The sequence below is a fragment of the Saimiri boliviensis genome, chromosome 1 (assembly GCF_048565385.1).
Source record: "Saimiri boliviensis isolate mSaiBol1 chromosome 1, mSaiBol1.pri, whole genome shotgun sequence".
Taxonomy (NCBI): domain Eukaryota; kingdom Metazoa; phylum Chordata; class Mammalia; order Primates; family Cebidae; genus Saimiri; species Saimiri boliviensis.
Window position 1 is genome coordinate 115,211,365 of NC_133449.1, and position 206,163 is coordinate 115,417,527.

The following is a 206,163-nucleotide window of genomic DNA, read 5'->3' on the forward strand; positions in this document are numbered from 1 at the left end:
CCAGAAAAACTCTGGCTGGAGCTCACCAGGAACTAAAAGGTGGGAATCTATGTGCTGCAGTGCTCAATCCTAGCAGGCCCTAGTAAGAATTACCAGGAGAGTTGGTGGGGACAATTGACTTCCCAATGTCAGTGGCACAGAGTGACAAATTCATTAGCAGCTTGAGCAGAAGAACCCCATCCAGAGCCAAGGGAAGGCATTCAGCTCACTGAAGCAAGTGTGAGCCAAGGAGGCAGACAGACTTGGGTATGAGACCTGGCTCTGCCTCTAGTAGACTTGATTTTCCTCTCTGCTTGTCTCATCTCTGAAATGGTCACTGTCAAGGGCTTGGAAGGGTTCATCAAGATAGTGCTTGCAGCCTAGGCAACACGGCAAAATTCCGTCTCTACAAAACTGCGCGTTGTGGTGCATGCCTGTGGTCCAGCTACTCACTACTGCACTCCAGCCTCGATGACGGAGTCTCCAAAAAGTGCCTGCAAAACACTGAACACGGAGCTGGAAACCATGCTTAATAGGAAGGTTAGCTGCTACTGGTTACACAGAGCCCGTGTCTAAGGGGCTACCTGGAGCTCCAAGCAGGAGTCATGCAGGTGGATAAAAGAGAAAGAGGTGTTATGTGGAAGAAACGGGGGACCTGGGAGGGGAGCTGAACTTTCAGGGGTCTACTGGCTGGTATCATAAAATTGGGCCTCAGCCCAGAGAGGGGGGATGTGGTAGAAACAACAGGGTCAGAAGCAGCCCCACTTGGGGTCCTGAGGCCAGAGAGGCTTTCATAGACCTCCAGTGGCTGACCGAAACACCCGGGGGCCCCAAGGGGCAGATGGGTGGCTGGGACTGCTGTCCAGTTGTGGGGTAGGGATATGTGGTACTGGCTGCACCTGAGTGGAACCAACCAGAAACTGGTGTGGGCTTGCACATTCTATTCATCCACAAATATTTACTGAGTTTGTACAATGTGCCAGGTTCTATGCCAGTTTAACAGGTTATCACTGTTAGCTGGCAGTGATTTAACAGGTTATCATGTAGAATGCATGTCCCCATGCAGAAGTGACTACAGCAACTTAGCGGGCTTGCGGGGTGGATTTTCATCTTTACATTTCCTTTCTCAGATCAGTGAGCCTGTCAGGTCCCTGCTGACGACAGAGCTGACAAAGGGACGTCTGAAACTCGTTTATTACCCTGAGTATATAACGAATAGAACACAGTCACAGTATTTAAAAAAAAAAAAAACAAAAAAAACAAAAAAACCCCAGCAGGAATTAGATGCAGGCTACGACACGAAGTATACACCAAGGACACACGTTCCTTTCATCAGAGTGTGCAGCTAGTTACTTGGAAAAAGCCAGTTGTGATTGTAAAAATTTTATTCTCAATAACAATAATAATTCCACTAAAATTATACAAAGTACATTCAATACTTAAGAGTGGCAAGGGTGGGGAGGGGAGGAGAGGAAGCCGGTTTGGCCTGGAAGCATCAACAGTTGACTCCAACAAAGGAAGCCCAGCTGGGCTGGAGGAAGTTGGGGGTGGAGGTCCGGTTGTAAAAAATAAAAACGTGGATCTGGATTGGTAAAAAAAGGCCACCCACAAGGAAGCAGGGTGAGCATGCATGTTCCTGGGGGAGGGTGGGAGGCTCAGCCGACATGCTGCTGGGCCCTGGAGCTCAGGCGGGCTCTGAGTTGGTGGGGGGCAGGTTTTTATGCTTGAAATACTGCACAACTTGTTGCGGCAGCTCCGCCAGCACAGCTTTGGCCAAGGTCTCTTTTGCTGCCTGCAGGGTGGACGAGGGTGGAGGGGAAGAGAGAGAATAAGGGTTAATGACTGGAAGTTGTGAGTGGCACCATGCCTAGAGGGCTGTGACAGCAGGTGTCCATGGAGGACAGAATTAGGGCAGCAGGCCAGGGCTGTCTGCAAGTGGCGTCCCTCTTCTCAGTCCAGGCCTGAAATTCCCACTGATTGCAGTGTCTGCCTTTAGGTTAGGTGTAAATGTTACCTGGAACACTTGAGATGCTTGGGAGTAACAGGTTAGGATGGCTCTGTCCGTGGGATGCAGCTACGTATCTGACAAACATCTCCTGAGCACCTTCTTGGCAGGAATAAATGGGCCAAGTCTGGTTCAAATGACAGTCTGGTTCACTAGTGAATGGCCGGCCACAGGCCAGGCACGTGGAGGTGCTCGGTCACCGTTCTGTGCATGAAGGGCTGACTGATGCCCAGCGTTTGTCCTCAGGAAGAAGTAGAACCATTGCAGGCAAACCCAGAGGATGCCGGACAGAGAGGTGAGGGCCACTGGGTGCAAACCAGCGTCAGCAGTTCTTGCTGAGGCTGGCTGCCAGGATCTGAGTCACAGCACCCCTGAGGGGCCCACAGAGCTGAGGGAACTGAGGCCCCGAGAGGTCAGGGCTTGCCCACGACCACAGGGTGAGCCTCTGGTCAAATGCGGGTTAAGACCCTGGCCAGCAGTACAGGAGTGGCATCTGAGAGACTGCCCCCCTCTGGGACTCCTCATGGACCCAGGTGCCAGGGCAGTGACCCCAGCCTCCTTGTGGGCAGACCTGGGATCACCTGCAAATAAAGCCAAAGCCACCTCCAGGAACAAGGCAGGGGACACTACTCTCCCAGGAGGTTGACTTCCTCTCCCAGGCCTATAGGGAGAGGAGGTCAACCTAAGATGAGGGGGAGGTCTTGTTTTCCATCTACAAAATGAGGGAGCTGACTGGGGTATGATGACCAGGAAAGCCCCTCTCTCCTGCACTTTATGCCACATGAATCGCCCCAGCCTTTCATCAGACCCCACTAGAGGGCAGGTCTTCCAGGAAGCCCCCGCACCCTCCCCCTGCCAGGAGCCCCAGGCTAGATGCCTACGGCTTCATGTTCCACCGGCCTGTGGAAGCAAGTGCTCACACTATCACAAAGGCTGCCACCAGGGCAAGGCCTGGCACAGCACCTGGCACACAGCAGGCCCTCAGAAGTGCATAGTCAATGGAGTGGAGGAGTCTGGGACTGGGTCAGACAACCTGGAGACTCTCAAGTTTGATGATGAGCTATGGCGGCTGGGGTCCTGTAACCGCCCCTCCCAGCCCAGGCCCACACTCACGTTGCGGAACTCTCGAAAGGGCACGAACTGCACAATGTCTCGGGCCGCCTCCTCCCCAGTGTAGGAGCGCAGTGTACGGCTATCCCCATCCAGGAACTCCATGGCAGCGAAGTCGGCATTGCCCACACCCACAATGATGATGGACATGGGCAGCTTGGAAGCCTGCACCACCGCGTGCCGCGTCTCCTCCATGTCACTGATGACCCCGTCGGTGATGATGAGGAGGATGAAGTACTGCTGCGGGGACAGGGCCAACAGGGCACTCAACAAGGCCGAGGCCTTGGCACCCCTTCTCCCTCCCTCCTTCACGCCAAACCGTCTGAGTCCTGGAGGAAGGCAGTGCTTCTTACCCAGCTGCAGCCACATCCCAGACAACTCCCTATACATCCTGCTCTCAGCACCCGACCCCTGCAGGCCTCGTATACTCTAAACTCTGACCTGGTCACAGCAGGAAGCACAAACTGTTCCCTCTCCTGCTCTGTGTGTTACCTTAGGCTCCCCACTTGTGGCCTCTTGACAGCCCTGACTCTGGGCCTGGCCTTGTCGGTTGCTACACTGTGGCACTCTAGGCAACTGACTTGACTTGCAGTGCCTCAGTTTCTTCATCTGCAAAGTGGGAGTTGTTGTAGATAGCATGCCTGACATGTAGTGGTGCAGTCACCTGCATCCCGACAGGCCCATGGCTGGTGCAGGAGGGCTCATCTGGCTGACGGGCTCTGGGGCCAGCCTCCTGTCTCTGCTGCATCTGGGCATGGGCACCTGTGACCCCCCCCTCCATTCCCTATTCAACAAGGCAATCCGAGACACCCTGCAGGAGCTAAAGCAGGTCGTCTGGGCCAGGGCTTCCAGGAGCGTGGGACTCTGCTGGCAAATAAGTGGATTTGGGTCACATCCCAAACACAGCACTGAGCACCATCAAGTCATCAAGTCGCCCTGTGAAGACTGCTGCTTTGCAGCGGCCTTTCAGTTCTATGAACTGCACCCAGGAGGAGGTCTTGGTTTGGTACTACTGTGTCTTTCACGCGTCTCTAACATTTGCTAAGCTTTCCTATCAACAGAAAGGGAAGGCAGGAAGCCCAGAGCTGGAGGAGACAATGGTCTCCAGCTAGATTTTAATATCATTGTACAGTTTGTTGTGTTTATTTTTGTTACTCTCTATTTATGGCAAGTGATACTGCTTTTTTCATTTATGCTGGGATATAAAGTTTATTAATTAAGTAAAAAAAATACTGAATAATTAGTGTGGGAGATATATAAAGTACAAACTGTGAAGTGAGGCGGGGGTGTGCCTAACTGGTACGGGAAGACTCACGGACCATCTGAGGGTGGAAGGCCCAGGACTCCAAATTGGCCAAGAACTCTGTTTTTTTTCTTTTCTTTTTTAGACTGAGTCTCACTCTTGTCACCCAGGCTGGAGTGCAGTGGCACAACCTGGGCTCACCACAACCTCCGCCTCCCAGGTTCAAGTGATTCTCCTGCCTCAGCCTCCTGAGTATCTGGGATTACAGGCAACCACCACCATGCCCAACTAATTTTTGTATTTTTAGTAGAGATGGGGTTTCACCACGATGGCCAGGCTGATCTTGAACTCCTGACTTCAGGTGATCCACCCGCCTCGGCCTCCCAAAGTACTGGGATTGCAGAGGTCAGCCACCATGCCTGGCCAAGAACTCATTTTCAGCTAAGCTCTGTCCTTAGTACCCACTGACCCCTTTAGGGGAAGCTGTTGCCCCCCATCTATAACATTAACAGATCAGCTTTTGTGGTCCTCAGATTCTCTGTTTGGGGCTTCAGTCTGACCCTTTTGACTTCCAGAAGAGGAAACTGGGGCCTAGACTAGTCAAGCTCATGGAGCTAAGGAGGGTGGAACCAAGCTGGACCCCAGGTCAGACCTTGGCCATCTTCTTATCCAGCAAAGCTGCTTGTTCCCTGGGGAGGTTGCAGAGGCTACAAGCTCAACCCTCCAGGGTGACTTGCTCCCCTGTCTTCCCCACAACTACAGCCACAGAGGGAAGGAGCAGGATGACCTGACGTGGAGACACGGACCTCACTACCCTCGCCCTTAGCTCCAGGCAGTAGTGGTCTAGCTCCGGCACTGTGCCTTTAAGAGACCAATCCCTTGGCTGGGTTTACCTGTTGCCATGGAGATGGCGGCCTGAATCCCACAGTGGAGGGCTGCTGCCGCCAGCCCCCCATCCCTGGCTGTGAGGGGGGCCTCAGAAGCCCATCCAGACCTTATCCCTGACAGCCCACCATCGTTCCTGGGCTCCTTCCCTTAGGCAGCCCTCCAACCCCACCTCAATAATCAGAAATAGTCCAGGGCAATATTTCTGGGACACCTAAGCAGACAGGTATGAAGATACTAACAGGCCAGGCAATGAGGAAAGAAAAGAATGCCTGGCCTTGGTCTAATGGGCCTCACCTTTCAGCGGATGGGACCTGTCTCCAAGCCCATTCCAGCTCAGGCAGGCAGTGCCCCCTCCCTCGGTACATGGCCTTCCTGGCTCTCCCGTTTCCATCAGCCCCATACCTAGGAGATGTGTGGGGCTCAGGCCTGGACCTCCCTCTTAGCTTGCAGGCTTCCTCCCCAGGGAGCCTGGGGGCAGACAGGGCCAGGTTACTGCAGGACTGTGGGCACCAGTGGCCAGGGGAGGTGATACCACACAGTGACAGCACTACCCTGCCTGTCACCCTCACATTGACTCCCATGCTAGAGGAGTCGAGCTCAGAGAGGTGATGTGACTTGTTGAGGCCTCACAGCCGGGAACTGGCACAGTCCAGACTGAAACCCAGCCTGGCTGACTCCGAAGTGAGGCTCTTTCCATGATGTTCTCCTCCACCACCCACTGGCACAATTGGCCTGTCATTGTCTCCAACAGAGGGGCCTGGTAGGGAAAAGCTTTCCTCCCACCCAGCATGCCAGTGTCTGAGGACCTGAATATCCAGGATAGCAGCCCAGGGTGGGGCCCAGAGCCCTGGTACTGGACTTTAACCTGCACCCCTGTGTGCCAACCAGCAAGCCACCATGCCCACACCCAGGGTCCTGGCCTCACCAAGTGCCCAGCTGCGTCTGAGGTCAGCAGCCCAGACCTCAGCAGTAGAAATGAAGCTGATGAGTCCCGGGCTTCCTGCCCAGCCTAGACAAAGCCAGACTTGTTCAAGAGCCTCAAATGTCTATTATACAGCCCCATCCCCAGGACAGATCAAAGAGGTAGGGTCTGTAGATGGAGAAGATGGAGGGTGGAATCGGACGCAAGGGGTGGGAAGGGGCTCTGCAGGCTCTGGTGTTCCTGCAGATGGTCCTGGTCCACCCTGCCCCCAGCATTCCCACCTCCGGAAACAGCCCACCACTGTCAGACTGAATCCAAAATCCCAACTCCCAACACGGATAGAGCATCTCTTGCCTTTACTCCAAGGTTCATCAGGTTTCTCGGGCTGTAAACAACTGCTTTCCCTAATGCATTTAACGTGTGATTTGATTTGTAAGAAACTGACTTGACCACACAGTTCCAGGCAGAGTCTAGGGAAGCTGCACTCACTCCCTAGCTTATTTCAGGGAAGTTGGCTGCTGAGGAGTGGGAGCGGGTGGAATTCCTAGGGAGCTGGCTGCTTCCCAGTCCCCCCTCCACTGGGACCCCAGACACCAAGGCAACCAACCAGGAACGGGCCATGAATAGCAAGGTCCAGCTCTTAGGGGTCAAGGCAGGGGGAAAGATGAAGGGCCGAGATAGGAGTCCCCCCAAGGCCTGCTCAAACCTGCCTAAGACCTTCCAGTGGCTCCCCACCGCCCTCCAGAGAAAACCCAGATTCCTCGGTGAGGCTCCGCAGGAGGTGGCCTACCTTTCAGCCTCACCTCACCCCACCTCCTCCTCTTTCAACGCACTCCCTCCTTCCATTACACCCACACAGGAAACCTCCAGGCCTCTGCATGTGCCGTTCCCTCTGCCTGAGATACTCCATGCACGCACATCCTTTATGAGGCTAACTCAGGCATCCTCTAAGTTTCAACTCACATGTCACTTTCCCAAGAAGCCTTTCCTGAGCCCTCCATCTAGGTCAGATGCCACCCCTGTGAGCCTGTGCTCCCATCGCCCCAGGCCCTGTCCTCCTGCCTCCTGCTCTTAGCCTAGGGCTCCTTGCTTGACTGCGGGCTCTGGGAGGGCAGAGGCGCTGTCCCGCCCATCACAGTCTACCGCGCAGAAGTTGCTTGGTAAAGATGTGTTGAGTGAATGAATGGGAGAGTGCAGGCCTGCCTAGAGAGAGGCTTCCACCACCTGCTCTTAATTTCCTGTATGTGGGTGTGCATCGGTGCACATATGTCTGGGGATGGGGAGGGTGAAGCCACACCAAATATTCCTCCCCAAACTAAAAACGGCTGACAAAAGCATCAGGGGACAATTCACAAATGACTTCCTTTTTGCTTTGGGACTAACTGTGCTTGGCATTACCGAATTCTAGCCCAAGAGGTGTCCCCAAAAGATTCGGCCAGCAGGGAAGTACTTTATGTGTGCCAGGCACTATGCTGATCAATTTTTACACCTATCTCGTTCTAGAAGGCAGGGACTGTTGCCATTATCCTTGTCACACAGACGAAGGAACAAGTTCACAGAGTCTAAGCTATCTGCTCTGGGTCCCACACACTCAGGAAGTAGGGCAGCTGAGATGTGAACCTCCCAGAGCTTGGGGCTGAACCACCAGGCAGTCCACCTCCCCTCCACTGGCACACCCTGAGGCCAAGGATAAGGTAAGGCAGGAGGCAGAGAACGGCCTTATCTGTTCCTGGACATCAGAATGGGAGGGCCTGATACAGGCCCCTTGGCCCCACTCCTGCAGGTTAGAGATGCTCAGACATCCCCCGAGGTCACACAGCCTGGGTGGGTGACACAGCTTTTCCAGCAGAAGGGAGCCAGGAGGCTGCCTCCCCCAGGTCGGGAAGACCAAGTCGAGACAAAAGTGGCTGGGATGTCCAGAGAACAAGCACCAGGTGCTTCCGCCTCAAGTCCTTCTGCTTCTTTCCTCTGGGGAGCTCTCTGCAGCTGCTCCCCAGAACACACAAATGCCCTTCCTGGTGCCCAAACCCCCTCCAAACCTGGGTCCAGCAGACACAGACCCACCTCACCTGAGGACCCTGGCTCCTGCTCAGTCCTGACCCAACTCTGCAGGTGCAGTGGTGAAAGGGCGCCGCTGCTAACTCTGGGCGGCGTGCCCGCTCCCTGCCCCACATTTCTCCCCTTAAAAAACAAACAGGCAGGACTTTTTTTCCATCATTTTGAAAGCCTGCTCGGGCAGACAAAAGACTGGGTGGGACAGTGGGGCCTGCCATCTGAACAGGAGGGAGTGCAAGCTGAAGCCTGCCTCTCGCTCTGCCCTCTCCAGCCAGCTCTACCCCAGCAACCTGAGGAATTAAAAAAAAAAAAAAAAAAATCCCGCATGGTGGCTCATGCCTGTAATCCCAGCACTTGGGAGGCTGAGGCAGGAGGATCACCTAAGGACAGGAGTTTGAGACCAGCGTGACCAACATGGTGGAACCCTATCTCTACTAAAAATATAAAATTATTCAGGCGTGGTGGCGGGTGCCTGTAATTCCAGCTACTCTGGAGGCTGAGGCAGGAGAATCGCTTGAACCTGGGAGGCAGAGGTTGAGGTGAGCCAAGATGGTGCTACTTCACTCCAGCCTGGGCAACAAGAGCGAAACTCCATCTCAAAAAACAAAAACAGGAAATGGGTTCAGAGCAGGAAACATTCCACTCCATAAGAAGAAGCATGCCCCAGGCTCCGGGCTGCCAGGGTCAGGGCCGGGACGCCCCTTCTGGGACTCTGAGCTCCCGGAAGGACTCAGCTTGCTGTTCCCTCTGCCCTGGCCGCTCTTCCCTGAGCTCTTTGCTGGCCTGTCCTCCTCTGTCCTCCCAGTCTTTTTGGGTGCCAGGTGCTGAGTGATGTTATCTAACCCTGATACCACCGCCTCCTGATTGATCCTGTTAGTTTTCCCACTGTAAGGAGGAAACTGAGGTGACATGCCTTGCCAAGTCACACCGTGAGGAAAGGAGAGGGGCAGGATTCAAACCCTGGCACTCGCCACTCCAAGGCACCCATTTTTCCCACAGACCCTCTCCTACCTACTGAACCATCAGAACAGGCTCTGCCCTCCCCACTCCTATTGAAACCACCTTTGCAAAATTATAACTGAGGAAATTATGACAGGGAAAGAAATCAGACCTAACCGACTCCATCTTGCTTCTAACCCTTAAACTGTCTTTGTCCATTCCTGGGCATAGGCTGAACTAACTTTGGGAAGGGATTCAGTTCATGGTTTGACTCTGAAACAAAATTGGTAACAGCCCTTTCCCGAAAAGACCCCCTTCTTGCCTGGGGACCAGTATGTCTTTGCAGGACTAACAAATTAGCTATAAGATCAGAAATTCCAGCGCAGGGGTCATGCAGCCTCTGGCTCCAAGAGCTTGAACCTCCCCAGATCGCTCCTGAGGGTAACATCACTATCGTGAAACCTAAGATCAGTGCTGGAGATATTTTGTAGACCCTGCGTCAGCTGACACCACCCAGACCAGTAACGCTGGCTCAATCGGTTCTGCCATCAAACCCAGCAACAGGAGATAGCAAGAAAAACTCACTTCGACCCCCATGACTCCATCTCAAACCTGACCAATCAGCGCTCCCCACTTTCCAAGCTTCTACCCGCCAAATTATCTTGAAAAGCTCTGATACCCAAATGCTCAGGGAGACTGATTTGAGTAATAACAAAAGTCCAGTCTCCTGCAGAGTCGGCTCTGTGTGAATTATTCTCCACTTCAATTCCCCTGTCTTGATAAATCTGTTCTGTCTAGGCAGCAGGCAAGGTGAACCCACTGGGCGGTTATACTATCTTTTCCACCACCTCCTGGAAGCCAACTGCCACCTCCCTGGTGACCAGGTGCCTCCCTCCCCTAGCTGGTCCCAATGGTCCCCTTAGGCATAGGACCAGGTCCCTTTCCCTGGGGAAGGAGCCTCTGACTGAGCCTCGTACAGCTCACATCCCGCAGCCGGCACTGACTTCATCCATTCACAGGCACTGGACCAGGTGCAGAGAGAAGGATGTGAACTAGACGTTGCCAACCATCATCAGGGTCAGCTGGGGACAGGCAGAGAAGGCAAGACATCTGCTTCAGATAGGTGGTCAAGGAAGGCTGCTTGGGGGAGGGGGTCCCGAGGGAGGGCTCTGCAGGGTGCAGGAAGGCATGGGCAGGTCCTGGTGGAAATGGGGAGGCGGGCAAGGTGACCGTTGGTGACCCCATCACGGGCATCAGGGCCTGCCTGGGAGCCAGCCTGTAGCTGGGGGCAGGAGAAGGGAAGGAGACCAGGGTTGCAGGTGCCCGGGATGGCTGCTCACCATATATTCCAGATGCCAGGCAGCTGCCTTGGCAGCCTGAGGCCAGGCCAGTGAGGCTCTGTCCTTGTTACTGAGTTTAGGGCCAGGGCCAGACAGTTCTGCAGCCCTCAGTGTGAGGCAGGGGCTGCTCTGATTGGAACTCGGTGGCTCAGAAGGGTCAGTGTTAGGGCCTCAGGGATCCCCACCTCCAGTTTTCCATCCTGTTACTCTTACGGGAGTAACTAGTGCCCCGCCCTGGGGAGACATCTCCCATTGACCACAGCCCTGCTTCCTGCTCAGCACGAATGGATTTGCTTTCTGTCTGTGCTCCAGGAAGCCAGGACCAATCAAGTTGAGCTTGACCCAACCCTCTTCCAATACGTGAAGGTAAATTGAGGCCCAGAGAGAAGCAGGATGTCCACAAGGATTAAAAGCAAAGAGAAGGCAGAATATCCTGCTCCCTGGCCCAGAGGACGTGAATAGTTCCTGGCATGCCTGGCTTGCCGCTGCCTACTCACCGTGGCCGTCTGCTGCTGTGTGGCCTGGGCTGCAAACCGGGCCACGTGGTTGACGATGGGGGAGAAATTGGTGGGACCGTAGAAGCGGATGTGGGGCAGGCAAGCTGAGTACGCCCGGGCAATACCGTCCACACCTGCCTCGGGAGAAGAGTCTGGATCAGCCCAGTCTCCCTGACCCCACACTCACTCTCACCCCACTGTTGACGAAGCATCTACTTCATGCTTCCCCAAAATGTCCCTGCCATGGCTAGCATAGGCTTTGTGAGACTGGAAGCTGCCAGAGGGCAGGACCAGCAAGGTAAAAAGCCAAGAGCTCTGAATGTGAAGTCAGACCCACCTGAGGAGTTTGAATCCTGCCCTCTTTTTGGGATGGAGTCTCCCTCTGTCATCCAGGCTGGAGTACAGTGACAGGATCTCCCATCACTGCAACCTCCGCCTCCCAGGTTCAAGCAATTCTTCTGCCTCAGCCTCCCAAGTAGCTGGGACTACAGGCGTGTGCTACCACGCCCAGCTAATTTTTCGTATTTTTAGTAGAGACAGGGTTTCACCATGTTGGCTAGGCTGGTCTCAAACTCCTGACCTCAGGTGATCTGCCCACCTTGGCCTCCCAAAGTGCTGGGATTATAGGTGTGAGCCACTGCGCCTCACTTGAATCCTGCCTTTCTTAGCTGTGGGACCCGGGGCAAGTTGTTTAATCTGTTTGAGGCTACATCCTTGTCTGTCAATAGGACTGACAATCTACACTCTCTGGCAGTTGGGAGGCTGGGGGTCTCTCAGGCCTTCCCAGAGAAGAGGCTTTGTGAAGCTTGCGGTGATGCTTTGAGACCATGGGAAGCCATCTGGAGGTCCATTCTGGACATGCTATGGCTTCTGCTCAGGTCGGGGGATCGAGGCGTCTGCACAGTACCTGTACAGAGTCGCTGCTCTGTAAACAGCTGCTGTTATGAGCACACTGCCCTGTGGCCCTGCCCAGAAGGCCTCTGGCCAGGGATGAAATGGACCAACCACAATGTCTCTGGAGATCTCCCCTGGTCCGGAGCCAGCCAGGGTAGATCAGACAGCCTGGCCCAGCTTTGGGGATCCTCAGAGAAGGTAGATGCCACGTTGAAGCCAAGTCCTAGGCTGAAAGTTCTCATGATGGTAGAAACAGTCCTCTTCCACACCCACCTGCATCCCCTCTCCTTCTCTCAGTTTTCTTCCTCTCCCTCCCTCCATCCCTCCCTCCCTTCCTTCTTCCTCTCTTTTGTTATCTTTTCTATCTCTTTCCTTCCTTTCTCCTCCCCTCTCTTCCTCCATTTCTGTCCTTCTCTCCCTCCCTCCCTTCCTTCCTTCTTTCTCTTTTGAGACAGAGTCTCTCTCTGTCACCCAGGCTGGAGTGCAGTGGCGCAATCTCGCTCACTACAACCTCTGCTGCCCAGGTTCAAGTGATTCTCCTGTCTCGGTTTCCCGAGTAGCTGGGATTACAGGCACCTGCCACCGCAGCCAGCTAATTTGTGTAGTTTTAGTAGAGATAGGGTTTCACTATCTTGGGCAGGCTGGTCTTGAACTCCTGACCTCTGATCCACTCGCCTCGGCTTCCCAAAGTGCCGGGATTACAGGCATGAGCCACGGCACCCAGCCTCTAATAGTTTCTTGACTGTCCCTAGAAGGCCCAGAAATCCTCCTAGGCCCGGGGGTGGGGTGAACATAGACACACCCTCACTACCCAGCCCCTCTCTCTTACTGATCCCCTGCCAAGCAATTGGAGAGCAGGGCCGGCCTTCCCAGCAAGGGAGGAGTGGGAAGGAGGTGTGCCTGGTGCCACCCTCGCCTCCTCCTGGGTTCCACAGGGCTTCCTGTCAGTGGCTTCCTGTAGTTCTCACCCAACCACCCAGTAAAGTAAGAACAGCCGCTATCATCGTTATCCTGGAGCAGTTAAGGAGGCAAAGGCCCAAGAGGTACAGTGACCTTTCCAAGGTCCCACAGCTAGGAAGGGCAGCAGCTAGCCTTGAATCCAGGACTGTCCAACTCCAAACTGCAGCATTTACCCCTCTGTCACTCCAAGCAACACTGAGGGGGAGAGGATAGGAGAAAGAAATGAAAACCTGTCCTCTGCCCTCCCTCCACCCAGGGAGCTGGCCGGGCCTGCCACAAACCAAGGATACCTGCAGGTGGGTCTGACACTCACCTGAGCAGAAGGGGTTGGTGGGGTTGAAGTTGATGGCAAACTCATGGGAGACCTGAAACAGAGAAAACGCTGAGCTGCAGCCTCCTGCCCCCAAACCCGGGGCCCCAAATCCACTGCCAGGCCAAGGCTCCCTGAGAGCACCCGGCTCATAACCCCCACCCCTACCCTCATCGAGGCCACTGATACCCCCGACATCTACTTTCACCTCCACTGCTGGGTGTGACCCACAGAGAAGCCCAACCACCCTCTCTCATAGTGGAGGAAACAGAGACCCTGGCACATCACCTCAGGCTCTTCTGGGGACTGGGGCTGCCTATGCCCATCACTACTCTGAGTCCCGGGTGGAACAGGGATTTCCCTGTGGGCCAGGGTTCCAGGATGCTCCCTCATCACCGCTACTGCTGGGTGTGGGCTCCATTAGAGCACCACTTCTCTGGGCTTCAGAGGCTTTTCCTACCCTAACAGTAAGCAAAGGGGCTTGGAGGGGAGCCCACCTTGTGCCAAACTGGGGTGAGCTGACAGCCCGCTCAGAGCTGACCTGGCAATCAGGGGGTGTAACGGGGCTGCAAGGGGATCAGATTCAGATGGGGCTGTCACAAGACCCCTAGGGACTGATCCTGCTTCTCTGCCTCCAGGCCCAGCACCCAGCCCTGGAGGATCATCAGACTGACCCAGACACTCCAGTACATTGCTGCACCCATGACATCCGGCGGCGGCTGCTCGCATGGCTTTGGGGTAAGGGGGACTCATAACTGGCCCCATTCACGGCTGTGGGTGAGACTGCAGTAGGTGCAGAACCCAGGGTCTCAGGAGAGGCTGGAGAGCTCAGATGCGGGACAGCCCCTCTGCTCTTCCCTCCCCTGCAGCCCCACAGCCCCACATCCCCCTCAGTCCCCTTCTTACCACGTACCACATCCACGTTCAGTGCTGTGCAGGGGTCCTCTCACTCCCTCCTCACAGCACCCCAATGGAAGAGCAGCTGTTACCTTATGTCATCTTATGGATGACAAAACTGAGAAAAAGAGTGGACTGGAATTTTCCCGTATTTTCTGGAGGGCAGAAATGGTACTGGAACTGAGGTCAGGCTGCCCCCAGAGATCACACTAACCTCCGCAGGCGTTCCTCCGCCAGGAATTTTCAATGAGGAGGGCAAAGCGACCCCATCCCCTGTCCTCAGCTGCAGGAGGAAGGCTTTTGCCTGGACGCAGACAATCCCAGACAGACCCTTCAGCTCCAAGACACGATGACGGAGGGTGCTGAGAGGCTCTCCTAGATCCGGTGTCCCCATTTTACAAATAAGCAAACCGAGACCCAGAGAAGGGAAGCCAGGTGCCAGAGCCACACAGGAGAACAGGTGTCTGACCCAGTGCCCTGAAGCCTCTCCTGGGGTGGGAGTTGGCCTTACTCCTGGGGGAGAAGGCAAGGACCCAGCAGTGGGGTTCACTCCAGCCTCCCTGGCAGTCCTGGGGTGGGGAGGCAATCGGAGGACTCCTCCCTGTTTCAGGGAATGAGGCTTTCTGTTTGTTGTTTTTTTTTTTTTTTTTTTGCCGTCCGCTTTAGGTGCCCAACACAGAGCCCGTCCCCTGGTGTCCCTCTTGGGTCCTGTCCCTGTACAGGGCCCCTTTCACCCTGTCCCCAGTCTGGGCTCCAGGTTTGGGGGCTGGAGGTCTCTGTTGCCATGGAGACTTCCTGAGCCTTTTCAGAGATTACGAGAGGGTCTTGTATGGAGGGGCTGAGAGAAAACGGTTGCCAGGGAAACAGGCCTCCCTTGGGCCAATGACTTCTCAAAAAATCAGATTTGGGGAGATTTTAGAGACCACATGGGAAAGCCCCCTGCTGACAGGGGTGGAGGAAGGTTTTGGCTTCTCGGGCGCCCCACTCTTCGTCCCCACTCTGTCCCCCTCTTTATTTGGGGGCGGGCCTGGCCTCATGTTAAGGGGCCTGTGGGAGGTTGTCCATCCCTGCCAGAGGCCCCAGAGGTTGCCTCCTCTGGCAGCTCCATTTCATAGCTGGAAAGAATGAGGTTCTGAGAGGGCCAGGGAGTGCCCAGGTCACAAAGTGGGACCTGGGGACAAGTGTGCATACTGCCAGCAGCGGCAGCCCAGCCCCTCCCACCCTGGCTGCCCTGGTTTGCCTGAGAAACGTCATAAACAGGACAAGCTCCTGGAGGCCACAGAAGCTGATGAGGGTCCCCTGGGGACTGGCTGCCCGCCACAGGCCTTTGTCCGGGGATCCCTGTTGCCTTCTGACAGCCAATGGCCCTGTTCACCCAACCTGGCCTGGCTCAGCCCTGTGGTCAGGGAGCAACTTCAGGCTCCATTCTCTGCGGCCCTGGCTGAGGCAGGTGGGGGATGCAGGGGGTGGGGCATGGAGAAAGTCCCAGGGATCTCAGAGTGACTGTCCTCTTTGAGCATCAGTTTCCCCACCTGCAGAGTGTGCCACTCCCCTAGACCTTTGCACACACTGTGCCTTCTGCCCAGATCCTGTGACTCCGCTCACTTTGAAGGGCCAAGGCCTGATGCCATCTACAAAGGGAAACATGTTCTGAGCTCCTCAGCCACTCTCTGGGCTCATATGGGCCAGCCTCAGGTAGAAAACGAGCCTGGTAGCATGCTCCTTCTGGCTCCTTCCAGCTCCCTACCCTCAGAAAACCAACTCTTCTGTTTGCTCAGGCCACCGGGCTGGGTCCCACATTCACTGTGTCAACAAACAGCAGCATTGCGCACGGCCAGCCAGCTGCTGGGATGTGGGCAGAGGCAACCCGGCGTCTTCGCCAGGCAATCACAAACAAGTCACAGAGTTCTGTGAGGGCAGGGCTCTGGGCAGGAAGCAGGGCCCCACGTGAGCACGAGCATGAGCATGGCTCCCAAAGGGCAGGCCACTCGCCAAAACTCTAGGTGAAAATGGGTGGCAGAAGCCCAGGAGAGAGAGCAGCAGGCTGGGTGAAGGCCATGTGCGAAGGCCCTGAGGTAGGAGTGAATGAAGGAGCTTCAGGAGGCAGGAGGGAGGTGGGTCAGAATGAGAGAGAGGGTGCGGGGCCAGGAGGGGCCCGGCCTGGCGGCTCCCGTGGCAGGAGGATGCAGGACACAGCATCTGTCCTTTCCTAGCCTGGATGCAGCATCTTTCTTGGCACTGCCAGGCACTCTGGGCCTGGCCAAGCCCCGGCCTCCCCATCGTTGCCCTGTGACATTTACAAGGAGGCTTTTGCTCAAGAAAACATCTCATTCAGTTCTTTGAAAGCTGGCTGGTGTCCTAGCAACAGGCTCATGCTGGGCCTAACCGCACCAGCGCGCCCTGCCCCCCAAATGGCATCACTGTGGCCCAGCTTTGGTCCCATCTGAGGTGTGGCCTCACACCACAGGGAGCCAGGACACCCACCTCTCCTGCCCTGGCCCTCAGGCCACTCCCTGAAATTCTAGGTGAAAATCATCCTCCCCAGAGAGGACCAGAGAGGGCGGGAGGCAAAAGCTCATTCTGGAAACAGCATGCAGCACAGCAGGGCAGACAAGAAGGGGCACTGGGCTGGGCGCGGTGGCTTACACCTGTAATCCCAGCACCTTGGGAGCCAAGGTGGGCAGATCACAAGGTCATGAGATCGAGACCATCCTGGCCAACATGGTGAAACTCCGTCTCTATTAAAAATACAAAAATCAGCTGGGTGCAGTGGCTCAAGCCTGTAATCCCAGCACTTTGGGAGGCCAAGGCGGGTGAGGTCAAGAGATCGAGACCATCCTGGTCAACATGGTGAAACCCCATTTCTACTAAAAATACAAAAAATTAGCTGGGCATGGTGGTGCATGCCTGTAATCCCAGCTACTCAGGAGGCTGAGGCAGGAGAATTGCCTGAACCCAGGAGGCGGAGGTTGCAGTGAGCCAAGATCGCGCCATTGCACTCCAGCCTGGGTAACAAGAGTGAAACTCCATCTCAAAAAAAAAAAAAAAATACAAAAATCAGCTGGGCGTGGTGGTACATGCCTGTAGTCCCAGCTACTCTGGAGGCTGAGGCAGGAGGATTGTTTGAACCTGAGAGGCGGAGGTTGCAGTGAGCTGAGATCACAACACTGCACTCCAGCCTGGGTGACAGAGTGAGGCTCTGTCTCAAAAAAAAGAGAAGGGGCACTGGCCGAGACGCATGCGCAGACTTAGGAGCTCTCTGGACTCGCACCCCACAGGCTTCTCATGGGGAAGCAACAGACTGAGAGGAAACTTTAGAGTCCTGCCCAGTTGGTGAACATGGCCTTGGGCAAGTCACTTTGAGACTCCAAGCCTTGGTTTATTCCCCTGTAAATGGGACAGCATTCCCTGCCCCTGTCCTCGGCGACTCCCCAGCATTACGACTTCTGCCCTCATTGACATCTCCATCTCTGAGCCACCAAACCAACCCTCCCCTGGTGCCCGTGGTTCTATGAGGAGCCCCCGCCTCCTGCCCCAGGACTACCCACAACCATGCCTCAGGGACCCCTCCATTTACCTCCACCCTCTCCTGGCTCCTCCTCAGCCTTTAGACCTGCTCCACCTGCCCCTTCCCCTCCCCTACAGCCCGCTGACTTCCACACTGGCTGACGTCTCCATGCCCGTCCCCACGCGAACCGTTCCCTCCCCGTCTAGTCTCTGCCACAATGGTGTCGGCTGTGGTCAGTGAAGCGGATGGTCTCCTCAGCTTCACCTCACCAGGCCCAGGGGCAGCCTCCAACCCCACTCCCTCCTCCCCCAGCTCCGACTGCTTGGCTTCCTCAACGAGCAAAATGGGTTCACAACAGGGCCTCCCTCACTGGCTTTGGTGAGAATTAGTTGAAACTGGTAAAGCAGGCAGATGGTGTCCAGAACATTCTAAGGGCCCAATAAATGCTGCTACTTATGGATTTGCTTTCCGTGGGCTTCACGCTGCCCCCCTCCTTTGCTTCTTCCCACCGCTGCCCCTTCTGGCTCAGTCTCCTCTTCCTCTGCCTGGCTCTCTCATGCAGCTGTTTCTTTATTTCATTAATTAATTAATGTTTTTAAGAGACAGGGTCTCGCTCTGTCACCCAGGCTGAGTGCAGTGCACTCATGGCTCACTTGGCTCCAGGGATCTTCCTGACTCAACCTCCTGAGTAGCTGGGACTACAGGTGCATACCACCACCCCTGGCTAATTTTTGTATTTTTAGTAGAGATGGGGTTTCGCCATGTAGGCCAGGCTGGTCTCAAACTCTTGACCTCATGATCCACCTGCCTCAGCCTCCCAAAGTGCTGAGATTACAGGCATGAGCCACTGCACCCAGCCAACTTTTTAAATTTTGTAGAGACAGGGTCTCAATATGTTGCCCAGACTGGTCTTGAACTCCTGGCTTAAGCAATCCTCCTGTCTTGGCCTCCCAAAGCATGAAATTAAAGGGTGAGCCACTGCACCCTGCCTCATGTGGCTGTTTCTTGCTCACTCCGTCTCCCCAGCAATCTCACCCTCCCAGAGGTGGCAGCACAGGGCCTGGCCCAGGTGGCCAGGTCTCTCTCTGTGTCCCCAGAGCCTGAACCCATTGACCTATCATTCACCTTTTCTTTTCTTTTTTTTTTTTTTTTTGATACAGGTTCTCACTCTTTGCCCAAGCTGGAGTACAGTGGCACAATCTCGGCTCACTGCAATCTCTGCCTCCCAAGTTCAAGTGATTCTCCTACCTCAGCCTCCCAAGTAGCTGGGATTATGGGCATGCACTACCACACTGGGCTAATTTTTCTATTTTTAACAGAGACAGGGTTTCACTACATTGGCCAGGCTGATCTCAAACTCTCTGACCTCAAATGATCCCTCTGCCTTGGCCTCCCAAAGTGCTGGGATTGCATGCCTGAGCCACTGTGCCCAGCCAGTCATCCACCTTTCTCCTGGGACTCCCACCTCACCGTCTCCCCTGCCAAGTCGAGCGCCCCCCGCCATTCTCATCTCAGTAAGCAGCACCACCCCCAGCTCAGTGCCCAGTTGGAAATGTTGGTGACCTCTTCTGCCCATACTGACTTGGCCATGCAGATGGTCCTGGCCTCTGCCCTGAGTCTCCTTGCCTTTGCCCGTTCTCTCCACCCTCCATGCTGCCCACTCTCACCCTAGCCACTCCCCACTCAGCAGCCAGGGGAGGCCTTCAGAAATGCCAATCTGCTGATGAGCCAGCCCCTATGTGGCCCCTGCAGGGGTCCCGGTGGCCCTTTAATACCCACATGGAGGGTCTAGTCACCCACCTCTGCCAGCTCCTCCAGCTGACCCTGCAGCCTTCGCCCAGGCTGTCCGGTGGGGAAGCTGCCCCTGCCCACTGCCACCCCTAGGTGCTCTCCTACTTCCCTTTTCCCTCCTGGCATATAGCTTGCACCCTCCAGGAAGCCTGATGGTCCCAAGCTGGGTTGGGTTCCCTCCTCAGCTACCGCAGGCCCATGCTGACCCCACCTCCGCACCGACGACACTGCCTGTCTTCGGTGTTGCCAGATAGAATACAGGATGCCCAGTATAACTCAGAAACAGAAAACAAAAAACTTCACGTTCTCCCTTACACGAGGGAGCCAAAGAATGGGTGTGCACAGAACGGACACAGAGGGGAATAACAGACACTGGGACTCCACACGGAGGGCGGGTGGAGGGTGACAGAGGAAGTGCTACCTGCTGTATAAAACGTGCACTATTTGGGTGATAGGTACACTTAAAGTCCATATTTCACACAGTACATCCTCATAACACAACTGTCCTCATACCCCTAGATCCATACAAATACAAAATTTAATTTTCCAAAAAGGACCTTGAATTTCAGATAAACAATGGATGATTTAAGTGTAACTATGTCCCATGCAATATTCGGGACATACTTTGGCCGGGCGCGGTGGCTCCAGCCTGTAATCCCAGCACTTTGGGAGGCTGAGGCGGGTGGATCACGAGGTCGAGAGATCGAGACCATCCCGGTCAACACAGTGAAACCCCGTCTCTACTAAAAATACAAAAAAAAATTAGCTGGGCACGGTGGCGCATGCCTGTAATCCCAGCTACTCAGGAGGCTGAGGCAGGAGAATTGCCTGAACCCAGGAGGCGGAGGTTGCAGTGAGCCGAGATCGCGCCATTGCACTCCAGCCTGGGTAACAAGAGCGAAACTCTGTCTCAAAAAAAAAAAAAAAAAAAATTGTTTATCTGGGCTGGGCACAGTAGCTCATGCCTGTAATCCCAACATTTTGGGAGGCTGAGGTGGGCGGATCACCAGGTCAAGAGATGGAGACCATCCTGGCTAACATGGTGAAACCCATCTCTACTAAAAATACAAAAATTAGCTGAGTGTGGTGGCGCACGCCTGTAGTCCCAGCTGCTCAGGAGGCTAAGGCAGGAGAGTCACCTGAACCCAGGAGGCAGAGGTTACAGTGAGCCAAGATTGTGCCACTGCACTCCAGCCTGACGACAGAGCGAGACTTCATCTCAAAACAAACAAACCCATCTCTACTAAAAATACAAAAATTAGCTGGGTGTGGTGGCGCATGCCTTTAATCCCCGCTACTTGGGAGGCTGAGGCAGGAAAACTGTTTGAACCTGGGAGGCGGAGGTTGCTGTGAGCCGAGATCATGCCACTGCACTCCAGCCTGGGCAACAGAGCAAGACTCTATCTCAAAATAAATAAATAAATAAAAATAAAAATTGTTTACCTGAACCTAACTTAACTGGGTATCTTGCATTTTGATTTGCGATCTCTGGCGATCCTATCTGTCTTCCCCACTCCACGTGGGTCTCAGGAGCAGGGAACATAACTGTGCTGCCCCATTACAGCTTCAGTGCCTGCCGGAGGATCAGGCTTGAGAAATGAGCATGGCCTGGGGTGAACACAGGGAAGGCGGGGCAACAGAGCCCTGGCCCAAGACCTTTCCAGAGCAGATCCTAGAGAGGCTGTACACATAAACCCCAGCTCAACCAAAAGGAAATGGACTCCAGCTTCACTCACCTTCCAGTCTGGGGGTAACTGGGCCCCGAATCCCAGAGCTGGAAACATCTTATCACTAATCAGAGAGAGAAGAGAAACACACTGTGAGACACCAGAAGACGCTGCCGGACCCTCTGCCCAGGGCTGGGCCCGCTCTGCCTTGTATACTTCCAAGGAGGTGCTCACCACCTCTAGGAAGAGCTGTTAGGATCATCTACCTCATGAGCCCAACCCACCGCCGGGGACCTGGTGAACACGTGGCCTGACCACATCTATGCCTGTGGCAGATACAATGGTAATTCTTTTTTTTTTTTTTTTTTGAGACTGAGTCTTGCTCTATCACCAGGCTGGAGTCCAGTGGCACGATCTCAGATCACCGCAACCTCCGTCCCCCGGGTTCAAGCAATTCCACAGCCTCAGCCTCCTGAGTAGCTGGGACTACAGGCACGTACCACCATGCCCAGCTAAGTTTTTGTATTTTAGTAGAGATGGGGTTTTACCACATTGGCCAGGATGGTCTTAATCTTCTGACCTTGTGATCTCCTCACCTTGGCCTCCCAAAGTGCTAGGATTACTGGCGTGAGCCACGGCACCCGGCCTGTTTTTTTTTTTTTTTTTTTTTTTGAGACGGAGTTTCGCTCTTGTTGCCCAGGTTGGAGTGCAGTGGCAGATCTCGGCTCACGGCAACCTCTGCCTCCCAGGTTCAAGCGATTCTCCTACCTCAGCCTCCTGAGTAGCTGGGATTACAGGGGCCTGCCACCACCCCTGGCTAATTTTGTATTTTTAGTAGAGACAGAGTTTCTCCATGTTGATCAGGCTGGTCTTGAACTTCTGACCTCAGGTGATCCACCCGCCTCGGCCTCCCAAAGTGTTGGTATTACAGGCGTGAGCCACCGCGCCCAGCCCAACAATAGTACTTCTCACCAGTGGGCCTGGCCACAGCTTCTAGATCCTTCTCAAACTGAGACCCCAGCCAGCCACTAAACCAGGTCAAGATGGAAGTAGAATGAATTTACTGGCTGTCTCTCAACCTCCTGCTCATAGCTGGGGAAAAGTCTCCTAATATGAGAACCCTCCTGTGGCATTCAAGGTCATCATCCAGCCCCAGAACCTAGTCTCATCTCCTTCCGCCTGCTCCCCCCGACACCCCACTCCCTTAGCCCTGGCCAGTAGCCACTTGCCGTTCCCCAAACCCACAGGGTACCTTCGCCTTCCAAATTCAATATTGTTGTGCCCCCATCTTTCACATCTCTCTGTAATCTGTTTCCCCTAGCAAACTGCTACTCATCCTCTAAGGCCCAATGAAAATGGCCCCTTCTCTCTATAGATTTCTCTCTGATACCCTACAATGCCTCTCTTTTTGTGCTCCCATAGCTCCTGCTTCACATGTAAACTGGTCTCTCTGAAGTCCAATGATGTCTTCTTTGTCTTCCTCTTTAAGTGAGAACTTCCTGAGGACAGGGACCCTGTTCAGCAATTGATTAGCAATGTCTGTCATGAGTATGGGAATGGGTAATAACTGCACCTATGCCATTTGCTGTCCATTCCCAGATTTGATGATCTCTGGGTCCCTTCGGGCTTTGACACACTGAGCTTCCCAGGTAGGATGGAACCCTAGCTAACCTTCAGAGCCCCTCTCCAACCTTACCTGTCGTAGTCCTGAATGATCTGCCCAACAGCCCAGATGGCCGACAGATATTCGTTGGTGCCCATAGGGTTGATATAGTGCAAAGAGGAAGGGTCGAGGGGATTCCCGTTGGAGGCTGTGAAGTCTATTCCAACCTGCAGAGTGGAGGAAAAGGCTACCCAGTGTGGCCAGGGACCCCAGCACCCTATCCCACTCCCAGGGAATAGGAGAGGTAGATGGGACATGGGAAGCCCATTCATCTCCCAGCCCTCCCCACAATAGGATGGTCTGAAACCTAGAACCTGTCTGATTGTATCACTCCTCTGCTCTAATGCCATCTATGGCTCCCTATTGCCCAAGCATAAAGTCTATTGCCTAGATGGGATGACATAAGGCTAACTTACAGTCCCAGATTCCTTTTCTTCCTCGCTATCCTTACCCACACATTCATCCGTTCCCACGGGCAGGCATTTATTCACGAGCTTCCCTCTGCATGTCGAGCCAGGGCATCGTCTCTCCCCGTCTAACTCTGCTTCATCTTCCAGGCCTAACTCAGATGCTGCTGCTCCACTGCGACCTTCCCAGATACCTCACCCCCACCCCAAGCCATCTCCCCATCATCCCTCAGACCACCAAGGGACCTGAGACCTGGGGCTGCCTGGTAGAACAGTGCCCGTCTCCCCGATCAGCCAGGAGCTCATCACAGGTGAGGCACAAGCTCTGGAGGAGCTTGGCCCAGGGCTGGGAACAGCAGACAAGGCAGGTGCTTAACAGAGGCTCAGGGCTGATGGGTGGGCAGGGATTGGGGCTCTACCTGCTCTCTCGGCTCCAAGGAATCCCAGCCCAGTCCCTGGAGAAATAGCACAGAGGGGTGGGCAAGAGTGGCCCCTGCCCAGCAGAGAAGGGTTAGAAGTAGGACCCAGGGAAAGATTTGGCTACGTGGGAACTCAGTTGCTGTGGGGTAGGAGAGAAGGGGTCACCCATCCAAATCCTCGTGTGGCTAGAGGGTCACTCCCCCAGGTCAGGGGCAGCATGTCTTACTCCCCGAGTCTTAGTCTTCAAGGAACCCTTGCAGGGACACAGCCTAGAGCCTGGGAGCCTAGCACAAAGGAGGCAGTCAGTGTGTGTCTGCTGAATGAACAAACGCATGCAGGAAGAATAGGAGGGCCTGGACTCTCTGCAGGGGAGGGGACAGCTGTGGGCCGCAGGGTCAGAGGTCAGTAAGGCCAATCCTCTGATTCCATGGTGTCCTGCGATGCCCTCCATTCCCCATTGGGAATGGAGGTGATGGGGAGTGGTGAGACAACATGGGGAGGTTGGCAGAGCAGGGCAACCCAGCAGCTTCCTTCCTGCTGGGCCTGGGGCTCCCTTGGGGTAGGCAACCAAAGCCAGGATGAATGGCACAGAGTCTGGAGGGCAAAGACTCCAGGCCACAGGCAAGGTGACAGTTCATTCTTCCAATGAGAAACGATTGAGCACCTGCTATGTGCTGGGTACTGTGTGATACGCTGGGGCTGGAGTGGAAGCAAAATAAACAAAGTGCCCAAACTTAAAGCACTCACATTCCAGTGGGTGCGATGATCAGGGAGAAGTGACAAATGCAAAAGAGTCTCAGGGCCCAGAAGACAGGAAAATAGGGAGGGCCGGGCCCGGTGGCTCATACCTGTAATCCCAGCACTTTGGTAGGCCAAGGTGCGTAGATCGTTTGAGCCCAGGAGTTTAAGACCAGCCCGGGCAGCATGGCAAAAACCCATCTCTACCCAAAATGCAAAAATAAGCTGGGCTTGATGGCATACACATTTAATCCCAGCTACTCAGGAGGCTGAGGTGGGAGGATCAATTGAGCCCTGAAGGTAGAGTGTGCAGTGAGCTGAGATTGCACCACGACACTCTAGATAAAATGACAGAATGAAACGCTGTTTCAGAAAAAAAAGAAAAAAAGAAAAGGAAAGAAAGACAATCGGAAGATATGGCCGGGTGCCGGTGGTTCACGCCTGTAATCCCAGCACTTTGGAAGGCCGAGGTGGACAGATCACCAGGTCAAGAGATCAAGACCATCCTGGCCAACATGGTGAAATCCCATGTCTACTAAAAATGCAAACATTAGTTGGGCGTGGTGGTGCACGCGTGTAGTCCCAGCTACTCAGGAAGCTGAGGCAGGAGAATCACTTGAACCGGGGAGGCAGAGGTTGCAGTGAGCGGAAATTGTGCCACTGTATTCCAGCCTGGTGACAGAGCAGACTCAATCAGAAAGAGAGAGATATACAGAGAGAAGAAAGAAAGAAAGAGAGAGAAAGAGAGAGAAGAAAAAAAGAAAAAGAAAGGAAATGAAAGAAAGAAAGAAGGAAGGAAGGAGGGAAGGAAGGAAGAAAAGAGAGAGAGATAAAATAGGACAGAGGAACAGGAAGGCGTTGAGGGAGGGAGGGCTCCCTGGAAGGTGACCTCCGTTACCTCCTCAGGCCTGAAGAATGGCAGGGAGGCAGCCATGCGAAGGTTCTGGGGAAGAGTGTTTCAGACAGAGGGAACAGCAAATGCAGAAGGAACAGCAAATGCAAAGTTCTAAGATGGAGCTGAGCTTGGTGTGTTGGGCAAACAGAGGAACAGTGTGGTTAGAGCCCCATGAACGAGGAGGAAGGAGAATGCAGATGAGGGAGGCAGGGGCCAGATCGCTGCAGGCCTTGTGGCCAGTGAGGAGGAATTTGTATCTTTCCTCCAGACTGAGAGCTGTGGAGCCATGTTCTGACTTGTAGTTAAGCCCCAACTCAGGCCCATCCAGCAGGATCAGACATACAACTCATGCCCTCTCTACTGGGCCAGACATATCCCTTGCCCCAGGGAAGTCCTTCCTGAAGTCTATCCCAAGTCCCTCTGGCTGCAGCAGTGGCCTAAGTCCTCAGGGAAGACCCTCACTGGGATGGGGGTGCAGAGGGGGCCAGCGGGGAGAGCCTTACGGTGAACATGAGCTGGCAGCCTCCCAAGATGTAGTCTAGGAAGGAGTAGTCTCGGTTTATCTGGAAGAAAGTGGGTGAGTCAGTGGGTCCCCTTGACTTGGTCACACTCCCCATGGGGGAGTTGTTGCTCTATGTCTTGCAGCCTCAGTAGGAACAACGAGGTCAAAAAAAGCTGATGGGTCTGATCTAATTACAACAAAACCCAAATCGCTCTATAAAGAAGCCTTCAGTGCATTGGTTCCCAATGGGTGGGGGACTCACAGAGACCCCTGCACCCCCCAGATACACAGACACATATTGATTCCAGCCAGGGTCCCAGGGCCCAGCGTCAGTTACCTACAGAGAAGGTCAGTACTGTTAGGTACTAACAGTACTTATTAATCTACCTTTTTAACAAAGAGAAAGAGCAGGCCTCCAGTTCAAGGCCTTCCTCTATAAGTTGATCAAGCTGTTCAAAGACTGTCTTCGTTCTGATGGTCTTTGTCTCCTTTAGGCAAAGAAGCAGACATTTTAATTTTGGTGGAGTTCTAAGAATTCCTTTCTAAATAAATGTATTTAAGTTAAAAAAAAAAAAAAAAGAGAGAGAGAGAGAGAGAAAAGAAAGAAACAGGCCAGCTGCAGTGGCTCATGCCTGTAATCCCAGCAGTTTGGGAGGCTGAGGCGGGCAGATCACTTGAGGTCAGGAGTTCAAGACCAGCCTGGTCAACATGGTGAAACCTCATCTCTACTAAAAATACAAAAAGTAGCTGGACGTGCTGGTATGCATCTGTAATCCCAGCTACTCAGGAGGCTGAGGCAGAACTGCTTGAACCTGGAAGGCGGAGGTTGCAGTGAGCTAAAATTGCACCACTGCACAACAGCCTGGGCAACAGAGTGAGACTCCATCTCAAAAAACAAACAAACAGAAACAATAATGCAGGGAAGAAAGGCTGATTCAAAAAAATAAGTAAGGCAGGTGCCAGAAATTGTGAAAAGTGTTATGAATGTTGGAAATTTCAGAAACAAGGACCATCCATCGTGAGGCTGCAACTTGACAGCTTGATCTTTTACAGAGCACTTTCTGTCATGACATCACAAGCATGTGTGTAAACCTAGCCAGACGAGGCTCCAAATAAGGTTCGGGTCTGGAGTCCATCCACTGGTGAAGAGCAGTGCTGGGACTCCTGAGCTGTCAGGCCGGAGCCCAGGGCTCCTGCTCCCCTGTCCCACGCTGCCTTCCTTAATGTCCTGCCAGATCCAACAGTTATTTGGCCACCAGGTCTCCCGACCCCCGCCCACAGCCCAGCCACTGCTGATAGGTACTTCGTGAGCTCAGGTCCTGGGCAGCAGTACTCTGGGGTTGGGTCAGCCCAATAGGGACAGGTAACAAAATGGAGACCCACAGCCACAGTTCCAGAGGCCTCAGTGGTCCTGGCTATACCATGGGAATCACAGTGACACGGATGCCAGAGAGGACAGGGTGCCCCCATCCAATGTCCTCTGCCCCTTGCATGCCCACCATGGGCAGTGGCAGCTCGAAACGATGACTCTCCCACCAGGACAGGCCCTGGAAGGTCAGCTCATGCTTCCTCAGCCTCAGCAAAGAAATGCGATAGAAGACTAACCCTGGGTACGCTCTGCCTTGTTAATATCTCCATTCCACAGATGAGGAGACTGAGGCCCAGTGAGGTTAAGCTCAGAAGACCACAGGGCCAGGATGTGGCAGAGCTAGGATTTGAACCCAGGCCTCCCTGGCTCGAGACCCAGTGCTCTGTCTATCCCTTCTGTGTGGCCTTAGACCTGGCTCTGGGCCCGTGGTGTGCCGGCTCACCTTGCAAGATCTCAAGATGATGATGCCTGAGTTTTTATAGTTCTTCTTCTTCCTCTGCTTCTTGGGGTTGATGCAGTCGAACTCCAGCTGGGCAACCCAGGAGAAGAAAGAGACTCAGCTCAGGGCTTCTCTGGGGACAGATCCTTCCCATGGCCCTAGAATCCCTTCTATCATGGGGGCAGCATGCTTCCTCCAGGGAGCCTCCCGGGATGTCCACACCCAGAAATGGTAGCAAGATCAGCATCTGCCTCCCTCCTCCCCAAATAACGTACCCCCACCCCCATCCTGTCCAGCTGAGGGCCCAACATCATGGAATGACTTAAATGGACAGCTCCTGACTACTCACTGTGTGCTAGGCACTTCACCCGCATCATCTCATTTAATCTCCACCCAAATCCTCTGCCCCCATTGACAGATGGAGAAACTGAGTCTTACACTGAATGTCTTGCTCAAGATCATGCAGCCAGAAGGGGGGATCTGAGCCCCAGGCTGCCTGACCCAAGACCCTGCGTCCCTTCCCCAGCCCTGCTGAGGCCTCGGGGTTACCGTATACATGCCCATCTCACCGGGACGCCGTCTCGAGCCTCACACATCTGTGACACTGAGGTCTGGAACTCGCCAATGAAGTCATGGCCCCCGTCGTTGTCATAGTCATAGCACATGACCTGGGATGGGTTCACCATGGTCATCCCAAAGCTGTCCCCCAAGAGGTGCTCTCCAGCCCCTCTCAGCTCCCCAAGCAAACCCTCTGTCTTCTGTTTGGGTAGTGCCTCCCCTCGGCATCTGCCTAGCTGGCCTCAGTAGCTCCTGAACTGCCTCCTACAGGAAGTGTTCCGTGATTGCTGGGAATAGGAGAAAGCGTGTCTGCCCCAGTGACTGAGGCTGTAACCTCTAGTGCAGGAAATTCCACTCCTCACACACCTGGCAATTGGCTACCCATCTGTCTCAGGTTGTGACTGACTCAGCTTATGGCCTGGGGCCCTCTCTAGACATTTTTTTCTGAGGTGGACACAGAAATCACAGTTCTATATGCTGTCTAACTGTGCTGCCAGAACCCTCCTAGGAGGAAGACAGAGATTATTGTACCCATCCTAATGATGGGTAAACTGAAACCCTGAAAGAGAAGCACCTACCCAAAGGCTCACAGCAGCAGTAGCAGACCCGGTACTAGAACCCAAGATTCCTGGTACCCTACTTGGGAATCCCTGCCCTGACCTAGCTGTATCCCCAATCTCATCTGCTCTCAGACCCAGCCCCTAGGGACTAAGAGCTTTTAAATTTTTCTTTTTTTGATTATACTTTATAATTTTTTTTTTTTTTGAGACAGAGTCTTGCTCTGTTACCCAGGCTGGAGTGCAGTGGCTCAATCTGGGCTCACTACAACCTCTGCCTCCCGCGTTCAAGCGATTCTCCTGCCTCAGGCTCCTGAGTAGCTGGGATTACAGGCATGCGCCACCATGCTCAGCTAATTTTTGTATTTTTAGTAGAGAAGGGATTTTCTTTTTTTTTTTTTTTTTTGAGATGGAGTTTCGCTCTTGTTACCCAGGCTGGAGTGCAATGGCGCGATCTCGGCTCACCGCAACCTCCGCCTCCTGGGCTCAGGCAATTCTCCTACCTCAGCCTCCTGAGTAGCTGGGATTACAGGCACGCGCCACCACGCCCAGCTAGTTTTTTGTATTTTTTAGTAGAGACGGGGTTTCACCATGTTGACCAGGATGGTCTTGATCTCTCGACCTCGTGATCCACCCGCCTCGGCCTCCCAAAGTGCTGGGATTACAGGCTTGAGTCACCACGCCCGGCCGAGAAGGGATTTTCTCATGTTGGCCAGGCTGGTCTTGAACTCCTGACTTCCAGTGATCTGCCCACCTTGGCATTCCAAAGTGGTGAGATTATAGGCAGGAGACACTGTGCCTGGCCAGAGGACTGAGCGCTTTTAGAGAGACAGGTAATCACTGTCCTCACCATGCCACATTTGATCGTTTCCAAGGTGTTTTCCTAGCTAGCAGCTCCACAGCCCTCCGGGAAGGGCAAGGGAGTTTTAGAGAGGGGCTCAAAGGTGGAGGCCCTGCCCAGGTACTTCAGGACGTCAGACAGATGCAGGATGAAGACCAGGATGAAGATGGGGTTCTTTCCATTTGTAGGAGAAAGAGCTTTCACAAGGCATCCCAGGAGCCTCAAGTGGACAGGGAGGCTGGAGCTGGCAAGGTGGGGAACAGAGTCCCCAAGGCCCCCTCACCTGGATGGGCTTCTCCATGTCCCCATCACACAGGGACACGAAGGGCACTGTGAATGGCTTCCACACGGGGTCCAGTGTGTACTTGATCACCTGCGGGACAGAGAGGGGTATGGTGAGCTCAGGCCCTGGGCAGCAGTGCTCTGGGGTTGAGTCAGCCCAATGGGGACGGGTGACAAAATGGAGACCCACAGCCATACTTCCAGAGATGGAAGTGCACGTCCCTGTGGCCAGGAGGAAGCACATCCCTTCGGTGCCACTGTGGGTTTTCCTGCACACTGCGTGGCTGTGACCACACCACCCTTTCCAGAGCTATGGAGGGGCTGGACTGCAGGCCTACTGCCTAGAGACCCCTGGGCCCCCACGTACCCACCTCGGTCCTGTGGACCAGCATCCACTTGCCATCGTCTCCTGGCTTATAAAACTCCAGAAAGGGGTCTGACTTCCCAAAGAGGTCCTGGGAGAGGAGGGAGGATGCAGGTTAGAGAGGCCCAGCCCTGCCAGGTGCAGGCGGGATGGGGGTATGATCCTGCTGCCTCCCCAGCCGGGTGTCAGTGTGGGAGCTGTGGGCAGAGCCAGCCTGGTCCCCTACCCTCAGGCTCTGCAAGGCTCAGCAGCTGCAGCCCCCTGGGACCAAGAAGGTCCCCCAGCAGAAACCCCACCCTGAGGCTGTCAGAGCTTGTACTCAGAGACCCCTGAGACCTAGAGCATGTGTGAGTCAGAACTCCAGCATTTAGACGGGTCAGGACTTCAACAAGGTGACTGTTCCCAAGGTAGGGTGAAGCCCCCAGTGGGATGTGATTTAAATTTATTTTATTGGGAATGTGAAAAACTGAAACTATCTTGTACATGGCATAGAAATATCATGGCCTCTAAAAAATCATTTAAGCTTTAAAAAGAGCCACTTTTTCATATGACTCTATCTAAATCTATTATCAATCTATTATCTACCTATATCTATCTATCATGTATCTATTATGGATCTATATCCATTAGCTATTTGTCATCTATGTATCTATCATCTATCTATCTGGGGGGGGGGGGGGTCTCACTTATTGCCCAGGCTGGTCTCAAACTCCTGGCCTCAAGTGATCCTTCTGCTTCAGCTTCCCAAGTAGCTGGGATTACAGGTGTGAGACGCTGCACCTGGCAAGTATCGCTTTAAAGAGGTTATATTCAAGTGAGGGAGACAGAAAATAAAGTAAGTAAAGTGTGCTAGACAGCAGTAAGTGTTAAGGAGACAAGCGGGAGGGGGTGGGAAATCGAAGACCAATTTCAGCGAAGGCCTCACTGAGGAGGTGATGTGGGAGCAAAGGCTTGACGGAGCTGAGAGGGCGCTATGAGAAAATTCAAAGAAGAGAGCCTCCCAGGCAGAGGGAACAGCAAATGCGAAGCTCATGAGGGAAGAGAGGGCCTCGTTTAATTCACAGACAACAAGGGTCTTGATTGGGCTGAAACAGAGTGAAGTGAGGGGAGGAGGGGGGAGGTCAGGGAGTCAGTGCACTGGGGGACACACCAGGTAGGGCCCCATTGGGTAAGGACCCTGGAATGTACTTACACTAAGGGAGATGGGGATGCCCCGATGAGCAGGTTTCCAGCTGTACTTTGAATACCCCTAAGTAATGGGACACTCACTACCTCAGAGGTGAAGGAGTCCTAATCGGGAGTGGCCAGGAGGGCCGTGTGCTAGGCCAGTCCCTGGAATGTGATAGAGGTGGTGGCCTGAGGCCCTGGGATGAGGCCACACAGCCCTGGGGCTGGTGGGGAGCTGCTGTTCCCAATAGGAGCCCCTCCTCTGCCCGCCTCACCTTCTTGTCCAGCCTCCTGCCCGCCAGGCTCAGTGTGATGACGCGGTTGTCAGACAGCTCCTGGGCAGCGATCTGTAAGGCCGGGGACATGAGGGGCTCCTCAGACAGGGAGCCCCAGGGCTAGGAGAGGGAAGGGAGGGGCAGTGCCAGGTGACCTGGGACAAGTCTCTTGTCTTCCCCACACCTCAGTTTCCATCTTCTGGAAAATAGGGGAATACCCCATGTGGAGATGAGGATTCAGGAAGTGAATCTATGCAGCTCCACAGGGTCCACGGTGGGGTGGGGGGGGGGGGATGAAGCAGGGACCAGACTCTGGGCTGGTCTTGAGTCCTAGGGAGAGGTTGTGGGCCAGAGAGCAGCATGGCCAGCCTCCTCCTGCCCCTGCTGCAGACGCAGAGAGCACGGCTTCCTCAGAACACCAAGGTGTTAGCATTACAGCCACTCATTGTGAAGCTAGAGAAACTGAGGCCTGGGGAGAAACCGAGTCCCATCAGTTCACACTGGTCATCAGTCCTCCATGCATTCCCCATCAGCTGTAGTCCTCTGACCCCAGGCCAGCCACTGATGGCCTAGCTGGGTGACTTCGAAACTGCTGAGGTCCCTAGGGGGCTCTCTCCCTCCCTGCTGCCCACAGCAACACAAGTCGGGGCCTCCTCCTCTCAAGCCTCTAGGGCAGCCTTATCCAATGCAAGGCATCTGGCCCTCTGGACCCACTGACAGAGGCCAGCTGGGTTGCCCGTTCTTCCCTGCCGTCCTCCCGCTGGGACTTGCTCAACAACCCTATGGGGCAGGTCCTTTTATCATCACTTCCCAGGGGAGGAGACAGAGGCCTAGAATGGAACTGCCAGAAATGCTGGGGGTGACGGCATACCCAGCTGGGTGGGGGTCCACCGGGGATGGCTTCTAGGTGGAAGGGAGCTGCCTTGTAAAGGCATTCCTTCATTCCTTCATTCATTTAGAGATGGAGTCTCCCTCTCTCGCACAGGCTGCAGGACAGTAGCACGATCATAACCCACTGCAGCCTCAAACTCCTGGCCTTAAGGGACCCTCCCGCCTCAGCCTTCTGAGGAGTAGTACTCCAGCTGCAAGCCACGCACCTGGCCTGTGAAGGCATTTAGGTGGGGCAATTAGAGCGCCAAGAGGTGGGAGGAGGTTGTTTGGGAGGTAGCGTTCCATGGGGCAGGAACAGAGTGAATAAGAGCCTGGGGTATGTTCAGGATATGCTAAGAATTCGGTTTGCTTTGAACGCAGGGCATTTAAACTAAGGAGATTAAAAACCACCAAGGCAGGAGAGCCAAGCAGGGTCTGAGGGGTCCCTCACAGCCTTGAATGAAGGGTTGCACAGGCAGTGGGGAGCCATGTGAGGTTACAGGGCAGGGGAGTACCGCATGGGAACACACAAAGGCACAGCTTCTCCCACCAGCCTGGCTGGCTCCCCAGGCATCACACAGGCTCAGAAGCCAGCCAGACAACCCAGGGGACGATCTCACTAGCTCAGCTGCCCAAGGGAACTTCCTCTCTTGGCCTCAGGGGTGGTCCTGGCTTCTGGGAGCCTGTGAGGACTGAGCAGCCCCTCCCTGCGAAGGGCCTGCACATCGCAGAGGGAATGGCTGCGCACCACAGGAATCGTTGCGCATTGCAGGAATCATTGCACGTGGCACCACAAGCAGGGCACTGATGGGCAAGGCACTTCTCAACGACCCCCAGGGGAGGGCAGGCAGGGGCCGGCGCAGGGAAGGGGCTGCTGGCAGGGCTCTGGAGGCCTCACCAGCTTGTCAGCCCCCAGCGCATCATTTGTAGAGCCAGGAGCCGGTTGCTAAGAGACCTGTTGCTAAGTTGTAAGTTGGGCCTTTTTACTCCAAACAAAGCTGGTGATTATCTGCCAGGGAAGTGGCCCATTGATGGGGGAGGGTACAGGATGGGGGTGGAGGGGCTGCGGGGAGGGGGAGCCAGGAAGGGACTGGTACCGTAATCAAGCCCTTCCCAGCAGGCTTGTCATTCAGCAGCAGCAGAGGCCTAGTGATCTTCTTGCTGGAGACGATCTAGCGGAGAGAGGGGAAAGGTGATCAGGGAGGAAGTTGGGGAAGCCCTGGGAGGAAAAATCCTCCACAGGTGCTGCTCAGCAGGGCTGCCTTCTGCCCTGGGCTGGCTGGTGACCTGCCTGAGAGTCATTGTCACCCTGGGAGGTGGACAGCAGCCAATCTGGGCAGTGAGGAGGCTGAGGCCCAGAGAGGGTAAGAAACCTGTCAGGTCTCCCAGAGGGTAGGGAATCCTAGCAGTCGGACTCTCACTCCCCGGTTTACCCCTAGGAAAAGGCATTTTGGAGACAACTGTGGGAGATCAGCCCCCAGCTCTCTCCTCCAGAGGCATTCCACAGACCCCACTGCCTCAGGATATGATCTCTGATGGACTCTGATTCGATGTATTTTCATGTATTTTTCTTTTGAGACAGGTCTCCATCACAGGTCACTGCAGCCTCAATCTCCTGGGCTCAAGCAATCCCCCTATCTCAGCCTCCTGGCTAGCTGAGACAACAGGCATGTGCCACCACGCCTGGCTACCTTTTTTTTTTTGTAGAGACAAGGGCTCATTATGTTGCCCAGGCTGGTCTCAAACTCCAGGCTCCAGCCTCCCAAAGTGCTGGGATTAGAGGCATGAGCTATAGAGCCCAGCCAATTCTATGTATTTTTATTGGCTTGAATAGGTAATACATTCATACAGTGTTCAATAATCCAAACAACAGAGAGAGGCACATTGAAAAGTCGTCCTCCCTCCTGTGTCTGCCCACTGCACTCAGGGGCCGGCATGGTTCCTGCTTTCTGGATTAAGTGCAAGCCTGTCCTATGCAGCAGAGGACACACACCAGTCTCATCCAGTCCTGCTTCCGCGGGGCTGGTTCTTCTCCCCAGATCCATGCCCTGCCCTGCTCCACCTGCTCTGTGCCCTGGAGACTGTACCACCCAGCTCCTTTGTCCTCTGGCTCTCAGAGGTTCAGCCAGTGGGGGGATGGGCAGAGACAGAAGAGCAGGAGGAGTGAGAGGTGGGGCCCCAGTTTGATGGGAGCTTTTTCATTACTCTTCCTTCTGCCTCAGTTGCAGTCCAGAGGCCTCCCTCCATTGGCCACAGGTCTCACCAGGCCCTGGCAATGCCACTTCCTCACCCTGCCTTCCTTCCAGGCAGAGGTGGTCAGCTTCCCTCTGAGGCCAAGCCCTGGGTTGGTTTCCCCATCCCTTGTCAGTTTCCTGCCCTGTCCACAAGCACTTAAGCTCTCTTCTCAGTTACACCACAGGGGAGGGACCCTAACTTCTGTACCCTACTTATGCACAAAGTAGACGTCACGACCACGGCAGACCCTTGCTTTTTGCATGGTCACCATCTCCTGGAAGGCTCAGGGCATTTCAGTCTCTACTAGGACCCTTGAAAGCACTTTCCATTTCATTCCCTCATTACCCCAGTAGGCTGAGCAGAGTAGTCATTATAATCACCAAGGAAAATGTGGGGAAACTGAGGCTCAGAGAGGGGTGGGAGCTTGGGGAGCTTGCCTAAAGGCATGCAGCCGTAAGGAATGATTGAGACTTGTGTTAGAGGCGCCTAGCCCTGCTCGCTCCCTGCCTCCAGGAGCTTACTAAGGACTGAGATGGATGGGGAAATGTGGCCCAGAGAGGGAAAGGAAGTTGCTCAAGGTCACACAGTGAGTTGGTCACACAGTGAGTCTGCCACAAAGCGGGACTACTGTGGGCATCTTGGTTGCTGGTCGGATGTCCCTACCCCAGGAGGTCAAGACCACACCGGATTACTTCTAACAATCAGAATCTCTGGCCACCAGGGCCCGGGATCCTGTGATCCGGGGGCAGCCTGGATCTCCACACCTGCAACCTCTGCCTCTCAGGTTCCAGCAGTTCTCCTGCCTCAGCCTCCCGAGTGGCTGGGATTACAGGCAATCTGTTTGACTCCTTCAGATGGATGCTCTTCAGCCCACCCTCGAACCTGCCAAGGCTGTTGCCCCCACTCTGCATCTGCACTTTGGGAGCCACCCAGGAAGATGGGGCTAGGGACAGACAGCACAGGAGGAGACCTTCCGAGGGGCTGCCTTGTCTTTGGGCACTGCTCCCACCCCCCAGGAAGGCCCCGCTCACCGTGCCCAAGCTGCAGGAGAACTGGCCCAGGAAGTCATGCTCGTCTAGCTGCATACTGGATTTATCCTGGTCGAAGAGCGCGAACTTGAGCTTCTGTACTTCCTCAAAGTGGTAGTCAAGCACGAACTTCTTGGAGAAGGCGGGATTGAGATTGTTGATTGCAGTTTCTGTCCTGTCGTACTAGCAGAGGGGCAGGGAAATGGAAGTTGGAGTCAAGGCAGATGGTCCAAGCCCTCACAGCATGCTGGAAATCATTCTGCTAACTCGTACAATGCCTACTCTGTGCCAGGCTCTCAAGGTCGTGGTCAGTGACTCACTATTCCCAGCTCACAGACAAGGGTGCTGAAGCACAGAGAGGTGAAGTGACTTCCCCAAGGTGGGATGGCTTGTGGAGCAGGGCTGAGACTCGAAACTGAGGGCTGACTCTCCTACCCACACTCCTAATTCTTCGGCCCTGGCTCCATACCCAGGTGCCAGGGTAAGAGCTCAGGCCCTGTCCCTGCCGGGGTAAGAGATGGAGGACAAGTCCCTTTCCCCATCTGAGCCTCAGTTTCCACCTCTGTAAAGCGAAAGGATTTGACTATCTGTGGTTTTCAATTTTTATTTTGGAAAAAGCCCTTTTTCAAACCATGTTTTACATGGAAACTGACAGAGGAAATAGAAAGAAGGGAGGATTTTTGGGGGGAGGCGGGGTCGGGGCTCCGCAGGGAGGAGATTCCCCCAGGATTCTTGTATAGAATCCTGACACTGTGCAGCCCAACACCCTCACCTACTATGGATACCAAAGCCTGGCTGAGGACAGGGCCTTGTACTGTGGGTCAGCGGTGGCACTGGGACAGGAAACCCGCCTCTTGGCCTCTGGATGCTGAGGCCCCGAACCGCGGAGTCTGGGTGACAGTCTATTTTGGGGGCTAGGCTGTGTTGACTTTTCCTCCCACCCAGTCCATTTCCAAGGGCTGGAGCAGCAGGGACGGAAGAGGTCTTGGCCCTGGGCTATTTTGAGCCAGAGTGGCTGGCCTGGGTGGGGGCAGAGGTTGTCAGGGAGGGTGGGGGGTGTGCCATGAGTCAGGGGATGCCACTCCCTGAGGGGCACTCATGGGTTCTAGAGACCTGGCAGAGGGGAACTGTGCCCCAGACATGCCTGTCACAGGCCTGGGGCTCCCCCAGGAGTCCTCGGCTGGCCCCATGTCCCACCTCCCACTTCCAGTTGTACCATCAACACACTGGGTGACACAATAAAGTCCCTAGCTGCTCTGGGTCCCTCTGTCCCCCTCCATAAAGTGGGTCAGCAATCCCAAACCACTTTCTTGGCATCACAAGAAGGAGCCAACATCCGTGGGAACTCTTTGTAAACCACAGTAGGTTCAGGTGGACTCCCACCGTGGCCTACTTAAATATCCATTAGAAAGGCCACATGTATTTTGGGAAATCCACGTGCAGATAAAGCCATGTGGAAGGCTGGATACCAAACTGCTAACAGTGGTTCTCTATGATAGGTGGGTTCCCAACAATTCGGATTTTCTCCTTCAGGTTTATCTGGATTCTCTGCAGTCGCTCCAATAGTTTCCTTTTGTACAAGCAAAACAAGGTTTAAAACCTGAAGGTATTAACAGCTTCGGTTTCTCAACATCCTTCCTCAAGAGCTGCAACTCTTTGCAACCCTCAAGCCAGAGTCTGCCAGCTCAGAAGTCCTTGCCTGGGGCACCAATAACATCCCCAGATCTGGGGCCTTCCAGGGGAGTCAGTAGGAAAAAAATATATAATTTCACAGATGAGGAGACAGGTTCAGAAAGGGATAGCCACTTGCTTAAGGCCACACAGCAGGGAGTAGGATCACTAGGCCTTGGACCGGCTCCTAAAGCCTGAGCTCCCTGTTTCTCTGTTTCTTACTGACCATGTGTTCATTTAGAAACAATAGGGAAAAGTTATTTAAAAGTGGAAGCGAGCATTGTATAAAACTATAAAATTTTAACTATCTATAACAATTTTAAATAAAACAAGGCCGGGTGTGGTGGCTCATGCCTGTAATCCCAGCACTTTGGGAGGCTGAGGTGGGTGGACTGCTTGAGGTCAGGAGTTCAAGACCAGCCTGGCCAACATGACGAAACCCCATGTTGCTACTAAAAATACAAAAATTAGCTGGGCGTGGTGGTGCACGCCTGTAGTCCCAGCTACTCAGGAGGCTGAGGCAGGAGAATCGCTTGAGCCAGGGAGGCAGAGGTTGCAGTGAGCTGAGATCTTACCACTGCACTCCAGCCTTGGGGACACAGAGAGACGCCATCTCAAAAAACAAACAAACAAACAAACAAATAATCAATATAAATTATATAATTATAAATATAAATCTATGTATTTTAATTGTAATAATTTAAACACAAAGTAATATTTTAAATGTATTTAAAATAACATTTAAGAGTAACAATTGGCCAGGCGCGGTGGCTCAAGCTTGTAATCCCAGCACTTTGGGAGGCCAAGGCGAGTGGATCACGAGGTCAAGAGATCGAGACCATCCTGGTCAACATGGTGAAACCCCGTCTCTACTAAAAATACAAAAAATTAGCTGGGCATGGTGGCACGTGCCTGTAATCCCAGCTACTCAGGAGGCTGAGGCAGGAGAATTGCCTGAACCCGGGAGGCGGAGGTTGCGGTGAGCCGAGATCACGCCATTGCACTCCAGCCTGGGTAACAAGAGCGAAACTCCCTCTCAAAAAAAAAAAAAAAAAAGAGTAACAATTTACCAAGTAATCCCCTGCCACCAGCCCACACTCCAAGTACTACGACAGCCCCTGGATCCCAGTCCCGGGAGACTCCCTCTCCCCAGCAGCCTAGCTGCCCCCTTATCCACCACAGACACACAGAAGAGCCTCACCTCGATCCATCTGCCATTGTTCTCTGTAAAGAGGACACAGAAGGGGTCGGACTTGGAGGTAACATCCCGGTCCAGTAGGTTCTGGCCACTCACTGACAGCTCCACCTTGCACACGCAATACTGGGGGCCCGTGGGGGCTGCCCCCGCTGCTGGGGCACCCCCACTGGGTATGTAGGCCATGGGAGCCGGTGGTGGCTGCAGGAGTTCCTGGCAGTCTAGGGGAACAGGAGTGAGGGTCAGAGAGTGGACAGACACCTGCTATGCTGCCCCACCATAGGGAGGCCCCACCTGGCCTGTAAGAGGTGAGTGGAGAGATGAAAGGTGAGGTGAGGTGGGGGGAGGGGGTCGTCAAATAACAGGGGCAACGGCTTGGAGAAAGAAGAATGCAAGGAAATGCACGAAAAGGGGGTCTCAGCTGAGCACAGGGGCTCGCACCTATAATATCAGCACTTGGGGAGGTCAAGTGCCTCGAAGCCTGGGGTTCAACACCAGTCTGGCAACAAGGAGGATTTAAAATTTTTAAATTTAAAAATTTTAAAAATTTAAAAAAATTTTTAAAAATCAGCCAGGCCATCCTCCGGGCATGGTGGCTCACGCCTGTAATGTCAGCACTTTGAGAGGCCGAGGGGGAATCATAAGGTCAGAAGCTCAAGACCAGCCTGGCCAAGATAGTGAAACCCCGTCTCTATTAAAAATACAAAAATTAGCCAGGCACAGTGGCAGGTCCTGTAATTGCAGCTATTCATGAGGCTGAGGCAGGAGAATCGCTGAACCTGTGGGTGTGGAGGTTGCAGTGAGCTGACATCACGCCATTGTACTCCAGTCTGGGCAACAGAGTGAGACTCCGTCTCGAAAAAAAAAAAAAAAAAAAAGGCTGGGCGCAGTGGCTCACGCCTGTAATCCCAGCACTTTGAGAGGCCGAGGCGGGTGGATCACAAGGTCAAGAGATCAAGACCATTCTGGTCAACATGGTGAAACCCCGTCTCTACTAAAAATACAAAAAAAAAAAAAAAAAAAATTAGCTGGGCATGGTGGCGCACGCCTGTAGTCCCAGCTACTTGGGAGGCTGAGGCAGGAGAACTGCTTGAACCCAGGAGGCGGAGGTTGCGGTGAGCCGAGATCGTGCCATTGCACTCCAGCCTGGGTAACAAGAGTGAAACTCCATTTCAAAAAAAAAAAAAAAAAAATTTAGACAGGCATGGTGGTACATGCCCGTAGTCCCACTTACATGAGAGGCTGAGGCAGGAGGATTGCTTGAGGCCAGGAGTTTAAGGTTGCAGTGAGCTGTGATTGCACGTCACTGCACTCCAGCCTGGGTGACAGAGTGAGATCATCTCAAAAAAAAAGAAAAGACGAAAAGGAAAAGGAGTCTCTGTGCCTGGTTGGTGTGTTTAATTTGTCTGAGGTTTTTCTCTGCTGTGGTCAGTTTCACCTGGAAGGATGCACAGCTCCTGTGTTTCCCCTGCCACACAAATCACAGTGGACATGGGTGTCTCAGACACTCATTACACCAGGAAAACCTGGCCTTCTCCTGAGCAACTAACATGTTGGCATCATGTGACCTCAGTGGAGCTTTTAACTGCTCAGCCTTCCCTCATTCCTTTGGCCACTAGGAAGCTCACTTCTGGTGATGTCAAGAGGCCTTTGAAGCAGAGCAACTCCAACTTAAACAGGAGCTGGGTAAAATAAGGCTGAAACCTACTGGGCTGCATTCCTAGATGGTTAGGCATTCTGAGTCACAGGATGAGATACGAGGTCAGCGCAAGATATGGGTCATAAAGACCTTGCTGATAAAACAGGTTGCAATAAAGAAGCCAGCTAAAACCCACCAAAACCAAGATGGCCACAAATATGACCTCTGGTCATCCTCACTGCTACACTTCCACCAGCGCCACAATAGTTTGCAAACGCCAATGCAACATCAGGAAGTTACCCTATACGGTCTAAAACAGGAGAGGCAAGAATAGTCTGCCCTTGTGTAGCATATAATCAGGAAATAACCATAAACATGGCAACCAGCAGCCCTTGGGGCTGCTCTGTCTATGGAGTAGCCATTCTTTTATTCATTCATTCATTCGTTCGTTCACTTATTTATTTATTTTTGAGATGGAGTCTGGCTCTGTCCCCCAGGCTGCAGTGCAGTGGCACAATCTCAGCAACTGCAACCTCTGCCTCCTGGGTTCAAGTCATTCTTCTGCCTCAGCCTCCCCAGTAGGTGGGGCTACAGGCATGCACCACCATGCCCGGCTAATTTTTGTATTTTGAGTAGCAACATGGTGTCTCACCATGTTGGCCAGGCTGGTCTCAAATTTCTGACCTTGTGATCTGCCAACATCGGCCTCCCAAAGTGCTGGGATTACAGGTGTGAGCCCCCACCCTGGGCAGTTTCTGTATTTTTAGTAGAGATGAGGTTTTACCACTTTGACCAGGCTGGTCTTGAACTTCTGACATCAGGTGATCCACCCACCTCGGCCTCCCAAAGTGTTGGGATCACAGGCGTCAGCCACTGCATCTGGCTATTCCTTTACTTTCTTAATAAACTTGCTTTTACTTTATGAACTCGTCCTGAATAATTTCCTGCACAAGATCCAAGAACCCTCTCTTGGGGTCTGGATCAGGACCCCTGTTCTGCAACAGTAACATTAAAAATTCACCCTTGTTCATCGTCTATCACCTTCACCCTGTATCTCCGGCCCACACACAATGACTGGTGACCAGGATGCATCTAGTATATATTTGCTGAATGGAAAAAGGATGAGTGTATAACTGAACAAATGGACAAACCCTCCATATGCCTCAGATCCTGTCTGCATTGGTCCTTATCTTCAACATACAGTTTACCTTTCACTCATACACAGCCTCCCAAAACTCCGTGCCCTGGGCCTCATGTATCCTCCTCTGTCAAGGCTAACTGACGTGTGATCACTTGAAGGAATTCTGTTTTCCTTCGAGTGCAAGGCATTAGTGAGAGTGGAGCAACCCATCCCAAGAGGTGGAGGGGTGCCTAGATCACACCCATCGAAGGCCCAGCAGACAAGTCCTCTGGCTCTCTCTGCCTCAGTTTCCCATCTGCACAGGTTTAGGACACAGTCTCCTATGGTCAGGTCTCATTTCCACTGGCATGCGTGCATTTAACACTGGCCCTGTCATCCCAGTAGATGAACCTAGCCCCTAAACACTTACTTGACAATTCCCTAATACTTTGTCCTCTTGAGGCTAAGGGGTTTACTGACCCTGCACTTCTGCAATGAAGGGAGGTAAGTGGAGGTGGTGGGTGGGCTCCCTCCAGGAACACAAAACCAAGTCACCGTGCTTGTGAGCACCAACTGAGTATGTCACCTGCACAAGGTCTCTAATCTTCATTCAGTCTTATGAGGCAAGTATAGTAATATCACCCTCATTTTCCAGAGGGGGAAACTGAGGTTCTTTCACTCACTCTAGAGGGTGTACTGAGCATCTACTAGGTCCCAAGAATGGTGCCAGTGCTGGGGATGCTGCAGTAAGATCGCTCTTGGCTGGGTGTGGTAGCTCAGGCCTGTAATCCCAGCACTCTGGGAGGGACCGAGGTGGGTGGATCACTTGAAGTCAGGAGTTCAAGACCAGCCTGGCCAACATGGTGAAACCCCATCTCTACTAAAAGTACAAAAATTAGCCAGCATGGTGGCACACACCAGTAGTCCCAGCTACTTGGGAGGCTTAGGCAGGAGAATTGCTTGAACCCTGGAGATGGAGGCTGCTGTGACTCGAGATCACACCACTGCACTCCAGACTGGCCAACAGAGCGAGACACTGTCTCAAAAAAAGGAAAAAAAAAAAAAAAGAAGACTGCTCTGTCTTAGCCCCCTAAGAGCTCACAGTTCAGTCAGGCAGCAACACAGTGAGAGGGCAGGGAGAGCGCAGGACCTGCGGGAGCTGTGAGCCCTGAGAGGGCCTCTAAGTTTCATTCTGAGAGCAATGGGAAGTCTTGGAAGCAGAGAACTGACATGATCTGATTTGTGTTTTTAAACGCTTTCTTGGCCCCTTGTGAGGAGAAGGGGTTGTCAAGCTAAGGAAAGGTAGCGGAGAGACCAGCAAGGAGGCAGCTGCTGTCCTCCAGGCAGGAAGGACCAAGTCACCGTCACTAGGTTGGGTCCACTCCTCCTCCCTTTCACCCAGGCCACAGCACACTCCGGAGCACCAGCCTCTTGCCAGGCAGATGCAGTCCTCTGCAAGCCCCGGTCTGCAGGAGGCCAGGGGAGAGTGGGGCTGGAAACAGAGACCTCCCAGCTTCCCCTCCAGATCTAGAGCTCCCCAGACACACCTCACAGAGGAAAAATCTGGACAATGATGAAGCTGGTCCTCAGCCCCCTCCCTCCCAGCCTTTGTCCCTAGAACCTTGTTATAATCACACGAGCTCAGAGTGTCAGGGCCGCACTACAATTTGCCTGTGGGATTTATTCCTGTCGTGTAAAAATCAGTTCCCATGGGAGGAGCCGGTGAACTGCGTTCACTCTTACTGTGTGCAGCTGGGCAGCTATGCCAAGCGGGGGTGGGGTAGGGAAGGGGGCAGACAGGGATGTCCAAAACCTTGCTGTGTGGCTGAGAGCGCCTGCCCATGCCTGTACCTGCCTGAGGCAGGACAATCACCCCCATTTTAGAGATGAGGACACTGAGGCCCAGACGGTAGAAGTCACTTGCTTGAGGTTTAGGGCCAGGAAAAGGCAGAGACAGGGTGTGAATCAGGTCTCCAGACTCCCAGGCCAATGCTTGGCCTTTTGCCAGGGTGAGGAGATTTCTGGACATTGCGGGACTTAGGCAGGGATAGCTAGGACATCGGCCAGGCCAGTGGAGCCTGAGGCTAAGAGGGCAGGTTTCGATCAGGGCTGGGGAAGCCAAGGGTATTCCCCCATTTGAACACACACCCAGGGTGGGCCCCAGAGTATCCAAGGTCACCAGTTCCTCTGGGTCACCCTGTCCACACCCCTGCATCTCCCACCATCGCTAGCGAGGTGGATTCTAGCTCACTTACCCTCTTCCCACTTCACAGGCTCCCTCTGTCACATATAAGATCCCACCTGGGCCACCATCCCCTGCTGCCCAATCAGACACTTCTGTTCTCATCCTGAGGGTGTCAGGCACACACGCGCAGATTCGCGTGCTTCCTTGTCCATTTACACACGTGTGGTCACATATACAAACATGTACACACATGTACCCAGACTGACAAATACAACGACAGATGCTCACATGAACACTCTGGGGTCACCTCCTTGTGTCCCCATCACTACCCTGCCCCCCATCTGCCTGCCTCGTCCAAGCCCCATTATCTTGCCTTGGTTATTCTGACAGCCTCCTACCCTTGCCTCCCTCCAGCCTAACTGACAGGGTGGGCAGGAGGGACAGGTCATGGGCCGGGAGGGCTGGGCCAGGAGCCCCTAGCTCTCTGCAACTCCACCTGGATCAGCTCAGGCCCCCTGCTAGAGTAAGCCACGGGTGGGTAGGGAGGGAGCTCCTTCCCCAGCCAGGAGGAGTCCTCCATCTCCAACTCACCCTCTGGCTGGAAGCTTCTGGATATCCGAAAAGGGGAGCACATGATGTCTGGAGTTGGGGCAGGCCAGGGGAAGAGTGGGTCCCTCTGTGCCAGCCCAGCAGCAGCCAGGCAGACTGGACCCTTAGGCCTGACGCAATGGAAAAAGAAACTACAGCTTAGGCTGGGCTGGGCCCCCTCCCCTCCTACCCCAGCAGGAGGGCAGGCAGAGAAGGTGTCATTAAGGGAGGGCTGGGCCTGCCATTCACGGAAACACCCCTGGGGCAGCCCCCACCCCACAGGTAATTTGAGGTTTCAGGCTGGGGGATGGGATGGGATGGGGAGTCAGGGCCTGCTCAAGGCATGGTCCTGACTCCTGGCACAGATGGGCATAGCCCTTCTGGGGAGACCAGGCCCCCCAGGCAAAGAGCTTGGAGAGCGAGTTTAGGAAACTACTGGTCCCTTTGACAGATGGGTCAACCGAGGCAGAGAGAAGACAGGGCCTAGGAATTCCCAAGCATTGATTCATTGGTTCATTCAACAAATACTCACTCCCTAAGCGCCCTGGGGCTGTGCAGTTAATAAAACACACAGGAGCCAGTGGTGGCTCCCACCTGTAATCTCAGTACTTTGGGAGGCTGAGGTGGAAGAATGGCTTGAACCCAGGAGTTTGACACTGCAGTGAGCTGTGGTTGCCACTGCATTCCAACCTAGAGCAAAACCCCGTCTTAAAAGAAAAAAAAGGACACATAGGGTTCAGCCTCCACAGGGTCCACTGGCCCCAGCGAGGAGGCATCTTGCCCTTAGGCAGGATAGGCTTGGACACTCTAGTGCTGAATCACAGGCCTAGAAGATCACGGTTCTAGCCAGAAAACTAGGATAGGAACTCATCGTCCTCATCCCCTCTTATCTTCACCTCCTATGTCCCACCAGGGCTGCTGATTTTGCCTTCCAGCTGCATTCAGCGTCCATCCCATCTCCCCTCTTCCACTATGTCAGCCCAACCCAGGTCACATCACCCTATGCCCAGCCACATCCTGACCCATAACAGGTACCTCTGATGCAAGCTCAGCTGTACTCTCTTTTTTTTTGAGACAGAATCTCACTCTGTTACCCAGGCTGGAGTGCGATGGTGCGATCTCAGCTCACTGCTACCTTTGTCTCCTGGATTCAAGCAATTCTCCTGCCTCAGCTTCCTGAGTAGCTGGGATTATAGGCGCAAGCCACCATGCCCAGCTAATTTTTGTATTTTTAGTAGAGATGGGTTTTCACCATGTTGGTCAGGCCATTATCAAACTCCTGCCCTCAAGATCCACCCCCCTCGGCCTCCCAAAGTGCTGGGTGCCCAGCTGCACTCTCTCCCACACCAGAGCCAGAGGGAGTCTTTAAACATAGAAGTCAGATGTTGCCATGGCTCTACCTAAAAATCTTCCCGTGCCCTCCTCATCCAGGTCACACAAACCCCAAATCCCACCCAGGCTGACACGACCCTGCCTGACCTGTCCCCACTTCTTGCTACCGTTCCCCGCATTCGCTCCCTCTGCCCCAGCTGCACTGGCCTCCCTCTGCTCAGCAAATATGTCAGTCTCTCTCCTGCCTCAGGGCCTTAGCACTTGCTGTTCCGTTTTCTTCAGGAGTGCCTTTCTTCACAGGCAAGGTCTTAGTTGTCAGCTTAATGTCACATCCTCAGAGGCCTTCCCTGATCACCCAGGCTGACGTAATCCATCTCCGCTCCATGCTGCTTCCTTCACAGATCGCTGCAACGTACAACTGTTTTACATATTTGTCTAGGTACCTGTGTCTGTCCGTCTGCCCCCGTCCCTCAGGGGGACATCGCCACTGTTTCCCCAGCACCTACAGCTGTATCTGCACATGTGAGCACCTAATCAATGAGGGAGGCGGGGGCTCGCCAGGCGGGCTCCATCATCATAGCCACCTCCCCCTGCATACATCACCTGAGAGAATCACAGGCGGCTACTCAAACCCTGGGCTCCAAGAGGCCAGCAGGAGAGGGACTGTGCCCTACTTCACAGGGGTGGAAACTCAGACCCAAAAGAGGTAGTGGTTTTTCTTAGCCAGGGAAGGATGGTGACCAGGCCCAGAGCCAAGGCTGCCATCACTCCATCCTTCCCACCTTGGCTCTGCCGTTTAACTGCTGTGTGATCTCTGGCAAGATCCTTCAGCTCCCTATGTCTGTTTCTCCCTCTGTAGAATGGGGACAATAAGAATGCCTTCTGGTCAGGCGCAGTGGCTCACACCTGTAATCCGGGCATTTGGGGAGGCCAAGGCGGATGTATCACCTGAGGTCAGGAGTTCGAGACCAGCCATGGACAACATGGTGAAACCCCGTCTCTACTAAAAACACAAAAATTAGCTGGTGTGTGCGCTCGTAATCCCAGCTACTCGGGAGGCTGAGGCAGGAGAATCACTTGAAGCCAAGAGACGGAGGTTGCTGTGAGCCGAGATCATGCCATTGCACTCCAGCCTGGGCGACAGAGCAAGACTCCATCTCAAAACAAAAGCAAAAACAAAAGACCCAAGAAGAGTGCTCTCCTAGGTGCTGTGAGGGTTCAGCGAGGTAAAGCACTTGGAACAATAACAGGTAGCTTTTGCTATGATCAGTGATTCTTTTTGCCTCCCAAGTAGCTAGGATTACAGGTACATGCCACCACGCCCAGCTAATTTTCTGTATCTTTAGTAGAGATGGGGTTTCACCACGCTGGCCAGGCTGGTCTCAAACTCCTGACCTCATGATCCACCCACCTCGGCCACCTAAAGTGTGGATTACAGGCGTAAGCCACTGCACCCATTCTGTGGGGTCTGAATCCCCAGAGATTCTTAATGTCTGAGGGGAGGGGCAAGCAGATAAAAACTTGGGGGATGTGTAAAGTTAACAGTTTACATACACAGGGCAAGAGGTTAAAACTGATTGAGAGGGCCGGGCACAGTGGCTCATGCCTATAATCCCAGCACTTTGGGAGGGCGAGGCAGGTGGATCATCTGAGGTTGGGAGTTCAAGACTAGCCTGGCCAACAAGGTGAAACCCCATCTCTGCTAAAAATACAAAAATTAGCCAGGTGTGGTGGTGAGAACCCGTAATCCCAGCTACTTGGGAGGCTGAGGCAAGAGAATCACTTGAACCTGGGAAATGGAGGTTCCAGTGAGCTGAGATCATGCCACTACACTCCAGCCTGGGCAATAGAGTGAGACCCTGTCTCAAGAAACAAATAAATAAATAAATAAAAACAAAAAACTGATTAAGAAACATGGCTCTAGGTTCTCCCTCCAGGCTGGTGGACACAACCCAGGGCAGCCCAGGGAGGCCATTGTAGCGACGGGGGACTAGGGAGAGAATTACGGGCTTGGATACACAACCCTCAAGGTCTTCACGGTGGAGCCCACTCCTCGGTGCTGTGGCTTCTGGGACCCTCAGGGCCTCCAAGTCCTTCTGTACCCAGCAAATCCTGGTCAGTGGGGTATCATCTCTAATGGCAGAGGCTCCTGAGGTGGCTCGGAGCTGTCATCGCTGCACGTGTGTTTTCCAGATGGGTCACCTATGCATCTCCCTGGAGCCTGCTAGAAATGCAGCACCCACCAGCGCAGTGGCTCACACCTGCCATCCCCACACTTTGGGAGGGGGAGGCAGGTAGAACTTGAGCTCAGGGATTCAAGCCCAGGCTGGGCAACATGGTGAGACCCTGTCTCTACACAAAATGCCAAAAAAAAAAAAAAACCCCAAAACAAACAAACAAACAAAACTAGCTGGGCATGGTAGCATGTGCCTGTAGTCCCAGGTACTTGGGAAGCTGACGTGGGGAGAATCACCCGAGCCCAGGAAGTGGAGGCTACAGTGAACCATGATCATGCCACTGCACTCCAGCCTAGGTAACAGAGTGAGATCCTGTCTCTAAATAAATAAATAAACAAATAAATAAATAAATAAAAAGAAATGCAACACCCTGAACCCACCCAGACCTGCTCTAGCAGAAGCCCTGGAGTGGCGCCCGTAGGCTTGTGTTTTAACACGCTCTCCTGGGGGTTCTGATGTGGGTTATGTACACACAAATCACAGGTTAGCTGAGTAAGTGGGGCGTCTTGTTCAAAGGCTGATTCTCATTTAGCAAGTCTGGGGAGGGGCCTAAGATTCTGTGTTTCTAACAAGCTACAGATGATGCTGGGGCCACCTCCCTGGAACCACACTTTGAGGCATGAGGCCACAGATCAGAGGTTGCAATGTGGCCACCCTATGGCTGACCACATCCCAGGGATGGCTCTAGTGTAGCATGGATTTGGCATAATGAGGCAGGTGTCACACCTGATCTCCATATAAGCCCTGCTGGCTTCACACACTGAGCTCCCAGCTGGGTCTCTGTAGACCTCTGGGTTTGCAACCTCCAATCTAGATGGGAATGCTCTGTTAACCAGAACCCTTAGCTAACCAGATGCCCATTCCCTACAGGCCCTGATGGCTACTAAGTTTACTGAACTTTTGAGGGGTTGGAATGTGTCTTGAATGCATCCATGTCTAAATTGCCTCCTTCATCCCATTTCCCTGATGAGAAGATCCAGGAAGACAAACGGCAACCATACTGGTCAGGGTTTTCTGGAGAAACAGAACCAATAGGATATCTACGTATGCAGAGAGAGAAATGTATTTTAAAGAATTAGCTCATGGCCTGGTGTGGTGGCTCACGCCTGTAATCCCAGCACTTTGGGAGGTCAAGGCTGGTGGATCACCTGAGGTAGGGAGTTCAAGACCAGCCTGATCAACATGGAAAAACCCTGTCTCTACTAAAAATACAAAATTAGCTGGGCGTGGTGGCGCATGCCTGTAACCCCAGCTACTCGGGAGGCTGAAGCAGAAGAATCGCTTGAACCTGGGAGGCGGAGTTTGCAGTGAGCCAAGATCGCGCCATTACACTCCAACCTGGGCAACAAGAGTAAAACTCTGTCTCAAAAAAAAAAAAAAAAAAAAGAATTAGCTCATGAGATTGTCGGGGCTGGAAAGTCTGAAATCTGTAGGGCACACTGGAAGACTGGAAACCCAGGCAGGGTTTCTATGCAGTCTCAAGGCTGAATTCCATCTTTGAGAAACCTTAGGCTTTGCCCTGAAGGCTTTCGATCAATTGGATGAAGGCCACACATATCTACTGATTTCATGTTAATTGCATCTAAAAAATACCTTTATTTGACCAAACAACTGGTCACCAAAGCCTTGCCAAGTTGACACATACAATTAACCATGACAGCAATCTTTAGTTCCTAGGAGATCTGTCATGGGGCTGGAAAACGGGGTGTTAGGGCAGGAGCTCTGGGCTAGCCCTTCTTAAGTGTGGGAGCTCAGAGAGCCCACCCCGACCCCAACAGCTGCAAGTGAGAGTGCAGGTACATGTGGCCATGATGATGGGCAGATAACTAAAATAAAATGAGAATAATTATGCCTGCTGCAGGTCCTGGAAATTTTGTAGCTTCACAACATCCCTGAATGAGGTGTTATCATCGTTACTCCCATTCTCCAGATGAGCAAACCGAGGCTTGGAGGTTGAATCATTTACCCACATGCTTCTGGTCCTCTGGCTCCCAGCCCAATACCACTCTCCCTCCTGGGCCTCCGCTAATGTGACTCTGGACAACTCATTTGGTCTTCCTGTGTCTCAGTTTAGTTTTCTTATCCAACACATGGAAATTACAAAATGCTTGACACACTGCAGGTACCGGCTCAAAATGAGAAAAACCTCTCCATGGCTCCCGGCTGTTCTCAAGACAACATCCAGGTCCCCTGACGAGGCTCTCAAAGTCCTCTCACTCATACCATTGGCTCGAGCTCTGCTGTTCGCCACAGAGTTCCAGCTACTATTTTTCGTATCTCCCTGATTTTGCAAGTGCTGTTCCATCTGCCTGGAATGCCTTCCACCTTCATAGCGCTTTCTTTCTTCAAACTCAGCTCAGTAAACCAAATGCAGCTGGGCACAGTGGCTCATGCCTGTAATCCCAGCGCTTTAGGAGGCTGAGGTGGGCAAATCACTTGAGGTCAGGAGTTTGAGACCAGCCCAGCCAACATGGTGAAACCCCGTCTCCATGAAAAATACAAAAATTAGGCCAGGCATGGTGGCTCATGCCTGTAATCCCAGCACTTTAGGAGGTTGAAGCAGGCAGATCACGAGGTCAAGAGATCGAGACCATCCTGGCCAACATCGTGAAACCCCATCTCTACTAAAATACAAAAATTAGCTGGGCGTGGTACATGTACCTGCAGTCCCAGCTACTTGGGAGGCTGAGGCAGGAGAATCACTTGAAGCCGGTAGGTGGAGGTTGCAGTGAGCCAAGATTGCGCCTGCACTACAGCCTGGCTACAGGGTAAGACTCAGTCTCAACAAAACAAAACAAAACAAAAACACACACACAAAAAAAAACCCCACAAAAATTAGTCAGGCATGGTGGATGCCTGTAATCCCAGCTACTCAGCAGGCTAAGGCAAGAGAATCACTTGGGGTGGGGAGGAGACGAAGATGGGTTTGTGGAGGGGGAAGACAGGTTTGGGGAGGGACAGAGGTTGTAGTGAGCTGAGATCACGCCACTGCACTCCAGCCAGGGCGACAGAGTGAAACTCTATCTCAGGAAAAAAAAAAAAAAAATGCACTATGCACCCATCTCCACCCACAGGACGGCAAAAATTTAAAAGGCTTATAATACCACGTGTTGACAACAATGTGGAGCAACCAGAACACTCACAGGTTGCCAGAGGGAGTGGAAATTGGAGCAACCACTCAGGAGAAATATTAATGCCCTAAGTAAACACTCACAGTACTCACCGAAAGATACACGCAGGAATGTTCATGGCAGTGCTAATCGTAATAGCCCCAAATTGGAACTCCCCACCCAAACCCTTATCATCGGAAGAAGGGACACGACTGGTGAATGAACGCACAGTGGACAACACACAGCCAGCTTGAAGGAAGAAGTCGGTAGCAATAACACAGATGGGTCTCACACATGCTGTGTGAAGGGGGCCGGACAGAAAGGAGTATGTCATCCTATACGCTTTCACTTAGGTGACTTTAAACATGGACAAAACAAATGTATGCTGCTGGAAGTCAGGATAGCGGTAGGACAGGTGGATGGGTGTTACTGATGGGGGCTTCCGTGCTGGTCTGTTTCTGATCTGGGTTCTGATGACATAGATGAGTCGGTCTCTGAACAGTCATTGATTGGTCCGTGTAGAATGTCTGCTGTATTTTGTATGTTATGCTTCAATGTGGTTTAAAAAAAACAACAACCAAGAATCCAGGGACTCTTTTATAAAGCCCTTCCCGATTCCCTGGTCCTTTAGAGGGAATCACTTACAATATCATCCTATTGTAACCATTGGCTTAGGAAGCGTCACCCTCACTGGAGCTTAAAGACGGAACCAAACTCTATTTTCATCTCGTTGTTCCCAACACCCACAGGCACAGAATGGAAGCCTGACACGTTTGTTGAAAGTGAGGAAGAGTGAAAAGGTGAGAGGAAGAGAGACCATGGCATCTTGGAATTGTAGAAGCCCAGGACTAGCGATTCACAGAATTCCAGAATTTGGGAATTCTGGGGTTTCAGAGGCATGAGTTCTTTGAGTCTCAGAGCTGAAAGACTTTAGCGTTTATCTGGCCCCACTTTCCAGGCACACAGGAACCCTGGCCACAGGCTTGCCACCCCAGCATCCTGCATCCTGGTTCCAGTGGGCAGGGTCCAGCCACAAGCTTATTTTCTGGGGTCCTTGCCACTTGCCCATCGCCACTGCATCAGCTCCTGCCAGGCGACAGGCAGCCCCCGGGGAGCAGGCTGGCACTCTCAACCAGGTGGGGGCGGCACCTTGACACAAATCACTTCACCGCGGCGATGGCACCGGCTGCTGCGCTCCAAAGACACCACACTCCGACAGGCAGCCAGGCCATTTCGGGGATAAATATAGATGCAGACAGCACAGCGAGAAGGCTGCAGCAGGGGTTGGCCCTGAGGCCCCCCTGGGGACCCCCAGCTTCTACCAGATCACATTCAGAGGGAGGCCATTCTCTGTGGCGTCCACCTAATCGCTAAGCTCTGGCTCTCAGGGGAGGGGGCTTCCCTTGGGACCCCCCTACCAGGCCCCAGGTTCAGCTCAGCGTGCACTGGAAGGTTCCTGTCACTTATAGGGGCTGGCCCAGCAGGCTGGGAGGCAGCCTCCACTGTACTCTCCATGAGTCCAGGGACTGGGCTCTGTCCTTTCCTGACACTCTTCCCTCCTGGGTCTCAGCTCCTTCCCCTCCAGCCTCCCAGGAAGCTCCGTGTGGGGATGGGCATGGAGTACTCTGGCTTTCGGGAGACTCTGAGTTCTTAGCGGACATTGAGAGTGGGTCTGGCCAGGCTCCGAGGGCAGGAGACTCCCATAGAGGAGGGAATGGGGAAAGCTGTGTATCTGAGAGAAGGTGGACTTGCCTAGGACTGAAAGACTTGGAGCTGGGGAGGTGATGTCCCCTTGGGTGGGACCATTGCCTGCTGCCATTGCCTGCCCACCTAAGGGACTGAGGTGCGCTGGGGAAAGTCGCCCATTCTCTATGCGACCTGGGCCACGTCCCCTAACCTCTCTAGCCTCACGTTCTTCATACAGGAAATGGAGCTCCTGATAACTAGAGTTCTCACCACTACTTTCTTCTTTATGCTCTTAAGGTAGCAGTGAAAGCCTTATAAACTGAAGAGGCTTATGCACAGATGTCATTCCTCTTTCACCTGTGACTCTGGGTCTCCATCTTCCAGGAAGGCTTCCCTCACCACGCAGCCATCCCTGTGGTCATTCGACAGATGTTTCTTTTTTTTTTTTTTTTTTTTTTTTTGATTTCTTTTTTTCAACAGATGTTTCTTAAGCAGCTCCTCTGGACCAGGGACTTTGCTGTGTTCTGGAGGTGCAACCATGATCAAGACACACTCAATTTCTGGGCGTGGAAGTTCGGGATGGAGCTGGGGGGACAGAGACGTGAGCAAATGACAAAGGCAGGAAATCTCAGAGAGTGGAAAATGCCATAAAGGGAATAAAATAGGGTGAAGTGATTGTGATGGGGTGGGCAGAGGAGGCCAAATTTGAGCTGGGATGTCAATAGATCAGAAGCTCCAGGAGAGCAAGGCATTGGTCTCTCTCATTCGTGGCTGTATCCCAGCCATAGCTGGTGCCCAGCAGGTATTCAGTGAACTTTTTTCTTTTTGAGATGAAGTCTCACTCTGTCACCCAGGCTGGAGTGCAGTGGTGCGGCCTCAGCTCAGTGCAACCTCCGCCTCCCGGGTTCAAGCGATTCTCCTGCCTCAGCCTCCTGAGTAGCTGGCATTACAGGTGCCCACCACCACACCCAGCTAGTTTTCGTATTTTTAGTACAGACAGGGTTACACCGTGTTGGCCATGGCTGTCTCAAACTCCTGACCTCGTGATCCACCCGCCTCAGCCTCCAAAAATTCTGGGATTACAAGCATGAGCCACCTCGCCTGGCCTCTCAGTGAATATTTTTGAATAAATGAATGACTGGGCTCCTGAACCACAGGGCCTTTGCACATGCTGTTTCCTCTCCCAGTTTCCCAGCATGTGCAAAGGCCCTGTGGTGGGGACATGCCTAGCAGTTCAGGAGCCCATTCTCCCTGCAACTAAGCTGTCTCCCTCCAGGCTTTTGTCTCATCCGGAGCTGAGGGTATGTGACCTGCCCAATGTGCCCTGGCTGTCCCCTCTCCAAGACACAGGAGGGAGTATGCCCAGCTCCCAGAAGACGACTCTTCTAATTAACCCCTCTCTCCTCTGGTTGGGCCCCAACAGTCTTTTTTTTTTTGTTTTTGAGACAGGGTCTCATCTCACTGTGTCACCCAGGCTGGGGTACAGTGGCACAGTCAGGGCTCACTGCAGCCTCGAACTCCTGAGCTCAAGCAATCCTCCCACCTCAGCCTCCCAAGTAGCTGGGACTACAGGCATGCATCACTATACCCAGCTAATTTTGTTTATTTTTTATTTTTTGTAAAGACGGGTTTTTGCCATGTTGTCCAGGCTGGTCTTAAACTCCCGGGTTCAAGTGGTCTGCCTACCCTGACCTCCCAAAGTGCTCAGATTACAGGTGTGAGCCACCATGCCGGGCCCTCCCATCAGTCTTTCAGAGACATGCCCCTGGTACCCCAACCTGAGAAAAGTGTATCGTAAGAGCGCAGTGAATGCTGGGAGCTGAGCTTCCGGGTTTGTTTCAAACTCCGGTTTGCCAAGGACTAGCTGAGCAGCACACACTGGATGGCTTAGATTTTCTCATAGCTCTGTAGACTGCAAGTTTGAAATCTAGCTGTCAGCAAGGCCATGCTCTCCTCAGCACTCAGCATGATGAGACAGGGATCCCTCCAGAGACTCAAGAGGGCAAGCTTATAATTCTCCCAGATCCATCACTCAGCATCACAGACTCATTCAACAGGAGGCTACAAGGAGGGGCAGGTGCAGTCATTCCTCACACAAGGATTTCCTGAGCACCTACTATGTGCTAGGCACTGTTCTAAGTGCAGGGACGTGGCCCTAAGCAAGATGAACAGTTTGATCTTGGCTTTTTGTGGATCTGACACCATTTGGGGAGGAAGGCAGATAAGCTGGTGCACCAATGAGTAAAGAAGATGATTTTTTTTTTTTTTTTTTTTTGAGACGGAGTTTCGCTCTTGTTACCCAGGCTGGAGTGCAATGGCGCGATCTCGGCTCACTGCAACCTCCGCCTCCTGGGTTCAGGCAATTCTCCTGCCTCAGCCTCCTGAGTAGCTGGGATTACAGGCACGCGCCACCATGCCTAGCTAATTTTTTGTATTTTTAGTAGAGACGGGGTTTCACCATGTTGGCCAGGATGGTCTCGATCTCTTGACATCGTGATCCACCCGTCTCAGCCTCCCAAAGTGCTGGGATTACAGGCTTGAGCCACCACGCTTGGCCCCAAGAAGATGATTTTTTAAGAGTGGCAAATGCCTCAAGAAAAATACAACCAGGAGATGCAGCAGCGAGGAGGGATGGTGACACAATCTCACTACAGTCTGATCACAGACCTCAGAGCAGGTGTGGCCAGGACAAGTAAAGAAATGTTCTATGGGCGGGCACAGTGGCTCACACCTGTAATCCCAATACTTTGGGAGACCAAGGTGGGTGGATCACCTGAGGTCAGGAGTTCAAGACCAGCCTGACCAACATAGCAAAACCCCATCTCTACTAGAAATACAAAAATTACCTGGGTGCGTGCCTTCGATCCCAGTTGCTTGGGAGGCTGAGGCACGAGAATCGCCTGAACCTAGGAGATGGAGATTGCAGTGAGCTGAGATTGCACCAGTACACTCCACAACAGAGCAAGATCCTGTCTTAAAAGAAATAAAAAACTAAATAAAAAGAAATGTTCCAGGATGTGGAACAGCAGTCTTCTTGACTATCCCACAAAAGTGGGAACTGAGGCCAGGATCAGACCTACCACCTCTCCTGGTCTTCTTTCATTCACCCCAGGCCCCTGCCCTTAGAACAGCCCAGAAGTCCTGACAGGAGGGGGAGGAGCAAGCTGGCCCGAGACAATCCCAGAAGGAAACCTGGATGCAGTCACACATCAGGCTTCCTAATATTCCCATGGCACTGACAGCTAGGAGTCACCAGGCACTTACCACGTACCAGTAAGTGCTGGCACCTGAGTCCTTGCAATCTAATTTAATCCTGCCTTTACAGAAATACGCAACTACCTGAAAAGAATATGAAGGTATATAGATACAGAAACTGAGGGCAGGAGGACCGGGTGGGGGACTGTCCTTACTGTTAGAAACTGCGGTACCATTCTCAGCCCTCTTCTTCCCTTATGCCCCACTTTTCAATTCTCATGACATTCCAGGGGAGGGAGTGTCCCTTGGAACACCACCAGAGACACAACACTTGCCACTCATGAAGTGCTCCCTACTTGCAAAACATCTGCTCCCCGTTCCCCAGTTCCAGCCTCCCAGCTGCCCTGTAAGCTGGGTCATGTCACAGTTTGCCTCATTTTACAGACAGAAAAAACCCAAGTCTAAGGGGTGACAAGGCATGCAGACAGGAAATGACAGCCGAGAGAAGAACCCAAGCGTTCATCGATCTTCCTCCCCGTTCTTTCCATGGAGGAACCTGCCTGGATGACCCCTCCCAATCCAGCTGGCTGTCACCTACCTGGGCTGGTCCTAGAGCTCACAGGGACCTATGCCAGGGGGAATGCCATAAAACCGTGCCTTCACGCTCATGCTCATTGTCCAGGAGGCAGGCCCTGGAACATTAACCCATTTCACAGATGATGACCCAAGGGGCAGAGGGTGTGGGCCAAGTTCCCTGCTGGTCCTAGGTGGAGTTCAGACCCAGGTCTCCCAGGCCTCCCCATCAGGGCCGTCCACAGGCAGGCTGGAGCTGCCAGGGATTAAAATCTGCGCTCGCTGTCTGTTTCCAGAAAACCGTGGGCTCCCTACAGTCTCTGAAGCTGTGCATGCCCAAGGGGCAGAAACAGCCCCCCACCCTTTGATGACAGCGCACACTCCTAAGGGAGCAAAAACTAAGGGTAGATAAAACAAAGGGCTGCCCAGCTCATTCTCCCAGACCCCTTGTCCCTTCCCCCAGTACATATGGGGCAGGGGATTCAGATGCAAGATGAACTCCCTATTGGCTGCCAGAGCCAGCAACATCTGTGACCGTGGGCAAACCACAGCCCACTTTGAAGCAGCCCCTTGCTCACAGGAGAGCTTCTCCGACTGAGGGACGAAAGGAGGCAAGGCTGGGGGATGGGGTGGGAAGAGCAGGGAAGAGGGGAGTAAGACCCCGCTATTTTCAGAGGAGCATCGCTGTGGGACCCGGGGAATAAAAGAGGGCCTTGCTCGCCCGCTCTCTCCATGCCCCCCGCCACACCCCCTTAAAACACACAGGTGCCAGACAGCTTTTTCGCAAAAACTAGTTTGCAAACACACTCCGACTTCTGGGAAGCTGCCCAGCTCCACTCCCCCTCTGCGCTCCCCGTTCCGGGGCTGGTAGCTGGCCCTCCGGCAGCTGCCTGGGGCAAGGGGTGGGAAGTGAGGGATGGGAGGAGCGCAGAGGGGTGCGGAGAGGGGCCCGCACCCGCCTAGAACCAGCGCGACCTCACGCCTTCAGCAGTTGCCACAGCGGCGGGACTCCGCCTCCCGGACGCCCTCCGGGCACCTCCGGGCGGGTGGGACGGTCCCCAAAGCAGCTGGGCTCCGACCCGGAGGGCACCCTCCTCCCCGGGGACCCCGCCTGCCCTTCCCCCGCAGTCCGGGCGTCGACGGGGCGCCCCCGCGTGGCCGGGTCGGAGCTGAGTCACCGAAGCGCCGGAGTCCGGGTTCGCGCCGGCGGCGGGGGCTGGGGCGCCGCAGCCCCCGGGGGCGGAACCCGGCTTCCTTGGGACCCTCCGCTGGCGCCAGGAGCCCGTCTTCAAAGCCGAACTTGGGCACTGCCCCGCCCGCCCGGGCCCCACTCACCGCGGGTCCCGCGGACGCCACCGCCCTCACCGCACGGCTGCCGCTGCCCGCGCTCCGGGCCGCCCGAGCATGCCCGGGCGCGGCTTCTGCTCGGCCTGGCCCGCGGGCGCGGGACGGGCTCAGGGCGCTGCCCTCGCGACCACGGCCCGCTCGCGTGCGCTCCCAGCCGCTCCGGGTCGGGTCCTCCTCCCGGGCTGGGCGGGCGGCGGCGGCGGCGGCGGCTCGGGCTCCTCCCTCCGGCCGAGCGGGGGAGTGGGGAGGGAAGCAGGAGGCGAGGCGGGCGCTTCCTGGAGGGGCGCGCGCTCTCCCACGGGCGGAGCGGGGGCGCTGTCCCGCCCGCTGTCCGCCCCTCCCAGCCCGCGCCCGGCGCGCCCCGGCACTCCCGGCGCCTGGCACCTAGGGGCCCGGACCCTAGGGTCCGAGGGTTCCAGGCTGGGACTCAGGTGGCTGAGGATCGCAACGCCGCGGCTTCGCGCCCTCCCCAGGCCTGCTTCGCCCAAGCCTCCTGCACCTCCGACTTCCGAGCGCTGTGCGCTCAGGGCCGACGACGCGGGAACAGAGGGGAGGGCTCAGTCCGGGCCTGCGGGGCCCCAGCGCCGCCTGGACCCCCAGCGCCCATGGAGCGGCGCTGCGCCCTCGGGGCAACACCCAAGGCTGGGTTCTGGGATGTATTGGGCAAGATTCGGACTGCAGTGTTTTCTTCCCGCGCCCCCCCACCTTTTTTTTTTCGATAGCAAAAGAGCTCGGCATTTTCTTGCCGCCAGAGATTGGAAACATGGCATGTTTCTATGACACACGGTGAGATAGAGACGGATGCGAACGGGGCCTGGGGCTACTCATCCGTGCGGAAAATTAGGCAAGTCTTTAAGGCCTTGGAGCCCAGGCCTCCTTTTCCCTAGAAGAGGCACCAATTCTTAGGACACTTGTCTGTCGCGGGGCGCTCAAGCCTCCGGCCACTCCGCCGTTTTCTGTGCTCTCTGGGCAGGTTCACCACCTGGCATCAGAAGATTGAGCCTCAAGTAACCAGATTGTGGGGGCTGTCCGGGGCTGTCCGGGGGTCTCAAGGCCATGTTCACAGCCCTTGGCCCTGGGACTCAAGGACTGGGCAGCTGAGGGTTAACACCTAGTGCTTCCATTGTGGATTTTCAATTCCAGGCAGGTGAGGGTTAATGTGGGAGCCTCAGGCAGCAGCCAGTGAGCCTCCCTCCACATCTGAGTCACTGGCACTTTGCAGCCTTAGAGGGGCAGAGACTAAACAGCCCGGGGGCTCTGAGCTTTGTTCTCTGCCTGTTTGTCATCCATCTATCCTTCCTTTCTCCAAGCTGTCCTCACCTTTCTTCCACCGAAGCCATCAAAGTCCTCTGCCCAACTCTGGAGCAAACCAACCTATCAACCCAACTCCAGCCCCACTTCCTCCAGGAAGCCTTTCCTGATTGTTCTGGCCCCAGAATCAGTCTTTTCTCCTTCCAGCAGCAGGAGAGCCAGGCCGTGGGATGGGCAGTGGTGAACCAAAGTCTCTCTCAAGGTTGGTCACCTGCTGGGGCCAAGGCCAGGATGAAGGCAATCGTATCACCACATGAAATGTGAAAAGGTTGGAGGTGGGGTGGCACAGAAGACCCAGCTCAGCCGTGGGAGTCAGCGAGGTTTCCTTGAAGGGACTTGAAGGATGAGATAGTTGGGCCTGTTGGGGAAGATGCTGGATCCCTAGCCAAGGGGGCAGGGTGCTAAGGCCAGGGGTCACAGCAATTCCACTCCCAGCTATCTACCCAGGAGAAATGAAAACGTATGGCCACACAAAACTTGTACACAAATGTGTGTGGCAGCATGATTCATAATAGCCAAAAAGTGGAAACCACCCAAATGTCCATCCACTGATGAATGAAGAAACAAAATGTGGTATATCCACACGATGGAATATTATTCAGCCATAGAAAGGTATGAAGTACTGGCCAGTCGTGGTGGCTCACACCAGTAATCCCAGCACTTTGGGAGCCCAAGGTGGGCGATCACTTGAGGTCAGGAGTTCGAGACCAGCCTGGCCAATATGGCAAAACCCCATCTCTACTAGAAATACAAAAAGTAGCGGGATGTGATGGCACACACCTATAATCCCAGCTGCTCGGAAGGCAGAAGAATGGCTTGAGCCCAAGAGGTGGAGGTTGCAGTGAGCCAAGATGGCACCACTGCACTCCAGCCTGGGTGACAGAGGGAGATTTTGTCTCAAAAGAAAGAAAGAAAGGTGCGAAGTATTGATACATGCTGCAATATGGACAAACTTGGAAAATATTATGCCTAGTGAAAGAAGCCAGTCTCAAAAGACCAATAGTATATGGCTCCATTTAGACGAAATGTCCAGAATACACAAATCCACAGAGAGACAAAGCAGATTTGTGGTTGTCTCAGCCTGAAAGTGGAGAATGAAGAGTGATTGCTATTGGCACAGGGTTTCTTTGGCTGATGATAAAAAATGTTCTAAAGTTAGATTCTAGGCAGAGTGCAGTCCTGCCTGTAATCCCAGCACTTTGGGAGGCTAAGGCAGACAGATCACCTGAGGGAAGGCGTTCGATACTAGCCTGAGTGATATAGTGAGACCCCACCATCTCTACCAAAAAAAAAAAAAAAAGTTGGCCAGGTGTGGGGGTACATGCCTGTAGTCCCAGTTACTCAGGAGGCTGAGGTGGGAGGATTGCTTGGGAGGTTGAGGCTGTGGTGAGCCATGCTCTCACCACTGTATTCCAACCAGGAGCCACCGTTTCAGGCCCTCCTCTGTTTCAGGCCCTCGCCTTGGGAGTCACATAATGTCACCTCTGTTGTGGTCACAGAGGAGTGTCACCGTTACATAGTAGGAAGAGCATGTGGGTGGAAGATTTTGTGATGGTTGTTTTTAGAAAATATCATCTGCCACAGGGGGTTGATATGGAAACACATCAGGATTCTTGAGGGACCCCTCAAGGATCTCCTGATTAGAGGCAGGTGTGGCTGACTCCAAGGTCAAACCTCAGGCATGGACTCATGGCCAGGAGTTTGAATTCCAGCCACTCAGGGGCTGCCTGGGTGAAATCACTCAATCCTTTGGGCCTCGCTTTCCTTCTCTGTAAAACAGGATAGATTTAGTATTTACTTTCTGGGATGGTTGTGAGAATTCAATGAGGCAGAATTCAGTGAGACTATAATGTGCCAGGCAAGTGTTGACACCAGTGCTAGTGTGTCATTGCTATTTTTTTAAGTTCTGGGGTTGTGGTCACTCTGATGCAGGGATGGTCCCTTTCTATGATCAGGATACCCAGACCTGTCCAGTCCCCACAGACACCTCCCTCAGCTCTGACTCTGTGCTGGAGTATATGTGTGTGTGGGGGGGGGCATGTGGAGGACTAAGGGTCCCATGAGGACCACTGATGCCTCTGGCCTCAGGCTCCTAACCCGGGGGACCCCAGTTGGCCTTTGTTCCCTGGGGAAAGCTCCTTGGCTGTTACCTCCTTCCCAGGGCAAAGGTCTCTTTCTGGGCAGCTAGGGCAGCGTTGGGGTGTGTGTGGGATGAGCCACCAGGTGTGGCTTCCAAGGGCCAAGGGGAGGGTGCTTCACTTGGGTGATTGGGAGGCAGGGCGAAGACCAGCAGTCCCTAGAACTTCCTGAGCCTTGCCCGGGATGGGATGATCTTTACCAAACCAGCCACTGAACAGTCTTTCCTGGAAGCTCTGGATGTGCCCGGAGCGCATGTCCTACTCTAGCGGGGGCCACAGGTCCTCAGGCCTAGCCTTGACCATGAAGGGTAGGGTTGGGGGCAGATGCAGAGCCCAGGATGGGTGCACCAGGCCCTCCTGTCTTACTGAGGGCCCCTCTCTCTCCAGGTAACACACAGACCCACAGGCCAGTTAACTCTCCAGTCCAAGACCACCTCAAGGTCACGCCTTCCTTTTGCTCCAGAGTTAGAGTCTGAGCCCCACTGAATACTCACTGTGTGACCTTGGGCAAGTCATGTTCTCTCTCTGTGTCTCTGTTTCCTCATTTGTAAAGTAGAGAAGATTGTTGCTGTGATTGTTGGGCCTAGAGTACATCACAGATGGTGATGCTCTTTGGAAATAACCAGGCAGGGCAGGTGGCTGAGGATCCAGAACTCTCCCCAAGGGAGCGTAGAAATGAGCCATAAGGTCATCTTTGCAGCTGCAGAACGTAGGTCCTCGTGTTATTTCGCTCATCTCCTTACTATACAGATGAGAAAACTGGGGTAGCACCTGCGGGTGTCACAGGGAGTCACAGAGACCTGGGTTTGATTCCTGGTGCTACCAGTTACCAGCTTTGTACCTTTGGGAAAGTTAAGAAAATCTCTGGATGTAGTGTCCTTATCTGCGGAGGGAAGGCCATGGGATCCTCTGGACAAAATTAAGGGTTACAAAAGTGCAGGGCTTGCCTAGCCTCTCCAAGAGATGGCATAGGCCAGACCAGGGAGTCTCCACTGCGGCCGCACACTACAATCACTCAGGGAGTTTTGTTTTTGTTTGTTTTTTGAGATGGAGTTTTGCTCTTGTTACCCAGACTGGAGTGCAATGGCACAATCTCAGCTCACTGCAGCCTCTGCTTGAACCCGAGTTCAAGCGATTCTCCTGCCTCAGCCTCCCGAGTAGCTGAGATTACAGGCACCTGCCACCACAATCAGCTAATTTTTTTATATTTTTAGTACCGACAGGGTTTCGCCATGTTGGTCAGGCTGGTCTTGAACTCCTGACCTCATGATCCGCCCGCCTCGGCTTCCGAAAGTGCTGGGATTACAAGCGTGAGCCACCGCACCCGGCCAGGGAGCTTTCTAAATACTCTTTTTTTCCCCCCAAAGACAGGGTCTCACTCTGTCCTTCAGGCTCGAGTGCAGTGGCATGATCTTGGCCCACTGCAGCCTCCACTTCCCGGGTTTGAGTGATCCTCCCACCTCAGCACCCCACCCCCCTCCCCATGCCCCGAGTAGCTGGGACTACAGGTGCATACCAGCACACCCAGCTAATTTTTGTGTGTTTTTTGTGGACAAGTTTTCACCATTTTGCCCAGGCTGGTCTCAAACTCCTGAGCTCAAGTGATCCTCCTGCCTCAGCCTCCCAAAGTGCTGGGATTATAGGTGTGAGCCACTGCATTCAGCCCAAATAGTCCTTTGAAAACTAGTGATTTTTTTAAAGCTCCCAGGTGATTTAAATGTGCAATCAGGGTTGCAATACACTGGTCTACAGTCATGCTAAGTTAGTATGGCCCAGCAACATGGCCATCACTTCGGGGCTTCTTAGAAATGCAGAATCCCAGGCCCTGCCCCAGACTTGCTGAACGAGAATCTGCATGGTGACAAGATCCTGATACCCTTGCAGTTTCTGTAACTGCAGTTTTACAGCTTGGGAGCTACTGGCTGGACAGGTGTGTGTGTTTAGGGCAAGGATAGAGGAGGCAATCTGGCAGTACTTGAGGCATGTGAAAGAGGCGAAGGGAGAGTCTGTGACTCCCATCAGAAAGATGGACAGACATTTGGCCGCGCGCGGTGGCTCAAGCCTGTAATCTCAGCACTTTGGGAGGCCAAGGCAGGTGAATCATGAGGTCAGGAGATCAAGACCATTCTGGCTAACACGGTGAAACCCTGTCTCTACTAAAAATACAAAAAATTAACTGAGTGTAGTGGCACTCACCTGTAGTCTCAGCTACTCAGGAGGCTGAGGCAGGAGAATTGCTTGAACCTGGGAGGCAGAGATTGTAATGAGCCCAAATCTCGCCACTGCACTCCCGGCCTGGGTGACAGAGCGAGACTCCATCTCAAAAAAAGAAAAAGTCAAGGCCTCCAAGCAGGCATGTGGCAAGAGAGGAAGTTGCTTAATAAAATGAACAAGGTGATTTCACACCAACTTGATGGAGGCCCAGCCAGCCCTGCAGTGCCGACAATACTGTGGCTGATTTCAGGGAAGCCGCTGAAAGTTTCTTGGAGTGTAGAATTTGAGCAGACATGAAGGGGGAAAAAGGAGAAGAGAGAAGTAAAATGGCTAAGCAAATGAAAATCGTGTCCTTGAGCTCCGGGGTCCCCTGTCCCCCATGGCCAGGTGCCACTGGTTGGTACCCTCTGCTCCTTCCTCAGCCTCAACTCCCCTGCCAAACCATTTCCAGGCTTTGAGGGACTCGTCCTTCATTCTTGGACTAGGAGAGGAGGCAATGCAAACCCTCTGGTGTGAAGGTGACCTTGGGCACACTGAAGGCCAAGGTCAACTTGGCATCAAGTCTCAGGAAGGGGAGATAGAATTTTGGGCCCAGGGTTGCCTGGTAAACTTCTGGCATTCTCTTCCTGACTACTTTCTCCCCCATGACCAGGCCGATGGGGCCATTTGGTGCTAGGTGTGCCCTGACCCTGGACCAGTAAGAGTGGCCCTGTGTGACGTGCACGTGCTTGGCACTCAGCCGGAGGACTTTCTCCTTGTGCTTGGCATGGGGCCGGGAACAACCTGGAGGGCTGCAAAGGTCAAGGCCAACCCATCCAGGTGAGCCAGCCCACTGGTAGGCTGGGACATCCCAAGCTACCAGGCCAGGTGGGAACAGGCTCTAGCATCACCTAATTTCCTTCTGAGTCCTCTGGTGAAGGAAGTTGTCTCAGGAATCGCCAGTGGGCTAGCCTGCCCTCCAGTGGTGCTCAGCTGCAACTGCACCCTCCAGACCTGGTTTTTCACAAGGGGTGGGAGGCTCCCCGTAAGATCAACTTGTTATACCTACAGAAGGGAGAGAATGCTGATCTGTCATTTTGGGCATCTCTTCACCTCATATGAGCTATAAAGAGAGGAGAACTCTCTTTTTAAAGCATTCAGCTATAAAAAGAGAGGAGAGCTAGGATGTAACAAGTACTTCTTTTTTTTTCCAGGAACTTTGCTCATCTTGCTCTCCTGACCTCTCCAACAGTCTGTGTGTGTGTGTGTGTGTGTGTGTGCGCGTGCACGCGTGTGGTGTGTGTGTGATATGTGTGTGTGGTATGTGTGGTGTGTGTGTGTGATGTGTGTGTGTGTGGTGTGTGGTGTGTGTGTGGTGTGTGTGTGGTGTATGTGGTGTGTGTGTGTGTGTGGTGTGCGTGTGTGGTGTGTGTGCATGTGTGGTGTGCGTGTGGTGTGTGTGTGGTGTGTGCATGTGGTGTGTGTGTGCATGTGATGTGTGTATGTGTGGTGTGTGTGTGTGTTGTGGGGTGGCTACTAACCCGCATACCTCAAAGACAAGTAGCAAAGGGTCAAGTCGCATTCTATTCCATGCCTGTCTGACTTCCCAAGCCACGTTCCTCTGGTACAACATACCCGTGCAAACTCTCTAGGTCAGGGTCAGGGAGCAGCAGAAAGTGGGGGCAGGTGGGGTGTCAAGACAATGGGGAGTGGTGGGGACTGCAGCAAGCTGAGGGATGTGAGCACAGCTGAAAGGCAGAGTCATGCGATGCTTTAGTGGGAGTGCTGGATTAGCACTTCAAAGCAACCAGAATCGGAATTTTTATGTAAAGTTCCCAATTTTAAATAGACAGTGAATTCAGAAAGTAGTTTCAATGTTATGCAAGTCAAACAAAAAATGTTTTCTAACATGCTGAGCTTCTATAACGCCCTCACGTTGCAGGTGAGGGCTGGAGAGAGGAGGAAACTTGCCCATTACCACGTGACTAGAGACAAGGTCTGAGCTGGGAACCCCTGTCTCCAGACTCCCAGGCCAGTGCTCCCTCAGCACACCTCTCTGTTGTCTGAGACCCCAGGGCAGGGGGTGAACCACTTCTGACTTAGTGGGGTAGCAGGAAACATCGGACTCAGGCTACAGTGGAAGACCATCACGTTTATTGATCAAACTTGGCTTTGAGTGTGACAGAGCCATTCTTGGTTCTTCTCGGAAGTAACAAAAACACTGTGTAACATGTGGAGTGCCTGCTCACCTGAATCACACCAAGGTAGCAGCTGGAGCCAGTAGCCTAGCCTATGGTCTTGGCAGTGGACCCCACCCAGTACCATTAGACCTGGCTTTGTCCCGTACACAGGACAGACTGGGCTTGTCCACTCCCAAGGCCAGGCTGGCCCTACCTCCACCTGGGCCCCAACTCCTTGGAAGTTGGTATGTAAGTAAGGGAGGGGTCAAGTTTACAGATGGGTAGACTGAGGATTGAGGCAGGAGGGGACTTTATGGCTGAGTCCCGGCTTGTCCCAGAGCCCTGGCCCTTGGGTCCCTGGACTGGTCAGTGCATGGACACTCTCCCCTCCCAGCTCGGGTGGAAGACTTTTCCTGGCTTAGCTGCTCCATACATGCAATCTATAAATATGTATTTGCTTTAAAAATTAATAAATTAGATCTTGGGCCAGCCTGAGGTCATTTGGCCAGCCATGAGTCCTGTGACATGGACATTTGTCATGTGTCATATGTGGACCAACAATCATGTATCCTGCCACGTGGGATGCCAGGACCCATGCCATTGTGTCACACTGTCAGTTTCATGTCATGCCACATGTCAAGGGGTCACACTGCCGCATCTAACCTGATGTGTCACGCATTGTCATGACACCCTCACTGTGTGCCACGTGTCCCCTATGATCACACATCACACGTAATGCAGGGAACTCCTTTGGCCAGACCTGGCTCCTGGTTCCCAAAAAAGTTCTCCCTGAGGACTGCAGCAGGACACGCGCGTCCTTCCTCCTGGGTGGAGGGCAAAGCACCTGCCGAGGCTCTTTTTTCCTGAGTCATTTATCCCAGTGGGCAAAGGGTGGATCGCTTGGGAGCATCACTTGGCTGGATTCCAAAGGTCTTGAGGGGGCCATCAGGTACCCCAAGGGGCCTGGGGCTGGTTGTCAAAGAAGGCAAAGTCCAGCCTGGGCTCCTGGCTCTGCAGGCACTGGGCCATGTTGCAGGGAATGTGGTTATTCCAGAGGCTGCAGGGCACAGAGACAGGCACTGATTCATCCTCCCGCCTCTGCCCTCTGTCCCATCTGTAGATTGGGAAGCTGAGGCCCCGAAAGGTAGAACTGTGCCCAGAGTTACCTGGCAGAGGAAGGTGTTAGACCAGCATGGGCTGACCTAGGGAGAGGGTATCCCCCACAGTTGCCTCCTGAGTTCCCCAACTCAGCCTTCCTCCCTGGGAGGTAGTGATGCCAGCTAAGGCCACACTCACAGGACACATTTGTGCAAATAAGGAAAAGGCCCTCTTTCTTCAAGATGTTTTACTGCCATCTGTCTGAAATTGTCATAATATACTGATTTTGGTCGAACAAGGTGCTTTGCTCTCATTTGCTAGAAATCTAGCAGGTTGATGACGTGAATGGTGCCCCTTAGGTACAATGGCCTTGTGCAGTGCACAACCTATACAACTGTATGTGAGGGCTCTGATTATAGGTACCATTTTAAGTGCTTACTATATGCCAGGCATTGGGTTCAGTGCTTTATATGCTCATGTAGTCCTTACAACTCTCTGAGGTAGATACTATCAGTATCCTCATTTCATAGACGAGAAAACTGGGGTTCAGAGAGGTTGAATTACTGCCACAAAGTTACACAGATGGCAAGTGGCAGAGCTGGGATTTGATCCAAGTCCACTTGTTGCCAAACTCTTGGTGGAGGGGTCCAAGTCTCTTTTGATAATCCCCAACCCAGGCCCTGCCGCCTCCTCCAGGAATCCCATTACATCTAGGGATTGGTATGGCCTCCCGCCCACCATCCCTGCCCCTGCAGGCTTCTGTTACCGGATGACTTGGACGCTAGACCCCTGGGCCAGCCCTTCAGCCAGAAGCCATGCCCCGCGAGCTGTGATCTGATTCTTCTCCAGGCTTCCCAGTGGACAGTGAGGGGAGGGGAAGAGAAACAGCCATGAGAATGGTGTGAGGGTTTCCTAGGCCCCCTCCCCGGGCCAAGGTCAGGGATACACAGTCTCCCACACTACCTTCTCAGAGAACCCAAAAGACAACAGGGGATTTGGGGTGGGTACAGCAGGAGGGCTGGAGGCTAGAACCCAGGGGAAACTAAGCCTGGCAGGGGCTTGCAACAGATCAGAGTGTGCAACTCAAGGAAGGCCTTTCTGGGAGGCAGAGGACTGACCCAGCGGCTTCTTAGTGTTCCCGGGATGTAGGTCCCCCTTCAGCCCACCCCATTCCTCCCCTGGCCCCTCATACTCCACTCTCTTCAGCCGGCCCATCCGCGGCAGAACCTGGGCCAGCTCCGCAGCTGCCTCATCCCCTAGGAGATTCCAGGACAGCCTGCAGGGAAGGGGTCCCAAGGTCAGTGGCAGGAGAGCGGGGAGGTTGAAGGGTGGAGATAAGGCAGTGAGTGGGGAGGAGGGGGGGCCAATCCTGGGGATGAGGGTTTGCAAGAGAAGCTTCCTGACAGGGTGCTTGTGTATCCTCCCCTGAAGATGGCAGGGTGCGGGTTACCTTCCTCTCCGCTCCCCTCCCAGTTAAGTTTGGATCATGACGTTGTTCATACGATGTTGCCATTTTTGCCACATACATGCACCTCCTGTATTTATGGTGCATCATATTTTTCTTTAACTTGGTCCCCTCTTTTTTTTTTTTTTTTTTTTTTTTTTTTTGAGATAGAGTAATTACTCTGTCTCCCAGGCTGGAGCGCAGTGACGTGATCTCGGCTCACTGCAACCTCTACCTCCCTGGTTCAAGCAATTCCTCTGCCTCAGCCTCTGGAGTAGCTGGGATTATAGGCATGTGCCACCATGCCCAGCTAATTGGGTTTTTTTTTTTTTTTGTATTTTTAGTAGAGATATGTTTTCACCATGTTGGCCAGTCTGGTCTCAAACTCCTGACCTCAGGCAATCCACCTGCCTTGGTCTCCCAAAGTATTGGGATTACAGGTGTGAGCCACCACGCCAGGCCTGCCCCGCTCTTTTTTCTTACTTTAAAAAATTAATCTTGGCTGGGTGCGGTGACTCATGCCTGTAATCCCAGCACTTTGGGAGGCCAAGGTAGGCAGATCACAGGGTCAGGAGTTGGAGATCATCCTGACCGACATGGTGAAACCCTGTCTCTACTAAAAATACAAAAATTAGCTGGGTGTGATGGTGAGCGTTTGTGATCCCTGCTACTCGAGATGCTGAGGCAGGAGAATCGCTTGAACCCAGGAGGCAGAGGTTGCAGTGAGCTGAGATTGCGCCACTATACTCCAGCCTGGGCAACACAGAGAGACTCTATCAAAAAAAAAAAAAAAAAAAAAAACTTAAAAGGAAGCATTTATTACTACTATCAATGGAAAACTTGTGTAACAGACCCCAAATAGAAGGTAGTTACAAAAACAAATATAGTACAAACAATGGTATTAACTTCTAGCTGGAACATATGCCTTCCTAAGATGTTGGGTCTGTGATACGCCCCTATTGGTTAAAAAGGGAGAATCCAGAGTTAGGTGGTAAAGATGAGGCTGGGTGCAAGTGGTTCATGCCTGTAATCCCAGCACTTTGGGAGGCTGAGACGGGCAGATAATGAGGTCAGGAGATCGAGACCATCTGGCCAACATGGTGAAACCCCGTCTCTACTAAAATACAAAAAAATCAGTCGGGCATGGTGGTGCGAACCTGTAGTCCCAGCTGCTCAGGAAGCTGAGGCAGGGGAATTGCTTGAACCTGGGAGGCAGAGATTGCAGTGAGCCAAGATCGCGCCACTATACTCTCTAGCCTGGCAACAGAGTGAGACTTCATCTCAAAAAAAATAATAATAATAAAATAAATAAATAAGAGTTAGCATTGATCTGAGACTTTCTCTTTGGTGTAATGAGAAAGGTCAAGACCTTTAGAATGCAAACTAAAGTCATCTTGTAATCATGCGTGTCCTGTTCTTTTTTTTTTTTTTTGAGACGGTGTTTCGCTCTTGTTACCCAGGCTGGAGTGCAATGGCGCGATCTCGGCTCACCGCAACCTCCACCTCCTGGGTTCAGGCAATTCTCCTGTCTCAGCCTCCTGAGTAGCTGGGATTACAGGCACGTGCCACCATGCCCAGCTAATTTTTGTATTTTTAGTAGAGACGGGGTTTCACCATGTTGACCAGGATGGTCTCGATCTCTTGACCTCGTGATCCACCTGCCTCAGCCTCCCAAAGTGCTGGGATTACAGGCTTGAGCCACCGCGCCCGGACTGCGTGTCCTGTTCTTTAGGAAACAGCTTTGTCCTCCACATCATGGTTAGGGTCCCAGGCTGGTCCTAGAATTCTAGTTCACTCATGAGGCAGCACTGCAAGGCCCCAAGGTCTGGGGATTCTGATTGCTAAGAGACAGCCCTGCACAGCCAGCCAGCAGGTCTGGGGGCAGCTTTCTTCTGGCTTAGCCATTGTTCAGCACCAGCAGTGGCTCATCAACGGAGATTTCATCAATCAGGCAAGGTGGTCTATCCAGTTGCCTCCCAAAAGGAAGACTGAACCAAAAACCCTGAGAGACCAGCTGGCCCACCTCCCCTCCCACCACTCACCAAATGGGGTTAAAGGCAGGAGAAGCTAAAGTGTTTTACCCAACATCACCCGCAGCTCCAGTGTTAAAACGTCCTTGAGAGGATGCCTGAGCAAGAATGATCTTCCCCATTTACAAACGGGAGGACAGAGAGGATGGGAGCAGCTCCAGGCCACACAGCAGGCTGGAGCCAGCCCCCCCCCGCCCCCCCCACCCCCACTGTCCCTTTTCCCAGCTCAGCTCAGGGCTCTTCCAATCACTCACAAGATTACTTCCAGGGCAGGGCAGAGTGTGAAGCTGGGGGTGAGGAGCTTGGCTGTCTGGTTGTCAATCTTACAGGAAACCAGGCTGCGGACGGAGACGGGTGAGGGATGGGAGGGGAAGGCGTTTGAGTCAGGGGATCTGGCAGGTCCTGTCTCCCACAGTCAGCACAGGAGGGAGGGTCTGGGATGAGCTAGGAGTTGTAGGAAAGGCTTCCTTTCTTGACCCAGGCCCCCACCATCCCTGGGGCTTCTATCACTTAAAGGCCTCCCCAGATATTAGGCTCAGTCAGAGAAGAGCTGCCTTCAGCCTACCATGGGTCCCCCAGGCAGGCAGGGGATGCTACTTACTCTATCCGTCTGAGCAGTGGGAGCCCCTTACAGAAATGCAGGACCCCTTCGGCCAGGTTATTTTCTGCCAAGCTGCAGGGTAGGGGAGACGTTTGTGAGAGGAACCCCCAGACTGTCGCCCTGGGGGGACAGGACTGTCCCCCTGCGTGGACAGGGTAGCCCCTACTTACCTGATCTCTTCCACATGGGGGGATCCATCCAGGGCCTGGACCAGGCTCAGGGCCCCATTTGGGCCCAGATGGCTGGACGGCAGGCTGGGGAAAGAGGAGGGGGTGAGCCTGCGGGGACTGGGGACCCTTCCGGAGCCCCCCACCCTCAGCCTCGTCTCAGGCTGCAGCACCAGCCTGTAGACAGACTGTGGCTAATTCTCCATCTACATGGGACTTGGGTGGATATCAGGAACCCTGGCTTTGGGGTCTGAGATCTCAAATTCAACATCCAGGGCCTTTGTGTATGAGGAAGGAAAATTTTCCACACCTCTCCTGGCCTTCATTCCCTTGCCTAGAAAAATGAGCACATAAAAGTCTCAGCACTGGCTGGGCATGGTGGCTCACACCTATAATCCCAGCACTTTGGGAGGTTGCGGTGGGTGATCACCTGAGGTCAGGAGTTCGAGACCAGTCTGACCAGCATGATGAAGCCCTGTCTCTACTAAAAATACAAAAATTAGGCGGGCATGGTGGCACATGTTATAATCTCAGCTACTTGAAGCTGAGGCATGAGAATTGCTTGAACCTGGGAGGTAGAGGTTGCAGTGAGCCGAGATTGCACCACTGCACTCTAGCCTGGGTGACAGAGAGAGACGCCATCTCAAAAAATATATATATATAATAAAATAAAGTCCCATCCCCCTGGGGCTGCCAATGAGGCTCTGATGAGGCCATGGACTTGAGCTGAGAAGTGCCGCGGCCATGCTGCTTGGCCCTGTGCTCCCGTAAAGCCTCTGCTAGCATTTCTCATTCAGCCTCAGGGACTGTCTCACAGGGCACACTGAGCTGGGATCGTTGTACTCCTTTTGCACGTGAAGAAACCGAGGCTGAGAAGAGGCTGGGGTCTAGCCAAGGGCAGGCAGGGGCCCATGGCAGAGCCAGGACTAGGCTGGGCCTCCTGATTGCTCTGCTGCAGGCATCAGAGGCAGGGGAGGAACAGGCAGGAAGGTGGGTAGCCAGCCCTTAGACATGCCACAGCTTGACCTGGGGCAGGGCAGCTCAACTGATGGGGGCCTGGACCCCCACTGCTCCCTGGGACCCTCCTCCCCACCAGCCCAGCATGGCGTGGGCAGGGGGCAACTCACTGCAGGACTCTCAGGTGCTGGGGCAGCTCCCGAGCCAGCTCCAGGGCTGTGCGATCCCCCAGGTCATTGCAGCCAAGCCTGGAAAAGGAAAGGAATGAGCATTGAGTGCTGGGCCGGCCCACTCAGGACCCCTGCCCTGCCCTGTGCCCACTGCGGGAGAGGAGGCCAAGTGGGCCTGGGGGGCACAGAGGGCAGAGGCCTCCTGGGCAGACACTCACATCAGCTCCTCCAGGCGCCTGCAAAGAGCAAGAGACTCCGCCAGCTTCACTCCTCCGGCTGGGCTGATGCTATTCACTGAGAGGCTGTGGGAGCGGGGGCAGCCATCAGGTCCTCTGACGCTCCCTCTCCCTGACACCCCAGCACATCTGCTGGGGCTGCCACTCCTGCTTCAGGGGGCCTAAGAGACAACCCTCCCCACACCACACACCTACCCAGACAATGGGGTAGAAAGGCCCAGAGAAGAGCAGGGACTGGGGTGGTTTAAGGTCCCACAGTGAGGGCCAGGAGGTCACCCAGCCCTCATGCCCAGACACTGAGGCTGGCGCAGGGGAGATTTTAGCATGCTGGTCTGAGCTAGGGGCCAGTGTCTCCTAGGACCATGGTGTGACCCCTGTTGCCCTCCTGCGTAGGGCTGGCCACTTACTCTATCTTCCTGAGCTCTGGCAGCCCCGGCAGGATGGTAGCTAAGTACCGGACACCGGCGTCTCCAATCTGGTTGTGGCTCAAGCTTGGGGAAGAGAACACTTCATCAGCCTTCTACCATCTCTTCTTGCCCACACCCCACTCCCAGAACAGAAGGGGAGGCTGAAGTCCCAGGAAGGACCTCAGCTCACACTGAGAGTTGAGTGACAGCTCCTAACTCTTGGCTTCTGTTTAGGATGTTCTCCCTGTTATCCGACCTAAATCCCTCTTGGGGCGATTGACACTCTTACATTCTGTCTTTGGGTCTCCCAAGATTCTAGGCCCTGGGTTGGTCACACAGTGTAGAAGTGGGTGAAGGGGATGAGATGAAGAAGCTAAGGGCGTGCTCCGGTAGCCCCTTGCCTTTGACATCTTTCCCTGCCAAAATTGTCCTGGGTCTGGGGGCAGGATGGGCAACTCACTCCAGCTCCTCCAGGCTGGTGGCAGCTCTGAGAGCCTTAGAAAGGTGGCGGCAATCGACATCACCAATACTGTTCCTGTTCAGTCTGGAAAAGCAGGGAATAGACCAAGAGGCTTTCAGGAGCTTAAAGGCCTTTGCAGGTGCTGTGGTAAGAACTCTACAGTTTGTAAAGCCTTTACACACCCAGGAACTCATATGCTAGTTACAAAACTTCTGGGGATCATGGCAGGTTGCGGGTAGTGAGCAAGGTGGGAATTATTGTCCCCAATGTCCAGGTGAGAAAACTGAGACCCAGCAGTTGAGCTGTGACTGGCCAGAGAGTTAGGGACATACAGGTTGGGTGGAAATGAACCCAGAGCCCCCCGGCCAAGGAGCAGTCTCTAGATCTCTTTGGCAAGCTTCACCTTGGCCTCTGTGTCAGGGGTCTCCAGGCCGGCCTGGCTGAATGCCAATTTCACATGGCGTTCCCTGATTCACCCAAATCAGTTCTTGGGGTGTATCGCTTCTCATCTATGCAAATGATAGGCTTTTCCCTAACCCAGGGTATTGTCTTTGCTGAGCCCTAACCTTGCTATGCCTGGCTGGGAAAAAGCAACAAAACAGCTGAGGCAAATGGTCTCAGCCCCTTGGGAAGTATTTGTCTGCAGGTTGTTTTTACTTTCTTTTATTTTGCAAATTAAATTGTAATGGGACCTGGCATGGTGGCTCACACCTGTAATCCCAGCACTTTGGGAGTCTAGGCAGGCAGATCAGCTGAGGTCAGGGGTTCAAGACCAGCCTGGCCAACATGGTGAAACCTCATCTTTATTTAAAAAAAAAAATACAAAAATTAGCTGGGCGTGGTAGTACATGCCTGTAATCCCAGATACTTGGGTGGCTGGGGCATTAGAAGACAAGAACAGTGGGCACTCACCTAGGAGGGCAAAGGGATGGGCCTGGGAGGGAGCCACAAAGGATCCTCAGGGAGGTGCCCTCAGCGCTCCCCCGATGTGTTCCCAACTGAGTGGGAAGTTTGTCCTCCGACTCATTCCCATGGGGCCACTGGGTCACTCACCGGAGGCTCTGCAGGAGGGTCATGTGGCTTAGTCCGCGAGTAAGCAAGGCCAAGGTGGAGCCATTTAGCAGAAGGTGACTGAGGCTGGAGAAGAGGAGGTCAGGTGAACTTGGCATCCAGGGGTGGAGCACCGTCTAGTCCGGGGGTCTGAGGCCTCTGTGCTTAGCAAGTGTAGGGACCCCAAGACAGCCACTTCTATCCACACAGTGTAAACATTCTACAAAACGAGCTGCACTGACAGGTCCAAATGCTGTTTCTTGGCATGAATCGCTGAGGTCAGGCAGGCAGCTGTTCTATGTTCTGAACCACACCGGACTCAATCTAATGATCAGTAATAGTGGTGGTCCCATACTGGGCATAAAATGTGGGCCAAACTCAGGGCTTGGGCGATCTGGAAGGGTGGGTTTATTATCATCTCCATTTTGCAGGTGAGGAACACCGAGGCTCAGTGAGTTAGAGAACTTGCTTAAGGTCATACACAAAGTGGCTGCTTCAGGAGCAGAACCCAAAGCTACAGAACTCCCATTCCTGAGCCCCAGCCATATGTGACCCAGGCGACTGTACTTCTAAAGGCCCCCAGCCTAGGCAGGAGAGGAGAATCACAACAATGGCTAGCACTTGTAGAGTCTGCACTCTGCACCAGGCTCCAAGAACGTAACACATATTATCTCATTTAATCCTCACAACAACCCTAGCTGGGGGGATTGCTGTTATCCTCAAAGTTAAGATGAGTAGGCCACAGCACAGAGAGGCTGAGAGGCTGCGTGTACAAGTTCGCACATTAAGAGGCAGAAACGGCCGGGCGTGGTGGCTCATGCCTGTAATCCCAGAACTTTATGAGGCCAAGGCGGGTGGATCACCTGAGGTCAGGGGTTCGAGACCACCAGCCTGGCCAACAAGGTGAAACCCCATCTCTACTAAAAATACAAAAATTAGCAGGGCGTAGTGGTGCATGCCTGTAATCCCAGCCACTCGGGAGGCTGAGGCAGGAGAATCACTTGAACCTGGGAGATGGAGGTTGCAGTGAGCTGAGATCAGGTGACAAGAGCGAGACTCTGTCTCAAAATAATAATAATAATAATAATAATAATAATAATAATAAGGCAGATGGAAGAGATGGTCAACTGTCCTGGTTGGCTGAGAACTGAAGGGTTTTCCTGGATGTGGGACCTTTGGGCACTAAAATGGGGAAACCTCCAAGCAAACTGGAAGCATTGGTTACCCTACCCAGAGTTGAACCCAGGCAGGGAGGCTCCTAACTAGGGTCCATGCCCCTACCTGCTCCATCACAGGTAGACAGCTGGAAGAAGCTGTCTGGATTTGAGGGTAACTGCCCGTGGGGAGACACACTTGGAAATGACAGATCTGAGATGGGCAGAGACCTCTGGGCATTGAGGATCCATCCCCTTCCTTTGGACAGGGAAGATTCATAATGCCCACTTTACAGATAGGGAAACTGAGGCAGCAGAAGGCAAGGAGCAGCACTAGGTGCCTGGGATATCAGGAGAAAGAAAAAGACCCCAGCCAGGCTGTGAGTGTCGAGGGGGCATGGATGAATCTGTCCTGTCCCTCATGGTACCATGAGCTCCTGGCCCTGGCCCACGGCCCCACTCAATACGTATTTGTCAAATGCATGAATGAGCCAATGAATGACCTCATTGGGGCTCCAATCCCTTGAATAAAAGCTTCGAGAAGGCTGAGCTGAGGTGCAGGCACATGCAGAGTGGGCAGAGAAACAGACCAGCGAGACAACAGGAGGGCCCTGTGGTCAGTGGTCTCCGTAACCCCTCTTCTCCCTTTACCTGATCCTCTCCCCAGGAGAAGCAAAGAGGGACAAGTGGAAGAATTTCAATGTTAAGGGGCAAAAAGTCAAAAGGATACTTTCAAGCTGAATTCAAAACATATATGGAAAAAAAGGTCTGGAGAAAAATTCACAAACTGTTCAAGGGAAGTTTCCTCAGGGGGTGTCATCTCCAGGGCATTTCACGTTCTTTGTTCCATATTTTATAATGATTGAACTTTTTGTAGCCAGTGAGTATTTTTGGTAATCAGAAAAAGTTAAGAGAGGAAAAGCAGAAAATATCCTGTTAAATTTTCTGTCCAGACACTGTTTAAACAGGAATCCGTGCGGGACAGGGACCGCCTTTTAGACTGAGACTGTTTCTGGCATTTCTAAGAATTTGGTGACTTCAGATTATGGGGGAAGAGTAGTAAAAGCTGCCAGTTACCAAGGAAACCACTGTAGACAAACGGTAGTGGACAGCTGTAGATTTTTTTCTGCCCAGAGTTTGTTTTCTCTTCAGTTACTCGCACCCTGAAATACCACCCACCCCTCTAAGTCCAGAAAATAGGGTGGGCATGTGCCCAGATCTGGCCAATGAGAACAGTTAGTGCTCAAAGCCACAGTGATTGCTTTAGGGTGGGTCAGGTGACCCAAGCTAGTTCAGTGAGACTCAGCCTAGGACCTTTTGCTGTAACCACAGGAAGAAAGGTGCTCCCTTTCCACTAAGCTGGGAGACAGTCTGCAGGTGCAGGGATGGCCTGCCTGAGAAGGAAGCCAAGGTGGCCAGAGAAAGAGCAAGGGCCAGAGTGAAGTATGTGAGAGAGAAGCCTGATAAATACAAAAAACCCCTGGATCCAACCATGCCTGAAGTCAGAAGCCTCATAATTTTCCGTAACATAAGCCAATCCATTTCTATCTTGGATCGCCTTGAGTTGTGTGTTGTTTCTTGTGACGAAGGTTCTTGCTGGCATTCAGCCAGAATAGAAAGTAAAAGGTCATGGAAGGGCATTCAGCTCATCTGGGTCCATCCAGAAACAAGGCAGTTTGTGTTCACAAAACAAACAAAGGTTCCTAGGCATGCGACTCACTGACCATGTGGCAATCAGCACCATCACCTCTCACTCAACCCAGTTCCCCATTAACCACCATCACCATCACTCACCCCTTCCCCATTAACCATTATCACCATCACTCACCCCTTCCCCATTAACCACCAACACCACCACTCACCCCTTCCCCGTTAACCATTATCACCATCACTCACCCCTTCCCCATTAACCACCAACACCACCACTCACCCCATCCCCATTAACCACCATCACCACTCACTCATTAGCCACCCTTCCCCATTAACCACCCCCACCACTCACTCATTAGCCACCCTTTCCCCATTAACCATCAGCACTCACTCACCCCTTCCCCAATTACCACCATCACCATCACTCACCCCTTCCCCATTAACCATTATCACCATCACTCACCCCTTCCCCAATAACCACCATCACTCACCCCTTCCCCATTAACCATTATCACATCACTCACCCCTTTTCCATTAACCACCACCACCACTCACCCCTTCCCCATTAACCATTATCACCATCACTCACCCCTTCCCCATTAACCACCACCACCACCACTCACTCACCCCTTCCCCATTAACCACCATCACCACTCACTCATTAGCCATGCCCACCACTTACTCCAGCCTCTTTAGCGTCCGTTTTTCCTCAAGGGCCCTCATCAGCACCTTGGTGCCCGTCTCATCGAATTCAGTGTTAGACCACCTGCAGAAGAGCAAGCAGAGGCACGGGTTAGACGAACCTGCCCAGTTCCGGTGCCAGCTGTCCTATCAGCTCCCTTCTCCAGCTCTGTCTCCTGGGAGGCCGACTCTGCATCTGCAGACCCTGGGCCACCCTCGCTGTCCAGGCTCCACTTGGGTATTCCTGGACGCAGGCTCAGGCTCTGGGCATATGCTAGTCACAGCTGGCCTAGCTGAGAAAAGATGCCCTGGATGAGGGCTGCAGCAAGGAAGCTGGGGGCCCAGGGACACACACATACACACACACACACACACACACACACCCCTACACACCCACATCCTCCTGTTCTTCAGCCCCCTCCGTGGCCTGCCACAGCCAGCCCAGCAGAGCAAGGCTCATAGCCCAGAGCGGAACAGCCATGCCCATAACCCCTCTGAGAGTCAGTGGGAAATTCAGACCAAAACCATGGTTCGCATCCTTTCCCAGGCCACAGCCAGAACCGCTGGACTTCATCAGGGGAAGGGTCATTGATTGAAGTCCCATTGCCTGCTCTCCCAGAGGCCCTGCTGTCTCCTCCACCCTTCACCCTCAGCTGGGTCACTTGTCCTGGATCCCTTCAATCTGCAACTCACTCCAGCTCCTCCAAGTGGTGGCAGCGGCCCAGACCAGATGCCAGGTGGGCAAGGCCCGCGGTGCTCACACGGCTGGAGGTCAGCCTGGCGGGAGTCAAAGGGCAGCAGGTCAGGTAGGAGCCCTGGGTTTGGGGAGCGTTCAATGCTGGTGGCAGAGGGCAAGGATGTGAAGTAGGGATGTGGTTCCTGGGGGCAGTGGGAGGGACGTTCCTCCCTTCATAAATCTCTTCCACCATGAACTCATTAAGCCAACATAGGGCTTGGACTAGTTCAGTATTTCCCAAACCACAGTCATTCAAGTATCAACTTCACAACTTAAGCCAGAATTAGGTATCACTGTAAAGTCTAGCTAGTTACTGTCATTTATCACAAACGCTGCATCTTTAAAGCAAATACTGGGGAAGTGTCAAAGATCTATCTGTCCTAAAGAGTTTCTTCTTTTTAAAAAATTTATTTTTTGTAGAGATGGGAGTGGGGTCTTGGTGTGTTGCTCAGGCTGGTCTCGAACTTCTGGGCTCAAGTGATTCTTCCTCCTCGGCCTCCCAGACTGCTGGGAGCTGGGATTACAAGCTTGAGCCACTGTGTCCAGCCCAAGAGTTTCTTCTTAGTCTAATTCGTTCGATGGAAAGAAAATTGAAAGTTAGAAAAGCTACATTTTGCAACTATCAAACTGATTCGTTGATTCACTTGAATCAGTGATTTATTAACAGCTGCCGAAATTCACAGATGAGAGTTTGAGGAAGACCAGGATATTTACATAATCTTAAAGTATCTTTAAGTTACTTTAAGTAACTGATAGTAATTTTCCAAGTGGAGAGACCTGGCAGATGCACTGTCACAGGTGATCACAGTTAATATCACCAGCCAGGACCCCAGGACATGGACACATCATGTGCCCTGATGGAAGGCACGAGAACACAGCACCGCTTGTGGGATATTCCTGCACAAAGGGCAGACTCTAACTCTATTTTTGTTTTTGAGATGAAGTCTTGCTCTGTCGCCAGGCTCACTGCAACCTCTGCCTTCCAGGTTCAAGCGATTCTCCTGCCTCAGCCTCCTGAGTAGCTGGGACTACAGGTGTGTGCCACCAAGTCCAGCTGATTATTTTATTTTATTTTTTTTAGTAGAGGCGAGGTTTCACTATGTTGGCCAGGATGGTCTAGATCTCTTGACCTTGTGATCCGCCCACCTCGGTCTCCCAAAGTGCTGGCGTAAGCCACTGCGCCCAGCCCGACAGACTCTAAGTGTGAGGAAGCATCAAACAAACCCAAGTAGAAGGACATTCTATAAAATACCTGGCCTATAAATGTCAGAGACAACGCTATGAAAGACAAAGAAGGGCCGAGGAGACCTGTTCCAGGTTGAAGAAGGCTAAAGAGAGATGACACTAAATGACACGTGTGATTCTGGATTGGATCCACAACTGGGAAAAAAGTGCAAGAAGCAACATTATTGGGACAACGGATGGCATTAGAGTGTAAACTGTAGTTGATATAATAGTAGTGTATCAATGTTGCATTTCCTGGATTTTATAATTTGACCGGATCATGGAAGAGAATGTCCTTGTTTTTAGGAAATTCTCTGAAATATTAAGGGGTAAAGGGACATGGTTACAACTTACTTCTAAATGGTTCAGAAAAGGAGAGAAGGAGAGAGGGAAAGAAAAGGGAGGTGGGGAAGAAGGAGGGAGGGAACAAATGAGCAAATGTGGAAAAATGTTGGCAAAAACTGAATTTGTTCTCTTTTTTTTTGAGACATAGCCTTTGAATGTTATGTTCATGGGGTTACTTATGGCGAAAGGGCTATGAGAGATGATGAAGTTCCCTGAGCAGACCCTTGCTCCCCTCTCTAGGAGAGAAGGAAGAAGCAGGGCAGGCTGTGGCTGGTAATAGCACAGCAAACAGCTTTACATGCTCCAGTTCCTGTAATCCTCCTAGTCCCACGAACAGCTGTAATTAGACTTTATTTATTTTTTTGAGATGGAGTCTTGTACTGTGTCACCCGGGCTGGAGTGCAATGTCGAAATCTCTGCTCATTGTGACCTCAGCCCCCTGGGTTCAAGCAATGCTCCTGCCTCAGCCTCCTGAGTAGCTGAGATTACAGGCATTTGCCACCACATCCAGCTAATTCTTGTGTTTTTAGTAGAGATGGGGTTTCACCATTTTGGCCAGGCTGGTCTTGAACTCTTGACCTCATGATCTACCTGCCTCAGCCTCCCAAAGTGCTGGGATTACAGGGGTGAGCCACTGAGCCCGGCCTATTAGATTCTTTTTTAAGAGCAGAAGGTTGAGGCCAGAGAGATACAGTAATGGGCTCCAACCAGTAAGTGACTGAGTTGGGATCTGAACATAGGTGAGTGGGATGCTAAAACCTTTGCTAATAGCCACTCTGTGTCATTGTGTTATTTCTGGTTGAAGAGCCATGATGTGTGTTACTGCGTCTGGGAGCTGCCAAGCAACCAACGTCAACTTGCTCTGTCACCCAGGCTGGAGTGCAGTGGTACAATTTTTGCTCACTGCAACCTCAGCTTCCTGGGTTCAAGCAATTCTTGTGCCTCAGCCTCCCAATTAGCTGGGATTACAGTCGCATGCCACCACACCCAGCTAAGTTTTTATATTTTAGTAGAGATGGGCTTTCACCACGTTGCCCAGGGTGGTCCTGAGTTCCTAAGCTCAGGCAATCTGCCTACCTCCGCCTCCCGAAGTGCTAGGATTAACGGTGTGAGCCACCACGCCCAGCACAAAGGGTGTGTTTGGGTAAATGGCACACAGCAGTTCCCAGTCTTCTGAAACTTTGTGCTAGCTCACAGTTATTTTAAAAGAAAAGCGATGAAAGAGCGTCAAAAAGGGAATAACTTTTCCTTTTTTTTTTTTTTTTTTTTTTTTTTTGCCACGTGGCTCAGTGTTCCTAAGGTCATGATTACAACTGGGTACTGTTAAAAGTCATCTCCAGGGCCACCTGTGGCTTCTGTCCACAGGGTGAGGCACCAAGTCCTCTGAGCCCAGGGCTGGGAAAAACAGGAGGTGTTGGGCAGAGCACAGCTGCAAAGGGGCTGAGTGGAGGTCTTGTCTGCATACCGAAATTTCTTCAGCTCAGAGAGGGACAGCAGGAGACTCCGCAGCAGCAGGGAGCTGGCATCATCGTCCTCGCAGAGGTTAACCTGAGACAAGCTGAAAGGCCCAAGGATATTCCAGAGAATTTCAGGCTGGACACACCTCAGGGGTCATCACATGCAGAAGCGGGTGCCAAGAAATGAGATGGGGCCACCCAAGACCTCCCCTGAGCCACCCTGGGACTCTCCCTTCCCTCAATTGGCCAAGTGTGATTCTCTCCTGCACAGAGAAGTGAGAATGCCAGGGTCACTCGTGGCCTGGAGTAGGCACCAGAGAACTCAGGGCCCCACACAGAGTTTTCGGGTGCTGACCTGAGCTGCTGCAGCCTGGCACATGTCTCCATCAGCTGCCTCACAAGAAGGCTGTGGTGGGTCCCAAGGCCACAGTGAGCCAACCTGGACGCAAACGGGGAGATGACAGTTTCTGAACATCTAGTCCAGTATGGGGGATTCAGTCTCCGCCTGCAAGGAGCTTACGGTGCAGGGGTAAATAAATGCCGATCAAACGAAGTCCTGCAGTTTGCTATTCATTTATGAGAAGCGCTAGGAGTCCAGATGGGGCACCTGGTTGTTCACTGCACGAGGGCACCCCTCTGAGGTGGTGAGGTGAGGCTGAGACCCTCCCATGCTCTATTCCCCAGCATGTACACATGCGAGCCGCATCCACTCAAAAGGGTGACATTTCAATTTCCAAAACTGTGCCATATGGATTAGAGGTGCTGTGAATCCAGTTATCTATAAGAGTGGATAATGGAAGTGTTTGGCTAAGTCTTGGGGTCCGGGGGGCCTCCCTGAGGTGGTGGCATTGAAGCTGAGACCTGAGGGATGAGGAGGAGTTAGGCAGGTGAAGAAGGTAGGCGGGAAGAGGACATTCTGGGCAGAGGGCACAGCCTGTGCAAAGGTAAGCAAGGTGGTGTTCTAGGCACTGAAAGCTTGTGGGGGTGACGAGCTGAGACTGGGGCTTGGGGTGGGGCTGGAGCGCCTCAGAAGTGGGTTGGTCAGACCTCTGTAGCTGTGTAAAGACTTCAGACCTCTAAAGACTCTGGGTAGGGTGGTGAATATTGGTCAGAAGCAGCCCCGCCCCCTCCCCAACACCAGCCCCTGCCTTGGGTCCCCCGGTGCCGGGTCCCACCTGAGGGCCACAGCTTCTGGATTCTCTTCCTGGCGAGGAAACTCCAGCTGGACACGGAGCTGCTGCTGGGTCTCGGAGATGCTGGGGAGGGAGTGGCAGCCAACCTGAAGCCAGGCAGCCTTCCCCGGAGGGCCCAGTTGGCACCTGGGCTGCCTGGCTCCGACTCTGAGCTCTGGGACCCTTTGCCTGGGTCCCCTTCTCGCCTCCCACGGCCCAGATTAGGATGGGAAAGTAGGTGTTTCCCTGAGTCGCATACAATACCCCAAATCGTGCCTTTTCGGCAATTTTTTTTTTAAAAGAGACAGAGTCTTGCTCTGTACCCTAGGCTGGAGTGCAGTGGCCGGCACCATCACTGCTCGCTGCAGCCTTGAACTCTTTGCTTCAGCGATCCTCCTGCCTCGGCCTCCCGAAGTGCTGGGATTACAGGCGAGAGCCACCACGCCTGGGCCCTTTTCAAGAACTTAAAGTTAATAAATTGATGAGGCTTTTCAGACCATGACAGAAAGCCATTAGAGGGATCCCAGGGAAGTTCCAGAATGTTCTGAGGGAGGGGCTCAAGGACCACAGCGTGGTGCAAGGGTGGGGTAGGGGCTGTGTCTGGAGTCCGCATCTGCACTCTGAGCTCACTGTCTTTACTTGAATGCTTTGTTCATGGGGGTGCTTATGTGGAGAGGGCTGTATGAGATGAAGTCCCTGAGCATCCCCTTGCTCACTCCTGGAGGAGAGAAGGAAGAAGCAGGGCAGGCCGTGTGCCTGGTGACCGCACAACAGTCATCTTCACATGCTCCAGTTCTTGTAATCCTCCTAGTTCCAGGAAGGGCTGTAATTAGACTCTTTTTTTTTTTTTTTTTTCCCCGAGGTGGAGTTTTGCACTATCACCCAGGCTGGAGTGCAGTGGTGTAATCTTGGCTCACTACAACCTCGGACCCTCAGGTTTAAGCGATTCTCCTGCCTCAGCCTCCCGAGTAGCTGGGATTACAGGTACTTGCCAGCACACCCAGCTAATTTTTGTATTTTTAGTAGGGACAGGGTTTCGCCATCTTGGCCAGGCTGGTCTTGAACTCTTGACCTTATGATCCACCTGCCTCAGCCTCCCAAAGTGCTGGGATTACAGGTGTGAACCACTGTGCACAGCCTATAATTAGACTCTCTTAAAAGAGCAGGAGATTGAGGCCAGAGAGACACAGTAATGGGCTCCAACCACTAAGTGACTGAGCTGGGATCTGAAAATAGGTGAGCGGGATGCTAAAATCTTTGCTATTAGCCACTCTGTGTCATTGTGTTATTTCTGGTTGAAGAGCCATGATGTGTGTTACTGCGTCTAGGAGCCACTTCCAAGCAACCTGCGTGGACTCCCAGCCACGTCTGCCTGGATCCACTAGCCTTTTGTCCTGAATCTGGGGATGTCTTCCGGTGACACTGTCCCAGCAATTGTGTATCCCCTCACATATACCCCCGGAGCTCCTGCTATTCTGGGGTCACGGAGAATTAGCTGGGACACAGCTATTACCCCACAGGATGAGGGAAGGCCAAGGAAAGTCCCAATGCTCATGAAAGATGAAGAATTCCAAGAGGGCCTCTTCTGTGGACTCACCTTATTTCAGTGACATTGCCTGAGGCCTGGGCGCAGACTTCTAATAGGGAGAGTACTCCAGCTTGGTCCACCCATGGCTCCTGCACCCTGCCACAGAAGGGGACACAGATAAAGTCCTCCAGGGTGAATAGCAGACAATCAGCAGACATGTGGGGGTGCGGGGAAAGTGTCAAGGGGGTTCTAGAGGCCTTTTTTTCCCCTTAGTTTTAAAACTATAAAATTATACAACTAGGCATCAGCTTAGAAAAGGAAATTAGCATCACCTTTATTCCAACAACTATTATGACAATCCAAACAGAAAATATTATTTTTAATGATATTTTTATTTTTTATTTAATTTATTTATTTTTGAGAAGGAGTTTTGCTTTTGTTGTCCAGGCTGGAGTGTAATGGCAGGATCTCAGCGACTGCAACCTCCGCCTCCTGGATTCAAGCAATTCTCCTGCCTCAGCCTCCCAAGTAGCTGAGATTACAGGCATGCGCCGCCATGCCCAGCTAAATAACAGGGTTTCCCCATATTGGCCAGGCTGGTCCCAAACTTCTGACCTCAAGTGATCCACCTGCCTCGGCCTCCCAGAGTGCTGTGATTATAGGCGTGAGCCACTGCACTGGGCCACTGATATTTTTAGATTTAAGAAAAGATCCACAAAATGCTACATCACGACGGCAAGGAAACCAAACTGTATGTAAAACATGGTCCCATTTTTTTTTTTTTAAGACAGAGTCTGGCTTTGTTGCCAGGCTGGAGTGCAGGGGCGCCATCTTGGCTCACTGCAACCTCTGCCTCCCAGGTTCAAGTGATTCTCCTGCTACTCAGCCTCCTGAGTAGCTGGGACTACAGGTGCGCACCACTACACCAGCTAATTTTGTATTTTTAGTTGAGACAGGTGTTACCATGTTGGTCAGGATCGTCTTGAACTCCTGAGACTGCCTGCCTTGGCCTCCCCAGATACTGGAATTATAGGCCCAATTTTGTATTTTAAAAAAAGGAAAGTATGGGTAGAAAAAAGTATGGAAAGAAGGAGGGAGATAGAGGTATGTGGAAAACATAGGAAAATATATGAAATGTTTATGGCGGTTGCTTAGATGACAGGATTCTCATGAGTGATTTTTATTTTATTCTTTAATTTTCTGAGCTTTCTACAATGCATGTGCATTAATTTGGAAGCAGGAAAAAGAGAATTCAAATATGACTGCTTTAAAGTTATGTTGAATTTTTAAAGGAATATTTTCTTTATGTATTTCTGAATTTTCTGCACATTTCTACAATGAGTAAATATTTTTTATTTTTATTTTTTGTAGACATGGGGTTTTGCCATGTTGTTCAGGCTTGTGTTGAACTCCTGAGCTCAAACCATCTGCCCACCTCAGCCTCCCAAAGTGCTGGGATTACAGGCATGGGCCACCTCACCTGGTCAATATTATTTTTAGACTAAGAAAAGTTTTATGTAAAAATGTTATTTTGGGGCCAGCGCAGAGGCTTACACTTGTAATCCCAGCACTTTGGGAGGCCAATGCAGGTGGTGAGGATTTTGAGACCAGCCTGGCCAACATGGCGAAACCCTGTCTCTACGAAAAATACAAAAATCAGCTGGGCATGGCAGCGTGTGCCTATAGTCCCAGCTACTTGGGAGGCTAAGGCAGGAGAATCACTTGAACCTGGGAGGTAGAGGTTGCAGTGAGCCAAGACCGTGCCATTGCGCTCCAGCCTGGCAACAGAGCAAGACTCCATCTAAAAAAATAAAAAGTTATTTTGGATGATCTAGCAATTCTGGATATATAACCAAAATGAAAGCTGGGACTTTCTGGCTTGGTGTGGGGGCTCACACCTAGCACTTTGGGAGGCCAAAGTGGGTGGATCACTTGAGCTCAGAAGGTTGAGACCATCCTGAGCAGAACAGTGAGAACTTGTCTCTATTGTTTCTGAAATAAAATAATATTTAAAAAAGAAAGTGGGGACTGTCAATTGGACACTTGAATGGATGACCCAAGTGTCCATTGATGGATGAGTGGATACACAAAATTTGGTCTATCCATACAATGAAGTATTATGCAGCCTTAAAAAGGAAGAAGTCAAGTGCAGTGGCTCACAGCTGTAATCCCAGCACTTTGGGAGGCTGAGACAGGTGGATCACCTGAGGTTAGGAGTTCAAGACCAGCCTGGCCAACATGGTGAAACCCCATCTCTACTAAAAATACCAAAAAAAAAAAAAAAAAAAAAAATTAGCCGGGTGTGGTGGCAGGTGCCTGTAATCCCAGCTACTTGGGAGGCTGAGGCAGGAGAATCGCTTGATTCTGGAAGGTGGAGGTTGCAGTCAGCTGAGATGTCACCACTGCACTCCAGTCTGGGCAGCAAGAGTGAGACTTGTCTAAAAAAAAAAAGTCTGACACACTGACACACACTACAACATGAATTAACCAGAGGATATTATGCCAAGTGAAATGAGCCAGTCACGAAAAGACAAATACAGACAAATACAAATGAATCTACTCACATAAACTATTCAGAGCAGTCCAATTCATAGAGACAGAAAAGCAGAATGGTGGTTGCAGGGGCTGGGGGCGCGGGGGTTGGGTGTTGTTTCATGGGGACAGAGGTTCAGTTTTGCAAGATGGAAAGAGTTCTGGAGATTGGCCATGCAAAAAAGTGGATGTACTTAACACTCCTACACTTAGAAATGATTAAGATGGTAAATTTTGTTGTGTGTGTTTGTGTGTGTGTGTGTGTGTGTGTGTGTGTGTGTGTGTTTTGAGACAGAGTTTCATTCTTGTTTCCCAGGCTGGAGTGAAGTGGCACAATCTCGGCTCACCACGACCTCAGGCCCTCCGGGTTCAGGTGATTTTCCTGCCTCAGCTTCCGGAGTAGCTGGGATTACAGACATGTGCCACCATGCCTGGCTAAATTATGTGTATAATTATTACAATTTTTTACAGGTTATTTTGGGGAACGGCCACTCCTTAGGTGCTTTGTCACAGGGTACAATAAGAAGTGCACAGCACTGTCTGTGACAGAAGTGTTTTTGGCACAAGTATGAAGCTGAATGTCATTGAGCCTTTTGATCTAACCTCCAGTTTACAGTAAAGTCAGGGGTTAGAGGAAAACGCACTGTGACATCATCAGGAAGCCTCCAGAGTCAGGAGAAGGACAGTCTGCAGTACACGCAGTTGCTGATTTTGTCAACAGACACTGACATGAAACAGAAAACTGTGGTGGGAGGGGGCAGCGTGCCACAGGATAGAAGAGTCATAAGACCATTGCCACCTGGTGCAAATTTGAACCAGATGTGACCAGATCCTGGATCCCAAAGCCAGCTGTCCCATCTGGGGGATGAAGGTGACATTTTAGATTAGACTAGGTAGCACCGGACACTAAGGAATGGCTGATTTTCTTAGCTGTCCCAATGGAACTGTGATTACAGAGAAAATGTCCTTTTTTTCTTCTTTCTGAGACTGAGTTTCACTCTTGTTGCCCAGGCTGGAGTGTAATGGCATGACCTCGGCTCACTGTAACCTCCACCTCCCAGGTTCAAGTGATTCTCCTACCTCAGCCTCCTGAGTAGTTGGGATTACAGGCACATGCCACCACACCCAACTAGTTTTTGTAGTTTTGGTAGAAATGGGGTTTCACCATGTTGTCCAGGCTGGTCTCAAACTCCTGACCTCAGGTGATACACACACCTCAGCCTCCCAAAGTTCTGGGATTATAGGTGCGAGCCACTGAGCCAGGCTGAAAATGTCCTTATTTTTTGGAGATTCATGGGGAAATATTTAGGAGTGATGTATTATAAGGTCTATCACTTACTTAAAACCATTTTAGCTGAAATTAAAATAAAAACGAAGTAAATATGAAAAATTATGAACAACTGTCAAACTTAGGTGCTGGGAATAGGAGATTTAAACAATTATTTTCTCTACTTTGGTATCTTCTTTTTCTGAGTGTTTTAAAATGATCATGGTCAACAGACAGACATGAACTTTGTTTCGGGTTATTTTTGTCTTCAGTTCAGGATCCTCTGGAACTTCCTTTCCCCCCGCCCCCACTTAAATCCCAAAGCACAGGCCTCCAGCCTTGGGAAGGTCAGTTTCTCTGTGTGCCTTGTGGAGTCTCTGGCACAGATGGACAGGGTTTGCTCAGGGTCCAGGTGGCAGGGTTGTGGATACAGGAAATGGCTGGGGCCATGATCCTGGGGGACTCTTACTCCAGTGCCCACCCCTGCTCCCATTCATACCATAGCCCCTCCCGGAGGCAGAGGGGAAGGAGGTACCTGAGGCTGAACAGCCCTGCTGGTCGCTGCACCAAGCTCAGGAGGGTGGTCAGCTGCTCTTGGCCCAGGCAGCACTGGGTCAGCCTGGGGACAGAGGTCAGTCACTGGGGTGGCTCTGGCAGGGTGCCCCCACCCCTCTGCTGTCCCCATGGGCTGGGTGGGTCACTCACATGAGCTCTGTAAGCTGCAAGGACTGGCTCAGGCCGACAGCCAGCCTGAACACGTGCTCTGGACGGAAGCTGCACTCACTCAGCCTGAGGGCAGAAAGCCAGGGCAGAGCCTGGGTGAGGCCTGTAGGCACTGCCACCCAGCTTCATCCCAACCTCCCTGAGGGCCTATTGGGGAAGCCCCCGACACCCAAGGGCAAAGGCCTGGATCAGACTCTGAGAATCCAAAGATGCAGCTCCTACCCCAGGAGCTTCCTGTCTCTTTGGAGAAAAACCTCCCGCACCCCCTGTAAAAAAGTATCAGGAGTCTCACTTTAGGCCGGGTGCTGTGCCAGCCTCTGGGTGCACGTGTACACATGGCACAGGGGAGTTAGTGTGTCGGGTGTGTGTGTGGTGTGTGTGTAGTGTATGTTATATGTTGTGTGTGCTGTGTGGCGTGTGTGTGTGTTGTGTGTGGTATGTGGGGGGTGTGCATGGTGTATATGTGGTACGTGGGGTTGGTGTGTGTGGTGTATGTTATACGTTGTGTGTGCTCTGTGGCATGTGTGTGTTGTGTGTGGTGTGTGGGGGGTGTGCATGGTGTATATGTGGTACGTGGGGTTGGTGTGTGTGGTGTGTGTGTGTGGTGTGTGTGGTGTATGTTATACGTTGTGTGTGCTCTGTGGCATGTGTGTGTTGTGTGTGGTGTGTGGGGGGTGTGCATGGTGTATATGTGGTACGTGGGGTTGGTGTGTGTGGTGTGTGGTGTATGTTGTACGTTGTGTGTGCTGTGTGGCATGTGTGTGTTGTGTGTGGTGTGGGGGTGGTGTGCATGGTGTATATGTGGTATGTGGGGTTGGTGTGTGTGGTGTGTGTGTGGTGTGGGGGGTGGGAAAAGACGTGGGGGAAGGTGACAGTTGGATCAGACTGTGAGGGAGAAGACGCTAGGGATTTTGAACTTCACCTGGGGGGCAATGGGGAGCCACTGAAGGACATAGAGTGGAGAGAGGCACAGTCAGATGTGTGTTGTGAAGATCCCTCCGGGGGCAGCGGGGTGAGGGGAGGGGAGGATGCCTGACGAGAGTCAGGGGACCAGTCTGAAGGCCCTGTTCACAGCTGAAGTAAGACATGTACAGGAAGTGGCCCAAGGCAGTGGCGGTGAGGCTCAGAGAGTTCAGGGCTGCCAAGGGTAATGAGAATATCACAATAATAACAATAGTGACAGCCGACAGCACTGCTATCGGCCAGACCTTCTCCCAGCACTTGCTACTTAACTCACGTAATCCTCACAATCACCCTAAGGGGCAGGTTGTGCTGTTATCCCTATTTCACTTGTCCAGGGCCACACAGCTGGTAAGTGGCAGAGCAGGGATTTATTTGCAGGTGGCTTCAAAATCTTAACCATGACACTCAGAAGCATCAAGACCTGTAGTCAGGACATGGCTAAGAGGCACAAGTCCAATGCCAAGGCCCTGGCTGATCTGGAGTGCCGAGGCACTGGGGGCAGATCTGGGAAATAGACCCAGGCAGGGAGCTTGAAGCTGCTGTCTAAAGGAGGAGAGGGCCCAGGGAGAGGGGACCATGGAGGCTGCCACCAATCAGCTTCCTCTCCCCTCTCCCTCCCCTGTCCCATCACCCCGCAGGGATTACCTGAGCGTCTTCCCAGCCTGGTCCTCTTTGGAGAAGTGAATCTGGAAGCTCTGCTCAGAGCCCAGGCTGCAGAGAGAAGGGCCTGGGAAGTGCGGTGCCCAGATGTGCCAGCCTCCTAGGCACCCAGGGCACCCATGGGACACAGAGAGGAAAGCGGGGCTGCACCCACAGGGACAAGGGAGGGTGGAGGCCTCAGAACCAGAGGAGATCCCCAAACTCATTCTGTGAGCATGGCGATACCTGGCCTTCCCACCCCGTGGCCTCTGTGGTCCCCGTGGCACCCGGGCATCAAGGGATGGAAATTATGATCCCATGCTCAGGAAACCTGAGATTCAGAGAGAGGCAGAGGTTGCCCCAAGTCACCCAGATGGAGGGCCACAAAGTGTGGGTGCCTTGCTTCTCCCATCATCAGCCAGGGATACCAACATCCCCTTACTTCACCGAGGCCTCCCGGACACGTGGGCAGGAGGACAGGGTCTCTACCAGGCACAGGGCACTTTCCTGAGAGGCGTTGTTGTGACTCAGACTAGAAAAGAAACAGGGCTGAAGATGGGGGTGGAGGCGGGGCCTCCATGGAACCCTGCCCAGCCCCCTCTGCCTCCCCTCCAGCTGTCATTTCCAGGAACAGAGGCCTCCATGTCTAAGCATCTATTCTCCAGATGGATGCACTGAGGCCCAGAAGGACACCATCCCCACACAGGCAGAACTGGCACCAGACCCTGAATCTGTGAGCACTGCACTCGCCCTGTGGTCTGGGGCAGGGCACTGATGAGGCTGGGCTGGCAGCTCTAGCCCCACCTGGGTCCAGGAATCCTGGGCACAAAGTGCAGTTGCTTAGCAGCAAGTGGTGTCCTGGCTCTGGCTGCCCCAGGTCACTGGGGAGATGAAGCAAGCATGTGGATGACTTCCTAAGGCCCCTCGCCAGCTGCAGGGACATCTCCAAATTTATGTCCCATAGATTGGGTCAGAGGAACTTCAGGGACAGGATGGACCAGGAGACAGGCAGCTGCAATCTCATATCAGCTGGTTGGGGATGGAATGTTGCTTCCTTGCCCCGGGGTCAGCTTGGCTGTATGAATACGCCAAGGGACAGCTCCATCCCACCATGAGTCATAGCCTGTCTTGGGTGTTTGGTGGAGGCTCTGCCCATGGTGGGTGTGAGGGACAGAGGAAGGGACCCAAGGCCGGGGGAGTGAAGGCAAGGGAAGAATCACCCCTTGCCCTTTGTAGTCCTTGTTCTCTGGGGCTCTGGGGAAATGCCCTCAGAAGGAGCCCCCTTGTGGTCTTGGCCCAGGGAAACCTTCCTCCTTGCTCTCTGTCCTTCAGGCTGCTTTCCACTTACTCAAGTGAACCGGAGATGGGCACCTGCGGCAGACATTCCAGAACGGATCTGATCCCACCGTCACCCAGCTGGTTTACTGAGAGGCTGTAGGGAGTAAGGAGCAGTGGCGGTGGTCAGAGGTACCTCCTCAGCTTGAGACGCTCCTCAGTCACCAGAAGCTTGCATCCACTGTCACTGATACTGAATCCCATGCCAGGGTCACGAGAGCCACCACCATCACCACCACCACCAGTATCACCACCATCACCACCACCATAAGTATTACCACCATCAGTATCACCACCATCACCACCACTACCGGTATCACCATTATCACCACAATCAGTATCACCACCATCAGTATCACCACCATCACTTCCACCAGCATCACCACCATCACCACCACCATCAGTATCACCACCATCACCAGTATCACCACCAGCATCACTACCATCACCACCACTCTTTCATTATAACCACAACTCTACACCACCAAGCCCACCACCACCACCACCATTGCTTCCATCACCACTAGAATGACCATGAACTCCTGCTTTCCCCGCTACCATCCCCTCACCAGCACCACAGTAAACCTGTCCTCATTGTCCCCTTCCATATTGGGTGACCACTCCTAGCTCATGTGCCTCCAGCAGGCCTTCAGGGTTAAAGAAAAACCAGTTCGCCTTTACCATGCCCTTGGCCTGCATGATTTGCGATCCACAGTTTTCGAATGAGAAGAAATTCAGGAAAAAAAAAAAATGTTTGGAGGATGCATTGACCCCATAGATTCCTTGTTTTAATCTGGGAATGCAATATCAATTTTGGAAACTTCACCTGATTAGTTTCTTAATTCCTTCATTGCAGCATTCTGTTGTTTTATTTATTTATTTACTTTCATTTATTTATTTATGTTGAGATGGAGTCTTGCTCTTGTTGCCCAGGCTGGAGTGCAATGGCACAATCTCAGCTAACTGCAACCTCCGCCTCCCGGGTTCAAGTAATTCTCCTGTCTCAGCCTCTCAAGTAGCTGAGATTACAGGCATGTGGCACCAAGCCTGGCTAATTTTGTATTTTGAGTAGAGATGGAGTTTCACCATGTTGATCAGACTGGTCTCGAACTCCTAACCTCAGGTGATCCACCTGCCTCGGCCTCCCAAAGTGCTGGGATTGCAGGAGTGGGCCACCATGCCAGGCTAGTTTTAGCTACAGTTTAGAAATAATATAACTACTGGAACATGTTATTTTTCTCCTGTGTCTTTGACTTTTTTTTTTTTTTTTTTTTCTTTTGGAGATGGAGTTTCTCTCTGTCACCCAGTCTGGAGTGCAATGATGCAATCTCGGCTCACTGCACCTCCCGGGTTCAAGCAAATCTGCTTCAGCCTCCCAAGTAGCTGGGATTACAGGCATGTGCCACCACACCCGGCTAATTTTGTATTTTTAGTAGAGATGAGGTTTCTCCATGTTGGTCAGGCTGGTCTTGAACTCCCGACCTCAGGTGATCCTCCCACCTCAATCTCCCAAAGTGCTGGGATTACAGGTGTGAGCCAACGCACCTGGCCTGACATTTTTTATGTTTGTTAATTTCATCTTTTCCTAAGAAACGTCATTTAAAAATTGGTTTGTCTTTTGAAGCCACTTAATAAAATAGTCTTTAAAATAGGAAAAATCTCCCTCTACAATGAAAAACAGTAACACTCAAAGACATATTTCTTATTCATATCTCTTTAAAATACATCCCAAGGGCAGTGGCTCAGGCCTATAATCTCAGCCACTTGGGAGGCTGAGGCAGAAGGATCACTTGAGCTCAGAAGTTTGAGACCAACCTGGGCAACATGGCAAGACTTCATCTCTTACAAAAACTGAACTATTAGCAAGCCGTGTTGGTGTGTGCCTGAAGTCCCAGCTACTCCAGAGGCTGAGGTGGGAGGATCGATTGAGTCCAGGAGTTGGAGGCTGCAGTGAGCTATGATCACACCACTGCACTCCAGCCTGGGCAACAGAGTGAGACCCCAGGTCTTTAAAAAAATCCATTATTTCATCAGCCACATTTTTCTTCTCAGCCACATCACAACAGAAATGTAAATTGTATGACATTTTTGGTGGACAGCTCTCTCTATTTCCGACTGGTTCTACGCTGGATTCCTGATGTTTGTGATCAGGGACTGCATTTTACTAGCTGTGTGATCTTGGGCAAGTTCTCTCTTGCACTGAGACACTCTGTCTCAGTTCCCTCATCTGTAAAATGGGAACAATACTAGTGTCCAGGGATACTGGAAAGATAAAAAGAACACGTCAAGCATTTAGAACAGTGGAGAAAATGCTCAATAGGTGTTAGCCATTATTATTCCACCCATGCAGGGGCTGACTATTGGAGTACCCAAGACAGGCCATGTGGACACCACATCTCAATACAAGATGATGCAAGACCCCATCCTGGCTGGCTCTGCGTCCCTCCTCAGGTGGAACCATTTGGTACTTCTAACCACCTACTGGGCCAACAATGAATCTTTCGTTTTAGCCCCCAGCTGCCTGCAGAGCTTGCACACACTTGAGGCTGAGGGCTGCCCAAGTCAGGGGGGCACACCATGGAACTGGCTCCACCATGGCAGGAGTGGGGCAGGAGAGAGAAAATGGATTCAGGATATGTGACCCAAAGTCCCAATCATCCCTAACAGCTGGTCCTGAGAGGTGTAGGCGGGCACACATGGATACTCACACCCCCTCCAGTGCCCCCCAGGCATGCATCCATGCTCTTCTCCTTCCTCCTTCCCCTCCTCCCTCAACTTACTCCACCTGGCTGAGGTCCTCACACTTGCTCAGCAACCAGCACAGTGACTCCACCTGCTCCTGGCTGAGGCTGCAGCCCGTGAACCTGCTGGGCAGAGGTAGAGGGACAAGCAGGGAATGGGGCGTTTGGCCACTCAGACCACCTCTACCCTGGCTAGTCCCAGGCACAGCCTCTGAGCTCCAGGTGGGTCTCGCCTCAAGCTTGGACCCTCTGGAAGTGTCCAGAGTCCCCTGCTCCCTCCCTCACAGTAGATCCCCTTGGACCTGTGTTTCTTCATGCTGGGTGAAACAAGCCCCCTCTGCAGTATTGCTCCAGGGGAATGTTTTGTGGTAGGCAGTCTGCATGCTGCTCTGACCACCCAGGAGGCAGATCTACTGGTCCCCAACATCAACTAGCTGCCTGGACACGGTTCAATGGGGCTTACCCACAGCACACGCCTTCCTGCTCCTCGTTAGATCTGAAGTGTAGGGATGCGTGGTGCAGAGACCTGGAGCAGACAGCACCTGGGTCAGCCAGCTGCAGCTGCAGCCTCAGGATGCCCCCGCAGAGCCAGCACCCCTCCTCCAGAAGCCCAGCCTCTAGTTGAGTCCTACTGTCTTCATCCTACCCCTCATACCCACCAGGCTCCAGGCGCAACCCTTCAGGACTAGTCCTGGCTGTCCCAGGGGAATGCCCACCTGAGATCCACCTTTTTAACCCGAGGGCACAGGCTGAAGATGTCGGCCAGCAGGAAGGGGCTTCTTGGGGACAGTCCCGTCTGGCTCAGCCTGAAAAGGAAAGGGGAGCGATCTCAGCAAGATGAGTGGACAAGGAACCTGACTGGGTTGGAGGGTGAGGAAAGGGAGGGTGGGGAGGGCTGGGAGCTCAGCAAGGCAACAGGGAAGCAGGCAGGGGCTCAAGAGGCACAAATAGGGCTGAGGGTCAGGCAGATTTCGATTTGAGTCCCTGTTCTGCTTACTGGCTGTGTGACTTTGGACAAGTCACTTCACCTCTCTGAGCGTGTTTCCTTATCTGGAAATCTCGAGGTATATGCAGGTGCACTGCCAGGCATGGGATCCATGTTTGCTGTTATTATTACTATTGTTTTTATCTGCAAGCACAGATTTCACAGGTGACTCCTTGCTCACAGAGAGTGGGAAGCTCCAGGCCCTTCAGACACAGTTTTTAAACCTTAGCGCTATTGAGATATGGGGTCCAATAACTTCTTGTTGGGAGCTGCCCTGTGCCCTGTAGGATGTTTAGAATCATCCCAGATCTCTATTCATTTGATGCCAGTAGCAGCACCCCCACCCACAGTCATGACCACCAAAAATATCTCCAAACATTTCCAAATGTCCCCCAAGTGTGAAGATCACACCCCCAGTTGCAGACCACTGCCTTAGAGGAAGTGAGATGGGTTCACTTTGCTCTCAGAGGCAGCCTCAGCACCTTCAATTGCCTTGGTAACCCCCCATCAGCTGGTCTGTAAATTTCACTCTGAAGATCCACCCTGAGTCCACCCACTTCCACCCCACCCCAGCAGTGATCGGCCGCCAGCATCCTTCACCCTGCTGCACACATCTCTTCCCACTCTCATTCCCACTCGTATCTCCCAATCCCTTCTCTACCCAGCACTCAGACTGAGCTTTTGAAAATCCAAATTAGGGCCAGGCACGGTGGCTCGCACCTGTCATCTCAGCCCTTCGGGAGGCTGAGGTGGGTGGATCACTTGAGGTCAGGAGTTCGAGACCAGCCTCGTCAATGTGGTGGAACTCCATCTCTACTAAAAACACAAAAATTAGCCAGGCATGATGGTGCAGGCCTGTAATCCCAGCTACTTGGGAGGCTGAGGCGCGAGAATTGGTTGAACCTGGGAGGCAGAGGTTGTAGTAAGCCAGAATCACACCACTGCACTCCAGCCGGGGTGACAGAGCAAGACCCTGTCTGCCTGCCCCCACAAAAAAAAAGAAAACCTAACTCATTCCTCTCCCTTTCATGTTCCTAGGAACAAAAGTCTAAACTTCTTCCCACGGGCTCCAGGCCCTGTGTGACCCAACCCCAGCCCATCTCTCTCTTCTTGTTCTCCTAAGACTCTCCCTGCCAGGCACTGTTCTCTGGCTACACTGGCTTCCGTGCTTTTCCTGGAGTCCACCAAGCTTAATCATGCCTCAGGGCCTCACACATGCCGTTCCCTCTGCCTGGAATGCAGCTCCCCGCTCTCCACAAAGTGGGCTGTTTCTCTTCCCTTAGGTCCCAGCTCAGCATCCCTCCTCAGAGATATTCTCTGACGTTTCTGCCATCATCTAAATCATCTCTCCAGCCACTCTTCACCACATCCCCGAGAAAATTCCCTTATCACTGACTAAGTTCATCTTATTTGCTTTTACTTTACTTATTTTTCAGCTTGCTACCGTAAGATGAGCTCCAAGAAGGTAAGGACATAGTCAAGTTTTTCTGCTGCGTCTCCAGCACCTCACAGTGCCTGGCTAACAGTAGGTGCATAAGCACTACACGTTGAACTCTACGAAGTTTAAACCCTAACAAGGGGTCAGGCTGGCCACCCACTCCAAAGGCAGACGGGGAGTCAGGGTGAAGCTGTGTGATTTAGGCAAAGGGAAGTTCCTCTCTGGTCTGAGGTTTCTAACCTGTTCAATTTTAACCTGCATTTTTTTTTTTTTTTTTTTTTTTTTTTTGAGACAGACAGAGTCTTGCTCTGACACCCAGGCTGAAGTGCAGTGGCATGATCTCAGCTCACTGCAAACTCTGCCTCTGGGGATCAAACAGTTCTCCTGTCTCAGCCTCCCAAGTAGCTGGGATTACGGGCGTCCACCACCATGGCTGGCTCGTTTTTGTATTTTTAGTAGAGATAGAGTTTCACCATATTGGTCAGGCTGGTCTTGAACTCTTGACGTCTGGTGATCTGCCTGCCTCAGGCTACCAAAGTTCTGGGATTACAGGTGTGAGCTACCTCACCCGGCCTAAATCCTTTTAAAATTCTAACCAGTCTGAGATGAAATTAGAAAATAGCTTTAATTCTTTGAGGTATGCTGCTTAAATTCCCCTTTTGCAGGGTTTGATGGTGATCTTTAAAAGGTAGTGTATGACGGCCAGGCACAGTGGCTCACACCTGTCATCCCAGCATTCTGGGAGACCAAGGCGGGCGGATCATGAGGTCAAGAGATCGAGACCATCCTGGCCAACATGTTGAAACCACATCTCTACTAAAAATACAAAAAGTAGCTGGGCATGGTGGCGAGCACCTGTAGTCCTAGCTACTTGGGAAGCTGAAGCAGGAGAATCACTTGAACCCAGGAGGTGGAAGTGGCAGTGAGCTGAGATTGTGCCACTGCATTCCAGCCTGGTGATAGCAAGATTCTGTCTCAAAAGAAAAGTAGTGTGTGGCAAACATGGGACCTACATCTGTACAGCCTCTTTCTATGGGGGGGATGATCTTCCTGTGGGTGGGGAGACATAGGACAGCTCACTTGTCACAGGCTTCCATTTTCTAAAGGTGATTTTAGAACACTTATTTGAGTCCCAACCCTGGGGGACTGGGTGGGGCATATTAATCCGATTTGTCAGATGACGAAACTGAGATGCAGAGGAGGCAAACGATGCCCCCTTAGTTGAACAAAGTATTAGGGTGGAGCTGGAAGCAGATTTGAGTCCCCGTTGTGCCAGGTAAAATGCTAAAACAACCTAAGGAAAGAATGGGGTGGGTAGAGGGCGCTAGAAGGGGGAAAGGAGGGAGGTTGAGGGGTTCGAGGGCAGGCACAGCTTTGCAATGAAGGAGCCTTAGGGACACAGGCACATGGAACCGGGAAACAGGCAACTCGTCTTACTGCAGCAGGCTCAGCTGGGGGAGTCGGGGCAGGCAGTGCAGCAGAGTCTCCAGGCTCTGGTCACTCAGGACCTCACAGGACAATCTGTGAAACAAAGCATGTGAATGATGTGGGGGAAACCTTCCAGGAAAGCAGGGAACACGGCCTCACAGCCAGAGTCTTCTGGAGATGGGACCTAACCAGGGTCACCTGAAATATTCCCTCCCAGCATGGGGTCCATGGGTTATCCGTGGGGCAGGAAGAGGAGGAAGGTCTTGTAAGTTTGGAAAATACGGGCTGAAGCCCAGTTAAATGATTCTGTTTGCTGCATGACTCCTCTGAGCCTTTGATATGCTGCTGTGCATTATGAATTTCCAAGGAACTACTGTAGACGTTTCCCCAAACTAAATAGACTAGCAGAATTAATTTTTGAGGGCCATAAAAGTGAGTGTTTTGCAAAACACGTTTGTTAAGAAAAGAATGCAGCCTGTATTTGGTGGCTCACGCCTGTAATCCCAGAACATTGGGAGGCCGAGGAGGCAGGCAGATCATGAGATCAGGAGATCGAGACCATCCTGGCTAACACAGTGAAGCCCGTCTCTACTAAAATTACAAAAAAAAATTAGCCAGCCATGTTGTCGGGTGCCTGTAGTCCCAGCTACTTGGGAGGCTGAGGCAGGAGAATAGCTTGAATCTGGGAGGCAGAGGTTGCAGTGAGCCAAGGTCGCACCACTGCATTCCAGCCTGAGCGACAGAGTGACTCCGTCTCGAAAAAAAAAAAAAAAAAATTAGCCAGGCATGGTGGTGTGCACCTGTAGTCCTCGCTTCAGGAGGCTGAGACTTGGGAATCACTTGAATCTGGGAGGCAGAGGTTGCAGTGAACCAAGATCACACCACTGTGCTCCAGCCTGGGTGACAGAGCAAGTCTTAACCCAGAGGAGTGAATATGATGGTGGAAATTCGGCATACAACAAGTCAGCAAAGGAGACAGGGACTGGCTCGGGCATCTAATTTCCCATCAACACCAAACCAACCAGCTCATCGTTGTCCAGATAATTAGTCAGAACCCAGTGCATGTAGGAGACACTTCAGACAACCACTTTACTGTCTCTGCTCTAAATGGAAGACCAGGGCAACTCAAGACTTTGAGTGCCCTGGGGCTTACATGCAGCCCCTTCCCGACCCCGCAGACCTCTACTATGTTCTTTTGCCTTTGCCACCTTCCCCTTCCTCTCTTTCTGTTCCTTTGTCCTCTGCAGGCTGCCCTCTCCCTTCTTGGGGGCCTCCAAGAGCCTGGCCCATTTGGGCAGCTTTCTTCTCTGGCTGGTTGGAGGGAGGAATGGAGTGCAGGAACCCCACATAATTGGCCCAGTGAGCTGGGGGGTGGGGTAGGACGGGAGGAGCTGTCTGTGGTCCTGGGGCTGGAAGCCTCATGGTGGAATCTCTGCCAGGGCCCAGGCCACAGGCAGGCCCAACTCTCCCCTTTCTGCCCCAGGGACTGGGCATGGGCCCCGGAGGCAAGTCAAGACCAGGGTCTTTATTGAGGGGTGGTCTTTCCAGAAACACATCCTGCATAGCGTCCCACCAGACCCCAAATACACCATGGGCTCTGAATGGCAGAGGAGGTGCTTACTCCTCCCTTTTTTTTTCTAAAGAAATGGAATTTTCACCCTTGACCACATCAAGGGTGGCACACCCAATATGTACACAGGCAAAGTAGACCCGCAGTGCTTGAATTCAGGGAGTGGGGATGGAGCCCCACTATCTATCTTCCCTGGCTTCCTCAGTGGAACCGCAGGACACAGTTGGCTAATCACTGGACTTCAGCATTGAGTACCTTGATGACTATTTATAACAATAATCCTGCAAATGGTCACAGTACTCTCCAGTTGGCAAAGTGCTCTCATATTCACGATTGCATTCTCTCCAACCACAGGTGAGGGAGGGGGCCCTAAAACCCCTACCTGTGCTCAGACCACCCAGCACTGCCAGTGGGCTTTTCATAGGAAGCTTCCCCTGCAGATGGCCAGCCCTGGCCGGCAGTGCCTGCATCCTAGTCTCCTTGCGTTCCCAGGATCTGGCCCAGTGCTTGGTATATAATAGGTACTTAACAGTCCAATCACGTAAGAGTGCTGTTTGTAGCATTGGCTGCAGTGTTACACAAAACAAAACACCTAGAAGCAGTTTGGATCTTAATCTAGACCAAGCTTGTCCAACCCACACAGCCTGAGCATGCTGCCCAGGATGGCTTTGAATACTACCCAACAAAAATTCATAAACTTTCTTAAAATGCTATGAGATTTTTTTTTTTTTAGCACATTGGCTATTGCTCGTGTTAATGTATTTTATGTGTGGCCCAAGCTTCCGATGTGGCCCAGGAAAGCCAAAAGATTGGGCACCCCGATCTAGATTCTAGAAGTGGGTGATGGAGTAACTCAGCACATCCCACACTATGGCAATTTAGTATTAAAAGGCATTGGCCAAACACGGTGGCTCACGCCTGTAATGCCACAGCACTTTGGGAGGCCAAGGCCGGTGGATTACAAGGTCAGGAGTTTGAGACCAGCCTGGCCAATATAGTGAAACCACATCTCTACTAAAAATACAAAAAATTAGCTGGGCATGGTGGTGCACGCCTGTAGTCCCAGCTGCTGGGGAGGCTGAGTCAGGAGAATCACTTGAACCCAGGAGGTGGAGGTTGTGGTGAGCCGACACTGCACTCCAGCCTGAGCGACAAAGTGAGACTCTGTCTCAAAAAACAAGACAGCAGTATACACTCCGTAAAAACAGATAAGAGGCAGCCAGGGACCACTGACATTGGATGACTTTAAGGAATTATCATTAATAGTGTAGGTCTGGGCCAGGCTCAGTGGCTCGTCCCTGTAATCCCAGCACTTTGGGAGGCTGAGGCGGGTGGATCACTTGAGGTCAGGAGTTCTGGGCCAGGCGTTATGGTGGGCATTTGTAATCCTAGCTACTCAGGAGGCTGAGGCAGGAGAATCACTTGAACCCAGGAAGCAGAGGTGGCAGAGAGCCAAGATCTCACCATTGCATTCCAGCCTGGGCAATAAGAGTGAAACTCTGTCTCAAAAAAAAAAAAAAAAAATTATAATAATGTAGGTCTGATAATGGTTTTGTGGTTATGTGTTTGAACCTGGAGGAGGACATGGGAAGGCCACACCCCAGGGGGGGAATCAAACCAGATTATCTGGTTGGAAGGGCTGGAAGGGCATTTGAGATGGGGGCTGGAAAGCAAGAAAAAAGACGGAAGCAAAATGGCAAGCACAGATGCTGTGAAAACACAGGGCATGGAACTGTAGAAGACACCTCTTTTATGACTGCAAACAGGTAGAAACTGAATATGCAACTAGGCAAGGAGTAGACTGTGCTGTGGACACATGACAACATTGATTTGATGAGAGAAGAGGTTGTTTAGGTGAGGCAGATTTTGTCTCGGATTTCTTTATTATAAGGTAATTACTGTACTAGGATCGCCACAATGACAACAAAAGGAAAGGCTGACCATCCTCTGTGCAGATGAGGAAACTGAGGCCTGGGGAGTTGAAGCCCTTTTGAGCCAAGAGTCCTGATTCCAGGCCCAGTGTCTGGTCACAGACCAGGGTGTTCTGGGGTGAGTAAGGTGGTAACCCCACAGGGAGAGGGGGTGCCTTGAGGAAGGGCTTTCAGAAGTGCTAAGCTTCAGCCATGGAGGCAGGTCCCAGTGGGTGCCCGGCTGAGGCCCCAGGGGTGGGGTCAGAGGTGGACAGGGCTCCCAGGTGCCCTGAGCTGAGTGGATGGTGCAGGTAAAATCTTCCCCAGCCCAGCACAGCATCTCCCAGTGGGAGACCCAGTAGGAGACATGCGCTGCCTAAGGCCGGGGGCTGCTGAGAGACAGCCAAGTTTCTGCCAAAGACCAAGGGACTCTCATGGGGCAGGGCTGGCCGGGGGCTGTTGGGAAAAGACGGAGAAAGACTCACCTGGCTTCTAACCAAGAAGCCCCCTCCCAGGTCACTGGGCAGATGCCCACATGGTGCCCTCTGGGGCTATGTCCTTGTTACTTACTGGAGTTCCAGTGGTCCTGGGCATGCCTCCAGGGTGGCACAGAGGTGGGTGAGGGTCTGGGGCTCCAGAGGACACTCACTGAGGCTGCAAAGGGGTGATGGGCAAGGCAGGGAATCGGAGAAGGCCCAGGGTCCCTGGCTAGCCCCGGGGGTGCTCTCCTACCCCCAGCATCCTTCACTCTGAGTGGGAGGCGGCAGGCCCATTCCCCTGCAGGGCACTCGCTACGCTTCCAGGTCTCCCCTGCAGCCCCCATTCCTCCTGCCCTGACGGCAGCACTGCAGGACCCTGAGTGCCCAGCTGCCCTTGTTGTTGACTCTCCAACTCCTCTCCAACACCCCCTCAGAGCCCAGGCCACCATCCTTACTCACCTTGACCATTGAACACCCTCTGGGCTTCCCACTCTTGCCTCCCTGCAATCCCTCTCCACCCCACAAGTGTCTCACATTTTAACACTGCAAATCTCACCAGGCCCTTCCCCGTTACCCTCAGGGGCTCCCCACTGCCCTGGGACTAAAAGTGGAATTGAAATATCCTCCCCAGGGCCTCACTTGCCTCCACTTTCCTGGAGGCCCGGAGAGAGATGGGGCCCAGTCAGGGTCTCACAGCCCCTCATGGCAGAGCTTGTAGATGGGGAATACATTTGCGGGGAGACAGGCCAACCCCTTTCTTTCTAGAAAGTGGGTGCTCCCCAGAGCAGATGGAAACCCCAGGCAGGGAGTGGCTGGGCTGCCCTGTTGGCTTCAGAGAACTGTGGAATCTTCTCTCCAAGGGGAATGAGGGGCATGGGCCAGCTGAGGTGCCCCTCAGGGGCCAGAGCCCCCCCGTAACCCTCACACCCCTTTCTTTTCCTCTTCTCTTAAACTCCCTCTCTTCCCTCTATCCCAATCCCCAGCCCTAGCCCCGTGCTGGCTCTGCCACCTCTGCCACCTCTGCCACCTCACCCCATTGTGGTTACCCCCAAACAAGAAGTGCTGGGACAGTACCAGAGGCTCCTGGGGATGCAGCGCCGACGGAACCCCAAGAACTCAGCTGCAGCTGGAAGGTCTGGCAAAGGTTCACTGGTCCATATACCCCTAGGACAGGGATCATTTAGAAAGTTCAGGTCACACCCTGAGATTCCCAGCCCAGCCCATATGAGCCCTAGGAGGGGGATCATTTAGAAAGGAAACTTCAGATCACCCACATTGGACTCCCAGACTTGGAAAGTCAGGGCTGGAAGGCATCTTAGAGACTATGAAGTCACTAGATCCTAGGTCAGTCCCTCATTGTTCAGGTGAGGAAACTGAGGCTCAGGGAAGGGAAGCTCGAGTTAGAAAAGCCGGCAGCTTGTCCCTGTCCAGGTGGGCAGGCAGGAGGGTCCAGGACAGAGCCTCTCTGACCACTGCTTGGCATCACATGACTTCTGTCTCCCTGTACATCAGTTCTTTGAGCTTCAAGAACCCGGGGGGTTCCCCAGAAACAGAGATTCTATCCTGGGAAGCAAGACCACCCAGCCTTGATCCACCCCTGACTCCTGACAGCCCACCTGTATGACAACGCCTTTCCTTGACACATTAGCTGTGGATTCTCTCTGCTCAGCCAGCTGTACTGAGGCCCGCCCTGTCCACTGCCACAGCTCCCAAGCGGGGCCAAGAGGCCCGGTCCCATTAGAGGGCAGCCGGGAACATCATGAAGAGCTAAACTAGTATTGGGTGTTTACCTCGGAGACTTGGAACTTTTTTTTCAGAGAACAAGGGGCCCTGCCTTCAGAGCGTGAAAGGGCAGTGACATGTATGAAGGGGTGAGCCTACAAAATTCCCCAAAAGGCAGAGCACAAACGAAACGTTCTCCGGTCTCCTCCCGTACAGCAGCAATCTGCAGTCACCTGTCTGCTCTGGTACCTCCTCCAACCAAATCCCTCCCTCCCATTTGCATTGCCTCCTTCCAAGGGGAAAACAGGGCAGTTGATTACTGACAATTTACATGGGGGCAGTGGTTACTGCAGTGGTGATTACACCTAGTGTGTTGGACCAGGGTGGTTTAACCAAGGGCTGAGTGATCAGTATGGGTCTGGGGGTGGGTGGAAACCAGAGCAGGAGGGGATTCCCCAACCCCAAGCATTCCCTTCTTACCTGCCTGTCTTGTCCCCTCTCAGGAGGATGCGCTGCCTCTCAAAGCTGGAAGCAGAGAGGAGGCAGCAGTTTGAAAATGGGCAACTTCCTTGGCAGTGGCAAGAACCCAGACTGGCCAGGGCAAGGAGGGCCTGGGGTGGGCTGCTTTCTCAGCAAACAAGGAATAGATTACACAACAATTACATGCACCAAGTCACGTGCAAAGCACACTACCGACATTTCTCATTTGATTCTCACAATAAAACAATGAGTTAAGAAATTCTGCTTTGTTGTTGTATTTAAGACAGGGTCTCGCTCTGTCACCCAGGCTGGAGTGCAGTGGCGCAGTCATGGCTCGCTGAAGCCCCAGCCTACCCGGGCTCAATTGATCCTATTGCCTCAGCCTCCTAACTAGATGGGACCACAGGCATGCCCCGCCATGACTGGCTAATTTTGTGTTTTTTGTAGAAATGGAATTTTGCCATGTTGACTAGGCTGGTCTCAAACTCTGGGGCTCAAATGATCCTCCTGCCTTAGCCTCCCAAAGTGCTGGAATTATAGATGTGAGCCATTGTGCCTGGGATTTTTTTTTACCACCCAGGCTGGAGCGCAATCGTGTGATCACAAGTCACTGGAACCTTGATCTCCTGGGCCTAAGCAATCGTCCCACCTCAGCCTCCCAAGTAGGTGCATGCCATCATGCTTGGCTAATTTTTAAAGTTTCTGTAGAAATGGGGGGTCTAAATATGTTGTCCAGGCTGGTCTTGAACTCCTAGGCTCAAGTGATCCTCCTGCCTTGGCCTCCCAAATGCTGGAATTACAGGCGTGAGCCATTGTGCCAGGCCAGTAATTCTTCTTTTTATTATTTTTTTGAGACGGAGTTTCGCTCTTGTTACCCACGCTGGAGTGCAATGGCGTGATCTTGGCTCACTGCAACCTCTGCCTCCTGGGTTCAGGCAATTCTCCTGCCTCAGCCTCCTGAGTAGCTGGGATTACAGGCACGCGCCACCATGCCCAGCTAATTTTTTGTATTTTTAGTAGAGATGGGGTTTCACCATGTTGACCAGGATGGTCTCGATCTCTTGACCTCGTGATCCACCCGCCTCAGCCTCCCAAAGTGCTGGGATTACAGGCGTGAGCCACCGCGCCCAGCTCCAGGCCAGTAATTATTCTTATCTCCATTTTACAGATGAGGAAACTGAGGCTTGGAGAGGCTCCTGGACCTGCTCTGAGCTGTGCAGCAGGTATGTAACTGAGCCTGGTCCATCGGCTCTGGCACTTCCCATTCTTGGGGGTCCTCAGGGAAGGGAGGCAGACCTCCCCAAAAACTATGGATGTTGTGCCCTGAGTGCCTGAGGTTGCTTGGCTGGCTGGTGTCTCCCTTTCTATATTCTCATCAGCTCCCAAAATTAAGACAGATCCCTGAGTCCCCAGTGGCTGCTAGGAAGTTTGCAGTTTCCTTGTTTTTTGAGATGGAGTCTTACTCTGTCATCCAGGCTGATGTGCAGTGGCACGATCTCAGCTCACTGCAATCTCTGTCTCCTGGGTTCAAGCGATTCTCCTGCCTCCTGAGTAGCTGGGACTACAGGGGCCCACCACCATGCCTGACTAAATGTTTTGTATTTTTACTAGAAACAGGGTTCACCATGTTGGTCAGACTGGGTTCGAACTCCTGATCTCAAGTGATCCGCCCACCTCGGCCTCCCAAAATGCTGGGATTACAGGCATGAGCCACCAAGCATGGCCCCTAATTTTCTTAAAAGTCTCTGAGGACAATCCAAAGAACGAGTGAGGCAGAGTCAATGAACTCTCTAATGGTGAATTTGGAGAAATTTGAGCATCCTTGAGGCCACACTCATTCATTCATTCCATCATTCCTTCACTCAGTGGACACCCATCACATGCTCTCTGGATCGGGTAGCCCAAGGTGCTGAGGATGATAGGTCGTTGTGAACTTGATGAATAAAGGGCCAATGTGGGAGTGGATGGCCTGTGGGATGGGGGACGGGGCAGGGCTGGGGGCGGAGAGGCATGCTCACCTGATGTCCAAGTGGAAGACCCACTGCAGAGTGGAGAAGCACCGAGTCAAACCCAACACAGCATCCAGGGACAAACCGTTCTCACTGAGGCTGGAGATCACAGGAATGGTACAGTGGAGGTCACTGAGGACCCAACACATCCTCTTTGTGGTCAGGGCACAGGGCAGGGGAGGGATCCCTGGTTCCAGATGACAGAACCCACTGAACCCTAGATGGTCAGAGAGTACCCCTTACAAGTCCTCAGGGTGCACATGGGGAAACAGAGGCCCAGAGAGAAGCAAAGTCTCGCCAAGGTTATGAGACAGGTTGGTGACAGAGCTGAGATGGGAATCCAGTGGCTCCCTCGGTCTGTGATGGATCTGAGAAGTGCTTTCTGGCCGGAGCTGGGCCTCCATTTGCCCACCTGATAAGGGAGGGGCAGCACCCAGTACAAAGTGAAAGTGTGGGATCTCTTGTTCAGAAAGCAGGAACAAAGTGTCTCCTTTCTTTCAGGGTCTCCCTAACAACTTGTCCTTGTTTTCTATTTACTCTTTAGTGCTGCACTTCCTTCCTAGGAGGCCACTGGTAGGGCGAGCGCGGACCCTCACAAGCACCAGGTCACCCATGAGTCCACACTAATAAGAAGGTCATATGAGGACATGAAAAGCCTCCAGTCTTCCCATAATTTGCCTGCAATGGTGAGGCCTTCCTTCCCTCCCAGGTGCAGGCCCTGAACAGGAATAAAGGCAACGCCCTTCCTTGCCAGCATTGCACCCAAAGAGGGTTGGAGGGTGGGGCATAGGCCACAGCACTCATTCAGAGACTGCAGCCACCAGCAGAGGCCACGCCTGCAGTTTATGTGTTTACTGACTGGGAACCAGGGACTCAGAGAGGGGATGTAACTTGCCAAAGTCACACGGCAGAGTGTGTGTCATAGAGCCAGCCTGGAATATAAGACCTGTGACCTCTCCCTGGGGCTCCTCTGGCTTTGACCCAGAAAAGCTTGGAAGGAGGGAGCGCTTTGTGAGCCAAAACACCAGTGGTATTTAGGGATCAAGAACTCTGGTCTGGGCCTGGCGCCGTGGCTCAAGCCTGTAATCCCAATACTTTGGGAGGCTGAGGTAGGCGGATCACGAGGTCGAGAGATCAAGATCATCCTGGCCAACATGGTGCAACCCCGTCTCTACTAAAAATACAAACATTAGCTGGATGTAGTGGCATTCGCCTATAGTCCCAGCTACTTGGGAGGCTGAGGCAGGAGAATTGCTTGAACCTGGGAGGCAGAGGTTGCAGTGAGCCGAGATCGCGCCACTGCACTCCAGCCTGGGTGACAGAGCAAAACTCCACCCCTCCACCAAAAAAAAAAAAAAAAAAAAAAAAAAAGTTGCAGGCAAACTTTAGGGATTCCTCCCACAGCCTCTCTGCTAGGTACTCAGGGCTCCTTGGCAGCCCTGGCCACCCTCCTTGAGCGTCCTCGCTGTACAAACCCTCCCTCCCTACCCGGCGCATACCCCAGCTAACAGCTGCAGCCCCTCCCACACCCCAGGGCCAGAATAACGGCTGCCAGCCGTTAATTAGTCATACTTCGCACCCACACCTGCCCTCCCCAGGGTGGCCGGGGCCCTTAGAGAGCCTGTGCAGAGCTGCAGAGACCGATTCCAGAAGTGAAACCCTGAATCACAAGTGGAATTATTGAGTCACAGACTCTAAGAATCACCTAACAGCCTTCAGCGAGCACTTCCATTGTGTTGGGGGCGATTTTCATGCATTTTCTGATTTAATCTTTACAATAACCCCAGGAAGGAGGGGAATGGGACAGAGAACGCTCCCCCAGCCCCAGCCTCAGAGGCTCTGCCTAGCAGGCTACTCACTTCAAGGACTGCAGAGCTCCCAGCTCCGGGAGCAGCTGAGCCAGCCGGGCTGCACCTTCATCCCCTAGAGCATTGCCTGAGAAGCTGGAGGTGGGGAGAAGGGAGGAGAAAGCATCAGTAGTGGGGACTCGGTTGCTGGCAGCATGGTCCCTGCATTCCAGTTACTCAACTTCCTGAAGCTGGACGCAGCCCCGGCCTGCCAGGTCAGATCTCAGCAGATCTTTTGTGGGCAGTTGGGATCTCCCCAGGGGTCTTATTCTGAGGTTCACGGACCTCCAGGGGACCAGGGGTGAGCCTCCAAGTGTGTCAGACATGGGGGATCTGTATTTTGGGCGGAAGAGTCACAACTTTCACCAGATTCTCCAAGGGGTTTTTGACTTCAGTAGAGAAAGAACAGTTGATCTAAATCTTAAAAACCAAAGCCAGGCCGGGCACGGTGGCTCACACCTGTAATCCCAGCACTTCGGGAAGCCAAGGTGGGTGAATCACCTGAAGTCAGGAGTCCGAGACCAGCCTGGCCAACACGGCGAAACTCTGTCTCTACTAAAAATACAAAAATTCGCCGAGTGTGGTGGCGGGTGCCTGTAATCCCAGCTACTTGGGAGGCTAAGGCAGGAGAATCGCTTGAACCCGGGAGGCGGAGGTTGCAGTGAGCAGAGATCGAGCCACTGCACTCCAGCCTGGGTGATAAGAGTGAAACTCCATCTTAAAAAAAAAAAAAAAGCAAAAGAAAACCCAAACACCAAACACTAACTCACCCTAATTGGCCCCACCCACCCACGTTCCAAGGTACAAACCACTCACTCGAGGTGGAGGTGACCAAGGTGGCAGCTTCCTCCCAGAGCCTTGCAGAGCTGCTCCAGGTGCTTTGCTTGGAGGCCACAATGTGTCAGCCTGCCCAGGGGCAAAACCACAGCCTGCAGTGCCTGCCCCGCTGAGCAGAGGTGGGAAGGAGCTGCTTTCCCACCCACCAGACACAGAGGCAGAGAGGAGGGACTGGGATGCATCTGGCACCCAGACAGACAGACAAAGAGGGACCAACACATACCACACCCATAGGATGTCACACATAGGCAGAGAGTGAGCAGAGACACAGACGGAAGGAAAGCAAGATCCAGAGAGACATAGAGAGCATCAGAGGAGGACAGATAAACAGAAATAAATACAAGACGAGAGAGGCAAGAAATGAGAGACAGAGGCAGAGGGACAGAGGGAGACTGGGACAGACACAGACCAGGAGAGAAGGCGAGAAGAGTGCTGATGGGAGCCCCCAGGCCCCGGGATCGTGAGAGAAGGAGCCCAGTGCTCCTCGTCATCTCTTTTCAGAGTCCCCACAACCTCTCAGCTGCGGGGGGTCAGGGAGCTAAGGGAATTGGGGTCCCCTGGGCTTGGGAAGGTGGTTGAGGGGGCTGCATTGTAAGCCCTGTCCAGTGTGGGCTGAGCAGGAGAGTTAGGAGACAGGAAAGCCAGGCCATGACCCCTGGACACAGAGGATCAGGTGTCCTCCAGGGAGCATGTGGGGCCTGGGCACAGGTTCCGGAGCAGGCTCTGAGCAGGGGAAGGGAGGGGACTGGAATCACACATGGGGCTGGAGGCCATCACTGTACCTCATCCTTCGGGAGCTCAGAGGCAGCTCAGAGGGCATCTGGAGCATGAGGCTGTCAAGAGATGCAGCCCTGGAAGGACATCGCCAAGGCCAGGCTGAGCAAAGCCTGTGTCCGCCATCTCCAGAGTCCATCCTCAGCCTGGCCTTCCACCAACGAGCCCTACATTCCACCTAGAGTCAATCAGACCTTGGTGCCAATTTGGCATCTCCGCTTCCAGGTTGTGTGATCCTGGACAAATCAGAGCTTCTCACTGGGAGACTGTACGTGAACTGCCTTACTTTGGTGCTTGGTTCACACATGGCAAGTGCTCGATTAAACTTGGCTGCTTTTATCATCAATCTCATCCTCCTGCTCATCTGTGCTTCAGAGATGTCAGCCCCAGCTCTAATGGAGCCTTCAATAGTTCAGACTCTACAAAAGAGTTTGTGGGTGGGCTCCAGGAGCAAAGAGCTGAGCCCATGGCTGGGGCAATCCAGGACCCTCATGGGTCCTTGTGCAAAAGGGATCCAAAAGTTATGACCCCCCCCCCCAAGCCCAGAGCTACAGGCCAGGCAATCCTCTGGGTTTAGACTGGAGGGCACCAGTCTTCTGGTATCCCCCTCCAGCTACCCCACTCCTGGGCATGCTGCCTATATCCTACACCCTGGGGCTCCCTTCAGGCACCATAGGAGGCAGAGGTGGTCTGATTTTGGACCTGCTTCCTTTGGGGATGTATCCTTTGCCAAGCCTGCTCACTTCCCACTCTGCCACAAATTTATCCAGGTCACCCTGGTATTTGACTGGCACTGCCGAGCTGTGGAGGGTAGAGAGGGGAATGTCTCCGACCGAGCATGGAGTTGGGGTGATATTGGGGACCCTACCTGTTCTGGGGCCCCTCCTGCTGCTCTGGGTCCTGGGCAAACATGAAGACTACAGTTTTCTGCAGCAGGCTGTGAAGAGAAAAGAAGGGTGAGAACTCGAGAGGTTATGGGCTCCCCTGCTGCTCTGTGTCACTGTTTCTTTTTGAGACAGGGTCTCACTCTGTTATCCAAGCTGGAGTGCAGTGGCACAGTCATGGCTCACTGGAAAGCCTCCACCTCCTGGGCTCAAGCAATGCTCCCTTTTCAGCCTCTGAGCAGCTGGGACTACAGGCTTGCACCATCATGCCCAGCTAATTAAAAATATATATATTTTTTGTAGAGACAGAGTCTATGTTGCCTAGTCTGATCTTGAACTTCTGGGCTCAAGTGATCCTCCCACCTTGTCTTCTTAAAGTGCTGGGATGACAGGCATGAGCCACTGTGCTGGGCCTGTCATTTTTTACCCCTGGCCGGCGGGGACCTCTCAAGTGCCATTCCCCTGCCTCCAGCGGCAGCCACTTCTTCTGACTCGCCTCTGACTTCCTGTGAGCTTTCCGAGGCCTGAAATTTTTCTACCACAGATATTTCATAAATGTATCTATTGCCTAAGCAACCCCCATTTCCTGGCAAGTCTTGAAAGAAAGCAAATTCTGTGCTCTCTTTTAGGCCAAGGCTGAGCCCTACCCGCTTCTGCTGGTGGGTGCTCTCTCTGTTCTCAAAGTATTTGTGGATTACCCCTGGTAACCTCTGAAGGGGGTCCTTTGAACCTTCCATTTTCTAGTGTGATAGTTTTTCTCTTACAAAGATGGAACATTAGTTTATTTAAGGGCTAGAAGCAGGGTGACAAGTAATATTAAAACTTGATTATTATTGATGGGAACAGATTATACCATGCTTTTTTTTTTTTTTTTTAAATCTGAGAGAGAATCTTTCTCTGTCTCCCAGGCTAGAGTGCAGTGGTGTGATCTCGGCTCACTGCAACCTCCACCTCCTGGGTTTCAGTGATTCTCCTACCTCAGCCTCCCAAGTAGCTGGTATTACAGGCATGCGCCACCACACCCAATTAGTTTTTGTATTTTTAGTAGAGATAGAGTTTCACCTCGTTGGCCAGGCTAGTCTTGAACTCCTGACTTTAGGTGATCCACCCACCTCAGCCTCCCAAAATGCTGGGATTATAGACGTGAGCCACCATGCGTGGCCCAGATTATTATATCATTCTTTCTGCCACTGAGTATCTTGAAAAGCTTTATTATAATCTTTTTTTTTTTTTTTTTTGAAATGGAGTTTCACTTTTGTTGCCCAGGCTGGAGTACAATGGTGTGATCTCAGCTCATGGCAACCTCTGCCTCCCGAGATTCAGTGATTCTCCTGCCTCAGCCTCTCAAGTAGCTGGGATTACAGGCATGTGGCACCATGCCTGGCTAATTTTGTATATTTAGTAGAGATGGAGTTTCTCCATATTGGTCAGGCTGGTCTTGAACTCCTGACCTCAGGTGATCTGCCCACCTCAGCCTCCCAAAGTGCTGAGATTACAGGCATGAGCCACAGTGCCCAGTCATTATCATCTTTTAAGATGATGAGTTAAAATTTTTATGTTTGGCCCATTATGGTTGCTCAGACCCATAATCCTAACGATTTGGGAGGCCAGGGCAAGAGGCTCACTTGAGCTCAGGAGTTTGAGAACAGCCTGGACAACTTAGCAAGACTTTGTCTCTATAAAAACTTAACAAAATTGCCAGGGACAGTGACTTATGACTGTAAGTCATGACTAATGACTGTAAGACACAACTCATGTCTCCCAGGACTTTGGGAGACTGAAAGAGGTGGATTGCTGAGCCGAGGATTTGGAGGTCACAGTGAGCTATGATTGTGTCACTGCACTCCAGCCTTGATAACAGAGCAAGAGCCTGTCTCTAAAAAGAATTTCTTTATGTTTACTTTATAAACCCCCATCACACCTCTATATTAAAACTGCATCTATATTATCGTTTTATCCAAGGTTCCATTGAGTTTTCTCTGGAAGCAACTTAGTCTAACTAATATCTTACGGTTAAACGTTTCAGTTATTTTCAGTTTTTTCCTGTTATAACCAATAGTGAGGTGACCTTATGGCTAAATGTGCTTGCACAGTTGTAAGGATTTATTTAGTATATGTTCCTGGCAGTGAACAGGGCATCACTTGGAATCCACTAGGGACCCTTTATTGAATCATCATGTACAGTGAACCAAGGTCTCCTAATCTAGCTCGTGGGTGAATTGGTTTCCCTCTCCTCCCTTGAGGGGTGTTTAAAGCAGGGACCACCCTATTCAGTTGAGAACGAGGCTTTCCTCCAAGTGGGAACAGTGTTCACATTAATCAGCATCTGTCCTCAGCTCCCCATACTTAACAGTGAGATTTACAGAAATAGAACTGGGTTCCCAAGTGGCAGAGCCTGGGTCTGTGAGGGGCGTTGGGGGTCGCATGTCACTTGGTCACTTGTGCACATCATGGACTGACGGTCTGCTCTCAGGAAAAATAGTACGGGACTGAGGGTAACCAAATGGAGCAGGTCCTGGTCCCCCAGGGAGCTCTGTCCCACTGGAGGCAAGGGGGCCGGAGAGTTGTATTCTCTGCCTCTGTCATTGGCCACTCCAGGGGAGGGGGAAGTGAGGGTTGTACCCTCCCAGGCATCTCTGGTTTTCATCAGCCAAGGGCAGTTCTCCAGAGGAGGTATAAGCTGTGAGCAGCCCATACCCGCAGCAGCTGGGAAGAGGGGTACCAGCTGTAATGGGTCTGGGAGGGACAGCAGCAGCATCTTCTGCCAGTCCCAAGGCCTGGGCCCAGAAAGAATTCCAAGGGCTTTAGAGAGAGCATGATGGTGGGGGTGGGTACCATAGTCTGGGGGAGCTCCTACCTGATGTGCAGCTCTGCCAGGGTCCAGCATGCACGCACGGCCCTCAGCACACAATGCACCCCGGCCGCAGAGAGCCCGTTGTCGCTGAGGCTGTGGAGAGCAGAAGGCAGCCATCGGCATGTGGCTGAGGTCCCCATCCCCAGCCAGCTCTAGCCCTTCCTCATGGCTCAGCAGCTTGCTGGCTGTCACTCCTGGATGTCCTGGGTCCCTTGCCAGGGGACCTCAAAGGATTCTGGTGCATGTGGGGAACCAAGAAATGCATGACACCTCCCACCCTACTCAGAGAATAAAGTTGTCCAGCTTGACAGCGGGAACTCAGTATTTTCACCTCTCTAACACTCAGTTTCTGATCCATAAAATAGCCACCATTTGCTGAGCCCTGACTGTAACAGATTCTGTACAAAAGGCTTTATATACATATGGTTTCATGTAATCCCATTTTACAGAGGGGGAAACTAAGGCTCAGAGACATTCAATTACTTTCCCAGGGTCACAAAGCTAATGAGCGACAGAGCCAGGATTGAAATCCAAAGCCCAGGTCCCACACGACTGCTACCCAACCTCAACACTCCCCAACCTCAACCTATACTTGATCCTAAGACCCCCAAGACACCCCACCCAAACACCAACCCCACCCCATGCAACACCACAGCACATCCAGCAGCCCAATAGCCTTCCTTTCTATCTCACCACCCCTCACCCCAACACCGTGCCCCCACCGGAACACACCACTCCCTACCCCAGCACCCCAGCATGCATCCACCTGACGCCTCCCCAGTGCGACGCTCCACCCCACCCTGCTCCAGGGCTGCTACAAAGATGAACTGGACAGCAAGACACTGATGTATAATGAACACATTTTATACATGTGAGGGTGCTAAATAATTGGACTAAGACCATGGCTCATGCCAGAGGTGAAGGCAAAGCATGGTTGAACCATCTCGACTTTGCTGAAGTTGGGCAGAAGCAGGGATGGCAGTGGGCCAGCACCCTTACTGCTGACTGTGAACACAGGGACCACCCGGGGCTCTCCAAGGCCTTCCCTCGTACCCAGCGGTGGGATGGACAACTCACTCCAGCTTCTTGGTGATGTGCAGCTGGGATACAGCCTCTGCCATCAGCTGACAGCCTTCGTCTTCCAGCTGGTTCCCTGAGAGGCTGAAACAGAGGGGCCCAATGCCCTGTATTGTGGGGCTAGAGTCCTCCCTCTATCCCCAGCACTTACGCATCCTTCACTGACTTTAGTCAAAGCATCACTCTCAGGAATGAACCTTGATAATAACTAAAATTGACAGACTGCATACCACATACCTGGCAACATCCTAGGTGCTTCTACGACTATCGGCCTATTTCATCCTCATGGTACCTGTGACGTAGGCACTCTAATTCTCCTCACCTTACTGATGAGTAAACTGAGCGCAGAGTGGTTAAGGCACTTGCTCGAGGGTGAACCTGGATTTGAACCCAGGCGGCCTGTCTTCAAGGCCTTACCCTCAACTCTTCCTTTATACCGCAAGCTACGTAATTGTTTTTAGTGATAACCTTTATGATTATGGGGGCATCTGACCTAGTCTGGGAGTCAAGGGTGGCTTCTTTGATGCTTGAGCTACTTGCTAGAAGAACTAGGAGTTCAGTAGGTACAAGGTGGGAGACAGAGATGGAGGAAGGGTGTCCCTGGTAGTAGAAGCAGTACATTCAAAGGCCCTGTGGCATAACACATACGAGGACCTGAAAGAGAGCCAGTGTGTCTGGATTAGAGATTGAGTAGAAGGATGGGGTCAGATGGGGCTTGGGAGGCTGGGGGCTGGGTTCTTAGACTGTGGGCTTTATCCTGAGCTGCGGGTAGGAGTGAAGGGGGCAGGTATCAGTGAAACGTAATCTATTCTCTGCCAGGTGGAAGTGGCCAGGGTGAAAGCAGGGAAACCAGCCAGGAGTGAGGCGAGGGGCTCGTCCAGGTAAGAGATGAGAGTGAATTGGATTAGAAAGGTGGAGGAAAAGAGGATATTTTTGAGCGCTACCAGTTGGTCCATCTGGAGGGACTAAATGTGAGAGAAGGGCAAGGGGGCTGGGAAGTGGCTGTGTAAGAAGGTGGGTGATGGGGCTGCTTCTGCAGGTGATGGCAGTGGGGGAGGGGCATGCTCAGTGCTGGTGAGGCAGGTGGAAGTGTGTGAGCTTGTTAAAAACCACCTTCTAATTCCGTCCTGGTTCTCCCAATGAGAGGAGGTCCAGGATCAAGAGGCGATCACCACGGCAACCCTCACCCCATCTGTCTTACCCTGAGGTGGGGCCACTCGCCCCAGAACACATCATGGCATTCCATCCTCTTGCCTTCATGTCCACTTGGAGGTTTCCTAGAGAGGCACCCCTCCTAGGGACATGACAGAGCCTCCATCCATCCCCAAGCCCTACTCTCATCAGCTCCGGCTAGGAGCTGGACATCATGGGACTTTCTCCATTCCCAAAAGAGAGGATTATCCCACTCTACTCTGGGAGAAGGATGGAGGGTTTGTGGGGGAACCCTGAGGGGCTGTGGTTTGGAAGGCAGAGCCAAGTGTGGTGGGGTTTCTACTGAGCAGATCTCAACAAGAGAGGTAACGGTGGTTATGAGGATGGGGCTGGGAGCCGGACTGTCTGGGCTTGACCCCTAGCCTAGTCTCTTCCTACCTGTGTGGCCTTGAGCACGTTTATCTTTCTGTAGCTTAACTTCCTCCTCCATAAAATGTGGACAGTAACAGTGCTTACATCAGATGTGAGAGTGAATGAGAGGGGGCATGTACAGCCCTAGCACAGCACCCCACCCAGGACAAGTGCTGAAGAGTAGCAGCTATTATGATGATTTAATTCCCCCAAATTCTTCATGAGGCAGCATGGCCCTCCCCACCACCAACCCACCCAAAGGCGAGGCCCTGCCCACCCTCTCCAACCTCCTTTCCTGGCTCCTACCCAGGGCTTCCCGTGATACTCACTCTACTTCCTCCAGGTGGGGGCCTTCCCGGAGCAGGGCTATGAGGGTCTCTGCATCGTGGACCTGGAGCTGACACTTCTGAAGCCTTGGGTAGGAGTGGGGGACAGAAGGGCTCAGGGCAGATGGCTACCCCGTACCTCCTCCAGCTTCCAGGGCTGGGGGAGTCAGGAGGCCCACAGACCTGGGTATAATTCTGGCCACACCTCTTAGTACCTGACTGATCTTGAGCAAGGAACTTAACCTGAGACTCCGTTTCCTCCTCTCTCAAAGGGGAATAATAATGTGTACTTCACAGGAATTCTAAAGGAATTACAGTGAGATATTGGACATAAAACTAGCACAATGCCCAGCATGTATAGCCAGGGTCCATTAAGTTGTAGCCATTGTTATTATGACAGACGCTCCTTATTCATGCCAGAATGGGCTATCCAGGATGGGCACCACACCCGGCGAATCCTTTCCCTGTCCCTTATCTGCTTTTCCCTTTATCCCTTCTGCCGCTGCTCTCCCGCCCCTGAGCCTTTTCCCCACATCATATCCCTCTCCTAAGGCAATAGATCCCTCCAAGGTACCTGAGTGTCAGGCTTCTGCTCTGAGCCTCTTTCCTCTGGCCATCACTTTCCTGCAGGTCTGGAGCTCTGGCAAGAACAAATCAAACATTGGCCTGGGCTCAGGCATCCAGGGCCTGGCAGATCGAGCTTCTTTCCTTGGCTTCTAGAGGCTGAAGACCCTGAAGCACAACCCACAGTGAGTCCGTAACAAAGAATATTGCTTGCAGGTGCTCAAGTTGTGATTCAGTGGAGCAGCAGGGGCAAAAGGTTTGAGGTCAAATGGAACCTTTCTTCATGTTTTGGCTCTGCCATGCATAGCCATATGGCCCTGGGCAAGTCACTGAGTCAGCTCCCTTGTCTCTTTTCTAAATGAGATGAAAACATCTAACACATAGGTTCCTGAAGGATTGAATGAGACAACGTATGCCCAAGTACCCAGCATAGGTGTAAAATCGAAGCCTAGTAAACAGAAGCTGCTATTGTCAATGATATGATGGTCTCCACTTGTGGATGTGCTGTCTGTGGTTCAGAAGGCAAGGAGCATGAGCTATATTCAGTGAGTCCAGGCTATGGTAAACCACAGACTCTCTCCCACTGGGCCAGGGAAGTATGAGGGGATGCAGGGAAGCTAGGACATTATGAGCCAGGTTTCACAGACTGTTTAGCCTGGTGCTAATCATTTTTTTTTCTTTTAGGGACAGGGTCCCACTCAGTCACCCAGGCTGGAGTGCGGTGGGTCTATTCTAGTTAACTGCAGCCCCAAGCTCCTGAGTTCAAGTAATCCTCCCACCTTAGCCTCCTGAGTAACTGGTACTATAGGAGGGAACCACAATACCCAGCTATTTTTTTTTATAGAGATGGGCATCTCACTTTGTTTCCCAGGCTGTTCTTGAACTCCTGGCTTCAAGCGATCCTGCCCACTCAGCCTCTCAAAGTGCTGGGGTTACAGACATAAGCCATCATGCCCAGCCTGTCTAATAGAACTTTCTGCAATGATGGAAATGTTCTGGCATCTGTGCCATTCACTATGGGAGCTAGTAGCCACCTATGGCCATTGAGCAGCTGAAGTATAGCTAATGTGACTAATGAATTGAAAATTATAATTTACTTAATTTTAATTTATTTAAATTTAAATAGTCATATGGGGCTAGTGGCTATCCTAATGAGCATCACAGCTTTAAGCAGTTGGAGGGGAAAGTGACATTGGTTCTAGTGGGTCATTTTTGAGACAGAGTCTCACTCTGTCATCCAGACTGGGTACAGTGGTGTGATCATGGCTCACTGCAGCCTCAACCTCCCAGGCTCAAGTGATCCTCCCAACCTCAGCATCCTGAGTAGCTGGGACGACAGGCGTGCACCATCATGCCTGGCTAATTTTTTTAAGATGGGGTCTTGCTATGTTGCCCAGGCTGGTCTTGAACTCTTGGACACAAGAGATCCTCCTGCCTTGGCGTCCCAAAATACTAGGATTACAGATGTGAGCCACTACATCCAGCAACGTTGGTCCTACCTTTCCAGGTCATTATACAGGCAAGGAAATTGAGACCCAGAGAAGAGAAAGAGATTGCTCAGGGGCATACATCCATCTGTCTTCCAGTCTTGGCCAGGGAGAGCAAGTATCGGGGAGGACAGCTGGGGTAGTCTTTCAGGGAAAAGCAGCTTCCTTTTCTTGGCCTGTCCAAGATGGCCAAGCTGGAATTCATGCACAGTTGGAATGTCCAGCATTTGAGTGCCCACTGCATACCAGCAGGGCTCTAAACTCCTCAAGTGTAGTCACTCATTTAATTCTCAGAACAACCTTAAGACGTAGGTACCATAATTGCTCTCTCTTCCTTTTTTCAGTTGTAAGGGTTTTCCCAGAGTTTTCACCATCTAGTAATGCCAGTTTAACAGTGTCCTTCCCAAGGGTCTGCCTTCCTCTGAGACTTCTGGGGATGCTTCCTTCCACAGGAGCCAGATGTGGTCTGGACATGCCAGAGGAAGTTAAAAATCCTTTACCGACCTAAGCATTAATTCATTCCTCAGTGCAGCAGTAGCAGGAAGAATCCCCATATTCCAGCTCTTCCTAGTCTCTTGGTCACCTTTCCCCTCATCCACCTGAACCCAAGTTGCTTCTAAGGATAGGCCCAGACCCACCGCCTCTTGGCTTCTTACCTTTGTAGTTCTGCAGTTGTCTCCATGGGTGGGGAAAGAAGGAAGATGAGGTCTGCCTCCCTGCAGGGTCAGATACCAAGCCATGAACCCGGGAATGGAAACCAGCACATCACCCCCCACAGGCACATCCTTTTCTGCCCCAAATGTCCAAACATCCAGATAAAAGCTGATTTTGCAATTGACAGAGAAACATAACAGAACTGGCAAAAGTGCTTCCAATCAGGCATGTAAAATCCTGATTATGTCTTTGTTTGATGAATCCTGCAAGAGTGTTTTAAAAAGTCAGAGAAGCCGGGTGCGGTGGCTCAAGCCTGTAATCCCAGCACTTTGGGAGCCTGAGGTGGGCGGATCACAAGGTCAAGAGATCGAGACCATCCTGGTCAACATGGTGAAACCCCGTCTCTACTAAAAATACAAAAAATTAGCTGGGCATGGTGGCACGTGCCTGTAATCCCAGCTGCACAGGAGGCTGAGGCAGGAGAATTGCCTGAACCCAGGAGGCGGAGGTTGCAGTGAGCCGAGATCGCGCCATTGCACTCCAGCCTGGGTAACGAGCGAAACTCCGTCTCAAAAAAAAAAAAAAAAAAGTCAGAGAAACAATTTTCACAAAAAATATAAAAATTTTGAATACTGTGAGGTTTTTTTCCCCCTTTCTTTTTAAATTTGAGGTAGACATGTCACTCGGTTACTCAGGCTGTAGTGCAGTGGTGTGTTCATACCTCTCTACAGCCTCAACCTCCAGGGCTCAAGCAATCCTCCCACCTCAGCCTTCCAAGTCGCTGGAAATACAGGAATGCACCACCACGTCCCACTAATTTTGCTCATTTTTTGTAGAGACTATGTTGCCCAGGTTGGTCTCAAACTCCTGAGCTCAAGTAATCCTCTTGCCTTGGCCTTCCAATGTGTTTGAATTACAGGCATAAGTCACTGAGGCCAGCTGATTACTTTTTCTTTTTTAGATGGAGTCTCGCTCTGTTGCCAGGCTGGAGTGTAGTGGCGCAATCTTGGCTTACTGTAACTTCTGCCTCCCGGGTTCAAGCAATTCTCCTGCCTCAACCACCCGAGTAGCTGGGACTATAGGCGTGCGCCACCATGCCCAGTTAATTTTTGTATTTCTAGTAGAAACAGGGTTTAACCACATTAGCCAGGATGGTCTTGATCTCTTGACCTCGTGATCTGCACGCCTTGGCCTCCCAAAGTGCTGGGATTATAGGTGTGAGCCACCATGCCCGGCCAAATTTTTTTTTAAATAGAAATTTTTATAATTGAGAAACATGACACCTAACCCACCCCATGATCCCACCTGGCAATATTGGTTCAGCACCATGGAGAGCGACACGCGGCTAATCATTCCTTCAGCTATGCCTGTGTTTCCTAAACTTGTTGACTTATTCCTTCATCCACCCACCCACCCATTCATCCATCCCATCTTTTCATCCACTCATCATCTTTTCATCCACCCCATCTTCTCAGCCACCCATTTATCCATCGATCCATCAATCCAATCATCCATCCATCTCCATCCACCTTTTCATTCATTCATTAATTCAATATATATCAAGTACCAGGTGCCAAGTCTGAGCTAGGTTCTGAAGGTAGAGTTGTGAAAGTAGAGTTGTGAGTAAAACAGTAGGGTACACAAAGATTGATCTTGCAGATGAGGGGCCTCCTCTATTTCCCATCCCACTTTCCCCTCCCCTTTTCTCAAGGCCCTAAAGGCCAAGATCCCCTTCCTTCGGCTCACCTGGCCTGCAGCATGCTGATGGTAGGACACGTGACTGCCACCTTTGTCAAGCAGAGTAGGGTTGACACACAGATGCTGTTGCCGCTCAGGCTGCATGATTGTGGCAAAGGTGTCAGGAGTGGAATCCCCTATTCCTGTGGAATCCCCCTTCCTTGCAAGGCAAGGAAGTGGAGTGACTCAGGCATAGAGAGGACTGGGCTGCAGGGGCAGTGGAAAGACCACTTACTCAAGCTTCCGGAGCCGTGGCAGGTAAGGGAGAACCTCCACGATGTTCAGCACCACCTGATCATTGAGCTGGTTGTCCTGAAAACTGCAAGGAGACCAAGGCCCAGTCCCTCTGCCCTGGGGTTGGGGCACTTGCAAGCCCCAGCTGGCAGGTGACAGAATGGCCAACCTCATGTGGCAGACATAAGGCAGGGGCCAAGAAAGAGCTGGTGGCCTGCTTTCTGGATTCCAGCAGGCACAGCTAGGAAGAAAGACCCTCTGCTGGCCTCACTTCTGTGTTTATTCAGTTCCCATGGGAAAGTTTTTGCCTGCTGGCTCAAGGAATCTAGAAGACAGACTGACAGCCTCTTCATGAGGTACAAGGAGGAGACCCAGCACCCTACTCCCAGCACTTACATCTGGGGTGTGCCTGAGGCCCCCAAGTGATTAGCAAAGTCTAGACTGGGATGCTGGAGACGTCACTTCCAGTCTCGGCTGTGACCCTGACTCACCCAGAGCCCAAAGCAAAGCACATTCCTCTCTGACCTCACTTTCCCCACCTGCCCACAGGCCAGCCCTGCTTGGGTTCCTAGCTGGGGAACAGATGAGCAGAGGGAAGTAAGGGCTATTAAGAACATCGGTAGGTGACGGGAGACAAAACTAAAGTCCCCCTCAATAGCCAGTAAAGAAAAATGTCAACAAGTTTAATACTTCTGAACCTTTGCCTGATCACTGCTCACAGATACCTAGCTAAGGGGACAAGAGGGACTGTGGTCCAACTTGTTATCTTCACTCGGTAAGTCCTGAACCTTAGTGCCAGGCTGCATCTGTGTGGATGAAGGGGTACCTTCTCTAAATATTATAAAAGTGCCATATAAACTAGCAGTGTCCTGCCAGTGAGGAGGGTCTCTGGTCCCATTCCTTCCCATGGTACTCAGTCCCAGACACAGGGCAGGAGTATATTTGTGCATATGAGCTTAATTAGTTAGAGTGTGTTGGCATCAGAATGTGTACATGCACCTAAGGGTGCATGTGTGTGCTGCATGCAAGTGCACACCTGTGAGTAGCATGTGTAGGGGGCATGTTCTTGCATAGGCCTGTGCACTTCTGTGCAACTGTGCAAGTGTAGACATGTGTGCACAAATGTGAAGGTGTGTGTGCACTTCATGTGGTTATGTGTACCCACAGTGCCTGACCCCTGCCTACACACTGCTATCCTCTCTCCTGGGATTACAGAAAGAGGGAGGGAGCCTTAACACTCATGCTCCTCCAAGATGATCCAATATATTAGATGATGGAAGCCTTGCTTTGGGAACTCTGGGAACCTTGTGTTTGGACTCAGCCCTACGGAGTACTTGGACTGATGCCTTCCCTCTCTGGATCTTATTGAAAAACTACTGGTCAGACTCTGATGGAACATGCAGGCCCCAGGGAGGCCCCAGTGGGGCTCTGGGACCTGGGCAGTGACTCATCTCCCCAGCCAGTGAGCCCTCCTGGAGATCACTCACCTAACTTCTTCCAGCTGTGGACAGAGGGGCAGAGCTTTCACCAGGTGGCTGATGCCTCGGGCAGTGATCTTACTTCCTGCTAACCTACAGAGTAAGCAAAGATGATGGAGAGGAAAGGGGAGGGGGAAAGGATAAAGCCAGGAATTTGCCTTGCGTAGGATTAAGGAGAGGGAGGAGAGTACCAGGCATCCCCAGCTGAAGACCCTTCTCAGCTCCAAGGCCTGCCTCACCCCAGCATCTGCAGCCTCCCCATTGTCGGCAAGCTCCTGGAGAGGGCTTCTGCAAAGGCATCCCCACATTTCCTGCTCTTAAAGCTGTCATGAGAAGAAGCAAAGTGTCAGAGGATCAGTGCTGGGCAGGGCTGAGAAGTCATCGCCACCCCCTTGGACAGATGAGGATTAATACGGTAGTAGTAACAAACACATATTACGGCAGAGACTTCTAATGGTCCACCAGAACCCATTCTCCACTTTATCTACAGCAATAGAGCTATCACAAGAAACATGGTTTCCCAGCCAGAGATCACATTTCTCAGCCTCCCTTGCAGCTCAGTGTGGCCAGGTGACTATGTCCTCACCAATGGAATGTGAGTGGAAGGGATGTGTCCTAGTTCCAGGACTGAATATTAATGAATTGGCATGTTCCTCCATGCTCTTTTCCTGTTCCCAAGACAGAGCACAAATATACCCATGACCCAGCTTTGACTGTGCAGATAGGATGCCCAAGGGGATGATGGAGCAAAATGGGAGGGACCTGGATCCCTGCATGACTGTGTGGAGCTGAGCCATTCCACTGACCTGGACCACTTACCTCCAACTCTTCCATGAGAGAGAGATAAAATTCTACATTATTTAACCTACTATATTTGGGGAGGAGGTTCCTCTGTTACTGCAGCCTAGCCTTTTCTCTAGCTAATATGCACACTGAGCCTTTGCTCTGTGCCAGGCACTGTGCTACAGAGTGCTTTTCATGCATTATCCCATCTCATTCTCGCAATGACCATGTGAGTCAGCTATTGTCACAGATTCATTTTAGGAATGAAGAAACTTTGGCCTAGACAGTGTGCATGTGTGTGCTGTATACACATGCCCAAAGTCCAACAACCTCTGTCAACACAGCCTGGATCTGAGGCTTAAGCCCATGATTGACAGAGAGAGACTGAGAGTCCAGAAACCAGACAAGAGGAGGATCCATTTGGGCTCCAGAGGTCCTGTCAAGGCATGGAGCTTCCTCTCCTGCATTGCAGGCCATTCCGTTCTAATATCCAAGGTTTTTATCCAGTACCCTTGGCAGAGGTCTGCTAGATCAGTTGAACTTTGCTATCCCAAAAGCCCAATCCCCTCCCCGGTTCTCCTCTGCTCTTACTCACCTGAGATTCTCTATCTGCCCACAGCCTACCAGAGCCTCAGGGCAGTGGGGCTCCAGGGTGCAGCCCTCAAAATCCAGGTGGATGGGGGCCTCCCTGTGCTTTAGGATGTTGGTCAGGATGGCCAGATCAGTGTAGGTCAGTGGGAAATTGTGGAAGGGCAGTTGATAGGGCAGGCTTTGTGCAGTGAGACTGGCCAGCTCAGGCTCCTGTGTCTCATCCACACAGTGTAACAGCTCTACCACCTTTGGCCCTGTGAGCTTGCGGGTGGCCAACTTCTTCAATGCCTGCACGACAGCGGCCTGCTTGGTGCCCACCCAGTCCTCACCACGCTGTGCCAGGTGGCTAAGGAAGGGACGGCAGGTGCAGGATGCCAGGCCTGCCAGGAAGGTGGGGAGGTGGTCTGAGAGGTCCAGTTTAGCTTTAGGTCCAGTCCGCAGTACCCAGCGGGAATTGAGGGTAACATGCTGGGTGAGTAAGTCTTTGTCCACCTTGGGGCTGGCCATCAGGTACAGGGCAGCTAAAAACTCCTGCAGGCTGAAGTGGGTGAAAGCATAGCCTGTCTGCTGGTGCCCAGGGCCTGTGCAGATGCAGAAGGAGGTCAGCAGACTGTGGGTGGCCCCAAAGGCCATCAGGTGTGGAGGGATGTCTCTTGCATAGAAGGTAACCTTCCCTGTCTCCAGGTTCCTCAGGGCCACCTCCCCCAGGCCCAGCAGGGACGTGGTGGGCAAGTGCCCGCGGGGGCTGAGGGCGAGCACCATCTGCATATAGAGCTGAGTCATGGTGGTCAGCAGGGCTGCAGACTGGCCTGGGGCATGGTCAGGGAGCAGATGGTGGAGGCAGAGGCAGGCAACTTGGCACAGCGCAGGCACCGCACATAGGCTCCGAAGACGTCCATTTGTCTGTAACTCCTCCAGGGCCCCCTCCCGTGATGGCTGGGCGCTGAAGAAGCGATTTACATATTCCTCCACCCGAGGCCCATCAAAGCCCAACATGTGGACCACAGCTGCCTCTGTGGGCAGGCAGGCAGGCAGCTTCCCTGGACGGGAGGTGGCCAACACCCAGCAGCCGGGCAGGAGGGTCCCATGGCAGAGACCAGAGAACAGGGCAAGAACAGGGCCTGGGTCATCAGGATCCTCAGGATCCGTGCTGAAGCAGGGCTGAAGGGCCTCATCTAGCCCATCAAAAATCAGCAGGACTTGGTCAGCATTCTTTTCCAGGTACTGGAAGACAGCATCGGGGTCTGACTCAGGGCTCAGGTACAGATCAAAAAGGAGCTGGGGCAGTGTCAGGAACCTTGTGATCAGATTGAGCTGGCGGAATTCAAAAAGGAACAGGGCCTGGAAACAGTCCAGATGGCCCTCTGCCCACTTCCGGCAGAGGTGGTGGGCCAGCGTGGTCTTGCCCATGCCAGCCTTCCCCAAGAGTATGGTCACCCTCGGGCCCTTGTTAGTCCTGGTGTTGAAGAGGTCTGAGATGCTCACATCAGTGCCATCTTCCACCCTGGGGTTCCCCACAATGCACCCCCCCTGAGTCTCCAAGGGCGCTGTGGCCCGGCGCAGGATTGGAGGGACATAGGCCTGGTGGAAGGCATGGGGCTGCCCTGACCCAGGGATTCGGCTCCCATAGCGCTGCAAGGCAGAGGTCCGCAGGAGCTGCACGTACTTCTTGGCCAACTCTGCAAGGGGCAGGGACATGGCATGAGGACAGGACCCCTTGGCCCTCTGCTCATGGTCCTCTTGGCCCAGTATTGGGCTGTTGGGAGCTTCTAGCCCCAGCTGTGTATGTATGAGGGGGTGAGGGTGAGGGTATCAAGAGCACCATAGGGACTTCTGTGCCACCTAGACGTCCAGAAGGAATCAGTTCTAAAACATAGGCTCTCTGGTAGCTTTTTAAACAGGCAGGTGGGAATGGGGAAGTGTGGGTCATGGTTCTATGCATTCTGCAATAGTACACATGGTGTAAGAGTTCAGTAAGATGGGGGAGGGAAATAGGGCACCTCCTTTGCAATGTATTTTTTTTTCTTGTTTTTCCCAGAGACAGAGTCTCACTCTGTTGCCCAGGCTGGAGTGCAATGGCACGATCTTAGCTCACTGCAGCCTCAAACTCCTGGTCTCAAGTGATCCTTCTGCCCCAGCCTCTTGAGCAGCTGGGACTGCAAGTGCATACCGCCATACCCAGCTAATTTTTGTATTTTTAGTAGAGACAAGGTTTGGTCATGTTGGCCAGGCTGGTAGCGAACTCCTGGGCTCAAGTGATCCACTTGCCTCAGCCTGCTAAAGTGCTGGAATTACAGGTGTGAGCCACCACGCCTGGCCCCTTTGCAACATCTTACTGAAACAATCTCTTCCTGTGATATCTGGGTACCCAGTGCTCCTTCCCAATAGTTCAGTTCTGCAATGCCCAAGGGTGAGTTCTAACAACCTGTGGGCCTAGGCAGTACCAATCAGAACTGTGGGAGCTGTGCCCCTACGGTGCCAGACATTAACCATTTATTATTTATTTATTTATTTATTTTTTCTGAGACAGAGTTTTGCTCTTGTTACCCAGGCTGGAGTGCAATGGCATGATCTCGGCTCACTGCAACCTCCACCTCCTGGGTTCAAGCGACTCTCTTGCCTCAGACTCACAAGCAGCTGGGATTACAGGCATATGCCATCACGCCCAGCTAATTTTGTATTTTTATTAGAGATGGGGTTTCTCCATGTTGCTCAGGCTGGTCTCAAACTCCTGACCGCAGGTGATCCACCCACCTCGGCCTCCCAAACTGCTGGGATTACAAGCGTGAGCCACTGCACCCGGCCAGACACTAACCTTTTAATTCCTGGGTCATTGAGAGGTCTCAGGTGACCCAGGGAAAGGGCTGGGGCTGCTTTTGTGGGAACCCTAGGGGGAGAGGCCAAGGTAGTGGCCCATTCTGAGTGGATGTGAATCCCCTGGTTATAGCCATGGTTGGTGGCAGTGGGGGGGGGCAGAGAGGGCTCTAGTTAGCAGGACAACTGGTGGAGCACAAGGACCGTTCTGAGAACTGGCCAAGAATGAGAGAAGTCTCCTGTCTTCTCCTCTCACTGGCCTGGCCTGCCCTAAGCAGCCCCATGTCTCCCCATGGGCCCGCAGGGCTCTGCCTTGGGTGCTTCTCCCAGGCCTCCCCACCCCTCCCCAGTCCCACGCATGCCCAAACTGGTCTCCTCCCAGGGCATACTTCAACACTGAGGATATAGGGTGTCCCTGGAAGATCCTGGATGGTGAAGCTGAGACCTGTATGGTGCTTCTAGCAACTTCAGCAGAGCCCTCTCTAGGGAAGCCCCATGCAGCCAAATGGATAAGGCCCTTCACGGCCAGCCCAGCCTCTGCCTGTGCAGGACCTCCAGTCCGCCTCTCCTGGAAACTTGTGAGATGAGAGTCACTGGGCCTCCGGAGGCTTGTTGGCTGGGGACAGGGTGCAGGGTCCAAGTCCTGGCCCCCAGGCAACCCCCTCTCTCTGTTCGGCTTCCTCCCCACACTGGTACCCACCTAGCTGCTGCTTCCTGCACTGCTTCCGGCAGGGTGAGGACCCACAGCTCTGATGGGGGCGCTTGAGGCCTGAAAGAGCAAAGGAAGTGGTGGAGGAGCAGGGTCTGGGGATCGGAGCTGAGGGGGTACCCAGAACCTTTGGGGAACTCCAGTCCACAGACAGGTGGCAGGCAGCCAAGTACACCCACATGCAGGTACTGGAAAGGCAGGCAGCAGGCAGAGGCTGCGTCATGTTGACACAGCTTCTATTTGCAGAGGGGACTTCTAGGCTCCCCATTGCAAGGTGAATGTTCTGGGCCTGGCAATCTCACAATCCAGGATGCAGAGAGCAGGGCTGACAGCCAGCAGCCCCCAGAAACACTCAGCCCCAAGTACTAAATGCCTGTCTGTCCATCAGGGAAGGATCAAGCTCCATGGAAGCCACCACTGGTCACAAAAGTCAAGTTTCCAGTGAATTTGGCCAGGCCTGCAACCTCCCTCCTGTATTAGTCTTTCATCATCCCAATTTCTTCTCACTCATACTTCCTCACTTCCCTTACTTAATAGGGAGTCTTGCAAATAGGTCAGGGACAGGTGAGGAGCATGGCCTATGAGAAATGGCTGAGTCTCGTCTCATTGCGTGGATTTTCAAGCAGCACTTTAATTACCTTTCCGGAAGAGTTTGAAGAAAGAAGAAGGAAAACAAGAAGGAAGGGGACTGACAAAGGAGGGGAGGGAGAAAGGAAAGAGGACTCAGGAAATAATTTTAAGAAGTCAAGTAGGGTTTTCCTACAGCTAAGCACTAGTGACCAGTCAGAATAGCCTGGAGCAGGGCCCTGGGCTCCTCGCCCAGCTAGGAGCTGGGGCCAGTTCAAGAGCACTTCAATATTTTAATAAATTCTATACTAAAAAGGGACTCACTGGCCAAATATCAATCAAATCTGGTCATAGCCATGAGACAATGATGCCCGCTCAGTGAGATGGACCTGTTGGGCCAGGGACTTAGATAGTTTCGATTCACTGGGGAGCTGGTATAAGAGGGTGGGTTTTCCATTAGCATTAGTGCCATGCAGTGATAAGTCAAGTCAGTGCCTCTATAGAAATCAAGGTGCTGAGACTGAAGTGTGACCCGTAAATCAGTAGGTGGTCGTTAATCACTGGGCCTTCTGAGCTCCTTCAGAAAATCAGTCAAAGGCTCTGTGAGTGAAGACAGTAGCTGTGGGTGAGTGTCAAGTCCAAGGCGTACAAATGGAGAGGGGGGGGTTAGAGTTTCCCCAAGAAGCCTGACACTTTGGGTCTGAGAGAGAAATCCATGAGGGTTGGGGGCAGGAGAGTGAGAACAGACTTCCTGAGGGGCTCAGGTTAGACCCTTGAGAATTGGGAATGGGACAAGCTAAAGCCTTGGAAGTCACAGGAGGAAGAGATGGGGCTGGGAGACACAGTTAGGAGCTTGACACCCTTGCAAATGGGTCAAGGACAGGTGAGGAGCATGGCCTATAAGAAATGGCTGTGACCAGCCACCACCAGCCTCCTCCAGCTTGGAGGTGGGGACTTAACAGTGCTCACCACACCCTTCCTGTCCCTGCAACTCCAGTCCTCACCATGATGGAGCTGAGATTCACGTCGGCTTTTCTCTTCAGCTCCCAGCTGGCTAGTGAGCCCTGCAAGAGAGGGGAGAGTATAATGTGCTATGGGGCTGTCACGGGATGCTGGGGACCAGTTCTGGCCTTGTACTTGGCTCAGGCCCATCCCACAGGGTGGGTACCCAGCAAAGGAGAAATAAAATGAACACTCAGTTATCTGTTGTGGAGAAAAGGTGGTGGTGAGCTTTGAAGGCAGTGGTGGGCAGAAATGCGTGTATATGCAAGTGTGTGCACAGGTGTGCATGCCTGTGCATATGGGTTTATGCATATACCCACATGTATATGCACTGTGTGTATCTGAATATGTGAGTTCCCATTTTCTCTCCAAGGACGCTGTTGCCCCTCAATGTCCTGTGTTTCCCCTCAGTGCTGTGCAAACAGAAGAGGCCCAAGAAATGCCCCTAGAACTGAACAGAGTTAACCTGACTACCTATCAGTTGAGGGCAGAAAGCAGTCCCTGTGACTGCTTCTGAAACAAACAAACAAACCTCTAGCCAGGTGCAGTGACTCACATCTGTGATCCTGGCACTTTGGGAGGCCAAGAGAGGAGGATCACTTAAGGCCAGGAGTTCAAGACCAGCCTGGGCAACATAGTGATGTCCCATCTCTAGATAAAAATTTAAAATTAGCCTAATGTGGGTGGTGTGCACTCATAGTTCCATTGTAGTCCCAGCTACTTGGAAGGCTGAAGTGGGAGGATTGCCTGAGTCCGGGAGTTGGATGCTGTAGTGAGCTATGACTGTACCACTGCACTCCAGCCTAGGCAACAGAGCTTGTCTCAAAAACAAACACAAACACAAACAAAAATCCAATAAGAACAATAAAAAACAACCAACCGAAAAAAGAAAAGAAAAGCAATCTCTTGGGCATTATGGGCTATGTGGGATTTTGTGGCTGGAAGCCGTCACCGAGTCCTTTCTGTTCTTGCATTCTATCTCCCTGAGCAATTCAAGTGAAGCCAGGTGGAAGGAGGGGTCCTCCAGGCCCCAGCAGATTTGGGGGGGCATTAGGGAATTTTTTCTGGGAAGCTCCCAGAAATGCAGACTTGAGATCCTGGCTTGGCTGTACCCTCTGTGTGAGTCAGGTGGGCCCCTGGCACCCCACCCACGGCTCCCCATGGCCTGGGTGCCGGCCCAGCTGCTTTGCATCTCTCACACCTGCCCTTACCATCATCACAGCCCCAAGTGCTCAGCAGCGGCACCTCCAGCTCCAGGGGCACCTCCAGCTCCATGCACACACAGTGGATGAAAGACTGCCAGGTGGCCACACCTTGGACATGCAGTTTTCTGAGTTGTAGGATGATTCTCTGTTCAGGATCTGAGGGCTCGTTCCTGGAATCCAGGTCTGCGTTGGGGAGGAAGAACTTCATCTTGGAGTTCAGCCATTCTGGGTCTTTGCTGAGCAGGCTCACCAGCCAGCTCCACAGGTTCCTGGTGCCCAGCTGGAGGCCAATGGGGTCCATGAGGAGCCAGCTCTGCAGGGACAGGGCAGTTAGGTGAGCTAAGGGAGACAGGTAAACTTGGGGCAGATGAGCGGGGGACAGAGGAACTAGGGAGGGGTGAGCTGGGGGTCAGGGAAGTTGGGGGACAGGAGAGCTGGGGCACAGGTGAGCTAGGGGACAGGAGAACCAGGAGAAAGATGAGTTGGGGGACAGGGGAACTGGGGGGAAGATGAGCTGGGGAACGGGTAAGCTGGAGGACAAGTGAATTGGGAGCAGGTGATTTGGGGGACAGGGGAGTTGGGAGGAAGATGAGCTGGAGAACAGGTGAGTTGGAGGGACAGGTGACCTGAGGGCAGGTGAGTTGGGGACGGGGGAACTAGGGGGAGGGTGATCTGGTGAAGGTAAGTTGGGGGATAGGGGAGCTTCTGAGGAAGTCAAATAGTCAAGAACCACTGCCTACATCTGAACAGCAGAAAACAGGCAGGGAAGTGGGCTCTCCATGGAGTCTTGATGTCTCTGCCCAGGGATCAGTTCCAGAGATCAGTCTATTTCTTCTGAACCGCCTCCCTCCATTTGTACCTGCATCCTGGCTCTCTGGTATGGTCTAGTTTATACCCTGTGGACAGTCTCCTGAGGATGCTTTACTCATTTTTGTTTTCATGAACCATTTACGCTGCTCTTAGTATGAGCTAACCTCATGGCAGAGACAACTAGTTGTCTCCCCAGATATGTTCTTCCCTTCTTCCTCAGTACTAGAACTACCGAACATTCTCTGGTCATCTAGAATAGATGATTGTCTCCCAGGCTCCCTTGCAGTTATATGTAGCCATATAATTTGGCCAATGGAATGTAAGTGCAAGTGTTCTCTATTCTTCTTTGCTCCTTCCTGTTGGTTGGAATGTTGATGGGATGGCTGGATCTTGGGCAGCCATATTGAATCATGAGGTAGAAGCCATACTGAGGAAGGTAGAGGGCAAAGCTGCCCATTTGCCCTGTAGTCACTGACTTTGGATTTCTATTTCACGGCAGAGAAATACACTTCCATTCTGGTTAAACCACTGTTGTTCAGTGCTTTCTGCTACTCACAGTGAACTCTAATCCTAGTTAATACAGATCATCACCTCTCTCGCTAAGCAAATTCTCCCCTTTTGAACTGGAATTCCTTTTTTTTTTTTTTTTAAGACAGAGTCTTGCTCTGTCTTGCTGGAGTGCAGTGGTACAATCCTGCAGCCTCCACCTCCTGCATTCAAACGATTCTCCTGCCTCAGCTCCCAAGTAGCTGGGATTACAGGCACATGCCACCATGCCTGGCTAAGTTTTGTAATTTTTAGTAGAGATGCGGTTTCACCATGTTGGCCAGGCTGGGCTCAAACTCCTGACCTCAGGGTGATCTGCCCGCCTTGGCCTCCCAAAGTGCTGGGATTACAGGTGTGAGCCACCGCACTCAGACAAACCGGAGCTCTTAAACAGAAGTAGAAGTACCGATTGAGGACAAAGGGCATTTACACAGCCAAAACCTACATAATGTGCAGTTCCTTTGATTCAGTAATTCCATTTCTAGTACTCTAACCTTGGGGAACAATCGTGAACATACATACAAGATTTAATTCCAAAGGTGTTCACTGCAAGATTATTTATAATCATTAAAAATTGGAAACAACCTAAATGTGCCACCATTGGCGATCGGTCGGCTAAAGGTGGTCCATCATCTGGTGGAATATGCTATCATATTTCCACATGTGCTCTCCCGTACTATTTACTTCCTCAGAGCAGTACACACTTGGAAAGCACTCACTGTGTATTAGGCACTGTTCTAAGTGCTTTATATGACTTGTTTTATCCTCACAACTCCAGAAAGTCCACCTCTAACTCTGAAAAGAGTAGAAGGTCCATCCAGAAGCCAGCCTTCCCAATTCCCAGAGGATGAGGTCAGTACTGTGCATCCTGGGGTTTAGAGCCCAGCTGCTACCTGGGCATGTAGCAGAGGTTGACTGGGATGTGCCGTCAGGCCCGCTGGTCATCTCTCCTCAACTGGGCTAAGAGCAGTAGGTTCTTACTTAGGCAGAGTCTTAGACTTGATGAAACATGCTCACATCCATGATCCTCAGGCAGGGGTCACCATCTCCATTGAACATATGGCAAGACCATGGCCAAGGACGGGCAAAGGGTGTGTCCATGGTCACACAGCAAGTCCATGACAGAGCCAGCATCAGAGATTTCCTACTTCCCAGGCCAGTAAATTTCCAAAGCCTTGGAGGCCTGGATGGTATCAGACAAGGCTAAGTCCCTGGATTTTGTGTGATCTCGGCAAAAGGATATGGCCATAGCCTAGGGCATAGCTTCTTTTCCAGGCTATGATGTCCAGCATCCATGCTGCCCATCAAGAAATCATTCAGGGCAGCTTGGCGCCAGATGGAAGTAAGTGGTACCTGGATGGTGTAATTTCTGGGGATGTTTCTCATCCTCAAATTTCTTCTCCAGCCAGTCTAACATAGTACCTTTGTTTCCATCATTAGTGTTCTAGCCCCTTAGGCTAAGACACAAATCTCCGTAAGGTTAACCATCCTCGGGAGAAAAAGCACATGGCATCATTATTAGTCATTGAGATTCCCATGGGGAATAATCTTGGAGAGAGAGGACAATAGTTGAAAAATCCATGGCTCAGCTCTGTTACTAATTCCCTGTTGTAGGCATTAGGGCTATTCACAGATACTCTTCCTCTTCTTTCTAGGCCTTTGGTGGGATTACACTTCTCTGCCTCCTTGAAATTGGGCATAGCCATGAAACTTGCTTTGGTCAATGAAATATGCTAAAAAATGACTCATGTCATGCCTGTGTAGACATTTTAAGAACGAAGGCGTGATTCTCAGTACTTTTCCTTTTCTTCTACTACAGGGGCTAGAAATATTGCAAACCACGGCTACCCCGTTAGCCTGAGTCTGAGAGAGAGGATGATGTGGAAGAGCGATCCCAGCCAATTCACATCAGAGAAGAAGCAAGAGCAGGAAATAAAATTTTGTGGCAGGAGTCACTGGGACTTTGGAGGGTATATGTACGGCAGTGTGACCTGGCCGATCCTAGCTGATACACTCCGAGTGTGACCTTGAGCAAGTTTCCTATATAAGCCTCAGTCATACCATCTATAAAATGGGTAGATTAGACACTCTCAAAACTCTTCCTGATTTTCTGCGTCTGATCATCACATTCTCATGCTGAATGATGGTCAAGGGCAGGTTTGTTGTGTTGGGAGCAGCCCAGTAAGATGGATTTGGGTAGGGGCTAGTTTTGACAGTAGAAGAAGAGTGAAGAAGTAGATAGGAGGGGAAAAGAGGAGGTGCGGGGAGAGAAAAATCACCTACTCGGTCTCCTTGTTCATGATAGGCGCATTAGGGTCCCCATGGAGAGGGTCTCATGGGTATCTGGGCTATGTCCTTGAGCTGGATTGGCACGTTGTTTCCATAGTACAGTCCCCTAAAGGGAGAGAAGGCAAGGAGTTTTCCCCACTGCTTCAGACTCCAAGAGGAATGGTGTAAACCGGGCACCATCCCTTGCCCCTGCCTGCCGGAGACACCTCTGGGAACACTGGACGCAGACACAGTTCCCCCAACTTCATTCACAGACCTCGTTTTTCCCTGACTGCAGTAGCACTTTGTGTCCCTGAGTTTGCGCAGCCTAAGCCTCCCTGATGTCACCTCCTGCCACACCTGGTTCAGAGGATGCTCCCCTTCCTCCTCCGATTCAGACATTCACCTTACAGTGTCCTTTGGCATCACAATGAGCCCTGCAAGTCAGCCAAGTTATTACTGCTCATTTATTCATAGATGAAAATAAAATAATCCTCACTGCAGATGCCAACTTTTCCCCTCAACATAAAACCCCCCAAAAGGTTAGGATTTGCAATCTTCTTCCCATTTCCTTAAATAGTTTCTAAACCATTGAGAGGAAGCATTCTTCTTAAATAGAAGACCCAGAGGCATTCTAGCTGCTCACAGAGAGCATAATAAATAGACGCGCTGGCACAAATTCCACACCACACAACAGAGATCTTCCTACAAACAAGGAAAAGAACAGGTAGCTACGGAGCACACGGAAGAAAGGAAGAGAGGCGAAGGATCAGCATGTGCTCTGTGTCTCTGTGAAATAAGAGAGATGAAACTCGGAGTCCCATGACTTTAGACAAATCCATGCAAATAGGGCACATTCTGACATAAAAGAGGTAGTATCTAGTATGGTAGTTAGAAACAAGAAAAGAAAAGAGAGACTTTTTGAAGAGGTCCTGGAGGACTAAGAAGATACGTCTGTATTTTTCTCTCTGTCTCTGTCTCTGTCTCTCTCTCTTTCTTTTTTCTCGAGATGGAGTCTTGCTCTGTTGCCCAGGCTGGAATGCAATGGCATGATCTCAGCTCACTGCAACCTCCACCTCCTGGGTTCAAGCGATTTTCATGCCTCAGCCTCCCAAGTAGCTGGGAATACAGGCATGCACCACCATGCCTAGCTAATTTTTGTATTTTCAGTAGAGACAGGGTTTCACCATGTTGGCCAGGCTGGTCTCGAACACCTGACCTCAAGTGATCTGCCTGCCTCGGCCTCCCTAGGCGCTTCTTTTCTTTTTCTCTCCCTCCATCCGCTTTCTCTCTCTCTCTCTCTCTTTTTTTTTTTTTTTTAATGGAGTTTTGCTCTTGTTGCCCAGGCTAGAGTGCAATGGGGTGATCTCAGCTCACTGCAACCTCCACCTCCCAGTTCAAGCAATTCTTCTGTCTCAGCCTCCCCAGTAGCTGAGATTATAGGCATGTACCACCACGCCTGGCTAATTTTGTATTTTTAGTAGAGATGGGGTTTCTCCACATTGGTCAGGCTGTTCTCGAACTCCTGATCTCAGGTGATCCACCCACCTCAGCCTGCCAAAGTGCTGGGATTACAGGCATGAGCCACCACCCCTGGCCTCTTTTCTTTTCTTTCTTTTCCTTTCCTTTCCATTCCTTTCCGTTCCTTTCCTTCCCTTTCCCTTTTCCCCTTTCCCTTTCCCTTTCTCTCTTTCTTTCTTTCTTCCTTTCTTTTCTTCTTTTTTTTTCAGGGTCTTTCTATGTTGCCCAGACTGGATTCAAACTCCTAGGTTCAAGTGATCCTTCTGCCTTAGCCTCCTGAGTAGCCGGGACTGCAGGTGTGTGTCACCCCAGTCAGCTAAAGGATAGTTTTAAAAAACAACATTATCACATTCTAACAGGAAAAATAAGAGAGGCATTATTAAATTGAGATTAAAAACTTGCCATGGACTGAATGTTTGTGTCCCATCTACCCCACCAATTCACCTGGTGAAGACTAAATCCCCAGGGTGATGGTATTTGGAGGTGGGGTCTTTGGGAAGTGATTAGGTCATGAAGGTAGAGCCCACATGATGGGATTACTGCCTCATGAGAAGAGGCTGAAGGCCAGGCACAGTGGCTCATGCCTGTAATCCCAGCACTGTGGGAGGTGAAGGTGGGCGGATCACTTGAGGTCAGGAGTTTAAAACCAGCCTGGGCAACATGATGAAGCCCCGTCTCTAATAAAAATAAAAAATTAGCTGGGTATGGTGGTGAGCACCTGTAGTCCCAGCTACTCTGGAGGCTGAGGCAGGAGAATCACTTGAACCTCAGAGGCAGAGGTTGCAGTGAGCCAAGATTGTGTCATTGCGCTCCAGCCTGGGCCACAGAGCAATTCTGTCTTTAAAAAAAAAAAAAAAAAAAAAAAAAAAATGAGAAAAGAAGAGACTGGAGAGCACTTGTTCTTTCTCTTTGCTCTCTGCCCTGTGAGGACACCATGAGAAGGTGCTGTCTGCAAACCAGGAAGCCCGTCCTCTTCAGACACCAGGTCTGCTGGCTTCCTGATCAGGGACTTCCCAGCCTTCAGAAGGATGAGAAATAAGTCCCTGTTGTTTAAGCCACCTAGTCGACAGTATTTTATTTTAACAGCTCACCTAAGACAATGTGCCTTCGACCACAGAAAGTGAAAGAAAATAAAACCTACTCTAAGCTAACATGTAGTTGGAAAACAGTGCCACTTTACGTACAGCAGGATACTTTAACAGAACTTGGTAAAATTGTATTTGCAGTCATTTAGAGAAAGGAGGCAGTATTTGCATGCCTTAAATATTTCATAAAAACAGTTGAAGTTAATTGTAAGTCTAATTTTAAGTTAGAATTAGATGTAAAGAAACAAAGTCAATTCTGTCAAAAGGCTATTTGTTGGGAGGATCAGGCAATAGCAAAAAAGCTTCCAAACATAATAAAATATATAACAAGGTGGCCATCATTCACTCTTCAAGATACTTGGATGAAAAATGGAAAGAACTGGCTAAAGGGATGGAAGAGAGTCCAAATGAGCCTCACACTCATTTAAAACACACTATTTAATCCATGATATTGAGAGAAAAAAAGGCAGGAAAAGAAGTGATGTTAAAATACACGGCAATATGCTATCTCTTTCCTGCCACATGAAGAAGGCCTTTACTTCCTTCCCCTTTGCCTTCCATCACGATTGTGTTTCCCGAGGTCTCCCTTGCCGTGCAGAACTCATGTTTTCAAGCCTATGGACCTTAACTGTGTCATCAAACTTTTTAAAGAGACTGATAAAGATGGCTTAGAAGAAACACAACTGAAATCTGTCAAGAAACTGGTACCGTGTTATCAGAATGAACTTCCCTTAAGAGATTTAATACAGATATTTAAAATTCTGAATCTGTGTGCAGTATAAGCAAAAACCAGCTGCGTTTTGTAGAATGTGCCTATGATATCATAAAATAGTGTGGCTTGCCATTTTTGAAAAAGAACGTAGTGGATGAAATAACTTAGGCTCAAGATACTGCTAATTAAATTGCGCTCTGGGTGACTTAATGAAAATACCAAGTTCTTAATTGAGGATACAAAATTATGAGTGTATTGTTGGCTTTTATCATGCAAAACCACCAAGGAAGCATATTCCAAGTTACCAGCAAGTGAGTTCATCATATAAGATTCAAATGGCTGAAGTAGGAGGATTGGCAAAACAACGGTCCAGCCAATGACCTTGTTTGAAAATCAACTTGTTGGGAAACTTTGGGTACTTAAAATTCTGCAGCATCTCTCAACTTCTGAAGTTAATTGTACTGCAATGCTATTGGCCGCCAATAGCATTGATCAGCCAATGGCGTCTGTGCTCACCTCAGCGACCCAGATTTCTCTGGACAGCTTTTACTTAGTTCATCAGAAATACTTTGGAACTTATCAGAAAAATCTTCCGAAGAAGAAATTGTTCAACAGCTTAGTAACTTGGAATTAGCTAACTGGCTTTGAAGGAAGTATTTCAAAATCTATTTATGAGAGGTTTTAGTCATTATGACTGCCACCTTAGAAATTACATATTAGTGATCACTACAATTACAGCTCAAAATCCTGGAGTGCCAATGATTAAATGTGGCCTTACCAAGGATTTGATACTGTTTGCAACATTTAATGAAGTTAAAAGTCAAACCTTTTGATAAAAAGACTTAAATTTTCTTTTCTTTCTTTCTTTCTTTTTTTTTTTTTTTGAGACGGAGTTTCGCTCTTGTTACTCAGGCTGGAGTGCAATGGCGCGATCTCGGCTCACCGCAACCTCCACCTCCTGGGTTCAGGCAATTCTCCTGCCTCAGCCTCCTGAGTATCTGGGATTACAGGCACATGCCACCATGCCCAGCTAATTTTTTGTATTTTTAGTAGAGACGGGGTTTCACCATGTTGGCAAGGATGGTCTTGATCTCTTGACCTCGATCCACCCTCCTCGGCCTCCCAAAGTGCTGGGATTACAGGCTTGAGCCACCGCACCCGGCCAGGACTTAAATTTTCTAATTCCTACAAAGATTTTGAGTTGAACGAATTACTATTCAATATATAATTGTGATTTTATGTAAAGATTTACCTACTATTCACGTAAAGAGTAATCAAGGCAGAAAAATTAACAAAAATTGCCTCATTTTTTTGTGTGTGTGCGTATATATATATATATATATGCAATGAGTGTTTTAAATTTAAATAATTATTTTTAACTAAGTAATTAAATTAAAAATTTCTGCATGGAAATTAAAAAAAACACAGCCACATAGCATTTCACACTCACATTGAATGGCTATAAGGAAAAAGACACATGTTAATGAGGATGTAGAGAAACAGGACACCGTATATATTGCTGGTGGGAATGTAAAATGGCCCAGCCACTCTGAAAAGCAGTCTGGCAGTTTTGGCGGTTCCTTAGAACATCAATCCCCAACTGTTTTGGCCCAGGAACCGGTTTTGTGGGAGATAATTTTTCCACAGATGGGATGGGGGATGGGAGATGGGTTCGGGATGATTCAAGCTCATTATCCTTTATCATTAGATCCCTCGAATGCACGTTCCACAACAGGGTTTGTGCTCCTATGAGAATCTGATGGGCCGCTGATCCCATAGGAGGCGGAGCTCAGGTGGTAATGCTCCCCAGCCAGCCGCTCAGCACCTGAGGTGCAGCTCGGTTCCTAAAAGGCCATGGACCTGCATTGGTCTGTGGCCTGGGGGTTGGAGATCCTTGCCTTAGAATGTAAAACAATAGAATTACCATCTAATCCAGCAATTCCACACCTAGGTTTATTTCAAGAGAAATGAAAATATACATCCACACAAAAAAGTGTATGTGAATGTTCATATCAGCATTATCCATAACAGTCAAAAAGTGAAATCAACACAAATGCCCAAAAACTCATGACTAGAGAAACAAACTATGATATATCTATACAATGGAATATTATTCAACAATAAAAAGAAATAAAGTTTATGCCATGTGAAAAAAGATCACTAAAGATCACATATTGTATGATTCTATTTATGTAAAACATCCAGAAACGGCAAATCTATTGAAACAGCAAGTAGATTCGTAGTTGCCTGGGCCTGGGGGTAGAAATAGAAATTATTCTAAATGGGTTTGAGGAATATTATGGCAGTAATGAAAATATCCCAAAACTAGATTGTGGTGATAGTTGCACAACTCAGTAAATTTACTAGAAATCATTGAATTGTACACTTAAAATGGGTGGATTTTGTGGTATGTAAATTATACCTTGATAAAGTTGTTAAAAATAATGCAGGATAAATTGAAATAACTAATTTTTTTTTTCACTGTAGTAAAAATGGCAACAAACAAAATGAAAGCGACAAACTGGGAAGTGTTTGTACCACCTATAACAGTAGTCTAATTTTCTTTCCTTTTTCTTTTTTTTTTGACATAGGGTCTCAGTCTGTCACCAAGGCTGGAGTGCAGTGGTGCAGTCATGGCTCATGCAGCCTCCTAGTCCTGAGTTCAAGTGATCTTCCTGTCTCAGGATACCTACTCAGTATCCTGCGTAGCTGGGAAAACAGGCACACTCCACCATGCCAGGCTAATTTTAATTTTTTTGTAGAGATAGGGCTTCCCTCGGTTGCCCAGGCTGGTCTTGAATTCCTGGACTCAAGTGATTTTCCCCTCACTGGCCTCCCATAGTGTTGAGATTACAGGTGTAGTCTCCACACCCGGGCCTAAATTCAATTCAGTTTTTTTGTTTTGTTTTGTTTTGTTTTGTTTTTGAGATGTAGTCTCGCTCTGTCGCCCAGGCTGGTGTGCATTGGCACAATCTCAGCTCACTACAACCTCCACCTCCCATGTTCAAGCAGTTCTCCTGTCTCAGCCTCCTGAGAAGCTGGGATTACAGGCACCAGCCACCACACCTGCCGCCACACAATAAAAATTTTTGTATTTTTAGTAGAGATGGGGTTACACCATATTGGTCAGGCTGGTCTGGAACTCCTGACCTCAGGTGATCCACCCACCTCAGCCTTCCAAAGTCCTGGGATGACAGCTGTGAGCCACCGCACCTGGCCCATATTCAAATTTTAAAAAGCGGTGCCATGTGTATATTTTAAATGTGTGTGTATTTCCATACATAGAGACCAACTCTGGGAAGCTACACAAAAACTGACGACAGGGTTGTGTCTGAGGAGGGGGCCTGGGGATGCCAGATAAGGAGAGACTTTTCCACTGTGGACCCTGTTTAGGACCTTTGAACCATGCAAACTTCTTAATGTGCACATTTTAATTTTTTCTTAACAAAGCCACAAAAACATTTACAACTAGAATAGACATTTCCCCAATGTGTAAGGAAGAGAAATACAAGAAGATGAATAAAAAAGAAATTATCAGTGATGGCTCACAGAAAAATGAAACTTCCCTAGATAACATGAAATAAAAGAGAAACAGGAAGGCAACGGGGAGGGAAAACGTCTGCACTAAGTATGTTGGATGGAGGAAGAATATTAAAATGAAAAAACAGCCAGGTGCAGTGGTTCATGCCTGTAATCCCAGCACTCTGGGAGGCCAAGGTGGGAGGACAGCTTGAGCTCAGGAGTTGGAGACCAGCTTGGGCAACACTGCCCAATTCTGTCTCTATGAAAAAGAAAAGATTAGCTGGGCGTGTGGCGTGTGCCTGTAGTCCTAGCTGATCAGAGATTGAGCCCAGGAGTTTGAGGCTGCAGTGAGCTATAATCTCGCCACTCTATTCCAGCCTGGGCAACAGAGTGAGACCCTAACTCACACACACATGCACACAAATTAAAAAGTAATTCATATCTACTGAGAAAATACTTCATTTGACTTTTGAGTTTAACATTTACGTTTGTGTGATAAAGACACTACATTTCTACTGGAAAAGCAGTTGACAAAGTTGAATAGACAACATAATGAATATTTGCTACTTGCCATGCAAGTACCTTTCAGCATTATTTAATTCTCTCAACTCCAATGCGTTTCAAAATTTCCAAGTCCAAACCTGAGCTCTTGATCTCCCCTCCCAAACTGCTGCCAGGACCACCTTCTGCACTTCAGTGAAGGGCAGCTTCATGCTTCCTTGAGCCCAAGCCCAAAGATAGCTTCATTTTCCAAGGGCATTCCAGAATCTCGCTTCCTCTACTGCTATGGCCTAGTCTGGGCACCGTCATTTTTCACCGGGATTCCTGCTCCAGCCTCCTCCCTGTTCTTCATTCCCTGGTCCCCCAATAACCTTCTCCACTCAGGAGTCAGCTGTTAAGACAGAGCCTGCTTCAGGTCCCATGACTCAGGTCTCATGCCCCTTAAAGTCTTCTCATCTCACCCAGACTGAAAGCCAACTTCCTGCCCAGTGCTATCAAGTTGTTTGAATAATTTTTAAAAAATCATTTTGATCACTTTAAATGTATCCTCATTGTGTTGTTTGTTATTTTTGGCTTATTTTTTTTAAATTAACATTTGGCAATTTATAGTTTTGAGAAAATTGCTCATTTTGTCAAGATATTCAAACATAGTGGCCGGGCGCGGTGGCTCAAGCCTGTAATCCCAGCACTTTGAGAGGTCGAGGCGGGTGGATCACGAGGTCAAGAGATCGAGACCATGCTGGTCAACAAGGTGAAACCCCGTCTCTACTAAAAATACAAAAAGTTAGCTGGGCATGGTGGCGTGTACCTGTAATCCCAGCTACTCAGGAGGCTGAGGCAGGAGAATTGCCTGAACCCAGGAGGCGGAGGTTGCAGTGAGCCGAGATCGCACCATTGCACTCCAGCCTGGGTAACAAGAGCGAAACTCCGTCTCAAAAAAAAAAAAAAAAAAAAAAAAAAAAGAAAGTTTAAGTTGTCAAACAAAATATGAAAAAAAAATGTATTTTTTTAATTTAAAAAATTCTTTAAAAAAAATAAAGGCAGGGTCTTTCTCTGTTGCCCAGGCTGGTCTTGAATTCCTGGGCTCAAGTAATCCTCCCACCTCTACCTCCCAAAGTTCTGGGATTACAGGTGTGAGCCACTCTGGCTAGCTAAAGATAAGTATTTTGTAGAAAATAATTTCAGAGTAGAGAGGGTCTTTCTAAGCATGACACAACACTCAGAAATCATGAAAGAAAAACTGGATGACACTGATCAGATATAAATTAAAATTTTTGTCAAAGAATACCACAGATAAAGTCAAAAGTGAAATGACAAATAGAAAAATGTCTGCATCACAAAGTTATAAATGTATATATCATAGACAAAGCTACACATGTATAAATGTTTTAATAAATCAAGAGGTACTAAAAACCAATAATGAAAAAGCCAATGACCTCACAGAAAAGTAGGCAAAGAACATAAAAGGTTTACAAAAACAGGAAATACCAACAACTTTTTAAAAAAGTTTTTTTGAGACAGATTCTCACTCTGATGCCCAGGCTGGAGTGCAGTAGCATGATCTTAGCTCACTGCAACTTCCACCTCCCCAGTTCAAGCAATTCTCCTGCCTCAGCCTCCCAAGTAGGTGGGATTACAGGCATGTACCACCATGCCCGGCTATTGTGTGTGTGTGTGTGTGTGTCTGTGTGTCTGTGTGTGTGTGTGTATTTTTAATAGAGACAGAATTTCACCATGTTGGCCAGGCTGGTCTCAAACTCCTGACCTCAGGTGATCAGCCCACCTTGGCCTCCCAAAGTGCTGGGGTTACAGGTGTGAGTGACTTAAATATATGAAAGATGTTCAAGCTCACAGAAAATAGAAGAAATATTATACATTAGAGCTAAAAAAGATATGCCATTTTCTAGCTATTAGATTCTCAAGGATATTACTGAGTTGGCAAGGTTGTGAATTAATGGGCACTTTGATGTATTGCCAGTGGAAATGTAACCAGATACAACCTTTATCTACGGAAGTGGCAAATGCCATATAATCACACTGAACAATTCCATACACAGGTATTTAACTTACAGATATCTTCATACTGTGCAAAATAACATTGTTATTTTGGGATAGTTAATGTGGCCTTGCTTGTAATAGCAAAAGATCAGAAAAACCTAAATGATCAAAGAGGACATATTATGATTAAATTATGGCACATCTATACAATGGAATCCTTCGCAGCCATTAAAAAGAAAGAAGCAGCATCCAGCCACTTGGGAGGCTGAGGTGGGAGGATCACTTGAGCCTGAGAGGTTGAGGTAAGCTGAAATAGTGCCACTGCACTCCAGCTTGGGTGACAGAGTGAGACCTTGTCTCAAAAAAAAGAAAAGAAAAGAAAAGAAAGAGGAAGAACTGTATAGAATTATATGGAATGGTATCCAAGATACATTGTCTTTTAAAAAAGGGCTGGGGCAAAACATGATATAGAATATGCTTCCTTTGGGTAAAGAAAAAATAAATGTGGTGGCTAACACCTGTAATCGCAGCACTTTGCAGGGCAGAGGCAGGTGGATCACTTGAGGTCAGGAGTTCAAGACCAGCCTGGGCAACATGGCGAAACCCTGTCTCAATAAAAAGTACAAAAATTAGCTCATTGTCTCAGCTACTCAGAAAGTGGATTTGGGAGGAGTGCTTGAGCCCAGGGGGTGGCCCTTGGCTGCAGTGAGCCAAGCCTGCGTCCCTGCATTCCAGTCTTGGTGACAGAGCAAGACTCTGTCTCAAAAAAAGAGTGTACTTCTAGAAGAAATTCATAACGGTAATTGTACCCAGTGAAAGGAATCTTAAGAATTTTTTTTTTTCCAGACAGGGTCTTGCTCTGTCACCCAGGCTGGAGTGCAGTGGTGTGGTCATGGCTCACTGCAGCCTCAACCTCCCTGGCTCATATGATCCCTCACCTTGTAGCTGGGACTACAAGTGCACACCATCATACCCAGCTAATATTTTGTATTTTTTGCAGAGAAGGGGTTTCGCCGTGTTGCCCAAGCGAGACTTGAACTATCCTGGGCTCAAGCAATCCACCCACCTTAGCCTCCCAAAGTGCTGGGATTGCAGATGTGAGCCACTGCACCTGGCCTAGAACTGTATACCATATGCATATGTTATCTAATCAAAATTAAAATTTAAAAGTTGAATATATCTATTACTTCAGCTATACGAGTTGACATTCATATCTCCCAAGTTCACTTTTTTTTTTCTTTTTCATTTTTTTAATATTAAGATGAGGTACTGCTATGTTGCCTAGGCTGGTCTCAAACTCCTTTGCCCAAGTGGTCCTCCTGCCTTGGCCTCCCAAAGTGTTGGGATTACAGGCTTGAGCCACAGTGCCTGATCCCAAGTTCATATTGATTTGATTTGAGGCAGACACGCTTGGTCACTGTGCTTTAATCAATTTCTCCATGCATGGCTAGCAGTTTTTGGATTGCATGTGAATTATGAGTTTCAAAATATTCAGATGCATAATGTTTTTTACTGTTCTATAGAAAACAAGAAAGAAGAGCTACTGCAAACAGAACAGAGAAAATGAAACTTGACAAACTCTCAAGCCCTCACAATTTGCATTTTGGCACCTCTGGCCTTCAGTTCAAATGTTACCTCTAGGAATAGAACACAGGACTGAGAAAAAGACGGGCGGAAGTGGCCAGGGTCACACAATCAGTAAGGGGAATCCAGACATGTGGAGTCACAGTCCCGGGCTCTTGCCACTCCAGGTTCAGACAGCAAACGGGAGAAGGGCTGGGGTGCACCCGGAAGCTTTGCGGGGTGCTCTGAGTCTGAGGAGCTGTGAGGGAGGTTTACTGTACCCTGGTTTCAGTGTCCTAGCAGATGCCTCCCTCCAACTGCCCTCGCTGCTGTGCTTTTTGGGAATCCTTGCTACCCTGAAAACGTTATGGACACAGAGCTTCCAGGAGGGAGTAGAGAGATCCAACCCCACTCTTTCCCTGCAGCCCCCAGGCCTTTGCCTTGGCTGTTCCCTTTGACCGGAAAGCTGTCCCATCTGTAGTCCACACACATTCGCACATGCACCTGGGCGCACACACATGTACCCACATGTGCACATGCACGCATGCCTCTGGCTGGAGTTACCTGTAACACTCAGCTCTGAGACCTCATGCCTGTCTGAACCTGCTATCAGCTTCCCACTACCTCCAGGATAAAGTCACATCACAGTACTGTGACCACCACAAAGCGGCAACACATCAGGTGTCCAGGGAAGGCTCAGGATGAATAAACACTGGCTCATGCCTGTAATCCCAACACTTTTGGAGGCTGAGGCAGGAGGATTGTTTGAGGCTAGGAGTGGGCAGACATTGGTCGCCGAGACCAGCCTGGGCAACACTGTGAGAGACGGTCTGAATTTAAACAACAAGAAACAAAAACAAAGGCTAAATAAATAAATGCCCCTTCACCGTCCCGTCCTCAGCCCCTCCTGCACCTGCTGACCTGCCCATGAGACGCTGCTCCCCACCCCCCTGCATTCGCTTTCACAACTCCTTGCCTTGCACATCCTGCTTCCCTACCTCACACCCACTTCCTCTTTTTCCCACCTTGCAAACTTCTCCTTCCAGACCAGACCTCAGCCCCAGGCTCCATTCCTCACCCTCTCTCCTTCCTCTGCCATCTTATCTTGCCATTCTCCGGGCCCGTCGGCTTCCCTCAGCACACTTCCCTCAGTGCCTGAATCTGGGTGAGGACGCCGCCTCCGCACCAGGGCCTTGGGTTTCAGTCCTTACTTGTTTCCAGCTGTGTGACCCTGGTAGGTTACTTAGCCTCTCCCAGCACTTTGGAAGGCTGAGGCAGGCAGATCACCTGAGGTCAGGAGTTCGAGACCAGCCTGGCCAACATGACGAAAACGGTACCTCAGTGTTCTCATCTGTAAAAAGAGGATGTTCTAGGGCACGTCCCTAGAAGGAGAGTCCAAGATGGGGGTTCCTGTAGAATTTGTTTATTGAGGGGGTGGTGGAAGAAAGATAGGGTAGCAGAAGCAGCTAAGCAAAGATACGGTTGCAGAAGCCTCGCTTCAGCCTGCCGCACGGGAGAGCTGGAGCGTGATGATAGCTGAGGTTCGTCCTGCCCTCAGGAAAAAGGTCTGAGTGGTCACACCTCATATCAGTGCATGCCCAGTGGGCAGGGGAGGGAGGCATGACTGCCCAGTCACCTCTGAGCAAGGCAATGCTCCCCAGGCAAGGGTGACCCCAGGAGAAAAATGTGGGTGGCACCCACAGTGAATGGGAGCATCTGGGCAGAGATGGGGTGGGGGAGCTCTGACAGTGTCTGCTATGGGGGGCGGTCATCATAATGCCCAACTGGCAAGGTGGTTGTGGGATGAGACCTGTGGAATCCCTGACATGGAACCTGGCACCTGATACAAATTCAATGCAGGCTGGGTGCGGTGGCTCACACCTGCAACCCCAGCACTTCGGAAGTCTAAGGCAGGCAGATCACCTGAGGTCAGGAGTTTGAGACCAGCCTGGCCAACATGACAAAACCCTGTCTCTACTAAAAATACAAAAAATTATCCAGTCGTCGTTTCGGGCACTTGTAATCCCGGCTACGTGGGAGGCTGAGTGGGGAGAATAGTTTGAACCCAAGAGGCAGAGGCTGCAGTGAGCCTAGATTGCACCACTGCACTCCAGCCTGGAGAGACGTCATTTCCAAACAAACAGACAACAAAAAACCTCAATCCGTGTGGAGGAAAGGGAGCCCATGTACACAGTTAGTGGGAATGTAAATTAGTACAGCCACTACAGGACAGTTCGGAGGTTTCTCAGAAAACTAAAAATAGGGCTCGGCACGGTGGCTTATGCCTGTAGTCCCAACACTTTAGGAGACCGAGGTAGGTGGATCATGAGGTCAAGAGATCGAGACCGTCCTTGACAACATGGTGAAACCCTGTCTCTACTAAAAATATAAAAATTAGCTGGGCATGGTGGCGCGTGCCTGTAATCCCAGCTACTCAGGAGGCTGAGGCAGGAGAATCACTTGAACCCAGGAGGCGGAGGTTACACTGAGCCATGATCGTGTCACTGCACTCCAGCCTGGCAACAGAGTAAGACTCTGTCTAAACAAACAAACAACCAACAACAACAAAACTAAAACCAGAGCTACCACATGATCCAGCAATCCCACTGCTATGTATATACCCAAAAGAAAGGAATCCGTATATCAAAGACAGATCTGCACTCCTATGTTTATGGCAGCACTGTTTACCATAGCCAAGATTTGGAATCAACCTGTGTCCATCAACTGATGAATAAACAAAGAAAATGTGGCAGCTGGGTAATTCCAGCACTGTGGGAGGCTGAGGCAGGCAGATCACCGAGGTCAGGCATTTTACACCAGCCTGGCTAACGTGGCGAAACCCTTCCTCTATTAAAAGTACAAAAATGAACAGGGCATGGTGGTGCAGGCCTGTAGTCCCAGCTACTCGGGAGGCCGAGGCAGGAGAATCACCTGAACCTGGGGGGCAGAGGTGGCAGTGAGCCAAGATCATGGCACTGCACTCCAGCCTGGGTGACAGAGCAAGACTCTGTGAAAGAAAGAAAGAGAGAGAGAAAGAGAGAGAGAGAGAGAGAGAGAGAGAGAGAGAGAGAGAGAGAGAGAGGAGGGAGGAAGGGAGGGAGGGAGGAAAGAAAGAAAGAAAAGAAAAGAAAGAAAGAAAAAGAAAAAAGGAATGAAGGAAAGAAAGAAAGAGTGGCACGCATACAAAATGGAGTACTATTCAGCCACCAAAAAGAATGAGATCCCATCATTTGCAATGACATGGATAGCACTGGAGGTCATTATGTTAAGTGAAATAAGCCAGATACAGAAAGACACACGTCACATATTCTAATTATTTGTGGGATCTAAAAATCAAAACAATTAAGTCATGGAGATAGAGTAGAAGGCTGGTTACGGGAGGCTGGGAAGGGTAGTAGGGGTGCGGGGGTGGGAGGTGGGATGGTTAGTGGGTACAAAAAATAGAATGAATAAAACTTAGTATTTGATAGCACAAGAGAGTAACTATAGTCAGTAATGATGTAACCATACATTTAAAAATAACAGAGTATAATTGAATTGTTTGCAACACAAAGGATAAACAGCTTGAGATGATGGAAACCCCATCTACCCTGATGTGATTACACTGTTGCATGCCTGTATCAAAACATCTCCTGTAACCCATAAATATATACACTTACTATGTACCCAGGAAAATTTTAAAAAAAGGTGCAATCCACCCGAGCTATTATTACCACCAGGGAGGTTGTCATTGAGGAAGGAAGCGAGGGGTGTGGAGGGGACAGGAGTGGAGCCACAGACTTCTGGCTGCCGTTCCTTTGCCTTCCATCTTGTTCCCGCCTCTCCAAGCTTAGATTAAGGAGGACGCCCCATTCAGCCTTGGGGTGCAGGAGAAACAGGACCTCAGTTTTCTTGTCTGTACGGATCAGAAAGGATGCAGTTTGTGGGGTGATAGCCGGGCAACCTGGAGTTGTGACTACAGACATTTGGATAGAAATACCCCCAAAGAAACAGGACAGAAATATCTCAAAGAAACAGAAAGTGCTGCTGCTGTTGGTTCCTTGGGTCCAGGTGGACTGGTCAGGGCCTTGTGGAGGACCTGAAGCCACAGACGCCCTTGAGTCCTCCCTGGATCCTAGGCCAAGCCCTGCCAGGGGGACACAGAGAACCCAGTGCCTCTGCCTTTCCCCGGGAATGGCTGATGACGTCAGGGCTTCAGAGGATACCTGAGCCTGGATGCACAGAGCGACAAACTGGAAAGAGCCCTGACGGTGGGGTCTATGCTGGGCCCGTTGTAAAGATGGGAAAACTGAGGCCCTCGGAGGGAAAGGCCTTGCCAGCATTCACAGCAGAGGAAACAAAACTAAGAGCAGGGCTGGGCTGGCCCACTGGTGTCTCTCTGAGAGGTGTCACCCACCTTTCATGGGTCCCTTGGGAGGTGCCTTCAGGAAAGGTTAGTGGCATTTCCTCCTCCACCCGCAAGTGCCAGCAGAGCAGATAAGAGCTGGCCTTAAAGGGCACATCCATTTCCATGGGCCAGCGATGACGCAGGGCTGACTGTTTCCTTTGGAAACCATTGTTTCTGTTGTCCCTCACAACGATTGGGCCCTAAAGGACTTAAAATGCACAGTCACCATGCTTTACACATGAGGAAACTGAGGCTCACTGTGGGGAAGGGAACTGCCTAGGTCACCAGCTAGAGTTGAAAAGCCAAGAGGTGAAGAAGTGTCTCCCTGCCTGGCAGCCCTGGGGGTGTTCCTGAGCCTGCCCTCAAATCCACGCCCGCACTCACAGCCTCAGGCCTGAGTCTGGGTGGTCCCTGTTCCCCAATCCAACAAGGCCACCTTCTCCTGGTCATTGGAAACCCAGAAATCTGAGTGCCAGCTCACATCACTAGTCTTTAAACTGCCTCCTTTACCCTAGCCACGTGCCTATGCTAAAGCCTTGAACTTTCTACCAAGGAGCCCCCAAGTTTTCCAGATGCACTCTCCTCTGTAGGGGTTCAGTCAAGGTAGTAAAAAAAAAAAAAATTGTAAAATAAGCACAAACCTTCTTGAAGGCCAGGAGGTTTTTGCAAAACCTCAAAATAAAATAAAATAAAATAAGCCAAAAGTGGCAGTTCTTACCGAAAGACAATTAAGTAAAAGTAAAAAAAAAAAAAAAAAAAAAAAAGTTAAAAAGTTTATCTAGGCTGGGTGCAGTGGCTGATGCCTATAATCCCAGTACTTCGGGAAGCTGAGGCAGGCAGATCACTTGAGGTCAGGAGTTTGAGACCGGTCTGGCCAACATGGTGAAACCCTGTCTATATTTAAGAAAAAAAAAAAAAAAAAAAAAAGTTTATCTAAAAAGTTTCTTTACTCAGTCCTAATACCAACCTTTAAACATCCACAGGCATGTAACTGCTCTCTACTAAAGGTCTACAATGTTATTACTCACAAATAGTGTTTTCTTTAGGCCTCAAAACCTGGCCTTTAATCATTATCCGCAAGTGTGTTAACACAAAGCCTCTGTCATTAAATCTATACTAAATAAATGCCCAAAGTGCCAGCTAATCAGGGCCATGGCTGCTAACTCTGTATAGCACCCTCCTCAAGGTCTGTAAGATGCCCAAACCCCCATCCTACTCTTTCACTAAATTTGCATCTAAGTGCATTTGTTCATCCGTCACTAGGTCAAAGTCTACTGGTCAAACCCAGCACTACTCTAGGACTGGGGTGTCCTGCTTGCTAGCCCGGGCCTGGCTGGAACAGCAGGTGGCCAGCTAATGGTCTTGCCTCTTCTGTTCAGCCTTCCTGTGGTCTAGCACCCACAGGAAGGGGCTGGTGGCTGGCAAGGCTTCTAGGAGAAGGCTCCCACCTGCATGTCCTGGGCCCATAGGCCTCTCCCTGGGGCTTTCAGGCCAGTGATTATCTGTATATCATCATTATCTGGGAGGAAGGTCTTTTAAAAATCCCAGTGGATCATGCTCCAGACCCATCACAGCACCATCCCAGGAGGTGGAACGCAGGCATTGGCACTTTTGGAAGCTCCGCATGTGCCAATGTCAGGGAACAACTGTTCGAGGCCATGACGCCCAGCTCTCCACTCTCAGCAGGGAGAGACGGGCGGGCCCTTGCTCCCTCCCACCTGGCACTCCGCTCCTCCAGCAAACCGGAGCTGAGTGATTCTTGTCCTCTGAGAGCCCCAAAGGCCCTGGGAACAGGAAGGCCACCAAGATGACCATATTTAGACCTTGAGGATGTCTTCCCATAACCAACACTCAGCTCTATCCCCTTCCTGGGCAGAGCACCTGCCTCAGACTCACAGCTGTTTCTTGCCACCCTCTGTGGCTCTGCCAGGGTTTGGCATGCCCGGGGCAAAGTGAAAAGAAAAGCAAGATTTGGAAATCCCCTCCTCAGCTCCAACCATGCCATGGGGTTTGGCAGGAATGTTCCAGAGGAATCTTGCTCTGGTTTGGAAAGTAAGGCAGGGGCCAAAGAAAGCTCGGGACATTAAGGAGAGAAGTCCTGGATCCAGGGCTCAGAGCTGCAGCCTGGGACATGGTTTGCCATCTTGCAGGATAAGTTGGCAGTGACTTCTAAATCTTACTGCACATGCACCTTTGACCTCACCACTAAACTTCTCGGCAGAAAGCAAAATGGACAGCCATGAGGCCCAGACTACACAAGGTGATGGACTGAATATTTGTGTTCCCCCCCAAATTCACATGTTGAAATTCTAACCCCTAATGGGAGGAGATTAGGAGGTGGGGTCTGGTGGAGGTAGTTAGGTCATGAGGGTGAATTGGATTGATGCCCTTATAAAAGAGACCCCAGAGAACACTCTAGCCCTCTTTGCACCAGGTAAGGATACAATGGGAAGTCAGCCATTGGCAACCCGGAAGAGGACTCTCACCACTACCCAACCCTGCTGGTGCCCTGATCTCAGACTTTAGCCTCCAGAACTGTGAGAAATAAATTTCTATTGCTTAGAAGCCAGCCAGTCTTTGGCACTTTGTTACAGCAGCTCGAGTGAACTAAGACACAGAGAGTCTTGGATGAGGAAATTCCAGGAGTGGTCTTTAAACACCCTAGACTGCCATAATAGAGTTTGGCATAACCATATTGTGGGATTGCCTGCATGAAAGGGACTCATTATTTGTTGACACAGCTGTATCCTCAAGATGTATCATGGAATAAATAAGATACACTGTATGATTATATGCCAAAATGGCATCGCTTGTCTCAAAATACACTGTCAATAAAACAGCAACACTGTTTCTTCCTACAGGTTGATAATAGCATGTGGATCACAACTGACCAGCCTGACTAATGTGGTGAAACCCCATCTCTACTAAAAATATAAAAATAAGCCAGGCATGGTGGCGTGGGCCTGTAATCCCAGCTACTCAGGAGGCTGAGGCAGGAGAATCACTTGAACCCAGGAGGCGGAGGTTGCAGTCAGCAGAGATCACACCACCGCACTCCAGGCCTGGGTAACAGAGCGAGACTCTGTCTCAAAAATAAAAAAACAAGCAACCTTTCCAGGCATGTTTCCTACATTTCATAGATAAAGAAACAGCCTCCGAGATATCAAGCAAAAAAGGTGGATTTCAAATCTATGCTGGTCGGGTGCAGTGACTCACACCTCTAATCCCAACAGGTTGGCAGGCCAAGACAGGCGGATCTCCTGAGCCTGGGAGTTTGAGACCAGCTAGGGCAACATGGTGAAAACCCATCTTTACAAAAAATACAAAAAAAATTAGCCTGGCATAATGGTGTGACACCTATAGTCCCAGTTACTTGGGAGGCTAAGGTGGAAGGATCACCTGGGCCCAGTAAGCTGAGGCTGCAGTGAGCTGTGATCACACCACTGTATTCCAGTACAGGCAACAGAGTGAGACCCTGTCTCTAGATAAATAAATAAATAAAATCCATGCTGATTCCAGAGACCATTTTCTAACCAAAATATAATACTTCTTCAACAAATGGTCTTCTTTAAAAACTAAATTATCATTTTAATATAACCTTATTATTTTTTTACTGTTTACAGATATAACCTGTACTCATTTGGAAAGTTGTAAACATTGTGAAAATACACATTACAAAATTTCCCCCACAATCTCACCCTCTAGAGGTAGTTGTATAATTTCCAACACTTACTGCTGTTTGAAGATTTTTTTTTTGCCTTATTTGAAAGCCAGAATACCATTTCCTTAAAGTTTTTCTAGAAACCATCCCACTTTTCACTGTATTTTTTGAAGTACCATTTGCCATGAACTGAAGGCAACATCAAAAGGAAACTCAAGGGTGGGCGTGGTGGCTGAGGCAGGAAGGTTTCTTGAGCTCAGGAGTTTGAGACCAGCCTGGGCAACATAGTGAGACCTCGTCTCTACCAAAAACAAACAAACAAACAAAAGACAAAAAACAATTAGCCAGGGATGGTGGTATATACCTGTAGTCCCATCTACTTGGGAGGCTGAGGCAGGAGGATCGATTGAGCCTGGGAAATAGAGGCTGCAGGAAGCTATGCATTGGGCTGTGCAACGAGTGCACTCCAGCCTGGGGCGAGACCCTGTCTCAAAAAGAGCCAAGGAAGACCCAGACCACCATGATGCTGTTGAACTGTAGCTGGGCGTTGCTGTAGGCCGGGGCTCTGACCCGAGGCCTGGCCTCCCCTTGCTGAAAGATCACCAGCGTGAGAGGTTTGCAGAATTGTGAGCACCTGACTGAGACTTTCTCCTTGACTAGTCTGAAGAATGAAAGAGAACTGAAAAGAGAACACCTTTGTCACTTTATGAGTCAATGGAATCAGAAGCCATCTCCGTGCACCTCTCAGATCCTCTTGTAAACTCCTCCTGGATAGGTCTTTCTCTGGGCAAACATTGACCTATCCATTTCAATAAAAGGATTCTGCAGCCCAGAAACACACAGGACACCTTCAAGAATGCAGTAAAGAAGACTACTGAGAGACACACATAACAGCAAGCTATTTCTCTCTTCAAACGTGATGCCATGGTAAGATCTGAATGCCTCAAAGCACCGGCTTCCCAAGGCACGGATGTTCCTTCCACCTCACCAACAGGGACAGAAGGGACCCTGCAGGACAAGGAGCTCCTGCGGATCTGGGATGGTACAGGATCCATCGTACCCTCAGGGGATAGGTGCTAAGGAATCAGAACGCTTCCCGGGGTCAGCAGGCTCTCTACATTGGCACAGTCTTTTAGAAGAGAAATTTGACAACATGGTTTTAAACATTTTAAAAATGAAAGTTCATATACCCCTTTAGGGGTCCACTCTGAGGATCCAGAATGTGATCAAAGCTCTAGCTAAGAGAATGCTCACCAGGACACTGCTTAGGCCTGGATGTCAGCGGGAGTAGCCCTCCCTTTCCTGAGACAGATGGCTGGCTGGGACACCAACCCACCTGCAATGCCACAACCTATAGAAGGCTATGGCCTCCCCTGGGAGCTCTGCGATTCCTGGGGAGGAGGTGGGCAGGTGCTCCTCTAGCTGAGTGCTCCTGCTGTCCTGCCTCGGCCTCCAGAGTAGCTGAGATGACAGGGGAGGGGTGTGCCAGCACCTGGATATTCTTGAATTTTTAGTAGAGATGCGGTTTCACCATGTTGGCCAAGGTGGTCTCGAACTCCTGACCTCAAGTGATCCACTTGTCTCAGCCTCCCAAAGTGCTGGGATTACAGGTGTGAGCCACCGCGCCCAGCCCAACCCATTGTTAAATTATGCGCAAAAACATCATTCACAATAAGCATTTGGGAGCACAAAAGCAGACGTTAAACAGCATTTTCTCCTCTTCTCCCTCTTCTCCTCCTCTCCTCTGCTTTCTTCTCTCCACTTTTTTGTTTCTTGCCATCCCCTCTGACTGGTTCCCTCTTCCTCCAGACCTCATGGTCCATGGTTCCCTGCCATGCTCTCTTTAAGTTCTCTCTCAAACGTTCCAATACCCCTATGAGAAGGCCACGCCCACCTCTCTACCCAGCATGCTCCGCCCTTGCCTGCCTTGCCTTCTTCCCTGCAGTCATCCCCGCCTGACCTCGGATGACATGCATATCTTTACATACATGTTCGTCTGTTTCTACTGCCACACCAGCTCCGCAAGGCAGGGGCTTGGTTGTGTTCCCAGCTGCAGCCCAGTGCCTAGCGCAGGGCCTGGCATGGTGTGGAAGCTCCGCAGAGAAGCGGAATGCATTCACAGCGGCAGGTGTGGAGCCAGAGCCGGCATCTGCGGTGCTGGTACCCACCTCACATGGAGCAGAGCGCATTCCTGGACTTACCAAAAATGCCCTTCTGCCATCCGAACCCCAAGAAGTTTTTGGGAGTCATCTCCCTGCGTGGCTAGCCTCCCTCTGCTTTTTCTCCTTCCTCTCTTCTCTGCTCTCTCTACTCCCTTTCCTTTCAGGAGCAAATAGAGTACCTCCATCCCACACACAGACGCCCTGCAAAGCACTCTGTTTCCACCGTCTATGTGCTGGTCCCTGTTGGCCATTTTGCACACAGGTCCAGACACCCCAAATCCTATGGAGGTATTTTTTCAAACATATTCCTTTCTTCTGCCATTCTGGTGAGAGTTACTGGAAGAATTAAAATGTCATGTCTTGGCTTTTTTTTTTTCTTTTTACAAAAAGACAGGGAAAACATATTCCATGTATAATACAAGAAAATGAAACCCAATAAAAATGTCTAACAATGACAAAAACGCTTCAGACATTCTATGGGCAACTATGCCACCATTTTAAATGACAGTATAACCATATTAAAGACAAAGGACACAGTCCCTTAATATGAAAAGTGCTTTTGCAACTCAACAGGAAAAAGACCAAAAGCCAGTGAAAAAGTGGACAAAGGCTATGAGCTGGCAGTTTATGGAAAAGGAGCTATAGGTGACTCAAACATTTGAAAAGATGTTCAAATTCATTCATAATGAGACATAGGCCAGGCGTGATAGTTCACACCTGTAATCCCACAACTTGGTGAGACCAAGGTGGGCAAATTGCATCCCCTGAGGTCAGGAGTTCGAGACCAGCCTGACCAACCTGGAGAAACCCCATCTCTACTAAAAATACAAAATTAGCCAGGCGTGGTAGCGCAATGCCTATAATCCCAGCTACTCCAGAGACTGAGGCAGGAGAATCACTTGAATCTGGGAGGCAGAGGTTGCAGTGAGCTGAGATCATGCCACTGCACAACAGCCTGGGCAACAGAGTGAGAGTCTCTCTCACTAAAAAAAAAAAAAAAAAAAAAAAAAATCGGGCAACACTTCTGGCTCCCATCCTTAGATTGCCTCCAAAGTTTTATAGTGTTTGCATTTGCATTAGTTTGCCTGATCCTTACTCCAACTTTGTTTTGTATGGAAAACAGAGTGGAGACACTGGGATGTTGTATTCATTTCCTAGTGTTGTGACGGTACTGCTTTATCTGCTGTCACAAAGTGCCACAAGCTGGGTACATTAAAACAACAGATATTTATTATCTTGCCTTTCCAGAGGTCGAAGTCTGAGATCAGGGTGTGGACAAGGCCAGGCTCCCTCTGAGGGTTGGAAGAGAGGATCCTTCCTTGCCTCTCCTGGCTCCTGCTGGTTGCAGGCAATTCTAGGTGTCCTTTGGCTCCTACATGCATCACTGCACTCTCTTCCTTCACAGTCTGTGACTGTCTTCTCCCCGAGGGTCTCTGTCTTCATGTGCCCATCTCCTTTAAGGACACCAGTCCTGTCGGATTCAGGGCCCATCCTACTCCAGTATGACCTCATCTTCACCAGTTATATCTGCAACAGCCTTATTTCCAAATAAGGTCACATTAGGAGGTTCTGGGGGTTAGGACTTCAACATATCTTTTGTGGGGAGGCACAATTCAACTCATAACAAATGTGAAAAGACATGCTAAGAAGTTATGACCGGGTGTGGTGGCTCATACCCATAATCCAAAACTTTGGGAGGCCGAGGCAGACTAATCACTTGAGGTTAGGAGTTCGAGACCTCATCTCTATTTTTTTTAAAAAAAGGAGGCTGGGCAAGGTGGCTCACGCCTGTAATCCCAGCAATTTGGGAGGCTGACGCGGGCAGATCATTTGAGATTGGGAGTTTGAGACCAGCCTGGCCAACATAGTGAAACCCCATCTCTACTAAAATTACAAAAATTAGCTGCCTGTGGTAGCAGGTGCCTGTAATTCCAGCTACTCTGGAGACTGAGGCAGGAGAATCACTCGAACCCAGGAGGTGGAGGTTGCAGTGAGCTGAGATCACACCACTTCACTCCAGCCTGGGCAACAGATTGAGATGCTGTCTCAAAATAATAATAAGAAGAAGAAAAGAATAAAGAACAACATCAGCAAATGAAGTTTTGCTGAATTTTCCTCAGAGGGGAAGAGGCTATGGGTTTTGGGGTCTGAGGAGGCTGACCCAGCCCTGCAGACACCAGGACAGCTCTTATCTGATTCAGGAATAAAGCACAAACCTCAACATATTGTGAAACTCTTCCAAGAACTTTCCCCTCTGTTTGTCTGTATTCTTAAAGGATCCACTGCCCCTCATACTTGCACAGCACTTTAAGGTTGATCAAGGCACTGGGTGGCCAGGCATTATCTCATTCAATCCACGAAACACACTTTGTAGGATAAATCTGCCTATGTTCATTTTACAGATGAAAAGCCAAGTTTTCGAGAAATGGAATGGTCAGTTCATGCATGGTCAGCCAGCAAATACCAGGTGCTGAGAGCCCCAGTCTGTCTGCCGTTCATGCCAGGTGTAGGTCCACCTGGCACTGTGCTTCTGGAGACAAAGCAGATGGACATGATAGATGGCCATTCTGGGCTATGGGTCGGTAAGGTTTGCAGAAAGCACACTCAAAGGGAGTTTAAATACATCTGAAAATCATCAGACACATCTAGCGACATCTGAAAAGCCCATTGCTTTTCAAGGTTTATTTCTCTCTTAGAGAAAAGGAAAGTGATTTGGAGGGACCATGAGGCTCCAGGAGCTGCCCCCGGTCCTCCCTGCCTCCTACCATGCCTGGGTTTTAGCGGTTGGAAACCGCAAGTTTTCAAACTGCTTTTTATGTCTGTAGGAACTTCAACCTTTTAAAAAAGGAAATATAAGAACCTCAACTTATAAAAGGGATGCAAATGCCAATGAAAGTAGGAGCGTCTTCCGATCCTCCCCGAATGACCATGCCAGCCAACTCCAGGTCGTAGCTCTCTGGGTGAGAAAAGCAGCTGAAAACCACATGGGAATACAAAAAGCAAGTGACTAAACGACACCCACATATTCACCTATTACTTATGAGGTTCAATGTTCCTTAGAAATGATCTGGAGATTTGACATTAAGGAATAACTATTTAAATGTTTGTAGTATGCTGATGATATGGTCGTTTTGTTTTTAAAAGATGCCTGATTGCCATTGGGTTGGGGTCTCCACGGGCGAGCTGGTCTCAACAGTTATCTTTTAGTACATTCTGAAACACCTCAGTGGAGGTGCTACGCTGTCTGCCATTTGTTTCAAAATAACCAGTGGTGGAGATTGGGGTGGTGACTGTCCAAGCTGGTGACCTTGGGGTGGTGACTGTCCAAGCTGAGCGTGCTTATGTGGGGCTTCATTACATGAAAACCCACAGGTGAGCGTGCTTATGTGGGGCTTCATTACATGAAAACCCACAGGTGAGCGTGCTTATGTGGGGCTTCATTATATGAAAACCCACAGGTGAGCGTGCTTATGTGGGGCTTCATTACATGAAAACCCACAGGTGCACAAGGCTCAACCTAATTCTGTTCCTTCTACTTTAGGATATGTTTGCAATTTTCCAAATAAAAAATTGTTTAGGCTAAAAAGTCTGAATTGTGTATAATGACCAGTGTGACTTCTGTAATTCTTTTAAAATCAATGAAAAGTTGCAAAGAAAAAGACACAGAGAGAGAGGGTTGGCTCCGGCAGGTGACAGGAGCCGCGCGGGGAGGGGAGCAGAGCCGCTGACCAAGTCCTGCCATCCAGGCGACCCCCATCTGCCGTCCTCTGAGGACCAGGAACTCTTCCTCCAAACTCCCTGGGCCGAAGGCTACGCGCGCTCCCCGGCCACTGGCGCCCGGTCCGCTCACCCGGCCATCCGTCGGCCACCCACCCGGCCACCAGCACTTCCCGCTCCAGGGCCTCTGGCATCCCCTCCACCCCTCTCCGTGCAGAATTTGAAACCCGAACCACCCCCTTCTGCAGTCCCGCAGTGCGCGGGGCACTCACCCTCAGCGTTCCCGGCTCCTTCGCGATCTGTGCGAAACTGAAAGTACAAGCCGCCGAGAGCTGCCGGGCCTGTGCTTGGAACTAGCTGCTTTGCTGAGAAATCACGTGGATTCGAAGTGCCAGCGCGAACCAGATGGGCCTGTGGGCGCGGGAGGGCGGGGACCTAACACACACGCTCCCCGCTGCGACCACACCCCGGGACCTCCCCGAAGTCCCTCATCGGACCCATGGACAGTCCCAGGAGACTTGGGGGCGCTTGCCCGTTTTGTGGACAGGAAATTGAGGCAGGCGCGTGAAGGCGGGCTCATGTGCGGAGCGCGGGTGGGTGGGGACCCTGGACTGAGACCCTGTCTCAGTGTCTCAGTGGAGACTGGGTTGGATGGGAGGGGGATGCGGTGCGGGAGCAGGGGACTTAGAACTAGGGGCAGAGCGGAGAGCGCTCCAGATGAACCAGGAGAAGGGAGTGACAGCAGCGTTGGTTCCCATTAGCAGAGCCCTTGGCGGGCTGACCCAGGAAAGGCAGTCTACCAGTTTATCTCATTAAGTAACCCTAAAATACTCATGCAGGTATCACCCTGTTTTCCAAGTGAGCAACTGAGGCTCAGGGAGGACAGAGGTGAAGGAATTTGCCCCAGTCACAGGAGGAATCAGAGGCAGAAGAGGGCGACGGAAGGAGGGAGATGGGAGAGCAGGGAAGGAGAGGAGGGACTGGTGGGGGCAGAAGGAAGGGGAGGTGGCTCTCCCAGGATGGGGTCAGGGCCGTCCTCAAAGTCCAGCTTCAGCTTCTCCAGGTTTTTGCCCACAGCCTGGGACAAGGAGCTCCCCTTGCTGGACGTATTCATCCTGTGGGCAGCAGCGCCTGCTAGGAAGGCCTTCCACCCACCTCTCAGTGACATCCCACAGCAAAGCAGCGTTCACTCCCAGACCACTGGTGCTTCCCTGCCTCCCAGGCCTGAGGTGGTGTGGGCGTGAGGATGCTGCAAGGCAGTGGTCAGGAGACAAGCATCAGCATTAGACATCCTGGGTTCAATTCCTACCCTCCACCTTACCCGTGTTAGATAGACCCAATGCCTTGACTCCGCCGTTCATCCTGGAGCCTGCTTCCGGGCCAGGAGTGGGGACTCTTGTTTTGTTTTGTTTTGTTTGAGATGAAGTTTCACTCTTTTCCCCAGGCTGGAGTGTAGTGGTGGGATCTCCGCTCACTGAACTTCCGCCTTCCGGTTTCAAGTGATTCTCGTGTTCAGCCTCCCAAGTAGCTGGGATGACAGGCACCTGCCACCACTCCCGGCTAATTTTGTATTTTTAGTAGAGGCAGGGTTTCACCGTGTTGGCCAGGTGGTCTCAAACTCCTGACCTCCTGATCCACTTGTCTCCGCCTTCCAAAGTACTGGGATTACAGGTGTGAGTCCCCGTACCTGGCGGGATTTCCGGGTTCTAAGTTCCCTCCTGCACAGCATCCCCCATCCCCTCCAACCCAGTCTCCACTTGGGGAAGGGGTGGGGGGGAGTCAGCCCAGGGTCCCCGTCTACCCAAGCTGGGCAGGTGAGCTGAACTTCACTGCCTACCTCAGTTTCCCGTCCACAAAAAAGGGCAAGATCCCTAGTGTCTCCTGAGATTGCCCCTGGGTCTGTGTGCAAGGGCTGAGGGAGGCACCAGGATTCGGGCTCTACTGGGCATGGATGTGCCAGGCCCCCACCCATCCTGCACCCACATCCCCATCTGGGTCCAGGCTGGCATCCCAGTTTTGCCAAGATGGGGATGATGTTAATACTAACTCCACGTAGAGTGGTTGTGATCATTTGATGACTTAACGTTGAGGCTGATGCAATCTGTACCTGAAGCCCATAAGCTGCCCTTATTTTTTTGTCCCCTTCTACAGGCCCCACATCCTCATGAGACTTAAACTGCCTTCCTCCTAGGACCAGCTCAGATATCTACAAATTGCATAACAGTGGAGTGAGAAGGGCACAGACTTTGCAGTGATTGCTTCTGTGTGACTCCCAGCTTCACCGCTCCTGGTTGTGTAACCTCAGACAAATGCCTTGACCTCCCCTGGCCTCAGCTTCCTCATCTGTCAAGCGGGGTGTTCCCAGCCTCCCCAGGCCACTGGTGGGTGTGATGAGAATGGGTGAGAATGTGGGTGTGAGCTGTATGCTTGGGAGGGATTGATTATGTTCCAGTGTCAGGACTCAGCTCATGTTCACTGACCACCAATGAAATGATTGGTCCTACACGAAGTCCCAGGAAAGACACTGGCCTGCTCCCTGTGCTGAGGGAGTGGATGTGCCAGGACAGACAGACACATGGACAAATAACCACAATCCAAGACACAAATGCAGATCATTTTCAGATGCATTTCATTCTGAACACCCCCTTGAGGAGGGCAGGACAAAGATTATTATCCCATTAGGCAGATGAAGAAGCTGAGGTCCAGATAGATCAAGTCAGTTGCTGAAGGTCACACATCAATCACGGGGAGAGCTGGGTCTTGAACCTGGAGCCCTTTTCACTCTGGGGGTACCAGGCCTGCTGGAAAGTTTATTGCCAAAGGATTCTGGAAGGGCGACCTCCCCAAACTTTCCCTGTCCTCAGGCTGGCTTGTGGCCTGAGAGTCTGCTATTAGCACATCATACCTGTGGCTAAAAATGTGCCAGCCCCCTCCCAGTGTCAATCAAATGGCTGTCAGTCATTTACACTTGAGTGTGAAGAAGCGAATCAGATTTTACGGGTTGGAGATGAGAAGGAATTTGAGTGTTTGGACTTTTGGGTGGGAAACTGGAGATGTGAGAACGGTTGACACCAGAGAGAACTCAAGAGGTGGGTGGGGAGGGAGTTAACTGGAGGATGGAGAGAGCCCGCATGACCTGGCCACCCCTGTGTACCTCACCTCCATTATGTATAACCAATATCTGGCATTTGTGGAGCAATTAGGATGTACCAGACACTGGGCCAGGCACTGTGCTTTTTTTTTTTTATTATTATTTTTTGAGACGGAGTCTCACTCTGTCGCCCGGGGTGTAGTGCAGTGATAAGATCTCAGCTCGCTCACTGCAACCTCTGCCTCTCGGGTTCAAGCAATTCTCCTGCCTCAACCTCCCGAGCAGCTGGGGCTATAGGTGCATGCCACACACCTGGCTAATTTTATTTTTATTTTTATTTTAGTAGAGACGGGGTTTTATCATGGTCTCAAACTCCTGAGCTCAGGCAATCCACCTGCCTCCGACTCCCAAAGTGCTAGGATTACAGGCGTGAGCCACCGTGCCCGTCCGCTGTCTCCTTTAATCTTTTTGTTTGTTTGTTTATTTTTGAGACAAAGTCTCACTCTGTCACCCAGGCTGGAGTGCAGTGGCACAATATCAGCTCACTGCAACCTCCACTTCCCAGGTTCAAGCAATTCTCCCGCCTCAGCCTCCAGAGTAGCTGGGACTACAGGTGTGCACCATCACGTTTAGCTAATTTTTTTGTATTTTTAGTAGAGACAGGGTCTCACCATGTTGGCCAGGCTGCTCTTGAACTCCTGAGATCCCCCTGCCTCAGCCTCCCAAAGTGCTGGGATTACAGGCGTAAGCCACCGTGCTCAGCCTCTCCTTTAATCTTTACAGCAACTGTTATCTTTCTTTTTACAGGTGAGAAAAGGGAGGCACAGAGAGGCTAAATAACACACCTGAGCTCACACAGAGGCAGAGGAGCTGAGCTGTGGACCCAGGCAGGCCATCTCTGCAGCCTCCGCTCTTGACCACCATGGGCTCCTCCTCTTGCCAGGATCCTACATGGAAGGTATTACCATACCATTGAACAAAAGAGGACATGAAGGCACGGAGGGCAGAGGGGCCCCAGGATGGCAGAATTAGTAACTGGGGTGAGAGGGAGCTGGGATTAGACCCAGGTCTGAAAGCCAGGCCTTCCCTTCACCCTTCCTGTTTGCCAAGCACCTGGGCCCCATCCTGCCCCAGGCCAGCAGCCGGAGCGGCAGGATGTGCTTCTGCCTGGCGCTGGCCTTGGGGAGCACTTGTTTTTCCCTGAAGGAAGCAGCAGGTGTGGCCATCTTTTTGGAACCGGCCCTTCCTGGGTCGGAGCCAGGACTGCCGCCCGCCTCCCCCTCCCCATGCGCCCGTCAATCCTGCATGGAGGCCAGGAGGACTTAAGTAGGACTAGGTCAGATCTAGGCTTGCATGGAGGGGCTGGAATTTGGGAGAGGGGCTTGGAGGTCAGTCCCATTTTTGTAAGCCTCTCGCCCTCTGGACTCCATAACTCCTGCTAATCGCACTCCTTGGATGGGACAGTGACATGGAAGTACCTCCCAGCTCAGTCTTGGGGAGACCTCTTCAAGGACGGCGAGGGAAGCTGGGGGGATGCCCCTACCCTCCTTTCTGGAGCAGAGCCCTGGGGTCTCTGGAGTCCAAGCTAGGCTGGGGTTTACAAGGGGTAAGACTCAAAATGACTTCTCTGTCTGCCCCTTGTGCTAAGTTTCCATTCAAGAAAGAGCTGCCTAGGGATGCCAGGTTATCCGGAATCTGTCATTGTAGCATCAACAGGGGTGTGTGTGGGGGTGTGTGTGGGGGGGGTCTTGGGACTTCCCACCCCCTTCGAGGGAGCATTCTTGGGTGGGATGCGGCTTCTAACTGGTGTCACCACCTCAAAGGCCAATATCCCATGACCTAGAATTTCCACGTTGGGCTCGGGGACTGGCGAGACCACCTTGACTCCTTCTGCCAAGGCCCTTTGAGAGCTGCCCGCTCCATCCTTTAGTGCTCCTGCTTAGTAAATCAGACTCTTGCATTACGCCCCAGGGTGGGGCCAGGGTTTGGGGGAAAAGCAGGCCTCAGAGAGCTCTTGCAGGGACAGAGAAGGGCTTGGAAGAAACCAGACTCAGAATATGGGGCCCTCCCCTCGCAGCTTCCCAGACTTGAAGGGGCGGCTTACTTTGGAGCTCCCTGCAGCCCCAGCCTCCTGGCCGTCTCTCCTGGCTGCTGAAATAAAGGCCGGGCCCTTTTGCCACCTTGTGATGTGACCCTGCCTGTTGGTTGGGCCTCACATCTGGTCCCTAGTTGTTTGCTTTCATTGCCACACCAGCCCTCTTGGCTGTTCTTGAATCCATCATGATTCTTTCTACACCAGGGACCTTGCATGAGCCAGTGTCTTGCTGTGCTTCCTCTCATCTCACTGGGCTAATCTGAGGCATTTTCTTTACACACCTGGAAAAAATAGAGCCTGGTGCCTTCTAAGACTAGGATGGTTGGAAGAAAGTTTTTGTGTTGTAGACTGAGGATAGGAAGAAGACACAATTTAAGCATAAGAAGGCGAGGTGGAGGCTAGGCGCGATGGCTCACACCTATAATCCCAGCACTTTGGGAGGCTGAGGCGGGTGGATCACTGGAGGTCAGGAGTTCGAGACCAGCCTGGCCAACATGGTGAAACCCATCTCTACTAAACATACAAAAATTAGCCGGGTGTAGTGGCAGGTGCCTGTAGTGCCAGCTCATTGAGGGGCAGAGGCAGGAGAATTGCTTGAACCCGGGAGGTGGAGGTTGCAGTAAGCCGGGATTGCGCCGCTGCACTCCAGCCTGGGTCACAGAGTGAGATTCTGTGAAGAAGAAGGAGAAGGAGAAGAGGAGGAGGAGGAGGAGCTGGAAATAGACTCATGAGAGGTTTCTCTTCTGGAATAAAGGGTTTGCCTTTTTAGAGGCTCTATCTTCCTCCCTTTCTACCAGAAACCAGACCTCTGAGGGCCCCTTCCCCTCCCACTGTCTCAGATCTGAAGCCCCGGTTCCCCCTCACTTCCTGTCCAGCACTGAAACCCCACGGGACAGAGAGTGTGTGACAGCTCATGCAGGAAGTTGGTCAGACGAGAAGAGTGCTGGGCTAAAGGGGATAAATTTGGAAGGTATCCAGGGACCCGATCAGGGAGGACCTTGAGTCCCAAGTAGAGAGGTTTGAATTTCTTCCTCCAGGCACTGTGGAGCTTGGAGGGTTTGGGGGCAGCTGCCTTGGAAGGGCTGAAAGGAGGTGGATGGCGCTGGCGAGACACAGCTCTTCCCCCTCCCTCCACCCCCCAGCCAGAGAAGGACTCTCCAGCTCTTGGACACAGCATTTTAATGCCAGTGGGTCTTTAGGACAGGCAGGGGGTGGGAGCCAATGTCTATCTCCGTGCTCCCACCCTGACCCACCGTGATGGAGGAGACGCCAGGGCTCCAGCTGCGAGCCTGGTGCTTGCCTTCTGGTTCAAGCCTCACCCCCACCTCCTTGGAACTTCTAGCTCAAGCTCTGGAGGAAATCCACCAGCAGGTGCTCAGGGAAGCCGAAATCCATCTGCAGCAGCAGGAAGCCCTGGAGGGAGAGGCCAGAGGAGAGAGGGGCAGGCTGGGCTGACTCCCAGGCCGCCAGGAGGGAGCCAAGCTAATGGGGACCCCTCTGCCTGTCTCCCCAGTAGGCCCCAGTCACCCCGGAAATCTTATCTGGGCCTCCCTCCCCAGGGAGGGAGGTGAGGGAGGGCTGGTGAGGGGGGTTTATACTCACATCCTGAGGGATAATCTCAGGGTTGATGATGTCGAAGAGGCTCAGGCCTTTGCTGTTCATAAGGGTCGTAAACGCTGCCTCGAGCCCTGGGACAGGGGACAGAGCCCCCCAGTCAGCCCTTCTTGGGGAGCAGGGCAGGCCTGAGGCTCTGCCACCCTGGACAGTGGCAGATGCCGAGACCTCTTTGGACCTACATTCTGTAAACATGTTTTTTCACTTTGATTTAGAAGAGTGGGCCAGTGCTTCTGAGGATGGGGAAGAGCAGTTTGCCTGCTGGTAGCGCTTGCCACTCTGCTGCCCAAAGAAATTCCACTCTGTCCCAAACTTGGGCTCCCAACCCACCCACAATGGCTGCATGACCTGCAGTTAGCTTAATCTACCCTGCTAGGAAGGAACCTTCCCCACACAGCTTCTCAAAGCATTCTTTGCAACCACACAGAGTGGCCTCCTTGCAAGTAGCTGTAGGGATGGCTTAATCCACTCCCCTCTAGTTTTAGCTCCATGGTTCAGATGGGGAAAATGAGGCCAAGAGATGCCAAAACACCCCGCCAGGATAATTCCATTTCCATGCCCTTCTTCCTACCTAAGCCACGTGGACAAGCAGATATTCTAAAGGAAGGCACAGTCGGCTCAACATACTCTGTGGGGAAGGCGGCAGAAAGCTCTCAGCAGAGCCTCGTCCACATGTCCACACCCCAGCACACGTGTGCCATGATGTCTGAGAGTCTACCACTTGAGTCACCTCAAAGGGACAAAAATTCTACCGTTTCAAGGTCAAAAGGAAAATTCAGAACCATCAAGTTCAACACTCCCATTTTACAGAAAGGGAAACTGAGGTTCAGGGCTGGGCTAGAACTAGGTCTCAGCCTCCCAGCCCAGGGCTCTTTCTGCCATCTCAGGTTGCTGTTAGGAAACCTGTGTCCTGAAAGTGGGTTGAGCCAACCCGTGGGGTGGCAGAGATAATATTCTGCAGGTAAACCAGAAACAGGGCTCTGTGCATCTGGTTGAGTCACTGGCATGCAATGCCACCAGCAGGGAGAGGGAAGGGGGCCCAGACTGCTAAGTGTCAATGACTGGGAACAGGGGCACCTGGAGCTCTGCCTGGGAAGGGCCCACAAGGTGAATGGGAAGCTCGGTCAAGCTTGGCACCCCCATTTCCCCTCCAGCCCACACTTACGAGACATGACCTCAGGGATGCCCACAGTGTCGATCATTGACTGCAGGAAGGTCTGGATGGACTCGGAGTTGCTCTGCTGATCAGAAGCCCATGGTGAGTGCTCCCTGGAGCACGGAAGTGACCCACAGGGCAGATGCCACACAGCCTGGGCAAAGCATTCATGCCCATCTGCGAAAAAATACATCCAACCCACTCCCTCCTCTTGCCCCAGATGGTGCCTCTCCTGAGTGGTCCCTCCTTTGCCCTGGGGAGGGCCAGGATTGCTAGCCCATTCCACAGAGGGAAAACTGAGATCCAGGGAGGGGCTGCTTGGCCAGTACTCTTCTGCCCTAAGCCCAGTCCATACCAACACGCTCTCATTTTTGCAACACAAGGGCTCTCCCAACAGACATGGCAGGGAGAAGAAAGGTCACAAGAGACACAGAATGGACCACTTGGTCCAGGTAATTTTGATCTGGTTGCCTGCTTTCCTTAAGGCAGGAGGTCCTGCAGGACTTCTTTCTCCCGGTCTATCCAAGGCCACCTACCTCAGTCAAATTGGAAACAGTCTTTGGTGTAATCCTGAAATAAAAAAAGAGATGAGAATTTGACCCTCTGTCAGACCCTCTCCTGTACTATCCACCGGAAAAGAAACTCTAGGAATGATAGCCAGTGCTTCTGTCTCGTTGCTCAGGTCTTTCTAGGGACTCTTGAGATTTGCTGTTCCAGCTGCCAGGCCCTGGCTCAGGCAGTGCTCTCCACCGGCTGGGCCCTCCCTCCATTCTTCCTCATGCCCCTGCCTTCTTCCGGACTAAGACTCTCTCTGGGTGAGGGTCTTATCTCCCTGCAGTCAGGCCACATGCCCCAGAGGGAAGGAGCCCTATTTCCCCACCAACACCCGTCCTGCGCCTGACTCCAAGGGGCCAGGGAGAGGTTTGCAGAGTCGACCATCCCCTCTTCTCTGTAGCACATACTGGAAATCCAAGAGGCTTAAGAAGAGCTTTTTCTTGGAATAGGAGGCCTGGATGGTAGTAATGATATCCTGGGGAGAGAAACCAAATTTGCTATGAGCCGGGGCTTTCCCTGAAGCAGAGAGCAACCCTCCTAGCCCAGGGCGCCTGATTCTTTCCACGAGGGACCATGGGAACCAGGCTTAGCTATTGCTCTTCTGAGGAGAGTTCCCTAGCACCTGTGGCTTCAGAGTTAGGACCTGAGAAGTCACGTGGGCACTTTCTGTTTTCCTCTCTTTTCTTCTTTTTTTTTTTTTTTGAGATGGAGTCTCACTCTGCTGACCAGGCTGGAGTGCAGTAGCACAATCTCAGCTCACTGCAACCTCCACCTCCCAGGTTCAGGTGATTCTCCTGCCTCAGCTTCCCAAGTAGTTAGGATTACAGGCCTGTGCCACCACGCCTGGCTAATTTTTGTATTTTTAGTAGAAACGAGGTTTCACCACGTTGGCCAGGATGGTCTTGATCTCTTGACCTCATGATCCACTTACCTCGGCCTCCCAAAGTGCTGGGATTACAGGTGTGAGCCACTGCATCCAGCCCTCCAGGCCTATTTTAAGTTTTTTTTTTTTTTTTTTTTTTTTTTTTTTTTTTTTTTGAGACGGAGTTTCGCTCTTGTTACCCAGGCTGGAGTGCAATGGCGCGATCTCGGCTCACCGCAACCTCCGCCTCCTGGTCTCAGGCAATTCTCCTGCCTCAGCCTCCTGAGTAGCTGGGATTACAGGCACGCGCCACCATGCCCAGCTAATTTTTTGTACTTTTAGTAGAGACGGGGTTTCACCTTGTTGACCAGGATGGTCTCGATCTCTTGACCTCGTGATCCACCCGCCTCGGTCTCCCAAAGTGCTGGGATTACAGGCTTGAGCCACCGCGCCCGGCTATTTTAAGTTTTTTGAGAAACCTAAAAAAGGTCTCGAACTGCTGACCTCAAGTGATCCACCCGCTTTAGCCTCCCAAAGTGTTGGGATTATAGGCCTGAGCCACCGCGCCTGGCCCATGCCACTTTCTCTCCTGGTTTCTGACTTATCCACATCCCCAGTGGTTTCTTCCTGTTTGGTCAGAAACAAGCATGGACCTGGGCTTTCCTGCATAGCACTCCCTCCACCTCCCAAGTAAAACCATCATCAAAGCAAGGTGGTGGAGGAAGTGTGGTCCCTTAACCAGCAGCATTCGCACCACGCAGAAGGGAATGTGTGGTAAAGGCAGATTCTCAGGCCCCACCCCAGACCCACCAAACCAGAAACCCCGGGGGGTGGCTCCAGAAGTCTGTGCAGTAACCCCACTCCAGGTGATTCTGATGCCTGTCAAAGTTCGAGGCCCATGACACTAGATCACTTTCAAATAGATGCTGGATTTTGAGTTATAAGTTGTATAAGCACCTCTGCTGACCACCCATTTTTACTTGATAGCACTGGGCACAATTAGTGGTTATATAGCCTTTTGTTTGTCTATTTTTTCTTTCTTCCCATTAGACCGTAAGCTTCATGAGATCAGAAACCATATGGTCCTGGCCCACAGTAAAACCTCAACAGTTATTGTTGAAAATGAATGAATGAATGTATGAATGAATGTGCTGGGGGTGCAGAACTATTGGCTCTGGTCTGAATGTGATATGTGGCCTTGAACAAGTGTCCCGTTGGTTCTTCCCTCTCTGCAGCAAAGGGGTGGGCGTGGCTGAGGCTTGAAGGCTGTTCCTGCTTTCTGTCCCTTTAGCCAGGGCTCAGTTGATGCCTCCCGAATCCCACAGTCCTGCACCAGCACCAAGCTTGTCATCTCCTCCCTCCCCTAATCCCAAAGCCTCTGTGGCTTTTACTTCCTCCTTCTGGTCTTTAAGCCTCCATGAGATGGTCTCAATGTACCTTCCGGCCTTCACCTCAAACAACCCTTGTCCCTGACCACACTGTGATTCCCCTCCTCAGGCCTGGGCCAGGGCACCTTCCCATGGCTCTCTCCCTTCTGGGAGCACTCCCTTCAGCTCCAACACACACACACACACACACACACACACACACACACACACGCCCTGGTTAACATAGATTTCTAAAAATCCTTTCTGTACACAGCCAAACTCAAAAGCAACAGGGGAGGTCTTCAGGAGGCAGGAACAAGGGCAGACTCCTAGGAAAGTCGGGGGAGAGGAAATGCAGTGCTTTGGAATGAAACAGGACATTCCAGGAATGGGGGGATCAGTGCGGGGAAATGCGGGGCTAAGAGGTGTTTGTTACAGTGGTAAAGATTCTAACTTTAGTCGGGCCCCTGAACCTCTTCCCAGGACCATCTGTGCACTTCTCATAAAATCCAATTTTAGCAAAAGAACCCCTATTCTCCATATGTGATCACCCTTGAAATCTGATCAGATTCCTCCACCTCCACGTCCCCCAAGATGTTGTCTGATGACCCTGTCTTCAGCTACAATCCTGGTAGGTTGGTTTTAGGCAGAATCCCCTTTAGCTCTGATGTTTTCTCTTGGTAATTTTCCATCTCTGACCTCATCCTGCTCCTTGGCTATAGATTCTCCCCTGCCCACGTTTGAAGTTGAGGACAAGTTCTCTCCCTACTCTAAGACCCTACTGCAGTGGTTCCTATACTGTCACGAGGGTCCCAAACAGTCTTTTTTTTTACCATGCTTTAACAGTGTCATTGAATCACGTTTTCTTTAACAAATGCTCAACGTTTCAGATTCTTACCAAAAAAATAAGTAAATAAACATCCGCATGAGAAAGCCTAAAGGAATAAAACAGAATAACAAAAAGGAAAACAATATGAAAATTAAAGAGATATTTGAAAGGCTAAATAAACTGGGCACAGTGGCTCATGTCTGTAATTCCAACACTTTGGGAGGCCAAGGTGGGCAGATAACCTGAGCCCAGGGATTCGAGACCAGCCTGGACAACATGGCAACACCCTATCTCTAGGTGGTGGTGCCCATCTCTAGTTGGAAAGCTGAGGTGGAAGGATCACCTTAGCTAGGGAGATCAAGGCTACTGTGAGCAGTGATTGCACCACTGCACCACAGCCTGGGTGGAAACAAACAAACAAACAAACAAAGAACAGCTGAATATTATCTTCTATCCTGGATCAGATCTTGGAAAAGAAAAAGATATCAGTGGAAAAACTGGGGAGAGTCAAATAAAGTTTAGAGTTTGGTAAATAGTCGTGCAACAATATTACTCTGTCTGATATGACAGCGTAGCGTGGTTATGTAAGATGTCAACAAAGTGGGAAGCAGCTGGAGGGATACGGGAACTCTCTGCACTTTGCAACTTTTATTCAAATCTAAAGTTACTCCAAGATAAAAAGTTTATTTAAAAAGAATAAAGCACCACAAGGAAATGCACCCAGTAACCACATTGAAGGCCTCTGGACAAGGGGGTTATAGTGACAGTGGGTTTCTTCTACTTTTCTATATTTTCCACAGTATGCTTTCATTGCTCTTGTCTTTGGTTCTTAATGTATTAAGAAATATTGGCCAGGCACAGTGGCTCACGCCCGTGATCCCAGCACTTTGGGAGGCTGAGGCAGGTAGATCACTGGAGGTCAGGAGTTCGAGACCAACCTGGCCAACATGGTGAAACCCCATCTCTACTAAAAATTAGCTGGGCGTGATGGCATGTGCCTGTAGTCCCATCTAGCTACTTGGCAGGCTGAGGCACAAGAATCGCTTGAACCTGGGAGGTGGAGCCGAGATCACACCATTGTATTACAGCCTGGGTAACAGAGTGAGACTCTGTCTCAAAAGAAAAAAAAAAAAAAAAAAAAAAGATACTCTAAGTAGCATTAAAGATAATACTGCTCTTTAATTCCTTATTTGCAATTATAAAATTAAACAGGATCTAAAAACTGCAACTTTTTTCTTAAGTTTGAGTTTGTTGGCAAAAACCTGGCCATTGTCTAGGAAGCAATCTACGGTATTTGTCTTCCTTCATATGAGGAGAAATACCAGTGTGTCTGATCGTGGGGTGCCAGCCAGACCCTACTGGGTGTTCTGCAATATATCCAGTGTCTGTACACTACACAACTTTCACAAATTCACAAAAATTCAGAATTTGGAAACTGATGTGGCCCTAATGGATGGAGGGCTGTGGAGCTGGGTAGCAAACAACATTGTCTACCACTGAGCTTAAAAGGAAAATACTAGCTGGTGTGGAGGCTTATGCCTGTAATCCTAGAACTTTGGGAGGCTGAGGTGGGCAGATCATTTGAAGCTATGAGTTTGAGACCAGCCTGGCTCACATAGCAAAACCCTGTCTCTACTAAAAATACAAAAATTTAGCTAGGCATGGTAGTGCATGCCTGTAATCCCAGCTACTTGGGAGGCTGAGGCACAAGAATCCCTGGAACCTGGGAGGCAGAGGTTGCAGTGAGCCGAGATTGTGCCACTGCACTCCAGCCTGGGCAACAGAGCAAGACTCTGTCTCAAATAAATAAATAAATAACAAATAAATAAAAATAAGAATGAAAGAAAACATGCCTGGCATGCTGACTCACTCCTGTAACCCCAGCAACTCAGGAGGCTGAAGCAGGAGAATTGCTTGAGGCCAGGAGTTTGAGAACAGCCTGGACAACATAGCAAGACCCTGTCTCTAAGGAATTTTTTTTTTTAATTAGCCGGGTGTGGCTGTGTGTGCCTGTGGTCCCAGCTACTCAGGAGGCTGAGGTGGGAGGATCGCTTGAGCCCAGGATTTGAGGCTGCAGTGAGCTGTGATTGTGAGACTGCACTCCAGCCTGGGTGACAGAGTGAGACCCTGTCTCCAAAAAAATGAAAATAAGAAAAGAGAAAATATCACCTAAACTGTGGAAATCATGTGTGTACCCCTCGTTACATGCGTGGTGTAATTTTGATTATAAGGAGCCCTGTGTGAGAGACAACCAGTGCCGGCAGAGATGGTGAGAAGGATCTGGGGATTTCAGAGCGCCGCGCCCCGCCCCCGCCCCGCCCTCGGCCCCTACGATCCAGCTGTGAGTCAGGTTCCCCTCCCCCTGCACCCGCCTCACCTCTTCAAACGTGTAAGCTACAAAATGTTGCTGGTCTGGGTGTGGAAAGAGGAATTCCACCATCACTGAAGAACTGACCACGACGCCCTTGTTTTGGCAGGAGATCTTGGGCACCTTGAGGCAGTGGACGGTGACTTGGGCCTGGCTGGGGAGGCTGCCGACAAGCTGTGGAAGACAGGGTTCCCGTGTCCCGGACAGGGGCCCATCGTCCCTGCCCGCAGAGATGGGAAGGACAAAGCTAGCTCGGGGGTCCAGGTCTGGGGAAAAGGAAGCAGCCTGGGGTAGTGCCCAGGCCCCACACGGTGCAAATTAGGACTCTCATCTCTGGGCCTCCGTTTCTCATCTGTGTGCGAGTGAAGCTAGAACGCCTCTTTCAGGATGTGCTGAGAATGCCTTTACTTAACCTTCTGGGCCTCACTTTCCTCATCTGTAAAATGGAGATGATCATAGTTCCTACCTCATGGGATTGTCCTGAGGAGGAAATGAGCTAACCTGTGGAAAGAGCTTCAGACAGGACGCGCTGCACGGTGACCCTCCGAGGGAAGCGGCTGTAGCTTTGATTTAATAATATCAATGAGTACTGACTGTGCTTCAGCCCTGGGCTAGGGGTACAGATAGAGGGGAGAGCCCGGGAGCTGCGGGCTATACCGGCAGGAGCTCAGATTTAACCAGGACATCCCAGAATGAAACGTACAACTGCGGCTGAGGAGTATTTAAAGGAGAGACACGCCAGGCTGTGGCACGAGGCGATCTGACCTAGTCATCAGGGAGGTGGGAGAGGCCTTTTCTGAGTGGAGGAGGAGCAGATGGGATGGGGGAGGGCAGACCATGCTGGTAGAGGGGACAGTGTAGATGACAGCCCGTGGAAGGAGCATGGCCAACATAAGGAATGGGCAGACAGCCAGAGGGGCTGAGGCGTGTGGCCTGAGGACCTCCAATTACAACCTGTGGGACTGGGCTTAAGGAGACTACATACTCCAGAAAACCATCGAACCACTGGATGTACAACAAATGGTTTAATTCAATGCATAGCTCAGCTTGAAAGAAAGAAAGAGGTGGCTGGGTGCGGTGGCTCACACCTGTAGTCCCAGCACTTTGGGAGGCTGAGGCGGGCACATCAATTGAGGTCAGGAGTTCAAGACCAGCCTGGCCAACATAGTGAAATCCTGTCTCTACTAAAAATACAAAAAAAAAAAAAAAATGAGCCAGGCACAGTGGCGCGCACCTGTAATCCCAACTACTCAGGAGGCTGAGGCATGAGAATCGCTTAAACCCAGGAGGTGGAGGTTGCAGTGAGCTGAGATTGTACCACTGCACTCCAGCCTGGGCAACAAGAATGAGACTCTGTCTCAAAAATAAATAAATAAATAAAATGAAAATCTCAGTGGGTAAGTAAACAGATTAAGACACAGCTGTAAAAAGAGCTAATGAACTTAAAAAGATACTTGAAGAAACTATCTAGAACTTAGCATCCAGATGAAAGAGATGGAAAGCATGAAAAGAGATGGAAAATGGAATGAGATGTGTGTCTTGTGGAAATTCAAGGAGGTAGGAATGGAAAAAATAGTGATGGAGCAATCACGGAAGAGAGAGTGACGAAGAAATTTCCAGAGCTGATGGGCCAGGCACTGTGACCCACACCTGTAATTTCAACACTGAGGCAGGAGAATGGCTTGAACCCAGAAGGCAGAGATTGCAGTGAGCTGAGATCGCACCCCTGCACTCCAGCCTGGACCACAGAGCAAGACTCTGTCTCAAAAAAAAAAAAAAAAGAAAGAAAGAAATTTCCAGAGCTGGTGAAAGACATCATCAACTCTTAAACTGAACAATTACACTGGGTTCAAAACAATTAGATTGAAAGGCAGACAGGATGAGAAAGTGCCGGACCCTGGAGGCCAGGGCAGAGCATTTAGCCGGTATCCTACACCAGCTTTAAGCAGGCAGGTGAATGAGCAGTTTGGTTTCTTGAGAAGATTGTTCTGGCTGCTATGGGAAACAGATTGTAGGAGGGTATCAGGACACAGGGAGACCCACTGGGAGCTGCAGGTGGGTCCCTACTAGAGATAATGGTAGCCTGGCCTGAGGAGGAGGTGGAGACAGAGAAGTAGAAAGACTGGAAATAGGACATCACAGGAACAGGACTCAGTCAAGGGGCTGAGGGAGAAGACCCAGTCAGGGGCTGCTCAATATTGTCAGTTGCAAACATGCAGAGAGAGAGACATTGAAAAGCTGGGGAAAGAGCCTGGGTGGTCTGAGTTCATAAGGGAAGAGGGACCGTCCTCTGTTAGAACAGGAGAGGGTTGCAGGAAGACGCAGGTGTGGGTGAGTGGGTGGAATTGGGAGCAGACACGTGGGGTGAAGTTCTGTGGGTGACTCTGCTCAGCTCTCTGGGAAGAGGCCGTGTGTGGAGAGGGAAGTGGAAGGTACACAGGAGGGGCAGCTGGAGATTTGAGGATGGCAGGAAGGCCTGAAGAAGCCATTGCAGTGGGTGGGGGAGTGAGGTGACCAGAAAGCTGAGGGAGGCTTACTCAGAAAGCACGAGGTCCATTTGAGGAAGGAGATCATGGGTTCTTAGTGGAACCCTGCAATGAGGAGTGGGATTTTGAACATCATTGCCACTGGGCATAGCAAGAAGAGGCCGTGACCCCCAAGGAGCTTGCCTGAAGTTGGCTTTGGGATCAGGAGTAATCAATAGTCACTTATTGCTGGGGCCCTCTGAACCTGGAGTTAATCCTGGGGTTCCAGCCCCCTATGAGGCCCTATGCCTGGGTGATAGAGCAGGGAATGGAGCATTATCTTTGGGGGGGCAACAGAGCTGGGCTCAAACCCAGTCTTGACATTCACTGTTGCCCTGTGTGTAAAACAGGGGTGGTTTGAGTGCCCCACTCCTAGCGTAGGTGTGAGCACTGAAGGAAGTCCCACACACCAAGAGCTTCGCTCCATGCCGGACACCCTAGAAGGAGCTGGGTTTGCTGCTAGAATTGTTGCCATTGCTGCTGTTATTGGCTGTATGGGAGGTCTTGAAGCCAGAGCAAGACTGGGGTATGTGAGATAAACCCCACACAGGGGTAGGGACAGTTACCTCCTGGAAGACCTCCTGGTTCGTGTTGAAGCCCCGGGTCTCCAGCACTGCCTGCAAAGAGATGGGGAAGTCGGGGGTTGGGGGGTGTAAAGGCCACTCCTCAGAGGGAAACTCTGCAGGGACCGAGTACAGTTTCAAGGACTGAAGCCCTCCTCAGATCCAGCTCCCAACCTTCCAGACAACATGTGAGATGCTCCGGGCAGGCTGTGGGGCAGGGAACCCCCATCCAGCTGGAGGCCTGGCTTCTGCTCCCTGCTCTGCCTCACACGGGCTGCGTGACCTTGCGCACGTCACTTCCCCTCTGGCGGCCTCAGTTTCCTCATGAGTTCAGTGACAGGCATGGCCTGGAAACCACCTAAGCACTTCTGGTGCAGTATAGGTGAAGAGTCCCAGCTTCGGAGCACCTCTTACAAGCTGTGTGATCTTCAGTAAGTCACCTACCTTCTCTGAGCTTTGCTGTTTTTTGTTTGCAAAACCAAGGTAACAATAGTACTCATCTCACAGGGTGAGTGCAGCAAATGTAACTGTGCAATAAATGTAAGACTAATATCATCTTTTTTTCTTTTTTGAGACAAAGTTTCACTCCTGCTGCCCAGGCTGGAGTGCAGTGGTGTGATCTCAGTTCATTGCAACCTCTGCCTCCCGGGTTCAAGCAATTCTCCTGCCTCAGCCTCATGAGTAGCTGTGATTACAGGCATGTGTCACCATGCCTGGCTAATTTTGTATTTTTAGTAGAGACAGGGTTTCTCCATGGTGGTCAGGCTGGTCTCAAACTCCTGACCTCAGGTGATCCGCCTGCCTCAGCCTCCCAAAGTGCTGGGATTACAGTCATAAGCCACTGCGCCTGGCCAATATCATCTTATATTTAGCATGGTTACTACATGCCAAGCTGTATCTCTACCTAAATCCATCTATTGATTGTTCTATCTGTCCATCTAGCTATCTGGTAACACACAGTCGACCCCCAAAAATGCTGGACTTTACTATTTTTTTTGAGATGGAGTCCTACTCTGTCACCCATTCTGGTGTGCAGTGGTGCCATCAAAGCTCACTGCAGCCTCAACCTCCTGGGCTCAAGTGATCCTCCCACCTCAGCCTCCTGAGTAGCTGGGACTACAGGTACGCACTGCCATGCCCAGCTAATTTTTAAACTTATTTTTATTTTTGTAGAGACAGGGGTCTCCTATGTTGCCCCGGCTGATCTCGAACTCCTGGCCTCCAGGGACCCTCCTGTGTCAGCCTCCCAAAGGGTTGGAATTACAGGCGTGAACCACTGCCCCCAGCCTGGACTTGACTGTTACTGCTCCAGCTTAGATGGTCCCTAGCTCTTTCGCCCACCACCAAGTTTCTGGGTTTCCTCCCTCCTCTGCACGCATGTGCACACACACACATACCACATGCCATCTGGATTCCCTAGCAGCCCAGCCTCACCCACTCACCTTGAACTCCTCTCCCATCAGGCTGAGCGTGAGGCGGCCACTCTGGAAAGCTACCTTGGCCAGGGAGTGGAAGACTTGCTCAGAGAACCAGAAGTACAGCATGCGGGAGTCCCCCAGCAGTGTGGGCGAGAAGGTGGGGAGCGGGAGTTCCTCCGAGACATTCTTGTAGATGAAACGACCCTGGAGGAAGCCGGGATACTGGCTGGACTCCGTGTCGCCCTGCTGGGCTCAGGTCCAGCTTCAGGGAGATTGGGAGGAACCTTGGAAAGCATTCAGCCCAGAGTGCAGATGGGGAAACTGAGGAAAGAGCTGCACCAGTTTCCCCGGTGGGGCTTTCACTTATTCAACAAATATTTCCCGAGTGCTGACTGTGTCTCAACCACTGTGGGAAGTGAACCAGACAGATGTGGTTCCCACCTTCACAGGGGACATTCCTGCCTTCGAGTAACGACATTGGTCAGGACAGCTGGTGACCATGGACCTCCAGCTGCCACCCCTACCCCCAGCCGACCACTGGCCCTGCCCCTGCAGAGGGCATTCCATTGACCACCTGGAGGCCAAAATTGGGAAAACAAGCCGCTGTCCAGTCCCCTGAGCCTCTAAGTCATCCAGCCCACAGGTCGTGAACAGGCTTTAGTAATGTCCATGAACCTCCAAAATGATCCTTCTGTTCAGTTTTCTGGGGAGAGGTTCTGTGACAAAGATGGCTGGTTTGCTGTAAAATCTTCTCCTATCTCTCTGTACCAGTTGATTTTTAGCTAGTCTCAATATCTAGCTGGAATAAATTCCTCCGTTTCCCTTGCAGCTAGGGTGGGATCCTGTGATCAAGTTCAGGCCAATGGGATGTGAGCAGAGCAGTGTGGTGGTCATGCCAGCCGGCCAGGACCCTGCGATGAGGCCACACCTGAGGCTGGCTGAGAACCCAGTGGAAGGGGCCTGCGTGCCTGACGCCCTGGAGCTTCCAGATGCCCCCCGGCTGCAGATGCTCAGGCCGTGACACGAGGGAAACGAATGTCTATCATGTTTAAGCAGCTATGATTTTGGATTTCTTTGTTACAGCAGTAATAGAGGGTCCAAAGCTTTTGCCAATACCCCCAGGGGTGGGGCACAATCCACCTGTAGAGGATGACAAAAGCCAAACAAGCCCTCCAGAAGGAGCTGGTGCTTTGCCGGGATCCTTGCAGTGGGGAGCCCTGGTGCCTACAGAGGAGGCTCGGAGGCACGTCACTGTGGCCTGCCCTCCCGGCTGCATCAGGAATGGGGAGGAGTGGCCCTGGACGCTTGGCTGCTGGGTTGAAGCTGGGGGACTGGGCTGTCAGAGCACAGGCAAGGACCTACTCCCCTGGGGAAGCTGGGCCCTGCCCCCACCCTCACACCCTCCTACCTTGTGATGGGACTCCAGGTAGGAGGCTGTGATGACGGGATCAGCTGTCAGGGAAATGTCCACCCCGATGTCCCCATCTGAAAGGATGCTGGCTGCAGGAGGAAAAGATCAAGGTGTGGCCTCAGGACGGGGGAACTGCCTGGAGTCACCGCTGTCTTGCCCCCACACAGGTGCCCAAGCGTCAGCCTCAGTGTTCCGCTCTGTAAAGTGGGGCCCGGGTGTGTGGGGAGGAGTGCTGCACTTTTTCATTCTCTTTTCTCAAGTCTGTCTGGGTAGGTAAAGCCCTTCTAGAGGGCTTGTTCAGAGCATGGGACTTGTTCAAGACGGGCTGAAACCCAGCTCCGCTCTGCACTGCAGGGGAACAGGGCAGGGCCCTGCCCTCGCCCAGCATCCGAGTCCTCATCTCCGATGAGCAGGCTGTGTAAACACACACGAGGGCCCGGCCATGTGAGCGATCTGATTATATTTTTTCCTAATCTACTTCCAGGAGAATCTTGGAGTCCTCCTGGACTTAATCACCCGTCTGTCCTGAGTTCTATAGTCTAGAACAGGGAGCAGCAGATTTTTTCTATAAAGAACCAGATAGTGAATAGTTCAGGCTTTGCGGGGTACGTGGTCTCTGTTGCAACTAGTCTGCTCTACCGCTGTAATGCAAAAGCAGCCGTCGCCAACACGCACGCCAGCGGGCACGGCTCCGTTCCAGTATGATTGCATTCTTGAAAGCAGGCAGCCAAATGCGTTTGGCTTACTGGCTGTAGTTTCCAACCCCTGGTGCGGAACCGCCGTGAGAGACGCGGCGCACAGATGGGAGTCCGGGTTACCCCACCTGCCTCCTCCCTCAAACCACGTCCCCATGAAACAGCCCTTCCGACCTCCCAGCGCCCTCTGAATTCTGTGGCTGCCTGGGCCAGTCCAGAAACTGCTTCCTCACTCTTCCTTCCTGTTAGTGTTGCCCACCAGCATTCCTATTAATGGCACAGCTACTGGCATGGGGATTCCAAAGAGACAGACGTTCCAGCTATATGAGAGTAGAGGGAAGGGGAGGGACAGATTGGCCACTCAGGAAGACAGAACGGTGCTCAGCCCTTCGTGCCTTGGCCGGAGCCTCGGATGCCTGCCACGGGCCTGTGCCTGTAACCTCCCCTCCTGACACCCCACAGTGGCCCAGAGGACCTCCTCACCTGGGGTTCCACCGTTCCCTTGCTGCCTCTGTTTACTGAGCACCTACTGTGTGCCAGGGTATAAGGAGCAGGTGGTCTCCTCAGCCCAGCCACCTCCCTGTCCACAGGTAAGGAGTACAGCGGGAGGCCTTACACGCAGCACAGTAGCTGGGAGCAGGGGGATGGGGAGGGGAGCAGGGGGCTTTTGGAGTTTTCGAAGGGCCAAGGTTCAAATTCTGCTTCCACTTCCTAGTGAGGGGATAGGGTCCTCTCATCTCCGTAATTTCTATTTCCTCCTCAGTGGAATGGGGGCCAGCAGTACGTTCCTCACGGGTGATTGTGAGGATTCCATAGCTAACATAAGTGTTTGGTATAAAGTAGTCCTGGGCATCCATGGGCATCTACTGTGTGCAGGGCACCATTTAGGGCAGGCGTCCCCAAACTACGGCCCGCGGGCCGCATGCAGCCCCCGGAGGCCATTTATCTGGCCCCCTGCCGCACTTCAGGAAGGGGCACCTCTTTCATTGGTGGTCAGTGAGAGGAGCACAGTATGTGGTGGCCCTCCAACGGTCTGAGGGACAGTGAACTGGCACCCTGTGTAAAAAGTTTGGGGACACCTGATTTAGGGCATCATTCAGTAACCAATGGCTATTACTTTTTTTTTTTTTTTTTTTTGAGATGGAGTTTCACTCTTGTTGCCCAGGCTGGAGTGCAATGGTGTGATCTTGGCTCACTGCAACTTCTACCTCCCAGGTTCAAGCAATTCTCCTGCCTCAGCCTCCCAAGTAGCTGGGATTACAGGCATGCGCCACCATACCTGGCTAATTTTGTATTTTTAGTAGAGATGAGATTTCTCCATGTTGGTCAGGCTGGTCTTGAACTCCCGACCTCAGGTGATCCACCTGCCTCGGCATCCCAAAGTGCTGGGATTACAGGCATGAGCCACCGCGCCTGGCCTTATTATTATTATTATGATTGGCACAGAACAGTGCTTCCCACTCCTCGCCACCCTCTTGTCTTGTCTGAGGTTCCTCCCAATGACCAGGGACGTCCCCACTGGACGGATGATGAAACTGAGTCCTGAGTAGTTTCTCCTACACTGCACAGCCTTGCGGGAGGTCCCCCTTAACCTGAGGCCTGATGGGAAGGGAGGGAAGGGACCCAGAAGGGCAGGGAGTTCCCGATCCCCACACAGCTTTCTTCATCGTTATCTCTCATCGATGTCTTCTGCTATTTGAAATGTTGGTGACTGTGCATGGCGCAGGGTATCAGGTGGTGATAATAACAGTCATAATAATAAGGGTTCAGGATAAGCCAGGTACGAGGTACAAGGCAGCGTCTTACTCATTTTACATACATTTTTTCCCTACTCAATTTTTACAACCACCTTGTGGGGTAGATGCTGTTATCACCCCCATTTTATCCATGAAGAAACTGAGAGTCAGAGAGATTAAGTGATTTGCCCAACGTCACACAGCTTGTGAGGCTGCAGCCCTAAGGGGCAGAGACTTGCCAAAGCCTGCCCGGAATGAATCATCAAGTGTCAGAGCCAGACAGAGCCCATGGGAACTAGACAGGAGGAGTGACGGTCCCAAGGCCATGCAGTGCAGCAGGTGGCTTTTTGGCTCCCACTGCTGTCTTCTGAGCCATGAAGACAGAAACCCACTCACCAGCCCTTGTCTGGACAAAATCGGCCATGATGTTGGAGATGACGTTGATCTCTTTGCAGACCTGGGGCAGACAGAGCAGGTGCTTTCCAGGCAGGAAAGGATGCCAGCGGAGGGGCAGGGCAGCGCCTCCTTCCAGCTGCGTGCTGGTGGCAATGCTGGGAACTAGCACAGGGGACTTCCACATTGGGAAGATGGGAGTGGCTCCTTCTCGGGGAAGGGCAGGGAGGAAAGGGTTCCAGCCTCCCAGGCATGGCCCTGGGCCACAGGGAGTTAGCCAGCCTCACTCACCTGTCCCTTCAGGATCAGCTTCAGGGTGTAGGAGATGAAGTTTGTGAATAGCTGCTTGATCCATCCAGGCCTGAGGGCAGCAAACACCACAGTGAGCCCCTGACCAGACCTGTGCATCCTGGAGCACCTACTGTGTACCAGGCACTGTTCAGGGCTCTGCTGGTCCTGACTCATGTAGCTCAGGAGGTAGGAATTATCGCCCCCAGTTTGCAGCTGAGAACATTGAACCTCAGACCCAAGGATTAACCACGGCACCCTTCCGGAATCCCTCAGGAAGGACCAGCTCCTGCATACTCACACCTGTCACGCACACGAGAACGTGCCTAGAGTCCAGTTCACACACGTTTCCGTCTTCGCCAGAGGCAGAAAATCGCCTGAATAGAGGGCTCCTCTCCAGACCTACCCACCCGTTCACTTCTGCCTTCGAGGTTTGGCATTGGTTATACGACCAGGGTCTCTCTCTTTATTTTATTTATTCTTATTTATTTATGTATTTTGCATTCAAATTCAGCAGACCAGGGTCTCTCTCAACCTCGGTATCTTCCTCTGTGCAATGGGGTTACCCACAGCTCCCTGACAGAGGGTGTTGGCCAAGACAAAAAGTGCCACCCTGGGAAGCAGTAGATTAAGTATCTAGGAACTCAGCTTCTGGGGTCGGAGAATGCTGGGTTCAAATCCTGCCCTTGTCCCTCAGTGGTGAGTTGCATGTCCTCAGCAAGTTACTGCGCTTGACATGAGTTTTAGCTGTGAATTAGTGTGGTGTTTGGGCTGCAGAATGCACTCCGTAGATATGAGCTTTTCCTTCCTAACCACTCTGTGACTCAGTTTACCCACATGTAAAAAGGGGATGATAACAAATTCTATATCCTAGGGTTGGTTTTAAGGACAAAATCAATTAATTCATGCAAAGGGCTTGGGATAGTGTTTGGCACACAGCGAGTTCTTAATAGCTGTTAGGTGGCTATTGTTTTCCAGCCTTTGAGGGTGTATTGATGGGAAGGGGTAGGAGGTGACCCCACTAAAGGTATTCTACCCCCAGTTTTGGCCACCCACAAGCATGCCCTGTGTGGGGTTGAGCCTGGAGAGGCTGTGGGCACGCTAACAGGATGGGCACGAGCAGGAATGGGGGCCACAGGGCGGTGTACTTACTCTCGCTCTCCTTGAAGATGCAGGAGGAGCTTATGGAAAGACAGGTGGCAGTTGGGGGCATTGGTCCGCACTCTACCAGAGTCGCAGGCTGCAGGGAAACCCAACACAACCTCAGGGCAGTCTCCGCTATTGGGCGGTACCCACATGCTGCCCAGGTCAGCCAAGAGCTTGGCCAGCTCTGGGCTCCCCAACTCTGCAAACTTCCCAGGCCGGGACTCCTTTGGTGGCCCCAGAACCCTCTGCCTGCACAACCTCCCCACTCTGCTGAGGCCAAGCCCTAGCGTCTGGCTCCCATTTCCCCAGAGGACGCTGGACACATACTCAGTTGTGTGTTGATCTGGAGGTCAATGGCGGAGTCGATCTCAAAATCAATGGACTGATCAATGCCCAACCTGCAAAGAGCCAAGGACCCAGGACCCTCATTCTGCCCTTCAGCCCAGAGCGGGCCAGGGCATGGTGCATCAGCTGATGGGAATGCTTACCCCCAGGCAGCGGTGTAGCCATACTTCAGGGTCCCATTGAAGACCACAGACACATTCTGAATGGAGACATCAATGGACTTGGCTTCGACGAGCTCCACCTGGCTGCTGGCAATGGACAAGTAGCTGACCTGAATGCTGGGAAGGAACAGGAGTGAGGAAGGACGTCAGAGATCATCCAGGAAGCCCAAGGAGTGACCCTCCAATTTTGCCTAGGCGAGGGTGGAAGATAGAATCATAGCCTCCAGAATGTCTGCCTCCTAATCCACAGAACCTACAAATTTGTTACCCAATGTTCAAATGATGGACACCCACTCGACTCATTTTACCCATATGCAAATATGGTTAAGTTAAGGACCTTGGGGTAGATGGGAAGATGATCCTGGATTATCTGGGTGGTCCCAGTGTTATCACAGGGTGTTGAAAAGTGGAAGAGGAGGCAGAAGAGGAGAAGTGGGGGAGAGGTGACCAGGGAAGAATGCCCAGAGAGAGTCAACCATGCTGGGCTGAAGATGGAGGGAACCGTGCTCACGGGGACATTTAGATCTAGAAATGCCTGTCTTTAAAAAAGAGAAATCTCAATTCAATATCCAACTTTCCACCTTAAGAAACTTGAAAAATGAAGGCAAACTAAGCCCAAAGCTAGCAGAAGGAAGGAAGTAATCAGGATATTAGCGGCTACAAATGAAATAAAGAATAGAAAAACACCAACAATCGGTGAAAACAATAGTTGGTGTTTCCAAAAGATCAACAAAATCAACAAAGCTTTAGCTAGACTGGCAAGAAAAAAAGACTCAAATTACCAAAACCGGAAATAAAAGTGAGGTCATTATTACCCATCTTACAGAAATAAAAGGAATTATGAGAGAATACTATGAACAATTGTATGTCAACAAATGAGATAAATTAGATGAAATGAAAAGGGTACATTCTTAGAAATGTAAATGGTATGTGAAGGAGCGTGAAAATGGATTCCAAAAAGTACGGAGACACCATCAGAGGTGAAGTTAGATCAAAAATAGATTGGCAGGCTGGCGAGGTGGCTCTCACCTGTAATCGTAGAACTTTGGGAGGCCGAGGTGGGCAGATCACCTGAGATCAGGAGTTCATGACCAGCCTGGCCAACATGGTGAGATCTTGTCTCCAAAAAATACAAAAAAATTAACCGGGCATGATGACAGGTGCCTGTAGGTGCAGCTACTAGGGAGGCTGAGACAGAAGAATTGCTTGAACCCGGGAGGCGGAGGTTGCAGTGAGCTGAGATTGCGCCATTGCACTCCAGCCTGGGCCACAGAGGAGACTCTTGACAAAACATTGCATGTCTATATCAAAACATCTCATGTACCCCATAAATATATATGCCTACTATGTACCCACAAAAATTAAAAATAAAAATCTTTAAAAATAGATTGGCAAAGACTTATAGTATAGAAAACAACTAGATTGTTCCAGATTCTTCCTTCTTTTTTTTTAGTTCTTTCTTTTCTTTTCTTTTTCTTTTTCTTTTTTTTTTGAGACATAGTCTCGCTATGTTGCCAGGCTGGAGTGCAGTGGCGCAATCTCAGCTCACTGCAATTTCTGCCTCCTGGGTTCAAGCAATTATCCTGCCTCAGCCTCCCGTGTAGCTGGGATTACAGGCATGCACCACCACGCCCAGGTAACCTTTGTGTTTTTTAGTAGAGACGGGGTTTCACCATGTTGGCCAGGATGGTCTCGATCTCTTGACCTCGTGATCCACCCGCCTTAGCCTCCCAAAGTGTTGGGATTACAGATGTGAGCCTCCACGCCTGGCCCTTTTCTTTACTTTATTCTTTTTTTTTTCCCATGGTGCCTCTCTGTGGCCCAGGCTGGTGCAGTTGTGTAATCACAGCTCACTGTGGCCTCAAACTCCAACAATCCTCCTGCCTCAGCCTCCGAAATAGCTGGGACCACAGGCACGTACCAACCACACCTGGCTAATTTTTGTATTTTTTTGTGTAGATAGGGGTCTCCCTATGTTGACCAGACTCCACATTCTTCTAAACGCTCTAATCTGGAATTAGATCATACTATAGTCTCCAATCTTCTTTCAATTCTATAGAAATTTAAACCTCCGGCTACATTTGTTTTTGTTTTTGTTTTTGTTTTGAGATGGGGTCTGGCTCTGTTGCTCAGGCTGGAGTGCAGTGGTGTGATCTCGGCTCACTGCAACCTCTGCCTCCTGGGATCAAGCGATTCTCCTGCCTTAGCCTCCCCAGTAGCTGGGACTACAGGCGCCCGCCACCGCACCTGGCTAATTTTTGTATTTTTAGTAAAATCGGGGTTTCACCATGTTGCCAGGCTGGTCCTGAACTCCTGACCTCAGGTGATTCTCCCACCTCAGCCTCCCAAAGTGGTGTGATTACAGGATTGAGCCACCATGCTAGCTTTTCTTTTCTTTTTTTCTTTCTTTTTTTTTTTTTAGACTGAGTTTTTGCTATTGTCACCCAGGCTGGAGTGCAGTGGGCAATCTCAGCTCACTGCAATCTCCGCCTGCCTCAGCCTCCTGAGTAGCTGGGATTACAGGCAAGTCTGGCTAATTTTACATTTTTAGTAGAGACAGGGTTTCACCATATTGGCCAGGCTGGTCTTGAACTCCTGACCTCAGGTGATCTACCCAACTGAGCCTCCCAAAGTCCTGGGATTACAGGCATGAGCCAACACCCTTGGACGCATACCAAATTTTTGAGTGGCATCCCTTCTGGTAATAGCTGTGTAAGCTCCTAACACATGAACCTCCTTTGACTACATTCTTTTTTTTTTTTTTTTTTTTTTTTTTGAGACGGAGTTTCGCTCTTGTTACCCAGGCTGGAGTGCAATGGCGTGATCTCGGCTCACCACAACCTCCGCCTCCTGGGTTCAGGCAGTTCTCCTGCCTCAGCCTCCTGAGTAGCTGGGATTACAGGCACGCGCCACCATGCCCAGCCAATTTTTTGTGTTTTTAGTAGAGACGGGGTTTCACCATGTTGACCAGGATGGTCTCGATCTCTTGACCTCGTGATCCACCCGCCTCAGCCTCCCAAAGTGCTGGGATTACAGGCATGAGCCACCGCTCCCGGCTTGACTAAATTCTTGACTTCTGCACATAATTAGACAGTAGAGAGTAAGTGAAAACAGTCATACTGGGCCTGGCGCGGTGGCTTATGCCTGTAATCTCAGCACTCTGGCCAGCATAGTGAAATTCCATCTCTACTAAAAATGCAAAAAAAAAAAAAAAAAAAAAAAAAAAATAGCGGGCGTGGTAACACATGCCTGTGGTCCCAGCTGCTTGGGAGGCTGACGCAGGAGAATTGCTTGAACCTGGGAGGTAGAGATTGCAGTGAGCTGAGATCGTGCCATTGTACTCCAGCCTGGGCAACGAGAGCAAAACTTCATCTTGAAAAACAGAAAAAGCAGTCAGGCTGCAGGACCGATGTGGGTGGAGGAGGAGAACAGCACCCGGTGCGTTCCCCATTTTCACAGATTCTAGCACGAGGGTGGGCTCCAGCACGCGCTGTGAGAAAGGACAGTGGGAAAAGGTGCTTTCAAGGCCTTGAACTCTGGTAGATCATAATTTTTCCGGCCTAAAGAGCTAGATGACAGGATTTGGGACAATCACAGCTGCTGGAAAGTGGAGGGGAATACCATAAATGAGAAAGTCAGAGCAGGGAGCTCCCCTCAACGCCTGAAACAAAAGGAGATGGAGAGAGCCCAAGGCATGGGGGAGGCCTCTAGAAGCTGGAGAAGGCAAGGGAATTAATTCTCCCTTAGAGCCCCCAGAGGAATCTGCTTCTACTGACATCTTGATCTTAGCTCAGGGAGAGCCACGGTGGACTTTTAGCCTTTTTTAACTGTAAAATTATAAACTTCTGTCATTTTAAGCCACTAAACTTGGAGTGATTTTTTTTTTAACAGCAGAAAATAGGAAACTGATACAGAGGGCTTCCTGGAGGAGGTGTCATCAGGTGGAGGGTGGGAGTTTGAAAGATAGGAGGCTCCTCACTAGGAGGAGGTCTGAGCTAGGCCCGGGGCAGAGGTGGAGCTGAACAACTGCGGAGTTGTTGGGCCTGGGGTCTTGGTGTAGGCACAGCAGAGGAGATGTGTGGCCAGGGGCTTGGTCAGAGGTGGGGCTCAGCAAGGATCCTTGGGAAGCAAGGATCAGAGAGGAGAAACGGGAGGCCAGCGGACCACATTCACTCCATGCCCTCTACCCTTGCTGAACTCTCCCCTGGGGCCCGGCTTCAGCACATGGAATATGACACAATAGAAGCAGCCATCAAGTACCGGACACACACTGTGGCAGGCACTGTGCTGAGAGTTTAAACGCATGTCCTGGTTTAATCCTCACAGCTACCCAGGAGGTGGTCACTGTTGCTGTACCCACTGAACTGAGACAGAAATGGCTCAGACAGCTTACATGGCTTCAAAAAACCTCAGTAGAAGGGGATTTGATCCTTGGTCCATCCCACTCCAGATCCTATATTATAAGCCACTGTGACACACTGCCCAACGAGGAGAATCTGTGTATATCTGGCTTTCCCCGTCTGTTCTGTTATATTCTATTCTATTCCCATTAGAATAATGTGAAGAATTCTCATTTTACCATGATCCAGCTTCATCTAACGCTCATCATGGCCAATCATATTTTATTTCTACCCCACCCATATATGTTTTGGGATAATATATATATATATATATATATATATATATATATATATATGTATATCTGTGTGTGTGTGTGTGTGTGTGTGTGTGCAGTATTTATTTCAAATGCTTGTTAAAACAGCCTAGTTATTTCTCAGGACAAGAGCAAAGGTCACCCCCTGCAGAAGCTTAGCGACTACGTACAAAACCTTACAGAACAGAGGCCATACTTTAGCGTAAGCCTGTCTGCTGACCAGAGAATGGAATTCTGTGTGGACTCAAGGAACAAGAGAAAACTAGGCAGGAAAGGGTAAAGGAAGGTGCCCATCTGAATCAAACTTCGGCTGCCATCAGGGCACATCTCGTGGTGGTCACAGATTGCAGGCTTTTTATGGAAGGTTCAGGTTCAGCATAGGATTCCATTTGTCTACTTGGCCACACTCCTGGTGAGGATTAGGGTCAGGGTCAATGTCACTCAAGTTCCTGACCAGCCAAACTCCCACAGTAAAGAGTCCCAAATTGAGGATCGAGTTCCTCCAGAAGTCATTCCTGTCAATGGCAAAGCGATAGACTCCCCAAAGCCAGTCTCCCATGTTGTCCGGTATTTCGGGAGTTTCGTTAGCCCAGCCAGCAGTGCTCACTGGGACCCCACTGGAAGCCATAGTAAGAAGCTTCCAGCGGGCCTTGCCTCGGATAACAGTTAAGTATGAATGACTGTGACATCTAGTCTATGGCAGTCTGGTCTAACTGAATTATTGCTGATTTATTAAGGATGATATTTCTTTAACTTCTCAAGATGCTTTTGCCACATCTGACCTCTTGCAGCATAGGTCTAGGATAGCATTATCCTCGTTTATTTTTTAGCAACAGAGTCTTGCTCTGTTACCAGGCTGGAGTGCAGTGGCGCAATCATAGCTCACTGCAGGCTTGACCTCCCAGGCTCAAATGATCCTCCTACCTTGGCCTCCTGAGTAGCTGGGACTGCAGGCAAACACCACCACGCCCAGCTAATTTTTAAATTTTTTATAGAGACAGGCTGATCTTGAACCCTGGCTCAAGTAATCCTCCTGCCTCGGCCTCCCAAAGTGCTGGGATCACAGGTGGGAGCCACTGTACCTTGCCCATTATCCTCTTTTACAGAAGCGTAATCTGAAGCCCAAGGTCGCACAGAGGGTGTGGCTGGGACGCCTCCACAGCACCCCCTAGCGGCAGGAGTTTTCCTGCAAAAGGTGACGCTGCACCGCCGGCGCCCCCTGGCGGCTCAGAAACAATTACCAAGATTCCAGGCCCAATGTGCTCTGGTAGCAGAGACCACTCCTGGGGTGTTTAGCAGGGCTAGGGAGGAGGAGGAGGAGGAGGAGATTGGCTTTAAGACAAAGATAAAGTTCCTGAACAATGTCTGCCTCACGCTTGGGGTCTCAGACTGACGCACAGACAGAGACCCAGGCTCCAGGGCAGCCTGAGTTTCCAGGAAGGTGGCCAAGTTCCCGAGACTGAGCTGAGTTTGCACGTGAGCTCGGCTAGGCTGGGAAACCTCTATCAGCTCCTGTTTCCTTATTTGTTAAGCAGGGCCATCCGGAAGATGGCATTATCCTTTTTTACAGATGAGGATAAAATATATGATAAAGGTTCACGCCTGTAATCCCGCATTTTGGGAGGGTGAGGTGGGCAGAATCACTTGAGGTCAGGAGTTCAAGACTAGCCTGGCCAATATGACGAAACCCGTCTCTACTAAAATTTAGCTGGGCTTGGTGGTGGGCACCTGTAATCCTAGCTACTAGGGAGGCTGAGGCAGGAGAATGGCTTGAACCTGGGAGGTGGAGGTTGCAGTGAGCTGAGATGGCACCACTGCACTCCAGCCTGGTTGACAGAGAAAGACTCCGTCTCAATAAATAAATGAATAAATACATAAAATAAAGATTAAGATAGATAAAGGGTTGGACAAGGTGACTCACGCCTGTAATCCCAGCATTTCAGTAGATGGAAGCAGGCAGATCACTTGAGATCAGGAGTTTGAGACCAGCCTAGCGAACACGGTGAAACCCCCATCTCTACAAAACTTAGCTGGGTGTGATGGTGTGCGCCTGTAATTCCAGCTACTCTGGAGGCTGAGGCACAAGAATTGCTTGAACCCAGAGACAGAAGTTGCAATGAGCTGAGATCATGCCACTGCACTCCAGCCTAAATGACAGAGGGAGACGCTGTCTCAAAAAAATTTTAAAAAAGAAAGAAAGAAAAAGAAAAAGTATATGATAAAGGTGAAGATAAAATGAGATGCTGTTTGGAAAAGCACCTAGCCCACAACCGGCCCTCTGCTGTTACCATCATCCCAAATAATGTCAAGATACTCATTTTAGGCTGAGGCGGGGGGATTGCTTGAGGCCAAGGTTCAAGACCAACCTGGCCAACAGAGTGAGGCCCCTATCTGTATTATAAGAAAACAACATTTATAAACTTTTTTTAAAAAAAAGATAAAGGCCAGGCGCGGTGGCTCAAGCCTGTAATCCCAGCACTTTGGGAGGCCGAGGCGGGTGGATCACGAGGTCAAGAGATCGAGACCAACCTGGTCAACATGGTGAAACCCCGTCTCTACTAGAAATACAAAACATTAGCTGGGCATGGTGGCGCGTGCCTGTAATCCCAGCTACTCAGGAGGCTGAGGCAGGAGAATTGCCTGAACCCAGGAGGCGGAGGTTGCCGTGAGCCGAGATTGGGCCATTGTACTCCAGCCTGGGTAACAAGAGCGAAGCTCTGTCTCAAAAAAAAAAAAAAAAAAAAAAAAAAAAAAAAAAAAAAAGATAATCATTTTGCTGAGATTTCTCTACCTTATCCTCCATTCAGCCCCCAATAAGACCTTCATCTTCCCAGGGCAATGGGAAAGGACCCTTCGAAGCCTGACTCATAGAGGGGCTATTAGAGAGTTTGATACACTCACTAAGTACCCCCAGGGCACCAGGGGATGGAGGGTGGGGGTAGGGGAGGTGGTCAGGCTCCGGTTCCAAGTCCAGGGGAGAGACCTGAGTCCCTCCCTCCCCCAGCCCTTCCACCCTGTGGGCTGGGGGCAAGCCTCAGGCTGTTCTTCCCGCCTCCCTACCCCCAGCCTGGTGACACCCGAGGCCCAACTCACTTGTACAACCCATACTTGACTCGGCCAAGGAGCATCATGGCCTTCTCGCCTGTGATATTTGGGTAGTTGACTCGCTGGAAGGCAGTCTGGATCACCTTGGCAGTCTCCTGGTTCACTAGAGGGGAGGGCAGTGGCTGAGGGGCTGCAGGCCCATGCCAAGCCCCCCACTCCCACCCACAACCGGTCTTGGCCATGACTCAGCCTCTCTGGGACTAGGCTCCCCAGCAGGACTTAAAGCTGAGGGGTGGACTGGGCCTCCCTCTCAGTGTAAGGTCGATGGCAATTTGTAGAGGACACAGAGAGGTTCAATCCTGACCCCAGCCAGAGATCCTGATCATACCCTAGCCTCTGGATCCTGATGCATGGGAACCCCGTGATCCTCATCAAATGGCAGCCCTGAGCCCAGCCACACACTCACCCTAGCTCACCCAGACAATGCTGTGACACTCCCTGTAGTCCTGGGGGTCTATAATCCTGGCTCTTGAACTTGGCGATGTGCTATTTTAGAATTCTGTCATTTAGCATCCCTATACCTTTATTGTATTGAGCAAGAGGCTGAGGCCCAGAGAGGGCAGGGGAGCTGGCCAAAGTCACGCAGCAGTTGGTGATGCAGCCTCCGTCACCTGAGCTCCTGGCAACTCCTGACTCTGGCCACAGAGTGACCCCCAACACCAAATATACACCAACCTCCTCATCTTCATCCCCTGACTCAACCCCCTAACCTGGCTCAGATCTGAACCTTAATTTGAACCCCAATGACTCTGGGTCTCAGACAAGCACAAATCCCTACACCTGGCTATTTGCAGCCCAGCTAGGACCTTCTCACCAAAGAACTTGACCTTGAAGTGAGGTCAGGAGAGGGTGAGGACAGCTCCGCTCAGCCCATCTTCCTCCCAGGACACTCCTTTCTCTGGGCTACTGTGGCAGCCAGCTTCAGAGCTGGCTCCAGGCCAGGGATGCTGCTGGCATAGTGGGTGTCCATGAAAAGAGCCCTGCCAGGGCAGACAGATGTATGAACAGAGAGGAGGGCACTGGTACTTACACACCAAGAGGGCGGGCTTGGTGATGCGGCACACGATGCCTGCCTCACACGAGGTGCCTTTGGAGCAGGCGTGGGCATTGCCCAGCAGGGCCAGGGTCAAGACGGTGGCAGCCAGCATGGTTATCGGGCATCCGTGTGTGAGTGGCCCAAGCCGTTCAGCCTGGAGCCTGTATATATACATCCACCCAACCCCCACGGAACATGAGGCTTTTCCGGGCAGCCGGGCCTTCCTGGCCCCAGAGATTCACCTCCTTCCTGCCCAGGCTCTCTGGCCTCCTCTTGAGTTCAGAGCCAGACGTTCAACAAGAGCATCCCAACCTCTGCTTGTCTCCCCTCCACCATTCCCACCACTTTTGCCATCCCTTACGTTGTCTGGATACTTGCTTAATGTGTTTCCATGAATTCATTTGTTTCATACTTAAATAAATGTATCTAAGAATAAACTTTCCCTCTCAGTTGCCATAAATAGAAAGAGGCCAAAACACAATGACCATGAAAAAAAGACGAATTCTTGCCAGATACGGTTGCCCGACAATGACCCCAAGCTTGAAGCCTGCTGCAAGTAAAGTAAAACTCAGGATAAAAAGGGAGCAGGTTTCGTGGGTGTTGGAGAGACTCTAGCACTCACCTTTCCCTTGCTCTGATTTGAAAGTTTGAAAGGATAAGGTCCTCCCTGTAGTATGCTATGGTATTTGACACTGCATCTGGGTACCCCAGAAAGAGTCTTCTATATAGCCTTTCTTTGATATGCATAAAATAACTCCGGGGGGGGGGGGTACACAGCCTCTGAGATCATTGGCTGCCTCTGGGAGGAACTGGGTACCTGGGGAAAGGGGCAGGGGACATCTATGACTTTTAAAGTCTAAGTCATGTGAATGTGTTATCTTCCAAAAAATTACAACATACTGTACTTTACCTACAGCTGGGGCCAAGCACTCCCCTGCAGCAACTGTGACCAATTGGCCAACCGCTGCCTCCTCAGAGCCCCTGGGAAGGAGCCAGGGCTGCAGGGATGTGGGCAGGATGCTGCGCCCCAGGCAGGGCCAAGGAAACGTGAGTCGGGGTGGGCTTGCTCAGCTGCCTCTCAGGGGGTTCTGCCCAGTCCTGAGTCTGCACCTGCTCTAAGCCCAAAGCTACCAAGAACCGCAGATGGAGCCGGGCTGACCCTCACCATTTCCCAAGGCTCAGAGACATAAGCTGATTGCTCCTGGGCACCAATCCTTGGGTTTGTATCCACAGGCCTCTGGAGCTCCCTCACTGACTAAGCGTGTGCCATCGGCCCTGCCAGGGTAGGGGCTGGAGGTGAGCCCCTTGGCCCAGGCCTCCCCAGCGCCCCGTCCTCTGCTCGGGCTGGAGGAACTTCATTAATGGGCTCTATTTTTCCAGAAACATGGGACTTCCTGGCGGCTATTGTCTTCCTGGCTGTTGTTTCTCTTCCCTTCCTGGGGCCACGGAGGGCAATGACCGAGGGTACCCCTGGCCGGGGTACTGGCGGTCAGTGGCTGGGCCTGGGGAGGAGAGGAAGGTGGGCCCCATCCTCTAGTGCAGCCTGGGTGATGGGCCCTCCCAAGGGTGGGAGACCCTTGGGATAATGAATTTTAAAAAACAAATAAAACTAAACCAAACAACAAAAAGAGCGTATCCCTTTAAACTTAGAATCCTGCATCTTAGACCCTTAAAACTTAGTAAAAATTATACTAATATCAGCTATATTTTCAAGATAGTGCTTTGTTGCATTATCTCCTTTAATCCTTTTTATTATTTTTTAATCATTTTTTGTCGTACTAGAATTTAATTTACTACTTAATGAAAACTTACCACTTTAACCATTTTAAAGTGTACAATTCAGTGGCATTTAATACATTCACAATGTTATGCAGCCATAAATTTAATTCCAGCACATTCTCTTCACCCCAAAATAAAACCAGCCTGGGCAACAGAGTGAGACCCTGTCTCAAGTAAATAAATCAATATATAAATAAAAATAAATGGGAAACACGAGACATATCTTCCATGCAGAAGAATCCCAAATGAATTCTGTAGATTCAACTCCATTCCTGTCCCCAGCTGTAGGTAAAGTAATGCATGTTGTAATTTTTTGAAAGATAACACATTCACATGACTCAGAATTCAAAAGCCACAGATGTCCCCTGCCCCTTCCCCCAGACACCCGGTTCCTCCCAGAGGCAGTCACTCCCCATCCTGCCCTCTCCCAGCCCTTGGCAGCCACAAATGTGCTTTCTGTCTCTATGGATTTGCCCACTGTGAACATTTCATGTAAATAGAGTCATACAGTGTGTGATCTCTTTTTTTTTTTGAGACGGAGTTTCACTCTTGTTACCCAGGCTGGAGTGCAATGGCGCGATCTCGGCTCACCACAACCTCCGCCTCCTGGGTTCAGGCAATTCTCCTGCCTCAGCCTCCTGAGTAGCTGGGATTACAGGCACGCGCCACCACGCCCAGCTAATTTTTTGTATTTTTTTTTAGTAGAGACGGGGTTTCACCATGTTGACCAGGATGGTCTCGATCTCTTGACCTCGTGATCCACCCGCCTCGGCCTCCCAAAGTGCTGGGATTACAGGCTTGAGCCACAGTGCCCGGCCAAGTGTGTGATCTCTTTTGTTCCTTCCTTCCATTCCTTTCTTTCCTTTTCTTTCTTTTTTTTTCTTTCTTTCCTTCCTTCCTTCTTTCTTTCTTCTTTCTTTCTTTTCTTTTCTTTTCTCTTTTCTTTTTTTTTAGGCAGAGTCTCACTCTGTTGCCCAGGCTGGAGTACAGCGGCATGATCTCGGCTCACTGCAACCTCCACCTCCCGGGTTCCAGTGACTCTCCTGCCTCAGCCTCCCAAGTAGCTGGGATTACAGGCGTGAACCACCACACCCAGCCTGTGTCCCTTAGAGGAGTATCTTCGAGGTTCGTCCGTGTTGCAGGCTGTGTCCGTACTCCATTCCCTTAAACGCCTTTACCCCGTTGTAGGGGCCTTTCACCCATCGGTGGGCACCTGGGTTGTCTGCTATCTTATTCCCTCTTCATGACCACTCCCTGGGATGCCTTAATTGCCCCTGCTTTATAGGTCAGTGAGGCAGAGAGGAGTTAAGCTACAGGCTTCAGGTCACACAGGGACAGAAAGCCAGGATTTGAGCTCAGGAAGTTGGGCTTGGTGCTGGTCTCAGCATCTGAGAATACTGGAGTCAGAGGACAAGGGACTTGGGGACATGGAAACTCTCTCTCTCACACAGGGGAGACGTGGCTCCTGGGGAAGAGGCTCCCTGGGGCAGGGAGGGGGCGGGATAACCTGCAACCCCTCCCACCTCTGTAATCAGAACCTGTGAAACCCTATCGTGGAGGAGAATGCAAGCCCCAGGTGAATTTTGAAGCAGATTTTACTTTTTAGAAGCATTTTAGATTTTCAGAGAAACTGAGCAAGGTTCCCATATACAACACATACTCAGTTTCTATTACTATTATTATTGAGACAGGGCGTTGCTCTGCTGCTCAGGCCTCAGTGCAGTGGCATGATCTTGGCTCATGGCAGCCTCAGCCTCCCAGCTCAAGCGATCCTCCTGTCTCAGTCTTCTGAAGAGCTGGGGCTACAGGCATGCGCCACCACACCTGGCTAATTTTTAAAATCTTTTTGTGGAGATGGAGGTCTCACTATGTTACCCAGGCTGGTCTCAAACTCCTGAGCTCAAGAGATCCTCCTGCCTCAGCCTCCCAAAGTGCTGGAATTACAGGCGTGAGCCACCACACCTGGCCTGGTTTTTCTTACATGGGGCTTACGGACTATTGGGAAAACAGTCTTGGAGATAAAGTCCCATTTTATCCCATCATATCCAGGATGCCCACTATCAACATAATTCATGACAGCTGATGTGATCTCCATCACCTGTCTGTGGTCGTATTCGCCAGGTTTCTCCACTGTGAAGTTAGCGCCCCCACCCCCGCCCCCTCCCCCACCCCCGCCCCCTCCCCCGCCCCCGTCCCCGCCCCCCGCTCCCCGCTCCCCGCTCCCCGCTCCCCGTACTGTACTCTTTGGAAGGAGGTCACTAAGGCAGCCTGGAGTTATGTGTGCCCTCCTGTAGGGTAGAGAATCTACAGAATTCATTTGGGATTCTTCTGCATGGAAGATCTGTCTCTTCTTTCCCATTTATTTTTATTTATACATTGAATTATTTGTTTTGAGACAGGGTCTCACTCTGTTGCCCAGGCTGGGGTGCAGTGGCAAGATCACAGCTCACTGCAGCCTCCACCTCCCAGGCTGAAGCAATCCTCCCACCCCAGCCTCCCACATAGCTGGGACTACAGGCATGCTCCACTATGCCCAGCTAATTTTTGTATTTTTGGTAAACACAGGGTTTCATCACATTGCCTAAGCTGGTCTCAAACTCCTGGGCTCCAGCGATCTGCCTGCCTCGACCTCTCAAAGTGCTCTCCCATTTATTAATATGAATGTATTCAATCATCTATGTCAGAATAGACTCATAGACACTTATTTTATACTTTGGGTTATAATCTGATGCTACTTTATTTATTTTGTTGTTCAAGTTGCTCCATCTTTGGCCACCGAGGGCTCTTTCAGTTGGCTCCTGTGTCCCTTTGTCATACCCCCATCAAAGTGAAGTTCCCCCCTTTTTTGGGCCCCATGTAAATAAAACACGAGTTTCTCAGTACATTTCCACCTTGCTGTGACAACCCAAACTGGGACCCGGAACTGGGATAAGGCAAGTGCCTCACAAAATTTAAGGGATGCCAGAAAAACTCAGTAGTCAACATTTACAAATCAAAATTATGGGCTGGGTGCGGTGACTCATATAATCGCAGCTCTTTGGGAGGCGGAGGTGGGTGGATCATTTGAGGCCAGGAATTTGAGACCAGCCTCCAACATGGCAAAGCCCTGTCTCTACTAAAAAGACAAAAGTTAGCCAGGCGTGATGGCACACACCTGTAATTCCAGCTACTTGGGAGGCTGAGGCATGAGAATCACTTGAACCCGGGAGGCGGAGGTTGCGGTGAGCTGAGATCGTGCCACTGCACTCCAACCTGGACAACAGAGCGAGACTCTTTCTCGAAAAGAAAAATCAAAATTATGGACTTAAATGAATATTTGCATACTCATGTTCATAGCAGCATTATTCACAGTAGCCAAAAGGTGGAAGCAACCCACGCCCCATCAACAATGAGTGGATAAACAACGTGTAATATATCCACATGACGGAATATTATTCATCCTTTAAAAGGAAGGGAATTCTGACACACACTACAGTGAGGATGAACCTTGAGGACATTATGCTAAGTAAGATGAACCAGTTACAAAAAGACAAATACTGTATGATTGCACCTATCTGAGGTGTCCAGAGCAGTCATATTTAAGAGCCAGAAAGTAGAATGGGCAGAGTGCAGTGGCTCAGACCTGTAATCTCAGTGCTTTGGGAGGCTGAGGTGGGAGGATCGCTTGAGCCTAGGAATTTAAGGCTGGTTTTGGCCATGCAGGGAGACCCTATGTTTCCAAAAAATAAGTGAATTAGCAGAGTGTGGTGGTTCATGCCTATAGTCTCAACTGCTCCGGAGGCTGAGGTGGGAGGATCCCTTGAGCCCAGGAGTTTAAGGCCACAGTGAGCTGTGATTGCATTACTGCACTCCAGCATGGGCGACAGAGCGACACTGTCTCTAATAATAATAATACTAATAGAATGGAGGTCACCAGATGCTAGAGGAAGAGAGAACGGGGAGTGAGTTCATATTTAATGGAAATAGAGTTTCAGTTTTTCAAGGTGAAAAGAGTTCTGGAAATGGGTTGTATAATAATGCTAATATATTAAACATTACAAAACTGTACACTTAGGATGTCTAAAATGGTCAATTTTATGTTACATATATTTTACTATAATAAAAAATCAAAATTAATGCCAAAGGTCTACAATGGACAAAATATCAGAACCTTAATTAAACACTGGATCAGCGTTACTCATTTCCTCATTTGATTTCATGTCCAACAAGGCGTGTTGTGGCCCTGTTGCTGAGCCAGTCCCATGGCAGAGCAGGGTGACAGCTCACCTGTAGTTCCAGCTACTAGGGAGGCTGAGGCGGGAGAATCACTTGAACCCGGGAGGCGGAGGTTGCAGTGAACTGAGATCACTCCACTGCACTCCAGCCTGGGTGACAGTGCGAGACTCCATCTCAAAAAAAAAAAAAAAAGTGAGGTACTGAATGAGACCAAGCTTCATGCATGATGCCAGCTTGGGCCACCCACTGGCTGCATGACTTGGGTGAGAGAAGCTCAGTATCTTTAACCCTACAGCGGCGTGCGTCGTTCTCATCTCTCAGTGCAGCTGTAGAATCAGACACGTGGTGGCACGGTGCGTGCTCCCCACAGCACCCGGCCCACAGCCAGCAGCTTTCTCATCGAGGCTTAGCAGCCTCCTCTCTGGGTGGGGGGAACTGCTGCCCCTCACACAGTCCACTCTGGTGAGGCCTTGGTCCTCCCAGGCTGGCAGAGGAGGGAGCCACCTATCACCCAAAGGTGAGCTCCCAGGACAGTGCCCAGCACACAGCAGCACTTCGCTAAGTGCTTGTGGAGAGAAGCGATGTGAAGAGGACCAAGGATTGCAGCTAATCATCACTGTCACCACTGCCACCATAAGGCTGGTCTTGGGTGCTCCTCCCCGCTTCTGCTGACAGGAGGCAGGTGGTGGCCCAGGATGTGAGGACATCTGAGCAGAAGGGCTCCAGGGTCCAGCTGCCCCTCCTGTGGCCACCTTAGAACTTCAGAGAGCCCACTCCCCGCAGCCACAGAGGAGCCTGGGCATTAGTGTTATTCTGAACAGGCTTAGAGCTGACAGCAGAGGAGACAGCCAGCCAGGCGGAACCCCAAAGAAGACCCAAAGTCAGAGCCACAAAGCCCAGGCCGCAGAAGAGCCAGAAGTATCTAGGTCAGGCCCGTCACCAGAGGCCCAGGTGCCAGCACCTCAGGACCCAGGCCACTTGGGCCAGGAGTATCTGCTCTCCCAGGACCCCATGAAATCACTCGTGGTTGGCCACAGGTCCCAACCCATTCTCCAGCAACAGGCCTGCTTTTGGAGCTTCAGATCTCCCAGAAAGCCTCAGCCAGGGGTTACTGTCTAGTCCAGCCGAGGCCTGGGGGAGGTCAGGGGAGGTGGGGAAGGGGCAGAGAAGGATGCCAGAGAGCCTCCAGTGTCAGGCTCAAGGCAGACCTGTTGACCCAGCGCAGAGCTGAGCAGATCCCGAGGCCGCCTGGGAGAAGCCACAACCGACCAGAAGAGATGCAGCCCCTGACCAGCCATCCTCTGCCCTCTGGCGGCTGGTGACTTGCCAGCCCCCAGCTTCCTGCACAGCTGAGCCCCACTGGGTAATGCTGAGGGCTGGGGACAAGGAGGTATTTCTACACACATGCTATGTCACTGTAAACAGCAGTGACTCAAGATGTGCACACATCTAATACACTCTTACCACACACCAGTCCAGACAGACCAATGCACACACACATACAGAGAACCTTTTTTTTTTTTTTCTGAGATGGAGTTTTGCTCTATTGCCCAGGCTGGGGTGCAATAGTGTGATCTCAGGTCACTGCAACCTCCATCTCCCGGGTTCAAGCCATTTTCCTGCCTCAGCCTCCTGAGTAGCTGAGATTACAGGTGCCTGCCACCATGCCCGGATAATTTTTTGTATTTTTAGTAGAGACGGGATTTCACTATCTTGGCCAGGCTGGTCTCGAACTTCTGACCTCATAATCAATGCTGCCTTGGCCTCCCAAAGTGTTGGGATTACAGGCGTGAGCCACTGTACCTGGCCACAGAGAGCCTTATGAGCACGTGTGCACGGAGATGCATGTGGCTGCAGATATGCACATGTGCACAGATACACTATGTACACACAAGCACCCAGCTACACACACTATGTACACACAAGCACCCAGCTACACCTGCCTGTGAGATACACACAGGTACACCTGTCTGCCCATAGCACCTACCCTAAATACACACACTTGAATGTGTTGGTACTCACCTCATTTTTTAAAAGATGTTTCAGTGGGCTATACATTCACAAAGCTTTTAGCATTCAGTGTTTCCTACAGCCTTAATCCTTCAGGAATCACAGTCATGACTTCTGTCTTTTCTGCATCTACCCTAGACTGTTATTTACTTAACCTTTTAAACAGACTGGCTTTTTTGCTTACATGGATTTTAAAGGGGAACTTTATATCCCCACTATAAATGGAGAAATACATTTATCTAATACATTGAAAAATAGCACGCTATTCTAATCAAGTGTTTTTGGCTGGGTGCAGTGGCTCACGCCTGTAATCCCAGCTACTTTGGGAGGCCGATGAGGGTGGATCATTTGACATCAGGAGTTTGAGAACAGCCGGGCCAATATGGTAAAATCCTGTCTCAACTAAAAATACAAAAATTAGGTAGATGTTGTGGTGGGTGCCTGTAGTCTCAGCTACTCAGGAGTCTGTGGCAGGAGAATGATCTGAACTTGGGAGGCAGAGGTTGCAGTGAGCCGAGATCTTGCCACTGCACTACAGCCTGGGCGACAGAGGGAGACTCTGTCTCAAAAAAAAAAAAAAAAGTGTTCTTCCAGCTAAAATGGTTTGACACATCCATCCCTGGATCCCGTGTGCCACTCTGGGAAAGCACTCCATTATTTCACTCCAGCCTTGTGACTCCTGTGTGGTGGGCAGAGCAGGTTTTATATGTCACAGGGTCTGTGTTATGATGAGGAAGTGGGAATTCAATGTGACTTCCCCCAGGCCCCATGACTGGAGCTCACACCAGCTCTCCTGCCCCGCATCGGCAGCCCTTCCCTGCAGTGTATCCTCCAGCAGCACCTCGAGGAGGCACCTCCCAGCCAGCCAGGGCCACGGCTCACCCTCCCAGGGCTCTGTGCAGCCCTTCCTGGCCCCGCACCCTCCACCCTGCGATCTGTCATCAGCCATCCAGTGCTTATTTTATTCCCCCGCCCGCTTCTTGAAACGTTCCCTCAAACTTCACGCTCTGACCTGGGGTCTGCTGCCTTCCCTGCAGGGCTCAGCGGGGCTGTTCTTCCTCCTGCAGGCCTCCTCGCTCTTCCTTCATAAAACTCCACCTCCTTGAAGCACACAGCATCAGACTCTGCTGCCCCAGCCCCATGGCGCTGCGGTGGCTCTCATCCCATCTCAACCACATCGCATTTCTTCCTGCGGGTCTCCAGGCCTGCATGCTCTGGCTCCACTTCTGGGCCTGACCTCCACAGCTCTTCTGGGATCTGCTTCTGACACCTGCCACCTCGCAGGACACACACACTCATTCCTGCCCTGGGGCCTTTGTCCTTGCAGTTCTTTCTGTGTGGGAGGCGCTTCCTCCAATCTTTGCTTGATTTGTTCCAGCTGATCATTCAGGTGTCACCTCCTCGGAGGCCCTCCCCGACCACTGTCTAACCACTCACCCTCCTGGTGTCGGAAGCACCGCACTCTAAAATGTCCCCTGCCACATTATCCCCTCTCATTTCCATGCTTTTTATCCTGGGACTTGTCATTTTATGTCCACTTGTTTCTTCGTAGTCTCTGTTGACCTGCCAGGGTGTAGAGCCCATGAGGACGAGGATCATCTGCAGCAAGTGAGGCCCCAGGAGCTAATGGGTGAGTGTCGACAATATTGCACAAAGGACACAGCCTGGCTGGACGCAACTCCCACCGCCACTGGCCAATACACTACACAGGGATAAGGAACCGGACCTCACAACCTCCAGAGTCAGATCCTGTGTCAGGGTTCCGCCAAAGAAACAGATCCAATAGCGTATTCCTTAACTAGCTTCTAGAAATTGGCCTACGTGATTGTGGGGCTGGCTGGGCACACCTGAAGCTATAGGGTAGGGTGGTAGGCTGGAAACTCAGGCGGAAGCTGAGGCTGCAGGCAATAGGCTTAATTGCTCTATCCTTGGGGAAACCTGACATTGTAATTAAGGTCTTTCAGGTAATTAGATGAGGTCCGTGCAGGTTAATCACATCTGCAAAATACCTTCACAGCAACACCTAGATTCATGGGGTTTTGTTTTTTTTTTTAAATGGAGTCTCACTCTGTCACCCAGGCTGGAGTGCAGTGGCGTGAACTTGGCTCACTGCAGTATCCATCTCCCAGGTTCAAGCGATTCTCCTGCATCAGCCTCCCGAGTAACTGAGACTACAGGCACACACCACTATGCCAGGCTAATTTTCACCATGTTGGCCAGGCTGGTCTCAAACTCCTGACCTCAGGTGATCCACCCACCTCAGCCTCCCAAAGTGCTGGGATTACAGGCGTGAGCCACCACACCTGCCCTAGATTCGTGTTTGATTACATAACTGGGACTAGCCAAGTTGACACATAAAACTAATCATCACAGTACTCTATGTCAACCTGGCACCCATATGTATCTCCTTAAACCACACTTAATCTCCAGATAAAGAAGATAACAAAGCCATACTTCCACCTAACATGACCCAACCATCCTGCATACAACAGAAAACATGCCCATCCTTTCCCCAGAGAGGATGCAATGTCCTTATGTGATGTTCACTCTTCTGCTTGACATCTTGTCACTTCAATACTGTGATGATACATCTTATGTTAGGTGATAAGGGAATGAGAGAGGGAAAAAAACAAAAAGATTTTTTTTTTTTTGAGTTGGAGTCTTGCTCTGTTGCCCAGGCTGGAGTGCAGTGACATGATTTCAGCTCCCTGCAACCTTCGCCTCCCAGGTTCGAGCAATTCTCCTGCCTCACCCTCCCAAGTAGCTGGGATTTCAGATGCCTGCCACCACACCCAGCTAATTGATGTATTTTTAGTAGAGACTGGGTTTCACCATGTTGGTCAGGCTGGTCTTGAACTCCTGACCTCATGATCACCCACCTCGGCCTCCCAAAGTGCTGGGATTACAAGCATGAGCCACCGTGCCTGGGCTAAAAATTTGTTTTATATCTATAATATGTATTAGATATCATAGCAGACAAGTTTGCATATGAATATACAAATATATTAACAACAAAATAAGGACCGGTGTAGGCCACCTACCTTTTGGTCCATGTTTCAACCAACCAACCGACCGACCAGTTAGAGCCTTTCTAACAATGCTAATGCACTGAGTTGAGAATCTCTGCTTAGTGGGCTCATATCATTAAATTCAGCCAGATCCAACACTATGGTCCTTCCATGGTCTCACACACTTAGTATCTGCTCCCATACACATCTCTTGGATTTGTCTGTATAAATTGGAAAAATCATGCAGTTCTTTTGGTGTGTAGCACACCTCTTCATGAGTCACAGTGTGAACCTTTCTCTCTGGGGCCTGCTGGGACTGGAGTTTAGTTATGGGTCCAGAAAAGAGGGGTGGGCGTAGGATCTAAGAAGAATCAGAAGTGCCCTGCTAGGCAGCTACCTCCAGGAAGGCCATAGAGTTTCTCAAAGGGTTAAAAAGTGTGACGAGGTCAGGCACAGTGGCTCACGCCTATAATCCCAACACTGGGAGGCCAAGGTGGGTGCATCACTTGAGGTCAGGAGTTTGAGATCAGCCTGGCCAATGTGGTGAAACCCTGTCTCTACTAAAAATATTTTTAAAATATTAGCTGGGTGTAGTGGTGTGTGCCTGTAATCCCAGCTACTTGAGAGGCTGAGGCAGGAGAATTGCTTGAACCCGGGAGGCGGAAGTTGCAGTGAGCGAGATTGCGCCACTGCATTCCAGCCTGGGCCATAGCACAAGCCTCTGACTCAATAAAAGAAAAAGGGCCTAGCTGCGGTGGCTTCACTTGTAATCCCAGCACTTTGGGAGGCTGAGGCAGGCAGATCACAAGGTCAAGAGATGGAGACCATCCTTGCCAACATGGTGAAACCCGGTCTCTACTAAAAATCCAAAAATTAGTTGGGCGTGGTGGTGTGTGCCTGTAATCCCAGCTACTCGGGAGGCTGAGGCAGGAGAATTGCCTGGACCCAGGAGGCAGAGGTTGCGGTGAGCAAGATCACGCCACTGCACTCCAGCCTGGGTGACAAAGCGAGACTCTGTCTCAAAAAAAACAAAGAGTGACAAGTACGAGGGTAGGGAAATAACACCCGCATATTTGCTGCAAATCTGTGTCTACACAGCTGGACCCAGATATGGACAGATGGGTAGTAGTTTCTACTGGCAGGGAACACAACAGAATTTAAGGATTCAACGTCTCCAGCTTTATTGGAATCTTCCCTTATGTTCCCATTCCAATTTTCAGAATCTTACTCTTTTTTCCAGTCAATGCCCTCCCTTTCACTGAAGATACCCTCCAAGCCTGGAATATGGGAATTGGGTTTGCATCATAATTCAGCCACATGCAAGATGAGACTTTGGGATTCCTTTTCATGAATCTCAGCCCTGGCCAGGAGCAGTGGCTCACGCCTGTCATCCCAGCACTTTAGGAGGTCGAGGCAGGCAGATCGCTTCAGCTCAGAAATCTCGACCCTGCAGCTACAGGAGGTAAGGGTCTCTTCTAAGGAAGTCACGGCAGCTTTTACGCAGAGCTTGAGCTGGGAATTGAAACCCTGAGCTCATCCTTTCTTTTCTCCACTTGTCCAGTGTAGTTGGGAGCAACCAGCCAACGTAACACTCCTTAGTTTGACTACAATGTTCTAGGGAGAGTGGGTGTCTAAAATACAGCCAAGGGGGACAGATGCAGGCGACAGTGTGGGTGCTGGCTCATGCCTACACTGCCCCCCGCATCATGCGGGTGGTGTCTTCTCCCAGTTATGACAGGGGTAATGGAAGGGATGTACTGCAGGATTTCTGGGCCTGACTGGGCGACTTCCACAAGCTCCTCTGAACTCACGCTCAGCCTCCAATCGCGGAGGAACCCGAGGCTGAGTGCTGTGCTTTCAATGCTCTGTATGATCAGCACGCCCGGCTCCCCCTTTTCTCCAGTCTCAATCGCCCTACCTCTTCATACTCATGAGGAATTCTCTTCAGTTCCTCCCACACCACGCTCCCTCTGCCTTTGCACAGGCCAAGCTCTCTTCCTCTCTCTGCCTGTTACTGCTGCTCACCCTGCAGCCTGTTGGTGGCATGCTTCCATTCCTCCACAGGAGCACTGGGACGGGGCGGCAGGTGTTATTTACTCATCCTTGCACTCATCACGCCTGTCTGCCATCACTGCGGTACTTACCCCCCAGTCAACTCTAAGACCCAAGGGGGCAGGGGCCACACCCAGCCTGTGCCCCATTCTGTCTCCTGGCCCCCACGCCGTATTTGGCACATAAGGACGGCAAAAAAAATTGCAGAAGAGGTCCACTGCCTGAGAGGCAGTATTTCTGGTCTCAGGTCTGCCTATTAGGGGTTTGAGACCTTGGACAAGTCTCTCATCTCTGCAAGACTCTACAAAATGGGAGAACACCTAGACTGCCTGGGCCTTGGGCCCCTTGCCAAATGGTAATGGCCTTGCCTCTGAAAAGCAATGGGCTTTTCCACCCAAGACTTTGAGAATTCTTAATGTTGGTTTTCCTAAACCAGCAGGACCCGATTCCCAGGCACATGCAGAATCCAGCTGTTTGGCAGGAAGAACACGTCTTGAGGCTGAGCTTTTACTCCTGCTGCTGTCCTTCTTGCCTTGAGCTAGAGAACACCTATCTATAACATTACTCATATGAAAATATATAAAACTTTGCTTTAAAGATTAGTCACTGGCTGGGCGCAGTGGCTCACGCCTATAATGCCAGCACTTTGGGAGGCTGAGGCAGGCAGATCACCTGAGGTCAGGAGTTCAAGAACAGCCTGGCCAACATGGTGAAACCCTGTCTCTACTAAAAATACAAAAAATTAGCCAGGCGTTGTGGTGGGTGCCTGTAATCCCTGTTACTTGAGAGGCTGAGGCAGGAGAATCGCGTGAACCCAGGAGACAGACGTTGCAGGGAGCTGAGATTGTGCCACTGCACTCCAGCCTGGGCAACAGAGTGCGACTCCATCTCAAAAAAAAAGAAAAAAAAATTAGTCACCACAGTAATACTTAAAGGATTAAAATCACAAACTTAAGCTCAGCATACATAAGCATAACCTTTGAGCAGGTGAAACTATTGCAGATTTGCCAAGGTGGAAAGTACTTAATATCACGGACTTTAAATTTGGGGAATTTAACTTTGATGGGTTCCTACATAAGCCAGTACTGTTTAAATCAGGAAATGGGGGAAAACACATTGTTTGTAAATTAGAACTTTCAAGCT

General features: G+C 51.3%; 3 protein-coding genes and 1 pseudogene across 11 annotated transcripts; 1 reads left to right on the forward strand and 3 right to left on the reverse strand.

Moving 5' to 3' along the window:
* Positions 1-1,346: 1,346 nt before the first annotated feature.
* CPNE2 (copine 2) lies at positions 1,347-57,703 on the reverse strand. 2 transcript variants are annotated; one of them, XM_039461894.2, is made up of 16 exons: positions 57,482-57,703; positions 38,488-38,702; positions 35,619-35,798; positions 33,450-33,524; positions 31,483-31,554; positions 30,048-30,131; positions 29,678-29,767; positions 28,008-28,106; positions 27,442-27,528; positions 25,632-25,691; positions 22,702-22,835; positions 21,075-21,129; positions 13,146-13,197; positions 10,979-11,112; positions 3,098-3,334; positions 1,347-1,771 (listed from the first exon to the last, which is right to left on the reverse strand). In XM_039461894.2, the coding sequence occupies exons 2-16, from the start codon at positions 38,665-38,667 to the stop codon at positions 1,664-1,666; spliced, it is 1,647 nt and encodes a 548-aa protein (XP_039317828.1). In that variant the 5' UTR covers positions 38,668-38,702; positions 57,482-57,703; the 3' UTR covers positions 1,347-1,663. The 2 variants fall into 2 exon arrangements, with proteins under 2 accessions (XP_039317828.1, XP_074258657.1); XM_074402556.1 differs by lacking the exon at positions 57,482-57,703 and adding an exon at positions 55,225-57,146.
* Positions 57,704-65,267: 7,564 nt separating this feature from the next.
* Positions 65,268-158,986, reverse strand: NLRC5 (NLR family CARD domain containing 5). 8 transcript variants are annotated; one of them, XM_010331333.3, is made up of 49 exons: positions 158,816-158,982; positions 133,730-133,841; positions 130,097-130,403; positions 128,888-128,947; positions 127,308-127,376; positions 123,798-125,472; positions 122,659-122,742; positions 122,429-122,512; positions 120,943-121,026; positions 120,717-120,806; positions 118,973-119,032; positions 116,840-116,905; positions 116,269-116,352; positions 114,377-114,460; positions 113,303-113,392; positions 110,430-110,498; positions 109,570-109,638; positions 108,767-108,856; positions 107,963-108,046; positions 106,113-106,202; positions 104,095-104,139; positions 102,967-103,056; positions 101,984-102,067; positions 97,943-98,026; positions 94,799-94,888; positions 94,546-94,608; positions 94,122-94,205; positions 91,355-91,438; positions 90,449-90,538; positions 90,013-90,078; positions 88,387-88,470; positions 88,217-88,300; positions 83,952-84,038; positions 82,358-82,438; positions 81,538-81,621; positions 81,191-81,283; positions 78,114-78,197; positions 77,422-77,505; positions 73,939-74,022; positions 72,886-72,969; positions 72,426-72,509; positions 72,001-72,084; positions 71,783-71,860; positions 70,659-70,742; positions 70,489-70,560; positions 70,142-70,225; positions 67,606-67,689; positions 67,180-67,263; positions 65,268-66,372 (listed from the first exon to the last, which is right to left on the reverse strand). In XM_010331333.3, the coding sequence occupies exons 3-49, from the start codon at positions 130,389-130,391 to the stop codon at positions 66,261-66,263; spliced, it is 5,622 nt and encodes a 1,873-aa protein (XP_010329635.3). In that variant the 5' UTR covers positions 130,392-130,403; positions 133,730-133,841; positions 158,816-158,982; the 3' UTR covers positions 65,268-66,260. The 8 variants fall into 8 exon arrangements, with proteins under 8 accessions (XP_010329635.3, XP_003943523.3, XP_074258692.1 ...); XM_003943474.4 differs by having other exon boundaries at positions 94,122-94,208; XM_074402591.1 differs by lacking the exon at positions 158,816-158,982 and adding an exon at positions 145,695-147,030 and having other exon boundaries at positions 94,122-94,208.
* LOC104650159 (cilia- and flagella-associated protein 69-like) lies at positions 136,170-137,865 on the forward strand (annotated as a pseudogene).
* Positions 158,987-164,891: 5,905 nt separating the features above from the next.
* CETP (cholesteryl ester transfer protein) lies at positions 164,892-192,109 on the reverse strand. Its single transcript, XM_003943472.4, has 16 exons — positions 191,951-192,109; positions 190,909-191,023; positions 183,144-183,278; positions 182,983-183,053; positions 182,662-182,749; positions 181,513-181,582; positions 181,225-181,285; positions 178,395-178,486; positions 177,011-177,190; positions 175,572-175,622; positions 172,490-172,654; positions 167,462-167,529; positions 167,036-167,069; positions 166,509-166,581; positions 165,332-165,417; positions 164,892-165,142 (listed from the first exon to the last, which is right to left on the reverse strand). Exons 1-16 carry the CDS (start codon positions 192,066-192,068, stop codon positions 165,068-165,070), a joined length of 1,482 nt encoding a protein of 493 aa, XP_003943521.2. The 5' UTR covers positions 192,069-192,109; the 3' UTR covers positions 164,892-165,067.
* Positions 192,110-206,163: the final 14,054 nt, after the last annotated feature.

Excerpts from the sequence above, each read along its gene's own strand:
- CPNE2 (XM_039461894.2), bottom strand. The coding sequence starts at position 38,667 with ATGGCCTACATACCCAGTGGGGGTGCCCCAGCAGCGGGGGCAGCCCCC. Across the intron at positions 31,555-33,449 it reads CTGGGAAGGGCTTGATTACG|ATCGCTGCCCAGGAGCTGTC; the intron begins GTACCAGTCCCT and ends CCGGCCTTACAG. Across the intron at positions 28,107-29,677 it reads ACATGGAGAAGCCCATCCAG|GTCATGTGCTATGACTATGA; the intron begins GTGAGGGGGCCT and ends AACCCATCCCAG.
- NLRC5 (XM_010331332.3), bottom strand. The coding sequence starts at position 130,391 with ATGGACCCCATTGGCCTCCAGCTGGGCACCAGGAACCTGTGGAGCTGG. Across the intron at positions 81,284-81,537 it reads GCCAGGCTGCAGCAGCTCAG|CTTGTCTCAGGTTAACCTCT; the intron begins GTCAGCACCCGA and ends TGGGCCTTTCAG. Across the intron at positions 72,085-72,425 it reads CCAGAGCTCAGGAAGATAGA|CCTCTCAGTGAATAGCATCA; the intron begins GTAAGTGGCCAG and ends CCGCTCCCACAG.
- CETP (XM_003943472.4), bottom strand. The coding sequence starts at position 192,068 with ATGCTGGCTGCCACCGTCTTGACCCTGGCCCTGCTGGGCAATGCCCAC. Across the intron at positions 183,054-183,143 it reads GGCTACACCGCTGCCTGGGG|GTTGGGCATTGATCAGTCCA; the intron begins GTAAGCATTCCC and ends GGCTCTTTGCAG. Across the intron at positions 167,530-172,489 it reads TAGCTTACACGTTTGAAGAG|GATATCATTACTACCATCCA; the intron begins GTGAGGCGGGTG and ends TTCTCTCCCCAG.